This window comes from Myotis nattereri, assembly GCF_964212035.1.
Source record: "Myotis nattereri genome assembly, chromosome: 2".
Taxonomy (NCBI): Eukaryota; Metazoa; Chordata; class Mammalia; order Chiroptera; family Vespertilionidae; genus Myotis; species Myotis nattereri.
Window position 1 is genome coordinate 131181767 of NC_138076.1, and position 243793 is coordinate 131425559.

The window sequence follows — 243793 nt, forward strand, 5'->3', positions numbered from 1 at the left end:
TTATTTAACCTGAGGTTATTTTGGATATTTCTGTGATATGCAGCTGAGTTTGATCTTCAGCGGTATACGTATAAGTACAGAAATAAGGTTTTATTCACCATTCATTGAAAAATGCAGCACAGTCTCAACAGGGCATGTTCTGTTGAAAATATATTTATTGAATTGAACCTCAAAAACTATTGAAAGGACCCAGAATTAAGATCTGCACCAAATTTCCCCCTGGCCTTTTGCCTACATCAAATTCATTAAAAATAAATTTCATAATTATTTATTTTCAATCTTTCTTGATTGCAAGTTATACAATAGAAAAACATTTAATTAAAATTATATATAAATATTATGTATGCTTAAATATATTTATTAGCTTTATAATAAAAGGTGTTACTAGAGGATTATTTTCTGCCTTTTATTGAAAAAATAAAACTTTAGCTTTGTTTGTATAGATTAAATGAGCTTTGAAAAGTAGGGCTAAACTGAAAAAAGCCAGCATTTGCAATATATTTTCTGTAAGAAAAATCATTCTGAGTTTCAAACTAACAAGTTACAAGGAAACTTTTAGAAAACAACATAATTATAAATTGGTGGGTAGGGTTACACGATAGACATGTAAACTCTAAAAATTAATACTGTAGTTTCTAGATTTGGGGAACTATAAAACCTTAAGATACCCTTTAATTATAATCCTTAATTGTTTTACTTTTGTCAATTTTAATTAGTAGATTTTGTCCTGTCAAAACACTGACCAGAGTTTTAGCATTCTTAAATAAAAATATTATGACACACTGAGTAAAATTCTACACATATTTTAGACTTCCATATTACACAAGTAAAAGAAAAACTATTAAGTTTTTTAATATAATTTTATAAATAATGAAATATTTATAAAACCTCTACATTCAAATAGAAACTATTCATTATTTTATTAATATTTCTTTTGTATCTCTTACAGAATCATCTAGAAGCATCTACTTTCAAGTTTCAACCAGTATTATCTAGTCTAAGCTTTAATCAATAATTATCCTTATTATGAATAATAGTAGTTAATATTTATTCAATATTTATTGTGTGCTAGGCACCATTTTAAGAACCTCACATATTCCACAAATAAAATACTACAACTCAAAAATGACAGAAATACACCCCAAATCATACAAATAAAAGTGGAAGAACTATAATTCAAATCCAAGTCAGCCTGACTCGGAATCCAGGGTCTTTTCACCAGCGGGTACCATGTTGTCTTCTATTAATGACAAGAGGACTTCAATTTCATTCTTTTTGTCATTACATTTTTCTTCAAGTAAGGGTTAGTCATATTAATACCAAAAGATTTGCCAGCCAATTTCTCAGAATCAAAACAAATTTTGCCTTACCAGCATATGGGTAGTCCAATCAATATGTCCATTAAGTGAGCCCAAGAGCTTCCATGACCCAAATGTTAAGTTATGCCTGATTTGACTACTTTTATTTAAATGGTAAACAAATTACTTCATTATGTAAAGACTGCATCATTACTATCATTATTTATCTTTGAGCTTCCTGAGAGCCAAAGCAACAAAGCAAATATGATGGGCTGCATAATTCTTGTATCAAAACATTTGTTTCTGGTACCAAACTTTAAAATAAATGTAATACATCGGATTTATGAAGAAAACATAATCAACAACATCAGAGTTACAAAGCACTTTCACAACAAAAAAATAAGTGAAGTTATCTGCCTGGCTTCTGGTCCAGGCCTCTATGAAAGTCAATAAGGCAACTGTAAAGTATAACTCAGCAATAGTGATTGTTGCAGAGGTATCACAGTTAGTATCTACAAATATTCCAATGGAATCAAGTTTTCATTTAGCTAACAGTGACACTATATGTATAAATACGTTGAAATGCCAAGTCCACTCCGTCAAGCCGTGAGATAATGTAGTTATCCAGATGTTTTCCATGAAGCCAAATTGGCTCCGCATCTCAGAGTTGTACTATACTGCACAAAATTACACCAGGTCTGTGAATTCAACTCTCCCCTTGAGCTCAAAAACCTTACCACCTATTTATTCATCTAAAGAAAGTATTCTTTTGCCACCCTGCAACATTTTCCCTTCATATAGCTGAGTCTCTCTGAACATACCGTTACAGAACCATTATGTCTACATGTCCATTGGTTCTTGCCAGCTCCCAGCTCCTCCCTAGGTCCTAACCCCAGAGAATGGCAATATAAAGAGAGTGCAAGGGCAAAGCCACCTGAGGTGACCTCTTGTATTGAAAGTGCTTCCTCTCCCCCACTTTCAGCAGCAGGCCATCAGAGCACCTGGAAACCGTGCTGTCATGTGCGCATGCTAAGAGCTGCCTTTGCCTGAGCGTTTGCTTTGTGAATGAGGTCACTTTAAGACACAATGAAAGGAATATGATGACGAGAATTGGTCTTTTTCCTCATTAAGACATTATGTAAAATACAGAATTAGATATGGTCCCTCCTGAAGAAATTTAATTAGACATTTGAAGTTCATAATCGTCATTACATAGTCAATGGGAATCAGCAGCAGGAGCCTTACTGTGGATATATTGAGGCATAAAGGGAAAGCAGGAAGAAGACAATTACTTACCTAATTCACAAAGGTACTGGGAAGCTTACTGCTTCTAAAGCACTTAGACTGTAGACACAAAGCATTATCTTCTTACCACGACACTGTAACAGATGTCCATGAGGTCCCATCTTCCATTGAATGAGCTTAGATGTATGCATTTGATGATTATGATAATGGGTGATGTAATTATAAGATCTCCTCCACAGGGCATTTTGTCCATGAATAAAATTGTCTTTATCCTATAAGAGAAAATATCTCTCAGTTGAAATAATTTACTTTTCTCATCGGTGGGTCATAAACTGTACCTTTGGCTGTGATGTGCAAAAATGTCTTTGAGACAAGTGCCTGTCTTAAGAGGTTTCTTTAAAAAAAGAGAATGAAGCTTCCATTTGTACCACGTGACACTATCTTATCTGTTATCTAGACTGTGTTACCAGTTCAGATCCTTTTCTGTTGGGTGAATTGAGTTTAAAGGTAGATAAAACAAAGCTATAGTTACACTATGTAAACTGATCTGGGGGAAAAAAAAATTAACAGGCAGTTTACCTACCATGACATTATACACAGAACTTGTGTTCATCTTGCTTAGTTCTAGAAATCTTCTATAATTCATACTCAACATAAATGTGTGAATTTTTTAATTACTTAGTAATTAATTTGGGGTTTATTTAAGAACAACAAAGAATCAAAAGTTCATGAAGCTTGTTATCTAAGTTTCAGATTGTGAAGTAAGTCAACTTTTTAGTGCTGCTTTATTTTTTGTGGTTTTTTTTTTACCTTTTTCACTATGACAAAAAAAGTACATTTTTTGACTTTGCAATTTTCTTACTAAATTTTTTATTAAAACTTGAAAACTTAAGTTAAAAAGCTACATTGCTTACAAACTAGTTTCCTTGTAAGAACTATGTGCCATTCAAGTGTTTCATTTCTTCCTAACAACTACTGTTAAAATATTTCTGTTTGAACATTGAGTGTTTAGCAGCAACTGTCTTCTCCAATACCACAGTCACTCTCATAAGAATTTAAGAGATGAATTTAGGCCTTTCTTTCACCAAAGTAGGCATTGATGCTCTGACATATATTTCAATAAATGACTGATGCAAAACTTTCTTGACTCCTTTTCTGTCACTTTTGAAAAGTTGAATTCAGACACTTTGGAAAAAGTAATCCATTATCTTTGTACTGTAAACAAAAGGAAGATACAGAAATTTGCATAGCTCTCTCTTCACCCAGAAGAAGAAGAAGAAGAAGAAGAAGAAGAAGAAGAAGAAGAAGAAGAAGAAGAAACCAAGAAGATTAATATCACCTACAGCCTGTTCTATTTTCCTGAAAAAGAAAACACAGTAGCTCAAAATGAAAAAGAGGTACATTTCTATTACTTTCCAACAAAGTGGCACACTGCAAAGGATTGCAGAAGAGCTTTTGGGGAAAAGATCTGCATAAATACAATAAGAGTATTCCAAAAGATTGGGAAAATTTGGAAAACACAAGCTAACACATAATAATTAAAAGATGTAAGACCTTAACATATATGTAACTATTTGAGGAAAGATACTTCAATTTTCTAGTAACCGTGTTGTATCTTTGCTAAAAGTGTTTTGACTCAATTTGTTAAACATTTGGAAAGAAATCCCAAGATTAGATCGGAAAGGAAACAAAAATGTGAAGGATAAAAGGCTCATTTGATTTAAAAAAAAACAAAAAACAAAAAACACCTTGTCCAGCATACGGTTCCATGTGGGATCTAGATGCTCGTACTGGCATCATATATCTCTCACTGCTTTGCAAACATAAAATGTCATGTCATATAAAACTTTTTTATAGCTAAGGGATCTCTGTTCTGTTTCGCGTCTCAGCTAGCGCAGTTTTATTATTTACTGTAGGTAGTCCATAACTCATGAAACTCCTTTATATATACATATATATTTTATTTCTATCTTTATCTCCTATACTCAATTTTATTAAAAATCCAGTCATGTAACATTGTACTTTCATAGATACAAGTGTGGCTGACCAACTGATGTTATTGTGTTACTACAGAAGGGAGGTTTTAGAATTTATTTAGAATTTATTCAAATCATGGAAATGAAGATTGTCTTATTTCTGGAAGGATCAATCAGTGCAGCCCTTATGTATAATGTTTAATGAAAGTGAAATCTCTAATCATTTAAATATGAATAAACTGAGTTTGGAATTTTAGACTACTTTCTTACCATGGAAACAGGTAACTATGATCTGGAAACTCAAGAAAATGACTAAAAACTGACTGATATTAATTTTAATTCTCTACAGTAATCCCCATTCATAATAATTTATTTTCAGGTGTTTAATCTCACTTATACAGTGTGTTCCATAGGAATGTTGTATCATTTGGACAGAAAGCAAGCAAAGCTATTGTTTTGTCAAATTACTCAATTAATATTAGTACCACAGATAAAGAACCAATGGTGAAAAAGGAGATAAACTTCAGTATCTACTAGTATACTCTGTTACATTCACCATCAATTATTTCAGTCTTCATTAATTAGTTATATGAGACACAAACATGTGTTCTTCAAGGAGTTGGCCTCATTATAATTAGATAAGTATAGCTTTGTAGGGATCTTCTCAACATATTATATAACTCACATACAGGATAGCTTGTAATAATGCCACTCTTTATTATAATTTCACTATGTTATTAAACCAGAATCTCATTAATAGGGAAATGACAATGGAATAAAGTTTTCTCAGTATAAGATCATTTTTTATAACAAAGAGAAATAAAAAAATCCTATGAGAAAGTTTGGAATAAAAGAATATCAAAGATGTTATCATTTTTCATACGATTTAATAGCTTAGTTATAAATTTAGCTGAACACTAACACAGCTTTAAATCTGATGGCAGGTAATTTTTATTCAGCTACTAGTGATAAGCTGAAGTCATTGCTCTTTTTCACTCTATAATAAATATACTCCAGATGTAGGTAAATGAGTATTTAATTTGTCTAAGGAGCCTTTTAGCTTTTAAACAAACTTAGCTCTTGTTCCAATTACTATTTAATATAAGAATCATTACATTGTGTTTTCGAGTTAATAGATAAGGCAGCCAATACTTTTAATGGGGGGGGGGGATTGATATTTTAAAAAATAATATTTGTACAGATTTTTCTCATCATCCTTTGAAATCTACAGTCTACCCGCCACCAGTGTTTAGAACCCTATCACGGTCAAATCACAATGGCCCAGGCTGCTTCATGAGACCTAACATCCTCCTGCAGCAACGGGAATGAAACCTCATCTAAGAGGCTGTGCTGTAAATGATATCAGCCTCCCTGCCTAGGATACAGGCCCACTGAATTGTTTTCTCTGTTAAGTATGACATACACTGAAGGGTAAAATTAATCACTAGCTTCCAGGAGAAAGATATAATTTTCAGATTACTTTACTAAAACTTTCTCAGAAATTCCCTTTTGGAAGTCAAAATCCCCTCTTTTATAGTCTCAGTGACTAAGGACTAGCTGGTAGGTTACGATGTTAGTTTTTCCTAGACGAATAATTAAAATAGCAATTTTTTTTGGTCCAATCAGTCTAAAGATAAAACAGCTCATTTTAAGACATTTAGACTGTTTTTTACAGAAGAATTCATTATAATCATTCTCAATCTCTTTTAAATACTTTTAGGATTTATTACCCCCCCAAAAAATAAATATATATATATATATGATTATTCATGTAAAAAGATCAGAGTCCAGAGTGCTAACCATTACACTATGGAACTGTAAAAAGATCTATGTAACCATCTAAGTAATATACTGCAGCCTGTCCTCAAAGAGAAATGTGAGAATAACATCTAAACTTTTTAGCAGACTTTACCGCTTCTTGCATGTTTTGGCTTTTGTCTTTGCAATTTCATTTCATGCTCTACTCCTCCTCACCTTACAGAATCCAGCCATATTGATCTCTCAGCTCCACAGCCATATCTAATCCTCCCTGCTGCTCCCTTTCCTGGAATGCCTCTCTTTCCTCTCTTTGAATGGGTGCTACTTCTCTCTTGAGACTCAGCTTATAGATCACCTCCTCCGTCAGGCTTCCCCCAGTAATTTATCAAAAGTGTGAACCTCCTTCTTATTTTCATAGTTTCTACTTCAAAATCTTGCTTGTGACTTCTTTATACCAACCATAATTTGTCAATTTTCCATTTATTTGTCTTCCATTTGATTGCATGCTCCTTTGGGAAGGAATCAAAATGGCTTGTTCTATACTGTATCATGAGTAGTACATGTTGCTGTGCCTGGCTTTTCTCAACCTACATTGTTCAGTGACTAAATTGATACCCAAAAAGAGGTCATCAAGGAAAATTATTTTATTACTTTATGTTGGCATGCCATTTTTATAAACAAGTGCTAAACGGCAGCCTTTTTACAACTGTAAACACTAAGTCCTTCCAAAATAATTCCTCCTATAAAATTAGTGTTAATGTTTCAGGAACTCCCTCTCACCAATGAAATGAAGTTCAAGTTCCTTACAGTTATAAAGCCTCCATAACTGGTCCCAACAGCCCTGCCAGTTCTGCTGCCCTCCATCCCCTGCTTCCCTCTTCATGTTCTAACTGTGAGTGGCAAGCTTTGCTGATCTCTATGCCTGGGACAGAGTGGGCACTCCACAAATATGCGATGAATCAACTGCTGGCAGGTCCTGCACACACCTGCCTGTTTGACTGTGTCAGTTGAGAATGGGGAACTAGTCAGAGACCAGATCTGGAAAGATCTCTGTATGACACGTTAGGAATTAAAGTCTTTAAAGTAATAGAAGCTCTAGACGAGCTCTGAGCAGGGGAATGACATACAAGTAAGGAAGGGCCCTCCCAGGAAGGCAGCACATGCATCCTTCCTGCATTGCCTTCACTTAGCCTGTCTTCATATGATCAGCTCTGAGGGTGACTTCACCACCCACCATGTGGGGAAAGGACAGACTCTGGAAAATATTTCTAGTTGGTAGTTTCTGCTTGAGTTGCATCTTGTACACTTTCAGTTCTGTCTTTTATGGAGCACATAAGTTTTGAGTAACTCCCAAAGCCACCCAAGCGAAAATAAATCAAGAAGGATTGTGTTTTTCACTTCACTTCTCTTCATGTCCTTAGGCAGGAGGAAAGCCAGCATGGGGGTGCATATCTTTGCAAGTACGTATTTATCTGTGAAGCACTAATGAACTTTCAATGACTTTCATCATTTTTCAAAGTACAATAAACATGGGAGCAGACTAACAAAAACCTCTTATTTGGGATACAAATAGTTTTCAACTTTATATTATTTGTTGAAATGTTGTATACTGATATAGTATTTACTAACGTTTGCATTGGTAATGGTTACCCATCTTTGAATAAGAAATGCCAGGGCAAATTTTATTATTATCATCAAAGAACTCATGAAAACAGATCTCTAAAAGTCTTTTGGGCTCTAGCCAGTTTGGCTCAGTGCATAGAGCGTCTGCCTGCTAACTGAAGAGTCCCAGGTTTGATTCCGGTCAAGGGCACATGCCTGGGTTGTGGGCTCAATCCCCAGTAGGGGGTGTGCAGGAGGCAGCCGATCAATGATTCCCTCTCATCATTGATATTTCTATCTCTTTTCCTCTCCCTTCCTCTCTGAAATCGATAAAAAAAAATTTAAAAATAAGAATAATAATAAAGTCTTTTAGTAACTTTTTGATAATAAATATGCATGAAACTAATCATGAATTATTTATTTCCTTTGCAGTAAGTATTATTACCTGGTGCTGGGGTGTTTTTTTAATGGGTTAGTTATTAAAACTTCCTCATGACTGAGTGTTAGCTGGGATCAGTTTTACTCATTTGTCAAAACAATCTCAAGCTTATTTGACAACATACTAGTAAACACAGCATGTGCAAAAAGATGAAGGTACATTGTTCTTTGGAGGTATCAGGCAGCTAGACAATGACTAGGCATCACATGTCTATTATTTTTCTAAAATTTTTGTAACGTTTATATAAAATCTGAATTCAAAATCAGCGCTTCCCAAAACTTCATGAAATAATCTGTACGTGCTGACACAGGGTTAGCCTCTGAGCTGAGAACAGAGTTAACATGTCAAAACTGGTTGCATTTTGGAATATGATAACACCTGGGCGTCAAGTTAGACATGCTATCATCAGTAAACCTCAGCTCCTCACCCTCGGTTCTCAGAAGAGGACGGGGATGAAAAAGAAATGGAGGCAATCTGAAGTTTGCAAGATCAGGCCAGGCACCATCTGGGCTCTGTAGGAGGGCTGGTGGGGGAAAGGGAACATGATGGCATATGCTATGACAGTACAGATTGTAAAGAAGGGTAGCACTCTTGTTTTGCAGACAAGTTACTACACTTATGTTGCAAATGAGCCCTCTGAGATTGGGAAGAAAGAGAGCACTCCGGTTTCCAGTTAGTTGCCTTGCAATATTCTCCAACACTGAAAGGCTGGGGATGGGAGAGGGGAAGTGCCTTTATTATAGCCTCAACGGGTATCAATAAGTGTTATGTGTAAATCTCTTAACAGTTGACTAAGAATCTTAGGGGAGGAACCATGTCTAAAATGTCTCCTGTAATCCCACAGAAATGCAATGCTGGGCCTGGGAGAGTGGAGGAAGCACTGTATTTGGGACTTCAACATCTGGGTTTAATTACCATCTGTGTTTTTGTGAGAAAGTCAACCTCTCTCCGCATTTACAAAAGAAAGAAAAGAAAGGGGAGGGGGTACTGGTTAATGCAGTCCAGCTTGCTTTTTAAAGATTTTTGTCAGAATGAATAGTTTAATATATGTAAAGATGCTACATAAACTAAAGATCTTAGACCTGGAACAGAAGGGCAACAAATAGTTGCTGATAGACTGGTTTCTTGATTTGAATATATTCATGACTCATCTGTGGAAGGATTCCCTTCCATTTACTTCAGGGTTTCTCAGCTTCAGCGCTACTGACATTTTGAACCAGGTAATTTCCCTCTGAGGGATGGGGCGGGGGAGGGGGGGTTGCCTGTGCATTGTGGAATGTTTAGAAACAAAACAACCCATTACCTCTACCCGTTAGATGTCAATAGCAGCCCCCCAACTTACCCCAATGAGCTGGGAAAACCAAAAATTTCTCCAGACATTGCCAGATGTTCCCAGGGGCAAGGGAACTGGAGTGTGGGTAAAATTACCCCCCAGTTAACTGATTTAACTTAGAGACAAATTTCATTATATTCTGCAAAAGTCATAGGAGTTTTGTACTACCCACCCCTGAACCATCAATGATAGTGAGCAGTGATTATCTGGGATTATTCTGTGGAAAGCTCTGGGCTAAGCTATTTGCCTGGATGTACTCATCTGATCCTACAGCAATGAGGAAGTTCAAGTAATCCTCATTTTGCAGGTGAAGAAATTGAGGCTTCAAGGGTCAAAGTGACTTGCCCCGGTTAAAAGTCAGAATAAAGCAGAGTTTGTGTCTGGATCCTGCTCTGTGGGATTCCTGAGGCTTTGCTCTTAACCAGTCCCATGATACTTCCTCATATGAGATAAGACGATCAAAAGAGCCCCACTCTCTGCTGAATATAACACAACACTTGCGGAGGTGAACCTGACGTTAACCTCAGGCAGATAAAGCACACAGTCATCCAAGGCCTGTCGCTGCTCAGTAAGTATCAATTACATAAGCCATGGAACGAGGCAAGGCATAAAATATCAGGCATGTCTGAAGGAAGACAGGCAGCAAGTCCTAACGTATTCATGCATACTCTTCATTTAATTCCATAGAAACAGGTTTTTGTGGGGAAATTTTATTTTCTTTGTTACTATTTATATTTTCTTGCATCAGTGATATGAAAAGAGATGAAGCTGTCCAAAAGTAGGAAATAAAATTGGTGAGAAAAGTTGATTAAGATAGATATTACTTGATAGATCTGAATGCTGAAGGCTTTTCTGTGGGCTCAATGAGCTCCTGGCAAATGCTACCACTGTTCATTAAGCATCTACGTGGGTATGTCTTGCCAGGTACTTAACAAAATGTTAATGCTTAATGACTTAATATCTAGGATTGAGGCTCTTTCAAAATACAGAAGCGACTGATATTATCCCCAAATTCTGGACTCAAAAATGTGGAGAAGGGAATGTTGAGCAATACAAGTTAAGTTGTAGAAGTGAAGACAGGGCAAAAGAAAACTTTAATTACAGGCTGATGTATAACTCAGATCATTCTACATGTAAGGTCAATCATTAATGCCCACTGAAAGAGTAACCTGGAGAACAAAGGTATTTCGTTTCTTAAGAGATCCATCTCTTGTGGATGATTCCTTCTCATCTGACCATGGACCAGATTGTAGCTGCTACTTTACTACAACGAAACCTGACTTCTTTTCTCTATAGCTTCTAATCTGCTCCCCAAATCAATCAGAATTCCCAACCCCTACAATTTGATACACGTATTTATTTTCTAAATAATAATTTTGAATCTTGATAATGTGAGGAGCATGTCTTTCCACCAATAATAAGGACACATTTGTGTTCCTCCAGGGGGCAGAAGATCTGGCTTCCAGAGGTTCAATTTGAGCACATGCATACAAGGCCTGGGGACAGTTTTGTTCTCAGCTTCCACAGTCAGTCAGTATCACACGTGTCAGTCCACACCGCCACCCTTGCACCTGGAGAGTGCCTCTGTGCTTGCTCCCCAGAAAGCATTTTATACCCGATAGTTTTATTTTGCCTTGTTGCCAACTTTCATCTGTTTCACACCAAGTCACAGATGATGCAAGTACCTGAATTCTGAAGAAAGCTACTGCATACGTCAGAATCCTTTCTGTTACAAAGTACGAAACCCATTGGTTTAAGCAAAACTGGGAAGTTACTATCTTCCTTAAATGAAAAACTTTAGGCATGAATGGAAGCAAAGTACATGAGGTTTCAGGGACCCTCCCAATCCATCTGCACAACACTTGTAAGTTATTTAAAAAAACAAAACAAAAAAACTTTCTCATTTATTGGGTTGTTGAAAAAACAACAACATAAGAAGTAGTAGGACAGGTGTTATTGTCATTTTCTAGGTGCTATTAAGTAAGGTGTCGATGCTGTTAAGGTCTCTAAGTTACATGGCTGATTACTCATTTAACCCAAGCATTCTGAATCCTAAATACTGCATTTCACAGGATAGCGCATCTGTAAAGGAAAGTATTAGAGAAGATCCTTGTCCTCAAGGCACTCAATTAATAGTAAAATAAACAAAAAAAACAACAGCAAAAGTCTGACAATCTTGAAAACGCTTTTCAAGTGAAAAGTTGGGCCGAAACCGGTTTGGCTCAGTGGATAGAGTGTCGGTCGGCCTGCGGACTGAGAGGTCCCTGGTTCGATTCGGGTCAAGGGCATGTACCTGGGTTGCGGGCACATCCCCAGTGGGAGATGTGCAGGAGGCAGCTGATCGATGTTTCTCTCCCATCGATGTTTCTAGCTCTCTGTCTCTCTCCCTTCCTCTCTGTAAAAAATCAATAAAATATATTAAAAAAAGAAAGGAAAAAAAAAGTTGGTCTGTGCTCTAATAATACTACTTCATTTTTTTAATAAGAGGAATTCTACATGGATATTTTATGGAACTTCTAAAAGCAAAGGAAAAGTTGATACTTTATTTTGTCACAATCATACTAAATGAATAAATGGACCAAGGGTCATATAATACCACCAGTATATTACCATTACATCACTGTCACCAGCAGCAATCACAAGGATCTTGAGAGTAACTCCTAGGTAGACCCTGTGTGCAACTAGAGAATCTCTAAAGCTGGCACTGCATTTTGTTCATCACCATATTCCTGACATTAAGCATAATTTTGGCTGGATTAATGGAGAACAGGTTCTAATGTGTCATAAAATCTGAAGAATGAGTAGAGGAGAAAGGGACTCTGGAGACTTTATGAGGGTCATGACTAAAGATATTCTTTCTGAGAGTGTAGTGAAAATTATTCATTTCTTGAAATTCCCATTGGTTATAAATGAAGATTACTAATTGATGAGGGACACATATAAGTTACCCTATTGTTGTGGAGCTGTATAAAGTTTCAACAGAATTGAAACTCCTGCCACCTGTGCCAAGTCCATTTCCCCTCCCACATCAGGGGCTTTTCGTCAGATTTTCTAGGTAGATGGTTTTTTCAAGTGTAAAACACTAATGTGGGGAACAAGTTTGGTTGGTTACAGGCATATAAAGGAAGGAAGGAAGATAATAGAGAAGTTAACATCAGAAAGGTATGAAGGATCCAATTCATTCTGAGGTCAACAGAAAGCTATATATCAGTTATTGCTGCATAACAAGCTCCTCTATTAGTCAGGAGCTTTAAAGAACAATGATAATTGAGCTCACAATTCTATAGGTTGGCAGTTTGGACTAGGCTCAGCTGGTAGTTCTTTTGATCTCTATGGAGATTACTAATTCACCTGCAGTCAGATGCTGGCTGGTCAACTGGGAGTTGGATAACCTAATATGGCTCCATTCATGTGTCCAACAGATAGTTCACTGTCAAGATGGGCAATGGGGACACCTGGGTCACTTTCCTCTTGCCATTGAGTAGGCTTATTCACATGGAAATGAGAAGAATTCAGAAAGAAAACAGGCAAGACCTAGGAGCCACAAAATGTTGCTTCTGTGTCATTCTATTATCCAAAGCAACAGATAGGATGGAGAAACATGTACCTCTTAATGAGAGTGAATAACTTGCCAAGTTCACACAGCTACATAAGTAACATTCCCCTTACATTTTTCTCTCTCTCAAATATTAATGACCTCACTTAGCATTTTAAAAGAAGTTAAATATTCAAGAAACCATAAGAATCTCAGAAGAAAACATAGGCAGTAAAATCTCAGACATCTCTCAGAGCAATGTTTTTACTGATATATCTCCTAGGGCAAAGGAAACAAAGGAAAAAATAAACAAATGGGACTACATCAAACTAACAAGCTTTTGCACAGCAAAGGCAACCACCAACAAAATGAAAAAGGAACCTATTCCATGGAGAACATATTTACCAATGATACATCTGATAAGTAGTTAATTTCCAAAATATATAAAGAACTTATACAACTCAACACCAGGAATACAAACAATCCAATTAGAAAATGGGCAAAGGACCTGAATAGACACTTCTCTGAAGAAGACATACAGATGGCCAATAGACATATGAAAAAAAATTCTCAACACCACTAATCATCAGAGAGATGCAAATTAAAACCACAATGAGATATCACCTCACACCTGTCAGAATAGCTATCATCAATAAATCAACAAAGTACTGGTGAGGATATGGAGAAAATGGAACCCTAGTGCAGTGTTGGTGGGAATGCAGACTGGTGCAGCCACTGTGAAAAAAGAATTTGGAGTTTCCTCAAAAAATTAAAAATGTGCCTGGCTGGTATAGCTCAGTGGATTGAGCATCATCTGCTGCACCAAGAGGTCACTGGTTCAATTCCTGGTAGGGCACATGCCCAAGTTTTAGGCTCAATTCCCAGGAGGGGTATGAAGGTGGCAGCTGAAAGATGTTTCTCTCTCATCGATGTTTCTATCTCTCTTTCCCTCTCCCTTCCTCTGTCTCTAAAATAAATTTATATATCTATATATCTATATATATCTGCATATCTATATATCTATATCTATCTATATATCTATATAGATATCTATCTATATAGATATCTATATAGATATCTATCTATATCTATATAGATAGATATAGATATAGATATAGATATAGATATAGATATAGATATAGATAGATATAGATATATATAAATTTGAAATGGAACTGCCTTTTGACCCACTGATCCCACTTCTGGGAATATATCCTAAGAATCCCAAAACACCAGTCAGGAAGAATATATGCACCCCTTTGCTCATAGCAGCATTATTTACAATAGCCATGATCTGAAAACAGTCCAAGTGCCCGTCAGTAGAGAGTGGATAAAAAAACCTGGTATATTTACATAATGGAATGCTACTTGACTACAAAAGAAGAAGAAGAAGAAGAAGAAGAAGAAGAAGAAGAAGAAGAAGAAGAAGAAGAAGAAGAAGAAAAAGAAGAAGGATCTCTTACCCTTTGAGACAGAATAGGTAGACCTGGAGATTATTATGCTAAGCATAATAAGAGAAAGACAAATACCACATGATTTCACTTACATGTGGAATCTAATGAACAAAATAAACTGACAAACAAAATAGACACAGAGGGATGGATACATGGGATAGACTGACAGAGATCATAGGAGAAGGGGATGAGGGGCCTGTATGAAAGAAGGTGAAGAGATTAGCCAAAGAACATATATGCATAGCCCATGGGTGGAGGTGGGTAAAGGCGGGGAAATGGGAGACATCTGTAATAGTGTCAACAATAAATGTTTAAAAACTGGAATCCAAGGAGATATTTTTAAAATTGGCACTTGACTAGCAGTCCAGACTGTAGACTGTCCCAACAGCTTGCTAAAATACCCATGAAGGCAAAGAAAAGACAAAAATTGAGGACAACAAAAACTAAAAATGACAGTCATCTTACAACCAGAAACAGAGAATATTCCATTGACTGCAGGAGCTACGGAGATGAATTGTAATCATAATTAGCCACTTCAAATAGGGAAAATTGACAACATGAAAGAATATAGGAAGAGCTTTGTTTCATCCTTCTCTGTATACCATGCAGATCAAAGACACAGGATCAGTGCTAGCCACTGCACACAATCTTTGCATGGGAAGAGCTTGCTACACCCCCACCTGGCCTTCATCATTACCTCCCTTTATCTGGAGAATGATACTCCCAAAATACACAACAAAAGTGTGTGTGGTGTATGTTTGTGTACGTGTAAGAGAGAAGGAGGAGGTAGTGGTGACCATAGATATACTTTCCAGATATAGCTTTAAACAAGTAAGGTACTATGGGCAGAAATGAAAATAACAATCCTGTTAGTCAACTATGGGGACTCTCGTTTGGCTGTTACTCCCTTGGTTCAAAGTATTAAAGAACAGACATGTAGGATGGCTTGGAAACCATTACAACCCAGCCAACCTGCAATATTTAAATAGTCTAGAATTTATGAACATTAATCTGCTTCACATCTAGAAATCTAAAAAGGTAACTCTACTGACAGTCAATAAGCCATGTACCAGATAGGAAGCTAGTCACAGACCCTATCTGTTGGCAAACACCTTGCAATAGGATGAGTAAGCAGAAGCCACACAAACATGAGGGCTTATGAGAAATTCTTTGGCACAAGAAAAATTCCTAACAACAATAAAAGGTAAAGAAAACTGGATGTTCTCAATAAGGATAACAGAAAATAGGAAACCTTTGAATTAGAAATAAAATTCAAAAGGGGTGGCATCATAAATGTAAAAAGAGAATTGGAATAAGCTAAAACTTAAATGACACTAGAAATGAAAGTCTATATTAAAATATAAGACTATAATAAAACTTAATCATTAGCAAAACAGACATAAAAAAGGTATTAAATTAGTGACCTGAAAGTCAGTATTTAGAAGGCTTTTCCAAAAATAAAAATATATATTAAAAAATAAAAATAAAGTAACAATAATAAATATAAAAATCCAGCGAATAAAATCCAAATATTAAAAAATGGATAAATTGGTATTAGTGATGAGCCCTGAACCACAAAAACAAAGTCAAAATTGAAAATATAATAAAAGAAAACTTTACTAGCTGAAATGAAGATTTAAGTTTTCAAATTTATTTTTAAAGGATTTAATTTTTATTATAAAAAGAGAGCCATAACAAGACACATTGTAGAAAATGTGTATTACAATAACAAATAAATCCCTATAAGTATTCATGTAGAAAGAAATAGGTTTATAACAATGGAATAGAATGATTCTGGCTTCAGAGTTCTCTGAAATATTAAATACAACAGCCTGGTTTATAAAGTTCTGAGAGGCAAAGAAAAAGCCATTTCCATATTATATAAGCTGTTTCAAAACAAAAAGTCTATCATTTTATGATGCTAACATAGCTTTCATAATAGAGCTGTCAGTTTATAAGCAAGTATTGTGACTTATCAATAAATACATGTGCCCGCAATTTTTCTCTGACATCATACTTGGGTCTCATATATCTCAAATTGACAATTATTAATAGCTATAGCAAATCCAACGTCATCATTGAGATTTATTATAATCCTTTAAAAATAATAAATGATCTATTTGTTCTAAAACTGTATTTTGGTGATGATTTCACAAAATGAATAAGCTGAGTATACATTTACTACAACTCATTGAAAGCTATACTTACAATGGATGAATTTTATGGTATGTAAATTACATCTCAATATAGTCTGCCTATGAGAATTAAGCTAAATAAACCAATTTTTTTTAACAAAAATGTTCAGGTGTCTAGGTATGTTAGTCTAGTCTAGCCGCCATCACAAAATATAAAACTAGTGGCTTAAACAACACAATTTTTTTTCTCAGTTTTGAAGACTGGAAATCAAAACTCAGGATCTGACATGGTTGATTTCTAGTGACACTAGATGATATTAAAGAATTACTATTTAATTTTGATAAGGCTGATAAGATATTGAAAACTAAAACCCTCTTATATTTTAAAAAGCAATACTGATGTATTCATGGGTGAAATTATATGATGTTTTGGATATGTTTTAAAATATAGCAAAACAAGTAAAGATAGAGGATGAATAGAGTGGGGAATAAATGAAGAATGAATAGCAACATGCTAAAAATTGTGGAAGATAAACAACAGGTACACAGAGATTCATTATACTCTTATCTACTTTTATATATGTTTGAAATTTTCTACAAAATGAAAAGTTTTTTGCTGCACATTTATATGTTAATACAACTAAGTAAAATAAACCTAGTAATAGTGATTGACAGATGATATCTCTGACTTGTAGAATTAGTAGTGAATTTTGTTTCCTTCTTTAAACTTTTATTCAGTGTAATTTTCCACAAATTTCCAAAGTTAAGCACAAAATACAGGAAACTAAAAAATTATGCTGGCCTCTTGAATAGGGATGTCAGCTGAGTCCCTCTTATACACCCAGGCATCCCATTGTCTGGCATTTAATGATATTACATTTTGAGAAGTTATATTTATCTTCTTAGACCCAGTCAGCATTCATGAAATAATGGTCCAGAGGAAAACCATCTTCCAAGTTCAGATGTTTCCTAGATCAGATTTAACAAAAGTATTACTAATTTCAGCACAAAAATGACCTATAAAACCTTTGTGAATTAGTAAGTTCCTAAAATATAAATATTAAGAGACTGAGAAAATAGGACCAGTCATCTAAAGACTATGAATGTAATAAATAGAACAGCAAACAAATAAACTCATATGACACAGGCTAGTCTTACTAGTTAGCTGAGTTAAAATCAAGAGAGATAATTTACTATGGGATGTTTTAGGTAACTCAAAACATCCTCCTGAAATTAACTGATTTTGTGAAACGGGCCTGTTTTTACATCTATGTTATTAAGTGTCTGGATTTGTTAAAAGGACCAAAATCCTTAAGTGTGAATAAATCAGTTATTCACAGTCCAGGTCTCATAAAAATAGATGATGTTAAAAACCAGTGGCCAATCCAGCCGATGTGCTTAAATGGTTGAGTGTCACCCCATGAACCAGGACATCACGGTTTGATTGCTGGTCAGGGCACATGCCCAGGTTGCAGGTTCAATCCCCAGTAGGGGGCATGCAGAAGGCAGCCTATCAATGACTCTCTCTCATCATCCATGTTTCTACCTCTCCCTCTCCTTTTCTCTCTCTCTAAAAAATTTAAAAAAACATATTTTTTAAAAATGGTCAAAGAACTTCCAGTTAAAGATGTGCAATTATATACTGATACATGTGTTTATGTCTTTCCTGTTCCTCAAACCTCTTTAAAATAAGACTAAGGGGATTAAAAGAACATAAATCTATAAGAACAAATAGAGCAGAATAGCAACGACAACATTTTAATTGCTGAAGTAGATGGATAAGTGGGTATTCACTTAGAAGAAAAGGGAAATGTAGCAGTACATACTGCATGACTGCAGAAGGACTCAGAAACTGGAATACCTGGCACCTCTAAATGACCATTCCTAACTCCAAAAAGAGAAGTAGAGTTTTACTCCATAGAGACGTTAATTGGAAGAACTCTAGTTTAGGGGCACCAGGCACATCTGAGGGCTAGGATATCACACTGAATACAAGGGATACTTACTAAATATGAGCTTAGAATTTGGCACCCAACTAAATGAAAGTATAGAAGAAAGAAATACAATGTTCTCCTCACCTGCCAATATGTATATTTCAAAAAAACAGGTGGAAAAAATGTTCTACCAAATGAGGGAATACACCAAGAAAACTGAAAATGTAAGATCCAGGAAACTGGAATCCAACATAGGAGAGAGCTATAAATTACAGCAGTGCAGCCGTTGGCCTGCTCCAGACCAGAGCACAAGGTCTGAGGGCATGAAAAAGGATGTCTGGGGAGGAAGAAAGGGAAATAAAAGAGAAAGGGACATTTAAAAGTGATCTGATAGGTTTTTATATCTTGAGGAAAATCTTGAGAATTTGTAGATAAATTAGCAAAGAGGTGCATATAAAATTAAGCAAAAGGAAAAGTAAGACAATTATCACCTCAAGGGATTTTTTTTTAATCTATGAAAAAGGAAATGTGAGCCTTATAAACTACATAGTTCAGCTTTAAATAATGTTCACATAGTCATAATAATGTAAACATGAAGACTTTCTAATAAAAACTTGGTATCTATATAAGAAAATGTTGAGAAAAGAAATGTGTGAAGGTGTTCATCGGTGAGGAAAGAATGGAGAAGACATAAGTTTTCATCTTTCACAGAAGGAAGTCAAAAGATAAATAAAAATAGAAAAATACAAGAGATAACAACAGAGGCATGCTATTTAAAAATATAAGCATGTTGTTTGGAAATAAAATGTAGATTCCAGAAGAAATTGTTAGAATATCTATGAGGAGTAGGAATCTGGAGTTCAGAATGGTAGACAGGGGTTACTAAAACTGTATTAAAAATCCAGCAAAAAAAAAATTTGACTTCTTAAACAACTGAGTAGCATCGATAAAAATAAACAATTAAAATTAAACTTTAAAATAATATAAACTAAAACCCATCAGAAAATTTAGCAGATCAGTCTCTTTTACCCTAGTTTATGTTCCTAATACCTTCCATGATGGGATGTTTAATAAGTCTGAGGTGTGTTTCTGGAAATTGGAGAAAATATTACCATCTACTTAATTTAGTGTTTAATAGTATATTAGGATTTAGTGAAGATACAGCACCAGCTAATTAAACAAACAAAAAAAAGTAGAAGATACAGAAAAACAGATATTCACAGAGCCGGAGGAGGAAGACCTGGTCTTAGCTTCCAGAAATGATTCCCAGATAAAACAATGAATTTATGTGGGAACTGCTATTTCTGCCCATTAGATATCCAGAGAATAAGGAAAATACAAATGCTCTTCCCAGGAGCATTCCACCCTAGCTGAAATGCACATCAGCAAAATGGGTGCTCCATGTCTCACTTTTCAACGCCCAAGGAGTTAGCAACAGCCACTCTTACTACAGAAAACCAAATGCTCCGTGACCAAGTGTTCCAAAGCAACAGCAAAAGCACAACCACCGCACTTCTGACGTCCAAATTTTGCCCATGAGTGTGGACAAAAAAGGGACCACATACTAAACCTGACAAGCTCAGAGGAGGCCTGCATGGAGGCCTTATACGCTGAGAGACTGAAAGCGACCATATAGGATGGTCTGAAATTAAAACGTCTTAACTGAAAGTGAGTCATGGTGAGTAGTCATGTCCTAGAATTGTATCTTCCTTGACAAAGGTCAATCTTTACCTTAACTGAGCTGCCTCTTATCTTTTTGCATCTAAAATAGCATATCTTTGGAATGTCTGAGAAATTCCCTTTTCCAGACCCATAAGGGCATAATCTCCCACCAGAGCACAAGACCACAAAACCCCCTTATTATTGTCTTGTTCCCTGATTACCATCTCTATGTGCTGTAAAACTTAATTGTTAACTACCCTATACCCACCAACGTAAAAGAAGTATTTGTCTCTTCATTTTACTTTTTATCCAATCCCAGAGATTTCCCCAGTTTGCTTTCTCATGCCTCCCTAATCTACTACCAATGAATTTTATTGAACCCTCCCTATGCCTCTTCCTTTGATTTAATGTATAAAATATGGTGCAAAACTGCCCTTCTCTGGATATTTTCTCAATCCATTGATATTTTTCTTCCCAGAAATTGTCATCAGTTTGGCTTAAATAAATTCATAAAAATGTACAGGTTTGTATGTTTCTTATGTTGACATGGATATCTTGGAAAATTCCAACTATAAAGCAAACCGGGAAATATAGGATTTGACTTTTCAGCTTCTTTTCTTCAATAAAGCATGACAACCCAAAGGTCAGAATGGAGTTAGTGATACGGAATTTTTGGACTGGAACCCAGATTCTTTGTCCCCTGGAGTTGAAGAATGAATCCACGGACAGAAGGTAGTATAGCAAAAGTGGAGATTTATTGAAGAACAAGTACAGACTCCCATGTGGGGAGGGGGAAAGGGTCCCACTGAGTTCCTTTTCCCTATGGCTTACTGTAAAGGCTGCAGATCCTGGTGCCTTGATATCCCCTTCAATTGGTCACTATTCCCTTAGACTGCTTACTATAGTAACTCCTGAGCTCAAGGGTCACATGGGACGTGTGAGGTTCTCCCCTCTCCCCCTCCCTTCCTTATTGTTTTCCTATTCCCTTTGGGCTTTCTTCTTCTCCTTCTGGATGAAGGGCTTCCTTCTCTTTATTTTGTAAATATCAACCTTTTGTTGTTCCCAGCTCCCTCATTCTATGGAAATGTACCTGTTGCAGCTTTTCAGCTCCCCCATTCTATGGAAATATACTTTCTGCTGCTCTGCAGCCCTGTGTTTCTTCCATGGTCCCCTTAATTTATAAAATTTCCCAAAACTTGTCTTTTTCATCCCTAAAATTTCCTGTTTCATTGGATAAGATAAAGAATAGTGTTTTTACCAGGAGCATATAATGCTACAAATGCTCATTTATTTACAGATCCCAGAAGGCCATCCACTCAGGTCTGGATTAAAGCTAGTAGAGTTAATAATTCCTTAGCATGGAACATTTGGGAAAGCTCCTTAAACTGATCCTCTCAGACAAGCTGGAAATTGTTGAGGAGTCAATGACTTGTAATAACTAATAGTATTATATATATTTGCATATAATTACATATGTTACAACATTATGACTGCCATTCTGGAGACTGAAGGACATGATAATTAGGTATTCATAGACAAAACAGTATTAGACAATCTAGACCGGAAAAATTCTCTGATGAGATTATGGAGACAGTGCAAAAAGTCACATTAACTGGAAAATGTAACCCTATTTACTATTCAAATGATAGATTTAAGGCAACCCAGAATGGCCTCACTGAGGAATTTTGAAATGGAATTCGAGAGATAGTCGTTAACTGGATTTTAGCCCACTGGAGGCTCTTTCTTATGAAAAATGGGAGCTTACTGTGTAAAAAAATGAAGGGTCCTACTTGTAAGAAGTTAGAGAATTTGAGGCCTGCAAGTCAGGAAAACATGTGGGAGCACTTCATGGTCTAAAAAAATAAAAATCCAAGAAACTATGTATATCTAAAGTCCATGGGAGGGGTTGTCTCAATCCTGGACAATTACTTACTTTCCATCATAAAGGAAGGGATTTAGAAAAACTGGTATACCAGACTCTAGACCAGTGGTTCTCAACCTTTCTAGTGCCGCGACCCTTTAATACAGTTCTTCATGTTGTGGTGACCCCCAATTTCACTGTTACAAATTGAACACAATTAAAGCATAGTGATTAATCACAAAAACAATATGTAATTATATATGTGTTTTCCGATGGTCTTAGGCAACCCCTGTGAACAGGTTGAGAACCGCTGCTCTAGAAGAAGCCTTTAGGCTTTACTTTAGAAGAGGACTATAGTGTTTAGAGTAGGTTAACAATTGGACAAAGAAAACCAAACAACAAATATACATATATAAACACACAGTTTTAGGGTACGTGAAAATCCTATATAATGAAAGCGTAATATGCAAATTGACCAAATGGTGAAACGACCAGTCGGCAGGGATGGGTCTGGTGAGCAGGTGGTACCAGGCCAGCCAAGGTACATGCCAGCAGGCAGAGAGAGGGGATGGCAATCGGGGAGAGGGGGCGGCGGGGCAATGGGGGCTGGTGCCATCCCCTGATTGGCCCACTGGTCACCTCCGCAGAGGGATACCAGACTGCAGCAGACCTAAGCCATCAGTTGGACATCCCCTGAGGGCTCCCAGACTACAAGAGGGCACAAGCTGGGCTGAGGGATCCCCCCCGAGTGCATGAATTTTCATGCACCAGGCATCTAGTTCCAATATAATTAGCTAACAATTCCAAATGTTATTTTAAGTAAAGTTACATGCATGGATGTTCCTTATATTGATTTTTATCAATGACACTGAATTGTCCCAGAGATAAAGAGTGTGTTGGTCCTCAGCACATTTGCCTTCAGATTCATTCCTCACCCTTCCCCTCTTCTTCTCGGCTCTATATGCTGCCCCACAGGCAGATTTGCCAAGACTCTTTTGTCAACTACTGTTCTGCTGGAGTAGCCAATGATCAGTGCTGGTCAGAGAGTCAGAAAAGAGAAAGGAAGGTATTTCTGCCTTGGGAATCATCTCTGGCAGCAATTATATCTACTTTTTTATTCCAGCTTGAGGGAGGAACAAATTTTCCACTAACCTCAAGATTCTTCTGGCTGGACTAATAATCAAATAGACATAAGACAGATTAGCAAGGGAAAATAACCGAATTTAATATATACATATGTATGGGAACCCCTCACACATGAGAGAATCAGAGACCCCACATGTAGGAAAGATTAGGAGATAGAAAGAGGGACTGAGGTATCTAAGGAAAGAGCTGGGGAATGAGATAATGCACCTTGGGGGCTTCAAGGGGTCATTGCAGAATAAGAATGGATATTTAGTGAATAGACATTTTGCCCTGAGCCAGATATGCCAAAAGAAGTTGTATCTGATCGTCTGTTATGGGAAAGGCGCCTAATTCCAGTTCTTCTAGGTAAAGAGAGACCAACTGGTGTGGCTTAGTGATTAAGCATCAACCTATGAACCAGGAGGTCACAGCTCAATTCTAGGTCAGGGCACATGCCCAGGTTTGTGGGCTTGATCCCCAGTGGAAGACATGCAGGAGGTAGCCAATCAATGATTCTCACCATTAATGTTTCTATCTCTCTCTTCCTCTCTGAAATCAATAAAATATATTTTTTTTAAAGAGAGAGGGGCAGAAGTTTATCTTGAGCCTGAAGCTAAAGTTACCTTTAGCTCAAAACAATCTGCATACCCAGAGGTGCATCTTGGGGTGACTCGTTCTGGGCCCCTACACCAGCTACCAACTGAAAAAGCCCATCTTTGCTCCAGCTTCCCTTTGGTAACCCAGGCCACTGGATTCTGATAACATCACTCCTTTCTCTGTCCCTCCAGCAGTTCCTAATCTCATGCATGACCATTTGTTTTCCTGAATAAAATAATTTCAGATGTTCTTTTGAGGTTATCTAGATTTTCCTGGGTCAAGAGATAGTTGATACTTGTTTGTGATCCTTCTAAGTAATGAACAATAGTGATTCTTTTTTTTTTTTTTTTTACTTTTTCATCTTCCCAAAATTAATAAACTGAAACTCTGCATTCATTCACCTATAACTCTCCATTCCTCACTTCCAGCAGCCCCTTGTCTTTTTTTTAAGTGTACGTTTATTAACTCTTCTTAGTGAGATAGCAACTGTGGGCTAAGGAGTTCAGTTTATTGGAATAATAAAAAGACCTCTGTACATGCTTAATCAGAAGATAAAAGCCAGCCACCCTCCTCTGTTTAGTACAGTGGTTTTCAACCTGGTTCTCCATCAGAATCATCTGGGAAATCTTAAAAATTACCTCCAACAAGGAGATTCTGATTTACACAGTCTAGGATGAATTTTTTTAAATCCTTATTGTCCAAAGTATTACATATGTCCCCTTTTCCCCCCTTGACCTTTGCTAGCCCACCTCCCCCCTAGACCTTCACCACCCTATTGTCTGTGTCCATGGATTATGCATATATGCATAAAAGTTCTTTGGTTGATCTTTTCCCACTCACCCACTCTCCACTGCCTTCCTTCTGAGATTCAATAGTCTGTTCTATGCTTCTATGTCTCTGGATCTATTTTGTTCATTAGATTCCACATATGAGTGAGATCATGTGATACTATTTTTTAGAGCAGTGGTCTCCAGGTTGGTCACATCAGTATCACCTGGGAACTATTTAGAAATGTAAAAATCTGGAGCACCACCCTAGAACTACTGAATCAGAAATGAGATTGGCACATCTGTTTCAACAAGCCTACCAGGTGATTTGATGTACTCTGAACTTTAAGAACTACTATTTAAAAATGATCCAGGTGATTCTAATGTGCAACCACATTTGAGAACCACTGGTTTGGGAATATGCTATTAATGAAATCATAACTTTAATTAAACATGCATTTATTAAATACCTATTATGTTTTGGAATCTTCTATTGCCCAACAAAAGACAAAAATTGAGATTATTAATAAAATTTGAAACTTTGCATAAAGATGATGCATTTAAAGAAAAATAAAGCTATGAAAGTCACAAATATTCAACCACACAGAACAAAAAAAGAGAAATGAATCACAAAAGTTCCTCTTTCTGAATTAAAAATAGCTAAGAAACAGTAAATGTACTTCAACAATACGGCTGAAATCTATTGCAGAATACATGTTCAATCATTTAACATGCATTTCTCAAACTTGTCTTCAATTGTACCCCCTATTACCAGAAAAAGCACAAAATTTTTCCTGTTAGAGATGACCATAGATATCATGGAATCCAGCAATTTTCAATCTAATTCATAGACCCTAGGACTTACAAAGGATTGCTAGCAGTGTATCAGTCAGAATTATTTCAAATGCAATAATAGTAATGCCAACTCAAACTAGCATACAAGATCAAATACATTTGGGATTCATTTAAGGTCCACAAGTAGTGACCACTTCAGGTAAAGTGTGACCCTTTGGGTACCAACTTCACTTCTCTGCAATTCTCTTCAATTTACTCTCTTTGTATGTCAACTTTGACTGCAGACTTTATATCTCTTGTTGTAACAAAATGGCTGCAGCAACATCAGGCCTCACATCTGTGCCCATACTAACCAGAGAGAGTAGCTCTCCAGATAAATTCTGAGGAGAAACTAAAACTCTTTTTTAGAAGTCTCCAAAAAATATATTCTGGTTTTTCTTCAGCCCAGGTTAGGTCATGGGACATAATCCTTGTGAAGAGGAGAATGAACTTCAATCAGTCAGGACCTATCCCTGGAGCTAGGGATGAAGTTGTTTTCTCCTGAGATGAATGGAAAACTAGGATACTGTTGCCATGAGAAAGCGCAATGAATGCCAAAAAGCCTAAAATGGCAAATGTCTGCTACACGGGGGGTGTTATTAAATTGATAAGTAAAATTGTTGTCTATATGTTTTCCTTTAAATCAGAAGCATTTTTAAGCTTCTAAGAGTTTATCAAATGAACATTCATGGTAGTCAAGGAGATCAGATAGATAAATTCTCATGACTCACGCATTCAGTCAGTTTACCATCCAGGTTAATACTACTCCTTGAATGTTTTATTTGTTCTTCAGCTTTAAATAATTGTTATTCTTAATCATATATTGTATAATTTAACCTATAATAGACTGCTTGGAGACAAAAACACATACATTTTAACAAATGTTGTTCATGTTCACCCATCATCTTCTGATGATAGCACCATAATTTCCTTATGAAAGAACATCAGTACCTCTTCCCTAATGGGTACCATGTAAGTGGGACTGTCAGTCAAGATGGCCCATTTCCCTGTAGCTAAGCACTAAGTAATGAGCATGTGACCCACAATAAGCCAACCCAATTCTTTTTCCTGGGACTTTGAATCTTACCTAAATGGCCAAGGACAGGAAAGCATGACAGAAGCTGATTCATCACTGTGATGACAGTTTAGTTACTGCTCACAAAATTCTGAGAGCTCCCCAGATTCTTGCTCTTTCTCAAACCTGATCCTTGAGCTTCTGTTGATTTTGTGAGTCACCCTATAGTCTTCCAGTCAATACTCTTTTTGCTTGAGTTTTCAAGAATAGGTTTCTATTGTTTGCAATATGTAATCCTGATTATAAACATAAAAACAATAATTCTGAAAATTTTCTTCTAGATGATCAACACTGAATTAATAAACTGCATGTCTGGTCAAAATGTTTAAATGGAACATTGCCAGAAGCTGGTCCACCTTTGCTGCTTGACACAGTTGCTGCAGGGAAGAAACATCTGCACAGCTTATGTTTCAAGGGACCTGGCTTATATGGCATATGTTTGCTCCCCCTCTTAACGCTATGTGTTTTAAACAGGACCACCTCCCCAAGGAAGGTTGTTTCCCCAGGTGAGGATTTTTCCCTGGAGTTAGGGAGGGAATAAAACCCCTTAACTAAGTGCAAGGCGGGTAATTAATCACTTTAACTACGAACAATCACGCTTAAGCTACATAATCTTTACTGAGGATAATCTCCTTCAGTTACTTCCTTGTAGCTTAATAGAACAATAGAGTAACCTTGGAATGGAGATAAGAAACACCCTAACCTTTGGAATAGAATTGATAGGATTAAAGTCAACTGGTATAAATACAGATGTAACAAGACAATAAAAACAGAACCTGGCTGGAGAACCTGGCTACAGAACCTGGCTATGATGATCACCTGAATAAACACAGAACTTGGCTGGAGATCCTGGCTAGAGAACCTGGCTATGATGATCGACTCCGTCCACACCTTTGGGAACCCCTGGACCTGCTGGGGCTGGACCCCAACAGAACATTAATGCACCTCTAGTAATTTAAAAAACATTGTTGAAAAGAGAGAATAAAGCAATGTTTTATTCAATTTGATTTACAATTTGGTAAAGGAAAAAAGACCTTCTGAACCCTCAATGTGTTATTTGTGCATAAGTGCTTGGAAATAGCAGCTTGAAGCCTTCTCTTTTATTCTACCATTTAGAATAAAAAGCAAAAATTACCAAAATAAGCTAGCAATTTTTAAAAAACAAAATGTAAGAATTCTAAGTAAAAGTACAAAACAATTTTTGTCAAAGTTTGATGCACAATAGGAAGTTAAATTTTACTATATGATTCAATATCTATTCAGTTCCAAATGAAACATTACATAATATTATTTTAATTGTTTTATCAATAAATTATGCCTTTTCTCATACAATAAAATTCAGGAAAATTAAAGAAAATCAAACACTTATAAAGCTAAAAGGTATATTTACATATATCATGACTAATGTACAATGTATTTAAAACCAATATTAAGAAAAAGAATAAGAATTTAGACAGTAATCTTTAAAGAAATACAAACTGAAAATTTTACTTGCCTTTAAAATCACGTACTATATATTGCACATTTAATCTTTTTTAATTTATAGGGTACTTTGAAAAATTATATACTTAATTAAAGTGTTTAAGTAAAAGAAAAAAAGCTAAGAAACACTGATACACCTCCTTACTTGGCAAGAATCTGAGAGGTTACACAGATAACCTTGAGAGGTGAGATACAAGCAGAGCTCCTTAGACTCTTGATGCCCAGCAGACATTCTTGCTTCCTGCTGGCAAAAATTCACTTCAGTCCATGTAAAAAATTGAATTCTCATCAGCTTCTAGGCCATGTCAGGGAGGGACTACATCAATCCTCTAATCACACATTTCTATATAATTACATATATGATTGCTCCTGTGTCTCCAGATGAGTCTTGAATTAGACCCATTCATTTTGAGGCTAAAATCCAGAGCAGTTGCCTGGGACTCATTGCCCATAGACTGATTTTAGACATCCTCAATGTTGGACAATATTGCTAAATTAAGGTTTCACATGTCTGAGTTTACAGAGATTAAATTTTTAATATTGAAAAGAAGTGAAGAACTGAATCCCCTCATCCAGTTCTCCACCAGGAGTTTGTTGTCACACCAAGGCAGAGAGCTAAGAAAGGCCAGATAGTGACTTTTATTAAGTTCCTTTTGTTATTTCTGACACCCGAACTAGTTACTTTTGAACATTTCTGCTATCATCAGCTGTCTCTGATGAAATCTATATGTAAACTTCCAATAACTCAGGATCCCATGACATTAAAAAGCTGTCAGTAACAAAGAATAATTCAGTCCTTGGAAAAGCTTGTTCTTTTGTTAAATGGGCCACCCTGATAAACAAGGGAGGGATGGAATTAGAAGGATGGAGAAAGCTATAATATTAGTCTTTTAAAATTCTTTGTAAAACTTTCATATTTGCTTTAACTATAAGACCTTATTTTACTATCATGTGATTGAGAAAATCTCATCCAACTAGTTTTCGTGTTCCTTTCAGTAACCTAAGAATCCTAAGATCTACAGACACAAAAATTAAATAAACAAACAAGCAAATAAATAGGGCAAGAGTTTTAATCACTATAATATTTTGCCAATATGCTCCACCTAATTGACTGGAATTCCTGATATGCTAAATTATGGGCACTTCTCTTGGACACTCTGCAGCTGCGCCCAGACTCTGAGTGAGTTCCATCAGTGCATGTCCTGTCCTGAAATTTAGAATTCAGGTTTAATGCTCATCTCTACCTCTTCCCCTCTGATCAACACTGCCTTTCATTTAATTACAGAGAACTACTATGACAATTTTTTACTCCTTCACCAATTAATTCAGTCTGTGCTCCCATCAGCATACAGTCCATGAGAAACTGTGATTATACCCCTTTAGTAATTTATCAATGTTTTATCTAATGTTTAGGTCTTTGTAGCATCCCACAAAAATCTACTTAAATGATAATTCCCTGAACTGTGGTATTAATACCAGCTTGTCTCAACAAATAGAGTTCTAGTTGGAGGTACCAAACACACACCTTGTTTTGCAACAGTGGAAGCACAAATTAAAATTTTTATGGGAAAATTTGCCTTAGAATCAAGTTTAATAGAGGTTAGTGTCTGACTTTATTATATAGTAAACCCCATATGATAAGTAAAATTCCCTCAGATATTTCCTGGTGAATGATCTCTGTTTGTTTTTTAATTTCCTAAGGCTAGGTATAGTCAGCATAATATTTCCTATCCTTAGGATGCTTCTTCAGTATTCAGATCTTGGTAACTTATGAAAGTTATATATTAACTAGAGGCCCAGTGCACAAAAATTTGTGCACTCAGGGGGGTCCCTCAGCCCGGCCTGTGCCCTCTCGCAGTCTGGGACCCCTCAGGGGATGACCACCTGCTGGCTTAGGCCCGCTCCCCAGGGGATTGGGCCTAAGCTGGCAGTCAGACATCCCTCTGGCAGCCCAGGAGCCCTCGGGGGATGTCCACTTGCCAGCAGGGAGCAGGCCTAAGCTGCAGTCGGATATCCTTAGTGCTGCTGAGGAGGCGGAAGAGGCTCCCACCACCACCACTGTACTGGCAGCTGTCAGCCTGGCTTGTGGCTGAGCAGAGCTCCCCCTGTGGGAGCACACTGACCACCAGGGGGCAGCTCTTGCATTGAGCATCTGCCCCCTGGTGGTCAGTGTGTGCCATAGTGACCAGTCATTCCCAGTCCTTCTGCTGTTAGGACCAATTTGCATATTACTCTTTTATTATATAGGATAGAGGCCTGGTGCATGGGTGGGGGCCAGCTGGTTTGCCCTGAAGGGTGTCCCAGATCAGGGGGGGTGGGTCCCATTGGGGTGCCTGGCAAGCCTGGGTGAGGAGCTGAGGGCCATTTTCAGACTGGCCACACCCCCTTCAGGGTGGGGGTCCCCGCTGGAGTGCCTGGCCAGCCTGGGTGAGGGGCTGAGAGCTGTTTTCAGGCTGGCCACACCCCCTTCATGGAGTGGAGTCCTGCTGGAGTGCCTGGCCAGCCTGGGTGAGGGATTGATGACTATTTGCAAGTTGTCCATAGCCCCTTCAGGGTGGGGGTCCCCACTGGGGTGCCTGGCCAGCCTGGGTGAGGGATTGATGACTATTTGCAAGTTGTCCATAGCCCCTTCAGGGTGGGGGTCTCCATTGGGGTGCCTGGCCAGCCTGGGTGAGGAGCTGATGGCTATTTGAAGGCTGGCCACAGCCCCTTCAGGTTGGGGGTCCCTGCTTGGGTGCCTGGCCAGCCTGGGTGAAGGGCTGATGGCTGTTTGCAGGCTGGCCAAGTCCCCCAGCCGGGACCCTCACCCCATGAAGGTGTGGCCATCCTGGATGAGGGGCTGGTGGCTGTTTGCAGGCTGGCCACAGCCCCAGCCACCCAAGCTCCCAGTGGAGTCTGGCTGGAAGCAGGTATCTGGGATTTATTTAGTTTCTATAATTGAAACTTTGTTGCCTTAAGTGGAGGCCACAGCCAGCCAGGGCAGGTGGGAAGCTTGGCTTCCTCCATCGCTGGTGCAACCAAGCCTCCTGCTTGCTCCAGCTCCTTGGCTGCCGGCCGCCTTCTTGGTTGGGTTAATTTGCATATTGTCACTCTGATTGGCTGATGGGCATGGCTTGGGGCATAGCAGAGGTGCAGTCAATTTGCATGTTTCTCTTTTATTAGATTAGATTGCACCCACTTTAATCAGGTGATGCCTATGCTTACTTTTCAAATCTAAAACTCAGCTGTCTGATCTTTGATTTTAGAGTTTTAGTCAGAGAAAATAAGTGGACAGACTGATCCATCATAAATACTGTGGAATGTCCTATAGGCTGAGTGAAGCACAGGTAATGCAAATGCCATACCAGATGTGAAATGACATTTATGGAAAAGAAGGAAGAAGATTTCAGGGAGCAAAAACTCAACACAATATAGAAATTATAGAAAACAGAGTTAGACTATGCTTAAGATGTCTATGAATAGCAAAGTTAATGTCTGTGTATTATCTGACATTTAAAATTACAGAATAAGTATTTGACAAAACCCTTGATTTCAGACTTCTACTATTAGTATAGTTTTCCATTTCTTTCTTTCTTCCTGCCTTTCTTTCTTTCTGTCTGTCTGTCTTTCTTTCTTTCTTCTTTTCTCATTCTATGTTTTTCATGTTCCCCTTTCCTTGACCAAAAATGATTTGCCTTTCTGATTTCTAAATGGGAACTTTATTTTTAACAAATGCAGAAAACTGGGCTACATCACACACACACACACACACACACACACACACACACACACACACATTTAGTCTTTCAGGAAGTTGAGTCATTTTATTCATCAAAAAGCAATTAAATAATAGTCTTATTGAAAATCTTAACAAAAATATTTTAAAATTATATGCCTCTGCACAACATGGAATGTAATTTTTTTTACCCAAATTGTTCAGGATATTACATACTCTTTAATCAACAGGAATTATTTACCTAGTCATTTTAGATTTACAAAGAGAAAAACAATATATACCTTTGATACAATTACTAGTACAGTGTCGATACTCTGTGCTCTGTACTTTTTAGCTGATCAACTGGCTGGCTGGCTGGCTGGTAGAAGTCTGTCTCTCTCAGACAGCCCGTGCAGCACAGTGGAAAGGCAGTGGACAAGAAGCCAGAATATCAGGTATCAGCTTTGTAGTGTCCTTGGGAAAACCTCTCAGCCTTTCAAGCTCTCAGTTTTTTCATCAGTAAAATAGGGGGGGGGCGAATATCTGCTGGCCTGCCCTGCTGGATTATTAGGAAAATCAGAGACAATGCATGTAAAATCATTTTACAAATGTAAGACATTAGTAATATAATTTTTCATAACTAGTCATTGATATTCTTCTGCTTTAAAGCCACATTTTCAGAAACTAAGGCAATTAGTTATGACAGTTCACAGATATCACAAAACTAAATTTGATATAATAACATCAAGTTAAAAGACCCAAAACAGGTTTCTAGTCCTTAGGCTTGAAAATTATTGTGTTTCCTAAAGCCGGTGTCAGTCAGTTGGTGCCTCAGGATGGTATCAGCAGCATGCCAAACATACTCAGCATTAGCTGGGGACTAGTTTTTCCCTGGCCTCAATATTTTAGTGTTTTAATTCTCATGTGTTAAAAACCTGCAGATTGGTTGATTAAGGAAGTGAGGCAGGGTGCAAATGCCTGGGGCTCAGCTCCATTAGTTGGGGTAAGTCACTATTAGGAGTTGGGAGGCATTTTCAGCCAGCGTTCTCATGTTTATTTAAATGGACTTTAGCCCTAACGTGAAACTAGTAACCTACTTTAGGGGCAGACCAAATTAGAGTAGCAATGCAGTTTCTCAATTCTGTTATCAAGAGGGCCCACTGCTGCCTAGTCCATGAATACATATATTGTCACTTTGTCACCTAAGCGTTCAATCTGAGAAGAAGTTATTTTCCAGGTCATGGCATCATCTTATGTTTGTGTCATCTGGGTGGACGAAGGGATAGAGTTCTACCACAGCATAACTGATAGAATGGAACCTGCTTGAGCATTAGCATCATGACAACATTCTCACTGTCAGTGATTAAAGCTTCAGCTTTCAATTTTCAGATATCAAAACAGCAGGAAAGGTTTCTATAAATGAACTGATACTTTTTCCTGCCCCTGCCACTTCACAGCCACATTATATCTGGAAGCTAAGATACGGGCACAGGACTTTCGGTGTTTCCATTAGCAGGTTGGTTTGCACCACTAGATAAAGATGTCTGGGAGAGTCCAAATCTCATTTAGCACAAGGCTCCTTTTCATTTTTCCACTTGCCTTCTATATTGTATAACACAACAAAGTTAAACAGCATAGATTCCCAGTTCGAGGGTTAGCAATAAACTAGACCAAGTCTACAAGAAGTCAAACAGTAGAGAAGCAAAAATTTTAATAAAATATAGACAACAGGAATAGGAAACCATATGTTTTAATTAGTTCTACTTCTTTCACGCTCCTGATGTTTATACAATTATCCTCTACTGCATTGCCATGAACTTGGTCAAGTAAAACAACAATTAATAAAATGTTAGACTGCCCCTACCAACAATTTCAAAAAAATACCTGCAAACAGAATTATTACATCATCTTATCACAGTCACTGTTTTAAAGAATAGGATAATATTATTAGAATATTGAGGCCTAGTGAAGCTGTGAATTGTCCAAGTCCTTTCCTAATCTATAAATCAGGGTTGAACCAACAAATCTTTTCTAAGGTTCCTTCAAGCATTAATATTCTATGCTTCTACTTCAAATGGCAAACAGATGTAGGCAGCTCTTGAATTAACTGGGTGAAAATACTATACCTAATATAATGTCACTCATAATACTAAAAACTAATTTTATCCATTTATTTCAGGCTCTTCTGCCCCTAAATGTTTTCTATTATTTCTACTTATTCTTTGATAACTGCAAGAATAGCAAAGAAGGACCAAATAGATGGCACAGATAAAAGAGATGTAGGTCAAAGGATACAAACTTTCAGCTATAATAAGAATAAGTTCTGAGGATCTAATGTACAGCATGGGGACTATAGTTAGTAACACAGTATTATATACTTGAAAGTTACTAAGAGTAGATCTTAATCATTCTCCAAAAAAAAAGAGAGAGATAACTATGTGAGGTGATAGGTGTGTTATCTTGATATTGGTAATCATTCCACAATATATATGTGATCATCACATTGTATAAATATATACAATTATATTTGTCAATTATTCCACAATAAAATTGAGGGGAGGGGAAACAATACAACTAGTCTCTCAATATTAAAGCACTGGCTATAATTGGGAATCCACACAAGTGCTTATGAACTCTATAGAAAATTCCTCCTCTATCTATCTTTAGTATAAGTGGATTGAGCTTTAAAAATTCCAAGTGAGATAGATGCTGCTAACCTTCTAACTAATGAATTTATTAAAAGTCTTTGACCAGTTTTGGTAGCCCCCTCCAATTAGCAGGGCAGGAAAAAGCACAGCAGTGACAATAAATCTGCTTCATTGCATTGTGCTACTAGTTGGCCTCAATCCTGACCTAGAAGTAACATCTTCAAAGCTGAAAACGAATTTAGAGTCTATTCCAGGTCAGTCTTTGGCATCTTTTCTGAGAAGACCTATTAATGCCAACCTCAACAGAAATAAACACAAACCCATTAGGAACTGGACTTAGACCATCAATCATTTAACACAAGACAAATAGCAAAGCCTGCCAAATCACAAGCCTACCACCTCAAAATTGAGTACAATTAGCAAATCCAAAATGTCATAGCAGGTAATATCCCTGAATAAGGTATGGGGCTTACACATTACCAACAAACAAGTTAACATACTATTAAAATAACAGACTAGAAAATTCTAAATACAATAATCTCATGATGTAATCTGAACCAAAAATGCTTCAAAGTAACATATTGTAATTTAGGACATTTCTTCTACAAATTATCCTGTGCACCTGGAACAATTTAATATACTCACAAAGACACATTTCTGGATTATGTGAAGTTTTATTATCCTAAAACAACAGTAAGCTAAAAATTAAAAATATTAAAGCATAATAATATAAAATATTAAGTTAAATATTATATGAGCTACTAGCTCAGTTTTTTAAAACACTTTTAAATGTCTACATAGATAAAGAGACATATAGAGTTATCACGGTACAGGGTTTTCTTGGCAGTAAATCCTAGCAAAATGAAGCTCATTTTTACTCATTTTTCAATATCTAAAACAACCACAAATTTAAATGTAGAAACTTTATTATAGAATCATATTGAAAAGCATGTCCTTGTTAGTTTACAGATAAATATTTTAGATACATCTTTGCATCCATATAAGAATTGGATTAGAAGGCTACTTTTCTGGGGTCTGTCCTACCATAATAAGGCGCAGGTCTAGACTGAAAGTTTGTCTCGTGTAGCTTACAAACAGGGAGATTTGTGTTTGCATTTGGGCAAGCATTGCTTCTGCTGCAAGGCATGCTGATACTTCAACAGTGTAAGTGATGAGGGGAATCAGGCCAGGACTGGGCATGGACACAGCTGGGAGAAACTGACCCAGGTATAGTACTGGTGCCCAAGGAGGTAATCTACAGTTAAATGACTAGTCCAGAAGGGCACAGTGATCCTCCAGCTTGGTTGCAACAATCATCAGTATCTGAGATGCAATGAGCAGGTAAAGTCTGGCAAAATGAGTATCAGACACTAGATGATCTGCCAAGACAGATGTGTCTATTGCCATAGAACCTGTATCAGTCAGGGTTTCAGAGAAAGCAGTTGTTGCACTCAGATTAGAATAATTCAAAGTGGTTTCGTAAAGGGACTATTCTAAAGGTATAACTAAGCCACACGGGAAAATGGAAAACCCCTGTACCCAGCCAAGCTGTAACCATCCTTAAGCCAGAAGTCATGAGGAGTGGAAGCAATCCTGGAATGTGGAAGCAGAAAACCACCTGGAGAAGAGCTCTGACATTCAGTGGAAGAAAGTGAGCAGCTCAAGGTAACTAGGAGGGAAGAAGCTGGTGATATAAATACCCTCATATCACATAGTCATTCCCTGGTATCTCCCACGAGGGCTCCCCCATTGGCCAAGCCCAGCCAGAAGCCAGAAGGCAAGGGTTGGTAGGTACATATACATCACTATAGAGAGTGGAGGGAGAAACAAGGTGAAAAATTATGGAGAGAGGCTGGTTGGGCAATCTGAAGGATGATGGCCCACCTGGGAAAGCATTCTATTCCAAACAGGATCCCAGAAAATATGTGGGAATCTGGGCATGATGATCCAGCATTGTGGAGAAAGCAGTTGGCAGAGTGAAGCAGAGTTCTAGTAAAAAAAAAAAAAAATAGATCAGTGGAGGACTCCACCCTGAAAGGAAGCTAGGAAGTCTGCTGGCACAAATTATGCCAGAGATGTGGGAGTGAGGGAAAGTCCCCAGGCATGCTAGAGGACTGGCTACAGATGCCTGTGGCATTGGATGTACTTTCTATAAAAGTACACTATGGGTCAGGATTGCCCTAAGAACAAGACAAAATTGGGACTATCGACAACTAGCAGTATCTGCAACTGAGAGAATATGGGAAAGAAAGAAGGTAACAATGCAACAAGAGAATATAGCATATGGCTCCTTGCAGAAAATGGATGAAATTCATATTGGGAAACATAAAGAGAATTTATAAAAGTGTGGGAAAATTGAGGGATGTGTGCCCCACCACTAGCTTTGACACAAAAGGGTGGGGGAAGTTATAAAACCCAGAGTTGCCTCCTGAGAGATGCCCTGACCTTCCAATGAGGAGCATCACCTGCTCTACAAGAGGAAAGCTATGGAGAGGAGACTAAGGAGATAGGTCCCCAGACTTCATTCTCAACCCTCTTTAGATGCCATACAGGATTCCCAATTGACCAAATCCAACCAGAAACCAGAGGACCAGGATAACACACTCCACACAGGTTAATCTTGTAGGCCATAGAGCAGGATGGACAAGGGTGGGATGGGGATGTGGCAGGGGTGACAGTAGATATCCAACACAGAGCTATCATGCATTTCTGGTGAAAAATATTAAGGGCTGACCCACAAGATACTTATTCATTACTGAGTAAAAATACTAATTTTATAGTAGACAAACTAGCAGACTACCTTAACCAGGTGATCAAATTGACATCCCCAGTAATGGGACAATAAACATCATGTGCTTCCCTATATGATTCACTGAGAACACATCTTCACAACACTGGCACTCCTGCCAGAAATGCATACCTAAAATGGATCATGAAGACCATCAGATAAACTCAAATTGAGGGACAGTCTACAAAATAATTGACCAGCTCAAAAATGTCAATGTCATAAGAAACAAAGAAAGACTAAGGAATTGATCCTGGTAAAAGGGGGCTAAAGAGACATGACAACTGAATGCAGTGCATGATACAGGATTTTCTTCTGCTGCAAGGATATATGGGACATACTGGCTGTGGGAAGCCACCACTTGCCAATACTGTCACAACAGTGCACCAAGGAATGCAGAAGGCTGATGGACCTTGGGCATTAGCAGGGCTGACATGAAGCACAATTGTTCCGTGTTGAGATAGTGGTGGCTCAAAGCAATTCCCTAACCTGATAATCCTTTTACTGTTTACCAGACTTTACCTTTGATATGCCTATAATGCATTGCTAAAGGGCAAATGCATATTCATGTAAATAAAAGGCTGACCAGGCCAGAAGTCCGTGTGTCTCTTCAAGAAAGAGACTCCACCTGGCCCCCAATGCCTTCTAAATTCATATTTCCTGTCTAGCATTTTCATTTGTGAGTCAGCCCCTCCTTCAGATCCTGAACCCCGCTGCAAAGGTCCCTGCAACTGGTGAAATCTGAATTACGTCTTTAAATCAGATGATAGTATTATATCAATGTTACTTTCCCAATTTTTGATTCTTGTACTGTGGTTATGTAATAAAAAGTTCTTGCTTTTAGAAAATATAATATGAGGTATTAGTGAGGGTAAAGATGTCTTGGATCTGCTCTCAAATAGATCAGGAAAAATACATAGAGAGAAAGCAATGAAAAAATGAAATGTGATAAAATGGTAACATTTGGGGAATTTGCATGAAGGATACATGTGAGTTCTACTATTTTGCAATGTTTTAAAATCTGAAATTATGTCAAAATAAATGTAAAAAAAAAAAAGAATAAAAGCTTGAACTAAAGCAGTAGCAGTGAGACCAGAGAGAAAGGGACATATACAAGGAATATGTGGGAGATAAAATGGATAAGATTTAAGTGATGAATTACATGTAAGAGGTCTATATTGACAATAGACTTGTGGCTTTGACAACCACAAAATACTAGATCATCATTTGGTACTCTTAGTAGGAATTGCTAAGTTGTTTGAATAGTACTTTAAATGTACCTTGCCTAAAATAATCCAAATATCTATTTCTATAACTTATTTATTATATTTCTGACATTGAAGCGAAACAGTCAATTAAATATTAATGGAGCCAAAAGAAGATCTTAAATTTTTACCTCATCAATTGTAATAAGAGTTTAATTCTTTCCCCAAGAAAATTGTGAATTTACCCAGCATGGGAAAAAAAGAATGCCCCTGAGAAATCAGTCCCTCTTCTCCAATCTTTCCTGGGGTGCAAAGTCAGTTAGAGATCTTTTTAAATAGCATAAGAACATTTGAATCCAAAAATAACTCACACCTAGGAGAAAATGGTTATATGGAACTTGGGCAGGGGCGAGGGGGGGCGGGGCAAAAGTTCTGAGAAAGAACATTCCAAAGTTTTCTATGTTCATGCAAAACACTTTTTCCCAGCACAAAGTTGATAAAGAAAAGTACCTCTCATGGGCCTCTATCATTCACTAACAGCCATGGATATAAGAAATTAGCACCATTTCCATGATCCTTCTGTGAGCAGAATAAACTCACTGGCTGGAATCTTGAGCTTCCCGAGGAGGCTGCTGCAGATGAGGAGATGCTGGGCATCTGACTCAAGCCTGCAGAAGCTAAGGATTCTTAACTATACCAGCACACCCCCAGATCTCTATCTGCAGGATCTGGTGGAAACAAAAGTGGTGAGAATCTTTTTCTGTCTTTTAAATTTAGATTGGCAGAGAAAATATTTGTGAAACTAGTCTCTTAGGCTAGAGACTCTTGGTTACTTGGAATGAGAACTCATGGGTTTTGTTTTTCTCTGTCTCTGCTTTCTTTTCTTTTGTCTTCTTATACATATGCCCTGCGATGTCGGCCTTATGAACGTTTTCTCTGGCCTGTACCATCCAGAGGGTGCACTTGCCAAAGTGCACCTTGCTCTCTCCAGACATGAAAAGCATTCAAAGGAGTTTTCTGTATCTATCTTGTTCCTCCCAGAGATGGTCTATTATCTACACCAGTTGGGTGATGCATATGCATCTGGTGGGCAGCCAATTTAGCTGTGAATCTAATCTTTGGGAATCTTAAACCTCATGTTCAAGTGGGGAAAGCGCGTGATTCCATGTGTTTGGGAACAGCTATTTAAAGACAGGGCTTCCTCTCTTTCCTAGGTTAACTCTGTGAATAAACTTTGTTGTGCATCTTTTCCCACTCTCCTTTGGGGATGCCTCTTGCATCCATAGTTTTGGTTTTAAATTGCTGTAAATACTACCACCAAGGCCAGATGATGGATCCTTTTATTTGGAAAAACTTCTAAATTAAAAAGAAAGAAAGAAATATTTTTCTTAGAGAGCTCTCTTTTTTTATAATCGCTAGTCTTTAAGATTCTCTTAATCGCATGGAAGGACAGAAATTAGAAGAAAAATCAAAGTCCTCTCAGAACCTTTCCCATTTACATTTAGCCATTTGCAGATATTGTAAAAATCAGGACATTGGAAGTACAATTGTCCTGCACTTAAGAAAAATGAAAGAAAAAGAATGGTAAAATCTGACTAAAAGACAGCCTAAAATTATGTGTGCTAAGAACTTGGCTTGGTATCTGTCAGATGGGAAACTTCAAAATATGACCAGAAATACGGGCTGAACTCCATTTATGGCTAGGAGTCCTACCAAACTACTGTCATTCCTCAAGGAAATTATAATCTAAAATTAAAATGGCTATTATGAGGAATGTGCCAATTAAAAATATTGAGCTAAGTAAAACAGACGTTGATGAGGTTAAAATCAAAGGTTTAGAGCACAAAGGCTAAATGAGCCAACTTGACCCCATTCTGGCCCCTCAAAATTACAGGACCCCAATATGAAGGAAATTTTTTCTATTTACCCCAGTATGTAGAAAATTCAAAAGACTGGAAGGGAGCTATGACAATGAGAAACCTGGCCAGCAATCACTTGATTTAAGTCAAGCTGGTTAAATCCAGTTAAAGATTGATAGCAGGCAGAGTCCCTTGGCTTGATCCCTCATTGGGGACTTACAGCCTTTTTACTCAAGCGTGGTAGAATGATCAGGAGATAAAAGAGAAATTCCCAGAACTCCTTGATATGGGAATTCCTGAACTGTGGTACTAAAACCGAAGTCCTGACTCAGGCTACAGTTATGTTAAAAGAATATGGAAATGTAGGATGATAAGATTATAAAAATTGTAATGTTTAAACAGGTTTTATGTTTTTTTAAAAAAAAAAAAAAGTTGTGTCAACCTTAATTGATTGCATCCCTTTTACCTGATTATATTGTGGAAATAAAAAAATGTCTCACTGGGGAACTGGGATATGAAGGCTGTCAGTTCTTTATTTTGGCTATCAGAAGGAAAGACTAGAATGTAGTAACCTTTGTGTCCTCTTGGATCCATAGAACTGGCTAATATTGCCAGAAATATTTACTGTTTGTCCCAGCTAAAACCTGACAAGATATTTTAAATGATTTAATAACTTTTTTATCATAAATTTGGCCAAATTGGAGAGGGATGCTGGAGTCTGATAAGAAATATACCAGAAGAAGAAGAAAATGCTTCCAACAATGAGTGGGTGGACTCAGTTCTTTGACACCATTTGGGTAGCAACCCACGTCTTGGAGTATTAAAAACAATAGTTCTTATTTTACTAATAAAGTCTTTATAGGGCCTGAGGTATGGCTCCAGAAACAATTCAAAGCCCACTAGTTTTTTTTTTTTTACTTTCTCCTAACCTCCCCTATTCATCTCAAAAGGCTTACAAATATTGGATTCATGAAACCAAAGTCTTTCTAGGAGAAGCTTGCATCTCTTTGCCTGTATCTTTAAAGATCTAACTAAATATCTGGTCTTTTCTAGGAACACTTATCTGTGCCGTCTTTTAAAATGCAAATTTCAGGGAAGTAATTTTATTAAAAGAAAAAAAACCTAGCCATCTGAGAAGATCAATTTAACTTATCCCAGCTATTTTTTTTTCAATTAGTGAATTTTGATTATGGTACTGTAATATGGTTAAAAGATCTGTATGTGTATGTCTATGTTCATATGTGTTATGTGATATTTTCAGTCTCTGAATGGTTTTGTTTATTTATTTTTAAAGGAGCTCTATTAAATCAACTAAAACAAAAAGTGCATATATGAGAATTTTCAAAACTATAACAGAAACTAACCTAAATGCTTTTCAGAATCATGTGAGCTGGAAAATAGTTGATAATAAAACTGGTTGGAGTTTGTTTTGGTTAAAAGGGCATATCTTTAGAAGCATCTGTATTAAATAACATTTTATTCTACCTGGGTTTATTAGTCAAATATGTTCATCTTATTTCTGTTGCAAAATTTGTAAGCAAGAAAAGCAACTTGGTATGATGAAATTTTCATCAGCAATCTAAACTTCAGTCTTAGGAATAGGTAAATTAAATAAATGTAAGCAGGATAAAATGCTTCTTTTTAGGTGAACTTTTTCGTGATAATCATATTGTTAAAAAAGGCTTCCTAGATCTGGTCAAGTTGGCAAAGTAAGTAAACATGATACTTACCTCCTCCCGTTACCACCTCAAAATTACAGCTAAACTACAGAACAACCATCATTGGAAACCACCTCAAGTCTAGCTGAACAGAAGTCCTATAACTAAGAAGCAGCCACATCAAGACTGGTAGGAGGGGCAGAGATGCAGAATGGGCAAGACCCACACACATGTGAGGCAGTTAAAAATCATATGAGGGATATCACTTGAGGAGCAAGGAGTCCCAGCCTCACATCAGGCTTCCCAGCCTAGGTTCCCAGTGCCAGAAAAAGAAGTCCCCATGACTTCTGGCTGTGAAAACCAGTAGAGATTATGACTGAGTGAGACAGAGGGCTGCTAGGGTCCCAGCTGTTCCTTTTAAAGGGCTCACACATGGAATTATTCAAACTCACTCTGAGGTGCAGCGCTAGGCAGCAGTTCAAAAGGCACCAAGGACATAAGAGATTAACTGAATTCCCTGGCTTCTGGGAAAGAACTGGAGGGGCAGCTTTCTCTCTGACAGAAGTGCTGGCAGAAGCTACTGTATGTTTGCTGAGCCTTCACGCAGGTGGGCACCATATCTGAGACACTATTAACCTGGCTAACATTGTTCACCCCATCTTGGTGATTTCCTGAGACCCTGCCCACCCAACTGGCAGGCCCACTCAAGCCGCTTCCAGTGTCATCTCCATATAAATGGCCTGTATTGGCTCACACAAAGGTCCTCAAACCCCAAACACGCAGCATCTGGCCTCAGTATGCCCCACAACTCTTGCTAAGTGGTACCAGGCCCAGCACTAGCAGCGGTCAGCCTTGGCGCTCAGGTTGGCCTTTCTCTGGCACCTCCAAGCCCAGCACAAGTGGCAAGCATCTGCAGATTGCTTTGTAGCTCATACAGGTTGTCTCAGGCAGGGCCCAGGCAGGGGTTCACCTTGGCCTGTACCTTCCAGGAGGCCCGAGGGCCAGCATACCCAGTGGACAGCTTTAGACCACACAGAATCACCACCCAACCATCTCCAAGAACAAATTGTGAGTGGGGGCATACTCAGTAGGCACCAGAGACCTGCTAAAGTAAGTCTTCCTGTGTGGAGTGGGGCCCTACACAGGAGCTTTTCTGCTGTCGTCCCAGCTGGTTCTTGCAGCCTGGGGACCAACCTCCCCACCCCCATTGACATGCCAACAGCAATCAAGGCTCAACTACAACAGGAGGGTGCATGTAGCCCACTTGGTGGGGGGGGCACACCTGGAATACCCCACTTAGGAGACCAAGAAAGCTGCACCACTGGGCCCTACAGGACACCTACTACTACTTAAAGCCACTCCACCAAGACCAGGAGACATAGAAGCGCTATTTAACACAAACAAACAGGGAGGCTGCCAAAATGAAAAGACAAAGAAACATGTCCCAAAGGAAGAACAGGACAAAACTCCAGAAAAAGAACTAAACAAAATGGAGACAAGTAATCTACCAGATGCAGAGTTCAAAACAGTAGTTATAAGGATGCTCAAAGAATTTAGGATTGGAATAGATCAACATGGCAAGAGATAGAAAACATAAAATGGAGATAGAAAACATAAAAAAGAACCAGTCAGAAGTGAAGAATACAATAACTGAAATGAAGAATACACAAAAAGAAGTCAACAGTAGATTAGATGAAGCATAGTATCAAATCAGCAATTTGGAATATAAGGAAGCAAAAAATACCCAATCAGAGCAACAAAAAGAAAAAGGAATCCAAAAACAAGGATAGTTTAACAGGGCTCTGGGCCAACATTGCGCATACCAACATTCATGTCATGGGTGCTAGAAGAAGAAGATAGCAAGAAATTGAAATTTTATTTGAAAAAAATAATTACAGAAAAGTTCCCTAATTTGGTGAAGGAAATAGACACACAAGTCAAGGAAATGCAGAATCTCAAACAAGATGAACCCAAAGGTTAAATGCCACAGGTTAAAGATAAAGAGAGAATCTTAAAAGCAGAAAAAGAAAAGCAGTTAGTAACCTACAAAGGAACTCCCATAAGACTTTCCACTGATTTCTCAACAGAAACATTTCAGGTCAGAAGGGATTGGCATAAAATATTCAAAGTGATGAAAAGCAAGGATCTATAACCAGGAGTGCTCTACCCATCAAATCTATCACTTATAATTAATGGACAGATAAAGAGCTCCCCAGACAAGAAAAATCTAAAGGAGCTCATCACCACCAAACCACTATTACAAGATATGTTAAAGGATCTTCTTCCTTAAGATGAAGAAAAAAATATGAGTAATAAAATGGCAATAAATACATATTTATCAACTGTTATTTTAAATACAAATAGATTAAATGCTCCAATCAAAAGAACAGGGTGGCTGAATGGATAAGAAAACAAGGTCCATACATATGTTGTCTACAAGAGACTCACTTCACAAAGTAAAGAGATAGAAAAAATATTTCATGAAAAACAAAAAAAGCTGGAGTAGCAATACTTATACAAGACAAAATAGACTAAAAAAAAAAAAAAAAAAAAAAGACTATAACATGAGGCAAAAAAGGAGCCAGGAATTCCACATATGGGTATTTTTCCAAAGGAACCCAAAACTCTAATTTGAACAGGCATCTGTATCCAAATGTTCATTGCAGTATTATTTACAACTAGAGGCCCAGTGCATGAAATTCATGCACAGGTAGGGTCCTTAGGCCTGGCCAGCGATCAGGGCTGATCAGGGCCTTCTGACTGCTGGCCGGGGCCTTCCTCCATTCCACGCCTCCCCCTAGTGGTCAACACACATCATAGCGAGTAATCGAACTCCCGATCACCCAGTCGAACTCCCAAGGGGACACTTTGCATATGAGTCTTTTATATATATAGATAGTCAAGATATGGAAGCAATCTAAGTACCCATCAATAGACAAATGGATAAAACTGTGGTACATATATACAATAGGATATTATTTGACCATACAAAAAGATGAAAGCTTACCATTTGAGACAACATGAATAGACTTAAAGCAGTGGTTCCCAACGTGGGGCACATGGCCCACGGGGAGGGGGGGGATTTGATTTTTAAGGGGCGCAATTTGAAAATGAGCTATTAACAGTGAATTTTTTGCATTTCTTATGGTTCTAAGGGCCTCATATACAGTTTATAAATATAGATTATGACATATTTATACATTTCAGTCCTCTATTATATGTTTTAAAAATTTATTTTGTATTTTTTCATATCACTTCATATTATTATTATTATTTTTAAAAATTTCTTAGTGATTTTTTCCTCATTACTTCCACTGTCCTTTTATTATTTTATTTTTCTTTCATGGGTGCCATGTTCTTTGGGAGCTTGTTTAGACCAAGTTATTGACCTTTTAGGCTTCTTCCACGTAAATAGGAGTTCACTTTTTGAATAATAAGAAATATATGTCACAGGAGGTGGGCATTAGGATTTTAGAGATGCTTAGGTGGGGCATGCCCAAAAAAAGTTGGGAACCACTGACCTAGAGGATATTGTGCTGAGTGAAATAAATCAGAGAAAAACAAATATCATATGCTTTCACTTATATGTGAAATCTGAAAAAGAAAACAAACAATCAAAACAAACTCATAGATACAGAGAACAAATTGATGGTTGCCAGATGGAAGAAGATTGGGGAACTGGGTAAAAAAGGTGAAGGGATTAAGAACTACAGGTTGGTAGTTACAAAATAGTCACAGGGATGTAAATTATAGCCTTAAGATTATCGTCAACAATATTGTAATAACTATGTATGGTGACAGGTGGCTACTTGATTTTTCGGGTTAGTCACTTCATAAATTATATAAATGTCTAATCACTGGCTTGTACACCTGAAACTAATACAATATTGCATAGCAACTATAATTGAAAAATGAAATTTATTTTAAAATTTGGTTTCCTAAATCTCTTTGAAACTAAAGTTTTGCTAGAAAAATTAAATGGATATTCATGGATGTCTCAGCTACTTCCAAATAAGATAAAATAATGAAACATTAACTACTGAACATAAGTTCATCTACTTTCTGCTTCTTATTATAGAGAAAGATGTTTGTCTATTCGTGAACATGTCTTGTGCCCCATTTTAAAAAGGTGTGCTATGCGGAAATATGTACTTCTAGAAATTATGATATTGCAACAGAGTGAAATGCTCCTTCTCTCAGATAGCCTTCAGGCTAGTAGCTTCTGTTATAGATATGCTAATTAACTAGGAATTCTGCTCCAGGCCTGAGCAGCCCCTTTACTCAGGAAGAGGTGGGGAAATCTACACAAAGTAATGACTTCCCAACTGGACTCAGATCAGCAGGGGGTCAAAAGATCAACTAGGAACAAAGGGATTTAGTAATTTCTCCAGCTTTTCCTTGGACCCCTTTTCAGGCCTGGCTGTCTACAGTCTCCACCATCTTTTCACCTCACCCATTCTCTCTTCTCTTGATATATAAGACGCCTGAACTTTGAACTCTCTTAAGCTGGATTTGAGAATTAAATCTCCCATCTTTTCAAGCTGGGCCTTCTTGGTTAGTAAGCTTTTCCTTACTCCAAACTTTGATGTATTGAATATTGGTCTTTCTTTAGAAGCATCTGGCACACAAACCATATACCTATAACAATATGTGTTCATAAAGGTAGCAATCTAACAGACAGTTTGCAATTGCTTACTTCTTAGTTTTCATTAATTAAGTTATTTTAAAGTTCAAGAATTTAAATATATGTAATTAAAACTATAAAAACTAATATCAGGGAAAACAACTGTGTATATAAGAAAAATGGGATATGGTTTGGCTTAACAAAAACGGGTATGAAAAATAAAGATGTATTTTTGAGGAAGAAAAAATTGATTTTGTCCTAAAATAAGACTGGTTGTTTCAGAATGAGAAAGAGGGGAAAAAAGACAAAAATCTGAATGTAAAAAGGAAAGTAGTAGAGGGCTCTGGAAAAGGAATCTTGGGAGAGGAAATTTTAATTAACTGAACTTAAATATCAAAAGTAAGCTGATGCAAACTTAGAGTCAGGTTTTCTCTCTCTGTTAACAGGACTATTGGTCTGCTATTGATACTGTGAAAAAGTTTTATTCCTAGAAAGAAAAGATTCTGTGTTTTATGTTTTATGTGATTTTGTTTTATGTTGTCTTAATCAGGTCCTTGATTACTTAAGGAAATTGAATCTTCTCAATAGTAAGAAATAAAGTTTTGCTAGAAATTATGTAAACTTCTCTGATTTCTTTGAACTCTTTTATTGCCACTTTGGTTAAATGGGTAATGAAGTATGACTTCATAATAACTTATGATCCTATTTAATCAAATGTCCAAACCTCTTGATATATTTAGACAGACTTTCCAAAATTTAAATTACAAGTAAGAGTCTTGACCTGGGAATGACTTTGGGGTTTTCCAGAAAGGACCACAGAACACCTCAAAAGATTAATTTTCTCTCATTACAAAAGAAAAATATTAAACTAATACAACTTGTTTGGGTGTATGAAATTACATGGGAAGCACTGCCAAATAAAAAATAACATTGAGCCTTCTTTATGCTCTATTTGTGTATGATATAAATGTTCCAGAAATATATGTGAAGTTGCTGGAAATCTGAGATGTCCTGACATAAGATGTCTGTCATTAAAATTGAAGGATACATGAAAGCAACCGAACCCAGTGTCAGGTTATGGTACATATGGATGAAATCCGTTCTGGTTTTGCAAAAATGACCCCTGACCTTTGTCATCCTTATGTCCTATGACTTGGCAACAGAATGCTCCTGAATCAGAGGAATTAAGATTGGTAAACAATGGTTATAAAACAAATGAATAGTCCGGGCCATGGGAACCCAAGAAGGCTGCTGCTTAGTTCTTCCCAGCTCCCTGGAAGTTTTTCAGTTTCTGTGTTTTTTTCATCCACTTTAGTACATTTGGGCTGAACTTCATTTAACTGACACTTAGTTTGGGTTATCAATATGTCCTTGATGCCCTCACAATGGCAAAGAAACTGTTAGAAAATGTTTCCCACTTGGGGTATATCTCCCAAAATCTCTAGTGATTAAGTCACACATTTCACTGAGTAAACCATACAAGCCTTGATAGACAGACTGGGAATTTTTTGGAATTATCACGGACCATAATACCCTTAATTATCAGGCAACATCAAGAGAACTAATGGAATAACTAGATCCAAGCAGAATAACTTTAATTACACAGGACTGAATGAACTGATGAGAAGTGTTATAATTTTATGACTCATATTTGATATATTGCTGATTTTTAAAATCTTTTGTCTTCCAGATTGTCTACAAGACTTTTTCTTCTGTACACCTCCGTTAGTAGTATTAAAACATTAATTTTTGTCTGTCTCTTTCAATTTGATCCCTCCAAACTCTCAATGAGTAAGTATTTTTATTTTCATGGTAATATGTTTGTTTGCATAAGTTCCATAAGAATCTGTTCCTTGTATAACAGGACACAATTGGAAAATAGTAATCTTATAAGGCTTTGACTGGAATGCCATATTTGAGAGAGAAAAGCATAGGCTCACATATGACCAGAAAGTATTAAGGAATTAAGATTGACTTTGGAAGCCAATAAAAGCCCCTTGGGAAAACAGCATGGTACCTTGATTACATGGTTTAAAGTAGTCTTTCCAGGTAAGGAATGAAGGTTGCTTCCTAGGATATGCAAAGAAAGACCTCAAAATACAATGGAGACCTCAAGAAGAGAGGAATTAACCCCATGGGTATTTTGGGCTAAGTCTGATGGCAAGTATGCGGCTTGGGTTCCTAAGCTCAAGGTTTTTTTAAATTCAATCTAAAGATTCCTTATGAAAAATTCCAGCAAAGCAGATTTAAAGGAGCCTACACAATTACTATTCCTGCTGGACTTATACAAATAATCAGGCCAAGCTTACTGAAAATGGTCTTAATCTGGCTGTCTTTGATAAAAATGTGTGTCATCTTAAAGAGAAAAAATTGTTTCAATAGAAACTGTATTATACCATTGTGGATATTACAGTGCTGTTCATTAGCCTGAGGGTTTTTTGAATGTGTGTTTTTAATCCTACCTTCAGACTGGACTATTTTCTGAATTTTTCTAGTTTTCTTAAACATTTGTCTGCAACCCTTCAACTAACATTTACATTTTTCCATCCATTGACTTGGAATCATTGAGAACTAAAACTGCCTGTTCCCCTGCCTACTGTGCTGCCCAGAGAGGGGCCCATGGGGCATTGTTCTCAGTTCCCAAGTAACTTAAAGGGAAACTTGCACAATGTCCGAAGCACTTAAAAGTACTGAAAGTGAAGGATGAGTATTTCCTCAAATTCTTTGCAGCAAGAACCCACTTAGGTGGCACCAACCTGACTTGAAAAAAATGGAGCAGTAAATCTTCAACAGGAACAGTGATGGCATCTACCTCATAAATCTGAAGAAACATGGAAGAAGCTCCTGTTGGCAGCTTGTGCCATTGTCGCCACTGAAAACCCTGCTGATGTCAGTGTCATATCGTCCAGGAACACTGACCAGTGAGCTGTGCTGAGGTTTGCTGCTGCCACTGGAGCCACTCCCACTGTTGGCCACCTCACTCCTGGAACCTTCATGACCAGATCCAGGCAGCCTTCTGGGAGTTGAGATTTCTGGTGGCCACTGGTCCCAGGGCTGAGTACCAGCCTCTCACACAGACGTTTTCCATTAACCTTCCTGCCATTGCTCCATGTAGCACAGACTCTTCCTCTGTGCTGTGTGGACACTGCCAACCCTCACAATAAAAGGAGGCTCATTCAGGAGGCCTGATGTGGTGAGTGCTGGCCTGGGAAATTCTGTGCACATGCAGTGCCATCTCCCGTGAACACCCACGGGAAGGTCATGTCTGTCTCTACTTCTACAGAGACGCTGAAGAGATTGAAAAGGAAGAGCAGGCCACTGCTGAAAAGGCTGTGACCAAGAAGGAATTTCAGGGTGAATGGACTGCTCCAGCTCCGGAGTTCACTGCTATTCAGCCTGAGGTCGCAGGCTGTCTGAAGGTGCAGGTGCCCCTGTGCCTGTCCTGCAATTCCCTACTGAAGACTAGAGCACTCAGCCTGCCACTCTGCAACCCCCACTGTTCAGGCCACTGACCACATAGGAACAACCACTGAGTGGTCTTAAGCTGTTCATCTACAAACTATTAAACAAAATGGAAATAAGGCAGACAGAAAATAAACAGTCTCAAAAAAACACAAAAAACCTGCTTGCCCATGTGGCTCAATGGTTGAGCGTCAATCTATGAACCAGGACATCACTGTTTGATTCCCAGGGTTGCAGGCTCAATCTCCTGTAGGGGGCGTGCTGGTGGCAGCTGATCAATAATTTTCTCTCATCATTGATGTTTCTATCTCTCTCCGTCTCCCTTCCTCTCTGAAATCATTAAAAAAAAAAAAATACATGTTTTTAAAAACCGGCCCTTTTTCCAAGGCCACACAAGCTAAAGTGGGACAACTTGATATAGACTTCAAAGAAATCACCACAATAGCTCATATATAGACAAACTTGGTGTCTGTTGCAGAGATCACCAGAGGCATTCAAATTGCAGACTAGGAGGATATATCAGACTGTAACTGCCTGCCTTCCCCCTATCTGAAGTTGATTTGAGACAGATATCTAGAAATCTTCTTGACAGCTGCTTTCAGAACTCAGAAACCGAGATTATAGCCCACTTCAAGCTTAACCTTTGTTTTTCTTGTTTTTATAGACACGCCTCTTATTAAATACTGCGTTGCTTGCTTTCACCATAGGCTTAACTTTGGAGTCCATCTGCAATGTGACACAACTGTTTAACTGAACTGAACTTCTCTCAAGACTGAGCCTGGTCTAATGAGATATAGAACAATCTACCAACCCAACTTCTGGAATGTGAAACGTCCAAGGAAGTTTCAGAAGAGAGAAGCATGGGGATTCAAAACAAGCCACTCAAAGATGTGCTTCTGTAGAATACAAATTTGTTTTGAGCTAAAGGCACTATTAGCTTGAGGCTCACGAGAAACTTCTGCCCTTCCCTTTGCATAGAAGAACTTGAATTAAGGGCTTTGCTCATAATAGGAAATAACCTTTTGATCCACCTATATGGCAGGACAAATTTGTATTTACTGAACATCTGCTCTTCTTATAATCCTGCAATAATCCTTTAAAGTCCCCGAGGTGAATTGTCTCATCTCTAGATCAGAAAGTCTTATATACCTCAATCCCCCTTTCTATCTCAGAGCCCGGCATGCATGTGAGGTCCCCATACATATGTATGTATTAAATTTAATTATTTTCTCCTTGTTAATTTATCTAATGTCTATTTGATCATTAGACCAGCCAGAAAGGGTAAAGGAAAGTTGTTCTTCCCTCAGACTCCCATGTGTTTTATTCCAGGGTACAAAGCCCAGGTGTTTGTTTAAGGGATGGTCTATTCAATGGATGTGTATTTACCATTAGCATCAACTTTATAGTCAGTGTCATGCTTATGGGTATAATACGCTTTGCAGGAAATAGTGACTTAAGGACGTTGATACAGTATTTCTGCCATATTACTTATAATAGTGTAATTTTTGTGGGACTAACTGTGAATATGGATTTAAATATTTAATGAATATGAGTTTGATCATATCTGTTTTTATAACTCACAGCCATAGTGAGACGTTGAATATAACTAGAACCCACCAAATATTGGTGGACTCTATTGAACAACAAGCAACCAGTGCCCAGGATGTTTTGCTGCATCTACACTCAGCTACTGGGCTGAGAAAGGGACAATTCTGAGATGAAATGGGCAACTGGATACTAAAGAGTGTTTTGAGACACTCTAGTCTAAGGAGACTTTAAAATAAATTCTGCAGTGTTTCCATTATAAATTCTTCCCTTTGACTAACCGCACCTACCAAGGTCTCCATTAAATTGCAAATACCCTTAAGTATGTCAAGAATACAGAATGGTAAATCAGCTTATTAAATATTGTGAAGGATGAGGATAACATAAGAGTGTTTGGGGGCCTGGGAGTGGAAGAGTTTGAAATGGAGGAAAGAGCAGAGAATAGAGAAGTGCAAAGTCCGGGGAAAAAATCTGCCTGCACTTCAGAACTTTTGCTAATGTCAGCCCTGGAATTACGGTCACATGTGTATGGGTATGTTTTCTTTAACTTTGTCCAGTCAAGAAAATTTTTCCCAATACTTTCCAAAATCTATATCCCTAAACTTAGACAAGCACATTGCATCAGAGAGTTGAAGAACAAGAGTGCAGAGACTCGAATAATTACTAGAAATTTCAGAAACTGACATCAATAGCATCAAAAATCATTAAGTAACACAGAATATTTGCCTACCTTCCTATGACCTGCCATTTCTAGCAGCATCTCTCTCTTAACAGCAATTTCTCTGACTGCATGAAAGAACATGACTGAAGTCTGGGGCTGTTTGGTTCACTATTTCCAAGCATGAGGCTGAACGTCTTCAATTAATTTTCAAAGAACATTTTCTTCCATGGAGATATTTTTGGGATTTCAGGATTCAAAGCCATGTACCTTAAGCCTCCCCTTCACACTGAGCATTCTTCTTTAAATTTCTCATCTCACAGAGTGTGCACAGAGCAGACAGCTCGCTGGGACCTGTGTCTGATCACAGCCCACAGTTCAGCAGGAGGGATCTTCCAAGCCAGAATGTAAAGGTAAACTGTGCATAGTCTCATGAACACCACTCTGAATAATAGCTTACATTTAATCACTTCAAGTGCTGCATCTGTTTCTCTCTGATAACTTCGGTTTTAATTTTCTTCTTTAGTGATCACATCAGAGAAAAGAAAAACTTAAAATCAGTTCTCCTAGTACTTTGTCACTGGAACTACATTTTTAAACTTTTCCTATGCTGATTGTTTCCTGAAAGTAGATAAACCTTTGGAAATAGAACTCTTACCTGAAATTCACATAATGCTATATGCCAATCATTGCTCAATAAAAAATTTAAACATTAAAACACTTTTAATTATAAAATAGATATATAAATCTTATAAAATCCAACAGAGTCACATTTCTGGTCAGGTCCCTCATATGGCATAATGCTTTCTACTTCATAGGGTCATGGTACAGATGAAATGATATACCATATGCTGAATATCTTGCACAGAGTAGATGCAAGTTATTCTTTTCTAAGACTGTCATTTTATTTTATTTTTATTTTTTAAATATATTTTATTGATTTTTTTACAGAGAGAAAGAGGGATAGAGAGTTAGAAGCATTGATGGGAGAGAAACATTGATCAGCTGCCTCCTGCACACCCCCTACTGGGGATATGCCCACAACCAAGGTACATGCCCTTGACTGAAATTGAACCTGGGACCCTTCAGTCCACAGGCTGATGCTCTATCCACTGAGCCAAACCGGTCAGGGCAAGACTGTCATTTTAAAAGTTGGCAATTCAAAAGCAGGATAGAGCCTGATAATGCTGAGAACATTCATGATAACAGTTAGCCTGCGTATACTGCTTTACAATGCACAATGCATTTTTATACACATTATCTCACAACAACCCCATAAGGCAGATGGAATAGCATCATTGTGTGATTTTCTATTGTGTATAACAAATGACCACAAATTTAGTGAGTTAGATAACACAAATTCATTATCTTACAGTTCTAAAGGTAAGACATCCAAAAAGAGCCTCACCGGGCTAAAATCAAGATGTCATCAGGGCTGTTTCTTTCTGGTGGCTCTAGAGGAGAATCTGTTTCCTTGTTCAGTCAGGTTGTGGGCAGAATTTAGTTGCTTGCAATTGTGGGACCAAGGTCCTCATTTCCTTGCTGGCTGTCAATGAAGAGCATTCCAGCTTCTAGTGGCTGCCCCAATCCCTGGCTCATGGCCTCTTCCCTCCATCAAAGCCAGCCACATTAGGGTGAGTCCCTCTCACATTTCAAATCTTTCCTACCTCCTCTGTCATCTTTCTGATTTCCGCCGGCAAAGGTTTACTGCTTTTAAGGGCTTGTGTCATTAGAATGGACCCCCTTGAATAATCCAAGATGGCCTCCCCATCTCAAGGTGCATGTCTTTAATCACATCTGCAAAGCCTCTCTCATTGTGTTACATAACCCATTCACAGATTCCAGCGGTCAGAACATAGACATCTTTGCGGGTGGGGAGAGTCATTAATTTTTCCTCGACAGTTACCATTGTTCACATTTTACAGATGAGAAGGATGAAGATCAGAGAGGATAAAAGACTTTCAGAGGACACAGTAAGCAGCAAAAAATGGACTCAAATCCCAAAATTGACTCCAAACTCAAGTCAGTGTACTTCCAATGGAACACTGTCTTTTCTAAAAGACAGCTCAATATGTGCTCTCTTGCATCTTCCCTCCCTTTCCTCTCAGATGTAAACCCACCCTTCCATTAGGTATATTTACGGCTGACATTCTTGGGGAATTAATGCATTTTCCAAAGCTTCTTCTAGGGAGAAGCCAAAGTTTAGTTGCACTTCTATTAATTTTGATGTAATTTCTTCCAAGGCTTATATGATGTTGAAAGTATATTTGCCAGCAATTGGACACTTTACAGCCAGAGTTGTAAATAAAATATATTTTCTGATGTGTTAAGTGCTAAAGGAAGCTTATATTGTGTAACATACAAATTATCTCAAAACAATTGTTCTCAAAAGATGTACTTTATATCGAAATCTCAATATTTATTTGATAAAAGACTGGTCATTTTGTATTTCCCATAAAATAATATTTCTAACCTTCTTTCTTGCTAGTGGAATTTAGAAGCATAATTTAAATTTATTTCAGTCAACCAGTAGGTGTTTATTAAACTCATTAATAAGTGCAAAATATCAGTAGGCAATTGAAGGGAATATGAGATTAAATAAATAATTGTGGAGCCCAGCATGTACTCTAAAAATAATCACATTCTTGAAATATAAGATTAAAAGCAGAAGATGCTTATTAAAACAAAAAGATGAACTATAAATTTAAGTCAGCTGAATGTAGAAATAGATGACTCTAAAAGTCTGGCCATGATCAATTACATACAATAGTAATAACATAAATATATTTCTTAAAAACAAAAGTCATCAGTTATGCATTTTGAAATATATTATACACTTTCATGAATTATAAAACTAAAACAATAAAACTCAGTTAAATAAAAGGCCAGAACAAAATCGAGACATTATGATTTTTTAGGAGATAGATGAAAGTTAGGAAAAATTAGTCTAACAATAGTACCCAGTCTGAACCGTAAGTGGAAGAAAATAAGAACAAGTAAACAGCCAGATGTTTTCTAGCCACCTAAGTCTGTGATGATGAAGGCAGTGTAATTTAACAATTGATTGGCTCTTGGATCAGACAAATATTGATTTAAACCTGGCCCTGCCACTTACTAACTGTTTGCCTTGGGAAAGACACTTGATTACTCCAAGATTCCCATCTGTAAAATGAGGTGGGCCTCATGAAATTGTTATGAGAATTAAATGAGATGATATATAAGAAGCATATAGTATCTGGTACATAGAAAAAACTAAGTAGCTTTTAATTGTCAGTATTATCATGATTATGAAGAATGGTGGCAATGAAATGGAAAAAGAATGGACAAAGGTCATTTTGAAACTAACATGATTAGGACACAGTAAAGACTACAGACTTTCTAACCGACCACGGAAGCTGGATTGTTTATGAAGCTGATGGAGCCTAAAACGTGGCTTGACCTAGACCTTTACTCCAAGTGTGTCACCCTAATCACCTCTGTCCACGTAGGAAAAATATGGTCAGACCCATACTCTAAAGACTGCACATGCAACAGTGTTGTCAAATAGAAATTTCTGTAGTGTGGAAATGGTCTATGTCTGAATTGTCCAATATGGTAGACACCAGCCACATGTAGCTATTGAATCCTTGAAGTGAGGCTAGTGCAACTGAGGAAGTTTTAAGGGTTTCTTTTTTTAAATTAATTTCATCTATTTAATTTAATTAACAACCTTTTTTTTTTTTTTTTTACAACTAGTCCCTGCCATCCATCAGGCACTGGAAAAGGACCTGGGTTAGAAGGCTTTCCAGAAAGAATCCTTCTCAGAGTAGAATGGGCCCTGTGGTCTACTCTAGGTATCCTTCGCCCAACCAGAGAGAGCCATGAATTTCTCTGGTGGTGTCACCTTTGGTCACATACAAACAGCCAAGCATCAAACAAATGGCGTACTATGCTAATGTAAAAAAGAAATAACTCTTACCATTTGCAACAGCATGGATGGACCTGGAGAGCATTATGCTAAGCAAAATAAGCCAGTCAGAGAAAAATAAGTATCACATGGTCTCACTCATTTGTGGAATATAATGAACAACATAAACTGATGAACAAAAATAGATACAGAGACAGAGAAGAATCTAACACATCATCAAACCAAAGAGGGAAGGCAGGGGAAGGTGGGCAGCAGGGATGGTGGCGGTGGTAAGAGATCAACCAAAGAACTTATATGTATACTAGAGGCCCGTTGCACAAAATTCTCAGCCTCAGCTTTGTCCGGAAGGTTGTCCGAAAGGAGGACGTCTGGTCTAATTAGCATATTATGCTTTTATTATTATAGATAAGCATAACCAATGGACACAAACAATACGGGGGTGAAGGCCTGGGCTGGGGGGTGGGAGAGGGGTGGGAGAGGACAATGGGGGAAAAGGGAACATATGTAATACTCTCAACAATAAAGAATTTTTTAAAAACCACTTAATTGTCATTAAATTTACATGGCCACGTGTGACTAGTGGCTACCTCTCTAGACACTATTCACATAGCTGTTATCATAACCAAGATGGTCAGCATTCAGGATGTAAAGTAACCCTAAGCACAGATGCATGGGGCATTGTTGCCTGGTAGCTGTGAGTACAGAGGATGCGTTCATAGGATCTTTCCAAAAGTAGGATTAGATCAGAACAAAAGCTGAGGTCATGATCATATAAGGACTAGAAAGTCTAACCCCTCATTCACAATTCAAAACTAACTATTGAACATGTCCCCATTATCTGATAGTTCACATAAATTTGAAGGATGAGTAGAGAAAAAGAAATGAATTAGGAGGTGAGACAATATACAGGAGACACTGAAGTCAGAAGATCACCTTCCAATCAGGAAGAAATTTGGGTCCATCTGCTCATCTTGGAGCTTGAGATGAAGGAAAAAGGAAGTAGTTTGGCTTCACTTCCTCTTTTTACCTTCACTATCTATACTTTACTTTCAATTTTAACCCTTACCAGTAACTGCTTCCTTCTTCTATCTTCTTCTACAACAGTGATAGCACAGAAAGAAACACAGGCATCCAGAAAGCTCCTTGTGCCTTTCATAAGTGAAGTAGAAGAACCAGGACTGGGCAGATGGAGAAATTGAACTGCAATTGAAACAAACTGATCCCGGATGGAGCTCAGGAGCTGGAATGGCCCTTTTGAGTTGTCCTGAATTGAGGCTGGTCCTTTGCATTTCCTCCACCCCAAATCCATTCAGTTGCAGGCTGTGCCTAGGGAGGAGGCACAGACGTGGGCAAGGCCACTCCCTTTGGCAGGGGACAACACCTAGAGAAAGAAGGAATTCTTGGAGAGGAAACTGGCTGTTTGTCTCAGCAACCAACACTCTCAGCTGTCAACAGACAGAATGAGCCCATCAAAGTGGGGCAGGTGGGAGAGGTACCTGGGCAATGTGCCGTAGCTGCTACTGAAGTTCGACCCAGGCTTTGCCACTAACAAGTGAACCTAAACAATCCACTCAGCTTCCCTAGTTTTGTTTCCTTAACTAGATGCAAGGGAAGTGGAAGAGCTGAGTTGGAACTGATATATTTAGCACCCTGACATTTTATTTTAAGAATTATTCTAATTTTTTGTTTCATTTACAAATTTGTAGTTTTTAAATGATATTTTCAAGTCAGAGCAAAGAGGGCAGATTCATGTGGCAATATTTTTCTGATTTTCATAAAAAAAAAATTGGCCCTATCAGTGCACTATCTCATTTAAAATAAATTCAAGGATAGTAGATAGTCTCCATAAACTAAGTATTTCTGTCTTTCTTTTATCACTCTCCATCTTCACAAGGCATCTGAGTTTTATTATGCCACATAACTTTGTCACTGTGCGGTGGAATCCACTGCTTTATTTTGTGATCATGAGTGTGGACAAAAAAAGAGCCACTTACTAAACCTGACAAGCTCAGGGGAGGCCTGCGGTCAGACTTACAAACTCAGAGACTGAAAGTAGCCACATAAAATGGTCTGAAATTAAAACTTTTTAACTAACTAAAAGCACCTTTTGCATATAGGATAATATACCTGAAAATATTCCTTTGGAATAACAAAGTAATTTTATTTTTTTCAGAGCCCTCAAAGCACAACCATGTGGAGACTACACATCCCCTAGTTGTTATTGTTATCATGTTAATTGCTAACTGTTAACTATCTATGCCCACCTATGAAAAAGTATGTGTCTACTCATTTTGCTTTTCATCCAATCCCAGAGCCTCCCTCCCCTGCTTTGCCTTCTCTCACCTGCCTGATATATCACCAATGAATTTCATGTAACCCCCTTCTGTCTTAGCGTTTGGTTCTAATGTATTAAATAAGTGGTAAAGCTGTTATTTTCCTAAGCATTTTGTCAGTCTGTTGAAATTTTACTTTCCAGCAATTGTCATCAGTTTGGCTCAATAAACTCAAAAAAATTTTTTACAAGTTGACATGAATTCCATTATTCACCTTTAAACACACACACACACACACACACACACACACACACACATCAATTTTCATTGATGAATCTAAAAAAAACAACAACAGAATACAATCTTATCAGTGTTACTATGATTGGTTGGGTCTGCTTTTAAATCATTCTGAAGGAACAAGTTTATATCCCATTCTCAAATGTCTATAAGTGATACCATTGTAGTTAGCTAAGTATTAATAATAGGAAAGGAGCAGAAGGGAGGCCAGACATGATAAGCATGGCCATTTGGGCAGCTTCACCAGGAAGCTGCAAGTTCACACTCTCCAGGGAACCACTGGCTCATGCCCTGCAGGTCACTGGGGGAAAGAGTCCAACAAAGGGGAGACGGCACATGCACAATGAGTCAGGGTGACAAAGGGCAAGTGACTTTCAGTCAAGCCTGGGGAACCATGGACTGGCTAGAGTAGGCAGGGCCATTGCAAGCCCACGAAAATTTGGGAACACATAATCCCACAGACAAAGGATTCTCTCTCTCTCTCTCTCTCTCTCTCTCTCTCTCTCTCTCTCTCTCTCTCTCCTCTTCTCTGGTTCCTTTGGCTTTGCTCCTGCCCATGTTCCCTCCACAGCCATGGGCCATGCAGACCCCACGTGCAATGGACTGAGGGACTACAGCAGGAAACACAGAGTAAGCTAGCCTGATGCTGGATTGGACTATCCCCTCACATGGACAGAAACTCTGGACACTGGCTTTGATTTTAGCTCTGCTGAAAGCAAAATGAAACTTCTTCTATGGTGGTACTGAGGGAAATGGGACCTTGGAAACTCGGGGGTTTGATTCCACAGAAATAAAGCTTTCTACCATTTCCCACTCCTGTAAGAGTCTCAGAAAATTCCTTCTCTCGGGATATCACAAGAAGCCCACTTCCACTAGCAACCAGTGGAAACATGGAGGTCTCCCCACCGATAACACAGGGAACTCTTTAAGAATGTAACATATCCTTTATTCAGTGATCAGCAACTCTCATAGTTAGGAAGTTCTTTCTGATATCTAACCTAAATCTCTCCTACTGCAATTTCAAACCACTTCCTTTTCCATCCTTAATGAATTAGGGATGAAAGGAGCTGGTAATCACTGTCACCTGCCTCTTATAATTTACATTTATTAGAATTTATACCTAAATATTCTTTCCTATATGACATTTTATCTCACTTAGCTATTATCTGCTTTATAACTCTTGAGAAATATTATTTGGTGTTTTTTTTTTAGTACACTTCCTAGTTTCTCTATATATTCCATAAATTATGGAGGCCAAACTTAATGGGTCTGTAAAAGACCATCAATGATGAAGTCTTTGTTATTTTAGGGGTTTGGCATGTTACAATCTAACATGGGTTAGCTTTCAAATTGCCTTAGACTATCCCTACATTAAAAATGTATGTCAGATTGTTTAACCACAGGGAAGAAGCAATTTTCCCAAAGACCTATTTATAAAGTAGGATAGTATCTTCCCTTATATGGGAAGCTAATGTAAACTATTAATGACATGTATCAGGTACAAAATGTTCTTTACGTTCTTTCAAAATAATCTTTAAAATAATAAGACTCGTTTTGCCTATTACAGTTTGGTTTTGAAAAACAAACATTTTAAGTATTATTAGCTCAGTAACCAATACTTGGGAAGTAATTGTTTTCTCTGAGTTCAGTCTTCATGGCACCATTAGCTAATGTAAATTTCTTGACATTTTTTTTTTTTTTGCATGTGACAATCTGTTACATGCAACATCTTTTCTGATGTTTACAAAATTAGAATGAACAGAGCTTCTTAACAGATTTTGCTTTTAGCATGTAAAGTTAAAAAAGAATTTATCACACAAGGTAAAACCAAGATCAAATTTTGTATGCTGAGGAACATATAAAGCATAAAAATTATAATTCACTTTCTAGCTAATATCAAATATAAAGACAGTTCAAAACATTTGCAGTGGTTTCTATAGTCTATGTAAGTATAAATTTTAAACTTATAGAGAAAGAATATCTTATATTTGTGTTTTAGAACACAACCTCTTTTTAAAAACCTCTGCTTGATAAGTTCATCTCCTTCTAAAAACTGTCTAGCAACAGTAAGAGATCAACTAAAGGACTTGTATGCATGCATATAAGCATAACCAATGGACATAAGACACTGGGGGATAGGGGAGGCTAGGGGACTGTCTAGGGCGGGGGGATAAAATGGACACATATGTAACACCCTTTGTAATACTTTAAGCAATAAAAATAAATAAATAAATAAAATAAATTTAAACTGTAAAAAAAAAAGAAGAAGGAAAAAAAAACTGTCTAGCAACAAATGCATGTCAATAAGAGGGTCTCATGCACATTGTAATTGGTGTATCCTCTGGTCTGTAGGAATGGTAACTGTTGCTTCTGCCTCTTGGATTCCCAGTGCCCTTGACTTCCACCTAATTCTTACTGACAAGCACTGGCTGACCCATCTGATGCTGCTGTTACAAGTGTTCCACTTTCGCCTACTCTATACCCAGGCTGAGAAGGACAGCTGAGTAGCTGCGCAAAATCCCTTTATACAAAAAATATCTTCCCTACTTCCACTCAGCCACACACTCAAACATGTAAAGAATGCTTTATACTTTGGTGGAAGGTGTTTTATATGCATTAATTTATCTAATTCTACAGTAGACTTTTTATATAAGTACACTTGTCATAATTCTACACCTTAGAACATTAATTTCAGAGAAATTTAATATCATACCCAAGCCACACAACCAGTAAGAGGCAGAGACAAGATTTGAATAGGTATTTCTGACTCTAATGCACAAGTATACCCATTATAAGCTGTATATCCTCCCACACACACACACACACATACATTTAAACAGGATAGCTCAGTGGTTCAGAGTAGGGACTGTGGAGTTAAACTGTCTGGTTTCAAAACCACTTCCAAGTTAATGACCCACCTGACATCACAATGCTTTAGCTTCATGGCCTATAAAATGGATATAATAATGGTACATAAGTCATCGAATTGGTATACACATTAAATGTGCCAGTGTGTGTAAGGTATTTCTAATAATGCTTGCCATGTAGTAAATGCCACTAAATTAGCTATTATTTTTGTTTTATTATTATTATTATTACTATCATACAATAAAAAGATCCTACTGAAAAGCAAATGGTCTAAAACAGTGGTTCTCAACCTTCCTAATGCCGCGACCCTTTAATACAGTTCACCATGTTGTGGTGACCCCCAACCATAAAATTATTTTCGTTGCTACTTTATAACTGTAATTTTGCTACTGTTATGAATTGTAATGCAAATATCTGATATGCAGGATGTATTTTCATTGTTACAAATTGAACATAATTAAAGCATAGTGACTAATCACAAAACAATATGTAATTATATATGTGTTTTCCGATGGTCTTAGGCGACCCCTGTGAAAGGGTCGTTCGACCCCCAAAGGAGTCGTGACCCACAGGTTGAGAACCGCTGGTCTAAAAGGATGAAGAGGGATAGTAACACAATAATTGAATAGCCCATTGTAGAGTCTGAAAATTGGCAATTAGTCACCTCACAGACCCCTAGGAAAATGGAGACAATGAGCGAAACTGTTTGACCCCTGGACAAGGGAGGTGAAGTGAGCAGTCACTGGGGGCAAGGGACACCAGAAGCCGAGGGGAGGCTGAATCAACAAGAAGTAGGCATATAGCTTCTATTTTAAGATTTTAATGAAAGTCTAATTCTTTTGATGATTTTTTTAAGGAAGTCAGCTCTAATTGTATTTTATACTATGTTGTGGGTGGTAGTGGTGGTGTTGGCCTTATGGCAACATTTTGGTCCACCCTATTTGAGATATAACAATTGTCTTATGTTGATCCACTATTCTCACAGAATTCTTGCTCAATTAAAAAAATTCTCTTTAATTCAGACATATTAATGGAATTTTGAAACATCATTGCTCATTTTTATTTAACATTAAATATGTGAGGGGAATAAGTATAAAACTATTTGAAGTTATATATGGGACTTCTTTAAGTCTAGGTCTTAATTTTTCACTATTTCCTAATTTGGGTCAAGATCTGGTGCCTAATAAAGTCCACAGTGTGTTTGACAGCACTCCAAATAACTCTTATTCTTCTTGATTTTACCTTAAACTTTCTTATTTAACATTCAACTTCATTGTCAATTAGTGCTTCAGAGGAAGATATTCTGCCTAAGTAGCAGAATTCATGGCAGCTTTCAAGTCTGTATTATGCCTGGCACCAAGATCTAATCACCTTGACACACTTTTAAAATTAAAGCATTGGTGGCATGATCAAAGGCTGGGATTCCACTGAGAACTTTATCTAGGATTTATTCTCACTCCTTGTACATACTAGTTGCAAACACATAAAAACTTTTATTACTTTGCAGTGATTTCTTATGAAAAGAATTATATCATGCAGAGGAAAGCATCATGAAAATTACTAAATCACCAAGGTTGAATCAGTTTATACCTTTGTTTGTCCAATTGTCACACAGAGGAAGTCGGATTTCCCACTAGCAATACAAATGAGCAACTACTATGTTAGAGTAGTACGAACCTCAATGCCTACTTCATAACACCAGACCAATAGGAGTACACCATATTATTATGAATGGTTCAGTTAAATTTTAATAGCATGTAATATTCACTCCTTTGTGTCTTTCTAATAAAATAAACCCTAATAGTTGGAATGAGTTTGCTATAATTGCATGTATCTGTGTTAGCATATCAAAGACACCAACTAATATTACATTAATCTGATTCTGTGAGTTTATAGTAAATCCTACTCAGGGGTTACAATTGTGCTAGCACTTTGGCAGATACAAGGAAGTTAAAACTAATATATTTTAAGTGTGTATAGACTATCTCCATTTACAAAGCCTTTTCAATTATAAAGTTTCAATTTGCTATATATAATAATGCTGTGTGCTAGTTTGGATAGGGCCAATATTACTGTCCTCATTTTAGAGATTAAAACCAACCACCAAGCAAAAAAAAAAAAAACAAAAAAAAAAAAACAGCTTTAAATAATTTTCCTCCAGTCATAGCTGGTAAGTTGCAAAGCTGAGACCCAAATCTGGTTTTCCGTCTCAAAAACCATATTCTCTGCTCTTAAATTACCTACAGACTCATTGCTATGGCAAACGCTTCACAGAAATGTTGTCTTAAAACCTCTTGAAACAAGGCAGACAATAAATAAGGCATAGTTGTCCAAATGAAAATAAAAAGACAGCAGATATTCATCAGGTAAAAAGTAACAAAATTACTTGTGGCTTTTTTTGGTGGGAAAGAAAAACTTTCTGAGAAGAGTTAAAACTTTACATGTTCAAATGCAGGACATAAATGTGTTCCTAAAATGTGTAGAGGCAGATGAGGAACAGCCTGGATTCCACCTGTGACCAGCACAAATAAAATGGTAGTGAGGCATCTTCCTGAAGGTAGTGAAATATGGACCAAGCTGGCGTGCCATGGGGGTGGAAGATTCACATCGGAGAGTAGCAGCTGTTAGTGATAGACAAAGTAGAAGAGATGAAAGGTCTCAGAGAGCTTTATGTCAGGCAAGAAATGTGGCCTGGATTCAGCAAACCTCACTGAGTTGGAGTGAAGGAAAAGATACTCCAGCAGCATCATGTGAGATGCATTAGAAGGGCCATTAAAATAAGACAGACATAGTGAAGCCTTATATCAGGGAGGACACTGAGTCATTAAGGAAGAAACCCAAGACCATTTTGTACACAGTGACCAATGTCTGTTAAATGCAAATAACAAAGGATAAAGGTATACTGAGGATTAGAGCTGCTATTGACCAAATAGAAAGTGAGTTTGTAGGACTGTGTTTGAGTGTATTTGGGAGTAGAGGGCAGTGCAGTTGATAATTTCTGTAAAATGGCTTCCCCTTGATTGAAAATAGGCTATGGCCTAATGTAAGGTAGTTTCTTTGAATTGGAGACAAAGGATTGAGCTGTGATCAGTTTGATTCTTTTATAAAAATTTCTTCTTACTATAACCTTAATATACAACACTAGGGCATATTTTGAAAGTTTCATAATTTGCAAATGATTTGGAGGCTATAGGAACAAGATCAAGAGTCCAACTGCCATGGATAAAATTAGATTTCTAAGGATCCTTTACAAAAAAAAAAAGAAAAAGAAAAGAAACTCAAGGACATCAGGGACCTACTATGCAGACATCTGGATGTATCTTCCTTCCCACAGCTCCAGGGAGCCCAATAATTGCCTTCAATAAGGATGTTAATGGTGTGGAAATGGAGTGTCTAAGAGATTGAGTAAGATCAGAGTGTGGATAGCAGAGGGTCAAGTGTAACTTAGGTCTTTTTTAAAGTTGGTGTTCAGCAAAAGGGCATGGTTTTGCTCTCAATACATATTAAAAGAAAAAGAAAGAAAGAAAGAAAGAAAGAAAGAAAGAAAGAAAGAAAGAAAGAAAGAAAGAAAGAAAGACCTGCTATAAAGTGTCCTTATAAGTTAGAAAATGAGGAAAAGGTACCAGATATGAAAAGACTCCTCTATCTTCAAAAAGAAAAAGCTTATGTAGAAGTTAGGAAAAAGTTAAGGTAAAATAAAATAGAAGCTGGTTAAGTATATGTTAAAAAGATACAAAGGAAACATGCTGTCAGAATGGCATAGCACTGTTTTTTATCTGTGATGTGTTAGCGCAGAATGCAAAATTTATCTCACATTCTGTGGTAACATTAGCAGTACTTCCTGAGGTTAAAAAAAGATTAAAATAAGTGATAAAGTGCTTTAAATCTGAAAATTTTAATGTTTTCCATATTACTTAGAAATTGTGTACGATTTTTTTTTTTCATATGAAGGTCAAGAGCTGTGTATTGCCTCTCTTCCTCAGCACACATGTTCTTCAGCCTTTACCTCAATACAGGACCATCATCAACAGCTTCGTCAGGAAGTTCAAGAACGGAAACTCAGGGAGTTTGTCCACATAAATGAACATGTTTGACCTGGACAGCACTACAGAAAGCAAAATGTTTCTTTCTAATGGATTAATCATATGTAATAGGGACCTTCACACAAAAGATTACTTTTAAGCTTGCAATTTTAAAATACAGTAGTCCACCCTTACTCGTGGTTTCACTTTCCACAGTTTCAGTTACCTGCCATCAACCTCAATCCAAAAATATTAAATGGAAAATTCCAGAAATAAGTAATTTACCAATTTTAAATTGTGCACTGTTCTGAGTGACAAAATCTCATGCCATCCCTCTCCATCCCAACCAGATAGGAATCATCCCTTTGTCCAATGTCTCTAATGCTGTCTACACTTCCTGCCTGTTAGTCACTTGGTAACCATCTCAGTTATCAGATCGATTATCAGAGAGAGAGAGAGATCACTTTCACATAACTTTTATTACAGTATATTGTTATAATTGTTCCATTTATTATTAGTTACTCTTGTTAATCTCTCACTGTGCCTAAATTATAAATTAAACTTTATCATCGATAGGTATGTATAGCAAAAACATAGTATATATAGGGTTCAGTACTGTCAGTGTTTCCAGGCATCCACTGGGGGGTCTTGGAAAGGGGGAACTGATATAATTTAATAAGCACAAAAGATTTCAGCTAGTGTTGTATTTCAATGAAGAAATAATTCACAATGAAATCCTTCACTGAAATTTGACTACCTGTGAAGCTTTATAAAAACGCTTGTTGACTCAGAACCTCTGGAGATGCAGCCTGGGTTTCTTTGTCTGAAAAAAAAAAAAAAAGCTTCACAAATGATTCTCATGCACAAGCAAGCTTGGAATTCTGATATAAGCAACACGAATAGTCCTTTAGTGAGCTTTCTCTGAAGGAATTGGTTAGGACAGTGGTCAGCAAACTCGTTAGTCAACAGAGCCAAATATCAACAGTACAATGATTGAAATTTCTTTTGAGAGCCAAATTTTTTAAACTTATTTAGGTAGGTACATTGTTATTAACCTAATTAGGGTACTCCTAAGGCTTAGGAAGAGCCACACTCAAGGGGCCAAAGAGCCGCATGTGGCTTGCGAGCCGCAGTTTGCCGACCACGGGGTTAGGATATTGCCATACAAACTTTTAAAAACAAAAGTGCTCCCTGATAAGGAAAATTTGACCACTAAGGAGAGTTACCTCAATTTAATTGCTCACAAAGCAGCTGTCGCACCACAATCTGTACACCTCCAGGCTATCCTTGAGCAGCTGCAATAAATTCCAAGCATATTTCCAGTGCAAACCAACCCAACCTTTGAATCTAAATCCCTCCAAGTCTCTCCTAAAGTTTAACTGTAAATGTTCACTTCAGCCCAACTTTCCATTTACCTTCTATTAGTCAGCTGGTATGGCTTAAACATTTGTAGACAGTAAAGTTCAAATATGATCCATATTTTATTGTAATCATATGTTAACTGGGTTTGCTCATGCTACCAAGTATTTGACTACTATGGACACTTGAAAATAATTACTGTCAATGAATCTTGGGGAGGGGCGGGTTCTTTAGAAAATAGTAATAGAACTTACTCAATCAGTATTTATTGGGACTCTACTTTTTCTGTACACTGTAATATGAACCAGGTATACAAAAATGCCCTGAATTTGCTCATATTTTAATAAGAAAGCATTCACTTGGCAAATGTTTATTGAATTCAAACAAAGATGCACAAGATGTTCTCTGCATTATGGGACATCACAGTGTACATGAAGAGGCAGATTTTTAAATAAAGCTTCCTCTATAATTTGGCTAAGTGTCACAATAGAAGAAGTTATGAAATGTGTTGAAATCACAAAGGAAAAGCAACCTATATGGGGAAAATCAGTAGAGGCTTTTCAAGAAAGTGGCATCTAAACTGGAAGAATGAATGAAAATTTCCAAACAGAGAAGAGGAGAAAGAATATCCCAGACAGAAATAGTATGTGCAAGTCCCAGAAACAAGAAAATCATGGCACATTCAAAGAAGAATGAGAACTTCATGAAATATTTAGCATAAGATTCACCAACTCTTCATTGTCACCTTTGTCGTCATTCTTAATAATTTCACCAGACTTGTATATCATTGTCCAATTAGTTGGCCTCTAAGCTCTTCACTTCCAATCACCATACAAAAAGGCAGAGTGAGGAAGAATTTTCTCTCTCTGCCTGACTGTCTTAGAACTGGAACATTGATCTTCTCTTGCCTTTGGACTCCGAATGAAATTCACACCATCAGTTCTCATGGTTCTCAAGCCTTCAGACATGCACTGGAACTACACCATCAGCTCTCCTGGGTCTCCAGCTTGCTAATTGCAGATCTTGAGACTTCTCAGCCTTCACAATGGTGCAAACCAATTTCAGATAGATAGATGTTTGATAGATAGATATAGTGATATAGAAATACACACACACACACACACACACACACACACATTATATTCTACTAGAGGCCCGGTGCACAAAATCATGCATGGGTTGGGTCCAGCCGGCCCTCCCCCATTGGGCCGATTGGGCCAGACTGGCCAGGGGGAGGGGCCACAGGTGGTTGGCCACCCAGCCCTGTTCCCCAATTAGGGGGTGGGGGCCAATTGGGGGTGGGGCCAGCCGGGGAGAGGGCCCCAGGCAGTTGGCAGGCCAGCCCCGCCCCCTGGTCGAACTCCCGGTCGAGGAGACAAATTGCATATTAGCCTTTTATTATATAAGGTTAGTTCTTCTTCTCTAAAGGACCCAGTCTAAAACAGCTGGGAACAAATAAATAAGATGGGGGAATGAATGATGTTATGTATAGCTAAAATATGGCAGAAGACTTAAGCTATGAAGCTGAAGAGATAGCAGTAATAATAAAAGTTAAATGTATAATGCCTTAATTATATGCAAGATATTCTGTCAAACACTTTTAATGGGACATCTCATTTATCCTCATAACCCCATGAGATGTGTACTTTTATTATCTCCATTTTATAGAAAAAGTCACTGAAGCACAGGGAAATTAGGTAACTTTCTAAGGTCATGTTATCATAAATGTTTTGTTTAATTCATATCTCAAATGGAAATATCTTTCTTCAATATTTCTGTTCTTTGAAATTAATCAAGTGATCAATAAGCAACAAGAATGTACCGAGCACGCTATTATGTGTCCTAAGCGATTTCCTCCAAGGAAATGAAGCCACTGACGGTGAGCAAAGGCATCTTTCTGACTTCAAGAAACATTAGGTCAAAAACATCTAACACATGATGCCTTTGGACAACCCTTCCATTTTTCAGTTCTGTAACTAGTTATTTGCAATAGGAAAAAGCAGTTATAAGAGCAAAATAACTATTAATTACAAGCAACTGTAAATAAGAAAAATTGAGTTCAATGAAGCATTTTAAACCATGAATTTAATTTCAGAAATGTGGAGTCTAGGTCATTAGTAATGTGGAAATTACATTTTATTCCAAAAACTAAAATGTCTGTCCATGTTAGGCTTCATTTAACACACACACACACACACACACACACACACACACACACACACACACCTTTTACCTTCCTTAGACGGTCAGAAACTGATGAACTCTTGCTATAAAAGAGCTGATAGTAAATATTTTAGGCTTTGTGAGCCATATAGTCTCTCTCACAACTGATCAACTCTGCTATTATAGCATGAAAACAGCCATAGACAATAAGTAAGTGAATGAATATGCTGTGTTCCAATAAATCTGTATTTCCTAAAACAGATGGTGGGCTGGATTTAGCCTGAGGTTTGTAGTTTGCCTATTCCCTGATCTAGAATCTTCGATATCATATTCTCAGATTAGAAAACATGAGCAATGAAAGACAATCTACTCATTCTGATGCAAATACCTTATTGATGAAGTCTAACCTGGTGAATACAAGTACTTATAAGGAAGATTAAGTTGATAAAGGGTAGAAGGTAGCAGTAGTTATTAGATTGTGAGACTGGAACCTGTCATAAATAAACCACTACAAAAGAACCTAAGTCATTAAAGAATTAGAGAGGCTATCACTTTGAGACAAGAGTCTACCATTTTGCTCAACATAATCTTTCATTGCCAGGCTCTTAAACATTGTTCTCTCACAGAAATTCAGTTTGCTACAGAGATCTACCTGCCTAGACAAAGCAAATTTGTTAATTTTCCTGCAATTGTGGTGATTTGTAAGCTGAGACATAGATATCAATTAGATACAACTATCTGCAAATTACTTTTTTTTTAATCTTTAGTGTTGAGATTATTACAGATGTCCCTCCTTTTCCCCCCATAGCTCCCCTCCACCCAGTTCCCACCCCACCCCAGGCCCTTGCCACCCTATTGTCTGTGTCCATAGGTACTGCATACATACATATAAGATCTTTGTCTAATCTCTTCCCGCAACCCCCCACATCCTCTTCCCTCTGAGAATCATCAGTCTGTTCCATTTCCATGCCTCTGATTCTATCGCATTCACCAGTTTATTCTGTTCATCTGATTTTTTTATTCATTTGATTTTTAGATTTACTTGTTGGTCAATATGTATTTGTTGTCACTTTGTTGTTCATAATTTTTTTATCTTTACCTTTTTCTTCTTCTTCCTCTTCTTAAAGAATACCCTTCAGCATTTCATATAATACTGGTTTGGTGGTGATGAACTCCTTTAGCTTTTTCTTGTCTGTGAAGCTCTTTATCTGACCTTCAATTCTAAATGATAGTTTTGCTGGGTAGAGTAATCTTGGTTGTAGGTTGTTGCTATTCATCACTTTGAATATAGTTTCTGTTGAGAAATCAGCTAACAGTCATATGGGTACTCCCTTGTAGGTAACTAACTGTTTTTTTTCTTGCTACTTTTAAGATTCTCTCTTTGTCTTTTGCCCTTGGCATTTTAATTATGATGTGTCTTGGTGTGGTCCTCTTTGGATTCCTCTTGTTTAGGGTTCTCTGCACTTCCTGGACTTGGAAGTCTATGTCTTTCACCAGGTAAGAGAAGTTTTCTGTCATTATTTATTCAACTAGGTTTTCAGTATCTTGCTCTCTCTCTTCTTCTGGCACCCCCATAATTCAGATGTTGGTACACTTAAAGTTGTCCCAGAGGCTCCTTACATTATCTTCGTATTTTTGGATTCTTTTTTCTTTTTGCTCTTCTGGTTGGGTGTTTTTTGCTTCCTCATATTTCAAATCATTGAGTTGATTCTTGGGATCCTCTAGTTTACTACTGAATCACTGTATATTATTTTTTATTTCAGTCAGTGTTTGCTTAATTTCTAACTGGTTCTTTCCATTTTTTTTAACATTCTCATTAAGATCTTTGAAGGTCTCACTAAGTTCCTCAGAGGTTTCTAGAAGACTCTTGAGTAACCTTATAACTGTGGTTTTGAATTCTATATCCAGTAGTTTGCTTTTTTTCATTTCTTTCATTTGTGGCATGTTTCTTTGTCTCCGCATTTTGGCTGCTTCCCTGTGTTTGTTCTATGTATTGCATAGCTGCTAAGTCTCCTTGAGTTGATAGAATGGCCTTGTGTAGTAGGTATCCTATAGGGCCCAGTGGCTCAGCCTCTCCAATCACCTGAGGTGGACACTCTTGGTTCCCCGCCTCTGTGGGCTGTGTACACAGTCTTGTTGTAGTTGAGCCTTGATTGCTGTTGGTATCACTGGGAGAAATTGACTTCCAGGCCAATTGGCTGTGGGGACCAGCTGCAACTACAGTGGGAGAGCTGCTGTGCAGGAAATACCCTTATGGGTCAGGACTTGCTTCAGTGGGGCTTTGGTGCTCACTGAGTCTGCCCCCTAAGTGTGTCACTTATGGATGTGAAGAGTTGTAATCTGGTATGATCTCACTCTGACCACTGGGTACACTTGCTCTTGGATCTCCAAGGAGGTGCAAATTCAGCCACTGCCTAGGGCCACCCAGCAGGAGCTACAGAGAGATCTGCAGATTCTTCCTCTTTGTATCAAGTTTCGAAGTTCCCAGAGGAGGCCCAGCTGTGAAGCAAGGTAGGCTGGTGCTGGTGCCAGCCTTGGGCCTTTTATTGATAGCTTTGGGGTTCCCTGACCCAGCTGCAGCCTATTTGACAAGTTTTAGGCTGAGAAAGGACAGGCCATTCATATGCAAAAACTGCTGCACACAACTTGGGTTGGGTCATAAATTGGGTGGGGCAGTGTCTCAGGGAATCTCCAGGGCAGAGCAAACAGAAATGGCTGCCAGTCAGCCCTACATAAGGGAGGTCCCAGTACAGGAATAATGACCACTGCAAGCACCTCCATCTGGAAGAAAGCCACCCCCACGTTCCTGCCCTGATGTCAGACAGTCCAGTTTCTCCCCGTATGTGTCTGTGTCCCACAGAGCCTCACCCAGCACTGGAGCTCAGAGCAAGCGGGAGCTTGTAAATTCAGTTCCTGGTGCCGGCCTTTTAAGAGGAGCAGCTGGGCCTCCAGCAGCCTGTGTGTCACTAAGCCCCAATCTGCACTTGTTTTTACAGTCTGTAGTTCTTACTGCCTGGAGGGACTTCTTTCCCTAGCTCTGGAACTCTGGGCTTGGGGTCTGGTGTGGGGCTGGGACTCCTTGCTCCTCCAGGCAGCCTCCAAAGAGGCGATCTCCCTCCTGATTAAAAAAGCGGCACACCCAGTGCTGGACCAGCCCGTTCCGTGACTCCGCACCTCCTACCAGTCTCATTGTGCTTTCTTCTTTGCCTCTCTAGTTGTAGTACTTCCACTCAGCCAGCTATCCCATGGTTCTGGATGGTAGTTGTTCTGTATTTTGGTTGTAATTTTGATGTTGTTGTGGGAGGCAGCAAATTACTCTTTAAGTTATTTCTAATTACCTAATTCCTAACTTAACTAATCCATTCAACTGAAAATTTCCACAGTCAAGATTTTCAAATTGGAGAAACTAAGATGGCGGCATAGATAAACACCGGGAAATAGTCGCCTCCCACAGCAATTGAAAATTATCCCAAAGGACGGAGCAAACATCGTCCAGAAAAACAGGAAGGCTGGCTGAGTGTAATTTCTACAACTAGAAGACAAGAAAAGCACGCTGAGAGCCAGAGGAGCTGCGGAGGCTGAGTGCAGAGGTACGGTGGCGGCGGCTCGCGCCCGTGGAAAGGGGGTGGCACCTGAGGACGCGGCTGTCTTTTTGAATCACAAGCTCCCGACTGCTCTGATCTCCGGTTCTGGGAAGTCTCTGGGGACCCAGGACACATACGGGGAGAGGCTGCTCTCTCAGGCGGCAGCGGGCGAACTTGAGGGCAGATTTCCCTCAGAGGTGCTTGCAGCCATGACCGGGACACTGAGACGCGTGACTCCGGGCGCGGAGAATCAGCCATTGCTTCTTTCTCCAGCCTTTTGACTCCCTGAGACCCCGCCCCACCCAGGCTGCGGCAGAGGCTTTTGCATGTGAATGCCCCGGCCCTTTGCAACCTGATAATTACCTAACTGCAGCCGGGCCAGCCAGACCCAGAACTTCCAAGAGAAGGCCCAAGGCCCCGCAGCGGCTTGCATTGCTTCACAGCTGAGCCTCTTCGTGGCCCGGCTGTGAGGCCTCAGGCAGGGGCTGAATTAGCACCTCCTTAGATCCAGGAGCCACTGTACCCAGTGGTCAGAGGGGGACCATTCTCCCACTTCAGACACAGCTGCTTCCCACAGCCAATTGGCCTGGAGGTCAATTCCTCCCAGTGATCCTACATCAACCAAGGCACCAAGAGTGCACCAAGAGTGTCCACCCCAGGTAACTGGGGAGGCTGAGCTACTGGGCCCTACAGGACACCTGGCGCGCAGGGACACTCTATCAACACAGGGAAGCAGCCAAAATGCGGAGACAGAGAAACAGGTCACAATTGTCAGAAACGGAGGAGGACAGACGACTGGATATAGAGTTCAAGGCCACGTTTATAAGGTTTTTCAAGAATTTTATGGAAAACGCCGATAAATTTAATGAATCCCTCAAGGAGTATAGTGAGACCATGGAGGACATGAAAAAGGACCAACTAGAAATTAAGCATACACTGACTGAAATAAAGAATATTTTACAGAGATCCAAGAGCAGACAAGAGGATCCCAAGAATCAAGTCAAAGATTTGAAATACAAAGAAACAAAAAATACCCAACCGAAAAAGAAAAAAGAAAAGAGATTCAAAAAGTATGAAGATAGTGTAAGGAACCTCTGGGACAACTTCAAGCATACCAACATCAGAATTATAGGGGTGCCAGAAGGAGAGAGAGGGCAAGATATTGAAAACCTTTTTGAAGAAATAATGACAGAAAACTTCCCCCACCTGGTGAAAGAAATGGACCTACAAGTCCAAGAAGCGCAGAGAACCCCAAACAAAAGGAATCCAAAGAGGACCACACCAAGACACATCATAATTAAAATGCCAAGAGCAAAAGATAAGGAGAGAATCTTAAAAGCAGCAAGAGAAAGACAGTCAGTTACCTACAAGGGAGTACCCATCCGACTGTCAGCTGATTTCTCAACAGAAACCATGCAGGCCAGAAGAGAGTGGCAAGAAATATTCAAAGTGATGAATACCAAGAACCTACAACCAAGATTACTTTATCCAGCAAAGTTATCATTCAGAATTGAAGGTCAGATAAAGAGCTTCACAGATAAGGAAAAGCTAAAGGAGTTCATCACCACCAAACCAGCATTATATGAAATGCTGAAAGGTATTCTTTAAGAAGAGGAAGAAGAAAAAGGAACTCTTACCATTTGCCACAGCATCGATGGAACTGGAGAGCGGATAAATACCACAAGATCTCACTTATTTGTGGAATATAATGAACAACATAAACTGATGAACAAGGACTGATCCAGAGACGGAGAGGCTTTGATTGGACTGTCGGGCCTTGGAGGGAAGGTAGGGGAGGGTGGGGGCAAGGGGGAAGGATCAACCAAAGGACTTATATGCAAGCATATAGGACTAACCAATGGACACGGACAACGGGGGGTGAGGGGATGAGCGGGGGGGGGGGGGTAGAGGGTACACATATGTAATATCTTAATCAATAAAAAAAAAAAAGTAAAAAAAAAAAAAAGATTTTCAAATTTACTGATCCAAACTGAGTTCCAAATCATAATAAATTACACTGGGGGATCTGTAATACTGGGGGTAAGAACTTAATATTTTATGGAGACATATTCAAACCATAACAGGTCCTAAGGTCTCCCAGGCTGGATCAACAAAAGTCCTTTTTGGGGATTTTTAGAAATAGAACTGAGACAGTCCAGATGGCTGTGGGGTCACATCAAATCAAGAGCTGTTGGCAAACACATTTTCTGTCACACAGAGAAATCTCAGCAGCAACAAGAGATAAGAGAACTAACATGCATAAGAGATGAAAACATGGGCTTATACTGGCATTTGAGTCCCTGTTGTCAGCTGTGTCTGTGGCTCAACCTCAAACCCATCTACCCTTTCCAATGTTTCCTTCCATTCCACAGTCCCCTATAACTTTCAAACAAGAGAACTAACATCTTTAACATCTCTTTTAACTAATCTCCAAATATCTATTTTCCACTGTGTTCGCCTAAGAGATTTCATGGTATGACAAGGTTATAAAATGTTAAAAATTATTGCAGAAATATATTCCACAAAAATTAGAGTTATAGGACACCCAACATGTTATTGAATAAATAAATATTCTAGTCATCAGAAATGGAAAATCATGAAGAGACATTAAGAGTGTTAAGAATAGCCCCAGCCAGTTTTTCTCAGTGGGTAGAACATTGGCCTTTGGACTGAAGGGTCTGGGGTTGGATTCCTGGTCAGGGCATATGCCTGGATTGTGGGCTTGATCCCCAGTAGGAGGTGTGCAAGAGGCAGCCGATCAATGATTGTCTCTCATCATTGATTTTTCTATCACTCTCTCTCCCTCTTCCTTCCTCTGTGAAATCAATACAAATATATTTTAAAAAATAGAGAAAAAGTCAATAAGGATTTCCATGATTAGATAGATAGAGGCCACTAAAATTTTGCCATACAATGGCACAAGCTTACTTTATTGTCCTTATGGCGTCAATTAATTTCTCTTCTTCAGCTGTTCTCTGCTGACTATATCTTGTTCTTTCATAGGTTTACACATTGTAGGGAAGCATGAGACTTGGTTGGAAAGTTTGTAAGGAAGACATTCTGATAAAAGGGAAGTGTGTGGAAGGTTGCCTGCCCTGTTTGTCATAATTCCGACTTAGGGGAGACTTAGGGGAATGTCGAAGGTGGTCCTCCTAATTATTCCTTGACCTTTCCAAACAAGTCTGAGCATATGCAGACCCCCGGATGTTTACTGGAATCCTTATGCTTAATCCCTGGATGCCCTTGCTAGAGGACAATGTAAACACATGTGTCTTCCCAAGATCACTCACTCTGATTGCATCTAAAGATAAAACTGCAATAAAAGGCTAACCAGGCAGGCAATCAAGGCTGCTCTGGCCGCTAGAGCCAGGGAGCCCTTTAGCCCTTTCTTTCACAGTCAAACTGTATCAGAGTTATCTGTTCATCTGTCATTCAGGGCCTGCTGGTCAGCCCTGCAACACATATTTCTCAATATATTTGGCAAAAATTTGAGTATCCTCCATATTCCAGGCACTGTACCAAAAACAAGTGACTACAAAAATTAATAAGACTTATAGTTCTTGCTCTCAAAGGAGTGGATAATCTGGGATATATATATATATACAGGTTTCAAAGACCCAGACATTGGAAAAGCTGAAATTTTAAGTTTCAACTTTTTTTGCTTTTTTATTTCAAAAGACTATAAGAATATGCTTTCAAAAATTATAATCAAAACGTTTGAGTCATAAGTCCAATAATATTTAGATTATAATAAAATATCTTTCAATTTAATAGATGTCATTTTAACCATCCAATAAAATGGCATATAACTAAAACTCATCATTTTAATTCCCATTAAGATGACACTTATATTAGTAAATAATAATTTTTTAACTTTAACATTTATTTTTATAGATTTATAAAATCCATAGTACTTGTTAGCATTCAAGATGAAAAAAATGAGATCTTATATACATATTATACTGTAATTTTATTGTTATTAGGATTGAAGAAACCTTGAATAGCTATCTGTTTAGACCTTAACTTCTGATACAGAGTCATTAAATTTACTTTCCAAAGTGAACTCCACAGAACACAGTTGCTATCATTTTCTTAAAACAAGTTTTGTGTTTAACTAAATTCAATAGGATAACTCCCAGGGTCAACTAGGTTTAGAAAACTCCTGACTAATCGTAAACAGTCTTCAAAGAAAATCTTTAGACAACTTATTATTCTAAAATATAATTTCTTTTCCCAAACCTTCTCTAGCCTCACAAGGATTATGAAAGGATTGTGTTACCATTTGAAAGAAAACAGCTTTCCTTCTCTGGATAAACAAGGCAGGGATAGGGTCAGGGATGTCATTGGACAGAGCAAAGGTCTCCCTCAGTTCTTTCTTTCTAAACCACTGAAAGAGATGGACAACACAGCAAAAGAAGCCATCAGCAAAACAACAAGAAAACCCACTGCATGGGAGAACATGTTTGCCAATGTTATCTCTGATAACAGTTTAATCTCCAACATTTACAGGGAACTCATACAACTTAACAAAAGGAAGATAAACAACCCAATCAAAAAATGGACTAAGGACCTAAATAGATACTTCTCGAAAGAGGGCATACAGAAGGCCAAGAGACATATGAAAACATGCTCAAAGTCACTAATCATCCCAGAGATGCAAATCAAAACGGCAATGAGGCACCATCTCACACCTGTCAGAATGGCTATCATCAACAAATCAACAAATAAAAAGTGCTAGTGAGGATGCAGAGAAAAAGGAACCCTTGTGCACTGCTGGTGGGAATGCAGACTGGTGCAGCCACTGTGGAAAACAGTATGGCATTTCCTCAAAAAACTAAAAATGGAACTCCCATTTGACCCAGTGATCCCATTTTTAGGAATATATTCCAAGAAATCAGAAACACCAGTCAGAAAGGATATATGCACCCCTATGTTCATAGCAGCACAATCCACCATAGCTAAGATTTGGAAACAGCCTAAGTGCCCATCAGCAGATGAGTGGATTAGAAAACAGTGGTACATCTACACAATGGAATGCTATGCTGTTGTAAAAAAGAAGGAACTCCTACCATTTGCAACAGCATGGATTGACCTGGAGAGCGTTATGCTAGGGCAAAATAAGCTAGTCAGAGAAAGATAAATATCACATGATCTCACTCATTTGTGGAATATAATGAAAAACATAAACTGATGAACAGAAACAGATCCAGAGACAGAGAAGCATCAATCAGACCATCAAACCTTTAAGAGAAGGCAGGGGAGAGTTGGGGGAAGGGAGAGAGATCAACCAAAGGACTTGTATGTATACATATAAACATAACCAATGGGCACAGACACTGGGGGGGGGGGGTGAGGGCATGAGCAGGAAGTAGGGGGGTGTATGGGGGGATAAGGTCACATATATAATACCTTAATCAATAAAGAAAAAATAATAATAATAAAGAAAGAGATGACAAGCAGGTTTGTGTACTCCCAGCACAGAAGGCCTTTTCCCATTCCTGTGCATGAGCCTTATCCCTAACTTTGGTTCAGAAAATTTAAAATCTTATCAGTCAGCAAAATTACATTTAGCAATTTCAAACTATGCCATATGCTATAGTATTGTTATTATTATTTAAAGTTATAAATTATTCAGAAAAGAATTGGTAGAGCCTGTGGGTTCTCTTAAAATCTATAATTAAAGCACATGGAGGCAAAAAAAAAATGTAATCTTTACTTTAAATTACAAAGTAAATCATGACAATAATCTTCGAATGACCAAAGGGCTGTTTGTGGAACATGTGAGTACATTAGAGAAAATCTATTTGTCTTTCTTGACATAGAAACTTGTTTTTTGGAGAGTTCAATCAATATGCATTTTCTGAAAGGTTTTCTTACTCATTTTCATACCTCATACACACAACTTCTGTACATAACAACACTTATCAGTTTATCAACAACTGCTTACCTCAGTGCAAAAATGTGGTTAGAAACTACCAAGAAAAAAAAAAACAACTTCCTATTTCTCAGTTATAGAAGGGAAAAGGGTGTGGTTAACAAAACAATGTATTTTAAATAACCAGAGTTGAAACAATTAAATCCATCACAGGTTGTTTGAGAATATATTGTAATATCTTTTTAAATGATGATCTCCTAAAATCAAATATTATATAAGCAGCTGAATCTAGGGAAGCCTATGTCATAATTTAGTTGCCTTATAATTTTTGAAGTCTTAGAAGGGTTGGAGGGACAGATTAACTAGAAGAAAAAAATTGAGACTGGTCCATTGGAAGAGGTAAATTGAGTATATAAAAAATTCTGACAGAAACTTTAAGCAGATTTTTAAAAAGAAGAAAGGTTTCTAGAGAGAAAAAAAGAGAATAGAAAACGAGAGGGGGGGGAAAGAAGGCAAAAGAGATAGATAACAATAGTAAAGGGGTTAAAATAGGTTTATATCAAATACAGGGTGGGGCAAACGTAGATATAGTTGTTCACAGGGAAAATAACACAGTAATGAATAAATAACAATACAAGAATAATCTGTTTTGCATACTTACAACTGTGTAAGTTCCACCCTGTATATTTTGCCTTAATTCTCTTTCTATAAAAAAAAAAAAAAGCTATTTTGAAGGAAAAGTTGGCTAAATTATGTAAAGCACAACTGTAACCACCCAAAAATTACAGAACTGAAACTTTTCTGTCACCAAAGCAGTCCTTTTGCTTCACAATACTATGCCCTACCTGGCCTTTCTGGAACACAGGAATCACCTACCTGTTATCTGATCTGCTATATGATCCCATGGTTCACTTCCTGCTCCTTCCATCCCTGCACGGCCCATGTCCATAGGGAAATATACCAGGTACAGTGGTCTCAGAGTATTGAAATAAAGCTTTATAAGATTTCTGGTCTATTGGTATCACAGGGAGAAAATGGGAGTTTTGTAGCAACCAGGGTAGTAACTAATTTAGGAAAATATCATCAATGGATGCTAAAACCTTCATCTCAAAGTATTACTGCACAAATAACTTATCAATTAAACTTTATCTTTACAATGGAGAAATATGACAGACACCAGCTTAATGGAGTAATCAAGCTAAGCATCACCAACAGTGGAGGGATCTGACATTCACTTCTGCACTATTCCTGCCAAAATATTTTAACCCAAATCTAATTGTGAGGAAACAATCAAACAAATCAGAATTTGAGACATTCTGCATGGCAAATGACCTGTTTCAAAAAGATGATAGTATAAAAAAACAAAAAAATGGGGAAACTGTTCTGTGAAAAGAGATTAAAGATGAATTATTCAAATGTTATTTGTGATTCTAGACTGATTCCTAGAGAGAGAGAAAATAGAGCTATAAAAGACAATTTGAGACAGCTATAGAAATTTAAATATATTAGATAATGTCATTAAATTATTATTATTCATGTCCTTAGGTGTGAAAAGATTGTAGGAAATCTGTATATGACCTGTATGTCTGAGATACAGGCTATATATACTTGGAGGTGACAGGAGGTCTGTAACTTTGGTCACCAAAAAACTGTGTGTGTGTGTGTGTGTGTGCGTGTGTGTAAAGACATAAACTTGGCAAAATAATGGTGCACTAGATAAAGGGTATACAAGTGCTTGTTGTACTATTCAAAAATGTTTATAGGCTTAAAAGTGTTCTAAATAAAAAGTGAATGGCAAGGTGGTAGTAGAAAATGTTTGAACTTGAAATCAGAGAACCTCGAATCTCAAACCGGTGTTTTTATCTTAAGCAAGGCGCTCTATAATACTGAGGCAAGGTGTAGCACAGGCAGTTAAGGGCTGCAGTGCAAGGTCTGGCCAAATAATGTGAATCAGACTTCTAGAAAAACCTGTTAACGTAACCATCATTCAAGTCTATGCTCCAACTACAGAGGCTGAAGAAGATAAAATTAAAAGCTTTAAATCCAAGTATTCAAGAAGTTGATATGAAACCAAGACAAGACATGTTGATAATTATTGGTGATTAGAACACAAAAGTGGGAAACAAAGTAGAATCAAATATTGAATAAGTGAGTCATTATTCAACAAACCTGACCAAATCAAGCCAGAAACATTACCGGAAGCAAAATATGACCAAACTGAAGCTATCCTACCTTGGGAACATCATGAGAAGGCAGGGTTCTTTCTGGTAAAAACAGAAGGAAGTAGGAAAAGAGTAAGACCAAGTATGAGATGTTTTAAGTCCATAAAAGAAGCCATAGGTCTGAGTCTACAGGAGCTGAGCAGGGTTGTGTGGACACTACTCATTCATAAGGTTGCCAGGAGCCAGAGCATTCAATAGCATGTGACACATACGAGCCACTCTAGCCCTCTGAACATGAAACGGATAACTTCACTAATCTGCCCCTCCAGATTTTGTAAGGATGAATAATGTACACGAAGGTGTGCTTATATAACTTTCAAGAACTCCGGGGTTCTTAATAACCTGGAGTCCAAGGATAGACGGCAGGGTTCCATGCATTTGGATCGGGAAAACGATACACTTTTTTTTTAGTAGCTTCTAAGTGAAACTTAACATTTCCTTCTATTATACACATAGGCATGAGTTAATATGCCATGTGTCTAGTACACAGTAAGAACTCAATCATTGTTAGTCAAGAACTTATTATTATGGTCATTTTTTCCAGTTGCACAAATGAGGGCCATGAAAAGCATGAGTGAATCACAGGGCTCTTACAATCCCTGCATCCTCTTTTTTCTTTCCACATATAAAAGGATACGCCTACTCTGAGGCAATACTATGTGACAGATGCTATATCACTGACTCATACTTTCCAGGGCCCTCACTTGTGCAACTTAAAAAATAATAATAATTATAGTGATAATAGAGCCAACTCAGTGTATTCAAAACTGAACCTTTGTTTCCCCCCAAAACCCCACCACCAAAATAACCCCCCATAACGGTAATTCATTGGTCCAGGTGCTCACATCAAAAACTTTGAAGTCATCCTTGACTCCTCTATTCTGCACCCCACCTCTACTCCTTCAAGAAATTCTGTTGGCTCTAACTTTAAAATATATTTTAAAAATCAAATCACTTCCCATCATCTCCACTGCTACCACTCTGGTCCAAGCCTATTCACAGGTCTCTTGCCCCCTTGCATCTGTTCTCTCTATATAGAATTATCCTTTTAAAACATGTCATATCCTATCATTCCCCTCCTTAAAACCTGCAATGGTTCTCATTTCCCTCAAGGTAAAAACCAAGTCCTTTAAATGACCCCCAGAACATATATGATCTGAAGTCCTTTTACTTTTGTGACCTCAACTTCTACCACTCTTTCCTACCTCCACCCACTTACACTGCTCTAGCCAAACTGGCCTCCTTGTGATCTCTTCATGTGCTCCTACCTTAGGACTTTTGCACTGGCTGTTTCCACTGCCTTAGAATGCTTTTCCCCCAGATATTCTTGCTTATTCCATTATCTCCATGTCTCTGCTTAAGTCATCTCCTTAGTATAAAGCCTACTCTGACAATTCTATTTAAAATAGCAACTGACCTCAGGATACTTAATTCCCCCTTACCCTGTTCTGATTTTTGTGTGTCTATTGCACTGATCACCTTCTAATCTTATATTATAAAAGCCTAATATGCTAAGTGTGTAGTCATCTGGTCATCTGTTCAACCAATCAAAGCGTAATATGCTAATGATATGTTAAGGCCACTCAACTGCTCACTATGATATGCACTGACCACCAGAGGGCAGACAGTCTACCAGTTGACCTGTCGCTATGATGTGCACTGACCACCAGGGGGTAGACACTCCGACAGATAGGTTAGCTTGCTCCTGAGGTCTGGCCAATCAGGACTGAGGGAGATGGTCTGGACATGCCCTAGAGCCCTCCATGGTCCCTCCCCGGCCCTGATCATGCACCGGTGGGGTCCCTCAGCTTGGCCTGTGCTCTCTCACAATCCGAGGGACCCCACTAGTGTACGAATTCGTGCACTGGGCCTCTAGTATATGAATAATTAAATTATACATTGTCTCTCTCTCCCTGATAGATTATAAGCTCCATAGAAGCAAAGGTCTTCTTTTTGTTTACTCATACTCTTTAAATTATATGTTCATTTATTTAGTTCTTTTGGGAGTTTTTGTTTGTTGTTTAATTTTTTAATGTGGTAAAATCCACCTAACATAAAGTATACTATCTTAACCATTTTTGATGTACAGTTCGATCATATTAAATACATTTATATTGTGCAACCATAGCCACCAGAGCCAGATAAAAATCTCTGTGATTCTCTTGACCTTTATCCCATGAATATTAAGCCATTAAACAATTTTAAATTGTGTGTTTTTTAAATATGTTTTTAACGATTTACCACATTAACCACAGTTGACTCCTTTGAAAGACATATTACTTAAAGGAGCATTGTATCTTCCTGGCTTCCACAAGGGCAAATGCCTCATTTTGTTGTTGTTAATCCTCACCTGAGGGTACTAGTATTTTTCTCCATTGCTTTTCAGAGAGAGTGAGAGGAAAGGAGGGAGAGAGATACAGAGAAAGGGAGAAAGAGAGAGAGAAACATCAATGTAAGAGAGACACATCGACTGGTTGCCTTCCACACGCACCCTGATGGGGGTGGGGGAGTCGGGGTGTGGGGAGTGAACCGCAACCCATTTTCTAGAGAAGAAAAATTAGACATTATCTATCCAAAAGAAAATTAGCAAGCGATTTATGGCCATGTTTTAATCTTCTACATTGCACAAAGGGAAAAAAAAACACATAATATGTAAAATCGGGTAGAGATTTAAGACAAAACACTGATTGCTAAATGAGCCAGACATAAGTATCCAAAAAGAGAAGAAATTACAACCCAGATTTCTTTTCTTTATCCACAAAAGAACAATTTTTACAAAGAGATCAAACTCTTGAAAAACAATATTTACTAAACTTATTACATATTGACTACTTTGTTGGGTGCTATTCATGTATTTTCTCATTTAATCCTCACAAATCACATTATTGAGTAGGTATTATTGTAATCACCTCCTTTTAATAGATGAAGAAATGGAGGCACAGACACATCAAGTAATTGCTCAAGATTGTACAGTTAGGGAGTGATAGGAACCCAGGCAGTTCAACGTCAGAGCCCATTCTTATTTATCAAATTATAAGACTCTCAAGGTAGATATCATAATATATTTTATTGATTTTTTACAGAGAGGAAGGGAGAGGGATAGAGAGTTAGAAACACTGATGAGAGGGAAACATCGATCAGCTGCCTCCTGCACACCCCCTACTGGGGATGTGCCCACAACCAAGGTACATGCCCTTGACCGGAATCGAACCTGGGACCTTTCAGTCTGCAGGCCGACGTTCTATCCACTGAGCCAAACTGGTCAGAGCTATCATAATATATTTCAAGGTTGATATTTCTCCCTAAGAGTGAGCAGGAGGGACCTATTTTAAGAGAGTGAAAAGAACATGACCTTTAGAATCAGCCCTGTATCATAACCCTGATCTTCCTGGTAATAACTGAGCAAGTTATTTAACCTAAATTACTCATTTACAAAATAGAATAATAATATCTAGTTTTTAAGATACGGTGAATGAAGATGAAAGTAAATATTTTAAAGTGCATAGAATAGAGACATCACTAAGAAAGACTTAACAAGGGTTCTCATATATATATAGTAGAATATTACTTGGCCATAAAAAAGAATGAAATCTTGCCATTTGTGACAGCATGGATGTACTTAGAGCAGTGGTTCTCAACCTTCCTAATGCCGCGACCCTTTAATACAGTTCCTCATGTTGTGGTGACCCCCAACCATAAAATTATTTTCGTTGCTACTTCATAACTGTAATTTTGCTACTGTTATGAATCGTAATGTAAATATCTGATATGCAGGATGTATTTTCATTGTTACAAATTGAACATAATTAAAGCATAGTGATTAATCACAAAAACATATGTAATTATATATGTGTTTTCCGATGGTCTTAGGCGACCCCTGTGAAAGGGTCATTTGACCCCCAAAGGGGTCTCGACCCACAGGTTGAGAACAGCTAACTTAGAGGATATTATGCTAAGTGAAATAAGTCAGACAAAGACAAATACCATATGATTTCACTTATATGTGAAATATAAAGAACAGACTAAAAGAATAAACAAAACAAAAATAGACTCATAGTTGCAGAAAACAAACTGATAGTTACCAGAGGAAAGTAGGTTTGGGGGGCTGGTGAAAAGGTGAAATGATTGAAAAATACAGATTGGTAGTTATAAAATAGTTATGGATATATAAAGTATAGCATAGGAAATATAGTCAAAAATGCTGTAATAGCTATGTGTGGTGCCAGTGGGTACTGGAATTATCAGGGATATCACTTTGTTAATTATATAATTGTCTAATCACTATGCTGCACACCTGAAACTAATATAAAATCTTATTGAATACAAACTGTAATGGAAAAATTTTTTAAAAGATATCAAATATAGACATCCTGCCTAGTAACCAAGATAAAAATTTTATTCTAGTCACTTATCAAAATAAAAAGAAGGAAAAAAAAAACTTCATGTCTTTCTCAGACACATAATAAGTGCTCTACTTATAGGGGGAATCAATTCCATTCCATGTAAAAATTTTCAGAATTTCTCCTTTCATAATTAAATATTTATACTGAGGGGAAAAAAAGATGCTTCAGAAATTTAGATTTATCTGTTTCTTTCAACCAACTCAGTTTCTGCTCTATCTGGTGCAGACAATAGAATCAACTCTTCTAACAAAAGCATGGTTATGCCTAACAAAGTAGTAAGAATCTGTCAACACAGTTTTTTATTGGTAATAGAAATCGTTTTAGAAAATGTTTATTATTTAGTTAAAATTAGAATTAGAATGACCTATAAAATAATATTGGAAAGAAAAAGGCTCTAAATTTAGTATCTAGCTTCATGCTGTACTAAGTACATTGGGAGAAGAAATGGTGATTTTAGGATATCAGCATTCTAACTCTCACAATCTTCCTACTATCATTAGCTTGAATATATAATCACGGTTTTATAAGAAAATTTCCTTTTCTACAGCTAAAAGCCCAAGATCGACACTAAACCACTTATAACTGTTATGTATAATAATTTACACTACTATTTTAAGTCTTAAATTATCGATTCCATTTACCATGCTCAAATTCTGTACTCTGGGAAGGACAAGAAATCAGCTTGAGAACAAGCAGGCAGCCCACGTATACAGAACATAAGTGCGCCGTTAGACTAGGGAAGAAGTAGGACAGCTTGCAGTGACCTAAGGAAAAAGTTTGTGGCCATTAGGAGGAGGAGGGAAAAGTAGTTGGAGGTCAAGTGCAGATTAGTGCAGCATAAACAAATATGTGACAAATACAAAAGATGGAAACAGCCTTGATTTCTAATATTGCCATATTTACAAGTACCTCATTTGAAGACCAGAATTGTTCCCTAGCATATGTTTTATAGGGGCCTATGTTACAATCTCAGACTTGGGGGAAAACAAAGTCTGATTATTGCAATCTTCAGGAAAATATGAAGCTAGTTTTTACAAATGAGGAGACCAGCAGAAGCACTGGTGGGATCTTGAAGAGAATAGAGTTCAGAGAGAACCTGAAAAAAAAAACAAAACATGGAAGACTAAGGAAACTGCTTAGACTTTGAGAAAGCAGCAGTCTCTGAAGGTGACACAGCAACAGAACAAGCAATGGACAATGTTAAAGCCTTTTATGGCCAATGAGTCACAAAGGAGACAAAAATCTCTGTTAATTATATCACAAGAGCATTTCTATAAACGTCCCAGTGGAGACCAATTAAAGGGATAATGGGTTACCCTTTGCCCTTCACTCTAAGTTACTATCACCAAGTTTGGCAACCAAAGAAAATAAAAATCAAAAGAAAGTAGACCTTTTTATCATGGTTGGCATTCAAATGCGATAAAAACTATGCCTCTTTACTGTCATGGAAAATTTTACAAATTATTGCACTTAGGATTGTTGTGATTAGAACACCCACTGAATGAGATACAGAGATAAAGTGGAAAAGTGACAGCAATGTCCTGAGTCATCACTGTGGCAAGAAAATGAACCAGCCAATTGCTATATGTCTGTTTTTCTTGTTTTACTTTGTTGGGGTTATTTGTTGCTTTTTAAGGGACAAGGAGATAGATATATGTTTGCATGGAAAAGAATGACTGGCAATTCGGGTGTAAGATCATACTAAGCAGTTTTGGAAGGAAAGTGTTACACATATAAATGTAGGCCGCTCCTGGGTTGTTCTTATGATTTGACACCCACCCAAAGGAGTGCCTGTTCTCTAACCAAAAATATGTCTTTCACTTATTGCGGTGTCTAAAATTCACACCATCATGTATTACTTTCAGTTTACAGATGGAAAGGAAGCCCCTAGGTCTGTAGGGAAGCGGTCAGGGTGAAGCACCAGGAAGAATGAGCGTGAGCAATATGACACAGAAAGGATGGGGTGGAGTGGGGGAGTGGGGATTGGGGTGTATGGAAAGGCAACCAAAATAGCTCCTCCTAATATATCCAAGGATATGGTCCAAAAGGAATAGGAGTTTGATCTTTTCTATCCTGTTGTCTTATTAATTAAATTGACCATTTGGCTTCAATTGTTTTTGCTGCTTACTGTGTTTTGTGTATTTATAATAAAGGTTTTGTTTTTGGAAGTAATTTTGCCATTTGGTTTCTTTCAGATTAAGTTCTTTCTAATCACCATTAATGGCTATTGATGGTGACAACTTTCAGCTTCAGATGGAGTAAATATAATAATATAAGAGACTTAATACACAGGTTAATATCAAATACACAATATATTTTTACCTAAACCTTTGGCACTTGGTTCAGATAGAGTGCATATACTATAGAAACTTTTGTATATATAGAATTTTCAAATATATGTTATATATAAATATTTAGAGAGAGACAGAGAGACAAAAAGAGACAAAGATGTATATGCACATTTTAAACTTTAAAACTGGACATCTTAAGATACTTAATCTGTCTAGGCAGTTACTCTTGTCTAGATGAGGAATTATATCTACAAAATTATTGGAAAAGCCCTATGGCCTGGTAAGCTACTGAAGAAATATGAGAAAACCTATGGACTCTTTTTTCTAGATAAATTGTTCACTTAAGATGGTTCTCTGATGGTTTAACTTTCTAGTAATACAGACTTTTTTTGGAACAGATTTTTCTCTCTTACCCCCATCTTGGTTTCTGACCTTCAACTTCCAAAAAGTCTTTACCATCTAAAATGTATCTAATTCATTTCCTAAGAGTAAAACTGGGCAGCAACTGAATAACTCACCTCTCACCCCCTCTGTTAACTGTTACTCCTAAACTTACCCTTTCCAAGAAAAAAATTGCTGGTATCTCACTTTATCAAGTCGTAATCTTTGCCTCAGTTCCTTTTCTCAAGCTGCATCCTAAATGTGGAAAGACATTTAGGTCAACCAGCTCCAGCAGTGTTTGGGGGACAAGGGCAGGAGTGTACCATTGTGTCTTATTGAGGGAGTGTCTGGCTAAGATGAACTAGAGAGGATTTTTATAAAATTATGTGTCTTAGCTCAAAAAGTTAAGATTGCTGGAAAACCTCCCAAGCTAATCAACTTTCTCTTTCTTTTCATTTAATTAGCTTTGAAAGACCAATCCTTGTGAAAGCCTTTCGTTCCTATTTAGAACTATTTAGAAAGGCATTTGGAGGCTCTAGAAAGGAAAACAACTACTTGACCAAATTATGGCACTCCTAAATCAGAGAAGTACTTGTTCTCCTATCTATAAAGTAATCTTCTGCTGAAACTTGTATGAAATTATAAAAACAAACAGGTATACCTTCTTTTGTACCAGTCACTTTTGTTTGGCTACTTGCTCTGTCTTTTAGAGGAACTGTTAATTTCCTCTAATTAGAAATCCCCTGGTTTTGTCTCTTGCTTAGGCCTCTCTTCTCATCATACCTCACTTTCCCTGGAAGGCTGGTTCTGTCTTTGGCTTTAATTCCAGATCCTCATTCAAAAGGTCTCCCTTTGAACTCAGCTAGTATTCCTGGAAAATTCTTGGTATAACTTCTTAAAAAAAAAAGCTGTGAAATCTGTTAAAAAGATTACCATCAGATTTTCTTTAGCTACCCAGTTTAAGTTAGTTTTATCATCTTTTATATTTATCTATATGTTTAACATTTTTATAATTCTAATTGAAAATTAAAAATAACAAATGAACTTTACATAAAATACATATTATTTTAAAATTTAATGCAATGGGCAATGTGAGGGATGGATATATATATATATATATATATATATATATATATATATATATATCTCCTATCTAATAATAGACAAACATGGTAATTAACCATACCTCCGACACACTTCTCATTGGCTAATCAGGGCGATACGCAAATTAACTGCCAACCAAGATGGCGGCCAGCAGCCAGGCAGCTGAAGCGAACAGGAGGCTTGCTTGCTCCAGTGATGGAGGAAGCCAAGGTTCCCCGCCTGCTGCTGCCGGCCTCTGAGCTGCAGTCTAAGCAACTATGTTGCAATTATAGAAGCTAAACAATACCCAGAAACCTCAGCGTTCCTCAGCCCCACTTGTGCCCTCTCACAGTCTGGGACCCCTCAGGAGATAACGACCTGCTGGCTTAGGCCTGCTCCCGGGTGGTAGAGGGCAGGCCCAATCCCTAGATGCCTGCCCCGCAGCCCCTGGTTGGGCTCAGAGGAGGGCTGATTGGGGAGTTGGGGCGCCTCCCCCAGTCATGCACAGAGCAGGGTGGATTGGGAGGTTGCGATGCCACCACCAGTCATGCTCAGGGTAGGGCCGATTGGGGGGTTGGGGCGCCGCACCCTGTAACACACAGAGCAGGGCCGATCAGGGGGTTGTGGCCCCGCCCCCTGTCACACACAGAGCCACAGGGCAATCAGGGGGTTTGGGCGCGGCCCCCTGTTATGCTGATCCAGGGGCCAGGAGGCCTCGCAGCTCCGCTTGACACCGGGGCAATGAGGCCTCGCTGCTCCGCTGATCCTGGTGCTAGGAGGCCTCGCGGCTCCACTCTTCCCTGTGCTGGAAGGCCTCGCAGCTACGCTTGACACCGGGGCAATGAGGCCTCGATGATCTGCTGATCCCAGTGCTGGGAGGCATATTACCCTTTTACTATATAGGATAGAGGCCTGGTGCACGGGTGGGGGCTGGCTGGTTTGCCCTGAATGGTGTCCTAGATCAGGGTGGGGGTCCCTCTTGGGTGCCTGGCCAGCCTGGATGAGGGGATGATGGCTGTTTGCAGCTGGTCACACCCCATTCAGGGTGGGGGTCCCCACTGGGGTGCCTGGCCAGTCTGGGTGAGGGGCTGAGGGCTGTTTTCAGGCTGGCAGGTGACTGAAGCTCCCAACCTCTCCTTTTTTTCTTTTTTTCTTTTTTATTCTGGGATTTATTTACCTTCTATGGTTGTCACTGGAGCTGAGAGCTGGCTTTAGCTCTGAGGCTCGGCTCCAGCTCTGAGACCTCGGCTGCTGAAAGCAGGTATCTGGGCTTTGTTTAGCTTCTATAATTGAAACACTGTTGCAACTCCAGCTCTGAGGCCGGGCTGGCTGAAAGCAGGTTTCTGGGTATTGTTTAGCTTCTATAATTGCAACATAGTTGCTTAGACTGCAGCTCAGAAGCCGGCAGCAGCAGGCGGGGAACCTTGGCTTCCTCCATCACTGGAGCAAGCAAGCCTCCTGTTCGCTTCAGCTGCCTGGCTGCTGGCCGCCATCTTGGTTGGCAGTTAATTTGCGTATCGCCCTGATTAGCCAATGAGAAGTGTGTCGGAGGTATGGTTAATTACCATGTTTGTCTATTATTAGATAGGAGATATATATATATATATATATATATATATATATATATATATATATATCCATCCCTCACATTGCCCATTGCATTAAATTTTAAAATAATATGTATTTTATGTAAAGTTCATTTGTATGTCAGTCTGAAGTATTTACCTAGGCTCCTATTGGTTTTTTTCAGAATGATTTTTATCTGTTACATTGTAAATGCCAAAACTATTCAAGAGCTGTTATCTTACTTTATTGAAGCACTGAAAGGAATATAAGTGCTGCTTTCTTCATTCTAGAAATGAGTGGAGAGAGTTGTAAAGAATTTCCTTACTCCATCTCTTTTTCTTTTTTTCTTTTTTATTTTTAGGGAGAGAGAGAGAAACATTGATTGTGTGCCTCCCATGCATACCCCAACTAGGGATCAAACCTGAAACCTAGGTATGTGCCTTAACTGGGAATCAAACCCTCAACCTTTTTTATTTAAGGGATATAGCTCTAACCAACCAAGCCACTTGGCCAGGACTCCATGTCATCTTAAATCACTACAATAAGGTACCTAAAATAAGGTTACATATTTTATGGCCTCCAAAACATTTCCAGTCATTTAAATTACTTCCTATCTTACTTCTAACCTTACTGCCCACATATAAGAATATATATAATTACAGCTTTCAAAATTACTTAAAAAGTAGAATCTTTTATTATTTAGATTTCAAGATACAAATTTTAAAGCTCAGCTATTATGAGTAAGGAAAAGTATTAAACTTTACAGTAATTTAAAATATTCTTGCCTTACACATTCCAATTATTACTGATTTATTTCTAAGTTAATTAGTAAAGAATTGCTACATATTTCAGATACATATCTAGCTATTAGATTTTAGTGTATTAGTGGTCATTAATATGACTTTTAGAATCTTAGAAATAATCATATAGAATATAAATTTATTTATGAAAGTGCTTTTGGAGTATCTAACGCACTATTTTTGGATTTAGTGCCACAGTGTAATAGCCTCATTATTTTGCTTAGAAATTCATTGCTCAGTTTTTGCATCTATATGAAAGATCTTACAGGCTCCATCTATAATAAGTGACTTATCCAATATGTTAATTATTAATGCTGCTTTTTAAAAAAAAGGCTGCCTTCTTCTGATAAACCCCAGACTTTAATGACATCCTCCAAATTAATTCTGTAAATGTAATGCTAAAGTTCAGCACAGTGATCTGAGGTTTTAATTAGCTCACAGCTGCACTGCTGGGATAACATTTCTTGTTGAGGAAGTAGGTTGGTATTCATTATTTGGGCTCTGGTTCCTAGTTGAGTGGTCATTTTAAGCTTTTTTAAAGAATTGATAGTCTTTGTTTTCAGGAAAAGACCATATGCTCTCTTGCTTAATCATTACTCTGAAACTCTTACTAGTGTTCTTGACATGGCTGTACAGTTACTGATTTTACCTTAACATAACAAATGGTGGCAATCTTCTAGATATCGAAGGATCCTGAATGATCAAAAGATAATTTGAGCCCTGACTAGTGTGGCTTAGTTGGTTGGGTGTTGTTTTTTGTCCAGAAACTTTTCTGGTTCGATTCCTAGTAGGGGGTGTGCAGGAGGTAGCTGGTCAATATTCTACTCTCACATTGATGTTTCTCTTTTCTTCTTCTCTCTCTCTCTCTAAAAGAAACAAACAAAAAAAATCAATAAAAATATTAAAGAAAAAAGATAATTTGAGTAATTATTTTGACAAGTATATAAATCATGTAGATAGAACTTAAATCTCAACGCTTTACCATTTCAAAATTCTTTAAACTTAGAAAACCTTCTTCTTAAAGATGAATGTTCATTATAATTTTTCTTTTAAAGCAATATAAATCTTAACTATATTTTCTAAGTTTTCCAGTAAATTTCATTATTTTAATATACACTAGAAAAAGACTTAATACAAGATGTGGCAGATTATGTGGGGAAGTGAAAAATACAAACACCTAGTCATTGAATGAATACTATGAAAGCTTATGTTATCTAATTTTATTCTCATAGCAACTGTAGAAGTTTGTTCTAGTTTCACATGGGGGAGGATGGAGGGACTAAAGAATCAGAGCAGTTAGAAAACTTGCCCAAGATCATACAGCTAGTAAATTCAGAACTGGAATTTTTTTTAATTTAAATTCTTTATTGTTTAATATATTACAAAGTCTCCTTTTTACCCCATTGACCTCCACCTGGCTGTCCTCAACCACCAGCACATGCCCTCACTCCCTCCCCCCGCCCCCCCCCCCCGCCCCGCGCCCATCTGTGTCCATTTGTTATGCTCACATGCATGCATACAAGTCCTTTGGCTAATTTCTTACCACCTCACTCCCGACCTTCCCTCATAGGTTGGATAGTCTATTCCATGCTTCTATGACTCTGGTTTTATTTTTATTCAGCACTTTATGTTGTTCATTATATTCCACAAATGAGTGAGATTATGTGATATTTATCTTTCTCTGACTGACTTATTTCGCTTAGCATAATGCTCTCCAGGTCCATTCATGCATAGTATTCCATTGTGTAGATGTACCACAGTTTTCTAATCCATTCATTTGTTGATGGGCACTTAGGCAGTTTCCAAATCTTAGCTATTGTAAATTGTGCTGCTTTGAACATAGGGGTGCATATATCCTTTCTGATTGGTGTTTCTGTTTTCTTGGGATATATTCCTAGAAGTGGAATTACTGGATCAAATGGAAGTTCCATTTTTAATTTTTTGAGGAAACTCCATACTGTTTTCCACAGGGGCTGCACCAGTCTGCATTTCCACCAGTAGTGCACAAGGGTTCCTTTTTCTCCACATCCTCGCCAGCACTTGTGTGTTGATCTGTTGATGATAGCCATTCTGAGAGGTGTGAGATGGTACCGCATTGTTGTTTTGATTTGCATCTCTTGGATGATTAGTGACTTTGAGCATGTTTTCATATGTCTCTTGGCTTTCTGAATGTCCTCTTTCAAAAGGTGTCTATTTAGGTCCTTTGTCCATTTTTTGATTGGGTTGTTTATCTTCCTTTCGGTAAGTTGTATGAGTTCCCTGTAAATTTTGGAGATTAAACCCTTACCAGAGATAACATTGCATATATATTCTCCCATGCAGTGGGCTTTCTTGTTGTTTTGCTGATGGTTTCTTTTGCTGTGCAGAAGCTTTCTATTTTGATGTAGTCCCATTTGTTTATGTTCTCTTTAGTTTCCATTGCCCTAGGAGCTGTATTGATATAGATATTGCTATGACAAATGTCTGCTATTTTGCTGCCGATGACTTCTAAGATTTTTATGGTTTTCCTGCCTTATGTTTCAGTCCTTTATCCATTTTGAGTTTATTTTTGTGTATGGTGTAAGTTGGTGGTCTAGTTTCATTTTTTTTGCATGTGTCTGACCAATTTTCCCAACACCATTTATTGAAGAGACTGTCTTGACTCCATTGTATGTTCTTGCCTTCTTTGTCAAATATTAATTGAGCATAATGGCTTGGGTCAGTTTCTGGGTTCTCTGTTCTGTTCCATTGGTCTATATATCTGTTCTTGTGCCAGTACCAGGCAGTTATGAGAACCATGCCTTTGTAATATAGCTTGATATCTGGTATTGTGATCCCTCCCACTTTGTTCTTTCTCAAGATTGCTGCAGCTATTAGGGGTCTTTTTTTATTCCAGATGAATTTTTGGAGAGTTTTTTCTAGATTTTTGAAGTATGCTATTGGTATTTTAATGGGTATTTCATTGAATCTATACATTGCTTTGGGTAGTATGGACATTTTAATGATGCTGATTCTACCAATCCATGAACACGGTATATTCTTCCATTTGTTTATGTCTCCCTCTACCTCTTTTTTCAGCGTCCTGTAATTTTCCTTTACCTCCTTGGTTAAATTTATTCCTAGGTACCTTAATTTTTGTGTTGCAATGGTAAATGGGATTTTAATTTTATTTTATTATTATTATTATTATTATTATTATTATTTAGTTTCTCTTTCTGTGAGTACAATATTGATGTATAAAAATACCATAGATTTCTGGGTGTTAATTTTGTATCCTGCTACATTGACAAATTCATTAATTAAATCTAGTAGTTTTTTTATGGAGTCTTTAAGGTTTTCTAAGTACAATATCATGTCATCTAAAAATAATGATAATTTTACTTTTCTTTTTTAATTCAGATGCCTTTTATTTCTTCTTCTTGTCTGATCTCTATGGCTAGCACTACCAGTACTATTTCAAACAAGAGTGCTGAAATTGGGCATCCCTGTCTTGTTCCTGTTCTTAGGGGAAATGGTTTCAGTTTTTGCCCATTGAATATGATGTTGGCTGTAGGTTTGTCTTATAAGGCTTTTATTATGTTGAGGTATGATCCCTCTATTCCCACTTTGCTGAGAGTTTTTATCAGAAAAGGGTGTTGGATTTTGTCAAATGCCTTTTCTACATCAATTGATATGATTATGTGAGTTTTGTCTGTCAACTTATTTATGTGATGATTCACGTTTATTGATTTGCGGATATTGTACCAGCCTTGCATACCTGGAATATATCCCACTTGATCATGGTGTATGATCTTTCTAATATAATACTGGGTCCGATTTTCTAAGATTTTGTTGAGGATTTTAGCATCTATGTTCATCAGGCATATTGGCCTATAATTCTCTTTCTTTGTAGTGTCTTTATCTGGTTTTGGGATTAGGGTAATGCTGGCTTCACAGAAAGAGCTAGGAAGTGTGCCTTCCTATTAAATTTTTTGGAATAGTCTGAGGTTTTAGTTCTGATAGGTTTTAGTTCTTCTTTGAATGTTTGGTAAAACTCTCCTGTGAAGCCATCTGTCCCTGGGCTTTTGTTTCCTGGAAGTTTTTTGTTGTTGTTGTTAGTTTGTTTATTTTTATATTTTATTGATTTTTTTTTACAGAGAGGAAGGGAGAAGGATAGAGAGTTAGAAACATCAATGAGAGAGGAACATCTATCAGCTGCCTCCTGAACACCCCCTACTGGGGACATGCCTGCAACCAAGGTACATGACCTTGACTAGAATTGAACCTGGCACCCTTCAGTCCACAAGCCGACACTCTATCCACTGAGCCAAACCGGTCAGGGCTCCTAGAAGTTTTTTGATGACTGCTTCAATTTCCTCTTTAGTTATAGGCCTGTTGAGATTTTTTGATTCTTGATTGAGTTTTGGAAGGTTGCATTTTCTAGGAATATGTCCATTTCCTCTAGGTTGTTTAGTTTGTTGGAAGAGTTGTTCATAGCATTTTTTTAAACAACCTTTGTATTTCTGTAGGGTCTGTTGTTATTTCGCCTCTTTCATTTCTAATTTTATTTATTTGGGTCTTCTCTCTTTGCTTCTTGGTGAGCCTGGCTAGAGGTTCATCAATCCTGTTTATCCTTTCAAAGAACCAGCTCTTGGTTTAATTGATCTTTTGTATTTTTTTTGTCTCTATGTCATTCATTTCTGCTCTGATCTTTATTATCTCCTTCCTTCTGCTCACTCTGGGGTTTGCTTGTTGCTCTTTTTCTAATTCTTTAAGTTACAGAGTTAGATGATTTATTACCATTTTTTCTTGCTTTTTTTGAGGTAGGCCTGTAATGCTATGAACTTCCCTCTCAGAACTGCTTTCACTGTGTCCCATAGGTTTTGGATTGTTGTGTTTTCATTGTCATTCATTTACAGAATGTTTTAAATTTCTTCTTTGATCTCTTTGGTAACCCAATCATTGTTTAATAGCATGCTATTCAGCCTCCAAGTGTTTAAATTTTTTTATTGTTTTTATTATAGTTGATTCCTAATATTATGCCACTGTGGTCTGAGAAGATGCTTGATATGATTTCAATCTTCTTGAATTTGGAGAGACTTTGATGGTGACCCAATATGTGATCTATCTTTGAAAATGTCCCATGTGTATTTGAGAAGAATGTATATTCTGTAGCTTTAGGGTGAAATGTTCTGAAGATATTAATTAAGTCCATCTGATCTAGTGAGTCATTTAGGATAGATGGTGGTTTTTTTTGCTGAATTTTTTTCTAGAGGATTTATCCAGTAATGTCAGTGGGGAACTAAAGTCCCTTACTATGACCATATTGCTGTTGATCTCTCCCTTGAGAGCTTCCAGAAGTTTTTTTTATGTATTTGGGTGCTCCTGCATTGGGTGCATATATGGTTATCAGAATTATATCCTCTTGTTGTATCAATCCCTTTAGTATTATGAAGTGGCCTTCCTTATCTCTTCTTATGGCCTTCAATTTGAGGACTATTTTGTCAGATATAAGTATTGCTACCCCAACTTTTATTTTCATTTCCATGTGCCTGAAAGATATTTTTCCATCCCTTCACTTTCAGTCTGTGTGAGTCTCTTGTTCTGAGGTGGGTCTCTTGTAGACAGCAAATATATGGGTCATGTATTCTTATCCATTCAGCCACTTGATGTCTTTTGATTGGAGCATTTAGTCCATTTACATTTAAAGTTATTATTGATAAGTACTTGTTTGTAGCCACTTTTATTTATTTATTTTTTTGCCTGTGTTCCTCTCCTCCCCAACCCCCCCCCCCCCTCTTTTTTTTCTTCTTTTTACAGCAGTCCCTTTAGCATTTCTTGCATTGCTGGCTTGGTAGTGGTAAACTCCCTTAGCCTTTCTTTGTCTGTGAAGCTCCTGATTTCCCCTTCAATTTTGAATGATAGGCTTGCTGGATAGAGTATTCTTGGATTTAGTACCTTGCTTTGCATCTCCCTCTATACTTCCTTCCATTCCTTTATGGCAGGGGTCCTCAAACTTTTTAAACAAGGGGCCAGTTCACTGTCCCTCAGACCATTGGAGGGCCGGACTATAGTTTTAAAAAAAAACTATGAACAAATTGCTATGCACACTGCACATATCTTATTTTGAAGTAAAAAACAAAACGGGAATAAATACAATATTTATATTTGCATGTGGCCTGCAGGCCATAGTTTGAGGACCCCTGCTTTATGGCCTGATGTGTTTCTGTTGAGAAATCATTTGATAATCTAATGGGAGATCCCTTGTAGTTAACTCTCTGTCTCTCTCTTGCACCCTTTAAGTTTCTCTTTTTGTCATTAACATTTGCCATTGTAATTATGGTGTGTTTTGGTGTGGGTCTTTTCAGGTTTATCTTGTTGGGACTGTCTGTGCTTGTGTGACTTTTTTCTTCCCCAGATGAGGGAAGTTATTTGACATTATTTCTTCAAATAGGTTTTCTAGCCCTTGCTCCTCTTCTTGTAGTTCTGGCACCCCTATTATATGCATGTTTCTTTGTTTTATATTGTCCCAAAGCTCCCTCAGGCTCTCTTCCTGTATTTTGATTTTTTCTCCAATCACAGTTCAGATTGGGTGTGTTTTGCTTCCCTGTCTTCTAACTCGCTAATTCAGTCCTCTACTTCTCTTAGTCTACTGTTGAAAGCTTCCATAGTGTTTTTTATTGGAGCTATATCACTCTTTATTTCTTCTTGATTTTTACATAGTTGTTGATTTTCTTACCCATCTGGTTTATGAACTGTATAATTTTTTTTGACATATTGCATGCCTTCGTTTCATTTAACTCCTTTTCTGGCGATTCCTTCTTTTCTTTCTTTTAGGGGTTGTTCTTCTGTATCCCCATTTTTGCTCTCACTGAAGGACCTCGGTGTCAAATTGCACTGGGCCTGTGGCTGCAGTGGAGGGCCTGGTGGCAGGTCACGCGATCACTCCTCTTGCAGTCACGGGGTGGTGGCTGCTCCTCGGGTGGTCGTGGGGCGGCTGCTCCTCACAGAACTGGAATTTGAATCCAGGCCTGCCTTACTTCAAATCTCAGGGTCTTTCTAAATGTCACATTGCCTCCTCCTCAAAACCAAGTTTAAGACTCATCTTTCTTATAATAATTTTTCCAATGAATTTGTCTCAATTTATACATTGGATTTATATTATGTGTATTATACTGTCACATATTTATAAATTCTTTGGATTTTTTTGCTATTTTATGACTTTTCAGGACTACTGGATGTATATATTCTCTAAGTGCAGACATTATATTCTGTATTGCCTTTTATACCTCCACAGCAAGAACTACCCTGGACAAATTATACAACTTCGGTACTACTCATGTTAAGGTATAAACACATACATGTAGATAATTATATATACTTACTATTAAAATATAATTATAAATATCCAAAATATGAAATATATTAGGGGAAATATATAAAAGATGTATACACATTTATATGACACTACCTAGTTTTAAAGTTTGAATTCCTACAGATAAAAAAGAATGATATGGAGGTGGCAGCTTAATTATTTTTCTGTTTATAATAGTAATAGATAAGTTTTCAAAATCTTAGAAAAGATAACTAAGCACAGAAATAAGAAGAATATGAGGCTGCTAAGTACTTAGCACTTCATTTTTAAGACATGAAGAGGAATTATAAAGAATAGTGACAATGTATACCACAGAAAGGGATGGCAAAATGTATGCAAGACAAGCATTAATGTGATAATAGGGAATATGCACCATATTTAAGAAAATGGGAGAAATAAAAACATTATTATCTTTAGTTAAAATAGAACTATCTTCCAAAATATTACCATGAATACAGGTTATATACACATGTCATTATATCAATGGACTAATGGTAGTTCAAACAAAATTTAACATGACCAAATCAAAATTACATTTTCCTATTTTCTGGTAAATTATTTCATATAGAAGTGTTCTTATAGTCCTATAAACAGACATTATTATTTGGGAAAAACCATTTTGTTGTGAAAAACTCTTTGCTCAGTGGTAGAGTAAATTCATATAGCTTACACTGAAACAAGGCATTTGAAAAATGTGAAAAAATGGTGAACAAAATAAGGAGTGAAATGTTAATGGACAAACTCATGTAACTCTAAATGCTAGGGTTGTGTGTGAATGATAGCAATGCATTAAAAAAGAGGTCTAGAATTTAGAACTGGGAAAGCCAGAAAGTCAGGGAAGTTGACAATCTTGCAAGGCATGGGAATCAGCCACCAGGACATTTTTTCAGAAACAGGCACAATTGAAGTTCAAGATGAGCCAGTGAGGTCAGATACTAAGCCACAAGCAAGCAGAAGTGAATATAAATAGATGTGAGAAGAAAGTCTAATCATTGGGTCAGAGATTGGATAGGCAAGCAGAAGATTAAGAAGACACAGTTACTAGTGTTCACAAAAAAAAAAGAATTAGAACCTGGATGACATAGCAAATCAAATAGTCTGAACTTGGCTTGTGGTCTAGAACCAGAAAACTCACAATAGCCAGGAGAATAGAGTAGAAAAAAACAATTTGAATCTGTGACAAGCTATCTCCCAGAAGTTTCTCCATCATAACCATGAAGAAATTTCATTAAAAAAAAAAATCGTTATTTCTAGGCCTAAGCAGAAATGGGAACATGTATCTGACCAGACACAGCTTATTGCCAGATTTTTATGGTGATGATAATTTAGCAGTTTTATCTATACAATTTCAAAGTTGGTGCTCCCTCCATGTCTCTACCACAAAGTAGCTTTTTACCTGCCCAACTCAGCCCCGTCTCTAGAAACCTGTCAGTTATATTCCATGTAACTATGGTTTGCAATTGCTTTAGCCCTTCCATTTCATTCATTCAATTATTCTTATTTTGATGACAACTGCTTCAACTCAATTCAGTGAATTATTTTTCTTGAACAAGTAATTTCAACCATGATCCAATGATTCCCCCATTCTTGTTCTTTAACAATATTTGAAGGAGATTCTTTAACTTTCTGGGACCTTTCAACTATGAAAATTTAGTTCACTGTTACAAACTTGAATCTCCATCTGAGTCAAATGATTCCCCTCCCCTCAATGTCTCTTTGCACTTTTATCCCCTCCTCCCTTCCTTCCAGAAGCCGTGGCTCTTTCAGTGTTGAGAATAGGGAGGATGGAGGAAGAGAAAAGAGCAAAGTCTCTTTTCTACGCTACACTGCACTGCAAGCCCCTTTGGCAGCTGATGCCTTCTGCATGGCCTGCATTCAAATATTGACTCTCTTGCAGGTACATGTGGGAGTTTGGGGAAGAGCTGAGCAAGGCCACTGGTAGGAACTGGTATCAGCATATCACTGGTTAGAAGTCAGGATTCTGGCTTTACAGGGGGTTCAATTCCAGCTCCCTGCCTCATTCAGGCCTGGCTACATTTCCCGTCATTAAAGCCCCATGCTTATGACTCATTTCCAAGTTCACTAATCACCTGGGCTGATATCTGTTTGTGCACAAATGGCTGTTCCGCTTTTGAGTTCTCTATTTCTACCACCGGCAGGAAAACTGATCCAGTAGATCTGAGGAGGGACCCTGATATGTGAATTCTGAAACATGCTCACCAGGTAAATCTGTATTATGAACTGAATTGTGTTCCCCAAGCCCAAATTCAAATGTTGAAGCCCTAATCCCCAAGTGTGATGATATTTGGAGATAGGGCATTTAGGGAGTAATTAAGGAGATCACAAAGATGGGGCCCTAATCTCTCTCTCTTTTTTAAATATGTTTTTATTAATTTCAGAGAGAGGAAGGGAGAGGGCGAGAGATGGAAATATCAATGATGAGATGGAATCACGGATCAGCTGCCTCCTGCATGCACCCCACAGGGGATAAAGCCTACAACCAGGGCATGTTCCCTGCCCTGGAATCAAACCATGACCTCCTAGTTCATGGGTCAACACTCAACCACTGACCACACTGTCTGAGCATTGGCCCTAATCTCCTAGGACTTATAAGAAGAGGAAGAGATACCACAGATCTTTTTCTTCATGCATGCACACAGAGGAAAGAACACAGCAAGGAGGTGGCTGTCTACAAGCCAGGAAGAGAGATCCCACTAGAAACAAACCTTTAAGGTACCTTTATCTTGGACTTCTAGATTTCAGAACTGTGAAAAAATAATTTTTGTTTTTAAACCACCCAGTCTGCCCGGCCGGTGTTGTTCAGTGGTTGAACGTTAACCTATGAATCAGGGTTTGATTCTGGTCAAGGCACATGCCTAAGTTGTGGGCTCGATCCCCAGTAAGGGGTGTGCAGGAGGCAGCTGATCAATGATTCTCTCTCATCATTGATCTCTCTCTCTCTCTCTCTCTCTCTCTCTCTCTCTCTCTCTCCTCTCTTTCTCTCTCTCTCTCCCTCTCCCTTACTCTCTGAAATCAATGAAAAAAAAAACATGTTGAAACCACCCAGTCTGTGTTATTTTATAGCAACCCTAGAAGACTAATGCAGTGCTCATGCCCATTCCTACTGTACCAGATTCCTTTGAACTGTCAACAATAACCGTAATGGGAAACTCCAATTCTGAGTCACCAGAGAACATCATGCAAACTTATATTGCTATAAAATCATACTCTAAATTTATGTAGGCATTGGGGTTACAATTTTATTGTTTGCTTATCCTTCAGTTTCTTTAATCTGCTCATTCCAGTCCTTACTCTTCCTCAATTCTGGTTGATCACCATAAGTACCTATTATATATGGAATATCAGGATGCCATTTATCCTAAGTCCTCCTTTTTCTAAATTTCAACTTTTACTCTTCTTTTGCACTTTTTTTGCCTTTTTCATCTATATCAGAGAAAAAGATGTTCCCTTTTCTTTTCAAAGTAACCACCTCCATCTGTTTTAAATCCTACCTTCTTCTGACCTCTCCCCATTCCCCAGAATTCTCAGCTCATTTCCCTTGACCTCCTTCTTCTCTGCCATCAAAAATACATAAGTCAAAAAAATGGCCCTCAATGACTGTCTTTTGGATGACTGGTAAATTGGCTTCTTTCCACTATTTCTATCTGGAGGGAAAAAATGAACCTGGAGCCCAGTCACCAGAATAAAGGAGTAAGGCAGTAGATATAAATTTAGCATTCATCATCAGAGAGAAGATAGTTCATTTGTTTGTTCATTCATTTCAGCCTATTTTTATTTTAAGCACCTATTACATGCCAGGTTCTGTTAGGCCTGGCAAGCAATAAGTGCTTAATAAAAGCTTCTTTGTTTAAATGGATAGATAAACTATGACCTTTATGCTAATGCCTCCTAAACAGACATCTGTATTTTTACGTTAGTAAGCTGAGGATGGCTGTCAGGGTCATTAAACGGTTAATGAATAAAATGAAGGGTTGCAGCCATGAAAACTGGTGAACTTTATAGAAGTTAGAATTGAGAACTTAGTATTGGAAATAGCCAGGGAAAGAGGAAGAAGAACTAATGAAAAACACAACAAAAGATATGGCAAAGGAAGGAAACAGAGATGGTGAGTTGCTTCAAAATCACCTAAAGCAGTGGTTCTCAGCCTTGGCTGCACATTAGAATCACCTGGGAATCTTTTTAAAATCCTGATTTCTGGGCCTCATCCTCCAGAAATTCTATTTCTTTGTTACTAATGTTGTGGCCTCACCCTACAACAAAGAAACAGAATTTCCTAAGGATGAGGCCCAGAAATCAGGATTTTAAAAAGATTCCCAGGTGATTCTAATGTGCAGCCAAGGCTGAGAACCACTGACCTAAAGGGACTGTCAAAAATGTAAAGCAGCTGGCTACACTGCAAACAGACTCAAGCAGAAACTCTGTGAGTGTGGCCCCAGAAATCTGCATTCCTCAGCACACACAGGTGATTCTTCTCACATTCTAATGTCCTGAAAAACAATGAAGTTAAAAAAAAAAAAGGTGGGCAGCAATGAAAAACTGTAAGAATATAAGCACTAAAAATATGGAAATGTAAGATTTGCTTCAAATGTGAGAAAATCCTGTGAATTGTCCTATTATTAGCATAAAAAGATATTGAAGTAATTATACACTGAGGATGGTAGAGCAGAAAGCTGTGAGCCTGGGTCCTTGAGGGCTGTAGCCAGGATCTGACTCAACCATGCCATCACCTACCTCTGAACTTCTAATGTTAGAATAGTAAGCCTAGCAACTAAACTAAGTAAATATGTACATTCTCGTTTGCAGTACATTTGCTTGTAATAAGGGGTAAAGAATGACTGCTTATGAGTATTAATGATATTTATGAGCACTTACTACACATCAAGTACTCTGTTAAGAACATCATATAGATATCACACCAAAATCTCACAACAAGCTTATGTAACTCACCATTATTAGTGTGAAAATAAGTGAGTTCCACTTATGTAGGTGAAGGATATCAAAGGTAGCAAATATATGTTTCGTGGATAATGAAAGGATAGGAACATGAATGTAGTAAACTTCTTAATTCCCAGGTAGTTTTTCCTGGCATTTCTACTGCCCATCCTCTTTTGCATTAATTTAAATCCACCCTTGCACAAGTCAAGTACAAATCCTCAAGAACATTTAAATATGAGCTTTCCCTTTTTGGATTCTCTGGAATTTGGATTTAGAACTGTACTCTATATGACCTAGATTATACAATATTTGGGGTAGAAAACAATATTTTATACCTAGAAGAATACATGGTGTTAAATAATTCCTGTCAAACGATGACATCTAACCATTTTACATTTTTCACCTATAAAAATTTTCCATTATGTGACTTGAAAATTCTTAATTGTAGGCTTTCCCATAATCATACTTCATTTAAGCAGCAAATGTAATTAATTCGTTGCTAATAGGTAACAGTTCTCTGTGGTTTTCAGCTAAGTAATGTTTCTCTTGACTTCACTCTAGTTATCCTGTTGATGGAAATTTGGGAACATATACAACTACTTTTTTTTTAAAATACATTTTATTGATTTTTTACAGAGAGGAAGGGAGAGAGATAGTTAGAAACATCGATGAGAGAGAAACATTGATCAGCTGCCTCCTGCACGTCTCCTACTGGGGATATGCCCGCAACCCAGGTACATGCCCTTGACCGGAATCGAACCTGGGACCTTTCAGTCCTCAGGCCGACGCTCTATCCACTGAGCCAAACCGGTTTCGGCACAACTACTTTTTAATGAAGCATTGAATATTCCTCCTCCCCTGCTTCCCATCACCTGCCAGTTCTCTTTAGCATTTTGCAATGATCAGAACTGAGGCATTCACATATACATAAGTGTGTATTTGAGGAAATGATATGGTTTTCAAATATGCTGCTATTGGATGTCTTCATTTGTCATGTTTCTATATATATGTAACACATATATATATATATATATTCTTGAGGGAATAAAAATCTTAATGTTTCCTTTACACTTGATTACATTGAGGTTTTAGAAAACTGTCTCCATGAGTTACACATGAATTGTTCATATTGATCAATTTATCAGAAAATTTGTCAACAGTTTAGATTTATTCCACTAGAAGGAATTTACTTTAATAATTTGCAAAATACATTATTTTGAATACACTGCCTATCTTCAAACAGTGCTACAACATAAATAGTAACTGGCCATAGGATTTAAATACTTTTATAAATTTTGCATTGTAACTAAAAAGATATTCAAAGAGTGTTAAGAGAACTTTTTAAGATTAAGTCTCTTGATAATAAATTGCATTATTATACTGTTCTTATTATAATTAGATCAATTAAATCTATGGAATGAGGTCAAACATTAAAAAGATATGGTTATATATCCAGTAGCATCTTTGAATTCCAGTAGCTCCATTTTTTAGGAAATGCTAATTATGTGATCAAATATTTTCTTGATTTTTACATTGAGACATATGGTATTGAGACATAAGGAGGCTTCAATACTAAATCTTAGGAGAGAAAAAAAGAATTTCCCAATGTGCAATTATTTCTATATTGCTTTCAGCCTTTATTGCTTTTAAGGAATGAAAATATAGAAATCAAACTACAGAGTACAATCATCTTGACTACTACTGTAAAAGTAAGTCATTGTGACTCACATTTCATGGAAATAATACATATAATTATGTTCTTGGATGTATATGTATATAATCTCTGTAAGTAAAATCTCCATTGAAATCATGTTCTAAATAGAACATGCTCAGTAATTCTTCATGAGCACAACACTTTAAGAGTGTATATTTTATAATTTGGAGCTACAACAAACCCACAAAGTGAACACATTCTAGTTTAATCTGTTATCCATTTTGCTAGTGCACTATAGCAAGGATTCATACATATATTACTTTAATGTCACACTCTTGATGACAGTAGAATGCATAATTCAATTTTCTATTGTGATTTCCTTGGAGGAAAAGTTGGACAAAAGCCAATTATTCTTAAATGTCTCTAGGCTGTTTTGAAAAGTTAATATGTTCTGTTAAGTTTTTAAATAATGTCAGGAAGGGCTATTGTACCACACCAACCAATTCCTTAACAGTGATTAACGAGAGGAAAAACTGTGTCATTCTGCCCAGTGCTAACTTTGCTGGTCGAGGGAACAGCTCACAACTTGGTAATGTGTGTCCTGGTAAGACAAATTAATTAAAAAGTTTATTTTCAACAGGATTCATTAGGAGTTTTTGCTTTCTAAACTTTTACATATTTTGTTTCTAAACCTTTAAACATATTTTAAAATAAAAGCTTTTAGAGAGTGAATACACGTAATAAAGTCCTTCACATCGCCGGTATGCTTTTAGGAAGACGTTACAAAGAGTAATTTTTCCAGTCTTGGAATGAAGAGAAAGGAGACTGCAGAACTTATCTTTTTGCCCTGATTAAGTGGTATTGAACACAATACTGACAAGGTCTCTGAATAAGCCGCGATGGTTAGTTCAAATAGAGCCGATTAAAGGAAGATGGAGCACACTGTCTTAGGTTAAGGCACTAATCTTTACATATCTGTGTATTTGTGTGTAGGAAGGAAAAACCGTTTTATTTTTATTTTTTTAAATATATCTTTATTGATTTCAGAGAGGAAGGGAGAGATAGAAACATCAATGATGAGAGAGAATCATTGATTGGCTGCCTCCTGCACGTCCCCTACTGGGGATCTAGCCCGCAACCCGGGCATGTGCCCTTGACCGGAATCCAACCTGGGACCCTTCGTTCACAGGCTGACGCCCTATCCACTGAGCCAAAACAGCTAGGGCAAAACCGTTTTATTTTTAAAGTAGACGTCACGATGGATGGTTCTGATTAACTTGCAAAATCTCTTGAAGGTTGGGCAAAGCTGACTACCTTTTAGCATCTGCATTCTGCCTGTTCCTCGGTGTGTTTTGACTTTTCCCCACACGAAAGAGGGGTGATGGGTAAAGACGGCACAAGTGAACTATAAGAGCCAACAGTTGGGCATCGGCAGAACCAGCAAACCCAGAAGACGCCGGGATGTTACGCGCGGGTCCGGGGGGGCCTGTTGGCACCGGGGGCGCCGGTTAACCCTTTGCGCGCTGAAGAGGGATCCCAGGTTGCGAGGCCGACCCTCAGCCACGAAGAAGGGGCGTCCGGCACTCGTAGGGAGGGTGGGCCCCCCTCTCCCAGAAGGAAACGAGTTGGGAGGCACTTGGGTTGTCCGGCGTGGGCGTCACGGCCCGGAACGGGCAACGAGTCCGGCAGGGAGTGAAGAGAAGCATTTCAAATCCGCTGACAAATGGTCAGCCTGAACCTGCCGTCCCCTGGAGCGCTCGCCCTTCCGCGCCCGCGGCCCTGCTCCTGGGCCCGGGGGAGGGGGGCGCGGGCCGTGGGTGGCTCGGGAGGGGCCCTCGGGGAAGGCGCCCGCGTCCGCCTGCGGCAGTCAGCGCGCTCCAGCCTCCACGGTCGCGGGAGCCCCCGACCCCGCGCCGGCACAGCAGCTGTGACTGACGTCGTCACCGCCCCGCACGCCCCAGCCACCCCCTCCGCCCTCGCCACCCCCCGCCCCTCTACGTCATGGAAACACGGACGTCAGACCCTCCCAGCCAATCGCAGGCGGCGGCAGGAGGAAAGGCGCTTGAGACACGGGGCGGGGGCAGCGGCGAGTCCCAGCGCTCTGGGAAGGAAGAGAGGGAGGGCCGGGCGGAGGCGTGGGCCCCCCGCCCCACGCTCCAGCACCCTTTCCGGACCGCGCGGCAAGTTCTCCTCGCCGGGCGCGCGCTCGCCAGCCGGGGGCGCGCTCGCTGGGTCCTCCCCTTAAACGCCCCCTCCGCGCCGCCGGGCTCCCAGTCCCGGTCCCAGCCCGGCTCTCACCGCGTGCGCGCGCGCCCGCCCGCCCCCAGGCTCCCCGCGGGTCGCGTCACGTGACCGCGCCCAGCCGAGGCGGCAGCGGCGGCGGCGCGAGCTTCGGCGGCGGCGGCGGCAGTGGCAGCGGGAGCAGCTGCGCCGCCAGCGTGGAGCGGGAGGCGTGTGGGTGTGAAGAGAAGGGAGCACCAGACCGGAACGGGTGAGAGTTCTCTCCCCCTGCCTCCTCCGACAGTCTTGCGGGCCACCCGGTGCCAACGGGGCTCTAGCCCTCAGCTGCGCGCAGCCCCCTCGTGCTCGGCCGTCCGCCGAGTGGCCGCGGGCCCCGCCCCTAGCGGGTCGGGCTGCGGTGCTCAGCGAGGGGTCTGCACCCCGCCCGCCGCTGCCTTTGCGGATGGCGGCGGGAGGCTGGCGGAGCTACCCGTGCTGAGCGCGGCGCGCCCAGTGTGCGGCTTTGCGGAGCCGAGGAGGCGGGTCCTGCGGGGACCCGGGCGGCCACTCGGCGGCTGCCGGGCTCTGGGCGGGGGCCGAGCCGGGTGCCGCCTCCTGCTCTGCCGCCTCCTCACTGTGCAGCGTGAGTAGGGAGCCCCGGCTGGTGGACGCCGAGCCTCTCGGCCCCGTAGCCTCATCCCCGAGGTGCAGCCGCACCTCCGCGTGGCGCGCTCAGCCCTGCGAGCAGGCTGCGGACTCGCCGAGGACCGAGCCCCTGTGCTCTGCGCTTCCCGCTGTCCCTCACCTAGTCCCGACCCCCGGCAGCCCCCCCTTCCTTTTCTCCTTTGGAAAATGGTTCCTGCTGCCGGGCGAGGTGAGTGGCGGCCGCCATCCGCCCGCGGCCGGGGCGATGGGGCAGGTCACCTGCGGGAAGGCCCGGCGGAACTCGGGGGTCGGGGAGTCGCGGAGGAGGTGCTGACAGTTGGGTGCCCCGCGCCCCACAGCGGCTTCAGCAGGTCCGGGAGAAGTTGGCGGGGGCGTGCGGGGGGCCTCTTGCAGGTTGTCGCCTGCCGCGCCCGCACGGGCGATCGTAAAGGTGAGCGGGTTCCTGGGAGTGCGCCTTAGCGCCGGGAGTCCCCGCCCAGGGCCCGAGGGACCGGCTCGGCGGGGCTCCGTGTGTGCACTCGCCGCTCTCCTCCAAGCCGCCTCGGCAGAGCCGGAGCTCATCCCGTCGCCAGCCGCCCCCGCCCGGCGCGTGGTGACCTTCAGGGCAGCGGTGCCCGGCTCTCCCTCCCAGCGCCCTGAGGGGGTCACCCCTTTAATCCCCGCCTGCGGCCCCACTGGGTCTCCGACGGGGGCCCCTCGCCAGCCCCTGTGCGGGGCTGCTGGACTGATTCCTATCACACCGACGGCGATTCCCTGGGAGTTGGAGAGCCGTCTCGTCTCGCCTTTCTCCCGGCGTCTCCTGTCTTCCCCAGCCTCCCTCCCCAGGATGTTCCCGGCTGCTTCCGATTCGCATTTTTTCGATTTAGTTTAAGGGGGGGGGGGCACCTTGCGTCCTGCACCCCCTTTGTGGAAAGGGTCAGTGAGAACGAACCGGGTTCCCATTGCGGGGTTGGGGATATGCTCCCTGTGTTACATTTGCAGGAGAATCCTGTGGCTAAGCTAGTTAGCGACCCCTGGTTCTGTGCCGCGGTCACTAGCCTGGCTGGTCTCCGTGCGCATTTCATTCACCAGTTTTCTGCGGGACTCGCAGTGCTGGCAAGTGTGTTCGCATCCTGTGCGGTGCAGCGGGCTGGACGTCCAGGGCAGGGGGTGCTCGGGTGGGCGGGAGGGGTCTCTAAATCTGCGAAGGGCTTGACCCTCCTCCGCCGGCGTATTTTTACCTTTCCTGCGGGTTAGATCGCAGCAGCCAGCCACTTTAGCTGCTATGCATTCCACTTTTCTGGGTTTATTAATAATCTAATGGCTCCTGTTGGTATCGATTGCTGTTCATGATAGATTACTTAGGGATTTTTTTTTTCATACGTGTGTAGGTCTATGCTTGTATCTGGACTGTCTGCCTTTCAACATGGAAGCCTTTGTTGTGTTTAACCTCCTCCACCTGAGGACAGTCTTACTTTAAAATAACGCTCTTGTACAGCGTGGGCGTATTTTCTAAGAAGAAGTACTTGTAAGGATCTGCTTTGTATGAGGCTCTCCTTGAACAGAGGGTGTGTAACCCTTTGGATGGTGGCCCACAGGAGTGAATGGAGGGCCTTCACCGCTTGCCCTGCTGCTAGCCTTCCCCAGACTCCTTATCCTTGTGAGTGGCACAGACGGATCCGGGGAATTAGTAGGATTGGAGGGGAACCTCTTTTTGTATTTGGCCTTTCTGCTGGGTCCCCCCACCCCCTCTTTTTTTTTCTTTTTCCACCTGATGAGTTCAGATTTGAAGTAAATAGAAACATTTTCTTTAAAGGAGACATTGAAAGCTAGTATATGAAATGGGCTTATTTAGCCATGACTTAAGGGGGGTGTTTTTAGCTTCTACCTTGCTTTGGGTGAGACAGTTAAATTGCTGTAATTAAGGGTGAACCTCTGTCCTGATTTTGGCTTGGGTGTAACTGCTAAGATCTTTGAAAAGTGTTATTGCCTACCATATAGTCTGCAAAAGTGAGTCACAATCGGGTGAGTTGAGGACAGAGCGCCACCTTTAATTTAAAATTTCATGATTTTGTTTTATTAAAATGGTGAAAATTCAGAGTACGCCTTCTTGATTTTTATTGCAGTTGTCATTACTGGCATCCTCATTTAGATGTATGAGATGGTTTTGTCTTCATTTTCCTGTAATTCTTGACTCTTTTAGGGGGATTTCTGCAACTATATGGGAAATCATGCTTTTTAAATTGAAGCTTGGGGTTCAATGTAGGATTCTGAGATGAGGTGAGAAACTTGATTTGTGCTTATGATGAAGTAATAGGGGCAATGATATCTAGACACTTAGAAAAAGAAATAAGGAAAGTAATGGCTGCATTGTATGTGACAGCTAGCATTGACACCAAATAAGGGTACCTACCAGGATGATAGTGGTCTTACCATTTTTTTTTTTTTAGCTTGTGTGCTGTTAACATTCTAAGGTAAACATGTACAATTATTAACCTTGCTTGAATAAGGTCTAGTAATTCTTTTTGTTTGTTACTCATCTTCCAACAGTTTGCCTTTCATAGTTTTACAATTACTTGTTTTTAAATAATACAAATAAGGACTTGCAGCAGGACTAACATGCAAAGTTATTAAAGACCATGTTGGAACAAGTGGTTCCTATATATCCTCTCGAATATGTCACATATAAAGGAAAATGGAGTTTTTAATGCTTAGAAACCAAATGCTATAGTGACAGTTGAACTGGTTAGTTTCCTTCCCTGCCCACTTGCTCTGTCCCCCTTCCTCCCAAATAAAAATAATTAAGGTACACTATCTCTTTAGGCACAGAAGACACAAAGATTTATTAGGTCTCAAGTAATGAATAAATTAATGTATGGATAGTACCAAATACAGTTTTAATGATAAACCACAAGCTATTATTGTCCTATCTGCATTTAAGTTTCAACACTTATGATTCCTTCACAAACTATAATAAAACATAAGCTGTTGAGCTGTAGATACATTTTATTAAGTTAAAGCTAAACAAATCTGCTTGAGGTGAAAGGTGGTTTATGCTTTTTCAATCTGTGGAATATGGCCCCAGGTTAAAGGACATTTTTGAGCAATTAGTTCGATGTATGCAGAGTAATTGTACATTGTTATGCACACTTTGATAGAATCCTTGATTTGGGGATTTCATTTTTTTGACAGACATGTTAACTTCATTTTGGATGAAATAATCTCTTACCATATAAATTGAGTTGTATAGGTCCACAGGTTTTAAGAGGAATGGCTAATTACAACTAATACTGGTCTTTTTCAATACTACTAGTAGAAAAAAGGAGTTATTTGCTCTTTGATTTCTCGTTATATTTTTACACATACATGCAGTTGAAACTGGTTGTTTTCACTTTTTAATTTTGGAATTTTGTAATGAATGAGCAAAAGAAGAAAAAAAGAAAAATCCACAAATAAAAAGGAATAAAGATCAGGAAGCAAAAACTTAAGAATTATATTTTTTGCAGTTTGGGTAAGAATATTTACTCACCTAGTTGAAAAAGAATAATTATTTTCTAGTAGGTGTCATGATATATAAAAGGGTACTGAAAGCAGCTTATTTTGGAATTTATAGAATCTGAGATAACACTGAAAGAAAACGATAAACTAGTTTTGAGAATAATTTAAAAAAAGAAATAACTTTTAATGAGATATTTTTAGCTTTTCAGACATTTTGTATACAAACATACACATTGCCTTGTTAAAATTTATTATGGAAATTGTCAAATATATGAAAAATACAGATAGAGAATGAAAACAGTAATTGTGACAATTATCAACTCATGGTCTATCTAATATATCTTTAAACAATAGATGTTAGGAATGGGAACATAGGACAGGTAACTGAATTGATTTCTTATGCTTTATATTTATAGTTTACAGAATATAGTATTCTATGTCTAATACAAATAGTATTCTATATCTAATTGAATCTGAAGGTCAGTTTTTATGCTTTTCATTGTTTCCGTAATGCTCTATTTTATAGCAGGCAACTAAAGACTATGCCTCTCAAATTTTGCTCTCTTGATAATGCCTTTGGTTTATAAATTGCTTTACAATGTTTAAGAATGTGTTTACATAGTATCTTATTTGATTCTCCCAACATATGATCCTGAGATGAGTAATCAGTTGAGCCATCCTGTACCCCTACTCTGCCGCTGCCCTGGAAGGTAAAATGATTTCTAGGTCCTAAGGTCATATAGCTAGCCACCAGATTACCCAGAACTACTTTAGGTGGCTTCTAGTTTTTGCTCTATTGCTCTTTCCATTATACATGTATATGTAAGTTTGTTAAAGTTATATGAATTTATGAAAAATCAGTTTCTGACCAGAGTAAATTTTGTAGTGGAATATAAACAGGTTTGTTTAGGTTTAGCTTTATAAGTTTAATCATTGCTTGTATTTGGTATAATGTAAACAGTTCATGCCCTGATTTACTTAACAACTGAGTAAATAAATTTGAACATATTTGAAATACTGTACTTTTAATATTGCGGATTGGATTATTTTTAAGTTAGCAGTTATGTTTTCAAACACCCATTGGTCTCTGAAATTATTTAGGTGTCTCTTAAATCTTGAGTTAAAAATAAAATGGCCCATAAGTTTCTTCTTTTAATTCCTGCTATAATTTTTTGTGTGTACTTGTTTGTTTTTTCCCCACAACATGTTTATTACCTAAGTCTTTTTGAAATATTAATCTGTGAATGAAATTTAGTTTAAAAGGCTCGCAAGCCAGGAGATTTTAATTCTTGAAATCCAAAACCTTATTATAAATCTAACAGGGACGGTAGTGGTTCTCCAGCATCAGTGTGCATGAAGATCACCTGGGGGAGTTATTGAAAGTACAGATTCCCTGGCATTGCCTCTGCAATTCTGATTCAGCATATTTGGGGTGGGGCCTAGTAGTTTGCATTTTGAAAAACATTGATGTTGAATTTATACCTAAGTTAAACGTATGTAGTAGAGATGTTTTTATAAATTAGAAGGACATCATTGATTTTTTTTGACTTTGAACGTAGCGGAATCAGTGTTTTCAAAGTTTTGACTATTATAGCCACGTTTGATTTATGGATTTGGTGGTTTTGTGGCAATTGTAAAATTGATAAATTGAAAATATTTCCATTATAGGTATGCATTGTCTTCTTTCAGAAGGTCCACCTGTGATTATATATTAAGTTACTTATTAAACACTGTAAACTCCTAGACAGAGAATATTCTCTTTTTTGTTTTCATGCCTCAGTGTCTGCCATTTCTAAGTGACTTGAATGAACATGGGGGCTTATTTTTGTAAAAATAATGCATGCTGTGTCAATATAGTACTGTGTATTTATGCTCTAGTCTAGCTCTTATTTTTTGTTAGCAGAAAAGACATTGGCTTGTTCCTTCAAACTAAAAGGACATAAATTGGTGAATAAGTAGTGATTCTTACTAGTTTCAGTTAAAAAGCAGCCGTTCCTTCAAAAACAGCAGCTTAGTGCCTACTTACCTTTAAAAACTATTAATGATATAAGACTGATTGATAATTTACCATTCTGTGCATTAAAACAGAAGTTACTGCTATTTCACTTAAATGGTAAATAACAGATTATAGTTCAGTAATTTATTGTAAGGTCCATTTGTTATAAACTGATCTGACTTTTTGAACTATTTTATCTGCTAGTTACTAGTATATACACACATGAATTACTTTCTATTTAAAACCAGTTTTAAAATGCAGTTGTTTTTGCTTCACTTATAACAGTGTACTAAATAGTTGCATCTGTATTTAAAATACATATTGTAATGAAATTAATTTCAAAGCAAATTCAGCTCAAGACTGTGCTTTGTATTTTCCAAAACTTGAGGTTTGTTGGCTATGCCTTAGGATATATTTAGGAATCATGAGTTATAATTACAGATGACTATAGGAATTTAAACTAATAAAGCTTTCTGGCAGTGGAATCCAGATAAACTATGGGTGAAGTTTTCACCAAGTTCTTTTAAACTCTTTTTTTAATTAAGGTTTTTCTAGGAGAGTATCACCTATTTTAAACAATATGCAGTATTTTTAGTTACCTCTTTATTAATAATAATATTTGGTATTTCTACGTAAGATAACTCCCAACAATATGGTTTCTCAAAATGTTGGATACCTGCTTTGTGTTAATATTACTGTCACCTGGGCTTCTGGGGGAAGGAATAAGGATAGTTTTGAATGGACCAGTGCTTGCTTACACTGTGAAATCTGAGATTATACTGCTTAACTGTAAACTGGTATAACTACTATAAAGACATGAAAAATTTAGGAGTAAAAGTTATTATTTTCTGAAAAGTAGATCTTAAAAAGGATTTGATTGTTTTAAAGATGCTGTTTAAACAACTTGATTATTAACAATGTGGATTTATTGTTCATTGTATTAATTCAGTGAGTTTTCTCTCAGAAGGATTTCAAACAATCTTTTGCTCTCAAAATTCTCAAATCTGCTGCTTTAGTCTACCTTTCATATTTGTGTCACAATTTATTTTTTGATTGTAGCTTTCCTGCTGTCATTTTTTCACTAAAACTTTCAGTGGTTCCTCATTTTTCTCCTTTATCAACATGCAACTTGACTCTGGAGGCTTTTTATAAAACAGCTCAGTGTTTTCTAAAGTGTTTTTTAGAACACTGGTTCTAAAAAATACTAATAGGGGGGTTTCATGGGGAGAGGGAGCAAAACCAAAATCCAAGATAGGCTGGTTTATGCAGTTCTTTTATATGGGACTTCACCCATCCTTTGATAACGCTAATATGGACTGAGTCTATCTAAATGGATTTTGTCTTGTGCTCCCCTATTTCACAGAATCTCTTTTAGTTGAGCATCTCACCTGATGTTTTTATATATTACCTAACCAGGATCATCACTTCGTACACCTCCATGGGGTACTGCTCACAGAGAACACAGTATGAATGGTGTTTCCTGGGAATTGAGAGCAGCGTTGCAGTACTGTGGTACTGCTGACTGCTCACTTACACGATAGTCACATAGTCTGGCAGTGTCCTACATACAATCCTGCTCATTCCCTTTGCTGTGACTTTATGTGTGTTCTTCCTGTCACCTGATAGGACCCTCCGTCTTTTTGTCTATCTAAATGTTCCCAAAACTCAGCATTAGTTTACCTTTCTGTCATTACTGATTAATTTTTTTTGACTGAATTTTTCTACATTTGTAATCTGGATCATACACTTCCCCATCACTATATATCCTTTTGTTTTGGTCAGTATGTTGAATTGGTATTTTTTTGCCATATTGTTTTAGGACTTAGGCATTTGTTAAGGTAAAGCAGATGAGGTTAAGGAATTTTTCTTGGAGATTTTCTAAAGCCTTTTTACCTTTGAAATTTTAACTTTGCTCAGATGGATTCATAGGACAACCTGTTTTACTTCTGGAGAACAGCTACATTTCATAGAATGTTGTTAGGGTAATAGAATTTAGCTTCTGTATAGAAAGTCTTTACCATTTCTGAATTTCAGTGCAGTAAGTAATTTGTCTGCTTTAGAATTTATTCTGATTATATTCATTATAATAGCTAAAATTTATATCTTAAAACGTCCACTTTCACTATTCACAAGGCATATGACCTTTTTTCCTTTCATCTGGAGTGATGGTCTAAAGATGCGTTTGTTGGATATGTAATCTATTAGCACGTTGCAGTACGTAAAATGCCATAATTTGAATCATATATTGTGATTTAAAATATGATATTCTTGTAATTGCTTTTCATTGGTAGGAATACCATGGAGCTCAGTTTTTAAATCTCTGTTTGCTGCAGGTTGTAATTTTTCTGAAAGAGTTCTTTTCCATGAACTGAGGATTAACTGTTAGCTTATGACCTGGTACAGAATTACTGTAGGCAGCAGTAAGAAGTGTAGGTATGTGGTTTCTGCTAAAGTTTAAAACAGTGATACGGGTTTTTTTTGTTTTTTTTTTTTCTAACTGCCTTTCTTATGTCTAGAAAGGAAAACCTGTACTAGACTTTATCATTTCTTATTGAATGCACATGGAATTTCAAAGATTTAATGATTTGTGTAGATTTAATATGTAATTTTAAACATATAAGTAATTAATGTTTATGTATACTGGTATTTAGTATGTAAGCTAAAAAAAAAATGCTTGAAAAGATTGCTCTCCAGAGATGGTTTTTCCAGTGATTAGCACAGCTGAAACTGTACAGGTGTACTCCTGTTGAATGTTCTCCCGATCCTTTTAAATTTTATAGACTTAATTGTTGGTTGGGTATTATAGACGAGATTCTAAGACTTTCTCTTTCTTTAACATTGGAGTAATAATCATAATAAAATTGTTGATCATAAGTGTTTTGGGTAGTGAAAAAATAAAAAGAAATCTGTAAAGGCAGAAATCAGTGGAACCAGCTAAAGTGAAATGGGTAAGGACATATCTTTTTCTATTGAATTTTGACATTTTCTTATTGGGACACATGAGGATGACATTAGCATATACTCTATTCTCCCTTGCTGTTACCTAGAGTTATGCAAGATTTTCAGTTCCTTTGCTATAATTCTGTCCTTTTCTTCTCTGCTTATGCCCATGGCCCAAATCAAATGAGTGATGCTTTATGCTGACTCACAAACTTCAGATACTTACTTTGGACACTCCTGACAACTAATACTGTGGTAGAGAACTGCTGAGTTAAAGGGCACCAGTGCTAACAGGAAGAGGGCTGAAAACAAGGAAACGTCAGTCTGTAAAGTGGGAAGGTGATGACGCATCAGGAAAAGGAGATCCTCTAGCATCAAAACCCTCTGATGTCAGGTATCAGAAAAACAAACATCAGTCAGTCATTCAATGCAAGTACAATGGATCTATGGTAAAGTTTAAATTCACCTGCCTTTGACCTTAAACTCCTTTTTCTTATATATGTAATTGAACACTGGAACTTACCTGATTCTCTTTTGCCTCTGGGCCTCTTGCCACAGCATTCCTTTAGCTAGGAGTGACAACCTTTCTCAGAGCCTATGTATTTTTTTGGTATTCTTATGTGCGACTGGACCTAAAATTTCTGATTTTGGTTTTTACTCCATTTTTTGTTTGTTTTTTTCATCTTAAGTTCTCTTAAGATTTAAATTTGAGTTTAATCCTCACCTTCAAAAGGCCAGATGACCTTGGGTAAATCACTTGGTTTTTTATTACTGTCCCCCAAAGTACAAAATATAAAGTCAAGGAGTTTTGTTACTATTCTTTCTTGGAAGGTTGACTTAAAATAATTGTATGGACATAGTAGGTCGTCTTCTCCCCACCCCCACCCCAAATTTTCAACCATTCAATTCTTTTAGGTTTGCCTTCTAATACTGTCTTTTAACTATCTTGTTATTGCTTGATGTTTCATCTTGTGGTATGCTGTGAAGGTAATTTAGTTTTTCAATAAATGTATTTAAGATTTCCAGTTAAAGACATGGCATATAACTGGCATTTAACTCTGCTTCCTGCCAAAAGTATCCTCAAGTGAGAGGAAGTGGAGTTTACATATTATTTTGATTCTCAGCCTTCTTCCCTTCCTGAACTTTCAGAATGTTGGCCAGATTTTATCTTCTCTGAGGACTCTGACCAGATTGAGGGAAAGGAGCTAAAGAGTCTGACACTGGCTCTGTGCTTGTTTGAGGGGGTTGTGTAAGGAAAATGTCTTATGCACCCCTATGTTCGTTGCAGCACTATTTACAGTAGCGAAGGTTTTTAAACAGCCCAAGTTCCCATCAGTAGATCAGTGGATAAAAAAGCTGTGGTACATTTATACAATGGAATATTACTCAGCCATAAAAAAGAAAATCTTACCTTCGGGACTGCATGGATGGGCCTAGAGGGTATTGTGCTAAGTGAAATAAGCCAGTCAGAGAAAGACAAATATATGGTTTCACTTATATGTGGAATCTAATGAAAAAATAAACAAACAAAATAGAAACAGGACTCATAGATACAGAGAACAGACTGACAGCTGTCAGATGGGAGCGGTGTGGCGGGGAGTTGGGTGAAATAGGTGAAAGGATTGAGCAAAATATCAAACAGAAACCTTGTAGACACAGACAACAGTATGGTGATTAGCAGAGGGAAAAAGGCAGGGGGCGGGGGGGATAGAAGAACATAAATGGGATAAATGATGACAGAAGGGGAGCCTAGATTTTGGATGGTGAACACAATACAATATACTGATGATGATGATGTACTGTAGAATTGTAATTGTGAAACCGATATAATTTTATTAACCAATGTAACCCCCAAAAAATCAATTTTTGTAAAGAAGAAAGAAAATGTCTGTCAGTCACCCTACAGTGAACTCCATAGTCAGAAAGCCCTGCATGTGAATCCAGAACTTCTAAGATTTATGTATTTATAGCCTTATTAAGGTATAACTGAGATATAGTAAACTGCACATATTTAAAGAGAAAAACCTGAGCTTTGATGTATGTATACTGCGGTGAAACTACCACTACAGTCAAATTAATAAACATAACCATCCCCCTAAAATTTTCTTGTGCCTTTTTGTAATCTTCCCCTCTTCCCCCTCTCACCTTGCTCTTTCCTCAGGGTTCCACTAATCTGCTTACTGTGATTATAGATTAATTTGAATTTTCTAGAATTTTATGTACTTGGAATTGTATAGTATGTGTTCTTTTTTGGTCTGACTTTGATTCAACATAATTATTTGAAATTTATCTGTGTTACATATATTAATTGGTCAATCTTTGTTATTGCTGATAGGATTTCATTGTATAGGTATACCACAATTTGTTTATTCATTTATCAGGACATTTTGGGTTCCAGTAACTTATAGTGTCTGTTCAGGTACTCTGTCCCTTTTTAACTAGATTGTGTTTGTATTATTATTGAGTTGTATTTTCTTTAAATACTCTACATAACCGTACTTTGGGGAACATTTGTGTTTGTACTGAGGGTGGGAGGAAGAATGGTATTGAAAACTCAGTACAAGGTGTCCCAAAAACATTACACACACACACACACTTTTACAGCTGATAGCTCAATTGATGTTTCTTTCTTTTTTTTCAGCCAGATTAAGTATTGAACAAAGGAAATTCATCCTCAAATGCTACTGGAAGTTTGAAAATGCAGATGAAGTACAAACACTGCCTTTATAATTATTCAAAGTTTGTATACATTTTTGTGGACACAGGGTGCCCCCAAACAATGTATACACACTTTAACAGCTGATAACTCACTTACTTTTCACTTCTTTTCAGGTTTAACTGATTTGAAATAATGGGTGAAGGCAGACTATGCTTTGAACAAAGAAAATTTATCCACTAGACTTTATTATGGGGATATATAAAAGATAAAGTCTACAGCACAAAACCAGCAACAGTTGATGAATTGAGGGCACACAAATACCGAACAAAATGATGTTTGTGATTTCATTGCTTTGCATCATCAGCAGTGCCTGGACCAGAACGGTCAGTCATCAGTTTGAAAACCAGTATCAACAAAAAAATTATTAATTTCTCTAGAATTTTTTAAATTTTGAAAATGAACTGTATGTTAATAAACACTGACTTCATAATCATTCAAAGTGTGTATACATTTGGGGGGATACGCTATCCTATCTAATAAAAGAGAAACATGGTAATTGGCGTACGACCGCTACCCTTCCCATTGGCTAATCAGGGCAATATGCAAATTAACTGCCAGCCAAGATGGCAGCCGGCAGCCAGGCAGCTTGAAACTAACATGAGGTTTGCTTGCTTCAGTGATGGAGGACTCCAAAGTTCCCCGCCTGCCGCTGCAGGCCTCTGAGCTGCAACTCTAAGCAACTACGTAACCAATATAGAAGCTAAACAAAACCCCAGAAATCTGCTTTAGTCCACCGGGCTTTAGCCAGCAGGTTCGCAACATTGTAAGCAAAGGCCAGAAACCTACTTTCAGCAGCGGAGGCCTAAGAGCTGGAGCCAAGCCTCAAAGCTAAAGCTGGCCCAGAATAAAAAGAAAAAAAGGAGTTGTTGGGAGCTTCAGTCACCCCCAGCCTGAAAACAGCCCTCAGCCCCTTACCCAGACTGACCAGGCACCCCAGTGGGGACCCCCACCCTGAAGGGTGTGTGACCAGCTGCAAACAGCCATCATCCCCTCACCCAGGCTGGCCAGGCACCCCAGTGAGGACCCCCACCCTGATCCAGGACACCCTTCAGGGCAAACCAGCCGGCACCCACCCGTGCACCAGGCCTCTATCCTATATAGTAAAAGGGTAATATGCCTCCCAGCACCGGGATCAGCGGAGCCGCGAGGCCTCCTGGCACTGGGATCAGCGTGACAGGGGGCAGCGCCCAAACCCCCTGATCGCCCTGCAGCTCTGTGTGTGACAGGGGGCGGGGCCACAACCTCCCTATCCACCCTGCTCTGTGTGTGACAGGGTGCGGCGCCCCAACTCCCCCCCCCCCCCCTCGGGCCCTGCTCTGTGTGTAATGGGGTAGAGCCATAACCTCCCCATCCGCCCTGCCCTGAGTGTGAGAGTGGTGATGCCCCAACCCCCTGATGGGCCCTGCTCTGTGGGTGATAGAGGGCAGCGCCCCAACCCCCTGATGGGCCCTGCTCTGTGCGTGACAGGGGGCAGTGCCCCAACCCCCCTGATGGTCCCTGCTCTGTGAGTGACAGGGGGAAGTGCCCCAACCCCCTGATTGGCCCTGCTCTGTGTGTGACAAGGGGTGGCGCCACAACCTCCCCATTGACCCTGCCTTGAGTGTGATAGGGGACGGTGCTCCAATCTCCCAATCGGCCCTACCCTGAACATGACTGAGGGTGGCATCACAACCTCCCGATCACCCTGCTCTGTGCATGACAGGGGGCGGCGCCCCAACTCCCCAGTCGGCCCTGCTCTGAGCCAACTCCCCAATCGGCTCTGCTCTGAGCCCGACCAGGGGCTGCACCTAGGGATTGGGCCTGCCCTCTGCCACCCGGGAGCAGGCCTATGTCAGCAGGTCGTTATCTCCTGAGGGGTCCCAGACTGCGAGAGGGCACAGGCCGGGCTGAGGGACCCCCCTCCCCCCCCCCCCCCCGAGTGCACAAATTTTTGTGCACCGGGCCTCTAGTGTATACATAAAACAACAAACTGAAAAAGCAAGCAGGAATGTTGTATTATATTTATAGAGATGGAATTAGGTACTAAAAGGAAAGGTGCTACCTATTGCCTCTGAGGCGAAAATTAAGTAGGGGGACTGAAAGAACTGCTGATATTTTTAAAAAAACTGCATGTGTAAGTTTGTCAAAACTAAGAATGAATACATACATGTGTGGATAACCCAGATTTGTCACCTGTCATTCAGTTCTTGTGTCTCTGTGCCGTCTTGTGCGATTTAGATGCAGAAATCAGTAATTACTTTGAATAAAAGAACCCATATTCACAAAAGTATAAGTGAGTAGTGCAGACTTGACTGAAAACTTCTTTAGCAAAGACAATCAACAAACAACTTAAGAGCCTTGATTTCTTCCTTAAGTTGTCCTCTACTTTGCAAGTTCAAATTCAGCATTCCTTTATTTATATGGAACAGTTGGTTGCCATCTGTGGTTTTTTTTAGTTTCCCCTGGGATGTTCCTTACTACTACCACCATTCTACACATCTGAAGCAGCTAATAAAAACACATGAAGACATTATTTTCCAACTAATTACATATAGCCCTCCCTCTCTACTAAGAGTCTGGTATATTATTTCTTCTGAATAAGTACATATTCTTTTTAGTGTTAAGAGCTTAATCCCATGAAATGTTGACTTAAGAGAGACTCTCTAATAAATCTGTTGAGTACATTTTTGTAGGTGTGTCTTTACAATTGGCCATATTTTAAAATTTCATCCCCATCATTAATTTCCTGTCTTCCCTTTGAGGAACTTGATATTTGACTGAATTTCTTCCTCTTGCTTTCTCTGAAGGAAACAGAATCTCAGAGGGAGACAGCAATCATCTCTTGAAAGATGTTAGAATTCAGAAGGGGAAAAAATGTTCTTTTGCCACAGTACCATGGAAAATAGACTAGCTCTAAATACACTAGATACTTAGATAAAGTGGATTTAAAATTACTGAAAATTTAAAATTAATACCTGTGCAGCTACTTTCTATCTGCTAGGTATTGTTTTAAGCAACGTACAAATACTAATCGGTTTAAATGAGTGGGTTCTGTGGAATTTGGGGGAGAGATATTCTCCACTGAAAAATATGAAAAGGGTCATTAATAATTTTAAAGGGAACTCCTAAACCACAGTGACTTACATAATCTTTTTACCAATTAAAAATGTAACAATACGGATTTTTAATGTTTGGAAAATATAGAACATAAAAATGAAACAAGATCACTCATAATCCTACCTCTGAAAAATTGGTTAGCTTTAACATTTTGATTTATTTTTGATCTCTTAAAAAATTTGTACACCCAGTACCATGCTTGAGATAATGTGGGTGTAAATGTGTGCTTTAGGAAAGCTTTATATTAAAAAAGCTTTATATAATTTTCTTATGTCATTAAATGATTTTCATCAACATCATTTTAATGAATGCAATATTTTATCCCATCGCTATTCCCTTATTGTTGGATGTTCGGGTTTTGTGTTTTCCTCGTGTTAAATAACCCTCCAGTGAACATCTTTATTTGTAGCTGTTTATCTTCATCATGATTGTTTCCTTTTAAATTACTGGGTTAAAGAATTGTGTAGTTTGTTATCTTTTTGTTAAAACCTTCTTCCAGCCTCCTTTCTGTGAGGCTGGTTAGGTATTTGGGATTCTTTGTCTTTTCTTGCTGTATGTATAGTTCATGCCACTCATTTCTAGGTCTCTGCTAGTTACTTTCTCATATTATAGCACTTCTAAAAATTCATATTTTGTTATTGTTTATGTGTTTGACACCTCCATGGGATGTTCAGTTTGAGAGCAGGGACTGTTAATCTTTGAGTCAGTTGCCCCTGGCACAATGCCTTATACCTGTGAGGTTCTTAATGACTCTTGAATGAGCATTTTCTGTCCAGTCTTGAATTTTAATGTACTTACATTGGACTCCAGCATAACCCTTCTTTTGTTTCTCCTAAGAAACTGTAATATGTTTTAGGTATTTTTATCTTTTTTTTTTTAAACTTTAGTTGAATGATACTATTGAAGATGAGAAATAATTTTGTTATAACCAGGCTATATAAATTTAAATCTTTCTGATACAGTTCTACCATCCTTGCTTTTTAAGGATAGGGTAGATTTTTCTAAGTGGAATAGAATACTAAGAAGGCCATTAGAAATGGAAGTTACTTTTATTTTAAAATGAATAGATAAACAGCTTTTCTAAAGTACTTCTTTATAGATTAATATATCTATCTTCTTTTCTATAGAGGAGACAACTCTACAAAAATTCAACATATAAACTTTTAAATGCAAATGTATGTTAAGAGGTAATCCAAAAGAGTGAAGTTCCTGTATTGTATATGAAATAAAACTTTGAAGTTTTAGGAAAGTGTCCTACAGATACTTCCGATGACATTGTATTTGACTTTTATTAATCTTCAGAATTTGAGTGGAAAACCTAAGATTTTGGATAAATATATTCCTTCAAAAAATGTTTCTGTGATCACTGTGCTAGACAGGAACAATTGTGACCTGCCAAGAAGAGAGGCTGTTATGCAGAGCTTCAACTCGGCCTCAATCAGTGTGTCTAGAGTTCCTTCTCAGTTTCTTTTTTTGTGCAGTGATTCATCAGGTGCTGTATGCTTCCAAGGAACCAATGTAAGTGTGTGCACATGTCCCCTTCCTGGTCTTTGATATCGCCTATAATGAAAAGGGATATATTGTTTCCAGCTATTCTTAAACATAGAAGAAGGGCGTTTTGGAGTCAGCTGCCAAACCTTAAAATCTCAGTAGTTTAACTACCATGGTCTCCTAATAGTGCTGTCTTTCCTATCACTATTATTTTGAAGGATTTTTTTTTAAGTTGCTCTGAGCTCTGCTTGTATATTCACCTACAGCCAAGGTGGAGAGCCAGGCTTGAGTTCTGAGTTGCGTCATATCTTGGACGTGCCCCTACCATCTTCTTGATGTGTACCTGTAGATGCAGTTTGAATGTTTCTCCAGGCAGAGAGGCTGCATTAGTGAGGGAAAGAAAATTCCTTTGAGAAGATTCTTTGGCCAGGTTCCTCCAATATGCAGTACTAGGTAGCCCCATAAGGTAGGTGCCACAGGAAGTTGAAAGGAAGAAATGTTGAGTGGTTTGGGGTGGGGGAGGCTTCTAGAAAGATTATCATTTAACTTAAAGCTGCAAATGTACTGAGTTTGGAGTCATCCAAAGTCACAAGATTGTAGTTGAAGATGACAGTTGTAGAAGTGGGTTGTATAGGGAGGGAGAGTAGTAGCACAGATTATATAGTTGATTGAATGAGACTATTTTTTGTTTAGTTAGGAGATATACATCAGTATATCTGTATTTTATTTTCTTGTTACTCCTCACCCGAGGATATTTTCCCGTTGACTTTTAGAGAGAGTGGAAGGGAGGAAGAGAAACAGAGAGCGAGAAACATCCATGTGAGAAAGACGCATCCATTGGTTGCCTCCTGCACGTGCCCTGACCAGGGCTGGTGATCAAGCCTGCAACCAACGTCCATGACAGGAATCAAATCCATGACCCTTCAGTCTGCAGGCTGAGGCTTTACCCATTGAGACAAACTGGCTAAGGCTGTATATGCATTTTAAATATCCAAAGGTGTGTTTTTCCTCTCAAGTATTGCCTCTTAATTAGAAAAGTTGTAGGTGTAAAAGGATAAAATGCCCCAAAATATCTTACCATGACATTCCTCTAATGTTGATATCAGGAATAATGTTCTTATTGTGGAATGCAACTTAGTGGACTAATTGCCATCTGGAATACCTCTGAAATGAGAAGGGATGAAAGAGAGAGGAGAGTAGCAGAATGAGGAGAGTTGTGGGATAATTCCTCCCTTAGCCCAAAGGCTATTACTTACCTAGTTTCCTGGACCATGTAAATTGTAAAACAAGTAAAGAACCTGGAAATTGGCAGGAAAAAGCCCTTTTAGAAGCATGCATCAAAACTCTCAGTGCCTCACTCCACTTTATTATGTTTAGTAGTATCCTATCTAATAAAAGAGTAATATGCAAATTAACCTTCACGATAAAGATGGTGGTGCCCACAGCCAATAAGGAGGGAATATGCAAAGTATGCAACAAAGATGGCGATGCCAGCTGGAGTCACGGAGCCAGCCAGAGCGGACGGGAGGCTTGACTTGGCTTGCCTTCCTGGGTTGCCCCAGTGACCCAGGAAGCCAAGCAAGCCGGCCGGAGGAGATCCAGGAAGCCAAGCTGGGCTCCGTGGCCACCGCTCAGACAAAGCCATAGTGACAGGGCCAAGGTAGAGATGGTCAGGGGCAATCAGGCCAGCGGGGGGGGGGGGGGGGGCAGTTGGGGGTGAGCAGGTCAGCAGAGGGTTGTCAGTTGGGGGTGAGCAGGCCAGCAGTGGGGGGCAGTTGGACGTGATCAAGCCAGTGGGAGGGGCAGTTTGGGGCAAGCATGCTGGCAGGGGGGGCAGTTGGGGGTGAGCAGGCTGGTGGGGGGGCAGTGGGGCTTAGTAGGCTGGGGGAGCAGTAGGGAGCAAGTAGGCCAGCAGGGGGGCAGTTGGGCATGATCAGGCCAGTGGAAGGGGCAGTTTGGGGCAATCATGCTGGCAGGGGGGCAGTTGGGGGTGAGCAGGCCGGTAGGGGGGGCAGTTGGGGCCAAGCAGGCCGGTGGAGGGGGGCAGTTGGGGCCAAGCAGGCAGGTGGAGGGGGGCAGTAGGGGGTGAGCAGGCCGGCAAGAGGGAGGGGGCAGTAGGCGGCAAGCAGGCTGGCAGGACGGGAAGTTAGGGGTGGGCAGGCCGGCAGTGGGGGGCAGTTGGGCGTGATCAGGCCAGCAGGAGGGGCAGTTTGGGGCAATCATGCCGGCGGGGGCGGGGGGTATTTGGGGGCGAGCAGGCCGGTGGGGGAGGGCAGTTGGGGGTGAGCAGGCCAGCAGATGGGTGCAGTTGGGGGCGATCAGGCCGGAGGGGGGGCAGTTGGGGGCGAGCAGGCTGGCAGGGGGGGCAGTTGGGAGCAATCAGGCCAGCAAGGGAGGGCAGTTGGGGGTGAGCAGGCTGGCAGGCAGAGTGGTTGGGGCGATCAGGCAGGCAGGCAGGTGAGCAGTTAGGAGCCAGTGGTCCTGGATTGCGAGAGGGATGTCCGACTGCCAGTTTAGGCCTGATCCCTATGGGATCGGTTTTAGACCGGCAATTGGACATCCCCCAAGGGGTCCAAGGTTGAAGAAGGTGCAGGGTGGGCTGAGAGACACCACCCCCCCATGCACGAATTTCATGCACTGAGCCACTAGTTTTAAATACATTTCTTTTTTTTTTTAACATATATTTTATTGATTTTTTACAGAGAGGAAGGGAGAAGGATAGAGAGTTAGAAACATCAATGGGAGAGAAACATCCGTCAGCTGCCTCCTGCACATCTCCTACTGGGGATGTGCCTGCAACCAAGGTACATGCCCTTGACCGGAATTGAACCTGGGATTCTTCAGTCTGCAGGCCTACGCTCTATCCACTGAGCCAAACCGGTTAGGCTTAAATACATTTCTATAGCATTTTGATAACTGGTTTCCCAGCACTCCAAAGATGAGACCAAATTTGGAGAAACTGGAATGGTTGTCCAGGGGCAAGCATAAGTATTACAAGGAAGAATTGAAAATTGACATCTTGACAGTGAAAAGGAGGTTTTTGAAATCTAAACTAGGAATTTACAGTACAAAACAATGGAAAATTTGGCTTGAAAACAGTAGCTCTGTGCTGCTCTTCCGAGGTGGAATATTCTCATCTGAACTAGTTATGAAAACTGCTTCATGAAGCTCTCCAGAAAGTTAGCTGCGTCTCTCAGGCACTTAACTTAGTTCATGCGTGTCCAATTAGACACCAAGTCCCCTCTGATTCTCTGCTGTCATAGTGATCACCTTGAATCCTACCCGGAGTTCTCACTATGGTATGGATATGCCCAGCATGCTCATTATTCTGTGAATACACACACACACACACACACACACATGCACACACATACACATACACACATACACAGTGGCCAGATTATTATGACCACCCCATCAGTACTTTGTTGGGCCACCTTTTGCCTTCAGTACTGTGGCGATTCTTCTTGGCATTGACTCCACAAAATGTTGAAAGGTGATGCGAGGAATCTGACACCATGCCTGATGAATAGCACTGTCCAGTTCTGTGAGATTTGATGGTTGTGGAACCAGCTGCCTGATGGCTCTTTAAACTTTGTCCCACAAATGCTCAATTGGATTGAGATCTGGTGATTGTAGGGGCCACCTAAGCAAGGTTAAGTCTCCCTCATGTTCTTGAAACCACTCCTGCACAATACGAGCACCATGGCATGGCGCATTGTCTTGTTGGAAGAAGCCATCTCCATTGGGATACGCCATCAACATGATTGGATGAACTTGATCAACAATGATACTTAGGTATGTAGTGCTATTCAGACGTTTATAATGGTCTGGCCCTCTAGCAACTTCAGAGGAAAATTATAGCTAATTTGCTTACAAACGTCAGGTGGTCATAATAATCTGGCTACTCAGTGAGTGTGTGTGTGTGTGTGTGTGTGTGTATACATATATATATTATATATATGTGTGTAAAATATATACCTCTGACTCTCATGTATGCAGGGTTCCCATACATATGTATGCATTACATTTGGTTATTTTTTCTTGCTAATCTGTCTCATGTCTATTTAATTATTAGAGCAGCCAGAAGAACCTTGAGGGTAGAGGAAAGTCTATTTCTCCCCGACAAAGTATATAAGGGTCTACCAAATTAAACTCTAAGTACTCAGTACTCTATGTTATAGATATGCCCAGCCTGCTCATTATTCTGTGATTGATATAATGCCTCTTTAATGAGGCATTCCCCAACTTCTCTAGGCAGGGTCATTTCTGTATATGTTGCCATCATTTTATGTTAAGTCCGCATTTCTTTGATTCTGAAATATCTGTTAGAAAATAAGTTATTCATTTAATAATAGTTGTGGGGCATAAAATGAAAAATTTTATACATAAATAGTTGTACTAACTGACAGAAGCATCTAATAGGCACTTTCTTTAACATAGCAACATCTCAAGTTCAAAGCTTTCTGAGTTTTAAGTCATCTAAATCATTTTGGCCAGGGATTAGGAATGACAGCATGGTAACATACTGCTTTATAACCTTTGTTCTATGATCTTAACCTCCTTAACACAATTGACCTTTGAAGCTTAGTTAAGTATGTAGATTTTGTTTACATTTCCTGTTGCTTAAACTCAGTTTTTAAAATTGTCTTTTTAATATTTGTTTTGTCTTTACCATAATAGTAACTCTAAGTGCTAATGCATAAATAGGAAACACTACCCTTTTTTACTTTGAAAATCCTGTGATTTTCCCAGAGGTGGCAAATTCTGTTCCCTTTAATTGCTTTGCCTGGCATGTGACAGGCAATTTGTGTATAAACTAGGTTTTGGTTTCAGTGTTACTTCTTAATTATAGACTTCTGAAAGATTCTGTAAGAAAAAATTAGGGATTCAAATTTTTATCAACTCAACATGGAACAAAGGATGGAATTTTCCATTTTATGGGCTAAAAATGTGGAGAAGTGGAAAGAATGATTCCTGCAATATATTTGAGCCAGCCAGGGAGATATGGTATGTCTAAAATATCATTTGTCATCTTATACTTATCTGTTTGCAACATGGTAAAACTCATGTTTATTAATTTTTTTAAAAGCGTAATTCTGTTGAATTCATCTCACAAAATTGAACTTTCCTAGAGAGAAAGTTCTTCAAGGGCGAGGTCTAGGTTGGTGGTAGTTCTATCCCCAGGACCCTGGCATATTGTGGGTCTTATAATGAGTAGTAATCCTGAGTGATTTACTTACTGGTTTAATTGTTTGACTTTTAAAAATTGTCCAAGCTAATTTTGTGGTATGTTGTTGGAAGATTTTTGTGTAAAATATTTAAAATAAAATTTTCATCTTTATAGGGATAAGCTTCAGCTTAATGCACAAATCTCATAACCCGATTCTGCTGAATAATAAGAATAGGGCTTTCAAGATGAAGAGTTTGACTAGTACACTAGTGACTGCCACAGACTTCAGATCATTGTTTTAGTTAAAATGGATTTGGCTTAGTGGCTTTAATATTTGAGGTCATGAGGATAAGAGCCTGATTTTTTTTTTTGATAGAAGAGGACTGATTGTGTCAGAAGCATGTTGCATGTGACAGTTGTTATTTATTCTGCACCTCTCGAAATAAGATGAAGGCTTCTTTCTCTGTACATAGAGATAAGTCAGTTCTGCCCCAGTGCTGGGTGGTGGAGGAGGGAGGTGGGTCCAGCTCTCTAACTCCCTAGTCAACTGCTCTTTCTGCTGTAGTACACAATTGAGTCTCTGATGTGTTACCAGCAGGTTAAAGTAATGCCAAGAGCTAGAATTTTTTTTTCTTTCTCTTTTCTTGCATTTAAAATGTTCTTGAAGTGCTTGCCTATTCACCTAAGGTTTGAGGAAAAATGTGTAAGAGGCTAGGGGTTTGGTTTATTCTTATTGACTCTAAGTATTGACTGCAAAAAGCCAAATTTAAATCTAGTTCTGCTTCGGTTGTGGGAGGATTGTGCCACTCATTTAAAGTTCCAAACACTGAAAACTTGGTATTATCCTGATCTTAAAGTGAGAATTTATGCTATTAGAGAAGAAATAGTAACTCTTGATGAAATGTGATATTTGTGATGATGGCGAGAAGGGGGGAGAGTTAAGGTCTGTAGTAGAACAATATAACCCTCAAGATCCAAGAAAGCACTGTGTCAAAACTAATAAGTGGTAAATAATAAATGGTAAAACTCATGTTTATTAATTTTTTAAAAAGCGTAATTCTGTTGAATTCATCTCACAAAATTGAACAACTCATTTGGGCCTAGGATGATGACATTCTGAATTGACTGAGAAGATGTGTTACAAAATAATGCCTTTCATGACACTTGCCTGGGATAAAAAGCTTATGTAATATCACTGTTTTTTTTTTTTTTAACCAATGTCCGTATGACATAAAGTGTGTAAGCCATCTACTTATTAGTGAAGCCATCCACTTATTAGTGAAACTTACAGAATTACTCTTGATGATATATGTTCAAAATAGTGAAGATTTGCTATCACTGAGGATATTTTCTTTTAAAAGTACCAAGCACTAAAGGAAATTTCAGAATAGGAGTGCTTAAGATGTTTCCAGAAATGACAGACTTACTAGAATTACCTAACATAATTTGCAAAAATAAACACTTTTAGGCTTTATATGTTCTGATTAATATTCTGGAGTATCAGTTATTACTTTACTAGAGGCCCAGTGCATGAAATTCATGCACTCAGGGGGTTGGGTGGGGAGGGGTCCCTCAGCCTGGCCTGCGCCCTCTCACAGTCTGGGAACCCTCCGGGGATGTCTGTCTGATGACTTAGGCCTGCTCCAAATTGGGAATTTGATGTTTTTAAGTTCCATCTTACAAGGATGAAGGTTATTAGTTCTGTTAATCTGGGGCCAGGGAGGGGCATGGGGCAGATGATAGGGGCTATTTTACATTTCATTTCTAGTGTTTTGTAAATGTGTAGATTGGGAGACCAGAGTGAGGTGAAGCTTAGCTATTAGAAAATCCAATTTCCTTCTGAATCAGAGAAAAAATAAATTATACTTAGTGTTTAAACTACTCTTAAAAACTGTATTTCTTTGAAAACTGGTAGTATATAATAGGAAATCAAGACCAGAGTTGCCAGATTTAGCAAATAAAAAATATAGGATACTCAGTTAAATTGAATTTCAGATAAACAGTGAATAAAAGTATATCCCAAATAGTGGATGGGACATACTTATACTTTAAAAAAAACAAAAACAAAACAACAAAAAAACAAACAACAAAAAAACTTAATTGTCTGAAATTTAGATCTAACTGAATGGTCTGTATTTATTTGGCAGCCCTGTGAAGACCTGAGGAGAGGGCCAGTAATGGAGTCAGTCTTTTGTCTAAAAGGGAAAACAGGAAGTGAAACCATACATAGGTTTTAAAAAGGATTTTAATATTGAAAACAAAATTTGAAGAGTGTTATCAGTTTATTGCCAATCATAATAGATAGGGAGGTTAGGGAGGTTTTGAGGTTCAGGATGGAAACTGAAGTCAATACAGTGAACCAAGGTTCTGAATCATGAAAGAGAACTTGATACTGAATCTAAATAGTGGCTCAACTTAATGCTTCTTTGTGTATTTTCTGGTAGAGGAGACCATATACAGAAGATATGAGTAGCCCTAAATTCATGGATGGGAACACTGACGGTTTTGCACTTGGACTGAGATAAGTAAAGGGGGGCAACATTTTGAGGTAGACAAAGAATTTTAGAGCTAGGAGATCTTAGAGATAAAATTGGTCCATCTCTCTTATAGATGAGAAAATTGAGACCTAGGGACACTGCATCTTGCCCTAGATCATCCAGTGAGGATGAAAACACAGTCCTGACTCTCAACTTAGTGCTCATTCCACTGTTCAGTGTTTAACTTTCCTAAACTTTGACAGAAATGATATTCATTCAACAAAAATATTTGAGTGCTAGCTTAATGTTATACCAACTATAAATTCGGGGATAAGATTGGTTAAAGCAAGTAGTTTCTGTCCTGTATACATAGAAATTTATTGTTTTTCCATATATTTATTGTAAATGGTGCTAAATGAACAAGGCTTTTAGAATAAAATGGTTTCATTAACATGTGTAGTCCAGAACTAGAACTGACTCCTGATCTCTGTAGCTCATTCTCCTGTTTTGCAGTTGTAATAATTGTGCAAAAATTCATATGGGTCTCCAGCTATTATATAACCTAAAACATTTGTGCAACTGATAGGCTTTAATTATTCCTTTATAATTCACTGTTATCCTCTTTAATGGAGTGTAACACCGATGAGACTCTGTGTTTATATAAAATAAAGTGCTATAAGTTCATCCCCTTGGTGCAGTGAACAGACAAAAATCAGACCTTGGCTGAAGGCCTCATCTTCTTGTGTTAGATGCTTGCCAAGAACCTTGATCTGGAAGGATGTCTAATTTATAAGAAGTGGTTGCCTTTGGGTGCTTATATAGGAGGTCTCAATTGATCAGCACCGACCTGCACTCTGGTCCTGGTTTTCCTCCCCTCATTTGAAGGAGAATGTTCTTATGCCTTGGGTGTTTTGTTTTGTTTTGTTTTTAAACAAACAAACAAATCTGACTTAGCTTTCTGCATATCTCAAAGTTGATGGAGAGCATGCTCATATGTATTGTATGAGTTTTGCCTCCTTATTTTGACATCTTTCAGTGATCTTGAAATAGATATATGAAGCATATTTGGTTTGATGTAAATGTTGAAAAAGCAAATATTGTCACTAGTAAAATCTAGCAACTAAAATTGCTGGGTGAATAACATTTATTTCAGACCCTGTTGATCTATACCCAATATATTAGTATTTTTCTGTTTTAGCAAATAGAGGGTATGGATAAAACTTATGTTTCATTTTAGTCAGGTTTCCCCAGTATTATAATTCTTACCCATCAATTCTTTATTAGATGACATGTAGTAAGAAGAATGAGCTGCCTTTATATTTCTCCCATAATGTTGGGAATGTGTTTTTAAAACTGATCTCATTTATAAACTTGACTGCCTCTTTAACTTGGAGTCAGAAATTTCTAATTAAATAATAATTCAGGTTATGTTCTAGTTAATTAGTTTTATATTTTAAAAAGGATTTTGTGTGGTAGTTTCGTTATAAGAAAATTATATTGTCAGTATCCTATATAATAAAAGGCTAATATGCAAATTGACCAAACGGCAGAACGACCAGTCTCTATGTGTGCACTGACCCCCGGGGAGTAGACGCTCAATGCAGGAGCTGCCCCCTGGTGGTCAGTGTGCTCCCACAGGAGAACGCAGCTCAGCCAGAAGCCAGGCTCATGGCTGGCGAGCACAGCAGCGGTGGTGGGAACTTTTCCCACCTCTGTGGCAGCGCTAAGGACCCCTTGGGGGATGTCCGACTGCCAGCTTAGGCCCGCTCCTGAGTACTAGAGGTGGGCAGGGAGCAGGCCTAAGCTGGCAATCAGACATCCCCCGAGGGGTCCTGGACTGTGAGAGGGCGCAGGCCAGGCTGAGAGACCCCTACCCCCCCCCCCCCCCCCAGTGCACAAATGTCTTGCACCGGGCCTCTAGTTATTTAAGAAAAGGACTAGGTGTTTAGCTTGGAGTTGTAAGTTGAAAGAGGCTAATAATTTGTATTTATAGAAGATACAAATAACACCATAAAGGTGCTATGGTAAATTAATTATGGATATATGGTAGAAACAGGATCCTATTTTTATTTGGATTAGTACCTAGTTGTTGTCTCTTATTATATATGTGGCCACTGCAGTGGTACATACTGTCAATTTAGCTAATCTAAATTTGTTACATGAATCTGCGCATACACACACATACATCACACACTTGAAATAAGAAACTGTTCCCAATCATGTAGTTTCATGTTGAGATTGAACACAAATAGGCCATGCATTGCTATGAACATAGTGAAGCATGTGGAAATGGCCTGTGTCTGCAGAGTGCTCTTGGGCTGGTTAGGTTGTTTAGGAATATGGTTTGCACGCATGTGTGCATGCGTGTGTGTGTGTGTGTGTGTGTGACCTCACTCATGGATTTTTCCATTGATTTTTAGAGAGTGGAGGGGAGGGGGAGAGACAGAGAAACATTGATTTATTGGTTGCCTCCCACATGCACCTGTACTGGGGCTGGGGATTGAGCCTACAACCCAGGAATAGCCCCTTGACTGGAATCAAACCCATGACCCTTCAGTCCTCAGGCTGACGCTCTATCTACTGAGCCAAACCAGCTAGGGCAGCTAATATTAATATGTTAATATTTTTTAATGAAGTGTGTACTCAGTGCAGCAGCACTATTTTTGCTAAAATGGCCTTCTGCATTTTTTTGGAAGGTTTAATGATGTGCTCCATTACATTGGATAAAAGAAAAAAGTTCTTAGCTATGAACTAAACTCAAAAGCATATTAGTTATCTGGCATTTTTGTATTAGGGGAGAATAGTGGGTAAAAGTTTAAGAAAGTGGTGTATTCTTTGCTTAGAGTAAAGAGTAGATCAAAGTCACATGTAAGGATGTATTTGTAGATATCATAAGCAGTACCATTTTTTCTTCAAAATAGATTTCTCACAGGTTAATCAGGATAGACTTCTGGTTTATCTTCTCAGGGGAGTGGGGTACAAAATAACCCTTCCTTTGTCATTGAAAATGGGTGAAAGATTAACGAAGAACAAGTTTTGCAGATGCTTAAGGAAAGTTCAGAAAATTTTCTTTTCATAGTGGCCAGTATTTGCAGTTCATACCTAGAGAGAGAAAAAAAACATTAAAAGTAAATATTGCTTGAGGTAAAGGAGAATGCATTAGTCTGCTAGGGTCACCATAACAAAATACCTCAGGCCCGATGGCTTAAACAACAAAAATTATTTTCTTACCATTATGGATGCTGAAACTCCAAGGTCACGATGTTGGGAGGTTTTATTTTCTCCTGAGGCCTTTCATCTTGGCTTGGAGATGGTTGCCTTGCTATGTCCTTGCATGGCCTTTCCTTTCTGTGCTCATGTCTGATGTCTCTTCCTTTTATAAGGACACCAGTCGTATTGGATCCCCACCTTTAGGACCTTATTTAACCCCAATTATTTCTTCAAAAAGCCTTCTATTCAAAGACAGCCACATTTGGGAGTTAAGGCTTCAATATATGAATTTTGAGGAGCCACAACTCAGTCTGTAACTAGGAAAGCAAAGAAATTCACTCTAAAGTATAATTTTAGTCAAATAGAACATGGTTTTCAAACTTGAGCATGCATCGGAGTCACCTGGAAGTCTTGTTGAAACACATTGCCGAATCGTACCCGCAGAGGTTCTAATTTAAGAGGTTTTGAGTGGGCCTAGGAATTTGCATTTCTAACAGGCTTCAAGGTATGTTGATGCTGCGAAGTCTGGGGACCATTCTTTGAAAAAATCTGATGTCATATTCTCTGTTTTGATTGAGGGAAGTTGCTGAATTATGCCCCTGAAATGGGAAATTCTCTCATGGGGGATGAAAGTAATGAGACGGACTAAAGTGGGAAATCGAAGATGTAGTGGGAATGTTGAGGAAATACTGGTTTTACTTGCCCCGCTGCATTTAGTCTCAGTTAAATGAGTTAAAGAGATATTTTGATAAGAGGTTTAAAGCAAGCATTTCTGTTGTCTTTAATGGGAGGAAAAGTTGACTCTAGACTTTGTCATTAAGGAATTTAATTCCCAGAATACTTTTTACATCTTCAAATTTTTTGCTGAATTTCCTCCTCTTGGTGAGGCATGTCCTGACCATTGTATTAAATTGCATCTATCAATTGGAAGCTTTGTCCCAACAAAAGAGGGCAAAGGCAGAGGCTACAGTGAAAAATATAAATTGGGTAGAGTGGTGCCTGAAGCTCAGAATTTAATGTGTACCTAGTTTAAATGGACTATTTGGGTAAAGTGTAGGCAATGAGTAAATTGGGTTGTGCCCCAAAAGTTCATTTTTGTTGATTTAGAACTGGAAACATTTTTTTTCATAGAAACAGAACTATAAACAATTGGTCAACAAAATCCAAAATTGAAGCTAAGTCACTAGTACTACTAGCCTGAGTTCTGGGAGTTCCCATTACATTAATATGGGATAGCAGATAAGAGGGAAATGGAAGGAGGGAAGCCAAGTTCCCTTTCCTCAATTCATGTCAAATGGACTAACCGAGAAGATTAAATTTTTGTGAGTGAACCTATAGTGAACATCTGTATTAAGTGCTCCAGAATAACCAACATTTCTCTTAAGAAGTGCTCCTCTCTTGGTGTGGCTGATTTTAGCTGATTCTTGAAACAGTCCTAATTCATTTTATAGTCATGTGTAAATGATCAATATTTCCCTCCTTAGAGATATTTTAAGAAGCGTGTAGACACGTGTATGCTATCGGTATATGTGTGTATACATGTTTTAAATGTATAAATATATATATTTGAATTCATACTGATAGCTTTCATTTCAGGCCAGCCTTCTCACATTCCCTTTTTTGTCTCTACTTCCACAGAAAACCATAGCTCCCAAGATGAACACTTTTAATTCTTTGCTTAGTCTATGCTATACAGTATATTTGATAACTTCTACATCCATGCCACTATGATAGACAAAGGCACTAAGGGACGTTTAAGGTTTGTTTATACTCCTTCTCCCCCCACCCCCAGACTAAGTCTATATATATAGTAAACATAATATACCTGTGTCTAAAAGTAACTTGCATTGGGTTCTTCCCCACCTCCTTAGAGTGGTCATTTTATTCATTTGCGATACAGTTGGGCTCATTTGCTTAGGTTGTGTTCTGTTTTAGCCCCTTTCCCTGACCAGTTTTCTTTCAATTTTATATTTTGAATAGGTAGAACACTAGTGTGCTTCCAAAGCCAAAAACTACACATAAAAAATGTATACTTGAAATTGTCAGTTCTTTCCATTCACCCCTCCCACCTCTGCTCCTTTTGCAAGTCATCAGTTTTCTTGTTTTTTGTTTTTTGTTTTGGTTTATTCTTTTTGTGATTCTTTTCCCCCAAATGAACTGAAGTGACTTATGTATAGTTTTCTTGTTTCTTTCTTCTTACATAAAAATAGTGTGTTTTGCATCCTGCTTGTTTCCTTACTTATTGTATCCTGCAAATCCCTCCCTATTGGCTTGCAGACATTGTCAACATTCTTTTTTTTTTAAATAGCTGTGTGATGTTCTGCTGAATGTGCAACCACTCTCCTCTGTTCGCACATTTAGGTAGTTTCCAGAATTTTGAAGTGATAAATGATGCTGCAATGAATAATATTGTGCATATGTATTTTCATACTGTTAAGATATATCTTCAAAATAAATTCCTGGAAGTGAGATTACTGAGATGAAGATTAAATTAATAGTGTTTTTATTGGCTATTGTCAGATTCCTTTCTGTAGGGATATGCCATATTCTGGTTATCTATTGCTGCTTAACAAACCAGCCCAAACTTAATTATGTCAAACAATCCTTGAATTATAGTCTTAGATTCTAGATCAGAAAATTGGATACGGGACAGCGGGATGGCTTGTCTCTGCTTCACAGTGTCTGCAGCTCCCACTGGGAAGTCTCAGATGGCTGGGAAGTGACAATGAGAACATTTAGGAGCTAGAATTATACAGGATGGGGCAAAAGTAGGTTTACAGTTTGTATGTAAAATAATTCATAAATAATATAAGAATAAACCCCGTTTCCCAAACAGATATAAACCTACCTTTGCCTCACCCTGTATGGCAGACTGGACTGAGAAGACTAACATTGGACTCAGTTCAGACTGTCAAGCAGGGTGGTCTCTCAGTGTAGCTTGGGTTTCTTCCCAGAATTGGCAACCTCTGTTCTTAGAGGGATCTTCAGGAGAATGAGGATTTTAAGACAACGAGGCGGAAGCTACACAACCTTTTGTAGCCTAGCTTGAAGTTCCATAATATTGATTCTCTGACACTATGGGGGGAAGCAGTCACAAGTCCGCTCAGATTAAAGGTTGGGACATAAACCCCACCTCTCCATGGGACTAGTGTCAAAAACTTTATGACTATGTTTTAAAACTGCCGCAAACATTTTGCATAAATTGCTCATGAATCGATTTGTTGCCCCAAGGCCTCACTGTAAACAGTACATTTTCCAGCTTTTGGGTTTTTGTTAATGTGGTTGTTGAGAGATGGTATTTCACCATAGTTTTAATTTTCTTTTCTCTTATAAGTCACATTGAATATCTTTCACCCCTTTTAAGGGCTATTTTTATATTTTCGTGAATAGTCTGTGACTTTTGCTCATTTTTCTATAGGATATTTTGTCTGTTTCTTCAATTTAAAAAATTTCTTCAGTATATTAGGGGAAGTAGCCCCTAATACTTTTCCATATTTGTTATTTATGTCTTTTGTAAAAATAATTCTTTGTTGTTGAAAGTATTACATATGACCCCTTTCCCCCCCCCCACCCATTGGGCCCCCTCCAGCCCGCCCCTCCCCCAGGCCTTCAGCACCCTATTGTCTGTGTCCATGGGTTATGCATATATGCATACAAGGTCTTTGGTTGATTACCTCCCACCCACCCTCCCCCACCTTCCCTCTGAGATTCCACACACTCTGTTCCATGCTTGAGTCTCTGGATCCACTCTGTTCATCAGTTTATTTTATTACTAGTTGTACCGGTTAATAATGCGGATTTTGTAATTGAAGAAAACATGGTAATTTTAAGAGAAACATCAAAAGTGCTTTATTGAAAGTAATGTCCATCGGTAGCTATACATTTCCCCCATCTTTCAGGTAGTTTGTGGATACTGTCCCAATAGAACTTTTCTTGTTTTGAGAGACCCAATTTTCCACTTCTTTGTACGTTTTGAAGTGCTGCTCAGAAAGTGCGTGTGCCATTGATCGGAACAAGTAGTAATCTGAAGAAGCAAGGTCTGGTGAATACAGCGGGTGGGTTAATACTTCCCAGGAAGATCTTTTAACGTGTCTTTAACTGGTTTTGCAGTGTGTGATGGTGCGTTATCATGAAGCAAAATTACTTTACCCTGTCTTCTGGCCCATTCTGGTTGTTTCACGATCAAAGTGTGGTTCAAATTGATTATTTGTTGTTGGTAGCGATCAGTATTAATGGTTTCACCTGGTTTTAGAAGCTCATAATACACCACACCTTCCTGATCCCACCAAACCCAGAGCATTGTCTTCTTTCCCAAGCGATTTGGCCTTGCAGTAGATGTTAATGGTTGATCTGGATCAATCCATGATTTTGTGCGTTTGGGATTCTCAAAATAAATCCACTTTTCATAGCCAGTCACAATTTGATGCAAAAAAAAGACTTCCTTTCGTGCCGTTGAAGCAACATTTTACTGATAACTTTTTGGTTTTCCATTTGTCTTTCGTTCAGTTGATGTGGCACTCGTTTTCCTTCCTTTAAAATCTTTCCCATTGCTTGTAAACAATCGGAAATTGTTTGCTGAGCAACGTTTAATCTTACTGCAAGTTGTTTTTGAGTTTGACACGCATCTTCACCCAATAATGCTTGTAACTGTTGGTCTTCAAACTTTTTTGGTTGACCTGGACGTTCTTTGTCTTTCACATTGAAATCATCACTCTTAAAGCGTTTAAACCAGCGTTCACAAGTACCTTGAGATGGAGCATGTTCACCATAAGCTTCCCCAAGTAAATAATAACTTTTAGCAGCACTTTTCTTCAAAATAAAGTAATGAATTAAAACTTCCTGCAAATGCTCTTTTTTTGGCACGAAATTCGACATTTTTAAGCGTAAAAATATCTATGATGTTAACACCTTCGGCAAATTTGACATATGAAGTTTTGAAGCTTGGTGTCAATACAACAAAATAGCATACATATCAAATCGCATATACATCAACATATGTGTAACTCCATCTATTGAAAGAAATCCGCATTATTAACTGGTACACATAGTACTTAGATTCCACATATGAGTGTGATCATGTGATACTTGTCTTTGTCTGACTGGCTTATTTCACTTAGCATGATGCTCTCCAGGTCCCTCCATGCTGTCTCAAAGGGTAAGAGATTGACTTTGCTTATGTTGTATTTTACCATGTAGAAGTTTAATAAATTTTGTGATCAAATTTATTAATCTTATTCAATGCCTCCGAATTTTAAGTCATAGTAAGAAAAGTTTTCCTTACATTTTAGTTACAGGGAGATTTACCTAACTTTTCTTTTAATTTTTATATTCATTACTTTGATCCGTGTGGAATTTATTCTTATATGGTCTTAGATCTTATAGATCTAATTTGTATGTATGTCTAAATAACTGTTCAGTTGTCCTTACACAATTTATGAAAAAGCCTATCTTTGCTTACCCTCCTTCTCAAGTATTTTGAGTTATTACCATTATCATATGCTACTTTCAATATGTAGTTGGGTCTATTTCTAGACTTTCTATTCTAGTCCATTGGTCTTTCACATATCAGCACCACAGTGTTTTATTCATAGGGGCTTTCCAGTATGTTTTAATATTTGGTAGGGCTTATCTTCCCATCATAGCTCTTCCTTTGCTGTGGTTTCCTGGCTATTCTTGTATGTTTAGTTTTCCATATAAACTTAAATATTAACTTGTCTAGTTCCAGAAAATAAGCTTGTTTGGATTGCATGAATTTATAAATTGCCTCAGGGGAAACTGATCTCTTAATGATGTTGATATATCCTAATCATGAGCATGGAACCTTCTCTCCATTTTTCAGGTCTGCATTATTGTCTTTCACGAGTGTTTACAGGATTTTCTTACATAGATTTTAAACATTTCTTAAGTTTATTCCTAAGTATTTTTAATCTTTTTTATGGATATTGTGATGGAGTTTTCCATTACATTTTCTAATTAGGTATTAGTTGTGTATATAAAGGCCATTGTTTTTTGCAAGTTAATTTTAATACTTATGACTTGATTGTTTCAAGTTAGTTTTCATTAATTCTCTTGGTTCTGGAATCTAGGGTTTTTGAGATATATTATAACTAGAGGCCTGGTGCACGACATTCATGCTCTGGGGGGTGTGGGGGGTACCTTAGTCCGACCTGCACCCTCTCCAATCTGGGAGCCCTCAGGGGAGCCCTCTCCAATCGGGAGTTTCTGTCTGTCTTTGCAATCATATGAGCGAATTGTCTGAGACCCCAACTCAGTTTGGTTTGTTGCTCACAGAATAATAGAGGCTTTTTTTTCTTTGCTTCATTGGTGAAGATTTCCTGGAAGTTGTAGGATATCTTCCCTTTAATTTTTCCTAGACACTCTGATTTTACTTATGTCTCTCACCTTTGCTTTCCCTCCATCCCCCATCCGCAATAGTAACTTGCTCCAGGCTCACTTTGCTCTAGTGTCTAGGACAGTGATGGCGAACCTTTTGAGCTCGGCGTGTCAGCATTTTGAAAAACCCTAACTTAACTCTGGTCCCGTGTCACATATAGAAATTTTTTGATATTTGCAGCCATAGTAAAACAAAGACTTATATTTTTGATATTTATTTTATATACTTAAATGACATTTAACAAAGAAAAATCAACCAAAAAAATGAGTTCGCATTTCACCTCTGACACGCGTGTCATAGGTTCACCATCTCTGGTCTAGGAGAGCCGTCTGCCACCAGAACTATGATTCCCAGCATTCCTGGTGCTCCCTGCGCTCTGGGCTTCCGCTTCCAGTCCTGGGGCTGCCACCAGGTTAATATTCCCAGAATTCCTAGTGCTCCCGTGCTCTTGGTTTTCCCTTCCTGCTCTGTCTCCACCCCATGGCCTCCCACTCTGCCAAGTCCTCCAAGCCGCCAGCTCTCCCTCTCTGCTCTCCATCTGGAGGCTTGGGGAGCCAAGTTCCCCAAGCTGCTCCACTCTCCGCTGGTTCTCCCGCTCTGCTCTCCACCCAGCAGCTTGAGGGGAGCGACCGAGGGAGCCACGTTCCCCCAAGCTGCCGGCTCTCCCGCTCTGCTCTCCACCTGGTGCCTGTGTATGCAAAATAGCCCACCATCTTTGTCGGGTTAATTTGCATATTTACTCCTGATTGGCTGGTGAGTGTAGCAGAGGGATGGTTAATTTACATGTTTCTCTTTTATTATATAGGATGTCTTCTGTAGAGATTATTTTACTTTTCTCCAGTTCTTACATCTCTAGTTGTTTTCTTTTTGTCTAATTCATTGGCTTTAGAATGATGTTAAATGCAGTGGGGCCTTGACTTATGAGTTTAATTCATTCCGTGACAGAGCTCGTAACTCAAATTACTCGTATGTCAAATCTTAAAGTGAACGAGTGAGACATGTGATGCTGGGCTGATGTTGTGACGTTCACTGTGACGTTCACTGCGCCAACTAGCGGTGGGGTATCTGAAGCTGGCTCGTAACCCAAATTTTAGCCCGCAACTCAAAGCAAAAAATCGGCCGAGAGACGGCTCGTATCTCAAAAAACTCGTTAGTTGGGACACTCGTAAGTCAAGGCCCCACTGTACTAATGAATGTGGTGGACATTCTTTTTTTGTTTCTGACCTGCCTCTTGTATTTCCCATTAGGATACTAACTTTAGACCCAGCCGGTGTGACTCAGTGGTTGACCCAGGAGATCATGGTTTGATTCCTGGTCAGGGCACATGCCCTATTTGTGGGTCGATCCCCAGTAAGGACCATGCAGGAGGCAGCAGATCAATGATTCTCATTATTAATGTTTCAATTTCTCTCTCTCCTTTTCCCTTCTTCTCTGAAATCAGTAAAAATATGTATTTTTTTTAAAAGATACTGACTTTAGGATTGAGATACATATAATTTATCATGTTAAGTATTCATTCATTCCTATTTACTAATTTTCTAATGTTGGACTATCTGTGTTCCTGGTATAAATATCACTCTGGCATGCTGTTTTTTGTTTGTTTGTTTGTTTTTAACATGGTATTGGAAATCTGTTTACAGAAACCCTAAATAAAATGTTAAAATTAATATCCAAAATTAATATTGGTCTGAATTTTAATCTGTCTTTATTAGGTTTAGATATTGATATTATAGTTACTTTAAAAGAAAATGAAAGATTTCTTTTATTTTCTAGTCTTTGAAACAGTTTATGTAGTGTTGGGGCCTGAAAGGTTTGATAGAATTCCTTCATGAAACCCTCTGGACCCAATGCTCTTTTGTGGAGGTTTTTCTTTAGTGACTTTTCGTTTCCTCATCTCTGCTATGGTCAGTTTTGGTAAGCTGATAGGAAATAAACCATTTCATCTAGGTTTTCAATCTGTTTTTTGAAATTACCTCTGCATAAATAGTTACTTCCTCTTTTGTCATTTTATTTATGGTACCGTGCATTCTTTCGTCTTTTGTCAGTGTTATATATAAGACTTACAGTCTGTTCTTTTAACCATGTTTCCAGCTTTGTTGTAGTTCTAAATTTAAATATATTGAATGTGCACACTAGTCCTTTACTAAAGCTTTCTAGGTATCTCTTGGTTGAAGGGTATCTTGTAAATTTTTAGCAACAGCATGTGTATGTAGTATTCTTGAGTCCTTGTATATTCAAAACTGTTTTTCCCCCCTATACATTTGATATTTGAAGGAAAGCTTTGCTCCCACATTCTTAATTTTCTTGAAAATGCTGTTCCACGGTATATATATGGCTTCTGAAGACTAGTTTTATTACTTTAAAAAGTTATTTTTTGTCCTAAGGATTTTTCCTTTTGTCTTTAAATGCTAGTGTCTTCACTAAGACATATCTTGAAGTAGATTGTTCCGGATTAAATTTTCCAGGTATACAGTGAACCAAATATGGTTTAGATTTCCTTTCATTTCTACAAAGATTTCTTGAATTATAATTTTAAATGATAATTTAGTTTCATTGTATTGTGTTCTTTTTTTTAAAATATATTTTATTGATTTTTTACAGAGAGGAAGGGAGAGAGATAGAGAGTTAGAAACATCGATGAGAGAGAAACATCGATCAGCTGCCTCCTGCACATCTCCCACTGGGGATATGCCCGCAACCCAGGTACATGCCCTTGACCGGAATCGAACCTGGGACCCTTCAGTCCGCAGGCCGACGCTCCATCCACTGAGCCAAACCGGTTTCGGCTGTATTGTGTTCTTAAAAGACTCCAGTTATACAATGCTGGATCTCTTGCATGTGTTACTTTTCAGACGCTTTTTCCTGACCCTTATTACTCCATTCTTTATCTCATTTTCATTCTCCTATTTTTTTATTTTATTTTTTGTCTTTCTTCAATATCTCTTGTTAGATTTTCACTTAGGTTCACTCACCCTTGAGCATTTTTAAATTTATTCTTAATTTCACAAATGGTTTTGTCTTCTTTTTCTCTCATTCCGACTCAAAGATTGATCAATTTCTGTTGCCTTTCTTACTGGATTTTTATTCGCTTCTGTTTTTAGTTTCTGAATTTTTGTTTGTAGTTTTTATCTCCAAATAATTGCTTGAGGTTATTTAATTCAATTTGAAGTGTTGTTTTATAATTTCTAATCTTTCATTGTTTTGGTGTGTGTTATCATTGTCTTTGGGGAGAGTGTTTCTCAGCTGAAATATTGTGATTTGCATTTCTGTTTTCTTCCTCCAGTAGCTTTTATGGAATTGGATTGATTTCCCCCGCCCCCTCTTCGTAGGCATTTTGTGGACAAGGTTCTTAGCTGATAAATGTCTCATGGCAAAATGGCAAAGTGCTTTTTTTTTTTCTTTCTTTCTTTTTTTTTTTTTTAAATGGATGCTAGTAGTGAACGGAATTAGGCAGGAACTTGTTTCTTTTTTCTCTTTGATTTATGCAGTATTCTTAATTTTTCCTTCACTGCAATATTTCCAAGGGGCAACTCCCTTCTCTATTTATCTCTTGTTTTCCCTGGAAGCATTTGCTGTTCCCTTTTAATCTCCTTCTGTGTAGCTGATGTTGTAAACTACCAAATTCTATTGTTCAGTATTTGACACCTGATCTGATGTTGGACTTTCTTTTTTTGTGAGTGGTTTTTCTCTGTGCTTCGTCTGTGTCATCTGCTCCCCTCTTCTCTTTTTCATAGAGTGTCTCAAGCGTCTCTCCTCCTCTATGTACCCACATCCTCACAGAGGCAGTGGGATCTCTGATGGATTTTGGTGTTTATTTCTCTACTTAAAGGTAACTTGAAGTTTGTGGTACTCTGCCTCTTAGTCATAACAGAGGTCATGTGTGGTTTTATTTGTGTCTTTGTGATTTTATATTTTTAGGAGAGAGAGATTGGGATTCAGGCTTCTACCGTTATCCCTCCTGATTCAGAAGTTCCAGAGGAGCTTTTAAAATTAAGATTCTTAGATCCTAACCCTGGAGACTCTGATTCTATTGGTATGGAGTGAAGCCTAGGACTATGATGTGTGTGTGTGTGTGTGTGTGTGTGTGTGTGTTTAGATAATTTGGATACAGAGCTGGTTTGATAAACTGCTTGCCTCAGACCAAAGACCAGCAAACTTTTTCTGTAAATGGTCAGATAGTAAATATTTTAGGCTTTCCCGAGCATGTATATATATATAGTCTTTGTTGCATTTTTTCTTAACCCTTTAAAACTATTTTTTAAAAATCATTCTTAGTCTTAGGCTTTAACAAAATAGTCTGGGTGATTTTAGCTAACTCCTGCCATAGAATGTCTTCAAATGCTTTTCCTGAACTTGGCTTGAAAGTAAGTGTAATGCTTACCTTTTCCTGAGAGAGTGAAACAAGGAATGTTTTTAATGCCTTAAGCATTTTGGATCTACTCAGGAGTATAAATCAAAGTATGGTTTTAGGTAGAAGCCAAGGAAGCATGGAAGTAACTATGAAATAAATGGGAATTATAAATTTAAGTGTCACTAGTTAGCTGCTCCAACAAAAGATGATTCCTGTAAAATACCTGATTTCACAAAGTACTGCACTTTGATGGGTACCTAGCATATTGACTACCACAATGTCTGTAAATATGTGAATGAGGAGCCCTTGGAAAATAAGTTACAAATATTCCTCTAGAGTTATTTGCTTAAATTTTAAAAATTTCTACCAAATTTATTTTGACTTTTTGCACAGCTGATATTGAGCTTTTCTGGCAGTATACAAGTTCAGTTCCTTCTTAACACAATTCCTGATTTTTGTTAGTAAGACAGAGACACAAGATAGATTCCTACTTCTCATGACTAGAGGGCATATTCTTAGTCATAAAGCTGTTATCTTACTGTCCAAACGTATTGGAGAAGATGCGTGAAATCTTACTGTATGGATGCCCATCCTTGCCACTTCTGATTCCCCAGCCAATTTTAAATAGGCTTTAGAGCATAAAACTCGCTTAAGGAGCAAAGAAATATTTTTGGAAGGATAAATAATATAAATAACAGTATAAAGGTGAGAAAGGAATAAGGCTTAATTAATTAGTAGGCCCATTAGTCGTTGAGCCATCTCTGAATGTTACTGACCAGTCCTTCTTTCTCTACCCACTAGAAGAAAACATGAAATGGAGGTCAGGTGGCCACTTAAAAAAGAAAGACCCTTAAAAACTTTTAGAGTCCCATCATTTAATCCTTCTATATTCCATGAAGGGATTGATTTCCATTGTGGAATCACTATGGTTTGAAGCTTGATTTTTGTTTTTAAGGCATTATGTTAGTCACCTTTATTTTAGGTCACAAGTCAATCTGTTTATCATCATTATTCATGAATGTGGTCAGTGTTTAAAGTCTTTTATACAGACTTATTCATTGTAGGGGAGGGAGGGACAGTTGATAGGTCATTAGTTTTGCTTGATGCAGTGTCCTTGACTCTCTCCACTGTTTTGGAGATGTTATGATTTTCATTTTCTTGCCTAACAAGAAAAATGGACAAAAGTAGATGTGGTTTCATTTCCTTTCCCCACTCTGGTTAATTTTTCATAGAAGCACAAATCACACAGTATCACATTGTAATTAATATTCAAACTCTTTGCCATGCGTACAGGACCTTCAGTGCCTCTGGCCCTATCCAACTCTTTCAACTCATCCCTTACTGGTCTCTGCCATGTACACTGTGCTCTTTCTGTCCTTTTGAGACATTTCAGCCTTGTTCTTACCTCAGGTCCTTCCGGTTCCCCCCACCAGGAATGCTATTCCTCCCTATCTTCTTGAGGATGCTTCCTTGTCATTGTTGAGGAGACTCAAATACTCTTCATATTCACTAAAATAGTGCCCTTCCCTTGCACACTATCCTTTCAGGTATTTATCATTCTTAGAAAATAGATGGAAGAGACTGATAATTAGTGAATTCAAGGTTCATTTGGGCAGGAACACGATCATGTTTGCCACTGAGTTCTGGCTTCCTAAAATATTGCCTCACACACAGTAGACACTCAAGTTGAGGAATAAGTGGAAGTTTTTGCCAATCTGTATGATTTTGTTTCAACTATAATACCTTTCATTATTGATAAAATATGAATAATGGTGTAACAACCCCACCCAACTCCACTTCTTTCTGTGGAATATAAAGGCTAATTCAGCTGAGCTTGGAAATGTACATGGTGATACCTCTTACATGCCCTTTACTATCCCTGATCCATGGCGGTTGTGGGAGCGATGTTTCTCAAAGCAAGAACATTTCAGCTTAAACATAATAGTGTCTCTGTAACTATAACTGGGAAAGTTGTCTATAAAATGTTTATGGTTCCCTCTCGATAATTAGTAGTAAAGCATTGCATTTACCTGTACCCTTGTTTGATTGCCAAAAATAGAGGAGGATGGTTTTTGGTTTGTTGTTTTTAAACAGAAGAATGATTTTTGTGCTTTTCCATAAGAGCACGTGAATTTCGATTTCTGTAGAAATGACTTCACCTTGAAGTTGCCTTAACCATTGACACACACAAAAAGGCAGCTCTTTTTTGGTGCTTTCAGTCTTGCACTCAACCTCCCTCCCCCATTCCGCATGATTATATAATCAAGATCTTCTAAAACTGGCCAGGTTTTCCCAGTATTAAAGACCTATTCAGACAAGTAATGCTTTTCCTTAATTAGTTTCTTCAAGAAATTTTGAAGACCCACAGCTGCCTTCCTTCTCTGCTTACTTGATGTAATGTCAATACAGGCAGGCTTAGGTTAAATTTTCAGGGAACTAAAACCCTAAATTATTCTTTTATTGAAGATGCCTCTGTTTTGTACTTACATATATTACTAACCCCCTTAAGACATCTTTATGCAGGTTTTAGTATTTATAAAATTTCATCTTGTTTCTTTTTTTTTTTTTTGTCTCATTCATTGAGAGAAACTTTAGGAACTAGTATCCATTATGAATTTTAAAAATGTTCAGAAGTCACTCTCATTCATATGCCCAATCTGGTATATGAGATCTCTCCCTACTTGTGCCATTTGAAAATTGTGTCTTTTATATTTTACTTCAGGTTTTTTAGGGAAAAACAATGAACAGAATGGGCTATAATGTAATTGACAGTCTGTAGCCACATCTGATTTTCTGATACTCCAGAGGAGAAAAATGAACCCTGGTGCAATTTTGTACCAGGAGCTAGTGCAGAAAGGGTGAAGGAAACGGTTCATGTATTTTCAAGGAAGTGTAAGTAGTATTACTTCCAGTGCAGTTGTCATTTGAAGATAGTAGAGGAGGATGCAGAGAGTATACATTTGTTCTGTGGCATTTTCAATCTTAAAATGGGTAAAGCTTAAGTTTCATTCTGAGCTTAGTCTTGTGTTCTTCCATGGAAAGTACTGTAAATCAGATATTACCATTAGTGAATTAGGGGGAGAATTAATTGCAGTTGGAAACTATCCCTTAAAATGTTCGTAAGTGTGATAGAAAGACTTGGGGAGAATATAATCATTGGCTCCCATGTCCTGTGGGTAAATCAATCAAAACAGCTGGGCTCTACATAGTGCCACAAAAGCTGGGCCCTGTACCCTTGAAGAGTACAAGGTGGTGTTTAATATCTTGCAGGGTCAGTATTACTTGGCAATGATAAAGAAAACGTCCTGTTAGTCCTGTGTTGCTTTCCTGGCTCTACTGGTTATACAAAGTAGTTGTTACTATTCAAAATTGTGAAATACTTTTCAGAGTAGCACTATGATAGGTTTGCTTTTGGCTGTTGTTTTGTTTTTCAGAAAAAGTGACTTTTGAACATTTTTAAAATTCATAATGGATACTAGTTCCTAAAGTTTTCTTCTAAGGAGAGAACATGATTTGAAATTTAAAGAAGCACACTTTTTCTTTTGTTTTTGATCTGTAATAATAAAATGGCTGCTTTGTAAATCTTGGAATTACTACAATTGTTTTAAAAAATGTGAATTGAGAAGGGTAATTAGCTTGTAAGAATGTGGGAACCACAAAGTTTTGTTTTGCTTTGTGCAAATGTGGCAATAGCTAGAAAATGAATATGCTGCATCTATTTGCAATTCTTATACCCTTAGTGAAGTAAAAGTGGTGTCTTCACTAAGAGAAGACCATATTCCCCAACTTTGCACGCCACTTTGTTATCCTTTTATTGTAAGCTAGAGGCCCGATGCATGAAATTCGTGCAAGAGAGGCCCTCGAAGCTCCGGCTTTGTCTGGAAGGTCGTCTGGACGGTCGTTCCACTGTTCAGCTGTTCAATCGATTTGCATATTTTGCTTTTATTTATTGTAAATAATATCCACAACAAAAACAGCAACAGTAGAAACACTGTTCTCATTTTAAAAATTGAAAGATAATAAATGATTATTTTTTAGGCCTATTCTAGGAGAACATTATAATTTTTAAAACTGAGTATTCCAAGTCATATGCAGTTATTTCTGATGCTGTCACACAGTCAACCAAAATATATCACCAGTAAATCTGCCAACCATCAGTGGTATAAATGGTGTCTGTAATTCTTCTGCAATGCTTTTATATGGTTCTTGTGCATCAAGGTGAATTCAGGAAATATTTATTATTGAGAGTAAATTGAAAAAATTGATTTTAGCCCTTTTAATCTGCACTCCTAAGAGCTCCTGCAGTGGAAGAGAGGAGGCTGGGGGCTCTTCATCCCTGCACTTTCAGTGCCCACCTCAGCTTGGATTTGTGTTTTATATGTTAGACACATTCAAGCAACTGGGTTCAGCTGCCTTTCTACTAATTAAGCCCCTTCCTACAGTGAGGAAACATTTGGATGACAATACATATCTGAGGTTGTAAAAACAATGCTCTGGCCTAAATAGATTTGTTAAGTATTCTTTAAGTAACTTAATTTTTCCAAGAACCTTTTATCATTTGTTTTGAAATAATTATGCCTAAAAATAAATCCTGTCAGATTAGGGCTTTAAGTTAGGTAAAAGCAGCATCTTTCCCCAAAAGATATACAGCAAACAGCACATCTGCCACTGGATTGTAATGAATTCTGAGGCAGCCTGGCAAGGACCCTTTTCTTACCTCTTTTATTATAGTAGTAACTAATGGTTGAGTTATGTGAAATATCTTGAAGATCATGAACTTGGTTGTGGGGGCCACATTTCAGGATAGTAAAAGCACTTCATTACTTCACTTGTAAGGTATGTAACAGCATTGTTGGGGAAGGTACAAATTTCATACTTTCATGCTTTTTCTTTTTCTTTTTAAATGGATTTTTATGATTTCAGAGAGTAAGGGAAAAGGAGAAGGAGATAGAAACATCTATGATGAAAGAGAATTATTCATTGGCTGCCTACTGCACGTCCTCCCATTGGGGCTCAAGCCTGCAACCCAGACAGGAATCTTGAACCTTGACCTCCTACTTCATAAATCAATGCTCAACCACTAAGACACACTGGCTGGGCTTGCATGCTTTTTTTATCATTATAGTAAAATAGTAATGTTTTATTCAGGTAGCAAACATTTAAGTGCCTTCCTTGTGCCAGATTATATACTTCACTGCAGGGGTAAAAGATGAGCTTCTTAGGGGCCCATTTGTAATATAGCAGTAACACAAATATTATCAACATTCAGAATAATCTTTAAAAGAATATGTAATGAGTAATGCTGCCTTCAGAATACAAGTATCTCTTCCTTCAGAGTAAATGAATTGAATATTTTGCCTCTGAAAGAGAAAAATTGACACTTATGTAATACGTGTAGCCCGGTGCACAAAATTCATGCACATTAAAAGGGAATTAATTAGCGGAGATATTTTAATATTGCTATTTGCCCTTTCTCTATAATAGAAGTGTGAGAGATGAAAGGAAATTAGTAAAATGTATGAAAATAATATATAAATTTATTAATAAATAAACAGTAACAAAAGGATGTAACAACAACAGAGGCATGATATAAAAACGACAAAAACATGAAAACAACAAAAACATGATATAAAAACAACAGTGATGCAAACAATTACTGATAAAGTGATTAAACTTATTCTAATATCTCCCTGTACACCACATTAAGAGTGAAAACACTTTCAGAGTGCTTGACTAATTTCCTTGTGATGAAGTATTTAGAACTTTTACTGTAACGTCACATGCTCTTCAAACTCGAGAGAAAGCAACATATAACTGACCATGTGTGAAAATGGGTTCAGATAGGAATATGCCTACTCTGTCTAGAGTTTGTCCTTGTGATTTATTAATAGTCATCACAAATGCTGGCATCACGGGAAACCATCATCGAATCAATTTAAATGGGAAGCCAGTGTCAGATGGGGATAAATTAATTCTTGGAATCAGAACAACTTCTCCCTCTGCAGATCCTGTTAATACGTCAGCTTCGATAATGTTAGGTCATAATCTTTTGATAATAAGTCTGGTACCATTACAAAGACCCCATTTACTATTAATATTTCTCAATAGCATGATGATTGCACCACTTTCAATTTTATTTTATGACACGGCATTCCCAAAGGAGTAATACTATTAAGAAATTCGATGGGAAAATTTTCCTTTTCAGCATCATCTGTTGAATCAATGGATTCATCACTCAAATATGTGTGAAAATCTCCATCGAGTATATCCAAAATTTCTTCATTTAATTTTTGAACATGCTCATTTTTTTGGACAAAGAATTGCACCTTTAGATATATTTTTAATATTATCTATAGATATACTATTTCCAAAGGTAGCTTCAATACTAGATCCATTACAAATCATTTCACGGGGGATTTCAATAATATCCATTCCTAAATGAAAACTGCTATCAAGTTTTGCCATCTCCAAGTTTTACTAACTATTCACTATAAGCAGAATCTCTGATCTCGTGTTTGTTGTACAAGACAACTTTCCGAAACATCCCCAAACATTGCAGTGCTTTAAACTCATTTGTACTATGGCCGATTGCATAGCATGTGGTACCATACTGAGACATTGTCGAAAATCCCCTCCAAGAAGGAGAACTTTCCCACCAAATACAACATTCAGACTCATAATTTCTCTTAGTAATCTGTCTGTGGTGTTTATAGCATGAGTGGATGCTATGGTGCATTCATCAATAATGAGAAGTTGGGCCTTTTTAATAGTTTTAGCAACTTCACTGTTTAAATTGAGTCTAGAAATTGAAGTTTCATTTAATGGAATCAGTAATTTATATTGGGAATGAAAGGTGCTTCCACCAAGAAGTAAATTTGCAGCAATTCCTATAGACGCTGTGGGTAAAACAGTACCACCACGACCTCTAATATAATGTATTAAAACTTTATACAGATATGCAGGTGAATAGGATTCCTAGCTGGCAGGCACCTGACAGCAAGCTGGCCACCTGTTGATTCTGTGAGGAATGGGGCTCCCTCCTCCCTCCTGTCAGGGTCCGGGGTGCAGGTGAATGGGGTTCCTGGCTGGCAGGCCACTGACAGCAAACTATCCAACAGCAGATTCTGTGAGAAATGGGGCTGCCTCCTCCCTACTGTCAGGGTCTGGTTTGAAGGCCGGCCACACCCCCTGTTGGGCCAGACCCAGAGTTCTACCATGCTGTGGCCTCCACCTCAGCAACCCAGGACTGACTGCTGCTGGGTGCTCCTGGCGCCCCAAGGGTGGGTTCTTCCCTCAGGCCTCACGGGAAACAGCTCGGGGAGGGCGCAGCCCTTGGCAAGGCAGCCCAGGACTCAGTATTTCCATACTCCACTCCGAGGCCGGGTTCCTGCCTGAAACCTTGCCTTCTGGGAAACAGCTGGGGGAGGGCGAAGCCGTTTCCAAGATGACCCCTGCAGGACTGACTTCCTTCCGGTTGTTCAGGCTTTGGGACGTGATGTTACACCCAGGGTTTTTATATAAGTAGACTAGAAGCCCGATGCATGGAATTCATGCACGGGTATGGACCCTAGGCCTGGCAGGTGATCAGGGCCGATCTGCGGGGTGATCAGGGGGCCCCTGCTGGCACCGGCCTTGGCTAGCCTGGCACCTCTGGCTTGCCAGCTCTGCCCCTCGCCACTGCCACTGGTCTGGGCCTGCGAGCTGGGGGCAGCTCCTGCATTGAGAGTCTGCCCTCTGGTGGTCAGTGTGCGTAATAGCAACTGGTCGTTCTGCCAGTGGTTCTGCCGTTCGGTCGATTTGCATATTAGGGTTTTATTATATAGGATGATTCCATGTATACCATTGCACGTCTTAATTGTGAAACCCATGAGCATTAGCTTAATGGCTAGAACAAATTGAGGTTTCTAGTCTATTTTATTTATTTTTTAAATCCTCACCTGAGGATATGTTTTTATTGATTTTAGAGAAAGAAGAAGGGAGAGGGAGTGAGAGAAACATTGATGTGAGAGAGAAAAACCTATCGGTTGCCTCCCACACTCACTCCAACTGGGGATCAAACCCAAAACCTGGGTATGTGCACTGACTGGGAATTGAATGCACGTCTCGTCTATTTTTAATAAAGACTTCCCTTGAATTGTAAACTGAATAGCACCTTTTCTTTTTTTCAGCCTCCTTATATTTTTCTAATGTAATATAAAGCTTTTCTCATAATGAGCTTTAGTAAATATTGATGATGAAAATTCCTGGTGTGTTAAACACAGAATCCTCAGAAATAAAATTCCCAGGGAATTTTAGTTGTGTGTGTTGAATTTTCAAATAGGTGAAAACCTCAAAGAGGTCATGTACCATGCCTTCATGTACATACATGTAAAAACAGTTAGGGCAGAGTGGTGAGGAGCAAACCACACTGTCTGTGTGTGAATCCAGCTCTGTCCTAGTAGCTTTGGTTACCTTGGACAAATTACTTAACCTGCTTCACTTTGATTTCCCAAATGTAAAATGGAGAGTAGTAATTCCAATCTCATAGGGCCATAGTGAACTAATACACCATTGAAATGTTAGTCATTATTGTTACCATCATTATCATAACCATTCAACTTTATGATAGCATAGTCCTCTCCCGTTCAAAATTGGGCGGTTTTCTTTTACATTTGGCAGCAAGCCAAAAAGTTATTATTCTGCCATGTTCGTCATCATAGGCACAATTTCAAAGAATTTGCTTTTAACTCTGTCTTATGGCCAGAAGTTTTCCACTTACCCATCCCTGTCTTCCCCCTAATATCCTATTTTTTTTTCATTTTCTGGCCACTTCCAAAAGGCTCTAATACAGTGGTTCTCAACCTGTGGGTCGCCAACCTGTGGGTCACGAGCCCTTTGGGGGTCTAACGACCCTTTCACAGGGGTCACCTAAGACCATTGGAAAACACATATATAATTACATATTGTTTTTGTGATTAATCATTATGCTTTAATTATGTTCAATTTGTAACAATGAAAATACATCCTGCATATCAGATATTTACGTTATAATTCATAACAGTAGCAAAATTACAGTTATGAAGTAGCAACGAAATAATTTTATGGTTGGGGGTCACCACAACATGAGGAACTGTATTAAAGAGTCGCGGCATTCGGAAGGTTGAGAACCACTGCTCTAATAAGATACACTGTTTTGAACCCTGTGTGAGCTTAATGCCCCCCCTTTTCTTCTTACTGAATTATAAATAATAACCAAAGGTTTAAAAAGAGCCAATGTATGCTTACCTCAACTGTTATTAAATACTTATATAATTAGTAGTTCCATATATAGGTATATAGATATATATCCTCCAGAAAAATATAAGTTCTGTGGAGACCTCACTCGCTGTCTCCAACATCTAGCACTCAGATATAACATGAATGAGGAAATAATGAATAATGTTTGGATAACTGGTTTTTTTTCATGCCAGTGTCAGTAAGGGATTGCAAATAAATGTATAGGAATGATGGTCTTCAACCCTTCTAAAACTTTGACTCATTGAGGGAGGTGGACAATTTACAGATACAGAGTAAAAAAAGCACAAACCCACCAATTTCAATGCTTGAATAAATGAGGAACTAGCTATAAGCTATTACCTGTTCTGTGCTTCCTGATTATGTTTTGAAGAGGGTGGTGACCCAGTGCTGGGCATTATACCCACTCTGGCACTGTTGTTATTTACACCATATTTGTATTACCCACATTTCTTATTTACTTCATTTAAAAGCCCCCAGTCATGGCTGATATTTATGAGACCATTGCTAGTCTCATCAAGGAGATGGATATCCTTAAACTTTGAATTAAAATTTGCCATAATAAAGAACAAATATCAAGTAACTTGGGAAGAAATGTTGGATGATTATGAAAGACACATTATTCAAGATGTCACATTCATTCTCTTTTAATCCTCATGACAGTCTTGAGGGTTGATGGCAATACATCTAATATTTATGTGACATGATTTATGACTCTTATGTATGACAGGGTCTGACATGCGGTGTTTCAGAGAGAATAGAAAGGATGAATATGGTAAGATTGGAAAGGGAAAGGAATTTAGCTACGGATTGGTTACTGTGGAGAGAGTGAGAAATCAAGAGGTGCTTTTTTAGTTTGGTTGTTTCTTTGACTGAAATAAGGAGGAATAGAACAGTGTTTCCTAAAGTATTCTGTGAAACCCTGGTTCCAGGAGATATTAATAGGTGCCCCATGGAAAAAAAAAAAGAGTAGTTAAAAATAAGTTCAGGAAATGCTACATATAATATTTCCCTCTTGTAGATTTCACAAATGTGCAAGGCTATGAAAAGTCTCTGACCAAAGAAACCTGTTTACTTTGCTGACCTTTTTAGTCTATAACTATCAACATATTGTGAGATCTTCTCGAGAACACCAGTTTGAAAAAGACTGGTCTAGAGGGATTTTGGGATTGACTATAGGAATAGAGTTTGGGGGTTTGGGCTTGAGGTTCGAATAAAAAACTAAAATACCATCAAGGTTTTGGAGATGAGAGAGAAATGAGGCTTGGAAGTATAGTTTTGTAGGTAAGCTAAGTGGAAGCAAGAGACAAAACTTGGAAAAGAAAATATCAGTGCCTGGTTATAATTTTAAATCCAAGACTGTTAGATTGCACGTAGATCTTTCAGATAAAACCACACAGCTTTTCAAAACCTCAAGTGCATGCAAAAATCTTACTATACTCTAGATGATCCATAGTAGTCAGATAGTGAGAAGTACAGATAGTATTTATTAATACAAATCTAGAGCCTTAACTGTGAGTGCTGGTGAGATAAGAATAGAGGACCCCAGACTGTTTGTATGTAGAGGCAGAAAGTGTGGGGGGAGGCGGCGGGGGGGGGGGGGGCGAGGAGTCAGAGACACAGGGAAGGAATGCTGAGAGAGAGAGAGAGAGAGAGAGAGAGAGAACTAGAAATTGCACAAGGGAGGAGAATTTTACCAAATAGGCAGCCATAGGTGTTAGATAAAAAATGAATATAAGATTATTGGTCCCAACTTCTCTGTTTTAGACATGAGAAGAAGGAGACTGAGGAAGGAGATAGTGTCCTTTGCTCAGGATTAAATGTTAGCACAGCAGAGTCAGGATTAGAATCTCACCCTTTCTTTGTTACCTCTTTGTACTCAGGAGAGTCCCTAAAGGAAGAGACTGCTAATGATGATGTTGAGCTGTGTCTTCTCTTGGGGGGAAGATTGGCTGTCCCCCAAAGGGCCCTCACAGGATAAGGACTGCATGCCATGGTAAAGAGTCTGAGACTTGCAGGCTCTGAAACCTAGTTCATCGGCATTCAATCGATTTTTGGGGTCAGGTTCATATTACCAAAGCTCATGATATTGTTGTAAGAATCAGAATGTTAATTTATTAATTTACAGGGGAGAGAAAACTGCCTTGGGAAACAGACTCTCAGGTCCTGGCTAGCACATTCTCTTCCCCATGGATTTGCCACATGGGAAACCACATTATAATTAGAAGGTTGCTTAGTGAGTTTGTAGGCAGAACAAGTGGTATAATATGTTTGGAATGTGTAATGGAATCAGACTTCTCTTAACCTCTCAAAGACCAATTACCTCATCTGGCATTTGGAGGTAATAATAGAACCTTGTTCTTAGGGTGTTGGGAGGATTAGGTAGAATGACCTGTGTACAGTGTATTATAAATTGCTCAGGTGTCCTAGTCTGATAATTACTCTCAGTGTTATAATTCTTCGCAGTTAGGATACAAATACTACTAGAACCTCATTATAGCTTAGAATACTCTCTACCCTTAAACATTTCATGAATGAGAAAAGCCAGGTTTTTTTTGTGTGTGTTTTTCCTGTTCTACTTGTCCTTTGCCTGTGCTTTCATGGTTGACCAGCCCATTTTTTACTATTAAGTGCTTTTTTCTCCATTATGTTCTACATTAAGCCTATGTCAGATCTTGAGTCCTGGATTCCATTTTATTCTCTTTAGGATCCTCGTTTTGGATGCTCTGCTCAATCAGTTACAGTAGGATGAACCATATGAAATTGCTGATATACTACTGGTTTTTATCTCCAAAAATAACAGTGTTATATGGTTTAATCTAATATACTGATTTTAGAATTTAATTCCTAAAGTTTTCTATTATGAGAGGCTAAGTCTTTTTTTTTTAATATATTTTATTGATTTTTTACAGAGAGGAAGGCAGAGGGATAGAGAGTTAGAAACATCGATGAGAGAGAAACATCGACCAGCTGCCTCCTGCACCCCCTACTGGGGATGTGCCAGCAACCCAGGTACATGCCCTTGACTGGAATCGAACCTGGGACCTTTCAGTCCGCAGGCCGACGCTCTATCCACTGAGCCAAACCGGTTACGGCGAGAGGCTAAGTCTTTTGGTGAGTTCTGAAGCCTTTTCTTTAAATGCAGAGGGCTGCACTATTATACTTATTTCCCTGTGATCAGGGTCTGAGGAGGTTCTGCTTTTATATTTGTGCCTGTGTCTTTCCTGGGGCATAGCACTTTTCAACTGATGTATCGCAAGAATGTTTAAAACATGCAGTACCTGACTATTTAGTCAGGGGCACTGACCTCTTTTCCCTTAGACTTTCAAATTTAAAAAAATGACAACAGCCAACACAATAGTAGCCATCTATTGTGACTGAATAAAAATTATACCTATTTTTATTAGATTGGCAAAAATACCCACAGAACTTTAGTAATTAGTTAGGTGTGCCATGAGATGAAGAAGATTTGAAAATCGCTACTGTGGTATGTCATTATTTTCTCTCCTTTTAAAATTTAGTCTCCTATTTGCTCGGGCTAGCATTGAACACTGATTATTTGTACCTCTTTGATTGATAGTTTGCATGGTGCATTTTTAAAATTAAGGTTATTAAACCAGTGTTTGCTGTTCAGCACACGGTTTGCATGTGATAACCTAGATTATAGGCATTAACTTTAAAATGTTCGCAGTTTTGGTAAGGATATTGTGGGTCAGTACCAGAATTGACAAATTCTTTCATTGCACTAGAATTTCAGTGTACTGCTGATAGGTCAAGGTCAGAACGCCTAACAATTGAAGAGAAATACTTCAGTTTTAATTTGTGTAAATAACATCCAAAGCATTTAGGAAAGAAGAAAATCTGTAGGCTACTCTGACAAATTAGCTCATTTCCCCACATTTTTTCTGCATCTTGTCCATTTATGGTATGTGAATTCTGTGGTTATAATCATTGGATAGATTATATTTCTGTGTTTTTGTCCTGCAAATTGTGTCACAAAGAGTTCTGCAGGTTGGCCTTTAGTTTTCTTTTTCTTTTCTTTTTTTTTTTTAAAAGATATATTTTATTGATTTTTTACAGAGAGGAAGAGAGAGAGATAGAGAGTTAGAAACATCGATGGGAGAGAAACATCGATCAGCTGCCTCCTGCACATCTCCCACTGGGGATGTGCCCACAACCCAGGTACATGCCCTTGACCGGAATCGAACCTGGGACCCCTCAGTCCGCAGGCCGACGCTCTATCCACTGAGCCAAACCGGTTTCGGCGGCCTTTAGTTTTCTTAATCATTATTTGTTAAGTCTGTAAGAATCTTCAACAGTTAGTCATCTAATTTTTTAATATGTTCTATTGATTTGAGAGAGAGAGAGATGAGGGAGGGAGGGAGAGAGGGAGGGAGGGAGGGAGGAAGGAAGGAAGGAAGGAAGGAAGGAAGGAAGGAAGGAAGGAAGGAAGGAACATCTGTGCAGTTGGTTGCCTCCCATACATTTTCCGACCAGGGATGGAACCCACAATCTAGGCATGTGCCTTGACCAGGAATCAAGCCGGCAACCTTCTGTGTACAGGACAACCCTCCAACCAACTGAGTACGTGGGCCAGGGAAATCACCTAATTTTACTTGTGGGGAAAAAAACCTTTTTCTCCCCCTGGGATGTCACTTCATGTTCTTTTTAAAGTAGACCAATCTAGTTTATAGATCAGCTGTTAATAAAATTCTGGATGTGTGATGCAGTCTTCTTGCTTTTTCATTCTTAAATACTATTATATGTAACAACATCACATTCAAATACTGAATTAAAGTCTTTGCTTATTTGACATATGTATTATAAGCCTTGTTTATTAATAGGCTAACTTAAGTATTATATAGTGTATGCTAAATATGATAATTTACTGGAAACTAATTAAAAATATTACTGCTAATTGTAACAATTAAATAAGTGACTATAGCTTATTGAGTGCTTACTTTTAAGTGCCAGGTACTAAGATATTGAGATTATATTAAGATATTTCATATATTAATTTATTTAAACCTCTCAAAAGTTATGAGGTAAATGGTGTTATTCCTATTTTACAAGTTAGGAAGCGGAAGCAGTGGAAGGTCACTCAGCTGGTATGGCAAAGTGCTGGAATGGAATCTAAGAAGTTAAGGACCTGCCACCATCATAGTTAAGGATTCGGTGGTGAGCCAGGCATCCTCTTGAGTGCTGAAAGAATCTGCTTCTCTGGAATTGACAGTCTCTTTTGCAGGCACCTGAGATGGGCCTTCTAAAGAATACTGTTTGTCTTTAGTGTATTGCCATATATTCTCCAGTTCAGTTCAGTTACCCTGTATTGAGTAGTTCCTATGGGCAAGTGCTGTTGCTGTAGTAGTCACTAAGAAACCCAGGTATAGAGTAATGTGATAGTGGCTCAAACAGACTACAGCAGCCCAGAGAAGTAGAATAATTCCATGCCATGGGGTCAAAGTAGAGATGTCATGTTAACTGTTTCTTTAAGAAGAAGTTAGTTGCCAAAACCGGTTTGGCTCAGTGGATAGAGCGTCGGCTTGCGGACTGAAAGGTCCCAGGTTCGATTCCGGTCAAGGGCATGTACCTGGGTTGCGGGCACCTCCCCAGTAGGAGATGTGCAGGAGGCAGCTGATCGATGTTTCTCTCTCATCGATGTTTCTAACTCTCTATCTCTCTCCCTTCCTCTCTGTAAAAAATCAATAAAATATATTAAAAAAAAAAAAAGAAGAAGTTAGTAGAAAGGGAATAATAGACCAAATTTCATTAGGGAAAATGACATTAGGAGATTTATTTGATACTTGTCCAAAGAAAAAGGAGGTGGGGAGAATGAGACCAATACTGAAATAAATAGCTGGGAGGAGGGATGTGATTTGATTTCTGACACCCGTGCTGAAAGCTGTCTTGTATTGAAGACCTGCAGAGAGGAGATGCTTACAAGCTAGATGCTGCCAGTGTCTGTCACCGCCTTGAAAGTAATCCTTCCTTCTGATCACCTTCCCGATTCCTTCACTTTACTTTCTGCAGTTGCTACAAAAATATTAAACATGTTTGGTCTCTCTCCAGTGATGACACAAATCACTTATTCGTTTTATAAGATGATTTAAGTCATCTGTATGAAAGTACCAGAAAGAATTGAGAAGTCAAGAGCTTTTGAAAACTGCATGTTCCCTCCCTCTCAGTACTATATTAATGTAAAGTTTTCTTTCTTTTTTTCTTTTTCTTTTTATTTTTTTTATGTGTGTGCCTGTTTTATTTTGATTTTCTGTTAGGGAGTTTGAGGATTTTAAATGCATTAAGATTTTACAATTTAAACTTTACTCTTACCCATTTTTTAGTCTAGTGAACAGTTGAGCAATCCCTTAGACTCTGTAAGAGCTATAAAAGGCCCACAATTGTAGCTACTGCCCTCAGGAAGCTGAAGTTGCATTTGAGGATAGAACACAACCTTTTACTAGTAAGAAAGCCTCTAGAGGTAAAAATAGATGTTTCCTTTGCTACCTCCCTGTTCTCCTTTGCTCAAGTATATCAAACAAGCAGTCACACCTCCTTGTTTTCAGGCCCTTCCCACCAGTGCCCCCCTCCACTTCAGCTTAGGTGTATTCTAGACAGTGAAGCCTTTCTCAGAGCCACATATCCATTTAACACTCCATCCTTTGTTCACTAATCTTTGGTGATGCTCTCTATAATGCTTAATTGTATTTGCTTGTGTACTTGTCTTTCTCCCTCATTGAAGAAAGAGCCTTGGACTTAAGGCTTACTCATATATGTTTGGGATTGACAGGAATTTCAGAGAAGAACAACAGGTTTGGGAGGGACATTGATACGTTTAGAATTGAGTTTGCTGTGCTGCAAGATATTCCAATGGAGATGTCTGTTAAGAGTGGAAAAAATGGGCCTGGAGTTTGATCAAGGCATTAGATGTAGGTCAGATGTGGTATGAGCTGCCAGGAGAGAGGTTGTAGGGAAGAGAGTGATAACCTCATTTAGGATGTGGAAAGATTTAAAAAGCCAAGGAATGTGGGCTGATAAGGATTGGTTAGAGACCTGTGAGAACTAAGTAAGTGATATAAGGGTAAGAGGGAAGAGTACTGTCAAATGACCCAAAGTGTATATAGGAGGATGAGGACTGAGAAGCTTGAGATTATTGATTCACCAGAGAGACAACTCAGGAGTGTGAGAATGGATCCAGCTGGCTAGGGGTCAAGGTGAGAGTGGACTGTCAGAAAGAAGCACTGAAGGTAGACATTTTTAAGAGGTGTAGGAAAAGGCAGCAGAAAGGGATAACTTACTTTAGTTAACACAGTCCAGGAGAGGTTTGTTATTTGGGGTAGAATATATCTGAATATTGCTTAAGTGAAGTAAAGAAGCCAGTATGAAGTGGGGGTGGTAACTTGCAATGGCAATCAAGGAAATTAGGTCTTTAGGTAGACTTGAGTAGCCTACATAAAGATGAGAGTGATTTAGGAAACTTGGAATAGAAAGAGGAGCACGCTAGTAAGTTAGAGATGTGTTGGTGGATTGTTTATGACTAAGAAAAATAAATTTCTAATGGAACTAAGAACCCACTTTTAAACATTTTAATCAACATTGCTCAGCCAGATGTTATGTCTATTCAGGGGTAGCTAATTAGCCAGATGGACACAGTAGGAGGATGAAAGAGCAAGTGAGACATAAGAGCAAAACTGAAGTTGCTGACCATTGGGAAGTTAGCTTTTTTAAGGAGGCAAGTATTATCAGAAGGGATCTTGACTACCTTTGAACCTAGAGGTCAGAATCTATATATATAAAAGCCCAGCGACCGAACGGTGGAAAGACTGGAACAACTGATCACTATGACACTCACTGCAGCGGCCAACTGGCCCAATCCAGGCCTCGATCAGCCCTCCCCCTGGCTGGCCCTGCCCCCAATAAGCCCCCCCCCAACACCCTGATAGGGGTCTGGCTGGCCAACCGCCTACGGCCCCTCCCCCCTGCCAGCCAGCCCCCCACCCCCCCCATAGGCCCCGATAGGCCTTGATCATAGGCCAGGCCAAGGGACCCTACCTGTGCACGAATTCATGCACCAGGCCTCTAGTATATGTATAAGTGAAGAGAAACAGAGAGATAAGGTGTACCAGAGAGGAAATGTTGAAAATAGAACAATTTCAAGTGATGACTTTTAATGTATGGCTCTATTCTTGAATAGCAGTCACAGTACAAATCAAAATCTTGGAATGAAAGTCAGGAACTATGAAACCAAAATGTTTGAAGGATCATCAGCATGATGGGATGGAGTGGTTACACCTCAACACATCCCCTAATGTCCATTGTTTGCACTTTGTTGAGTTAACTATAAATAGAATTCTTGCCTCAATATTCTCTTGAAGTGTAGCTTACCTTATATTCAGCCAAACCTTTTAAATGTGTTGCAAAAGTGAGTATTGATTTACTGAGCTTTAGTAACCACAGCTGGAAATAACAAAAGATGATCCACTATCAAACTATATAAATAAAGAAAAAGGAGATAGAAGTGGAAAGTGTCTTCTGCTCATAGTTCTGTACTAGTTCATTTAACTATTGAATATATAATACTTGAAATCTAGAATTTTTCATTAAGAAAACAGAAAGCTCATGGTAGATTTACAGGTAAAGAGTTATGTCTCCCTAAATATTGCCAACTTTATTTTTTTGTGAGCTCATTCAGTGACATAATGAGCATCCTGTTTCCTTAAGCATTTAAGTGTAGGTTCTTGTGAACTGACAGGATAGAAGCTCTTCAGAACTGAGTAGGCTGATACAGCAGCTGGTGTGACACTCAAGTGTTCATACTGCCTTCTAGCTCCTGAACAGAAGGGGGGAAAAACAACACTGTTTTAATTTAGAAATTTCTTGACTATAGCTGACATTCTCAAAACCAATGAGGCTGGAAAATGATAGAACATTTAGTTCGCATATTTAACTGAAGATATAATATGCGCGCTCTCTCTCTCTCTCTTTTTTTTTTTAATCCTCACCCAAGGATATTTTTGCATTGATTTTTAGAGAGAGGGAAAGACAGACAGAAATATCGATGTGAGAGAAACACATCGATTGGTTGCCTCCTACACGCGCCCTGACCAGGGCCCAGGCTTGGGAATGTGCCCTTGACTGGAATCAAAACTGGGACCCTTTGGTCCGCTGTCCTATGTTCTTATATTTGGTGGTAAGCTGCCCAGGATAAGATTAGTTTTCTTTATTTTTGAGCTTTTTAAAGGCTTTTCTTTTACTGGGAAACTATTATTATTAGGATAAAAGTTTTTAAAATGTCTAAATAGAATAGTAGAATAGGAGGAAAACAGAGGGTAGTATAATTTGGGGGAGAGCAGAAGGTGGGTATCTAAAATACAATTTTCAGTTAAATGTGTTAAAATTGAATACTTTCAGTCATTAAAAAATCACTTTCCATATGTTCAAAATGTAGCCATATATGAGCCTCCACATTTCTTACTTTAAATGAAGGAAATTATTTGCAGTATTTATATAATATAAGGTTTTAAGTAAAAATACATTAATGTATTTGATACTAAACATCAAAATAATTTAAAGTAACATCTCAGAATATTTTTAGAATAAAATCTGCTTTTAATTATTTCTGCAAATTAGGGACAGCAAAGTAACCATGAGTAATTTGCTAATGTTGTTGTCAGGAAATTTTGGATTAAGGTGATAATCCAACAGTTTGTTCCTTAGTCAGAATTCAGGGCACACTTTTTATCTACAGCAGTGTGTCTCCAGACCAGTAGCCTCAGCACCACCATCACCTGAGAAGTTGTTAGAAATCTAAATGAGTGTACCCTACCCCAGATCTGTTGAACTGAAACTCTGGGGGTGGGGCCGGACAATCTGTTTTTGAGGGGCTCTTCTGGTGATTCCAATGCAAGCTGAAGTTGGAGCACCACTGATCTGGATAGTATGTAGAATTCATACACAAATGGTTTTTAGTTATCCAATATGTGCCTCAGCACTTTAAATTTGTCCTGGTTGTGGTAAATTAAGAGAGATTGTGTTTTTTGACTCTGTAAGTACAACTTTGCAAAGTTAGGATAACTTTTCAGGAGTTACAGGTGACATCATATTTGAAATAAGATGATTCTAACTGACTCGACCATAAAGAAAGAATGTCTATAGTGAACTTCAAGGTATCTGTGTTTGGGATCATTCACATTAAAATTTTATCACAGCCGAAACCGGTTTGGCTCAGTGGATAGAGCGTCGGCCTGCGGACTGAAAGGTCCCAGGTTCGATTCCAGTCAAGGGCATGTACCTGGGTTGCGGGCATATCCCCAGTAGGAGATGTGCAGGAGGCAGCTGATCGATGTTTCTCTCTCATCGATGTTTCTAACTCTCTATCTCTCTCCCTTCCTCTCTGTAAAAAATGAATAAAATATATTTTAAAAAAAAATTTTATCACATACTCTGCCTAATAAAGTACTTTGTTGGCATAAACAAATAATCTGTGCTGGAAATGACAGTTAATCAAAAGCAAGAGTAATTGTCTTACAACCCCAGGGAGGAGGATGAATCACCAATTTCTAGAACCTGTTCTGCATTGGGCTGACATATTCCTTTATAAACTCAAGGGGAATAGGAGCTGTGTGTGGGCCTAGGACAAGGAAACCAGGTGGTTTTATTCACACTTTCACTATGCCAGACTGCTGTAGCGTGGTTTCATCATTTTAATTAAATTGTGAAATTCTAAAATATGAGAGAATCGGGAAAAAAATAAATAAACCTTGTAAAGGGACATGCAGATAAGTTTTTACTATCATCTGTAACCTGATCTCATGCTTGCTGACTAAAAACAGATGAAAACAGAAAACAGTTGTGGTCACGATTACAGTGCCACCCAACCCCTCCCTCTGACTCCCTTGACAATTATTCAAGAAGAGGAACAAGCAGTGGAAAATGAGAACAGCCAGAGATGACAGTGTGCTGGGAACAAGAGTCAAGCATCAGAGAAATTAAGGCAACAGAACATTTCAAGAGTGAGGGAGTGGTTAGCTGTAACAAAGGTTGCCTGTAGGTCAGATAAGAGGGACTAAATGTGTCCATTAGATACAGGACCAGGAGGAGTCAGTGGTCACCTTGAAGACTAGTTTCAGAGCAGCATAGTAGAAGCTAAGCTGAAATGTGTTGATCTGTGAGTTGGAGATAAAGTAGAAATAGCAAATTTCAGAGTGGAGGATACTGCCTTAACTGGGTAAGATTTTTATTTATTATTTAGACCTAATTGCTCACTTTATTATCATTGATCTGGTACCATTTTAATTTAGCATGGACAAACCTAACAAATTATCTCTCAAGTAAATGTATCATTTCCTCCAGGGTTTTTAAAACTCAGCCTTGTTACTTTGTATAGCCTCAAGATCTAGGACCCTGGTTAAAAACCATTGTCATGTAGCAGTCATTGTATAATTCACTTGAAAATCGGAAATACCTTTTAACTTCTTTTGTCTAAAGGAATTTAAAGGAGAGTTAAGTTTATGTATCTTGCACACTAAAGTGGTTTGAAAACTCTTTGAATGCTATGACTTTCTCTTAACTCAGTACATGCCTAGCATATTATTTTAAATATAGGGTTATGAGGTTTGGTTTTGCTCAGCTGTTTGGATTGTCATTGTAACCTGTCTTTCAAAAACCTGGTTTTTGGCTTAAGATTTAAACAGAAACATTTCTATTTAATAAATATTAAACATGCTATATTCCAGAAAGTGCTGAGGGTTAAAAATAAATGATACAAATCTTGCCTTGAGATCACAGTTCATTGAAGACGGAGGTAACAAATCATTGCAGCTGTGTGATAAAAGCTATACCATTTTCATCTCATGACACACATAAACTAATTACTACCATTTTGCCACACACTAAAAAATATATTTTTGGCCAATTGGACCCAAAAAGTAGGTATGATTTTGATTCATTCGCACTGGACTGCTATTGTTGTGTTGGCTATTGCCATATTTTAAAATTTGACAATGTAAGGGAGGAAAAGTCAGTGCCCCTGACTAAAGAGTCGGGTTTTTCATGGTTTAAAAATTATTGAGGCACACTGGGTGAAAATCGATACAATAGAAGAACAAATTGGTGCCTCCACTAACCTACTTGTTTCCCACCCTGAGAGATTTGCTGACATGGTCATCTAAATTTATTACTGGCAGCAGCTGTAACTTGCCCTTCAAAGTATTGTATTTAGTGTCTGCCTTTGGGAGAGTCTAGTAGGTGAAAAAGGGAATTGAGGGGAGTGGGACTAATTTTAGTCCACATACAGCGAATAGTACTCATGATCCTTGGAGACTAATCAGGCATTGTAGACAGTGCTTATTTTCCTGCTTTATCGGTTCTATAAAATAAATCCTGTTTGGTGACTTTAATCTTGTTTTATATGTATTATTCTTTACTCGATTAAGTATGCACTGTGTACTATATGCTTTTCTTAAAGCCCCACTTAAAAAGTGAAAGATGTGAGTTCTGAGTAATATTAAAATTGAGTTATTCATTGGTTCTTTGGAGTGTTTTAATAAAATAATTTGAATATAATAAAAGTTTGTAAAAAAAAAAGTCCCTGCCATTCATTGATATACATTATATTAGAAATACATTAGATCAGTCTGCTCTTTCTGCCATTAGAGTCAGATAGTACACTCCAGTACTCATATTTAGTGGCTTATAGTACATTTTATTAAAAATTATTTTAATGTTCAAAGATTTTTAAATTATAGGGTGTGAAACCAGATATAAGGTTTGTTTGTTTGTTTGTCTTTTAATCTCCAGAAAGTCACTATATTAGAACATTGAAATATTGCAGGATCTCTTGCTAGTGTGTGGAAGTCAAAGGTGGAAAAGGCATGATTTTGCTTTAAATAAGCTTTCAATATAATGGGCCTAAGTCTTGGCTTAGTTATGTAATAGTTGTACTGTCCAACCCCCCAGAAGGGTATTTAAGGTGATGAGTTTCAGTTGTCCACACTAACTGTTACTGCTAGCATCTAGTTGGGCTAGGTGAGCTGAATTTCTTAATTTATGAGATAGTGCTTTCTGTCAATAGCAGCCACAGTGAAACAGCTATAAAGACTAGTTACCTTCTTACAACCGCTTGTCTACAAAGGAAGTTGAATTAATTTGTTGTTGTTGTTAATCCTCACCCGAGGATATTTTTTTCCATTGATTTTTTAGAAAGTGGAAGGAAGGGAGAGGGAGAGAGAGAGAGGAAGGAAGGGAGGGAGGCAGGTACAGAAACACCAATGTGAGAGAGACACATCGATTGGTTGCCTCCTGTACTCTGCCCCAACCCAGCTGGGGAAGAACCTGCAACCCAGGTACTTGCCTGGATCAGTAATCAAACCCATGATGACTCTTTGGTGCTCTAGCTGATGCTCTATCACTGAGCAACACTGGCCAGGGTGGAAGTTGAATTGATTTTTATGTTGAGAGAAACTAATAAAATGGAGATTTCTTGAGTGTTCTTTTTTAAAATGCTGCAGTCAGAAACTATTTTTTAGCAATTGGTCCATCAAATCGTACATCTAACAGCTAGGGTGTTGGTATTTATTTGAAGTCCAATGCCAGTTATTTCCCTGATTGTAAGCCCCCTTAAAACCTATCCACTGTTAGGATTTATCCCATGATTTAAATGTTCATCTTTTGTTCTTCTTTTTAATGATTTGTGAGTATTTAATGCTTGCTTTCTTTTATTACAAGCATCTGTATTCTTTTTGGAAGCAGATGATTATGAGTGGTTTTAATGGCTATAACATGAGCAATTGCATGTGATCTCCAATATCCCTTTTAGATGTTAAATTCTTTGATTCTTTCTTTTGTAACCTTTTTTTTTTTAACAGAATGATGGATTTTTAAAAACTTATTTATGTTTAATATTTTATTTTGATTTAGAAACTTATATATATACACTGAGTGGCCAGATTATTATGACCACCTGATGTTGGCAAATTAGCCGTACACTGCATTGTATGGGATATGAAAACCGAAGGCCTGCTTGAACACCTTTTCTGTCTGCAGTTACCAAGATAAAACGTCTCCAATTTGCACAGGAACACAAGGATTGGACAGTCAAGCATTGGAAAAAAGTCACGTGGTCCGATGAATCACGTTTCCAGTTGCATCATGCAGATGGCAGAGTGAGAATTTGGTGGAAACAGCATGAAAGCATGAACCCCACATGCATGAGTACAACCCTTCAAGCTGGTGGGGGCAATGTTATGGTTTGGGGCATGTTTTCCTGGCATGATTTAGGCCCTTTAATTTGTGTGGAACAACGTCTGAATAGCACAACATACCTAAGTATCATTGCTGATCAAGTTCATCCTGTCATGTTGATGACATTTCCCAATGGAGATGGCTTCTTCCAACAAGACAATGCTCCATGCCACGGTGCCCGTATTGTGCAGGAGTGGTTTCAAGAACATGAGGGAGACTTTACCTTGCTTAGGTGGCCCCCACAATCACCAGATCTCAATCCAATTGAGCATTTGTTAAACGAGCCATCAGGCAGCTGGTTCCACAACCATCAAATCTCACAGAACTGGACAGTGCTATTCATCAGGCATGGTGTCAAATTCCTCGCATCACCTTTCAACATCTCATGGAGTCAATGCCAAGAAGAATCGCCGCAGTATTGAAGGCAAAAGGTGGCCCAACGAATTACTGATGGGGTGGTCATAATAATCTGGCCACTCATAATAATATATATATATACATACTAGGGGCCCGGTGCACAAAATTCGTGCACTGGGGGGGGGGGGAGGGAGTGTCCCTCAGCCCAGCCTGCTCCCTCTCACATACTGGGAGCCCTCAGGCGTTGACCCCCATCACCCTCTGATCGCCTGATCGGCCCCTTGCCCAGGCCTGATGCCTCCGCCAGAGGTGTCAGGCTTGGACAGGGGACCCCCATCTCCCCCCGATCACTGGCTCTGGCCCAGGAATCATGCCTGGGCAGGGGACCCCCATCTCCCTCTGATCGCTTGCTCCACCCCCCGCCCAAGCCTGACGCCTCTGACCCAGGCTTCAGGCCTGGGCAAGGGGACCATCATATCCCCCCAATCCCCGGCTCCGCCCCCCACCCAGGCCTGATGCCTCGGCCAGAGGAGTTGACCCTCATCACCCTCTGATCACCAATCACCGGATCGGCCCCTTGACCAGGCCTGAGGCCTCCGGCAGAGGTGTCAGGCCTGGGCAGGGGACCCCCAGCTCCCCACGGTTGCAGGCTCCGCCCCTGCCCAGGCCTAACACCTCTGGCCTAGGCGTCCGGCCCGGGCAGCGGGGACCTGCAGTGGCAGCGGGGGGCGCCGCGATCGTGGGCTTCGCTTTAGGCCCAGGCAAGGGACCCCTAGCTCCTGGGACTGCCAGCTTCGACCGTGCCCAGCTCCCATCGCTGGCTCCACCCCTACTTCCTGCTATCACTGGCCAGGGCGGCAAAGGCACCTGATTCTCCGATCATGGCTGGGGGGCAGGGCAAAGGCGGCCCCAGGGCCGCCTTTGCCCTGCCCCCCAGCTCTTAGGTCCCCCCTGGGTTTCTGATCACTGTCAGTGGCAGGGGGCTTCTTCCTGCTTTCCCTTTCGCCTCCCTGCATTGTGCCTACATATGCAAATTAGCCGCCATCTTGTTGGCAGTTAACTGCCAATCTTAGTTGGCAGTTAATTTGCATATAGCCCTGATTAGCCAATGAAAAATGTATCGCCGTACGCCAATTACCATTTTTCTCTTTTATTAGTGTAGATACCACGTTTAAAGGCTGTTAAATCGCGTTGTTTACCCATATCTTCAGAAAAAAAATCACTTCTGTCATGGTAAACAACCTGCTTTCCTATTTATAATGGTCTGGCCCTCTAGCAACTTCAGCGCAAAATTATAGCTAATTTGCCTACAAACGTCAGGTGGTCATAATAATCTGACCACTCAGTGTGTGTGTGTGTGTGTATTGATTTCAGAGAGGAAGGATAGGGAGGGAGGGAGGGAGGGAGGGAGGGAGAGAGGGAGAGAGAGAGAGAGAGAGAGAGAGAGAGAGAGAGAGAGAGAAAGAAACATCAATGATGAGAAAATCATTGGTCAGCTGACACCTCCTGCACGCCCCCAACTGGGGATTGAGCCTGCAACTCAGGCATGTGCCCTTGACTGGAATCAAACCCTCAACCCTTCAGTCCGTAGGCCAATGCTCTATCCACTGAGCCAAGCCGGCTAGGGCTAGAGGATCTTTTAAAAAGCACACCCGGATCTATAATTTGTGTTCCTATGAAACCAGCCATGGATTAAGAAATTTTGTAAATATCAATTTAAAAAATTTTACTGAAAAAACAAATAAAGTAAAAAAATAAAAAAATTTTACTGAAACATGTAATAATCTATCTAGTAAATAGAAAATTGGCTTAACACTTAAATAAAAATCCAAGACTTTTTATTGAGCTGTTTCTGTTTGCATGTCGTAAAAGAACTGTTTGAATTTTCTTGGGAAAGAATATATGAAATCAAAAGTAACTTCATACACTGAAGTAGTTATAAAATCTATAAGCATTAGAAAATTGAGTAAAATTTGAGCCTACAACTTTTTGTGTTTTGAATTTTCATTCTGAATTGGGAGTGATTTGAAAAAAATCAGTATTACTTGAGAATGTTTAGTCGACTCAGAGAACATTTTAAGAGACTAATGAAAGTTTAAATGAAAGGATTGGTGTCTAATAAGTAAGTTACTTTTGATTTATATCCAGTTTGTCTAAATTTAGGGTTGAAATTAATCAAATGACTTTCCTAAGCTTATGACCACAATTGCTAGGTCTTTAAGTTAGATGGTATATTTCAATCTTACATACAAAAAAGAATAACTTTTCTTGTCTGGGGTATTTTGTTTCTGAAGTAATCTTACCTGAAAGTGAAACAAGATCGATGGAGAATGAGGTGCTAAACAGGAGGTCAGTTGTATACATATATAAAGTATGCTTACTGCAGGTTTGGACCAACGGTGTTACCTTTTAAAATAGGAATGGATTTTTAAAGATTAAAGTCGTCACAAAAAGGGCATGGACTGTCTTCAGGCGTTAACACTCTTCCATACATTCATTTAGTATCTTGCTTGATCAACTGTTTAGGGATAGGGAGTTCTCACAGACTGAGGGATTCTGTTAATCAGCAGTCTCCAGAGAACAAAACCAATAGGAAATATACATACTAGCATGCCAGTGATTTATTATGAGGAATTGGCTCAGGCAGTTATGGAGGCTGAGAAGTCCCAGTATCTATCTGTCTGCCTGCCAACTGCAGACTCAAGACCTAGAAAAGCCAGTGGTTGAGTTCAGTCCAAGTCTGCATGCCTGAGAACCAGGGAACCCATGGTGTAATTTCCAGTCTGAGGGCAGGAGATGGATGTCTCAGTTTCAGCTTTCAGGCAGAGAATGGGTGTGAAATCCCTTTCTTGTTCTTTGTAGGCCCTCAATGGATGGAATGATGCCCACTCACATTGGAGTGGGCAACCTGCTTTACTTAGTCTACCTGGTCGAATGCTAATCTCATACAGAAACGTCCTTACAGATACTACCTGAAATAATGTACTAGTATAGTGAGATATCTGGGCACCCCTAACCCAGCCACATTGACTTAAAATTAACTGATATAGACCCATTCCAATTTTGGATAACTTGTTACAGAATTCTGCCTTACCCAGAATCTACCTCTCTGTAACTTTCATTTCATTCTACTTGTGCCCTCCAGTACGCCACAGAATATATCCAGTATACACTATAAAATTTCAAATGTTTGAGGATAACTACCATAAGTCATATTCCTCCCCTAGACCAAATTCCTTCTGGTTCTTCAATGGACTGCTTTTCTGATTCTTCAACATTTTCCTTATTAATTACTTCACAGAATTTGTTTCATGGTAATTCAGACCTGACCAATGAAAAGTTTAGTGGGCCTGTTATCTGTAATACAAATTAAACTTGGTATCTCTCTCCCTAACTGGTTTGGCTCAGTGGATAGAGTGTCCCACATCTCTACCCCGTCCTGTCCTGATTTGGTTGTGTTTAGTGTCACAAATTGCCAGCTTTGTTTCTCTTCATTTCTCCATTTAAAAAGGCAACCATGGCTGAATTGGTTTGGCTCAGTCCGATAGAGCGTCGGCCTGCGGACTGAGGGGTCCGGGTTCGATTCCAGTCAAGGGCATGTACCTTGGTTGCGGGCACATCCCCAGTAGGGGGCGTGCAGGAGGCAGCTGATCGATCTCTCTCATCGATGTTTCTAACTCTCTATCCCTCTCCTTTCCCCTCTGTAAAAAATCAGTAAAATATATTAAAAAAAAAAAAAAAAGCAACCATGGCTCTAGCCAGTTTTGCTCAGTGGATAGAGCGTTAGCCTGTGGACTGAAGGGTCCCGGGTTTGATTCCGATCAAGGGCACATGCCCGGGTTGGGGGCTCGATCCCCAGTGGGGGCCATGCAGGAGGCAGCCAATCAATGATTCACTCTCATCATTGATGTTTCTTCTCTCTCTCTCTCTCTCTCTCTCTCTCTCTCTCTCTCTCTCTCTCTCTCTTTCCCTCACTCCCTTCCTCTCTGAAATCAATAAAAATATATATTGAAAAGCAAAAACGTTGGTGTCTCTTCTTTGTTCATCAGTCTCTCTCCCTCCTCTTCCTTCCTCTCTGAAATCAATATATTGAGAGAGATAGAAACATCAGTGATGAGAATCATTGATCTGATGCTTCCTGCTTGCCCCCCACTGGGATCGAGCCCAGAACTGGGCATGTGCCCTGACCGGGATTCAAACTGTGACCTCTTGGTTCATAGGTTGATGCTAAACCACTGAGCCATACTGGCTGGGCTATTAGTCTTTTTGATATATTCAGTCACCCTATGTTTTATCTGCATAGCAGAGCTTCATTTATATTGGACTATCATCAAGATTCTCTTTTCCTCTAGGTTTAGAAATATTTCTGTAAACATTCCTCATCTGAAATGCCTGGGGAATCCCCCTTATGGGAGGGGTATTCTCTATAGAATGTATCCGCCAACATTCTTAAATAACAAACAAAAAAAGATAACATGTACTTACCATTCACTGTGTGCCAGGCTAAGTTCAAATAGTTTTACATATATATATTAACACATTTAATGAGGTGTGTATTTGCTGTTATTATGCTTGTATTTTATAGATGAACCTGTAACATATTAGTTGTCTTTGTACAAGGCAAAGTAGAATAGGTCTGTTATCTTCCTTTGTTAATTGTTAGACTCTTGTCATTACTGCCCAAAACAGCTTTGGGGATGGGTGAGAAAAGCACTTACATCCTGTTAATTAACACTGAGGTAATGTATACTGAGCTTTGAGCAAAATGAACCTTTGTCTTTGAATATATACTGTTTGTTTTTTATATGTCATAGTTCTACAGTTATGTTTTTATATGTTTGGAGTTAAATTGAGAAATCATACTTTGTACCAATTAAGTTTAGCCTCTTGTTGTCACCTTTCTTTTTGGATGCAATTCTGTCATTTGACATATTTGCTGACTTACCTAGCTTCAAGTCATCTACAGATTGGAGAAGTATAACTTCTTTGTTTTCAAGTCACTAAAGTTAGAACAGTCAAGAATTAGGAACCCAATGGTACATTTAAAAACCACCTTCCAGGTTGTTCCTTAGTTATATTAGCATATATTTCCTACCTTGCCTGCAGGAATCTCGTTACTATGTAGTATTAATAATCATTTTTAGAGCTCCATGTTTCTAATCATAATTTTAACTGTTTCTTAATTTTAGTATTTCTAATGTTACTTTGTTGTTGTATCATTGCTGAGTCTAGATAATGTCCATACATCCAGTCAATGATCTAGAAGTCAAGTGACCTTTTGAGTTGAAGAGGAAATTGAAATTGTATTGTTTGACAAAGTTGTCTTTTTGTGAGCCCCACTCATTACTAGGACCTCACGATCATCCTTTTGTCTTCTTTTGTGGCCTTGTCCATTCACTGTAAAGCTTATGTGTCAGTTGGAATCTACCTTATTTTTCCTTTTTGAAGATTGTAACTATTTTTGACTAACTCTAGTCTTAAATCACCTCTGTTTCTTACCATCATTCCTCAAGACTGCCAACAGTGGTTTGGTCACAGATGTCATCTAGGGATTCTGGGATAAGGTATGTAGTCCAAGAGGGCTATGAGAAGTAGTTGTGTGTTTTCTATAAAATCCCCATCTTTTGGGGCCTCAGCTACATAACATTTCTTAAACTTTTCAAATGGAAGATTAGAATCTTTCATTAAACAAAGAGAAGCAAAAAAGATAGTGTAGCTTACAAGTAAAAGGCCAAACTTTTTTGTTGTCCTTAGCATTTTTGTCAGTCCACTACTTAGGTGAATGGAAGAATGAAGAGTAGGTAGAGAGGAAAATAGAGGATGGAAGAGGCTATAGACAATCTAGAAATATTTCGACTACACCCTGTTATATAATTGGTAGGTAATTTGTAATTTAAATAGCCACTTTTGGAAAGTGGCTCATTTGCATTTGGTGCTTTTTCTGGACTTCCCATTTTTAAAAATATATTTTATTGATTTTTTAACAGAGAGGAAGGGAGAGGGATAGAGAGTTAGAAACATTGACGAGAAAAACATCCATCAGCTGCCTCCTGCACACCCCACACTGGGGATGTGCCTGCAATGGAGGTACATACCCTTGACCGGAATCGAACCTGGGACTCTTCAGTCCGCAGGCCGAAGCTCTATCCACTGAGCCAAACCAGTTAGGGCATCCCTTTCTTTAAACAGTGGTAATCATGTACTTATTAAAGCTCTATGGGTTGGAAAGTGATAGAAAACCCATCTCTAAAAAGGACAAATTACTGAAAAGATCAGGGATAGGACAGACTTTAGGCATTGATTTTCCAAGGGCTCAAGTGAACCAGCACTGATAGGCACATTTCTGCCCTTTCATCCCCTGTAGCTCCTCCCATTGCAGAGGCCTTTTACTTCTCAGATTTAACTTCGGTAAGAAGAAACAAGTCTCCCCTAGAGTCACAGCAGAGCTCTCTTTGCCACTTAATGGCCCTGTAGTCACATCCTCATTTTTGAACCAGGAGATGTCTGGATATGGGAGAGCTGGGAATGGCAGATCTCTAAACAAGAAATGGGGCTACTGCTGAAAAATGGGGGAGGGAGGATAATGCTGAGGTGGCAAATAACTACTTATAATGCCTATTAAATTCTGATTTTATTATATAAATGGGCACATTCGGCATTATTTGACTGTTTTTTGACCAACAAAAACTTCCATTTCAACCTAATAAATGTGAAGACTTAAAGTGGAGACAGTATAGTGGAAGGGGCATACATAGCTTTTGAGGTATAAATAGAGATTCAGATCCTAGCTCTATTAAGTATTAGCTCTATTATGTTGAGAAATTTATCCTTATTGTTGAGAAAGTTAAAGGCACCCAATAAATAACACCCTTTTCTCCTGCTTGAATTCTGTCAAGAGAAAAGATGAAGATTGACACATTGGAATAAAAAGATTAGTTTTATTACTGACTAAAGCTGAAATGAAGGACTTCGTTTTTGTGTGACAACAGTGAGGCTCTAATATTGAACCCAGATCTAAACAGTTATTCATCCCCAACCCAGGCACTTGGAACAATAGGTTTTTAAATCTCCCCTTAATAACTCAGACCAGAATGCATGAGTCCTGCAGACATCTGGTTCCCAAAAGGAGGCTGAGAGAGAAAGAAGTTACATATGTCAAGTTGCTCTCTGAAAATCTCTAGGTAGGCAGCTCATGTTACCGCAGTGGTAATTGGTGGAGTCCCAGGCTAGAAAATGTTGAGGAAATTTCCTCTTTGTGGAAACCAGAGGAGTGATTACATACATGCCCTCAACACACAAATTTATGAATCTTAATTATTTTATCTCTAAATAAATAATAAGTTTAATGTAGGGTTGGTGTGATGTTCAGATGCCAACAAATTTTGGGTGTAAAAACTCAGGGAGGTTATCAAATAACCACCCTCTCCAGTTTTTGAAATTGGGTTATTATAATAATTGATGTGTGAGTAGGAGGAAACCCATTTTGCCTAAGAGATAAGTAAAATTGGTAATAATTGGGCAAGGATAAGGGCTTATGAAATGGGAGGAAGCAGCCAATGGAAGAAAATGTCTTACAGAATCCATAACTATCATATGCTTGCAAATAAAACCCAAGGCAGGCAAAGTGTTTCATCAGCCATCCTCATCCAGCTGGTATGAATTCAAAGTTTTTAGCCCAATTTCCAGTCCAGCGGTTTTCACAGTGTGCTTCCTGGACTAATAGTGTCTGTATCACCTGAGAATTTGTTAGAAAAGCAAATTATGGAGCCTGTCCTAATCCTTCTGAAACTAAAACTCCGGAGGTGTGGGGCCCAGCGATCTGTATTTTGATAAGCTCTCTAGGTGACTTTGATGGATACCATGATTTGCAAGTATCCCCATAACAACAGATGAAAATTAATTGCATTTACCAGTAATATTTTCTAGTTCCTAATGAGATGTATTTAATGGGATGTGAGGTTGAATAGGTTAAAATAGGCATGAGCAATAGGACTGTATTTTCATCCTATGGGTTGATGTCTATTTAAAAACAAAATGTAAAGCAGAATGCAAAAGGAATTGCGTATAGAAGATATTAGAAGGAGAGAGAACCTGAGGGATAATGATTATAATTTGTGTAGAGGGAAAGAGGGACAAAGGAAGGGTTAACCAAGCTCAGTGACTGACTGAATCTGGAGTGGATTGAATCAAATATGATTTAGAATCTCAACCTTAGGTAATTAGGATAATGGTGGGAGAGACTCGCTAATGTGTGAATAAAGTGAATCATTGTTGGGCATGTAACTTTTAAGTGATTGTTTAAAGAACACAGATGGAGAGAGAAGGGTTGAGAGCTCATCTTTAAGTTGTATAAAGTAAGAGGAGAACTTGAAAGTGTTTTGAAGACAATTAATGCATCCATTCTTTCCTCAAATGTTGAATGTCTGCCATGTGCCTGGCACAGTTCTAGGTTCTCAGGATAAAGTAATAACAGACAAACCCTGCCTTCAGAGCTAAGACTTTAGATGGAAGAAGAAAACAAAACAAAACAAAAAACAACTGCAACAATAAATAAACAAGATAATTTCAGATAATACTAAGGGCCAACAAAGAAAGTAACAGTAAAAAGTGACTAAGGAGTTGAGACTTTCTTTAGATGCTTGGTCAAAGGAAGACTGGAGGTAGTTCCATGTGACAAAAATCGTGGTGGGAGACAATTTTAGGAAGCCAAAAGGTGGTGGTGTCACAGATTGGCCCAGGAGAATTGCAGGAAAGCATATTAGAGGGTTCATTGTGCTTTTTGCCCTTTCAGGGCAAATTTTGGAGAGAGAGGTCTGTGTATTGGTAAGAAAATGGACTTAGAGATATCCCAGCTCATCCATTTCAGGCATTTGTTAGCTGTGTGGAAATTCCTCTTTCTTTGAAGCTCACTCTTCTTAAAAGAGTAATGAGTAATAAAACCTGGTGGGATTAAATTGTGATGATTAAAATAAGAGTGAATTTAAAACAACTAGCAATTGTGCTTTGAATGTATTACTTAATGATAACTGTTAATAACAGCACTACTGAATGAAACAGCAGTCACCTGAAATGCAGTTGTATTTAGTCATGTGATACACAGTGTTATTTAGAAGTTATACTTTGATCTTTTAGCGTGCCAAGTATTTTAAAGGCATGAGATTACAACTAAAAATAATTTTATCCTAATATATAAAAAGCCAGGGGTGGTCACCATCAAAACAACTGGACAGATGACTGAACAGCAGGCTGCGTGGGGTGACCGGGCTGGAAGGGGGAGCAGTGAGTTACGACCAAATGACTGAACAGCAGTCTGCGTGGGGCAAACAGGCTGGCAGAGGGGGCAGTGAGGGACGACCGAACTACCGAACAGGCTGTGTGGGGTGACCAGGCTGGCAGGGGCAGCAGTCAGTTACGACCAAATGACTGAACAGCAGTCTGCGTGGGGCGAACAGGCTGGCGGAGGGGGCAGTGAGGGACAACCAAACTACCGAACAGCAGGCTGTGTGGGGTGACCAGACCAGCAGGGGGGCCAGTGAGAGGCAACCAGGCTGGCGGGGGGTGGGCCAGTTGGGGATGACCAGACCAACAGGGGAGGAAGTTGGGGGCAATCAGGCTAGCTGGGGGGGGGGGGGCACTGAGGGGCAACCAGGCTGGCAGCGGGGGCAGTGAAGGACGACCAAACAACCGAACAGGCTGTGTGGGGCAACCAGGCCAGGGGGGGTGGGCTGTGAGGGACAACCAGGCGGTGTGTGGGGGGGGCAGTTGGAGGTGACTAGACTGGCAGGGGGGGCAGTTAGGGGCAACCAGGAAGGCAGGCAGGTGAGCGGTTAGGAGCCAGCGGTCCAGGATTGTGAGAGGGATGTCCCCCGAGGGGTCCCGGATTGGAGCGGGTGAAGGCTAGGCTGAGGAGACCCCCCCCCGCCCCCCCCCCACCGCATGAATTTCATGCACTGGGCCTCTAGTAATTAAATGATAGACTTTTGATTAGCTTACCTGATGACATTTGCTTACATGCACAATATTCTGAGATGGATTTTAGTAACTTGTATTTTCTTCTTACAGATGTGTACATCTCATGATTGATGTGAAGAAACTAGTCATGGGCCAAAGGTCAAGATACTTCTCTGGGAAATGCTGATGCTGCTTTACAAAGTCATACAATGAGTGTTTGGTTTAAGAACGATTTTCATATTTAAAAGATTTCCATCTTGGAAATATATCAAGTGAAAATTAAAATCTTTTGGGAAACATTTTCCTTCTAAAAAATTATACTTGTAATGGGCGACATGGCAAACAACTCTGTTTTATATAGTGGAGTTAAAAACTCTTTGAAGGAAGCTAATCATGATGGAGACTTTGGAATTACGCTCGCAGAGCTGCGGGTTCTCATGGATCTCAGGTCTACCGATGCTTTACGAAAAATACAGGAAAGCTATGGAGATGTCTATGGAATTTGCACCAGGTTGAAAACATCTCCCAATGAAGGTGAGTTTTAGTGCATTTGATTTTAGTTCTTTGTCTGGAGAGTACTGTTTACTTGGCTCATAAATGAACATGTTTATATTGTCTTGGCTTTTGTAATGCTTATACCATAATTTCAGTGACATTAAAGGTAGGTTAACTGTTAGATTGGTGCATTTAAATAATTTTAAATCAAGAAATAATGTAAATTACTTAATATATTTTTGGTTGACTGGAGGAAATATTTTGTACTGCTGAACAGACTATTGTTGCTTGTGTATGACAGCTAGATTGTCTATCTCCTTGAGCTAATGTATGGAACCAGGCTCGGTAAACCCTCAGGGCATTCAGTAGAAATAAGCCCTGCTCACTATTCTCATTTTGCCAGATGACCTAAAGTAATTGTCACTGCTAATACCTGGCCGAGTTTGTTTTTAACCTAAACTTGAATAATTAGTTCAGATGGTATTAAAGCAAATGGAGAGTACATGGTAATTTTTGACAGGGCAGGTGTTTCCTTTGATTAAAAATATTAAACATATTAAACAATCTTGGAAATATGTTTCATTTCTCTATGCTCACAGAAGCCTTTGGTTTCATTAATTTTGACTTATTGTAAGTTTCTTTAGGGAAATCAAAAAAGGAAAAATCATGATTTCCATTACAAGTATAATTTTTTAGAAGGAAAATGTTTCCCAAAAGATTTTAATTTTCACTTGATATATTTCCAAGATGGAAATCTTTTAATCATGAAGACAGTATTATGATCTTTGAAATGGTTTGAGGAGGATGGTGTTCTATACATTGATCATGTTGAACATAAAATTAATGTCAGGTAGTTTCAAGTTGCAAAAGATGGGGGAGAATACATGAAGATGAATGTTTGGTGGTGACTATATTTTAGTAAGGATGGGAAATTATTAGTGCTTAAACTTAAAGTATATTAGTATATATTTTATTGCAAGCCAATTCTAGAGAAATTATGCAGAAGTCTTTTTCTTAATATTTTCTTCCTAAAACATCTTATGCCATGCTACTACTTGTGATAAAATTTAAATTAATAGCAAAAAGTTATTTCTAAAATTGTTAAAGAATATTAAAATTATTTTTGTAATGTTTATATAATTTATGTGAATTTCTCATTGTTTCAGTGGTGGGTAGTTACTTTGATTTCTCTGAGGTAGCATAATCTTGAGGAAGATAGTATCAGTATTCACACATATCCTAAAAAGACTTTCTGCATCACTTGGAGTATGCTCTTTTTTCTGCAAGACCAGTTAACTTCCAGATTTTCTGGATCTTATCCTCAACACAGAACCACTAGAAACATGAACTCTTCTTAGTTATTTCTTCAATATACTATAGCATCTTAAGGTAGCTGGGATTCTTGTTGTTCATATAAATTCAAAGTATCAAGAACAGAACCATAGATATTAACAGATAGTAATTTGAAAAAATTTGGAATTCATTATGCAAATCTATTTTGAAATGTTAGCTAACTTTAGATCACCTTAGAGATTTGCACATTAATACAGTTTTTATTCATTAAGTCAACCATATATACTTTAATTACATTTAATCTAAAACCTAATTGTTGGATGTTTCATAATCACCAAATTAATAGGAGGCATTAGCAGTTTTAAAAAGCCCTCAATATATGTTCACAAAAATGATAATCGAAAATCAGTTTCAAATCTGTATTTAACTGCTTTTCCCCCAAGCATGTCTGTATTCCTCTGCTATTAATTAAAATCCTGTCTTCTAATAACTAACTACTCTTCCATGATGTGTTCTCAGACATGATTTTCATTAGTTTGCACTCGAGTTTCTTTTGTGCTATTATTTTTTGCGTGCTCCTTACATCGATTTTGATGTAATTAGTGAAGTTTATTAAGTTAACTGAAAATGTTGCATCTAGTACATTTTTTAAATTTGGGGAGGGGGTGGTTTAGTACCCCTTTGACAACATTTTGGAAGCTGCAAATAATCTCTGGATATTACCACTTAACCCTCAAAATTTCGTGTGCATTGTTACTGCTTTATGCTCTTAAATAAATGTGTGCAATATTTTTTCTTCTTTCATTCTTAGAAAATTCTTGCTCATCTTCCTAGTATTGTGAATTTAATATTTGTTAAAGTTTGTGTGAACTGTTGTCTTCACTGCTTATATATAGTTTGTCCATTTAAATATTGTTTAGAGAATATGAAAAAGGCCATTTTATGCATTACATTTGTATTTACATTTGTAAGAATTAGAACAGCAGCAGTCTTGACAAGAGTATTATTTCCAAAGTAGTAGTTTTAGTTTAATTTGGAAGTATTTCATTCACTCAGAAAGCTAATGAACATTTCATCACTGATCAACTAAGCAAATGGTAATAAATGAATCATCAGGGATAATCTGCTAGAAGTTTATCTATCCAAGGAAATGGTCTAGTCTAGACACAGGTACTAGAAAAAATAAAACAATTTTTCGAAGTACATGAATTTTGATTAGGTAAAACTAAAGTTTACCTTTCCCTTTAGTTCTTTCATTCATTAATTTGTTTCTTGACACATTCTTTCATCAAATCTAGGTTGTTAATTGTCATATATTTTATATATCTCTAAAAAAATTTAGTGTTAGCAGTTTTAATTGTAAGATAATTTAAGAGTATAATTAAATTACATCCTAATTTCAGAGGTATTAATAAATTGTAAGAATATGTGCATCGCAGAATTGCTGGAATATTGTATTTATAAGGTATGTTATGTGGCAGGTACTTTTTTTAGGCTCTGAGCACACATTCATTAATAAAACAAAAATTCCCATCTTATTTTTGCATGGGGGAGACAAAATCACAAGACAACTAAATGAAATGTGCAGTGTGATAGTGATATGTACTTTAGAGAAAAATGAGTGGAGAAGGAAAATCAGATATATTGAGATTGTCAATATTAGATTGCTAGAAAGTCTGGAAGAGCAACTTAAGACATTTCTTAAAAACCATAACAAAAATGACATATAACACATCACGCTTTTTGTGCCAGATTGGTTGTTAGCACTTACAAATATTAACTCATTTTTTTCAGCCAAAGAACCCACAACACCAAAAGGTTACATGACTTTATCTAAAGTTTCACATTTCATACGACCAGAGCAGGGATTCAAGCTACAGGGAGCATGCTTTTAACTGTTCTGGTGTACTTTCTGTTATAAAAGTTCAGCTCATACACCTTACGAAAGAGTTAATATTGAGAAAGAGGTACCTGTGTTCTTTCCTCTCAACAAGTATCTTCTTTTTCTTATTTTGTAAATATGATTTTATTGATTTCAGAGAGAGGAAAAGAGAGATAGAAACATCAATGATGAGAGAGAATCATTGATCAGCTGCCTCCTTCACGCCCCCTACTAGGGATCAAGCCCACAACCTGGGCATGTGCCCTAACCAGGAATCGAACGATGATCTCCTGGTTCATGGGTTGATACTCAACCACTGAGCTACACTGTCCGGGCTCAGCAAGTACTTTCTGGCGGCAGGAATCACATGATGGAAAAAAATAAGTTTCTGTTTATCAGTCAGTCTTTAAAATACAAACGCCCTATTCAGGAAGTTGTATTTGTGTGCTCCGTCATTTGGCATGCTATTTGTTGCTCGCTTTCTAGGAGGGTAGACCTTTAACTTAATTTGATTTGATGCCTACTGAATGCATCCTGAACAGTAGGAAGTGTTTTGAACCAGATGTGATTTTCAAATTAAAAACTTCGCAGTGGTTCTGATTAGCCATCTTTATTCTTAAAAGAATTAGAACTATACATTTCAAGGTTCACAGGAATTGAGACTTGTAACTTCATATTTTTAGTTTTTTCTATGAGAGTAAGCACCTATTTTGTCCTCAGAATCCAAGGGTGTACTTTTATGCCAAAATAACTTGCTAATAACATCCTAAATGCATGAAGTTACCATTACAGTTTTTGTTTTGTCTCATTGTTTTCTGACATTATTTTCTTATTCCTATTCTAAATCATATTTCTTGATCCTTTTAATTTTACACTAGCTTTTGGTATCTTTTCCATTTTAATGTGTTCCTGTTATCCATATTATATTTTATATTGAATGATAGACTAGACTCTCAAATGATAAGATTTCTAGAATGCATATCTCTGGCCCTGGTATCATTTCATCATTCAGTTGTACTGCAATAAACAAAGGGTAAAAATGAATTTATAAAAATTCAAGACAGGTACTTAGGAGAATTCTGTAAGAGGCATGGCTTCATGGATTTGTGAAGAGCAAAAAAGCAAATGAGATACTAAGCTTTTAAAATGGTAGCTGCTAAAATTAGGTAGAAGAGAAAAAAGCAAAGGAAATAAGAAAAGGAAACAGTGGTAGAAAGAAACAGAGGTATGTGGTAGGAAGCAGAGTAGTGTCAACAGCAGTTGTCCCTTGCTGACCAATGTTTCCATAATGTTTCAAATGGTGGTTTATATTTGCACTCATAGAAGTTAGGCTGTTAGTATTGGTGTTTGACCACATCTTCATGTTGGAATACAATAAAACTAACATTCGTCCGTGAAAAATCTATTGGAACTCTCAAAAAAATCATCCCTTTGCCCAGAATAAGTCATTATTGACCTATTGGCTGCTACAAGAATGCTCTGATGTCTGTACTTGGTTATACAGATTGGCACAGCCTTGCAGGCATTCAGCAAGCATTTGCATGGCTCTGGTATGCCAGCCATGGTGCTTTCATATGTGTATAGAGTTACTAACAAGGGTTTTTATGTTGATGATTCTGCATGACCTTGTCCTAGAAATTTTTTGCTGCTATAATAGAAATAGAGAATTATACATTTAATACCTGCTCTGGTCACTAGTTTTCATTGCTTATAAATCTCTTCAAGATAGTTATAACACTGACTACTCCTCTAACTTTGTAGCGTACGTATTATTTTATAGAATTGTACCTGAAGAGTCTGAAACAGCATAGTTTTAGGGGTTTTTTAAAATTTTGTTTTCTAAGTATAATGGACCGATTTCCTTCTCAAAATATTCTGTTCTGGCTTTCATAGCATTATATTCTTAGGGTTTTCTTTCTTCCTATCTGGGCAAGTCTCATCAGCTCCTATGCTTCTCTTTAGACGTTGACAGGGCCTTGGGTTCTGTTCATCTACACACATTTCTCTTCACCTGCACCCTCTCCCTGGGTGATGCCATCCACTCCTAAGACTTCACATGTCATCTGCTGCTGATTCCCACATCTGTAGCCGTCATCTAAGTTTTTCACCCGAGCTTCAAGGCTAAAAGCTTGATTCATTTTAGAAATCTTTACTTAATCAACCTTTCCCTTCTGAAAGCATCCTTTTCTTTTTCCCCTTTCCAGTGAAGCTGTTATCCATCTTGTGAGGTGGCCCCTTGACCTTGACAGGAATCTTTCACCCACTCTTACTTCTGTCAACAAGACTTGAAAATTCTAAGTCCTAAGTCTTCACTCAAGGGTGTCTGCTTCTCTGCATCCCCACTACCCTGTTTGAGGCCACTGTCTTCTCTTGTGGTGACTCAGGTAACAGCATTAACTGGTGTCTTTTCTGTCTCCTTCATGCTGCTTTTCACTTCCCTGCTTACAGCTGGCCGTGGTTTCACATTGCCCTTAGAATGAAATTCAAACTTCTCACTTCGGTTAGCAAACCTCTGTGGGATCTACTCCTACTTACCTCTCTAACCTTACCTCTTCTTTCCAACTCTGTCTTCTCTGCTCCTCGGTGTTTGGGCATAGTGAAGTCTTCAGTTTTCTTAACTACTGTTGTGCCAAGGTCACTCTTGTTTCTGGGTCTCATACATATTATTACTGTACTAATCTCTTCACCTACAACACTTTACCTCATCCTTCCTACAACTGCTTATCTCTAAATTATTCTTAAGATTTCAAGTTAGGTATCTTGGAATTCCCTTACCCTCACCTCCTAAATTTTGGGTTCCAGTTCCCTTTGTGTGCTCCTAAAACATCCTCAGCACTTCCATCCTAACATTCAACACACTGAGTTGTGATTAACTGGTTGCTCGTCAGTCTGTCCTACAAAACTGAGTTTCTTGAGGGCAGGTGCTCGAGAAAGACGTCCTGTCTGACTCATTTTCCTGTGCTTAGTGCCTATCACAGTGCCTGGCTTGCAGTAGGTCGGCATTTGGGAACAGATGTGTAAGTTTGACATTAGACCAGTAATTCTGAAATTTTGAGTGAGGTTGGTCTCCTTGTCTTTTGAAATTGGTGATATGATAGGAGTAATAGTCTGTTTCCCAAGAAGAAGGAACATTAAAAAATATTGTTGCATGCTCTCTAGGTCTGTATGTTTTCCTGTGGCCCTCACTTAGAGAAGTCAGAGCAGCTGCTGCCACCATCACTGTCACACCACACACAGACACATGCACACATACAAATAGGACCTAATTGCAAGTACAGAATTTGATAAGACTATAGTGTGTACTGTGTATTAGCCATGATTTTCAGTTCAGCCTCCCTGCTTACTACATTCCAGTAGTCTCCCCTCTTCATTTCCTAAATTGAGACATGTTTTTATTAGTCCCGGCAGTTGGGATGCTTCATTTTCTTGTAAAACATTACCCTGTTGATACAATTTGCATTTTATTCCATATTATGCCCTTTTCAAATATATAACAATACTCTTAAGCCATTATCTATTTATAGAATACATACAGGCTTTTTATTTATACTTCCCACATGGTGAATCCAGAACCGAAAAGCATATCATTCTGAGGCTACTTTTGTTGTTGTTATTTGTTTGTGAAGTGAACTGGGCCATAAGGAGATCAATGCAATGCCTGCCCTTGGCCTCATTGCCACTAACACCACAATCAACTGAGCCAACAGGACTAGGCAGAGGATTTCTCACTATGTTTATTCGTAAGTGGTCCTAAATGATTTTATATTATATCTACTCTAGTTTTATAACTCAGACCAGGTAGGTCTCATTACCAGTTCCACCAGCTTAGCTAAATCTCTTCCCCACAAAGTTTGCTTTCTCTCTCCTCACAGTGGCAGCCTCTTCCTGCACCTATACTAGACTAACACCCATGCCCTGGATCCTGTTCCCTCTTGCTTCTTTAAAGGCTTTACTTGAGCACTAGTCTGTGTCTCCTGTAACATCAGTGTCTCTACATTATTATTTCCATGGTAAATAACTTGCCTTAATATCTATCACTCATCTTTTAAAAAGCAAAATGGGGTTGTATTTACCCAGTTTAATTCACCTTCACTGCTTTATTTCTCCCCATTGCATCATACTCCTGGAAAAAAGTTATCGATACTCATTGTTTCCACTTACTCATTTTCATCCTCTGTCAGTTCTTTCTTATCAGACTTTCTTTACATACCACTCCACTGGAATATTCCTTATCAAAGTCACCAGTCTCTCTCTCTAGTGAAAGCCAGTTGTCTGTTCTCTACCTTCATCTTACTCAACCTTTGTAACACCATTGATACAGTCAGCTATATTATCTTTGACTTTTAAAAAACTCTTCTTTCCTAGACTTTCTACTATTGCATGAACCTGTTTATGAGTCATATACCCTTCCCCACCCTTCTCTTTCTTCTTAGTTGTTTTTAGCTTCTCTTTCCCTATCTGATCACCAAATGTTGCATTGTTCAAAGGTTCTTGCCTCAGCCCTGCTCTCTTCTTGTCTACTTCGTCTAGCTTTCCAGAAGCTCTTATTGGGCCCGTGGCCCAAGAATCATCTGTATATTGATGACTTTGACTCAGATCTCTCCCTGAGTTCCGAATACAGATAGACTTCTTCGCTTGTATGTTTAATGGGCATCTCATGTGTAAACCTGTAAAACAGAACCATTAACTCCTGCCTCCCTATTTCCAACCAATTCTGCAGTTTCCCAAGCCTGCTCTTTCTTGGTAAATGTCTCTACCATCTATCCACCTAAATGCGTGGACCACCCAAAAAATAAATCTAGATGACATCTTTATTCTTTCTCTCATCCATACCCTGTCCTCAGCAAATTTTATCTGATCTTCTTGCAAGACACCTGGCAGATCTAGTCAGTTTGCCCCACCTCTAAAACCCAGGTGCACCATCATCTCTTACTTTGTACCCAACAGCTTCTCAACTGGCCTTTTTCTTCTGCTCTTGTGATTTCCATTGCACTTAGAATAAATCTGCAGTGTTCATGTTCTAACTTCCCCTTTTCTTAACTCTGTTACCCGATCATTTATGATACACATACTGCGTACCTTTTCCTTTGGTTCTTCAAAATAACCTTATGTTACACTAACAAATGCGAATGCCCTCTCTCCACCCCCAAGGAAGTTAAGTGACTTGCACAGGATTTCAGTAGATGGACTGGAATGTAGGTCTTCTAATTCCTGAGCCAGACCGCTTGATTGGTGTAGTGGCCCAGGTGTGTGCTTGTATGAGTGGTGATAGAAGAATTATAATAACTTTGAAGACCAGCTGCGTTAGGGCAGATTCCCTCTAGGGCAAATTTTTAAGCTGTCTTTAGCTCTATGGTTGTTCTTTTCAGCATTAACATAAAATATTGCCAATGTAAATTTTTGATGAATTATTTTTATAGTTACAGTGGTGTTATTTAAAACTACCTGTGTTGTATATGTAATTAATGGTGAGCTCTGTTAGGTGTGAGCTAAACTGGTAGAACATTGCAATATCTTCAAACAAATTTCTTAAAAAACATTGAAGACTAACAGGAGGAGAAATAGCAGTCTTTTATTTTTTTGTGCTAGTAAGGGCATTGATATATAAAGCATACTTACCCACTATCTAATAATCTTTCATAAAAGAAAGGACATTAATTTGAAAAGCAGCAAGCACATAATCTCGGAACAGCATCTCAAAGTATATTTCTTTAAAACAAAACAAAAAAAAACTTTTGTGGAAAACCTTACTGCATTGATTTTTCCTGTCATCCAATGAACCAGGGATCATTGTTAACAGTGTGCAGCCAGGTGTGATTAGGCATCACTGCTCTAGTCTGAAGAAACAGTGTGGATTCTGAATTATAATTTGCAAGTTTCTTCTCATAATGCCTTTCCACCTAATAACAATTGCTGCAATCCTTCACTGCCTTTCTTTCCACTGACACTGCCTCAAAGCCTAGAGCTGTGTGGAAGCTGTCCGTTGATGACTTTTGTCATCAGAAATCTAACATGCTTTCTGAGCTGCCCAGCATGGACTAACTTTGTTAGAGCTGCTAATGAAAACATGCTCTGGCATAGTTGTGGTACCTTTAACAAAGTAAATAATCACTTTAAAATCTATATGTTTATTTCTCATTGTGTATTCTAACAATATACTTGCTTTGTTCTCTCTCTTGTACTTCCCACCTGCCTCTGCATTGAGATTAAAAGCTAAACCACTTAAAACCCAGAGCCTTCTAGTAATCTGTTTTCCTGTCCTCCTCCTTTCATGTTCTCTTAGAATGTGTTCTTGCCCTGCTCCCCAAAACAGTTGAAATTAATTACAAATTTAAATTTGTGGTGATAAATTAAAAGTCATATCACCCTGGTATCTCTGCCCCCTTCTTTGATATTCTTAAACCGACTAAGGAAAACTGTTGTTTGCCACTGCTGTGTGTTCATACCCTCACAGTAATGTGTGTACATACTTTGCATGAGCAAATTTGGATATATTTAGGTTTGACAGGATCAACAGGTTAAATCAGAGGAGAACTTGTTTGATAGGATGAAAAATTGTTGTTCACCCAACTCTCTCTTAATCTATCCCTCATAACTTTCTAATTCCACACACTAGGCATAATACTATGTTCCTTACAGTGACAGTAAGTGCACTCAGTCAATATTTCTTCAATTGGAAATAAATCCTAAGTAGAACTTGAAATAAAGGGCATTCTAAGTCTCCTGTTTTTTGGGACTTGCAAATCTTTTATCAGTCCAAGTGTTAACAGACATTTTGGTAAGAGAAGTGCTAGAGCTTGTGATAGATTGGCTTTTCATTGTTCTTCAGTAAATATAAATGAAAATCAAAGGTGTTCACTGATTAAGTTAACCAAGATGCAGTAAGTAAAGCAAAATAAATATCTTTATATAGTTCTCCATTTGGGGAGGGAAAACATCATCAGTAAAGATCATGGAAATGTTTAATGCCAATATAAAAATGATCTGTGTCATATCAGTTCTGGCCTCTAGCAGTCTACGAGGTGGAATGAAATAGTATAAAAATAAGCAGTTTGGAAAAGTAAAAATCGTTAATTTTGAGTTACTTAAAATGCAATTTTAAAGCACTGCACATGTTTGCATTTAAATTCTGAACATGACTAATGCACAAAAATAAACCATTCTGATAGAGCCTTATGAATCAGAATCTAAAGTGTAAAGAATGACTGTTTTCAATAAAATATTTTCATTTGTAAATACTAAAACTGTTCACTGAAATCTTGTTTCTTTTTATTAGGTTTAAGTGGAAACCCTGTAGATATAGAAAGAAGAGAAACAGTGTTTGGAAAGAACTTTATACCTCCTAAAAAGCCAAAAACCTTTCTTCAGTTAGTATGGGAAGCATTACAAGATGTCACTTTAATTATATTAGAAATTGCAGCCATAGTATCACTGGGCCTTTCTTTTTATCATCCTCCAGAAGGGGACAATGCACGTAAGTAAATTGGGTTGGAAAAAAAAGAGTTTGATATGTGATGCTAATTTAAGCTCATTAGCTTACCTAATACATAATAATAATAGCAGACCAGCATTTATTGACTGTTTGCTATGTACCAGACACCATTCTAACAGTGCCCAGTGCCTTTAGTAGTTCTTGAAATATATTACCTCAGATAATTTTCACAACCCTATGACATAATAACGTCACCTCCATTTTACAGTGAGACAGGTTAAATATATGATATGGCCTGTACCATCACTGTTTTCAAGTTTTTTAGAGCACTATTGTAAAATAATTTTTTATTTGGATTTTTTTAAATCTCCTGGGAAATCATTATGAAAGCAAAATTCTGTTCTCTTCTTCAATCCACTACTTTTGAAGTTCTTAAAATGTGTTGTTCTTTTCATAATTTGGGTAATTTCCTTGCCACTCAAGAAATGTTTATACTACAAAGTATCCTGATTAGTGAAAAATACACTGGAATGGTAGATCTACCTCAACTTATAGCTACAAATGGTTTTGTTTTTCTCCCACCTTTCTATGGCCTTCATTTCTCTTTTAAATTTCTTCTCCATTTAAAACATGTATTTTAAAATGGGTATTTCTGACAGTATATTCTACACCTGCTAGCAAATCTAGCTTGGGTTTTGGCAGTATATTTAAATAGCTATAATGTGAACCAATAGTATTTTATATATCTGAAAAGCGTTTTACCAAAATATTTTTTATTTGTGAAAGATTCATTCTTGTGCCTTTCAAGTTATGAAGACTTGAATGTGTATTTGCTAACTCTAAAAGTTGACTTAGGTAATCATTTAAAGTAATTTCTTCAAAGGTATGCTTATAGCTCCTGTGAAAACTTTTTTTTTTCCTTTGAAGAAAGTTGGTCACAGAATAATACTATTTATCTGAGATCAGGGTTTCTCAGCAGCAACATATGACATTTTGCACTGAACATTTTTTGTTGCCATGTTAATTAGACCACTTCCCAAGAGAATGCAATCAAACAGGTGTCCAGACATTGTCCAGTATCCCAAAGGGGGCGAAATGGCCTGTGGTTGACAATAATTGATGTAGCTAAGAAAGGATTTAGGCAATATTCTTGTCAGTACTAAGTCACATTATTTCAAAAACTTTTTATTTTAAAGACGTGTTTATTAAATAATGCAATAAAATAATACATATTTTGCGATGGGAGTATTAGGAGGGATATGAAAATTTAGAGGAAGTAGCACTCACTGAAAATCCCACTTCTTAGAGATTACTGCCATACCATTTTGATATATTTATCCTGTCATATTTTAAAAATGTTTTTGTGTAGATGTGTCTGTGTGTGTTCATATATGTGTGCGTTGAGTTGGTAGGTGTGAGGATGTGTAAATGTATGTCTTCTTATCTGAAAAGGAAGGTCATATCATGTTTAGCAACATATAGCAAAAATCATTAGTGTTCAGTTTGCACAACTGTCATTATAGAGTACTGGGAATTAGTATGATACAATTGAGTGAGTTAGCAGATTATTAAAAACTTATGAGAGGGAGTACTGGGAAGGTAATGGGGGGATGAGGACACATATGTAATACCTTAATCAATAAAGAAATTATAAAAAAATCTTTTTCTAACATTTTTTTCCCCAAGACTATAAGAAAACTAAAGAAAAATATTTTTGCCTGGCTGGTGTGGCTCAGTGGTTGAGCGTCAATCCATGAACCAAGAGGTCACTGGTTCAGTTCCTAGTCAGGCCTCCATCCCAGTAGGGGCATGCAGGAGGCAGCCAATCGATGATGTTTCTCACTCATTGATGTTTCTATCCCTCTTACTTCCTCTCTAAAAATCAATAATATATATTTTTTTTAAAAAAGTAAAGTATTTTCAACAGGACTGGTTTTGTTACTAATAAGGTCAAGGCAAATCTTCATGGAATTGGGACTGCTTCATTTGCAGACCTTTCCCAAATTTGCTTAAGGAGATACTGGTATTAGATCCAACTGGGAAGATGATCTAGAGTTGTCAGTGTCATAAGGCCCTTTAAAGAGACTCAGAATCTATTAGAAGGTGTTAATAAAACATATAAAGTTATATTTGCTCCATGCTGAGAAGCTGTTTAGTGTTTGTACTTTATTCTTTTTAACATTTATTAATGTACTTCATGTATCTTTTATCATGTTGTGTTTTAGCACTAAGTCTCGTAGTACTTTGCTTAAAAGGAAATCCATTAATCGCAAATCTACAGTCATAGAAATCTGAATAGTCAAAATTTCTTACTGATACAGTTTGGTGTAAAAAGAAGCACTATAAACCATATCATAAAGAAATCTTTAGTCACCAGTGTATATACTACCAGTAGTTCTCCAAATCTTTGGTCTCAGGACCCCTTTACGCTCCAAAAAGTATTGAGGACCCCAAAGAGCTTTGATTATGTGAGTTATATCTGTAGATATTTACTGTATTCTGAATTAAAATTGAGAAATTTAAAAATATTTCGCAATGCACTTTAAAATAATTAAATATTGTTTAAATAAATAATTATAATTACTATGTTTAATTGTTATTAATGAAGCTGTGAAATCATGAAAAGAATAGTGGTTTTTTTTATTTTATCTCTTTACTGTCTGGCTTAATTGAAGATAACTGGATTCTCTTCTGCTTCTTTATTCATTTTATTGTATTAGCACATATAATGCAGTCTTTGAAAAATTCCACTACACATTCATGAAATATGAGACAAATTTTTGTGTGAATATTCACATTATCCTTTTGGTCTTATTCTAGCCTCTGTCTTCTCTCCCTGCGTCTGTCCCACATAATTCCCAGGTTAATCTTTATTCAACATCCTCTTCTGTCCATGCTCACTATTCTGGAATATGCTTTAATTATTTCTAGTGTCATTCGTTTATTCATTCTTTTCTTCTGAATCATCTTTTTCCTGTTTGCCTGTCCTAAGAGAACTATTGACTTTCAGAGATTTCAGCTCAACCCTCAATTAAGAAAGAACTTATATAGGAACACAGAAGAGCATATGCCTTCATGAGAATTTATAAATAACCAAAGTAAGCTTTCAAGAAACCATACGTATCTTTACTAATTTTCTGTTTTACTATTTCAGTATTTTTCAAAATGCTGGTCACGAGCCACTGAATTGATTTTAGACTCACAAATAAATTACAGCCCAAAGTCCAAGAAGCACTGTTATGTTATTCTTTCTTCACCATTATTGACTCTACAGTTTTGAGTTTTTGAGTTTTTTCCCCTCTATATCTTTTTTTGAACTCTTTTCTTCCATAGAGCCTTTGTATTTTCTTTAATCTGTCCCTGGAATGCTGCTCCCTTCAAGCTATGTGATTAATTTTTGTTTATCATTTGGCTCCTCACTCAAATGTCATGGAGACTTCAGAGGGGCCTTTCCTGTTCATCCAGGCGTAATTAGCCGTCTTTCTTCATTTGTAAGCATGTCACCATGTTTTATTTTCTTCGTGGCACTTACAATATCTGATGTTAATTATTTGTGTTTTGTTATCTGAATTCTTCATATTTCTTTCACACCTACCAATATGAGTATGGTTTCTGTGAGCAGAGGAAGCTTGTATGTCTTATTCACAGCTGTATCCCTAGCTCCCAAAATGGTATCTGGCACCTAGAGTAGGTGCTCAAATAGTTGAATCAATAAGTAGCACTTTTCTTAACTTTTCATGTTATAAAAGCCAATATTTGATCATACTCCAGTAAAATTAATATAGTAAATATATTCTTGGGTAGCACATAATACTTGTCTTGCCTACCACATGTAATTATAAATATCATTTACCGTTGATAGAGTGTGCAGGATGTCTCAGTCACTGCTCTACCTACTTTCAGATGTCCTCTCATTGAATTTTCACCACAACACTAGGCTAATGGTGGTATCCTAATTGGACAGATGAAGAAACCAGGTCTCAGAAATAAGTAACTTGCCTTAAGGTTGGGATTTAAATTTTTCCAGTCCTTACTCTTAAGTAGTGCCCTAGAGTGCCTCCCTGTCCTGAGGTTGAGAACCTTCAGAGGCAGGGAACTTGACATTGACATAGTAAACATTTTTGTTATTACAGAGTGCTTTGAGTACAGTGAGATGTTTAGAGTTATGAGTAAAATTAACTAGGTATATAAAGCTCATAATTAACTTATTACATGCTATTACCATCAATTCAGAATCCTTTTTGATGAGCATTTTCTTTCTTTCCAAATAGTTTGTGGAGAAGTTTCTGTTGGAGAGGAAGAAGGTGAAGGTGAAACTGGTTGGATTGAAGGAGCTGCAATCCTCTTGTCAGTAGTATGTGTGGTACTGGTGACGGCTTTCAATGACTGGAGTAAGGAGAAGCAGTTTAGGGGTTTGCAGAGTCGAATTGAACAAGAACAGAAGTTCACAGTCATCAGGGGTGGTCAGGTCATTCAGATACCTGTAGCTGACATTATTGTTGGAGATATTGCTCAAGTGAAATATGGTAAGTAGAAGAGAGAATAGCTCTGACACTAGATGTACAATTATTATAATCATGTTCACAGTTTAGCATAGTATTGTTTTTTGTTTTAGGTGATCTTCTTCCAGCTGATGGCATACTTATTCAAGGCAATGATCTTAAAATTGATGAAAGCTCATTGACTGGTGAATCTGATCATGTTAGAAAGTCTTTAGATAAGGATCCCTTACTTTTATCAGGTATGAATTTCTTTTATAACTTTTAACTTTTTTCTCCCTCACAACTGTATACCATTGTCATCAAACACAGTTTCCCTAAAAGCCAATAATGTGAAGAGGATTATAGATTTTGTGCTGGCTTAATCTTCATAATCCTTAGTGATTTTTATGTTTTGTAAGTTATTGAAGACATTAGAGATCTTTGAATCCAAAGCTATATTTTACAAATGAGGTAACTGAGTCCAAAAAAAAATCAAGATGTTTGAGAGTCAGTATAAGCTAATTTTAGTCTAATGATAAAATTAAAATATGGCCTGTTGAAGTATAAAATTGAAGAATGTGTTTAAAGCAAATCAATGAATTGTCTATGATGGTCTACAAACGACTGTTGTTATTGCTTTGTGTGTGTTTTTCAGAACTGATAAAATCTTTAAAGCTTACCTAACCCCACTCCCGCATTAAATTACTGAGGACAAAGTCTGAAAAATAAACTATTTCTCAAAGAATATATGATTAATCTACAGTAGGTCCAGGAGTAGCACCACATCCACTAAGCAGGATTACATTTGCACATGGTTAAGACATGTCCTGAGAATAGGAAAAGGAAGGATTCGTATGGGTGAGAGTACTCTGTTTGAAAAAGGGAGGAGGTGGTTGTCTACTTGAGAGATTCTTATAACAGCCTGGCTGATAGCTTGACCTATGGTTAACTGGAAATGAAATGGGATGATGGGAATAATTATAAACAAGCTGCCTTCTAGTAATTGAATTATACTAGAGTTTGGAGGAAGTGAGTTGTCCATTTGTCTTTTATTATTTTCAGATGTTAATGAAATGGTAACACTTTATATATGTGGTGAGGAGATTCTTACTGATTGAACTATTCAAAAACTTGACAGCTATAATTTTTCAGTTATTCTCTGTGAATTTTGTATTTCAGTTGGTTGAACATGGTTTTACTGAAACAAAAGTCAAACCTGTGACAAGGGTCAGTCAGTTAAGTTAGATTCACAATTTTGGGGCACATACCTAAGTTTAATTATTACCTTTTTAAGATTTGAAAATATGTGCCAAAAAAGGATATTGCAGAACATCACACCACTAAAAATCAGAGTAATTAGCCCTGCCTGGTGTGGCTCAGTTGGTTGGGCATCATCCCATGCACCCGGAGGTTGCTAGTTCTATTCCTAGTCAAGGGCCCATGCCTGGGTTGCAGGCTTAATCCCGGGGCTGGGGGAAGCGGGGGAAGGAGTGTGCAAGAGACAGCTGATTGATCTGTCGCTCTTAAATCAATGTTGCGCTCCTTTTCCCTTCCTCTCTCTCTAAAAATCAATAAACTATCAAAAAAATCAGTTATTACATTTATGTACATTTATGAACACCATTATTAATAGGGTAAAAGTTTCAATTGTAATATAGACATCGTTTTGTTTGTTTTTTAAATCTTGTGTGCCTTCAATATTTTATACTAAGAACATTTGTACTCTATTTGGGTTTTTCTTTATATTGATATGCTTGTGTTTTATTCCAAATAGACAGAAATATTTTGGCTATATAATGATAATGTATTTACATACAGTGTATACTTATTTTACTTATTCTTTGCCATACTTCTAAGAAACGGTATTTAATGTTAAACAAATATAATCTTTCCAAAGGAGAGGAAAGCTGTGTAACCTACATTATCTTCATAGACCAGTGATGGCGAACCTATGACACGCGTGTCAGAGGTGACACGCAAACTCATTTTTTTGGTTGATTTTTCTTTGTTAAATGGCATTTAAATATATAAAATAAATATAAAAAATAAAAGTCTTTGTTTTACTATGGTTGCAAATATCAAAAAATTTCTGTATGTGACACGGCACCAGAGTTAAGTTAGGGTTTTTCAAAATGCTGACACGCCGAGCTTAAAAGGTTCGCCATCACTGCCATAGACTAACTGGGCCGTATTTGGTGAACTAAATTAGTCTCCTCTTGCCCTTTTGCCATTTTTACTCATGGACTTTTATGTACATCTAGCTTATTTACCTAGTGCTTAACTCTTCAGGTTGAAATCCTTTAACTGAACTTTGGTCCATTCCTGTTTTTACAGAAATTTCTGGTAAGTTTATGTAGACTCAGGTTCCTAACACACCAAATATACCAAGAAAACTCTATAAATTTTCCATGCTTAGGAAAAGATTGAAATAGCTTTGTAGAGTCCCTTATCGCAGTACGGGTGGGAAAGTTTTTCTGTATTTATTTCCCTATTCCAAAAATGTACTAAAAAACATGAAATGCATTTATTTTTAAATTTATTCTCATGATGCCATCTCTCACTGCTGTTCTTGGCTTCTTAAATTTAGATCTTTAAAAGCAGTTTTTAGTTAGCAATGGGGCTATGGCTAGAACAAAAACTGTTTATTTTGAGCACATTAATTGCAAACATATGATTACCTGTGGTAAGGAAGAACAAAACATAAAACATTGACATCATCTGAAAGCCAGAATTTTTAAAAGAAACAAACTGTCTTTTACACATAGTACCTGCCCAATAAATGTTGTTTTGCTGTCCTAAATGTCATTTATTGTTTCCCTTGCATTTTCACTGGCAAAGAAACTAATAATTAGTGAAACATTTAGAATATAGGTTGTTAAAGCAAGAAAATCAAAGGCCTAAAAAATTCTTATTGGATATTTTACTCCATAATTAATAGCTAAGTGTAAATTCTTAAGTACTGAAGTAAGCACATATGCCTTAAGATTTTACTAGAGGTCCGGTGCATGGATGGTGCACCGGTGGGGTCGCTTGGCCTGGCCTGTGCCCTCTCGCAATCCGGAACCCCTCAGGGGATGTCAGATTGTCAGTTTCAGCCCGATCCCCGCAGATCAGGCCGAGGGACTCCACCGGTGCACAAATCCGTGCACCGGGCCTCTGGTATGCATATAAGATCTTGGATTAATTTCTTCCCACCCTACTCTCCCTCCCTTCCCTCTGAGATTCATCAGTCTGTTCCATGTTTCCATACCTGTGTGTTGAGCGTTTGCCCCCTGGTGGTCAGTACACATCATAGCTACTGGTCAAATGGTGGAATCGTCGCTTAGGCTTTTATATATATATAGATTTAGCAAATAACCTTTGAGCATTGACTTGTTACATAAGATGGTGGTAGGTGCTGTAGACCCTGTCCTCCCAGTGGCTGTGAACTAGGAGATCAAATAAATAAGTGATAACTGAAGAAGACTTGAGTGTTTAAAAAAAGTGTTAAGTTTCAAAAGCTACTTAAAATTCACCAAAATATTAGTGATTGATAAAAGGTACAGTTGAACTGTAAACAAACTTATCAGCATTACATTGTAAGAAGATTATGTCCTCTGTCCTCTGACAGAGCAGGGTTGAATGTTTGCCTTGCCATTTAATAGTGGTGTAACCTTGGGCATGTTTCCAGGGAGTAAGAATAAACATGTCTGCCAACTCTGGACATTGTTGTGAGGGATGGTCTGAATTCAATCAGTATTCCCATGTCTGCTCCCTAGCTTTCTGTAATGGAATGTTATATTGAAGTAGTGGGTGAAAGGTTTGAAAGGTTGGTTGATCTCAAGGTGATCTTGCACTTAGTCCAGTGGGCAGTGTAGCCTCAGAAGTTTTTGAGCTATGAGAGGTTTAAGGCAAAACTCACATTTTGGAAAGATTAAAACATTCTAGGATGAACTATAAACATAGATTTAGGTACCTACGAGGCTGCTGTGGTAGTCTAGGCAGACTGGGATGAGGGGTCTGGGTTAGGTAGAGGTTGTGGGGTTGAGTGTGGGAAATGGGGCATTTGTTGCTGTGGGATCCCTTTGGTTATAAGCACATTTCTTTTTTGAACAATGCATTTCTCTGGTAAAGGTCCTGATGATGATGATGATGATAGAATTTTTTAAGTTGAGCATTTATTTTCAACAAATTCTATTCACTGTTCTGAGCACTTTGCATTTATAGGCGTGAGTCTCACTCTAGATCTGTTGTCATTTTTTGAGATGTTATAATTTGCCCAATGATAAATGAGTTGGTTGAGTTGTGTTAAACTCAGTTATGAGTGATTACAGAGTTAAACCCTTAAGCATAAGAATTTAGGTTTTATTTAATATTTTCTTTGAGTTCGTTTTATTAAATATTAAGGATATTAAAGACAATGTTACTAAAATTTGAAATTTGGTGATAGGAGGAAAAATCTATTTTTAATAAGTAAACAAGTTTTCTGTTGTAGGTACTCATGTAATGGAAGGCTCTGGAAGAATGGTAGTTACTGCTGTAGGTGTAAATTCTCAAACTGGAATTATTTTTACCTTACTTGGAGCTGGAGGTGAAGAGGAAGAGAAGAAAGATGAGAAGAAAAAGGAAAAGAAAAGTAAGAATGGCGATTTGCTATAAGAATTGGTATTTGAAAAAATGGCAACTAAATTTTAAGAACTGGTGTAAAACATACACTTCTTTAATGAAGTTTGATATGAAAAATTCTACAAAAAAGTTACAGTATTGCCCAATATTGTCCTGTAAAGTGGTAGAATTAGTGGAGGGAAAGTTTTTCTTTTAGGTTAAATAGTCCATGAAAGGCTTTTAGTGAATGCATCAGTCCCCATTACCATGGGGTAACTTCATCTTGAACCACTCCCATTGTCTTTATTCTGTTTATTCTCTAGTTTTAGACTCTCCCTGTCATCTGACCAGAAAATGAATTAAACTCTTGCTTCCCGTCTGCGTATTTTTTTCTGCTACTTTAGTAGTAGCCTTCTTTGCCAGCCTTATTACATTTTGGACTCATTGAGCTTTTAACCTTCAGTCTGTACTTATGTAGGTGTCAAAGGCTTTCCTTTGCCACCTACTATGTTTGTTGTGTAATATTCAGCTCGTCATTAGATATGAAGATCTTTATTTTGATCCATTGTATCTGCTATCCCTCCAGGTTATCTATCCAGCAAACTTGATAACCGTAGTTCACCTACTAGGATCTTACAAGAAACTCCATCATACATAGTGAGACAATTCAGAATCACTTAGTTGGACAGCATGATACTTTTTTTCTAAAAGTCCTCCCCACCCTGCTTTTGTGTCTTCTATATCGCAGTTTTCTTCCACTCGGGATCACTCCAGAGTTTTTTCACTTTAAACTGACAGCAGTTTACTGTGGTTTAACCACTTAGATTTATTTAATTTTACTTAAGAATAGTAATCCCATATTTCTCTCACACACATAAGTATTTTGAGATCTTGTAAAATAAATGTCGTGCTAATATCTTGGTGTGTTCTAACTACAGCAGTGTTTTAAATATTTAGGTGTTTTGTTCTTTAGGTTTTTGTCTTTAGCTGTGAAATCTTCATTTCAAACAAAAAAGTGTTTGAAAAGTTCTTGCTGCAAGTGAGGGTAGCAAGCTCCACATTCTAGGTTTTTCCTGTCCCTCACCACAGCCCTCCCGTCCGCCTCCTTTAGGTTTCTTAAGAGTGAAAGGCAATTTGAAAACCAGTAACAATGATACCATTTATTGAATGCTTTATATGCATTATCTCATACACTGTGCTGCATCCTAATTTAAAGGAGTCTAGTGAACAGGCCTTATTGAAAAATAAAGGGAAGTTGTGTCATGACTTTGTTCTCATTGCCTCCACAGTGTCTTTTCCAGTAAGCACCCTTTTTTATGTCTTACAAACCTGTTTTCCTTAATCCAGTCAAGGGTATTCCCAGGAATTAATATCTAATTCATTATCTACCATTTTTTGTTCTTGGGTTGTTTTTGTTGTTGTTATTTTTTAATAGAACGAGACACCATTTTTCATCTGTGGACTCCAGCCCTCCTCCAGTCACAGGCAGCCCAGAGCAGGGTAATCTGTCTCAGTTCCTTAGTCGTCTGGAATGTGGCTCTCTGGTCTCTCTCCAGCTTGAGGTCATTGAAAGTAGCTAGGTGTTCTCTTACTATCTCCTCATTTATCTTGAGCCTCTGTTCCATCTTGACCACATTTGTTCCACGTCTTCCAGTTTGAAGATAGTTCTCCTTGATAGAGAAGTTGGAAGAAAAATAGACGAAATGATTCTGCTTCTTCTCTGTCCTTTCTAATATTATCCTACCTACTTCCAAACACTAGACCCATTCCCTCCTTGATGACCTTATTGCTTCAGACATTCTCATCTTTCTCTTTTCTCCAAATCTAAGCCAATTATTATAATGAACTCAACTGATAGTACATTCATGTTCTAGTTTCACTTACTTGCCTCTGCTGTCTTTTATACAAGTAGTGTTTTTGTTCTTATTCCCATCAGAGCTCTCCTGCTTATTGTATTTCTATGACATTTCTCCCTCTCTCTCTACCCCTGTCCTTTTCTGCTTTCTTAGGAGTATATCTGTATTTAGTTGGAACACCTCTTATATTATATTTGGGTTTATTACAGCGTAAAAGAGTAAAGTCTTATGGAGAAATCAAACAAGTATAGATGCCCAAATTATTTTGGAGTATTATTCCCCTATGGTTAAGACCAGGGAGTAATTGACCAGTAGGTCATTACAAACTAGATGCTTCCTAATCTGTACAAACACACGTAGCACTGTGTAACAATGCTGTTATAGAAATGTGAACTACCTTTGCATAATTTAGCATGGCTGTATTCATTTCTTTTGGAAAGCTTTAATTCCCATTTTGTTCCTACAGATAAGAAACAAGATGGAGCTATTGAGAATCGCAACAAAGGTAAATTCAGGTGGATAAAAGTATAGTTAGCTTCTTTTCATTATCCAAAAATTTATCTAATGTGTACTATATTCATCCAAAAGTGTAAGATCCAGGTAGCAGGGAAAATCAGCAATATATGTTTACTTGGGTTAAGCTCTCTTCCTGTTAGTGCCCCAGTCATGCTGCCTTTGCAGTGTTAATAGATTTTAATTATGATTTGTGCTAGTAAGTGTAGAAAAATCCAGATGTATGTAACTTTCAACTTAAACATTTTGGGTAGTATAAATTGGTTACTATGTCACTACTAGCAAAAATGCATAAGAAACAAAACATATAACATTTTTGCATCTATTTAATAGTCTGTACACAGGTATTTCTCTGTGTGTAAGATGATACATAATCTGCATTATAGTAGAAATTATATAGAAGGGACTTGGGATGTTTGGAGTAAGTTTCATTACCTAATACAACTCAGGGGAAGATAAATGATTTGGTGTTTAGTTCTTAGTTTAAGGACCCTATATTTCTTCCTTTCTATGCCTCATTTGTTTTATGTATTACAACATTCTCAAGTCTGGTACACAGTTCCACAACCAAGTCTCACTGTTGTCTTATTTTTCTCTGAGTAAGACATACAACACGTGCACACACAAAGCTGAATGTTTAAATCTTTACTAGTTTCTAAAAGAAAACTCATTTTTATCAAAACTTGCTTCAAAATGTCAAGTTTTATGTGCCTTTAAAATGTAGTGAAATTACATTTGCTCTTAAATGCAGCAAAAGCCCAGGATGGTGCAGCCATGGAAATGCAGCCTTTGAAGAGTGAAGATGGTGGAGATGGTGATGAAAAAGACAAAAAGAAATCAAATTTGCCAAAAAAGGAAAAATCTGTTTTACAAGGGAAACTTACAAAGCTGGCTGTTCAGATTGGCAAAGCAGGTATGATACATAAAGGAAAGTAAGGTGTTTATTTTAAAATACACTAACTTCCTGCTTACAAATCATCTTTTGACATACTTAAGGCTGGAAAATCATTGCTTTGTGGCTGGAGGGGGAGTTAAAAATATTTTCAGTTTTATCCACAGTGTACCAGGTCTTCTGAGTTATTGATGATCCTCTTCATTGCTTAGAGGCTATTGTCTCCGCATTACATAGAGCCCACGTCCTCTGTCAGCTAGCTAATACGTGGGTAGATTAGTGTGTAAGTCTGCCAATTCACAAGCCCATGCTCTCATCTCTGAATTTTTGGGAACAATGGAGAAGGGCTAGCAGTGAGGTTATTTCATGCACATTACCCAACTATATTTTATTTAAAAGAAATTTTTATCACACATTTTGTTCATCTTTTTGCTATTTATGAAAAATTTAGGTGTTTTTCTAGAAGTTATAGTTTAGTTCATTAAATGGAGTAGTTCATCATTCTGCTGAGGCTAAAATTACTAAACTGTTGCCATCACTAGAAAACACATGTTGAGAGAACCACTCTATTAAAAAATAAAAAGCAAACAGAGCATGTCCTCCTGCGGTATCACCTTTGTGAATTGGTACATTTTATTAAATCAGGTAAATTGCATTATTTTATTACTTCCTAGGAATGTGTTAGGAAAAGTTATGTTTTTGCTTTTGTCCTCAAGAAGTTTATTATCTAATACAAATATATGCTTCTTTTAATAAATAAGGCAACTGATAATACTGACTCCATAGTGTTGGGGATAAGGGTAAATTTTGAGATAGTGATGGTTTTTAGTAAGCATTGACTTGGGCTATTAGACCCAGATATGTGGACTTACCTTATTTTTTAATATTCATTTAGATGGGGCTAAATAACCCAGGAAATAGAGAGGTTAATGATTCATACTACATGATTAACTCTTGTTTTTCTAAGTTAATGAAGTAATAAGGATAGACTAAAGATAATGATTCAGATAATTTTTTTAATTAAAAAGATAGGGTTGAATATTTAATTTCACGTCTTCTCATTCATCAGATTCTTATTGGATTGTCTTTCAGCAACAGGTAAGTTACCAGTATGTAAAGCACCAGCTTATGCTAAGTTTTTGGTATTTTCTTATCAGTGCCTATTATTTTGTCTCAGCTTCAGTAGAAGACCAAAGAGGATACAGTTAAGTCTAGGAAACAATCCTAAACAATTTCTCCCAGTTCTCCTAGGGACAAGACTACACTTGGAAGCAAAAATTAAATATGACAATGTCAAGGGCAAAAAAAGATGTTAACAATTTCCCAAAGAAATTAAAATAAGTATTACCAACCAAACCAGCTGTAATTCTTCCAGTGGCCAGTTTGTAACTGACAATGGATAGTGTCTGGAATATTTAAATAATTACATTTTTCTTTTCTTTGTATACTGAAAGGTTTGTTGATGTCTGCCATCACAGTTATCATTCTAGTGTTATATTTTGTAATTGATACATTCTGGGTTCAGAAGAGACAATGGCTTGCTGAGTGCACACCGATTTACATACAATATTTTGTGAAGTTCTTCATTATTGGAGTTACGGTTTTAGTGGTAGCTGTGCCAGAAGGTCTTCCACTTGCAGTCACTATCTCATTGGCTTACTCAGTCAAGGTAAGTAGAAATGGTTAAGGAGATGTACTAAGTTTAAAGTATCAGCTGGGGTGGAAATGCACGTCTGATTATTCTTGTTTTTCATTCTGAAAGGAAGAGAATTTCATAAATTTACACTTGTTTGCTTTAGAAATGCTGAAACCGGTTTGGCTCAGTGGATAGAGCGTCGGCCTGCGGACTAAAGAGTCCCAGGTTCGATTCCGGTCAGGGGCATGTACCTGGGTTGCAGGCATATCCCCAGTAGGAGATGTGCAGGAGGCAGCTGATCGATGTTTCTCTCTCATCAATGTTTCTAACTCTCTATCTCTCTCCCTTCCTCTCTGTAAAAAAATCAATTAAATATATTTTTAAAAAAAAGAAAGAAAGAAATGCTGTCATTGATTCCATCCTTTTCCCCCAGTTGAGGATCCCAGTACATAGAGACCTGTACATTCCTTGGAGCAGTGGTCGCCAACCTTCCGGACCTCACGGACCACTAGTGGTCCGCTACCTTGGCGACCGCTACCTTGGAGGACAGCCTTGCCACAAAACTAAGCACAACTCTGCTAGGCAGACTTGTAGCTTAATTTTCATTGTATAGTATTTATGTTGCCAAGTCATGTTCCCTCCTTTTTCTCATTTTTAAGATTAACAATGTCTTTTACTGTGGTATAAGAGCAAAGAAAGGGTTCACTCCAGTCCAACCTTCTAAAGCAAAGATGGGGAATGTCCACCCCAAGGGCTGTGAAATCATTTTGTCTGACCCTGCCAGGGCATTAGGGGTGAGTCAATTAAATGTTGACCAGATATAGCAGGCTAATTTTTAAGTTGATAATTTTGTTTGGCCCACGAATGGTGTTATAAGGTATCCAAATGGCTGTTGGCAGAAAAAGGTTCCCCACCTCTGTTCTAAAGCCTCCTTGTTTCCATTCTTCTACTCCCGTTACTTCATAGTCTAGCCTTCACTTGTTCCTTTCACTGAGGTGTAGTCTTTATGGATCCTCTGTTAGTGCTTTGCAAAATCGAACACATTTTCTTTACTGTAGAAAGACCTTCATTCTTTTTTATTTTTAATATTTTTTTATTGATTTCAGAAAGGAAGGGGGAGGGAGAGAGAGAGAGGACCATCAGTGATGAGAGAGAATCATTGATCAGCTGCCTCCTGCATGTCCTTACTGGGGATCGAGCCCACAATCTGGGCATGTGCCCTGACGGGGAATCAAAGGGTGACCTCCTGGTTCATAGGTTGATGCTCAACCACTGAGCCACTCAGGACCGGCAAGAACTTCATTCTTTTAATCTTTAATATTAATTTGAATCACAAGTAATATGGGAGGTACACATCTTTCTTCCCCATATTTATTTCTTCAAGGAATCACTTTTTTTTTTTGCGATATCTTGCATAGTAGTAGTTTAAAAACTCTTGTTATTTTTAATCCATTCCACATATATTTTGAGAATTAATATCAAGTATTTTAACTTAAATGCATTTTGGGGCTACTATGAACATTTTTAATTTTTTAGAAACTATCTTTTTTGTTCTTGTAAATTAGAGAGAGGATCCAAATAGTGAGTATATCAAGTGCATCAACATATGGAAAAGTTAAAAATGACTCATTCTGTTTTTGGTATGTTAACTCAAAAAAAAAAAAAGTCATGCAGCCCACAACCTATGTATTTCAGTTGATACAAGCTACATTTTCCTTGGTGATTGATACAAAAATCTTCTCACTTCTACTTTATAAAGAGACTTAATCCTTAAATGTAATATACGCTGTCACTGCTCTAAGTACATCTGTACATAGAGAACAGATTATCAGTGCTCTTGTAATGTGAGGACCCTTCGCAGAAGCTTTTGGAGGCAGTGCAGAGTTGATGTGATCTGCAGATGGGTGCCGGAATCTGTTTCATTAACTAGATTGTTATGCAGTGGTCAAATTATTGAAACCTAAGAAAGCTTATTTGGATAGGTCAAATGTACTAAAATCCTCCAATATTAAATTATTGGTTTATATTGTGTATATGTATATAGCTGAGAATTTTCATTCTGATTTTAAAGCAGTTTATGATTTTGTAATGAGGCTATTGGTTTTATATGTAGCTTACCTAAAATTTTTTTTGTCACCGTAGAAAATGATGAAAGATAATAACTTAGTAAGGCATCTGGATGCTTGTGAAACCATGGGAAATGCCACAGCCATTTGCTCAGATAAAACAGGAACATTGACAATGAACAGAATGACAGTTGTTCAAGCTTATATAAATGAAAAGCATTACAAAAAGGTCCCTGAGCCGGAAGCTATTCCACCAAATATCTTGTCTTATCTTGTAACAGGAATTTCAGTGAATTGTGCTTATACATCAAAAATACTGGTAGGTTTCTTTAATAAATTATGCATGAAAATTGATTTTTTTTGGTAATTAGATTGTATATAGATCTTCAGACCTACCTTTACTATATATGTAAATTGAAGAACTGAATTGTGTTGTTTTTAAAAGGCATATATCCATATAATGAATATAAGTTCCTTTGATACAATTTGTGTTGCAGGTAAGATCTATTGGTCAAAATATACATTTTGTTTACCTGTAACTTTCTCCTCCTCTATTTTGAATTTCCTGTATTTAGACACTCTTAAGCCTTATAACCTGAACAAGTCCTTAATTTTAAATTCTTATTAAGCTCATTTCTTGAAAGACCAGGCTGTTTTATTTTTGTAGATAAAAATAAAAAGACTTTTGTAGAAAGTCAACTCACAGTTTTCTAGAGAAAATTTTGAAGCCAGATTACAATTGAAAATAATGTTTTCTTACGCATGCTATATTTTCTTTTTTGGAAGGTGATGCTTGACCTTTAGTAACTAACTCCGTAAAGTAATTCTAGACTTGCACTACCTTAGAGTAAAATACTTTTCAACTTTGTAAGTTTTTTTAACTTTATAAGTTTTAAAAGTCTTATTTATAACATAAAGCATGAAATTATTTCACTTGATATGTGTTCTAGTGATTTATGTATGAAAACCATGAACAAAATTAATACTGCAAGTTGTTCAGTGAAAAATGCACCAATTATTGGATTGGAAGTTAATAGAGATCTTGGTTCTAGATCTAACTTTGCCTTTTACTAGCAGAAAGTCTGAGCTTTACTTTCTTTAATTATTAAGTAAAGACAGTTACATCTGCCCTTAATATTTCTGTGATGATTATATGAGGTAAAACTTGTGAAAATACTACGAAAAAATAAAGCTTTTATATACATTTAAGGCAATAGTGCTTTATTTTAACACATAAACTTTTGTTTTAAGCCATAAAAATTGTAAAGTAGATCTAACTTTGAATTATTTAATATAAACGTTGAGTGAAAACAGGAAGAGAAAATGAGAGAAACTAAAGTTAAGCCCCATTACCCATGTCAGGAACCATGACTTACTTAATTCTTGCATCATAAGTGCTCCTGTTTTTCAGATGCTGAAGCCAAGGGCTACAACCATTGGGTAACGTGCGAAAAGTTCCCATAGCTAGTAACTGGCAGGGCTGAGATTGGAATCCATGTCATTCTCGTCCCAGAACTCCTTTCTGCCTCATCATTCTGTGTCCCTCTCTGAAATGCCTATATCAATAGAAGTTTCCTATGTAATTTTGTTTTAAAATGTTGTTTTTTGATTTATGTGTAATATATGAAACTGTCATAGAGAAACAAGATGATACTAGCTAGCGTCTAAACCTTTTTCTCTTATAGCCCCCAGAGAAAGAGGGTGGATTACCTCGTCATGTTGGTAATAAAACTGAATGTGCCTTGTTGGGATTTCTTTTGGATTTAAAACGGGATTATCAGGATGTTAGAAATGAAATACCAGAAGAATCACTGTACAAAGTCTACACCTTCAATTCTGTTAGGAAGTCCATGAGTACTGTCCTGAAAAATTCTGATGGAAGTTATCGAATATTCAGCAAGGGTGCATCTGAGATAATTCTGAAAAAGTAAGAGTAAAGTGCTGAGATGAATAAATTGCTAACTACAGTTGCTTTATGAAATACCTACTGTGTTGTTACTGTTGCTATTTTCTTTTTGTGAATATGGAGCATTTGATGGCACCTCAGAGCTTTTAGTATATTTTAATGGTATCCTGATATTAGCCCATGGTATTCTGCCATTTTTATACTCCAGTTTCTTTTATTTCTTAGTGTTTTGCTACAGGGGAAATAAGCCCATTACATTCAATTACATCCAATCTGGTAGATTTAATAAAGTTAATCTTGATACTTGTTTTTAGACATGTTGATTTCATTGTTATATAGGATCAAGAAAAATATGCCTCCTATAAAGAAAAACTGAAGTTTTTATATTTAACACTGCCTTGTAGACAGTAGACTCAAAAATATGATGAATGAATTTTAGATTAGTTTTTAAAATAGCAAAGCATTAAAACTAGGCCTTGAGAATTCTCCTTTTGTATCAGAATGAGGTTTTATCCTATTTATGCTGCTGTGGTGTCATATTTAAGTATCTTATATCATTTTGAATGATAATCTTTCTCATTTACTGTCCTTATACAGACAGGTAGCTTCAATTTGAATATTAAATGTTTATAATTTCTCCAATGTTTATGTGCTATTACAAGTATTAAAATTATTTGGGTTTCTTTAATTACAGTAGAGAACTTTTAAAAAATTACGAGCAATTTTGGAAATATAGAACTCATTTGAAATTATAACACTTAGAATATTGTACTTCTAATTTGCTTTTAAATGGACTATAATATGTGTTATCTTAATGAATACTTGACAGATTATGGTCTCTAGGCTTAAGGGACAAGTATAAAATTAATGATACGGCAGCATATGACAGGTGTGTAAAGTTTTAAGATGAAAGATTTTACTATGAAGGATGAAGCATTTGAGATAGGTTTGGGTATGAAATAAGTGCATCAAGGTGAAAGGAATCCATATCTGAGGAAAAGAGTTGGGTATGCAGGCTGTATGCAGGGGGATAGCTGGTATATAGTTCATCTGAGAAGACATGGGCTGTTGTGGCACACAGGCAACCTAGAGCTTTCTTCTCCCTTCACAGTAATCTTGGTTATCTGATTTCAGTGTGAAGTTTAGAAAATTTGCATCCATGGCTTGCTGGGTAGCAGATAGAAGGTACAGGGCAGATTTTTAAAATCAAGAAACAATCAGGCTTTGATGCTTTCCTGGAACTCACTGGCTTTGGGATTTTAGGCAAATTTTTTCCTTAGCTTACATTTTTCTCCACTGCAAATGAGGGTGAAAACTATCAACTCTGTAACAGTAAAAAAAAAAAAAAAAAATGCATTTAAACATAGCATGGAGTCTGATATATAATAAGTATACAGTAACTATTTCCAAGGGATGTTTACATTTCGTTGTAGAGGCTCTTAAACATTAGGCTGAGCAATTAAAGCTTAGATAAGGTGGGGTGGCAATGGGGGGACGGGGACACATATGTAATGCCTTAGTCAATAAAGAAAAAATATATAAAAACTTAGTTGAGTAAGGTCAGATAATGGGACTGAAGTATTTTTTTCATCATATAGCAGGATGATCAAAGCTGCGGTTGAAGATAATTCTTACGGCAGGAAATAAGATGGGTTGGGGAGGAGAGAAGGCACTAGAGACAGTTATCAAAAGGCTGTTACAATAAATAGCTCTAGCTCAGAGTAAGAGCCAGAAGTCACTAACAGGAGGAAGAGAAAGAAGAGGCACCATTCAAAAGACAGTTCAGAGAATAAATATGTCGCGCTTTCGAAGTAAGGTATATAGATAAGGAAAAAGTACTCAGGTGAGATTTTAGATTTATAACAGCTCTTCAAATAACTTTGTTTCATTCAAAAACATTTGTTAGAATGTTGATGAGATGCCATAGGAATTTAATCTTGGTTTGTATCGATTAGCCTGTGGTAAAATTGGTTTCCTTAATACATCATTTCACTTAAAGTCACAGAACCTGTTGATGATGTTAGTTTGGGACTTGATGTACATTGAACTTACTGGGGTACTCTTGATGTCTGTTAGATGGGCAGTGAGGAAGCAGCTTTTAGTCTTCCATGCAGTAAGATTAAGGTACTGGTACAACTTCTGAGTGGGACTCTTCAGCAGTGATGGAGAGCTTTGGAAACAAAACGGAAAATGTAGATTTGGGAGTCACCTGCCTAGAAGCAGGAGGAGGTAGCATCACAGGGAGAGGAGCATAGAGAGGCTGTGTGAAAATAAACTTTAAATAGGGAAGTCCACAGTGTAACTTTGATCTACCACATAATTAAAAGGTTGTGGCTAGTGTCACTGGCAATAAAACTATTTTGGCATTATTTCTCTCATTCAAATAGAATGCTTATTTTAATAGTAAGTTGGGGGGGGGGTTCTTTCATGGTTAAAACAGTATAGGTGATGAAACAAAGTCTCAGGTAAGGGGTTGATTGAACTTAGCTTTTTACTTTAAAAAAAGAAAATATTTGTCAATTTTGTGTTAATCATTATTAATGTATAACTCTGTACCAAAATGGGTAGGTGCATAGTTTATTCTTCTCTGCTATTAGGGGTTCTTTGTGAAAATTTAAAAGCTTTGTATTTCCAAAAGAGAAGGTTTAGATAATATGTAGAGTAACTGATAAAGTGGAGCGCTATCAACAGAAAGCTATAAAAGTTGGAACTGTTTTATAAAGGGGAGAGTGAAAAGTGAATATGATTTAAGTCTGTAAAAATACAACATAATGGAATTCTCTAAATTTCAGCTATCAGATCCCATGATTTCTAGCCCTTCCAGTTCACTTTAAATGCCATTCGTAATTATTTCTGTTAATTATTTATGTTTGGATTCAACATTTCCTTTTAGGTGTTTCAAAATCTTGAGTGCTAATGGTGAGGCAAAAGTATTCAGACCAAGGGACCGTGATGATATTATAAAAACTGTGATTGAACCGATGGCATCAGAAGGCTTGAGAACCATATGTCTTGCATTCAGAGATTTCCCAGCAGGAGAACCAGAACCAGACTGGGATAATGAAAATGATATTGTCACCGGCCTTACATGCATTGCTGTTGTGGGGATTGAAGATCCAGTGAGACCGGAGGTGGTGAAACATTCTGTGTTCTGCATGTGCAGAATCTGTTACCTGTAGAGGACCTGGGCACTAACGATAATCAGTTTCCTAGGAAACCTCTCAGTGCTGATGATCTTACTGTTTCTCTGTGAATCCGAGATAAGTGAAATAATAGTGCTTGTGATGCAATGCTATTTATAGTTTATCTCCGTGTTTGTTTTTTTACTATTTATAGTTTAGACAGCTTCTCTTTGAGATGCTGTGTTTATAGCATTATAACCTAGCATAGTGCCTTCAACTAAGTAGGTTTTTCCGTTTATATTAAATTAAAAAACAGATACCATTAAGTTGTTTTTAGTCTCTAGACTAGCACTGTTCAGTTGACAGTTGAACTCTGTGATGATAAAAATGTTCTATATATTGTTCAGTACAGTAGCCACAGGCCATATGTGACTACCGAGTTCTCAAATGTGGTGATACAACCGAAAACCTGAATTTTTTATTTTACTTGATGTAAATTAAAGCATTAAGTTTATTGAGCAACTAATGTATCCAGGCACTATACTAGGGAACTAGAGACATAAAGATTTTTCAGATCTGACCTCTGGCCTTAAGGAAGTCACTTTCTGAGTGGGGGTGGACAAACATATGATAATTATAATCTAGGATGTTAGTACATTGTTAGATATACAGATAACATGTTACATGAGCACAGACCATGAGCCCTTAACTTAGTGTAAAAGCATATTTTGAGTTCTTACTGTGTGCCAGATACTATGCCAAGTGCTTTGCATGTATTATTTCTTTTCTTGTTCACTTCTGTGATTTATTACTACTCTCAATTGACAGGCTAAAAAAAAGTTAAGATATGTAGAGGTAACCTTTACAACATAGGGCTAGTGTATTTAAGTCCTGGCTTTGTCTAAAACATATGCTTAAAAAGACCACTATGCTATATTAAGCACTGGAGTGGTCAAGTAAAACTTCCTACAGGTTAATTACCTGATCTGAGTCTTAAAGGATGAGGAGGTATTAAGCCAAACCAAGAGAGAGAGCAGTAAGCACATTCTGAGCAAAGAAGCAATGTGAGTGAAAGCACAGACAGCTTTTGATCACCATGACCTAATTGATTCAACCCCCGGTGTGTAGTACCAGCCACTCTTTTCTTTTTTTCCAGGCACTCTTTTAGAACTAGAAATACTGCACTAACCAGGAAACTTCTAGAAAAGTGAGATAACAAACAGACAAAATTATAGATATGCCAAGTGAAAATACATTCTGTGAGACTTGGTCCCTGCCCTCCTAGGCCTCACATTCTGGATGTCGGGGCGGGGAGGGAGGAGTGACATTAGTAAGACAAATACACATGTGATAAAAACTATAAAGGGCAAATAAGAACAGGGTGATGAAATAAGGCAACAGAGAGGCCACTTTAGCAATCTCTGAGGATATGGCATCTGAGCTGAGATCTGATGGCTGAACGTGAGCCAGCATGTAGATAGCTGCAAGAAGAGTATTCAGGCAAATGGATCAAAATATGCAGAGACCTGAAGATGAGACAGTATTTATTTCAAAGATGGAAAGCAGGTCAGTGTGGCTAACTGGACAAGAAGGGCCCGATGAGATTATCTCTGGCCTTTCTAGGCAATAAGAGTTCTGAATTTTATTCTAAAATTAAAGAAATTCTGACTAGAAATGACATGATTCATGCTGTTAAAATACTATTTAGGGTACTGGGTAAGAAATGAACTGGAAATAAAGAGGGGTAGAAGCAGGGAAGCTGGTAAGATCATTGCAGTAATTCCAGGCAAGAGATGATCATGGTTTAGAACCACAGATGTGGACAAGGAGAAGGAAGAAGGGGTGATTTCAAAGGAAAGCGGGGTAGGACCAATAGGAATGAGTAGGCTGGGTTTGGATATACTGTTTCAACTTTGTTGAGATGTCTGAAACATCAGAATAAATGTCAAGTAGGCCTTTGGACCTAGGAGCCTGAAAGTGGTCGAGGCTGAAGCATTCACATTTGAGGTTAAAGGAGATCTCTGAGGAAAGTGTGTAGCTAAAGAGGATTTAAAACTGCCATGTCTCCACAATTAGACATCTTCTAGAAGAGGGGGAATCAGTCTCACTTACATAACTGGGTGGGTCTGAGATGGTAATAAGAGAATCAGAAGAAGCAGCATGTTTAGAGCTCAAGATAAATTCAGTTTGGGGTTTAGGAGTTTCAAATGCTTATAAAACACCAAAGGGGATACTTCTTAAATATTTTTTCATTTCTGAGAGCGAAAGAGATACAGAAACATCAATGATGAGGGAGAATCATTGATTGGCTGTCTCCTGCATGCCCCACACAGGATCGAGTCCACAACCCAGGCATGTGCCCCAACCAGGAATTGAACCGTGACCTCCTGGTTCAGAGTCTACCATTGAGCCACGACAGTCGGGCAAAGTAGATAATTTTTGCCAACCTTTGGTCAAAGCAAAACCATTCAAAGTTTTATACATTGACTTATGGCTTAAATCTTATCTAAATATAATATTAAATCAGAATGTCTACAACTGATTTCCTTTTGGGAAAAATATTACTATTGTGTTCTTGGCATTGAGGTTAATGGAGAGTTTTATCTTTTTTAAATATGTAAGTGGCACTTAATTTTTTCAATATTACAAAATCGGATGGGTACTACTATACTAAAAGAGGCAGTGTAATGTGAAACAGCTTTCTCTTAGTGTTCTGCACTGTGCAGTTCTCATGTAGAGAATCTGGATTAATTAGATATCTAGGAGAAATTCATTGCATATGCATAGGTACTTGAACAAGGTACTTAGCCTCTCTTCAGTTTCTTATCTGTAAAAGTGGAGGTAGTTTACATTTTAACTGGAAGTATTTGGTGGTTAGTGGGCAATTAATAAAAGTTAGTTTGCCATTCTTAAATATTATTTGCCACATAGTTTTAACTTGAGACCAGTTTCTTTCTCTTATTAATTGTTCCCCTGTTCCAAGTGATCTCAGGATAACCCTGGATCACTGGGTGCTTAGTTGGACAAATTTGGGTTACATTTTATTTCAAGTGGGATATTAGGGTATATATTACATTTATATAGCAGACCAGTACTGGTTTATTTATTTTTTAATAATCTGGGCAGGCTCTGTCCTTTCACCCACCTCTGTGTCACTAGCACCCAGCACACTGCCTGGCTTTCAGTAAATATTAAAGGTGGGTGTAAATGATGTTTCTTGCCAATGATTTGAATGACTTAGAGTTGACTGAATGGAGGGATATACTTTATATTGTAAATCCTTAAACTTAGAGATTCACTTATGTTGCAAGTAATTAAATTACACATGTTTTAAGACATAATGGTACCCTGTTTAGGATATGCTCCTCCTTGAAAAATACTCAAGGATGAACGTTTTCACAGTTGTTGAATTCAGTAGTTCAACAAATTCTATGCTCTTCTTATATGCCAGGCACTTATTTGTTAAATGAATGAAAGGCATTGTACTGGGCATTGGTGATCCAAGCATGAGAAGGTAAGGGTTCTGTCCTCAAGAAGCTCATTGATTTGCTGAAAACTTAGGTAAACAAGTAACTATAGTATGATGTAATGAGCTATAATGGAGGTCTGTATGATACAGATATGTCTGAGTAGGCCGTGAAAGCTCCCAGAGATATCACACTTAAATTGTATTTACAATAGAAGTCATAAACAGCTTACAGGCAAAATTAAGCCTTTAGTCACGTGTGTGTTTAAAACATTAAATATTGAGAGAGCACACACAAGTTTGGGTTTTTGCTTTTTCTTGAAAGTGTAGGTTCTGTCAACATGGGGCACTCCTTTCCCCATGGTAAAATTAGACTAGAGCTGAGTAGCTTTTATTGGGTATTCATCTCAGAGCTTGTCACTTTCAGAGTGTTTTCCTCTTTATGTTAACCTCTGTGGCCTTCTTTTCTGTTACCTGCATTTGCGTTTTCAACCTGTGCTCTGGTAGGATCAGCATGCATTTTCTGGTTAGAGAAGAGCAGGGAATTGCAGAAACACGCACATAAATAGTATGTAGACAAGTCATCTATCAAGTTATATATAATAGAGAAATATTTTACATAAAGTTAGAAAAGTATTCTGAGGTTCAAGTGTAAAACTCTGTTATACTGAGAACTTTATGGTTTATAATACAACAGGAGAGTCAAATATTTATAAGAAAATGGATTAGAAAAAGAACTCTTCTGTCAAGTATGTCATGTTTTAAAGGAGTAACAAACATAAAGACAGGGATATGACTTAAAAAGCTGGTGCAATAGCTTAAGCAACAAGTAGTGGGGACAAGATAAAATCGATAGCCCATCAAGATATATAGGGTAAGGGAGATGGAAGAGGTCAGATGACCCTTAGGTTTCTGTTAGATAATAGATTTAGAAAACAAAATTTGGACACCCAAAGTTCGATGCCCACTTTTCTTGTGAAACTATGACCCCAGCTCAAAATGAGATGGAAAGATACAGATTTGAAAGTTACTAGCACACAGTTGGCCGTTGAAGATCTGAGAGTAGGTGAGCTACCCATAATTCTAAAGAACCTCAACATTTACTCTGGTGTTGTATGGACAGTAAAACCAGAAAGGTAGGAAGCCATCCAGAGAGGAATTGCCTAATGGTTGCCAGGGAGAAAGGTGCTTTTAAAAACCTTTAGTAAATAAATAATGCAAACAGGTTAAGTTGACTGACAACTGAAAAAGAAGCCTGAATTAGGACTGGCAGTAGAAGAGGAAAGAAGAGATTATTGGGAATAATTCAAGAAATACTGAATATTGAAATGAATTAAAGTTATCATTTATGGGACTATGAGGTAATGCATATTTGTTCAGTGGGGATTTTTCTCTCTGGAAATACTGATTTTCTTTTGTAATATAGATTTCTTCTTTCCATGTAAACCAGGTACCAGATGCAATAAAGAAATGTCAGAAGGCTGGAATTACTGTGCGGATGGTCACTGGTGATAATATTAATACTGCTCGGGCTATTGCCAGCAAATGTGGTATTTTACACCCTGGAGAAGATTTCCTATGTATAGAAGGTAAAGATTTCAACAGAAGAATACGAAATGAAAAAGGAGAGGTACGGGTTTTGATTTTTTAAGTGTCTTTAATGTATTAGAAATTCCATTCAACAAATGCATATTGAATATGCACAATGTTAGACATTAAGTATGAGTAAATGCAGCCAGCTCCTCATCAAACAAAACACAAGCATGTTAGGAAAAGGTACAAATTTGTGAGCACTTATTTTTCTTAAGTTTAGGCCCATTTCAGAAATGCAATAGTGTAAGCGAGTAATAGGAGATGAGTTTGGAAAGGTTGATATGAAATATATCTTAAGGGTCCCCAAAGTCTCTGAACTTTTCATGCTAATTTTAGGAGCTTCCATTTTCATAGGCAGTGGGGAGATTTTAAAAATTTGATCTTATATATATGGCAGTACTTCTCAAGCGTGAGTAGGCGTCAGAGTTACTTGGAAACCTTTTAAAAACAAATTGATGGGTAGGCCCCACCCCAGAGTATTTAATAAGATAACCCGTAGCCTTCCTCAAGCATTTGCATTTCTAACAAGTTCCCAGGAATTGCTGGTTCTGCTAGTCTGTTAACCACACTTTGAGAACCACTGATACATATCGTAGATCACTTTTTTGGGATTATGAAACTAGATTTGGGTTTATTTTAACTTTGACAAAAATTTATAGATTGAGCAAGAGCGGATAGACAAGATTTGGCCAAAGCTTCGAGTACTTGCAAGATCATCTCCTACTGACAAACATACACTGGTTAAAGGTAAGTAGATCTTATTTCAGTGTCCTGAAATAGTAATAGATGATGAATATTGGGTTGAATCATGAATATTATCTTTTCCAATAAAATCTAAATATGCTTCTTTTTGACACCTTAGGTGAATGTGTTAACCTTCAGTGATTAAAACAGGATATTGCTCCTAATGTAACCTTTGTTTCTGGAGTTGTTCCTCGCCCAATATCTCAGCAGTTTCCATTTCTTATGTTTGCTTAGTTATTTATTTTTAACCTTGAGTCTGTAAAATTGACTCCTCCGGATATTCTGCAGAATCACCTTTTTAATTAAAGGGAATGTTTTTACAGCCCAAATATTTACTTTTATTTTAGGTATAATTGACAGCACAGTCTCAGACCAACGCCAGGTTGTGGCGGTAACCGGTGATGGTACAAATGATGGTCCGGCACTGAAAAAAGCTGATGTTGGATTTGCAATGGTAGGAGTTTACCTATTCAGGTGTAATTTACTGACTGGGTTTTTTGTTTGTTTTGCTGTTTTTTACTAAATGTCAATTGATTTTAGATATTGTCTCTCAAGATTAGTGTGAAGAATACTATATAGTCTAAATTGATTTATAAATATAACTAATGCAGTGAACTCTGGGTGTAGGATGACTTCTTTTGAACAATTGTAATAAGATCATACATTTACCTTATACTCTGTAAAGCATTTTAGTGTCTGTCATTTCATCTGAACCTTGCAACAATCCCCTTCAGTAGGAGACAAGCTTAGAACAGTTATATATATTAAAGATTAAAAAAAAAATAATTGAGAATCTTCCATGTAACTACAAATGTCTCTTTAGAGTAATTGAGTGTTCAAGTTAAGTCTCCTTCCATTGTCATATATTCCTCCTTTACCCTTTTCTACCTTCCCCCACTTATATATGAACTTAAAATGTTCAATTGACAAACAAAATATATCTCATGGTTTTCATTTTGTATCAGTCTTTTAAGTTTTAAAAATAAAAATTTGCAAGTGCTTATATAAAAATAGAAAAGAGTAATTGTCATTTTATATTATATGTAATCTTTTTTAATTTTCTTTGTGTTTTTTTTTATTAAATCTTTATTGTTGAAAGTATTACATATGTCCCCTTTTTTCCCCATTGATCCCTTCTAACCCGCCCTCACCCCCCACCCAGGCCTTCACCACCCTACTGTCTGTGTCCATGGGTTATGCATATATGCACACAAGTTCTTTGGTTGGTTGCAGTCTTTTTTGATAGGAACCCCTCCCCGCCAAGTTCTTAGTTTAGATTTGATTATTTAAAGCACTGGATTATTATCTTGTACTGGTTCTTTGGTGCTTGTAGCCGTAGTACTGGTAAAGCATGTACTATAACATGGGCATCATTAAATACATATGCTACATAAATGTTTAATGATTGAAATTAAGTTGTTACATCTTTGAATCTGTTACTCCCAGTTTTTAGTGTTGAAATGAATCTTTGCACTCTCAATGCCATAGAAAATTTAAGTATTTTATTTTAATTTAGTTTTATTTTATTTTTGGACAATACAGGTCCATAATAATAATTCTCAAATCCAAAAATCTGAAAACTGACATTGTTTTCCTAAATTTGCATCAGACTCATTTGACTACAAACCTTTATCCTGACCTGATGTGAGAGTGTTCATATCTTAATATGAATATTCGGAGCCGTTGTAAAGATATTAATATGTTTTGTGGGGTGTTGACACCCTCTTGGAGAATTTGTGATAGAAGTAATGTGTCTCATTTTCTTTTTAAGATATAAAAGGTTGAATTTTGAAATACAGTTTGGTCCCATAGGTTTCAGATAAGAGAATATTTATGTATACCAGTGTTTATTTGAATAATTTGTCCGGATATTTTGAGACTAAACCACCACCACAGTGGCAGCCTTTCAAAAGGAGTGAGCAAGGTGGAAAATGGACACATTCTGTCTGTGAATGTGTTGTTAGGCCATTTTGTCATTGTGTGAACATCACAGGCACCTACACAAACCTAGAAGGCATAGCCTACTACACACCGAGGATGGATGGTATCAGGGGTGGGCAAACTTTTTGACTCGAGGGCCACTATGGGTTCTTAAACTGGACCAGAGGGCCGGAACAAAAGCATGGATGGAGTGTTTGTGTGAACTAATATAAATTCAAAGTAAACATCATTACATAAAAGGGTACGGTCTTTTTTTTTTTTTTTTTTTAGTTTTATTCATTTCAAACGGGCCGGATCCGGCCCGCGGGCCATAGTTTGCCCACGGCTGGTATAGCCTCTTGCTCCCAAGGTACAAACCTGTACAGCATGTTACTGTACAAAACAACAGGAGATTAAATCAAGAACAATAGAAAATGATGTAGTCAAGAGACATGGCCAAAATGAGATGGATGAGGCTGCTGAGTAACATGACATATATTTTATAGCAAAGTGGGTTTTTTTGTAAGTAGAAACAGTACACTCTAAAATAACGATAAAAAGTCTGATTTAGTAAATACATAAAGCAGTAACACACCATTATCATTATAGAGTATTCTGTACTGTATGTAAATGTATGTGTTATCCTTTTATACAACTGGCCCCACAGATTGGTTTACACCAGCATCACCACCAATGTGTGAGTAACGTGTGCATATGACGTTACAGCAGCTGCAGTGTCACAAGGCAATAGAAATTTTTCAGCACCCTTATAATTTTAGGGGACCACCATTACATATATGTGATCATTGACCAAAACACTTATGCAGCTCATGACTGTGGTTTTAACATAGATAGAAGAAGGTTTGGTGTGGGGAAATGGGATGTGAAACAGGATTTACTGGGGGTCCCACCTGATGAGGACCTTGAAATAGGAAGATAAGGAGTTTGTTCTTTCCCAGGCAACATCTGATGGAATAAAATTAGTTTAGAGACACACTGCATGTTAGTGTACAGCTCACAAAAGCTCATAAAAAGCTGTTTATCTTTTTTTGTTTGTTTGATGAAAAGTTTCCCAAAATTTTTTATTATGGAACTAGTTTTTCTTAGTTTATTTTTCAATTACAGTTGACATACAATATTATATTAGTTTCAGGTGTACAACATAGTGATCAGACATTTATTTACCTTACAAAGTGATTCCCCCCCCCATAAGTCTAGTACCATCTGACTTGTACATGCTTATTACAATGTTTTTGACTATATTCCCTCTGCTGCCGTTTACATCCCATGACTATTTTAATAACTGGAAATTTTGAAGGGTTCTGAACAAAGAAGTGATGAGATTTGCATTAGTAAAAGACAGGAGAATGATTAAAGGCAGGGAAACCTCTTGAGCTTAGATGTGTTAAATATGTTGCACATTAAAGGTAAAAATATTCAGATTAGGAGCTAGAGATTAAAATTTTAAATTAAAATTGTTCCTGCATTGAATATTTCAAGAAAAGCTTGACTTAAACTTTTTGTGTTTATTAAAACAATATATGCATAGCATTTAAAAAATCAAATACCTAAGTCTCCTACCACATAACATTTCATCTAGTCTCATTGTTTTCACTAAAGAAAACCAACTATTTTAACTGTTTGCCTTCATAGATCGAAATGACATCATTATAGTGCTTTTTTATTTATTTTTTTAACATAAAGCATTTGCTATTGCCTTTTCATTAAGTAACAGAAGGAGTTAGGACTTCCACATGCACACATACACAGACACACACACACACACGACATCCACCCCAGTACACATTCATGCACACTACCTACCCTGTCATTCTACTATCAGAACTATAATTTTGGATAGATAAATATAGTTCCTTTTATTTCCTTGTACAACTTTTTTTATTCCTGTAAGTTGTCTTTTTAATTCACTTTCTTTTTCATTTTATTTTTGCTTAGGTTTTCTATGTATTTAACACTGATTCATCACCAACTTCTCCCTGACACCTGTTCCTTCTTTGTGCACTATTCCCCTGATTTTTTTTACTTCTTGGACATTTTATCTTGGTTTTTTGTCTTTTTTTTCCTGTTTACCATACCTTTGTTGTCTTGCTATATTTCCAGGGCTATTTCCTCAACTTATTTTTCATTTATGAGTCATATTTCATTTCCAAGAGTTGTTTTTGGATCTCTGAGTTTTTGTTCTCGTCTTAACATCCTGTTTTTATCTCCTTGATGTGCCTTTTAGCTTCCTAAGCATTTAATTTTTCTAATGAGTTGGTCTCTGTAGACTCTGTCTCCACTTTCCGTTTGGTTAGTCTCTGTCTTTCAGGCTAGTGCTTTGCTAGTGTAAAATTGAAAAGCTGGAAAGGCTTGGGCCTTTAGGTGGGATTTGTCACCAGAAGCTTCTCTGTAAAGGGATCTGGCTTAGTCATTTCACTTCTTAGGGTACCTTGAATTGCAGTATTTTTAGGTCTTTCTCTTAAGATGATCAGATTTCCCAGAAAAGAGTCTTCAAATCTGCTGCCTAGAGAGCAGTCTTGAATACTGGTATCCTGGGAAACAGGTAGAGAAGGAAAGGTAAAAGTTTCAACATTCATTAAACACAGGTACTCCTAACCCCGGTCCCTTTAAAAAAAAAAATGTTTTTATTGATTTCAGAGAGAGGAAGGGAGAGGGAGAGAGAGAAAAAAACATTCATTGATGAGCTGCCTCCTGCACTCCCCCTATTAGGGATCAAGCCAGCATCCTGGGCATGTGCCCTGACTGGGAATTGAACCTGCAACCTCCTGGTGCATGGGACAACATTCAACCAACTGAGCCACACCAGCTGGGCTCCCTTTTTTTTTTTTTCCTTCAGTATAACACCCTGTACTCAACAGTGCTTGGTACCCTTCAGTCCAGACATTCTCTGTAAATTAGCAGACAGTTTTTTGCCATATCAGAGGGAGTGGCAAGTGGCCTGGTTGTGTGGACTTGGGAAGGGGCTCTGAGGATCTAGCTTTCTTATCACTTTGTTATTAACATTTAGCACACATACAGAAAAGTGCCTGAGTCATAAGTACACAACTGACTAGATTATCACACGTGAACAGAGCTGAACTCTGCAAGGCAAGGAATAGAGTATTACCTATACCCCAGGCACCTCAACCACACTCACTTCTAATGATTGCCCTGTCTCTCTGCAAAGATAATCAGTATTCTGAAGGTTACTTTAATCTGTTTTTGAACTTTGTACAGAAGAATCATATTGAGTCCAGCTTCCTGTGTTATTATGCTTGTGAGGTTCATCTGTGTTGTTGTAGATAGTATAGTTCTCTCTTTTTTTTAATTAATCCATGACATTGATCCATCCCATCCTACCATTGATGGACATTATTTTTTTAAATATATTTTTATTGATTTCATAGAGGAAGGGAGAGGGAGAGAGAGAGAGATAGAAACGTCAACGATGAGAGAGAATCATGGATTGGCTGCCTCCTGCACGCCCCCTTCTGGGGATCGAGCCCACAACCTAGGCATGTGCCCTTGACCGGAATCGAACCCGGGACCCTTCAGTTCGCAGGCCGACCCTCTATCCACTGAGCCAAACCAGCTAAGGCTGATGGACAGTATTGTTCTTAGTTTGGACCATCTAAGTACTGCTTCAGTGTCTTCGGTAGACTTTTGATAAATCCTCCTATTTTTAATCATACCTTCACCCCTACTGCCAGTTCTACCTGTGCTGCCAAGTCCTGAGCTTATATAGGAGAGGTCTGTGGTGTAAAAAAAAACCAGCTATGTCTCTGCTTTCCCTACTGCTGGCTTTGGATTCAGTTTTCTGGAGGTCTGCTAATGTTACTTAATATTTGGTTATCTGCTTTTCAACCTCTTAAGTGGACCAGTGGTTATATTGCTAGCTTTACCCAGTGGTCAGATAAGTTTCTATTGAACAAGTACAAAAAACATTTTAAAGTATGATACTTTGTAAAACACTGTGTAATATGAAGTAAGAATTCTCGTGATCCACAATGTGTTAAGATTCTCTTGCAGTATCTTCTTTCCCACTAATTTTGTCTTTGAGTTTTTATTTTTAAATATATTTTTTGTGTGTGACTTTTGGAAGGAACTGGGGTAATGCTTGTGTCCATTCCTCTTTTTTAAACCCAATTTAAACTTTATTTTCAAACCTTTGTTTTATTTTTGGTTTCTCCTAGATCGAATTTCTGAGAGATGGTATCTTAGAATAACTATGTTACCTTCTTTTATAGTAAATATGAGTCAGTAATTATTAAGTACAATGGTGGTTTGTAGTTAATCAATTGAATATTATCCTTTTGAATATTAAAAATTATGTTTTAAACCTTTAGTCTGATCTGTGGAATTTTTTTTAATAGGGCATCGCTGGGACTGATGTAGCTAAAGAAGCATCTGATATCATTCTCACAGATGACAACTTTACAAGCATTGTTAAAGCAGTTATGTGGGGACGAAATGTCTATGACAGCATCTCAAAATTCCTTCAGTTCCAGCTTACTGTTAATGTCGTAGCAGTGATTGTTGCTTTCACAGGCGCCTGTATTACTCAAGTAGGTGGACAATTTGTTCATTAAAGCTTGCGTATTTTAAAGCAAATATGTGTATAACATGCCTTTAAAAGTACTTGAATATTTAAATAGGTCGAAGCTTAATATTTTAGGTTAATGACTATAAAAGTACAATCCAATTCTGTTCTTTAAGTTTTTAAATACAAAATGCTTCCTGAGAATCGCCGAGTCCCTGAATAGTTGTGAATGTCTATCAGGAAATCTGTCTTTTCTAGGATTCGCCACTTAAAGCTGTGCAGATGCTGTGGGTAAACCTCATCATGGATACGCTCGCTTCCCTGGCCCTGGCAACTGAACCCCCCACTGAGTCTCTCCTGCTTCGGAAACCTTATGGTAGAAATAAACCTCTCATCTCACGCACGATGATGAAGAACATTTTGGGTCATGCATTCTATCAACTGGTAGTAGTCTTTACACTCTTGTTTGCTGGTAAGAATTCAATGCCTGATAAAGCTTCAGTTGTGTCTAAGCTAATATTTCAGATGATTATTTGTTACCAGTTTTTCAAGAACATAAGTTGTGCTCTCTTTGACTCCTCATTTACCTTTAATTTCTCCTCTTTATCAGTGTATGCTTAGTGCATTGGCGGGGGGAAGACCAAGGGAGCAGTATGAGAGATAGTGGGGTGGGAGTAAAAGGAGTCCTGATTGCTTGTCCTGACTCTGCCACTAACTTAGGTAGGTGATCTGTCGTATGTCATAATAGTTTTGGGGCCTTCAGTTTGCTCATCTATAAAACACGAGAGAGAATTAGATAGTCCCAGATCCCTTCTAACTCTTTTCTATGCTGTCATTTGGGCATCAGATAAAGGTCTGGCTAGGTTTTATTGTTGCATACCTCCTTGAAAATGTTAAATGATTTTGTATGACAGTTACAAAATAATAATCTTTCATTCTTTCAGGAGAAAAGTTTTTTGATATTGATAGTGGAAGAAATGCTCCTTTGCATGCACCGCCTTCGGAACATTACACTATTGTTTTTAATACATTTGTGCTGATGCAACTTTTCAACGAAATAAATGCCCGGAAAATTCATGGTGAAAGAAATGTGTTTGAAGGAATCTTTAATAATATCATCTTCTGCACAATTGTTTTAGGCACTTTTGTGGTACAGGTGGGTAATTGGAAAAGATAGTTTCAAATTTGATTATTATGTGGGAGATATTAGGTAAACAGGCGGCTTGTTCCAGAAATTACTTGACTGTAATGTGTGGGGCTTCTGTGTATTGCTTTGATGACATTTAAAAAGTTTTAAATATCATAACTCAAGTGAAAAATTGCCCTTTCCTGAAATTCTACATATGAGAAGAGTATGTTAATTTAAGCCAGGGGTCCTCAAACTTTTTAAACAGGGGACCAGTTCACTGCCCCTCAGACCACTGGAGGGCCGGACTATAGTTTTAAAAAAAACTATGAACAAATTCCTATGCACACTGCACATATCTTATTTTGAAGTAAAAAAACAAAACGGGAACAAATACAATATTTGTATTTGCATGTGGCCCGCGGGCCGTAGTTTGAGGACCCCTGCTTTAAGCTAATGCTACTTTAATTGCACTATGGGTTCTGTGGTTGTGATATCTCACAGTCTAATTCTGATTGTTTCATTCTATAACATTATTATCAAAACTGTTATTACTTTGATACTATTTAAGGTAAATGTTACAGTTTACTTTTAGGCTTGCTTAATTGCTTCTAGCAAATAATAGCAGTTTATTTCTATAGTTTAAATTATATGTTAAAATAATAAAAGGTTTAAAGTGAATGTTTAGATTTCATGTAATTATGAATGGCTGCATTCTGAGTTGGACATGTCAATATTTCATTTTGTAATATTGTCAAAACAAGGCAGAAGAGTGGAGAATGGGGTATGAGGAGTGCAATTAGGAATGAATAGGAAGGACTGAAAATTTCCCTATTTTTCAGAAATCATTCTAAGAACAAAACTAACAATGACTTTGCATATGGTGACTTTATATCACCATGTATTATAGCTATGTTTTTATATCATCCTGTATTTTGTGGTATTCTTTTGTGTAAATGACTGTATAGTTGGATCTGGGATCAGAACAGGTAAATGAATGGTACATAATTACACCAGGAAGATTTCAAATTAAAAAGTGAGCTTTTTATGCATTTTATTCAGTCTACACCTTGTGCACTATGGATACCGAAACGAAAACCCTCAACTTAATTATTTCTGTAAAACCTATTTCTGTTAACTTTCAATTTCTATAAGTTTTAGGAGAGATGATGCCTACTTGTTACATCATTTATGAAATATTTTATTTAGATTTTACAAAAATCATTGTTCATAACATGCTAAAGTTTTAGCATTTACTTGCTACAAGATTAGATTTATTAAAATACAGGAATTACAAAAATTTAACTGCCTATATCTCTGTATCAAGAAAATCCTGACAAAGGTTGATATGCCTAAAACAGTTCATGTAAGGTGTCACTCTCTAGTGCCTTATAAACATGCCAGTGCTACTCAGTGTGGTCTGTGGGCCAGCCACTGGTCCACAGCCACTTTATTGCAAGTCCACAGTGAGATGAGCACAGGCCAGAATATAAATGAACAACTTCACTACTCACACTGTGTATTTCAGATGAGAGTTTTGTTTTTTGTTTTTTTGTGGTGTTGCAGGGAAGGGAGGGGTGTTATTTTTAGTAGTAGTAGCAGCAGCAGCACTGTGCAAATAGGGCATTGATTTAAACTCTAGTGTGTGTTCCTTATCTTCTTGTCATGGATTAGCACTTTCAATAGCACTTTTGTAGACTGTAAGCTGAGTGGGAAACATGAACCTTTGTATATAGAATAGCCAAAGTCTTGATTGTAGATCTGAGGTACCTAAAGGACTTCACCTTATCATCATATACAATAAAAAGCTAATATACAAATTGTACCCTGAACTGGGAGTTCGACTGGGAGTCAACCAGGAGGCGGGGCTGGCCAGCCAACCATCCGCCCACAGTCCCTCCCCTGGCTGGCCTGGCCCCATCAGCTTGATCAGGGTAGGACAGCTGGACCCCACCCTTGCACAAATTTGTACACCGGGCCTCTAGGAAATTATATTTAAGTTAATTTGTCTCTTATTTACCAGCTGATTCTTATTTTTACTTTTTTTTTTTGACACATCATGAAGTACATAATAATCCTTAACTCTTTGTAAATATTTTTAGTGTCTTTTCTACTTGGTAGTAATTGACACAAAACCCAGTGTTTTCAAAGTATGTTCTATGAAACACTAATCTTTTGAGTTGTTCTTATCTCAATGAGGTTAGGAAATATTGCCTGTTCTGCTTACCTCTTGGAAATTCTTAATGCTTATGTATCATATGCTTATGAGATGATGCTTATGCTCATAATGCTTATGAGATGAACACAGGGGTCCATCACAGCAGAATGCTGCCTCAGTAGTTGTGTGACCTCAACAAGCTATGATTTCTTTGTCTGTGAAATGGGGACATTAATATTAATTAGGTCATGTCATAGAACTAACTAAAGCATTAAGAGAGATACTGCACTTGAAGCTCTGAGCTTGGTGTTTGCAAGAAAACACTCACATCTGAGCTGTTCCTTTTCTTTTCTTTTTTTAAATTAACAGTTCAAAGGCTTTGGAAAATCCTTCAGTCAAGAAACCCGTTGAACTTTGTATAATCCAGCCCCTTCTAAATTTAGAAGACAACACCTAATGCTAGATTCCCTTAGCACACATTTAGGAAGTGCTTCAGCACAGTGAAATGCACAATCAGTAGTAGTCCATCTAAGCAGTATATTAAAGAATATGGAAACTTATTTTTAGAAGTAAATTCCACTATTAATTAGACAATTTTATTTCTTTCAACTCTAAAATAAAAGATTATTTCTTATGCCACATAACTAAACATATTAATCATTTGTTTCCCCAACATCTTAATATCCTTTTCACATGCCTCATTATACTAAAAAAAGGGTACTGTTTAAATACTTTTTTAAGTTGAAAAAACACAAATGTTGAGTTTTTTTTCTATGCTCATTTTTATGGTACACAAGAGAAAGTTATTATAGATATCTCTCTTAAAATCCAGGCTAAATTGCCAAATCATTTATAATCAACTGGTTGGGCTACTAAAAAAAAAAACAACCACTGGTTGGGAATCTATTTGTACAAGGATACAAATAACCTTGACTTTCAGAACAGTAGAACTGACCAGTACATATCACTTGAGTTTGGAATAAAGTTCAGCTACAAAGACTAGATTTCATAGCTCTCAATAATAAACTTTAAAAACTGTTAATACCAAAATGATCCTTTTTAATACCAATATTTGGCAGCTACTAACTGCCATATCAAAAAAAGGGTGAATAATGTTGGTTAACTCTTAATATTCCTATATACACTGTTTTAGGTTCCTTACAATAAGTAGGGAAACATAATCACTGTAATAATGAATTTTATTTATGCAGATCATTGGACTTTTTATAAGGGAAAGCAAATTTCTGAGGGTATACCACCTGTGTTAGCACATATTTCATAGAACTTGCAACTTGCTTTTCTTCTCTAACAGTCCATATATTTGTCCTAACATCTAACTATTAATCAGGAGTGAGTAGCAATTAGAAGGAAAGTAAAAAAGATTGAATATTATGTTCACTTTTCCATACAGTCTTCTCTACAAAAGTACTATCTCTTATGGAAAGGCATAAATTAGAGTTGTACTAAATACAGAAGAATGTAGTTTATTGAGATTATATTGAAAATCAGTATAAAGTTATCTTTTTGATCATGAGAATTATTTTTCTTTAATTTTTAGTAAGCATAATTTAAGCAGGAAATAATACCTGCATTTAAAATTTTGGACAAAGGGATTTTACTTTATTTTATTTGTCTTATATTTAGCTGTGAATATTATACATGTCACCAACAGAATAATGGTTGTTTAGCTTAAATTTTAGAGGACACAAATTTGGGTGATTTTTGAAATATCTGAGTTGTGAAATGTAAAAGATTTAAATAAACTTACTCTTGATTATTCCTCCAGATAATAATTGTGCAGTTTGGTGGAAAACCTTTCAGTTGTTCAGAACTTTCAATAGAACAGTGGCTATGGTCAGTATTCCTAGGAATGGGAACGTTACTCTGGGGCCAGGTAAAAACATCATCATTTCTTGTTCAAACCTTAAGTGATTTTTTTAAAAAAAAATTTCTAGTATGTATTTTCTTTAAGCAGTTCTGTACTTTATTCTAAGTAGTTACCATTATAGGGCAAAAAGGGCAGTTAGGGATGTGGTTTTTTTAAATCTAACATTTGCTTTAAATTGTCACTTGCTGTTTATTACAAGTATGCCTGTATAATAAAACACTATTTAAATTTCTGACATCGTTTTTTAACTTGTTTTTTTGAACAAGTTTTACAACAGTATTATTATAATGCATTTGTGACTGGTTAGGATTCTAATACTGTATCTTTTGCTCTATGACTTATTTTTGCATTTTAGAATAAATATTTGTACAAAAAATATAAAATATTATGTTCTTTACACTATATAATTTTTTATGTAGTTTAATCCAATATGTAGCATAGGAAAAACCTTGAGCTTCAGTTTATGTAGAGAATGTTTCCATAAAAATATTGGTATCTGGAAAAAATGGGCCACAAAATGACATTTTAAATTATTTGAATTGAATGGTTTTAACAGTGTGTATATAAAATACAATGCCTGAAAAATGAGATATACCTCGTCTTTATTATAGGCAGCTGACTTGATTATGCAAGTACATGTCATTATTTTTAAAAGAGAAGTGTTAATGGTGTGTATGTTCATTTGAAGCCCATTGCCATTACTATAAAATTAACTGGTAGAGAATCTATACTAACATTTTTATAAATGAAGGTTAACATCATATTATGGTGTGTAACTTGAGCAAACAAATTTATTGTCGTTCTGCAAGACAACTTCCAGGTTTTTGAAGTTAATCTTTTGTCTCACCTTTTTTTTTTTTCAATTGTGCTTCTAGGTTCTGAGGTTTCTCTTATTCATTTTGAATACCTCATTAATAGAGATCTTCTTTCAAGTGGTTCCATACGTGGTCCACCTTTCTTTTTTCATTACCATTCTAATTATTATGTAATGTTCTCTCCTAGGCAGAACAGAACCCACAATCTCACCCCAAATCTGGCTAATTTCAGGAAGAGGAAATTCAGTGTAGCATACATACCCAACAGGCATCAGTTACCTTCTTTGGTTGACATTGTCTGTGAATTTAAGTGCGATGGTAGAAAGCACAGATTTGGTGCTTAGGCGACCTAGGGTCTTAGTCACTCCATGAGCAAGGCTGCTCCTGGGCTCTGAGCCTGCCTGTTTCACCTCTGTGAAATGAGGTGGATGGCCTAGAAATTCCCTAAGCAGTTTTTATTCTGGTTGCATGGTTGTTTCCCTTTGATAAGCCCAACTTCTTTAAGGAATGGCTGCTAACATCTATATGTTAATAAATATTTGTTTGTGTTTTTATATCCTTTATGTTTTCTGGGGCATCTGTTCCTGTTTGGTGTCATTATCAGTCAGTGTTAACACAATTTTTTAAATAGTTGCTTTTATAAAAATTAGTGCATTTAATAAACAAAACACTATTTTTAGTTTAACCTTAGAGATTTTTGGAATTTGGGTATGTTTTTTCTCATTGAATTCTTAAAGCACTAATGAAATACCATTTTTTTCATCTATTAAGACTATTTGCCAGTTTTATTTTATCTGAAATAAATATAACTAATATGAGTTCAAGTAAATACATGTCAAAGAATGGTTTTAAAATTTACCATCATGAATGTCCTAAAGTATGAAAAATTGTAATCAGGTTATTTCCATTCAGGAACACTTTCACCTTTCAGACTTAAATCTTTTGTGCAGATAAGAGAGGAATTTTTTTTGTTTTTAGAAAAAAAGCCTCTGATGGATAGGATCTCATTGCTTCATTGGTGAAGTTAGTTGGTTACGCTTGCACCTTTTTATTCCCTTCATACTAAAGTTGATCAGTTTAATTATACTTGATATGATTTATTTCAAGTTCTTTCCCCTGTGTTGTAGCTTATTTCAACAATTCCAACTAGCCGTTTAAAATTCCTAAAAGAAGCTGGTCATGGAACCCAAAAGGAAGAAATACCTGAGGAGGAGTTAGCAGAGGACGTGGAAGAGATTGATCACGCTGAGAGGGAGTTGCGGCGTGGCCAGATCTTGTGGTTTAGAGGTCTGAACAGAATCCAGACGCAGGTATGGGCCTGGAGAGAGGTAGGAGAGGTGATGGGCATGGGAGCCAGCCAGGGCTTTGGAATTGGGGAGGAGGTTTGAACACTCCTTAACTTCCTTTCTAGCCCTCCCAACCCACAAAACTTACTATTTTGAAAAATAATTCTGTTACCTGGAATGAGTGAAAGTTTTAACTGATCATGAAAGAATGTGTCTATATGCCCCTAAGCTCCTTTTTTCCTAGCTTTTCCCCCCCTTCATCACAAAATACTACTCTTGCCTATTTATCTGCTCTGTAAAAAGTGCCTTTTTTTTTCTTTACTTTTTATATGTTGATAGATGGAATGGTCCTTTCTCTTGTTCTCTCTCTCTCTTGCTGAGCAAGCTGTCACAATCTCTGATTCCTTGCAGATGGATGTAGTGAATGCTTTCCAGAGTGGAAGTTCCATTCAGGGGGCTCTAAGGCGGCAACCCTCCATCGCCAGCCAGCATCATGATGTAACAAATATTTCTACCCCTACACATGTAGTGTTTTCCTCTTCTACTGCTTCTACTACTGTGGGGTGTGAGTGTGTGTTCCTAAGTGCATGAAATTAACATTTCCTACTTCACACACCTAACGTTTCTCATTTTCTCCTTAATGTTTAAATTCATGTTCAGGCTTTTCATAAAGCTTTCTTTGCGTAAAGTGGATTGAGACCTCAAAGTGTTGTCATTGTTGTTGTTTTATTTTTTTAGAGGGCTAGATAACAGGTGGAACAATTGCAACCAAAGATTAGATATCAAATCTGTGAGCTTGTCTCTGTGCTAACTCTGATCTTTAATATGGGGAATAAAATTGTAGCTTAGAATTTGTGAAACTACTATAAATTTTTGAGTATATGCCTTTAAACATGTTTATATTGCATGGTGCCCCAGAAGCATGTGATTGTAAGCTGACCTAACAGAACCAAGAAACTGTGTTTTTAAAGCTAAAAATGAATTTAGCATTTTGACTTTTATCTTATTGAGGTTGGAAAGTAAGAAGAAAAGTTCTCAGTATATACCCATTGTTTGCCTTCTTAGCCTAGTCTTTGCGGCCTTGTTTTGGATTTTTTTTTTCCCCTTGGCGTAAGGGGCTCTGTGTAAGCTTCATAGTTGTATGGTATTTACCTTTTCCTTTCATTTGTGTAATCCATGTAATTTAAAATTGTATCCTAGATAAGAAATAATCTTTTATTTTAAGTTTTCCAAAGAAGTAGGGGAAATGTACTATTAATTATTTCATGTCATACTTTCCATTAACTGACTAGAATAACGGGTTTTGAGTAAATGGCAAACTCCCCAAAAGCCTATATTGTTCTTATTGTGAATTAGGGACTTGATTTTGGGTAGATTCTCTGTATATTGGAGACACTAAAGATATAAGCCTACGTACCCCTCACCCCCACCCCTAAAGTCAGCTGAGGTACCTAAGGTTAATCTTCTTTTGGGGAGAGACCTGTCTTTGTTATTTGGTCTTTAGCCAGTTAAGGACCAGAGGAACCTTGGAAAGCTAGAGAGAGGATGAGTTGATGGAGAAAACAATGCTGTTCTACGGAGGACTGTTTATTCAGTGCCTTTTTGTTCACTGTTTGCTTAAGTAATTTTCATTTGTTATTTTTGACATGTTGTAAAACAGGCAGAACAGGAACTATTCCCAGTTGTACTGTGAGAACTGACTTGGAGCTGAAATGACTTGTTCATGGCTAATCAGCAGAGGCAGCATGATGTAGAGCACTGAGCAGGCGAGTGCTCTAAGGACAAACTGCCCTGTGACATTGGACAGGGCACTAAAGTTACAGACAGGGACAGACAGGAATCTCTTTCAAAAACCACTCGGAGCCCTGGCCGATGTGGCTCAGTTGGTTGGGCATCGTTCTGTGCACCAGAAGGTTGCCGGTTGGATTCCTGGTCAGGGCACATGCCCAGGTTGCCAGCTCAATGCCTGGTAGGGGGCATACAGGAGGCAACCCGATTGGTGTTGCGCTCGTACATCAATGTTTCTCTCTTCTCCCTTCCTCTCTCTCTAAAGATCAATAAACTATTCTTAAAACAAGCCACAAACAAAAAAGCCTACCCTGATACTACCTACCCGAAAGACATGGTATATGTAAATGGCCTGACCTTATGCCGGGGACAGTTGCATCCCTCCCTCCGTATATCTGTGGATTTTACATGATTCCTGACTCTGGAGGGCTTATTACAACTCATCTCTTCATCTACCACTAGTGTTTCGTGTGCAGAAAGCCTACCATATGCCAGGGTTATTCTAGAACCTTGGGACATTACAGTCTGGTAAGCAAAACAGACTAGTTGAAAATTACTACGTGGTAATAGAACACAGAATATTTTTATAGGGTCCTTATCATACCCTGGGAAGTCAGGAAAATTTACCTGAAGAAAATGACTTCTGAGCTGATTCTTGATAAAATTTGCTCAGCTGGGGAAAGCAGGCCTCAGTGACATAGTTTGGTACTAAGAGAGTAAGGAGATGTAAGGAGTAATGAGGCTGGAATAGATGGTAAGGATTTGCTTATATCTTGTAAAAAGGATCCGAAATGAGACTCTATCGTGAAAGAGTCTCCCTGCACTCAAAATTTTAAATTTGAAAAATTTCAAATGGACAAGTTGAAAGATTAATAGATGAATAATTTTATCTGGATTTACCACTTAATATTTCATGACACCTGCTTTATATATTAATGTATACTTTTTTTTTCTTGAGCCATTTGAAAGTGGCAAATATCATGACATTTCATCTCTGAATATTTAATTCAGCGTATACCTGTTAAGAATAAGAAGTCTCTTATATAAATTTCCCCCCAAATGTCCTTAATGTCTTTTTTTGAAACAGGATTCAAGAAAAGATCATCGACAATATGTGAGGAGTCTCTAGTCTCCTTTCATCTAGATCCATTTTTTATACCTTTATTTTTCAGCACATTTACTTCTTTGAAGAATCCAAGCCAATTGTCTTGTAAGGTATCCTACATGCTAAATTTGTTTCCTCATGGTTAGCTTCCTGTTAAACTTTCCTGACAAGTTTGCATGCCTGGGTGGCATGTATTCTATTTATTCTTATATTAGCAAAATTTTAAATTATTGACTTTTTATTTGTAGGGGTATCACATAACCTTACGTATACTATATTTAATACATTTCTCTGTATAATTGTGTTCCGGCCTTATATTAAATAATCAGATCAGTCACCAACTTTGTTTTAAGACATACTCATCCACACCTGCCCCAGGCTCTTTTCTGATGCATAAATATGCCTGGGATTTCTGAATTGCTGGGTGCATGTGACCAAAATGATAGAGGTATTGAGGGCAAGTGTGTAGTTGTTGCTTCATCAAGGTTTGAGATGTTTATTTCTTTATTCTATATTCTGTGTTCTTGGAACATAAGGAGGTATTGAGGGCTGCTGTATATTCTTGTTCAGGAGGTTATCATTGTATACTACCAGTTGCAGTAATTATATTGCTGTTACTATAAATGCCTTTTAACCTTCCTGGTGAAGCCTTGTGTTAGGTGGTAGTACAGAATATCAGCTAATATATAGAATGAATTATTAGTGTTAATATGTGTAATGAAAGGTTTGATTACCTCACTGTGTTCCTGCCCTAATATAGAGTAGTCTTAGAACTGTCTGTGGATGTCAAACTTCTTAGACTGTTATTTGGAATCTTTGCTTTGCTACATGGAAGAAATAATCCATTTCAACTTTGTCATGTCCTACACTTGAAACATCTCTGGAGAGATCATCTTTTTCCCTCTGTTATTAGTCAGTTTTACCCCTAAAGATCTTAAGAGAAAACATTCCATAGTTTGTCTTTATTTATAAAGTATATTGTTCTAATATTGGTCTCTACCATTAGTAAATTCTTTTACTGAATTAATGGTTAAACCTTCCTGGAAAGGAGAAATTGAGAGAAAGTCTGGTCTTCTAGGTGAAGGGTTGGTAAACTATAGCCTGTGAACCAACTGTGGCCTGTGGTTTGTTTTTGAAAATAAATTCTTGTTGGAACAGAGTCATGCCCAGTCATTTAAGTAGCGTCTGTAGTAGTTTTTGCACTTCACTGGCAGAGTTCAGGGATTGCATCAGAGACCATATGGCTCACAAAAGCTATATTTACTCTCTGGTTTTTTTACAGAAAATGTTTGCCAACCTCTATTCCAGATAAGTAAAACATCACACAAGATGGTCTTACTTTGAGAAAATTTGATGTGAAAATACCCAACTTTGGAAAACAACCTAGAATTTTCTTTCTTGTTGCATAGTATCTTTTATTTTACCATTGCTATTCTTTGTTAGTGCACATAGTAAAAGTAATGATGAATATAAATTTCAGAAATGGGCGGTCTGTTGCAGAAGATAAGATATATCAGCTAGTGACTAAAATGGTCTCAAATTTTAGAGCTAACCATGCACGTCATGTTTTAGGCAATAATATTGTTATTATGTTCTGCTGTCAAAAGTTAGGACTATATTTAGGAAAATTGGTGGTTTAGCTGGGTACATGGTTTTGTTTTGCTTTATTACTTAAATTTAATGTATGTAATGTAAACTGATAATCATTTTCAGTTTCTTAAAATTACTTTGTGATTATGGTAATCACTGATTTTTTTTGTTTGCCATATGCTTCGTGCAGTGTTTTCCTCTGAATTTACCCTTTAAAATATGTTTTACATAGGAATTATTGGATTTGTCTTAATTTTAATAATTTTAGGAGTTATAATCATGTTTTGCATCAGAGGTCTCAATACATATTAAAGGAATTGTTAAAAGACTGGATAAAATAAACAATAAGGCTTGGATTGTCAAGAATGCTGATTAAGGTTATTTCTTATTTTTCTGCTTAAACTGAATTCATTATAGTAGTAAAATAGTTCCCTACCTACCTAAGGTATTGTGCACACAGTTGTGCTTTTTAGTTACTCAGAATTACTGTACTGTGAAAATTGTACATTTAGAAGGTAATAGAAATCACAGCGAGTGTAGATCAGCTTTTTCTTTATGTTCTTCATGAGTAGAAAGTAAAATGAATCTGCTTCAATGACCCCTGAGTAATCTAGATTTTACTAGTTGTGTATGTATCTAATGTGAGAACTGTTCTTTGAAATGGCTTTGCTTTGGAGGATTCGGAGCTGTCCTTTATATGTCATGTCATCATGTGGCCAAGTAGTGAAGTCAGAGGAAGACAGCATTAACCTTAACCTTAGAAAGTGTTTTATTCTAGTGAAGTTAGCTATAATGTTAATGTCCACGTGTTCTCTTACTTCCAAAGAACCTGTAATTGGGAGTCCAGGTAACTTGATTCCAAGACATTTTGATACTGATTAGGAGTAACGTGACAGGTCGACCACCCGTCCTGGATGCTCAGTTTCACCATTTATAAAGTGGTTAAGAGAAAGTATTCAAGTAACCTTTCAACCCCTGATGTTCTCATATAATGTAGTAAATTCTTTCAGAAAGAAAATTTTCTTAAACATTGAAAAATTTTGGTAAAAAAGAATGTAATCTTACCTGCCACGGATTGTGTATGTGATTATGTGCGCACACACTGACTGCTCTTCAGACTGCCCTTCCTAGAGCTTTGCTGACGCCCACATCACCAACTTAACTCAAGCCTTTCTCCTGAGCTCTAACTTTCTTCACTTGGATGTTCTGCAGCCCCTCAAATTTAACATATTCCATAAATTGATTTATTTCCCCCTTGATTCTTTACTATTCCCCTCTACCCACACTGGTCAAAACAAAACAGAAAACTTAATTATTTCTCTAGCTCTATTAGCAGCATTGTCTGCAACCAAGTCAAGGAAGTAACAACTCCAGGGTCCTCTTGGACAGCTCTCATCACCCTCCCAGGTTTGCTGGCTGATCCTCCAATGGGTGTTCTCTGTGCCTACTGACCACTGACACCAACAGATATTTTTATTTTTTTGAGGAGGTTATCTTTTTGCTTTTTTAACTGCATAGTTTATTATTAGGATGATCGGGATATTTGTTAAATGTGTGTGTGTGTGTGTGTGTATGTGTGTGTGTGAGTGAATTGTAAAATTTGCAAGATTTCACATTAAAAAACAATTAAATGAATGATTATAATGGTATATTTAGTAGGCATTGTTTTCACACCATATGTAAAACACTATGTCTTAGTAAATGGGGAACATCAGTAAAGGAAATGGAAAATCCATTTGCTGGTAATAGTCTGCCAAGTGAAGGGACTAAAGTATAAACACAAGGATAGGACAGAATTATAAATTAGCATATGATATAAAGTAGCACCACAAGTAGAGTAGGTGATTGCAGCTCAAAGTGTGAATTATGGACGAAGAGATTCTACTGTATCTGGGAGCTTCTTAGAAATGCAGGGTCTTCCCCCACCCCCCTACCCCCCCAGTCAGAATCTGCATTTTAACAAGAACCCAGGTGCTTCCTGTGCACATTAAAGTGTGAGAAGCCCTGATGTTGATACTTGGGAGCTGACACTGTTCTGAGTGTGTATATGTACAAACTAATTTAATCTCCCTGAGCAACCCCATAAGGTTGATGCCGCTGTTATTTCCCATTTTATAGTTGAGGAAATCACTTAGCTAGTAAGTGGCAGAGCTGGAATTCACACTCAGGCATTTCACCTCTGTCTTCCTATGTCAACTGTGCTATTCTCTTTTCCTCTGTATAAAGGGCTGAGTGAACAAGTTGTAACGCAGCCCCCACACAGGACCTAGTAAATCAGGCAAGACAACTTTGCGATGAGGTTTTAATCAGAACTGAGCATATGCTGTTGCAGATGTCAGGATTCCTTGCTTTTTAAGCTGCATCACCTTCCATTGTATAAATGCACTACATTTCCTTTATCCATTCACCTATCAATGGACATGTAAAGTTGTTTCCGTGCCCTAACTATTGTGAGTAATGCAGCAGGCAGCATAGGAGTGCAGCTATATCTTCAAGATTCTGATTTTCATTCCTTTGGATAAATTCTCAGAAGTAGAATCTAAAATAGTCAAATTCATAGAAGCAGAGAGTAGAATGGTGGTTCTCAGAGGATAGGGGGGAGTGGGGAGAAGTTAGTCAAGGGGTAACAAGTTTGAGTTATACAAGATGAGTAAGTTACGGAGATCTAATGTACAGGATGGTGACTATAGTATACTGTATAATTGAATTTTCTCTGAGGGTAGAAGTCTGACTTCTCACTACACACACAAATGGTAACTGAGGTGATGGATATGTTAAAATATTTACGAAAAAATACATTCAGATGTCTGTTTGAAATTTATTAATTTTATTATTATTTTGAGATTATTTTGGTGACTACTTTTTTTATCTGGAATGTCAGTGTTGGTTACTTCTCTTATGAGTAAGTGATGTCTTCATTAAACAGGATTCATTAGATTGATATATAGATGTTCAACTATTTGAATTTTATCCACTTTTTTGAAAGTCTGCATGACAGTGGGTTAATGAATGAAACCTAATGTCAGTTTGTGTGGTGATATTTTTTTAGTTGCTTTGCCCAGTAATCTCTCTTCATCCATACAGCAGACTTCTGTGAAAGAGAGTGGATTGTTAAGCTGTATGTTTAGATATAAAAATATTTGTGTCTTCTACTTGGAAATTATTTCACACACAAATCCCAGAGAGTGTCTTTCTGTTTTTGTTTTTGTTTTAAGTCAATTTTGTCTAGTGAGTTATAATATATAAATTGATTTAAGTTTTAACCTATTGTAGAGAAAAACACTTCATAGACAAATGGCATATACTCAAATATTTATAGCTGTTTAATGGCATTTTATAGATATTTGTTTGGGCTTTGTCTTTACTTTTATTTTACACCCCATGGGAATAGTGGGGTAGATGTGAGTTCATTGTGGCATTCAGCTTATATTTGCTTGGCTTTTTCATAGTTGGTGGCACCCTAATTCCTAGCATGATAAATAATAACCCTCTGTGCTTGACTTCGTTTAACTTATTTAAATTGTTTTCAAATTTACTTTTTTTTTTAAATCAGCTAAAGCTTGTGTATGGTTAAGTTTTTGTTTTGTTTGTTTATTGTTCAATTTTGTTTTCTTAGGGGAAAAAATCCTATAAAATGGCTATTAAATTTTAGCCAGTGACAATGAGATTTTCTTAATATTACTTCAAATTCTTATCTCTTAATTCTTAGAGTATGTGGTTTTGTTGTTTTGTAGTGTCCTACTAAAATATTCATTTTTTTACAGTGTATTGCAAGTTCCACTGCATTACATGCAAATATGATTCACTCATACCTAGCTGTTTGTGGATTCAAACTCATAAATGCACCACCTTTTGGTTAAGCTAATAGCGTACTGACATTTTTCTGTTTCCTGGTATTTACAGATTCGAGTGGTGAATGCATTTCGTAGTTCTTTATATGAAGGGTTAGAAAAACCGGAATCAAGAAGTTCGATTCACAACTTTATGACACATCCTGAGTTTAGGATAGAAGATTCAGAGCCTCATATCCCCCTTATTGATGACACTGATGCTGAAGATGATGCTCCTACAAAACGTAACTCCAGTCCTCCACCCTCTCCCAACAAAAATAACAATGCTGTTGACAGCGGGATTTACCTTACAATAGAAATGAACAAGTCTGCTACCTCTTCATCCCCAGGAAGCCCACTACATAGTTTGGAAACATCACTCTGATTGTAAGCTGAATGTTAACACACTAGCTGCATTGTAAAGAAACAAATTGAAACTGGGTCTTTTCACATATTGTGACGGACAAGATAGTATTCTTGTCTTTGGACTTCAACAGAAGACACACTTGTACGAATGTAGATTTATTTTTTTAAAAAAACGCAAAGCTTTCTGCCAGACTGAGGGTGCTTTTTGGGGGGTGGGAGAAATGAACTGACAGATGAACAGTAACTCAGCATAAGTGGACCTGTGGATCATCGGTAGTACTAAGAATGGTCCTGAACAGTATGTTAGCAGAGCTTTAGTTTATCTCAACCCTGGATGGGAGAGAGGGAGGAGTAAAGCTGGGCAGGCAAAGAGCCCTGGATCATAGAATTGATACTTTAATTTCTGCTGTTGGCTGTTAATAAATTGGATTATTTATGTTTATAAATGATACAGATCTGTTTACAAGGTTTGTAGATACTTTTTTTGTTCCTGTTCATAGATGGGAAGCTTCCTTATCACTGATGCAGAGAAAAATTAGTCCTTCAAATACTGCTCTATTTTCAGGAAAAATTAAAAAAGGGTGTTTCTATTGAAACTGTACTAAATTTTTGCCTACAATTTACCTTGTTAAATATTGTAGATAAATTGCTAATACTAATAGCCAAATAGATAACACTAATGCTTTGTTTAAAAAAACAAACAAAAAAACAACAAAACAAAACAAAAAAAAACATGAGCAGTGGTGTTCTAATAAAGTTATGGCATCTGTTCTAATTAGTTTCTTAAATACATTTACTACTTAATGGTTTTGAAACAACTGTTTAATTTTTAAAATTTTTGAAAACTTGCTAATAACCTTTTTGTTCAGAATTTGGTAGATTGTTTAATGTGGGACATCAACTGCATAATGAAAGATGCTTGAAATGCTTTTGTTGTTTCAGGCAAATCAAAGTAAATCAAGCTCTCAGACCACAAGAGAACCTTCGTCCTTTATGTTTTTGTCTAAACATGTAGTTCAGTGATGTCTTGGTGAACTGTGAGTGAACTGTATTGATTTTTCTAATAAATCCTTAGAAACCTTCATACAGCATGAGGGCTGTTGGCATTTTGAAAAAGGTTAATAAGTAGAAGCATACATGTTTTCCTTTTGTTTTTGAAACTTGTTTGTAAACATAAATAAATCTCCCTTTTATTAAATAAATTCACGGCAATGTTTTTTTAAAAGGCATTTCAGCTTCTTTACTCAATTCTGCATATATGGTGCAACAGTCTGTTCTTTTTAGCCACAATTGGAATAAGTTTCAAGGTGATAACAGCCCTATGAAGTACTGTTTAAATTCCTAGGTGATAATCTAGTAGAACCAGATTAAGAAAATTATCACAATTTCAGCACTCAACATATTCTTCATTGAGTTTAGTTTGTCTAAAATAGTCTCACAGTTTTTTTTACCACAATTGTCTCTGATACATTTATTTTAATCCTTAAGTGGCCAAATAACAACTTAGGTAAAATGAGATTATATGAAAAGATGAAAAAGGTCATATATAGATATAATAATTAACCATATGCTGGAATGCCCATTTCTAAGCCAATTCGATTCTTTGTCTTTTCTTTCTTTTGTCTACTTTCCCCCTTTTTTGCCTCTGTCTTTACCTTTTAGGAACTGGCATTGTGTTAGGGCCCAGATTTCACCAGATATACAATCCTCAGGCTGACATAAAGTTTACGCGAGGACTACTACAACATCTGACCCAGCAAAGAAACATTTAGTTGATGGTGCTTGATATTTTTGGTGGGTGGGGGAAAATCTTTTTTTCTCCATCAATCCTTTGCAGTGATCCTCTGCAAGTCTCAGAAACACATTGGCTCTGTCAGCATTTGTAATTGTACATTTATTTATCAGGTATTTATGCGAATTATACTGTAAAAAGAGATAGCATGATATGCTGGAAAGCATACCAGGCTAGGTGTCAAGACCTGGTTTCTAGTATCGATTTTGCCTTTAACGTGCTGCATGACCTTGGGAAAATCATTAATCCTAAAGGAGGGTGGTGGACTAGACTAACTCGAAGAACCCTTTCTACTCTAAATATTGACCCTATCAACTAGAAAAGCCTATAAGGCATAGGGAATAGAGAAAAGGGAGATATTTTCAGTTTTCTCTTTAATTTTGGTTATGCTTAAATATGAATGTATTTACCAAAAGATTTAGAAGTGCATGTGCTTTGGAGGATTTGTATTGAGCTTTTACAGTATTCATTTTTCAACTCAAGGCAATGGCTTTTTACACCAACTCCAATCCATAAACGGGTCTTATGACATCCATGAAGTAGTAGCAAGACATACTTAGTGTGTATTTCTCTCTTTGAGACACTGTAATTTCTACCAGAAATTTCCAGAGCATTATGTAAGTAGAAAAAAAATGCAAGCAAGCTGTTAAAGATCTTGGATCCCATTATATATGTATAGCTGAAATCAGCATCTGTAATTCAATCACTTTTTCTCTTTTATCCTCTAACCAAAAAATTGTTTAATTTTGCATCCCAAATGTTTTTAATCTTTGTATATTTTTTAAAAATCCTTTCTCCTCATCATTGCCTTTTTTGTGGTTGTAAATAGACTTAACTTGCACTTTGAAGATGAGTTACTCCTTGTCATCTTACAAATATGTGATATGGTAATTTTCATAACAGATGTCAGTTTTGAACCAAGAAATGGTGATTTGTTTATAAGAAAAAAAAAAACTGGCTTCATTTCTGTGAAACTGCTCTTTGAAAATTTCTTTTTACACGTGTAAGCCAACTGAGATACCATGATGGTGTTGATTTCTTTTAATGATGCTTACCATCTATTTTAGCCACTGAGCCTTTTATTATTTGTCTATTTGTAAAATTTATTTGTCTTAACTCATTTAATAAATATACTGTTTATCTGTTTCTGAATGGGGACTGAACTTTTTGGATATTTAAACTGATCGGAACATATTTTAGAATTACTTTTTTCTACTTGAAATTTTTAAAATTTGACTGATGAAAATTCTGTAATGTACTTGAAATGTTATGGTTGTGTTACAGTGAATCAGTGTCCCAGTACGCATGATCTTGCCCTTAGAATAAAAGTGGGTATATTGTTCTTACTCTCCTATCACCATCTTTAATCCTTGTGGCACAGTAGGTCATTTCTGCAGTCCATGAAGTGAACGTTTGGTTTATAAAAGTTGAGTTTTTCACATTAACCATAGAGCTTAATTATTTGTTAAATAATGCAGACTTGTCAATAGCAATAACCTGAATGCTATGGTAACAAAATTAATTGAATTTCCCTCATTTGGCTTTTGTAATAAATTATTAACATAAATTAGCAACTTTGTTAAAATAACTGAGTGAACTTTAAATGATTATGAATACCATATTTTTCTATTAGTAAAAATTAGTAAATTATTGAGTATATGTAAATACCATATTTATGACATGAGATTTTTTTAACTTTCAAATTAGGTTTTATATATGTATTATGTATTACATTTGAATTTTGAATTAAGTTCCCTTTGTAAAATTAACTGAACAAGAAAGGGGAGTTACTATAAGTCTTTGCTTGTTGACATTTTTCCTTCCCTGTGTTTTTAGAGCAGCCATGTGATATTGCAGCTGCCTTTTCCCACTTAATGTATGCATCTAAGACTATGATGCCCAAACCCCATAGCAACCTTTATCTTTTAAATTCTAGTGGTACACTCATTTGTAGAGCCAGAAGAGTACTTTTATTAGCATAATTATGCCATCTAACTAAAATAATTTTTGAAATATCCTTGAAAGTAATCTTTTAGAATAAGCATTATAAAAATATAAATAATGTTTCATGCAGTAAGGGAAGTTGTGGTTAGTTCTGTACTTCCCTTAGAACATGTCAAAAAAGGAAATTATTCTTATCCTTATAATGTAATTTCCTTTTCAACAGATTAATAGTTTTATCCCTTAAATTCTCAATTGAGAGTTTATTACTTTAACATTTTCTCTGTTAGAAAAACAATTCAGCTTACACATGAATATACTAGATGTAAGCATGTTTAATCTGTATTCTCTAAATTTATTGTCATTATTGA

The 243793-nt window shown here is 37.8% G+C and overlaps 1 protein-coding gene and 1 pseudogene across 5 annotated transcripts; both read left to right on the forward strand.

Moving 5' to 3' along the window:
• The first annotated feature begins 47733 nt into the window (after positions 1-47733).
• LOC308513869 (small ribosomal subunit protein uS2B-like) lies at positions 47734-50801 on the forward strand (annotated as a pseudogene). Its single transcript has 3 exons — positions 47734-47778; positions 49264-50010; positions 50712-50801. The product of its transcript is annotated as a small ribosomal subunit protein uS2B-like (transcript).
• A 56534-nt stretch (positions 50802-107335) lies between these two features.
• Positions 107336-242627, forward strand: ATP2B1 (ATPase plasma membrane Ca2+ transporting 1). 4 transcript variants are annotated; one of them, XM_081083317.1, is made up of 23 exons: positions 107336-107778; positions 179428-179850; positions 190263-190460; positions 194690-194944; positions 195034-195159; positions 199374-199514; positions 201806-201844; positions 202604-202765; positions 204199-204413; positions 206523-206765; positions 208132-208373; positions 211246-211483; positions 216391-216570; positions 217193-217280; positions 217625-217731; positions 223571-223762; positions 223996-224209; positions 224682-224893; positions 228808-228915; positions 230852-231034; positions 231422-231508; positions 239397-239710; positions 240632-242627. In XM_081083317.1, the coding sequence occupies exons 2-22, from the start codon at positions 179643-179645 to the stop codon at positions 239706-239708; spliced, it is 3750 nt and encodes a 1249-aa protein (XP_080939443.1). In that variant the 5' UTR covers positions 107336-107778; positions 179428-179642; the 3' UTR covers positions 239709-239710; positions 240632-242627. The 4 variants fall into 4 exon arrangements, with proteins under 4 accessions (XP_080939443.1, XP_080939445.1, XP_080939444.1 ...); XM_081083319.1 differs by having other exon boundaries at positions 231422-231573; positions 239397-240901; XM_081083318.1 differs by lacking the exon at positions 231422-231508 and having other exon boundaries at positions 239397-240901.
• The last annotated feature ends 1166 nt before the right edge of the window (positions 242628-243793 follow it).

Coding starts and splice junctions, on each gene's coding strand:
- ATP2B1 (XM_081083317.1), top strand. CDS start 179,643: ATGGGCGACATGGCAAACAACTCTGTTTTATATAGTGGAGTTAAAAAC. Junction 202,766..204,198: donor TGTTCAGATTGGCAAAGCAG/GTATGATACATA, acceptor GTATACTGAAAG/GTTTGTTGATGTCTGCCATC. Junction 217,281..217,624: donor CAAACATACACTGGTTAAAG/GTAAGTAGATCT, acceptor CTTTTATTTTAG/GTATAATTGACAGCACAGTC.